This window comes from Muntiacus reevesi, chromosome 20, assembly GCF_963930625.1.
Source record: "Muntiacus reevesi chromosome 20, mMunRee1.1, whole genome shotgun sequence".
Taxonomy (NCBI): Eukaryota; Metazoa; Chordata; class Mammalia; order Artiodactyla; family Cervidae; genus Muntiacus; species Muntiacus reevesi.
Window position 1 is genome coordinate 7,049,072 of NC_089268.1, and position 288,358 is coordinate 7,337,429.

Sequence of the window (288,358 nt, forward strand, 5' to 3'; positions counted from 1 at the left end):
TAATAACTTCTCTGTGCTCAAGCTGCCTCATCTGAACCTGGGAACCATAGAAACTTTCTGAGAAATAGATAATGTGCACTTAAAGGATTTAGAAGAGTTCCCAGCATGTGATAAGGTCTTGTTATCATCATTTTCATTATTTCAACCAGTGGTTCTCAACAAGTATTGAGATTGCTTCCTAGGGAACATATGGCAGGCTCTGGAGGTAATTTTGGTTGTTGTGAGTTAGTGGAGACTTTTGGCACCTAGTCAGTAGAAACCAGGAATTCTGCTAAAATTCCTACAAGACCTAGGATAGCCCCACCATGACCAAGATTCTAGGCCCCAAATATCAAAAGGGCTGAGGTTGAGAAACACCAATTTAAGTTATTCTATTGCTGAAAGTGAAGTTTAAAGGCCAACAAACCTTTCAAAATGTTGTAAATAATGCTGATTAATCATAACGTTAACTCTCTATCTTCTAAGCACCTGTTAGCAAACTATAAATTACCAAGAATCAGAAATTTCCATGAATATATAATCATAGAGTAGGAAAAAGTTCCTGAGAAAATAATAGGCTAAATAAGGTAGCAAATGAGTTCCCACAACACAGATTAAGAAGGTAAAAGAGAGGCATTGGAAGAAAATTGGTTGGGAAGAGGAAAATCCCAGGAACATGATTTTAGGGTTCTTGTTTTGTTACCCATCCAGGCTTCTGGCATGGGTTTATAAGATTTTAGTTAATTTTGAACTTTAAATGAACAAGTGAAAAGTTATACAAATATCACATATGAGTTTTTGAATGTTGTAAAATTAATATTGGATTACAAAATATAGATTATTGCCTTGAAAACGCAGATGATTCATATTCATGCATTTGTGAATTTAGTGGAGATATGAGGCTAGAAAAGTTCAAGGCATTGAATAATGTCAGTTATTAAAGCACTCTTATGATGTTTCTGCCCTTATAATTTTTAATGAAAATGTAGTTGGAATGATGGCATTTTAGTAAGAAAGGGCCTCCATTATCCAATCAATTGTGAATTCTGCAGAGATTTGGACTTTCAAGAAAACTCTGGGAAACTCTTGGCAAAGCAAGTACTTTTTCCATGATGAAAAACTTCCTTAGGTGGTAGAATAAAAATTAGTTCAGGGAAAAAACAAGCAGCATATGACATGTGGGGATATATACTAATAAGTATGCCAGGTTACAGAGGGAAAAAATTGAAAAGAATAAATAAGTGACCAGAAACTTATCAAAATCCCCATCATATACACATATGTTTTGATAAACTTATAGCCATGATAAGCCCATGGCTTGAATGACCTATAAAAAGAGAAATCCCACCACCATGCATGATTAGGAAGATGAACTACCCATCTGTAATTTTCTTAGAAGACCTGGAGTTGAGTCTTAACCCCTCCAATATGGTAGAGCATGTATGGCTGCCAAAATTATTATGAGAGTTCTTTATTCCTATATCAATCCCATGGACAGTATTTTTAATGTCAAACCTGCAAAGGTCTATGGGTTCCAAAGAAGAGATTGGGTCCTCCTTATGCTGTAGAATTCTGGAATGCAGAGGCAGAAGGCTGAGTTCAAGTTTTGGCTCTAAAGAACCTCCCTTGGAAACAATTTAACCTCTTGGAGCCTGGGTTTTGGTGTTAGACACCAAATGTGTTCTGAGGAACACATGATTGTGTGTGAAAGGCTTTGACAGGCACAAATTTGAGTCCGTTTCTGAGACTTACTCTTCTACTTTGGCTTAGCTGTTCAAGGTCTCTGAGCCTCAGTTTCTCCACCTGTTGAATGGGAATAATTCATGCACTGAGTTAAAATACCCAGCAAAGTGCTCCAAAGTTCCAGTCATTTTGCAGTTATGATCGTTGCTCTCCTGCTATGGAGAACAGAGATGAACTTAACAAATCTCCAGCTGTATATAAAAGTCTGACTTGCAAGATGAATACTTTTGTTAGTCCCTTTAGCACTTCTGATGGGTTTATGTGTTTATGCTCATCTGTGACAAATTAGAAATGATGGTTTTATTTACAATAGCCTAGTGAAATAATCACAGATATGTAAATGATTATGAAATCAGGTGCTTTAATGAAGATTTTCATTTGAAAGTTACTTGCATGTTTTGATGGTAATGCAGTTCTTGGCGGTAAGGCAGCCTGTTAGCCCATTATCAGCTGATGTGAATATATCTCTCCCCTCCCCTGCTTCCTTCCTGCATAATAGGCTCTCCTTGCCCAGCCCCTTCACCGGTGCCTCCTTCCTGATTTCTTCCCTTATTTTCCTAACCAAACTTGGAGTTTATTCCCTCTGATCTGATGGTTCTCAGCTTATATTGGGTTGACAAAAAAGATCATTTTTTAATGCCCTATGTTTATTATGCAATTAATTACTCAATAAACATTTGGTAAACATGCAAATTCTGCTGTAAATAATGTTTTCTTATCCAGATTTTTCAACTTTGGAATTTAATTTCTTGCATTCCATTGATGAAGCTACATCTCCTACACCTAATATTTATAATTAGTTTTCTCCAGACATTGCCACTAGAACATGAGATCTTTAAAGTCAAAAAGGCGTATGTTATATATCTGTTCATATTTATTTTCCCGTTAGCTACTGAATATCAAAATAAAAGAAAACTCTTTAGTGAATTGAACTAATACTCTATAGAAGTCGTTAAATTTGAGTTGAACAGATTCCCTTATCATATATCCATTCTTTTTTTTTTTTTAATATTATTTTATTAGTTGGAGGCCAATCACTTTACAACATTTCAGTGGGTTTTGTCATACATTGACATGAATCAGCCATATAGTTACATGTATTCCCCATCCCGATCCGCCCTCCCACCTCCCTCCCCACCCGACTCCTCAGGGTCCTCCCAGTGCACCAGGCCCGAGCACCTGACTCATGTATCCCACCTGGGCTGGTGGTCCGTTTCACCATAGATAATATACATGCTGTTCTTTCAAAACATCCCACCCTCACGTTCTCCCCCAGAGTTCAAAAGTCTGTTCTGTACATCTGTGTCTCTTTTTCTGTTTTGCATATAGGGTTATCGTTACCATCTTTCTAAATTCCGTATATATGTGTTAGTATGCTGTAATGTTCCTCTTACACTGTTGGTGGGAATGCAAACTAGTACAGCCACTATGGAAAACAGTGTGGAGATTTCTTAAAAAACTGGAAATAGAACTGCCATATGACCCAGCAATACCACTTCTGGGCATACACACTGAGGAATCCAGATCTGAAAGAGACACGTGCACCCCAATGTTCATCGCAGCACTGTTTATAATAGCCAGGACATGGAAGCAACCTAGATGCCCATCAGCAGATGAATGGATAAGGAAGCTGTGGTACATATACACCATGGAATATTACTCAGCCGTTAAAAAGAATTCATTTGAATCAGTTCTAATGAGATGGATGAAACTGGAGCCCATTATACAGAGTGAAGTAAGTCAGAAAGATAAAGAACATATATCCATTCTTAACAGTGGACTGATTTGATCTGTGAAGAGGAAAAAGAAAGCTAAGATTCACTGAGCACATACTATGTGCAAAGCAAAATGCCAAGTGCTTTGTACCTTTAATTCATTGTTTTGTACTGGTAATGATGCTTTTAATTCAATAGCACTTGGTACAGATTCAAATGATGACACTGTTCATGGAGAAGAATTAATATAAGTTACTTGTTAAGGTCACATCTACTATAACCATTCAGAATATATCAGCTGATTTGCTATAAACATTTTTCAAATAGAGTCTGAGTTTGTAGGTAGTGTAATAAGAAGATACTTTATATCTTTTGGCAAAAATTGTGTGCACTTCGGCCATCTAATCAACTCATATTATGAGTTGTTAATGAGCTGTCAATGTCTGTATCTTTTATTTTACAATACATTTGGCAAAGCTAATGCTTTGGGATCCTTTTGAATCAGTGAAAGAATAAATAGACTTCTCCATCAGGAGAAACGTGGTCTGCAGCTTTGCTCTGATTTTTGTATCTAACCCCAGGCATTAGATACCTGGGGTGGTGTGCTATTTTGGTAAAATAGATCACATTACATATTCTCAAAAGAATGTACTATTTCAGAACAATGCTATTATTAATGGAACTTTGATATTAGTGACCAAGAATTTTTTAAACACTCTGTTATCCTTCCCATCAATTTAGATCAGCCAGACATAACATATGTGAGAAGTTATTTAAATTTTTCAGCAATAAAACTGAGATGATGAAAGCTTTGCTTCCCCTTAGGTATCATCCAGTATCGGTAACCAAGTTGTTTTCATTCTTTCCTTTTTTATTGTTTGAGGCTGGAGCACATTACTCTCAAGATGCTTGCCAAAGTTCCACGGCATCATTGCTTGAAACCCTCCATATGTGTCTTTGATCCCCGCCTGGTAGGTACCTTGGCTACTTGCCAATTTGCATGTATTGTTACTACAAATTTGATTTTATTTTTATTTTATCTATCCTGTTCTCTTAGAGACCTTTAAGTAGCCGTCTCACACAATAGCCCATTCTAACTGGACCCTTCTCTCTCAAGGACTTGCACTGTTTTTAAAAGCCTTTGCTTAGGATACAGATAAGCAATCACAACTCTGTAATTCACTGTTGTCATTTTATGTAGAGAAGAGATAGGGAAAAGGATGGGAGAATGTAGCTGTAGTTTAGTTTTCTCTCTTGTGAATTAGTCAAGGTGTCAGAACTATATTGTAAGATGCTCAGGCTCTGAGATAAGCTGAATGTTCTCTTTCAGTTCAGCATCTCTTGATTCCTATCTTTACTTTCCTGAAAAGTAAAGGAATTCCAGAATGTATTGAAAATTATGTGCAAACACTAATCACAGAAATATTTCAAGTTAAAATTCTGATAAATACGCAGGACTAAACTGAAGTGAGCTATGCCTCTCCCTTCTCTCAACAATGATATCAAGGACATATTCAGGGACTTAATATTGCCAAGAAGCTCACAAGAGGACACAGGTCCTGTTAGCCAGAGGCTAGGGTTTTACTCACTTGAGAAAGTGAAAGTGTTAGTCACTCAGTCATGTCCGACTCTTTATGACCCCATGGACTGTAACCCACCAGGCTGCTCTGTCCATGGAATTCTCCAGGCAACAGTACTGGAGTGGGTTGCCATTCCCTTCTTCAGGGGATCTTCCTGATCCAGGGATCAAACCTGGGTTTCCTGCATTACAGGAAAATTCTTTACCATCTGAGCCACTCGGGAAGCCTAAACCAATTGCCATCTGAGGAAAGGGAGCTAATTGAGCCAAGAACATAAACCACTGGGTCTCTGAAGGCTGTTCCATGTATGGGAGATGGAAAAACAAGACCTGTCTGTGAGTGAGAAAGTAAACCCCGGCAAAAATACTGAAGTGAAGCTACACTGTGTATGGTTTTAGGTTAGATTTATTACTGGCTTCTCTGGTAATGTAGGTATAAAGAATCCTCCTGCAATGCAGGCAAAATGGGTTCATCCCCTGGGTTGGGAAGATTCCCCTGGGAGAATCTTCCAGGTTGGGAGAAGGGAATGGCAACCCACTCCAGTATTCTTGCCTGGATAATTCCATGGACAGAGGATCCTGGCGGGCACAGTCCATGGGGTTGCAAAGAGTCAGACAAGACCAAGAGATTAACACTTTCATCCTGTTATAGCCCAAGCTAAGGGGTTGGCCACCTCATGCAAAGAGTTGACTCATTGGAAAAGACCCTGATGCTGGGAGGGATTGGGGGCAGGAGGAGAAGGGGACGACAGAGGATGAGATGGCTGGATGGCATCACCGACTTGATGGGCATGGGTTTGGGTAGACTCTAGGAGTTGGTGATGGACAGGGAGGCCTGGCGTGCTGCGATTCATGGGGTCGCAAGGAGTCAGACATGACGAGCGACTGAACTGAACTGAACTGAAGGGGTTAGCAAAATAAATAGATAAATCCTAGAACTGTCAAACTAAACTCATTAGAAATTTTGGCTAAACAAACCTGAAACCATTCTTCAGTGGTATTACCATAATCCAAAGATGATTCCCATAGAAACTCTCCCACCCCCATATAGCAAAACCAACTAAACAAAAAACCCAAAAATCTTTCACTAAAGATAAGCTTATACCAAGCAAACCAGTAATCAAGGATACATATTCTATGTTAAAAATATAAATGAAATTAACAGAAATACATTTCTGTAGTGGAAGATTTTCACTGTCATATTTTTGGAAGATTAAATTAGATAATTACTTATATAAACATTCACAAGATCACATTATAGCTGTTGATCTTCCCTTTCAAAAATAATTGAAAGTCTATACTCTAGAAGATTATTGAAAATATGACTACATATATATAGTATAACCATTAGAACCCTAGTTTTAAAGAATTTAAATCAATGTTAAATGAAAAGAGTAGAATAAAAAGCATAGGTAGAAAACATTAATAGAATTTTTTTCTCTAAAAGAAAATTTATTAAAATATTTCTGGCCTTAGAATGATGGGTGGTTTATCTATACATCTTCTGCATTTCCCAAAACGTCTATTTTTAATAATGAGATTGGAATTATAAAGGAGCATAGGAGAGTTTAAAACTTGGGGAATTATACATAATTTGATATTTCTGGAGTGAAAGATGAGTTTACAAAATGGGCAGGAGTGAAAAGTATTGTTAAGACTGTTAGGTAGCTAAAACTCTCATCTAGAAAATGCAAGTGTATCATTTAAGAACCAACTTCTCTTCAAAAGGTATGAGAAATCTCTAAGGATTTTAAGCTTAAAAGTACTGACCAGATACGTATTTTCAAAAATTTCTTAGACTGTGGCGGGTAGATTTGTGAATGTAAAATAAAACAAAATACCAGGCTAAAGTAGTAATAATAGCTGACATTCAATGGGCGCCTATTATGTGCCAGAGACCTTGTGTTGAGTATTTTATATGTTCTAGCTGGTTTTATCTTTACAACAGCCCTGTCAGGTAGGAGATTTTAATCATCATTCTCTTACAGATAAGAAACAGAGACTAAAGAACTTGCGATGGTCACTCATTTGGTGGAGCCAGGCTCTCGTAATAGGGAATCTAAAGCCAGCACATAGGCTCTGCCACTGCACAATGATGATGCCCTCCAAGAGAGAGAGGGAGGAAGTCAGTAGGAGGACAGAGGGAGACAATAGATGGGTGGGTCCGAGATGTTAGCTGACTGCTCTGGGTGACAGATGAAATTTGGGGTAGGAGCCTAAGGAGAGAAGACAGTCAAGAGCAATTCAGGAGAGGCAGGCAAACTTAAACGATTTTTCATGGAACATGCCATTTGCAACAACATGGAGGGACCTAGAGATGATCATACCAAGTGAAGTAAGTCAGGCAGAGAGAGACAAATATCATATGACATCACTCATTTGTGGAATCTAAAATATGATACAAATGAACTTGTTTATAAGACAGAAGCAGACTCAGAGACACAGAAATTAAATTTATGGTTACTTCAGGGGAAAGGAAGTGAAGTGAAGTCGCTCAGTCATGTCCGACTCTTTGCGACCCCATGGACTGTGTAGCCTACCAGGATCCTCCGTCCATGGGATTTCCAGGCAAGAATACTGGAGTGGGTTGCTGTTTCCTTCTCCAGGAGATCTTCCTGACCCAGGGATTGAACCCGGGTCTCCCACATTGTAGGCAGATGCTTTACAGTCTGAGCCACCAGGGAAAGGGGGCGGGGATAAATTCGGAGTTTGGAATTAAAAGGTACATATTACTATACATCAAATAGATAAACAACAAGGTCCTACTGTATAGCACAGGGTACTATGCTCAATATCTTGTAATAAATCATAATGGAAATTAATATCAAAAGATATGTATGGATATATACATGTTATTATTTTCCATAGAATTTCTTAGACTTGCAATAACAGTGGTACATATTTTCATTTTAATCACAAAAACTGGGAATGCATATACTAATATTAACTGTTCTAATTTATAAGTTGAAGCTTTTTAAATTTATAAATTTTAAGCATTTCTGATTACATTTAACACCAAACATCAAAAGGGTATCTATTTTCACTCTCTTTTACATGTGAGATAAAACATTCTTATGATGATCTTTATTTGGTCCTCATTGCTAACAGTTTGGGTATTTACAGGAATTATAATTTCATTTTTTGTGATTATAGCATTTTCCACATGAAGTGCATGAAAATAAAACTATATTCAATACTTTCATATTTATATGGTTTCCCTGTTGAAAAAACCCTATATTCCTGTGGTGAACTAATTGAGATATGAATTTATCTAAAGACCTTCCCCATTTAGAAAACTATTAAGTAGTAAAGTTTATTTCTAGATGTTCTTTTTCCTAGTAATAGAGGATCATACAATATTTGACTTATCTCAGAGGCCATACTCCAAGAGTTTGGATTTCAGTATTGTCAAAGCTTTTTCAAGTCCTGAACAACTGACTCTATGTTAGAAGTTACCTTGTCTAAATACTGTTGTTCAAGTTGGGTCCTTTTAAATTCTTTCAAGTACTATTTTTCCTGTTATAGAATTACAGAAAAAATAGTATTAGGCATTTCAACTGTGTTGGAAAAATAACAGCTAAGCTCGGCTGAAGCCAATTATCAAAGAGATTTAGACCTATGAATATACACCTCTAAAATAGGCATATTCAGATAAATACTAGTTGGAATTTGGGGTGTATTAGAGTTTTATTTCTTATTATTAGTGGTAGTAGTATCAGTAGTATATATATGTCAACCTCAATCTCCCAGTTTCTCCTACTCCCCCTTCACCCTCGTTTGTTTTCTATGTCTGTGTCTCCACCTCTATCTTGCAGATAAGATCATCTGTACCATTTTTCTAGATTCTACATATATATGTTAATGTATGATATTTGTTTTTCTCTTTCTGACATGCTTCACTATATATGACAGTTTCTAGATCCATCCACATCTCCACGAATGACCCAATTTCATTCCTTTTAATGGCTGAGTAATATTCCATTGTGGCCTTCCCTGGTGGCTGAGTGGTAAAGAACACTCCTGCCAGTGCAGGAAATGCAGGTTTGATCCCTGAGTCAGGAAAACCCCCTGAGAAGGAAATGGAAACCCACTCCATTATTCTTGTCCGGGAAATCCCATGAACAGAAGGAGCCCATGAATGGAAGGGCTACATTCCGTTGAGTCGCAAAAGGGTAGTAGATAACTTAGCGACTAAGCAACAATATTCCATTGTCTATATGTACCACATCTTCTTTATCCATTCCCCTGATGATGGAAATTTAGGCTGCTTCCATGTCCTGGATATTGTAAAGAGTTCTGATATGAACATTAGGGTACATGAGACTTTTTGAATTACGGAATATACACAGTAGTGGGGTTGATTGGTCTTATGGTGGTTTTATTTACAGTCTTTTGCATTAGAGAGTTTTAGAGGCTTTCAAGAATTACATGACCTCACTTTGGCAGTTCTGATCATGTTCTCCATGTTAATCAACCTTGATCAAAGTGACGAGCGTTCCCTTCATCCTCTTTGCCCTTCCAGTCCTGTTCCAATAAGGATCCAAAAACTCCCTCTCCCACTCTTTGCCTTGTTCTATCCTTAACTGTTTTATTTCTGTTACTAGTGGAAGTCTCACCACTCTCAGAAGTGTGAATGACGACTTGCTTATTCTGTGTGTTAAATTCCTTAAGTGTGTTTATACTATATTGTACAAAGTACTCTTTGAATCCTTTGGTGTGTAATAGTGTTTGCTGCAGCAGCCCGTGGAGCTGACTGGTGCCCCTGGCCAGGCCACTTGGCAACCCCAGACTATTCCTGATGGCTGTCCATTCAAATGCAGGTGCTGAAATCCTGCTGAAGAGTCTCAGAGTGTGTCCGTGTATCTGTGCTTGTGAAAGACTGGGAGGAAGAGAGGTGGTCTGCTCCAGGACCATCTCCCCACCCCTTCACTACCCAAGACCAGTCCTATTCTAATGACATACGGATGTGTTTACAACTTTCATTTGAATGACTTTAGCCTTTATGGCTTTGGTAATTTTGTGCCCTGCATCTCTTTAAGCAGCTCAACTCTGTGTCAGCGTTTAACCTGTATTACCCACTTACTGGCAGCTGACTGACATGCCAAATTATCTGTGACATCTCCCCTAATTGACCACCTTCTACCTTTTCTTCTTTATTAGACCACTGCACATAAGGGTTCTAACCTTGCAAATTGCCTTAGAATATTTCCTGTTCATATTCTGTAAGTTTTCAGTTGAAGGATAGCTGATTGACAGTGTTGCATCAGTTTCAGGTGTACAGCAAAATGATTCATATTTGTTTATTCTCCAAAAATTTTATTTTAGCATATGCCATAGATTGACATAATCATTATAATAATTCTATATGAAGTGAAACCATTGCAGAAGTAACTAAGGTGGCGCCCTTACAAGGAAACAAAAAAGGACATGAAGAATTCTTGCATGTAAAGATTCTGGATCTGCATCATTTTTTTTTTCAGTATATGAAAATTTAATATTAGAAGCAAAGAGAAAAGTAGTAAAGAAAAAACAGAAGCTTTTTTTTTTTTTTACTACATATGTAATATATATGTATTGGCTGAATTATAATACAAGTATATATATGTGTGTATGTGTGTGTGTTAGTCACTCAGTTGTGTCTGACTGTTTGCAACTCCATGGACTGTAGCCCACTAGGCTCCTCTGTCCATGGAATTCTCCAGGCAAGAATATTGGAGTGGGTAGGCATTCCCATCTCCAGGGGATCTTCCTGACCCAGGTATGGAACCTGTTTCTCCTGCATTACAGGTAGATTCTTTACCCTCTGAGCCACCAGGGAAGCCCAAATATGTGTGTGTGTACATATATATATATATACAAGAATATTAAGCAAGGTTCCAATTTGCTCTCATAATATTCAAAAATATTTTTTTCTTTTTTCAAATGGGACATCGTTGAGACGGTTGGTGAAATTTGTGTGGGGTATGTGGATTGGCTGGTAGCACTATACCAAGGGTGATTTTCTGTTCTGGAGGCTTGTTTGGTGGTGATGCAGGAGACTGTCTTTGCCCAGGGGAAATACACACTGGTGAATTAAGGCATCGTTGGGGGTGGAGGTCATATTTATTACTGCTCTCAAACAGTTCAGGAAAAGACTAACGACAATTGGCAGAGAAGAGAGGATGATAAAACTGGAGAATTCATGGGTTATAGGATGTTCCCCCTTTCCAAATTCACATGTTGAAAGCCTATCCTCTGGTATCTCAAAAGAACTATACAAAAAAAGACCCTCATGACCCAGATAACCATGCGGTGTGATCACTCATGTAAAGCCAGACATCCTGGAATGTGAAGTCAAGTGGGCCTTAGGAAGCATCACTATGAACAAAACTAATGGAGGTGATGGAATTCCAGTTGAGCTATTTCAAATCCTGAAAGATGATGCTGTCAAAGTGCTGCACTCAATATGCCAGCAAATTTGGAAAACTCGGCAGTGGACACAGGACTGGAAAAGGTCAGTTTTCATTCCCATTCCAAAGAAAGGCAGTGCCAAAGAATGCTCAAATTATGGCACAATTGTACTCATCTCACATGCTAGCAAAGTAATGCTCAAAATCCTCCAAGCCAGACTCCAAATGTACATCAACTGTAAATTTTAATATGTTCAAGCTGGGTTTAGAAAATGCAGAGGAACCAGAGATCAAGTTGCCAACATTCACTGGATCATCAAAAAAGGAAGAGAGTTCCAGAAAAACATCTATTTCTGTTTTATTGACTATGCCAAAGCCTTTGACTGTGTGGATTACAACAAACTGTGGACAATTCTGAAAGAGATGGGAATACCAGACCACCTGACCTGCCTCCTGAGAAATCTGTAACAGATCAAGAAGCAACAGTTAGAACAGGACATGGAACAACAGACTGGTTCCAAACTGGGAAAAGAGTACGTCAAAGCTGTATATTGTCACCCTGCTTACTTAACTTCTGTGCAGAGTATAGCATGCTAAATGCTGGGCTGGATGAAGCACAAGCTGGAATCAAGACTGCTTGGAGAAATATCAATAAGCTCAGATATGCAGATGACACCACTCTTATGGTAGAAAGTAAGGAAGAACTAAAGAGTCTCTTGATGAAAGTGAAAGAGGAGAATGAAAAAGTTGGCTTAAAACTCAACATTCAAAAAACTAAGATCATGGCATCTGGTCCCATCACTTCATGGCAAACAGATGGGGAAACAATGGAAATAGTAAGAGACTACTTTTTTGGGCTCCAAAATCACTGCAGATGGTGATTGCAGCCATGAAATTAAAAGACATTTGCTCCTTGGAAGAAAAGTTCTGACCAACCTAGACAGCATATTAAAAAGCAGAGACATTACTTTGCCAACAAAGGTCTGACTAGTCAAGGCTATGGTTTTTCCAGTGATTATGTATGCATGTAAGTATTGGACTGTGAAGAGAGCTGAGCACCAAAGAATTGATGCTTTTGAACTGTGGTGTTGGAGAAGACTCTTGAGAGTCTCTTGGAGGGCAAGGAGATCCAACCAGTCCATCCTAAAGGAAATTAGTCCTGAATTCATTGGAAGAACTGATGCTGAAGCTGAAACTCCAATACTTTGGCCAACTGATGCAAAGAACTGACTCACTGGAAAAAACCCTGATGCTGGGAAAGATTGAAGGCGGGAGAAGAAGACAACAGAGGATGAGGTGGTTGGATGGCATCACTGACTTGATGGACACAAATTTGAGTAAGCACCCTGATTTGGTGATGGACAAGGAGGCCTGTTGTGCTGCAGTCCACAGGGTTGCAAAGAGTCAGACAGGACTGAGCGACTGAACTGACCTGAACTGGTATCTCAGAATGTGCTCTTATTTCTAGAGATAGTTTTATAGAGGTAATCAAGTTAAAGGGAGGCTTGTTAGACTGGGCTTTAATGCAATATGGCTGATATCTTTATTTTTAAATTTTTATTTTAGCAATATAGTTGATTAACAATGTTGCATTAGTTTCATAGGTACAGCAAATTTATGCATATACAGGCATCTATTCTTTTTTTCCAGTTCTTTTCCCATTCAGGTTATTACAAAATATTGGGCAAAGCTTACTGTGCTATCCAGCTGGTCCTTGTTGATTATCTGTTTTAAACATAGCAGTGTGCATCTGTCAAGCTTATTCTCATGAAGATAAACTCAGGTGAGTTCAAGGCCAGGCAAGTCTACACGGGGCAGGAAAAATCATACGTGGGCATGAGCAAACTCCCCAAAGAAAACACAGATGCTCTTCCTTTGGTGGAGACCTAACCCTTGCTTTTTCTGGGGGGTCCGAACCCCATGGGAAGCCAGTAAGTGCAGGTGTGCGCCAAGGCTCCCAGCCCCGAGTGCGCGCACAGTGCGGAACGCGCGCGCCGGGCTGTGACAGGCGGGCCCGGGGCGCGGGGGGGACCGCGTGTGCGCAGGTGCCCGTCGGCGTCCCGCGCGGCGCCGCCGCAGTGCGCAGAGCGCGCGCGGGAGGCGCCCGGAGGCCCGCACGCGGAGCGTCCCTGGGCTTCGGCCCCGTCCCTCGCCCGCTGCCTGCTCGCTCCCCTCTCCCCGCGCCGCCGGGCCCCGCAATGGGGAACGTGCCCTGCGCGGTGAAGCAGTGCCTCAGCTACCAGCAGCTGCTGCGCGAGCATCTCTGGATCGGGGACTCAGTGGCAGGGGCGCTCGAGCCCGCGCAGGTACCATCTCGCGGCCCGGGGCGTCCCCTCCTCTCCCGCCGCCGCGGCGCCTCCCCGCCCGGGGCCATTCCTGCGGCGGTTGTGCGGCGTGAAGGCCTCGCCTCTGAAAAGGGTTCCCACCGTCTCCGCGGGTGAACTTGCGGACCCGCCCCTCGGGGAGACCCTTTAAATCCACCCCTCTTGGCCGCGTGCAGGCGGTCTGAAGGAAAGTGTTCCTTCTCTGCCTTTCCCTGGGAAAGGATGCTTCATGTGATAGGCAGCACTTGTCTGAGGACAGCGTCTCTCCTTTCCATTCTCTTATTATTGTGTGACAGAGGCGAAGAATTTGTCGAAATGTGAGGCAGAAAAACGGAAGGAAGCCAACACAGAAGGCTAGGAGAACAGGGTGGGGGGAAATCATTCCTTATCTGTAATGTATTTATGCTTGAACACGCTTGAACAAGCTGGGGGAAGATGGTAAATAGCAAAGGATTTCAGAGCAAAATGTATTCCCATGTGATGCCTGAAATCCCATTTGAAGACAGCTATGAGGGCCGGTGAATAGAAGCCACATGCCTGCAATTGAATGCACTCTCAACCGGAAATGGCAAGTAAATGAAGAAAATCTATGTAAAGAGATTGATTTTCTCTTAAAAGAGCTTACAATTTGAAGTTTCACAGAGAAATAGCAGTGGTAGTTGTTAAGTGAATTTTGAAGCGTGGGAAAAGGGAAGGAGACTATGAGGGTTTAGTTATTAATTTTTCAAATTTTGCTGGATGCAAAATATTTATTCTTTATACATCTATGTGCAAAATAAAAACTTGTATTAAATATAACAGTTTAGCGGGTAAGCATAATTTGAGTCTGTGTCTTTAAAAAAATTTTTTTTTCTTAAAAAAATATTGTAGCGGTTTTTGCCATACATTGACATGAATCAGCCAGTCAACTATTCTAATAGTGATATTAGGCTCCGTTTTTCCTATCGTTTTACATTAAAGGTGTATCCTCAACGTATCACAATGTGACATTGTAACCTTAGGTCTACAGATTGGAGTTCAGCATTCATGGATTCCTTCAAAGATTTCTCATTACCTGAAAGATGTCCGAGGTCATCTAACTCAAAGATTATTGCTGACAATGCAAGAGAAGGAAAATTAGTCTTTATCTTCCCATATGTTTGTATGTCTTCTATTCAATTTTTTGGTCTTCTCCTTTGATCTTTGTATTATAACTTTAAACATTCATATTTACTGTTACAGACTCAGAAATCCTTACATTTCAGTCAAAAAGTGTGAGACTTTATATGACTTTTGTTGCCATGTTAATATTATTTTTCTCTTCTCCCACCCCATATTCTGATTTTGTGGGTTTGGGGACCATGACAGAGGCTAGACTGCTGGGTAAGGATGTCTGCTTTCCCCTTTTAGGATGTGGAAGCAGGGTAATTGAAAATGGCTAGAATGACTGATCTAGGAATGTAGGAAATAGGGTTTTAGGATATTCATCAGCCTAATGAAGATGCTTTGTTTCCTTTTTGAGAAATTGCTGTACCTTCTCTAAACACTGCCTTTTTATTTAACATTGCCTGGACTGATTTGCTTGAGAAACTCCTATTCATTCCTCAGGCACAGCTTACAGATCACTTCTTTTGATCAGCTCTTTTCTCTTCCTAGAGTCAGTATCCTTTTTCTGCGCTCCTGTGGCACTTTTTGCATAATTCTGTTGTGGTTCCAATGTTGTGGAATTGTAGTGTAGGTCTTGTCCTGTTGAATTCCCAGTGATATCTGACACTTCACTCTGCAATTTGCCTCCTTCCCTGGCTTCTCCGTTTAACATCCTTACTGCTTTCAGCCCTCTTGCTCTGGGTTCCTCAGGCTGGAACCAGACTGGGTCAGAGGCCTCTGTCTGTCTGGTAAATATTCAGATTTCTCATGACTTTTTACCCACACTCACAGTATCTGACACTATTAGTATATCTGTGTCTTCCAGACTAGGAGTGCCTTCTGTCTCTTAAACTCCAGTCCTGATGTCCATCTGCTCACCTGACATCATCACTTGAGTATCTCAAAAGCAATTCAGACTCAACATTTGCAGAATCAGATTCACATTCTTCCTCTTCCAACTGCAGCCCTTCTCTACAATTTCCTAACTCAGAGAATGCTATCACAATTCATGCTGCCCTGGAAGCACAAACCAAGAGTCCATTTCCTTTTTTCTGTCATATCCAGGGTGTCACTAAGTCCTGCAGTTTTACCTCTTGAATGTCTCTCAGATCCATCTGCTTTTCCAGCTTACTGCTGCTATGGATTTTAAAGTTGCATTTTCTTTCCAGTGCACTACTGGAGTCTTGTCATCCTTCAACCCACTGTTTCTGCAGCTAGTTGAGAGATGTTCTCTGTTTCAGATGGTATCATGCTGTTCTCTTGTTTCACAACCTTCTGTGAATTCTCAGTGCTTTTAAGAGTGAATAGCAAGCAAAACCTTTAATGCATTCTTGGAAGGCTCAGATGATATTTTCTTGGCAACTGTGCAACATTGTCTTAAGCTGTCTTCTTATCCTTGCCACTGTGTCCTTCTTTGAGTTTTCCAATCATCTTTCCTCTGGAAACAGGGCCTATATCTATTTACCTTTCTGACAGATTCTTTTCAACTAATTAACCTTGAGATCTTAACGCAGATTTTAATTTCTCAGACTCTCAAGGTAAGCATTTCCTGTTATCTTACATTTCACAGTGCACTGTTCACTATATATAATATGAATTACTATATTTATTTTTGTTATCATTTTATGTTTAATTCCCTACCTGACTGTAAGCATCATAAAAGTAAGGAAAAATTCCACCACAAAATTCTCAGCAATGAACAAAATGTCCAATTAGTTTTTGATGGCCGATGAATTCTTGTTGAATGAACAAAAGAATAGAGGTTTACCCTTTTAGAGCATAAACATCTCAAGTATATGGGGACCATGAACTCCTTCTTAGCACTTTTCAGGGTTCAAAACAATGATTGGCACATTGTAGTGCAATGCTAATCTTTTTTATGTGAATTCCAATGTGATGACAGTTAAGACGGATGTCGATAAAGTTTGGTCTTAGTGCTGAGAGCTGGATATTATTCCTGTTCATGTTTTACCTTTTTAAAATTGAACTATAATGTATAATGTTTTACTTACAAGTGTGCAGAAAAGTGATTCAGTTATATACATACATATTTTTTTTTTTTTGTATTCTTTTCCACTATAGGTTATTACAAGGTATTGATTATGGCTCCCTGCACTATACAGTAGGAGCTTGTTTATCTATTTTATATATAGTAGTGTGTATCTATTAACTCCAAGTTCCTAATTTATGCCGCTCCCCTTTTCCTTTGGTATTTGTAAAATAGTTTTCTATGTCTATGAGTATATTTGTTTTGTCAATAATTTCATCTGTATCATTTTTAAAATTCTACATATAAGTGATAGATCATATGGTATTTGTCTCTCTGACTTATTAATTCTTCACTTAGTATGATTCTCTAGTTGCATGCGTGTCGCTGCAAGTCTCATTATCATTCATTTTTTGACTAATATTCCATCATACATATGTATATGTATATATATTTGTGTACCATATCTTCTCTATCCATTCACATGTTGATGGACATTTAGGTTGTGTCTTATCATCTTTTCATCTGATCGAATTTAGTCATACTTTCATGGGGAAAGAGTTGAAAATTGATTCTGGAGCTTGTTAAATGAGCTTAACTATTTTTCCACTGCTAAATATGGTAGAGGGAATCATGGGTAGGACCCCTAAGTTTTGAAATAATTTGGCTGCAATTGGGACAGAGTGCTCTGTTTTGGAAGAATCTGTGCTAGTCAATAGAAGGTTCAAAACCTAGACTCTTTTCTGCTACCAATAAATTATTAAGATAAAATATAATGTTGTATTTGTAAGTACAAATACACTCTTTTGGAGCTTAGCAATTTATTACCAAATATAAAATGGGTCAATGTGCATTAAAGGCTTACACTACAATAGCTCAACATAATAAAATTCTTTAGATCTCTCTCTCTTTTTTTTTTGTTCTCTTTTTTGATAATGGTATTGGTTTTTCAGAAGAATTCCTTAATAGGCCAGGAGGTCAAAACTGATCCTTCTGTGGTTCAAGCTATCGCTTAGGGTCTATTTTATTTTTTGTTATTCATCTCAGTTAAAATGGATATGATGAAGCTGGCTTACCTGGTGGTTTCAAGCATGAGTCAAGTGCTCGGGCCTGTTGGGCTGGGAAGATCCAGAGGAATCGGGTGGAGAGGGAGGTGGGATGGGAGACCGGGATGGGGAATTCGTGTAACTCTATGGCTGATTCACATCAATGTATGACAAAACCCACTGAAAAATAAATTTTAAAAAAAGGCCAAAAAAAAAAAAAATAAATAAAAATAAAATGAAGTTTTCTTGTAAAATAGTCCTTGTTTGATTCAGTAACTAAATTTCTTTCTATATTAATAAGGAGACTTAAGCAGTAAGTAAATCTCTTTATATGTTAATATGCTATCACAGCAATAAAATTTCCAGTGATCTAAATTCTATCATAAACAGCATTTTAGATATGTTTGTTTTTTTAAAGACACAATTGTAGATTATGTGAGATTAAGTTTATAGTTATTTTACATTTTATCCTGATCCTTTAAGTTACATTTGCTGTGAGCAAAAATTAAGATTCTAAGTATTTAGTGTTAAAGGATCACTTGAGTTTAACCTGAATATATAATATTTTTGTTTAAATTTAGTGAAAAGGTTAAAGTGACTGTATCCTTTTTGGTTAACAGTGTGCAGCTGTTAATAAACACCTTAGGGTCAGTGGGGAGGAATTGTCAAAAATAAAACACAAACTACCAGCCTATCCCACTGCTTGTTTTCTGTTTGACTCAGGTGTTCTTTGGCCCCTTATGTCAGCTTTTTTACTTGTTTTATGACTTCTTTGAAATTATGTAATTTTTAAAATTCATTTTCCCCCTGCATTAGCTTGGTGGTTATATACTGTTTTTTTTTTTCTTTTTTTGTGGGGGGGGGGGGTGTACCAATTTATTTGAAGGAATGATCCTAAGAAAAGAACTTAAGTAGATGTTTCAGTAGAACTTACAGAAAAGGTGGAGGTAATCCAAGCATGCATGCACTGTCTTGGTGACATGGAGCCAGCCTAAGGCTTAGCTCTCACTCTCGTTATCCTTACAGTGTTTCCCAGGGTGTGTTTATCAAGGGGTACTCTGCCATGCCAGATTCGGGGCCCCCATCTTGCACTGGTTCATTCAGTGCTCACCCGTCTTTGATGGATTTCACCTGCTCTTTCAGGCAGTGAGTGTCAATGAAGTCACCCACATGGGGTCATTTTTTGTCAGTGGCCGGTGTGTGCAGTTCCAGTAGTGGCTGACTGACACTTTTTTCCAGGTGTAGCGCACACTCCTTTGCATTCAGCCCAGGCTCCCGTCGTCAGGGTCCGGTTTCCTGATATCCCGAAGGACGGTGCGGCCGCCCCCTTAGTTCTGCAGCTCCATCCGTTTCTCAGCATGTTCCCTCGCCCAGGAGACTGGTGAAAGCTGGCAAAGTCTTTCAAAGCCACAGAACCGCCGTCCACAGAGTAAGACACGGACAGGCAGACGTCGGAGCCTAGCGCTCCAGGTTGCTCTGGCGGCCACGGCCGCCCCGGGCCCGGTGGCCTTTCCGGGCACCTGCGAGGCGGCGCAGCCCTCCCGGCGGGCGGCCCGGAAAGGCCCGTGGGCTGCGCCGCGCAGGAGGGGTGGGGGACCTGGAGGGGGTGGGGGGACACGGAGTGGGGGGCGGGGGATGGGACCCAGAGGGGCCGGGAGGGGGTGGGGGGACGGGACCCAGAGGGGCCGGGGCGGGGGGGGGGGGGGGGGGGGCCGGAGGGGGCGGGGGGATGGGACCCAGAGGGGCCGGGGGCTGGGGGGGGCCCGGAGGGGGCGGGGGGACGGGGGGGGGGCGGGGGGATGGGACCCAGAGGGGCCGGGGGCCGGGGGGGGCCCGGAGGGGGCGGGGGGACACGGAGGGGGGGGCGGGGGGACACGGAGGGGGGGCGGGGGGATGGGACCCAGAGGGGCCGGGGGCTGGGGGGGGCCCGGAGGGGGCGGGGGGATGGGACCCAGAGGGGCCGGGGTCTGGAGGGGGCCCGAAGGGGGCGGGGGGGGGGGGGGGGACACAGAGGGGGGCGGGGGGATGGGACCCAGAGGGGCCGGGGGGCGGGGGGGGGGGGTGGCCTGGAGGGGGCAGGGGACTGGGAGGCGGGGCGGAGGGACCCTGAGTCGGGCGGGACAGGACGGGGGGTGGGGGGTGGGGGGACCCGGAGGAGGCGGGGCGGGGGCGGGGGGGGGGGGGCCGGAGGCGCCCGAGGGGCAGTGAGGCGTGCCCAGGGTTGGCTCCGAGGGGCGGGCCGGGCAGGATCCCAGGTGCAGGCCAAGCATCCTTGAAGCCGGAAACCTCAGGGAACCTCCACGAAGATAGCCTGTGGCATACTGTTTCTACAGTACTGTTAGTTGTTACCTATAAGGTGTCAACATCCAAACTTGACTTGTTAAAATACCATATCAGTTAGTTCTGTATTAAAAATGTAACTCCTCTTAGTGCCTTCGTATGTTGTTGTATGTATTCATCCTCTACATCCTGTATTTGGACTATATACTTATACAGTCAATGTACATTTACATTTATGCATGTATTTCCCATTTCCTTGCTCTTCATTACTTTCTAAAGATCCATCCCTTCATCTGGAATTATTCCCCCTTCACCCTAACGTGTGTGCTTTAATATTTTCTTTAATAAAAATCTGGTGGTGATACTTAAAGTTCTTATTTGCTTGAAATTACATTTATGTATACACACATACAATATGCATAAATATAATGAATATTGAGTTTAAATATATGTTCCAAATAAAGAATTAGGATACATGACATGGCAACCATACAAAATGCAGATTTCTCAATAGATAAATGGAAACCAGGGGCAAATGAGAGAAAGCAGCTGTTGGCTTTATTCATTTCTGGGCCTTTGATGATAACCTGTCTTCAGTTCTCTTCTTGTTATCTTTGGTTTCCAACAGTATGGCTATGATGTGTTAGAGGTGGTTTTCTTCATATCTGATAGTGGCTCATAGTGCTTCTTGGATCTATAACTTGATGCTTGTTGGTTTCTAGGTGTTTTGGCAAATTTTCATCCAGTTGTTTTCAAATATTGCTTATTTCTTTTTTACCCCCAACTCCAATTTAGGCCTACAGTTTGAAGAATCTTAGAACATTTTGTTGTGCCCCATTGATTTCTTATACTCATTTTTGTATTTTTCATCTTTTCTTATCATTTTTGATCTGAATATTTTTCTCAAGTATATTCCATTTCACTAATTCCCAATTTAGCTTTGTCTAATTTGCTGTTAATTTAATTTTTAGTTATATTTTTCTATTACTACATTTCTACCTTGTTTCTGAAACCAGTTTTTAGTTCTTTGCCACAGTTCTCCATCTTATCAAGAATTCTTGAATGTTTATCAGTTATTTTAAGTTTCATCTCTAATCATTCCAATATTCAAATCTTCAGTGGGTCTCTTTCATTTATCTTCCCTCTTGGAAAGCCTACTAGCTTTTCAGTTTAAGTTACACACCTGTTATGAAAATATTGTAGACAAAATTTGAGACTTTCGGTCATACTGTCCTTCTCCAGAAAAGATTAACTGTTCCTCCACCTCTTTTTCCTCACCCTCTACAAACTGCCTTTGGAAACCACAAGCCTGTTTTCTCTCTCTCTCTCTTTATTTAAGATTCTATGTGTAAGTGAAATAGTACAGTGTTTGTCTTTCTCTCTCTGACTTATTTTGCTTAACATAATGCCGTTAGGTCCCATCTGGTAGCATGTGTCATGGTTTCCTTCTTTTTTATAATTGAGTAATGCGCCTTTTTAAAAATATATAGCACATTTTCTTTGTCCATCAGTGGACACGTGGGTTGTTTTCACCTCTTGGCTATTGTAAGTAATGCTGCAGTGAACATGGGAGTGAAGATATCTATTTGAGATAGTGATTTCCTATCCTTGGGATAAACACTTAGAAGTAGAATTGTTGAATCATATGTTAGTTTTATTTCTCACTTTTTGAGGAACCTTCATACTCAAAAATGTTTTCTATAGTGGCTGCACCAATTCACATTTTCATCACCAGTTCACAAGGTTTCCCTTTTCTCCACATCCTCACTAACAACACCAACACTTATTTCTTGTCATTTTGATAATAGTCATTCTGATGGGTGCCTGGAGAATTACCAATAACCTCAGATATGCAGATGACACCACCCTTTTGGCAGAAAGCAAAGAGGAACTAAAGAGCCTCTTGATGAAAGTGAAAGGGGAGAGTAAAAAAGCTGGCTTAAAACTCAGCGTTCAGAAAACTAAGATCATGGCGTCTGGTCCCATCACTTCATGGCAAAAAGGTATAGGAAAAAAAGGAAACAGTGACAGACTTTATTTCACTGGGCTCCAAAATCACTGTGAAGAGTGACTGCAGCCATGAAATTAAAAGACGCTTGCTCCTTGAAAGAAAAGCTATGACAAACCTAGACAGTGTATTAAAAAGCAGAGACATCAGTTTGCTGACAAAAGTCTGTATAGTCAAAGCTATGGTTTTTCCAGTAGTTGTGTACAGTTGTGAGAGTTGGACCATAAAGAAGGCTGAGCACTGAAGAATTGATGCTTGTGAACTGTGGTGTTGGAGAAGACTCTTGAGAGTCCCTTGGACTGCAAGGAGATCCAACCAGTCCATCCTGAAGGAAGTCAACATTGAATATTGATTGGAAGGACGGATGCTGAAGCTTCAGTTGAGCACCTGATGTGAAAGGTGACTCATTGGTAAAGACTCTGATGCTGGGAAAGATTGAGGGCAGGAGGAGAAGGGGACGACAGAGGACGAGGTGGTTGGATGGCATCATCGACTCAATGGACTTGAGTTTGAACAAACTCCAAGAGATAGTAAAGGACGGGGAAGCCTGGCGTGCTGCAGTCCATGGGGTCGCAAAGAGTCGGACATGACTGAGCAGCTGAACAGCAATAGTCCTGCGGGGTGTGGGGAACAGGAAGAGTTATCTTTTGCTTCTAGCAGGCAATTAGTGCACGGGTAGCTTTTGTTGTTCTTCAGTCACAAGGGTAGCTTATCTTAAGGCAATCATATATTTAGCTGATTCAAGGCTGGACCTACTTCATTTGTGAGGGCTTCTTTTTTCTTGTCGTCCTAATTTTTATCTTGTCATCCTTCAGGGTTCTGACTAAAGCCCTAGAGTGTTTACCAGAATGTCTTCTCCTTTTGGGATCTGAACTCAAAAATATTTCCTCCTCAATCTCTTAGGCTCCTGGGAGCTCTGATGCTCATCCTAGCTTTTCACCTAATTACGTTAGAATTGGTGAATGCCTCAAGGGGGAAAGTCATGCTGAAAATTAGCCTTAATCACTTTATGTTTTTCTTCTGCACGGTATCTTGGCCACTGAAGTGAACCTACCCCTGGAAGCCCCTAAGGCTATCAAAAGGAGTTTTTCACTAATTTTCACCAGATTTTCTGGCTTCCCTGGTGGCTCAGCAGGAAAGAATCCACCTTTAATGCAGGAGCCACAGGAGACACAGGTCCAATCCCTGGGTCAGGAAGATCCCCTGGAGAAGGGAATGGCAACCCACTCCAGTATTCTTGTCTGGAAAATTCCATGGACAGTAGAGCCTGGTGGGCTATGGTTCATAGGGTCGCAAAGAGTTGAACAAAACTGAAGACTTAGCATGCAGTCTCACCAGATTTTCTGGTTCTCAGTGAGAAGTTTGTTCTGGAGAAGCTAATTGAAAGACTAACAATAAGACAGTGGAAATATAAAAAGCACTAATTTTGCAATATAATTTGAATTGTAAAAACTATATTCATTTACCATGTTATAAAGCTTTGGAAGTGGTTATATTCCAGATAATATGCAAACTATTGACGCTAATAACTTATGAATTTATTTTTCCAGCTTTATTGAGATATAGTTGACATCAAACACTGTAAGTTTAAGGTGTACAGATTTGATATGCATATATTACAAAATGATCACCATAATTTTGCCTAATATCTGCATCATACCCCATACTTAATCATCATTTAATTAATTAAAAGAAATCACCGTCACTTTTTTTATGGTGAGATTGTTTAAGATCTACCCTCTTAACAACTTTCAAGCGTATAATATTAACTATCATGAGGCTATACCTTAGATTCCTAGAGCTTATTCATCTTATAGGTTAAAGTTTGTATAGAAAAACAATTTAAAGTTTAAAAAATGAAGAAAGAGTTGTCTGTTTCATTAAAAAATAAGATTTTACAGAGAAACTGACTTACACTGGTTTTTACTCTAAGTTAAAATTGGGAAAGATATAGAAGATATTTTTTAAACATGAAAATTATTATTATGCCTAACTTAAGTATCTGTCTTTACAGAAGCAGTATACTATTATTTACTTCCTTTTATGTATGATGTAGTTCAATAAACTTTGTTAAATGAGTGACTGAATAAATGAGTGATTAAGTAGATAGTTCCTTTATTACATTTTATCTCTATTGATGTAAGATTATTTTGGATCTTTCCACTTAATGTGTGTGAAGTTGGTAACAGTAATTTCTTCTTTTTATTAACCTCTTCTTTACAATCTTATCTTTTGCTTTGCCTGGATTCATTCCTGATTCATATTTAATAGGCACTGGACACTGCCTAACTCTGTGACATGCAATAACTCACGTAATCCTCATAACAATCCTCTTTATAGATACAGTAACTGAGACACAGGTTACATGACCTGCTCAGTTAGTGATCTGGGAGGTGAATTCAGGCAGCTGAGGTTCTAGAGCCCCCACTTTTCACAGTCTACCAGTGTTTGCTGACCTTGCTGGTGAGAGGAGTCGACTGAGGCGTTTATTAAATGTTCTAGAAATTCTGATTCAGTAGCGTCGCTCGCTGTCCTTTGCCTCAGCTGTCTTTGGGGAAATGCTGGGCTGGGTGATGCTGCTCCTCCTTCGTCCCAGTCTCTGCTTTAGAGGGTCTGCTGTTGGCTCCTCTTTGCTCCAGTCTGTCTTTGGAGAGCTCCTGGCTCCAGCCCTCGGACTCCTATGAGTTTTGACTTCCCTTTTCCCCTCTCTGAGGGGGAGAATAGAGTTCTGCCTGGAATAGAACTGCATTGGATACAAAAGGAAAAACAACTTGGTTTCCAATAAATTTCCTGTTCCCTTCCTTCTGCAATACTTTCTGTCTTTGGATTTCTGTTGGCTTCCCTCTTCCTTGCTTCTCTCCTTCCAGCTGGCTTTCTCATCCTTCCCTCCCCCAACCCAGTGTTCTTGTTTTTTTCATTAGCTCTGAGCTCCTCCAAGTCTTCTGGCTTCCTTTCTGCTTATTCACTCTGGGCTGCAACTTTCCCTGACCCTCTCTCCTTTCCTCATTTTCCTCTTCTAGGCTTAGCTTTTATTTTTATTTCTTTTGATTTTCCCTCATCAACCAAGGGGCTAGACTGTGCAGACGTATAATTTGATGTGTTACGCTTATGGAGCAGATGGTATTTAAAAGAGATCAAGCAAATTCATATATGTGGAGAATATCATTTTTAGCAGCAATTCTGATTTGAAAGTGGTTGTCCAGCCTGCTTGAAGACCTCACAGTAAAATCAACACATGAATGTGGTTTCCTGGTCTCATGATTGTTAGACTAAGTAGGAGATTCAAATTGACTGCTACACAGATGAGCTGTATTAACCTCTGGAAATATTTTATTTTGTCAAGACTACACTTAAAAGGTAAAAACAGATGAATGCCTTAAACAGGATTTGTATTCTTCCTTATATCCTTAGCTGCCTCAGACATCCAGTTTATCTTCCCTTTTTTTTAATCTTAAAAATTAGCTCATCTTTCATATATCTATTTCCTCTTTTACAAGAAAAAATAATAAAGGCCCCTGATCTTATAAACTGCTTTATTATTTTTTTTCACCCTTGATTTGAAGATGGATACTCACCTTCACTAGTGATGAAACTTTCCTTAAATGTCTTTCTCTGTGTCCTTCACTTCTGCCCCTGCCAACCCCAACTCTTAAGTAGCACTCAGTGAACCCACGTTTGTTTTCTGCATCAAAGCTCTGTTCCCCATCAAAGATGATCAAATAGACGGAAACATCCCTCTAGTAAATATGTAATATTTGGAATAGACTGAGATTTTCTAAAAGGTGAAACTACATTTACCTTTTCTATTATCCAGAAGATTTAAATACTTAAATTCTGGTAAATATTTACAGAATAAAATAGTTTGTATGTGCTAAAAATCCATTCATAGTGTAAACTCAGGTAGTTTTAGCCAAATTCACTGACTTTATGACTGGCATAAAAGATATATGTTTAATTATAATCAAAGATGTTATTTTTATAAACAAGAATAAGTAGCTTTCAATTGTAGTTTTTTTTTATATTGGACTAGGATGTTTTAAAATTCACATATTCATTTTAGAAGTTTGAGCATCTCTTTCTTTTCTTTCATGGCTGTCATATAAAGGTCAGAAGGAGTAGAATCTAGCTCTTCCTTCATTTTCCACATCTAGGTTTTTACTGGGTTAGTTCACACAGTGAAGAAGAACGCATCTTCTTGTCATCCCACTTTACAAGAGAAGGAATAGAGACATGCAGGGAATAATGACACCCTCAGGGTGAAACAGCTTCTCTGTTGCAGGGTGTGAGCTGTGGGCCCGGGTTTTGGATTCAGTGGTGGTGCTGAGTATCCCACTGATGATCAAATGTCTCCTTACGCTTGTTTCTTTCCAAGTTATGCTTCCGTGGATTTGTGAAGTAGGGAAGTGCACGTGAAGGGAAACTTCAGCTACAGAAAAAACACCTTTAATATGTTTCACCCTGTGAAATCAGCCTTTCAGAAAGTCTTTTCAGTGAACTTTATTAACAACCGATGGAGTCTGGGAAGCTTGGCAAGCAAGGAGGCAGGAAACCCCAGAGAAATGTATCTGTCAGACATCTTTCCTCCTGAGGTTTCCTTCCACGTGATTTTGGATCCTGAAGGAAGTAGAGGGTCTCTCTGTTGCTGCGTTTGTACATCTGTAACCCACTGGGTGTGCAGAGTCTGGCGTCCACTTTTTAAATTCTTTCCTTGATCTATGTTTCACTGTGAAATAGAAACCAATTATAGCTGAATGTTGAAGTGAAAATATGAATCTTATTTTAGTTAGACACAATTTCTACTTTTTGAGAATTTTTATTTAAGGGCTGAGGCTTCTCTGAGTTTTAAATGCTATGTCACATTTCAAGCCTTGCATTCTACAGGGATGTGTGGACTCAGTCATAGATAAAAGCTGAGGGCCATTTGGAATTCTCTTTGGCCAGGTTTTAGGGCTGGATTTAAAAGGCATATGCAGGACCTATGGAGAAACAGATGAAGTGATTCAGGGGTTCACTCACAAATGTCTGGTATCACTTAGTTTCCATTCTTGTATGAGAAGATTTTAATATTTAATTTAGTATAATTCTGCTGAATGTATGCTCTAGAAAATATTGAAAGGAAAAACTTGAGTTAAAGGAAATGGAACAGAAGCTTGCATAAACACTCATCTCTGGAGAGCTGGATCTCTTAAATCTATTTGCTCTTGAAAGCATGTATATAGATAGACCTCTCGATGGGAATGCATCGTGATAACTTGTTAAATAGAATGTCAGTCATTTGTTTTAATTTTTTAAAAAAGTGTTATTTAGGGGCAGGAGTATTATTTTAACTTACTTGCGCTAAATTTGCAACTAACTTATTGCATAGGGCAATTTTAAGAATATATTTAATTTTAAGAATACATCAGAGACGTATTATGCTAATTGTTAATAGAATATTATTAACAGGAGTTTAGAAACTTATGTGATGATAATGATGATGATACTACCAACCACTCTTTTTTTAAAAATTTATTTTATTGGAGTATAATTGGTTTACAGTGTTGTGTGCAGCAGTGTGGCTCAGTCATACATATATGTGTACATTCTTAGGGGCTTCCCTTGTGGCTCAGCTGGTAAAGAATCTGCCTGCAATGCAGGAGACCTGGGTTCGATTCCTGGGTTGGGAAGATCCCCTGGAGAAGGGAAAGGTTACCCAGCCCAGTATTGTGGCCTGGAGAATTCCGTGGACTGTATAGTCCATGGGGTCACAAAGAGTCGGACACGACTGAGCGACTTTCACTCACTCACTCATACGTTCTTTTTCGTGTTCTTTTTCATTAGAGTTGAACCCAGGAGAAGGAGCATGGTTCCCCATGCCATATAGCAGGCCCTTGTTTGTCCACTCTGTATATAATAGTTTAAATCTGCTCACCCCAAACTCCTGCTCCATCCCTCCGCCACCCTGCTTGGCAACCACACATCTGTACTCTTTCTGTGAGTCTGTTTCTGTTTCATAAATAAGTTTATTTGTGTCATATTTTAGATTCCACATATAAGTGATATCATATGATATTTGTCTTTGTCTGTCTGACTGACTTCACTTGGTATAATAATCTCTAGGTCCATCCATGTTTCCTCAGATGGCATTAATTCATATGTTTTTATGACTGAGTAATATTCCATTGTATATATGTACCACATGTTCTTTATCCATTGATCTGTTGATGGACTTTAGACACCAACCTCTGTTTATCAGCAAAGTTTGGTAAAGGCTTTACATAATTTCTGAATTCTTACAGTTCTGCAAAGAAAATTCTGTTATTTTCACTTTTCATATGAGGAAAGAAAGTGTATAATATTTTTTCCAGGTCAAATACCTGGTAAAAACGCTGGGTTTGAGTCTATGTCAGGTTCCAAACCCTGTGTTTCTTCACTATATCATGTCAGTTGATTGAATACTAGGAACTTCAATTATAGGAAAATTACTTTGTACTCATTTTTTGCAATGTGTTTTCTTTTAACACATTTGCAAAGTTCTAGATTTATCTATTACACTGCAGTTGGTTGCAAATGGCTTATAATGATACAGCTTAGCTTTGATCTATAGTTTATTTTGAGCCTGAGTTCATTTAAAGCCTGAGGTGGATGGACCTGAATGAATCACTCTTCTTCAGAGACAGGTTATTAAGATGTTTTATGATGATTCCATAGATTTTTGTGACCTTTCAGGATCTCCTTCCTTCACTCTGACCTACCAGCCACATTCCTCTTACTTGTGAGCCTAGGTTAATGGTTTTAGAGGGTATTTCTGAGACATACACCCTTAGTTTTTTAGTAAGTTGCTCAAATGGACACGTACAGTCCTATCCAAAAGGTCAGATATTTTTAAGAAGTATTGTTGCATACATACCACATATTGTGTATGCAGATTTCATATACATACTGAAAGACCCTGGATAGCTTCTGTTGGGAAAATCTATTTACTTTATTGCAACCACTGGATATTTATTCATTTTTTCTGAGTGGCCATCCGAAACCATAGTATGTAGTGAAAAGTTGCACTACAATGCAATAAATTAACTTTTTAAAAAGTCTCAGTGATCTCAAAATGTGCTGAAGTGCTCTTGTGAGGTTCATACAATTTTTTATTAATAATTCGTGGGTGGTTTGAAGCCTGGACAATGATAACTTTCTGTCAAAAGCGTAGAAGTAAAGATCATGAAACAAGTTGTACACAATGAATCACAGAACAAAAAGACTACAGATGAGAAAGGAAAATAATGACAAAGCAGGTGTTCTGTATCCAGGATGTGCTCTTACGTAGAAGGCTATCAGTATCTCCCATTTGAGAAACTCACTCTGAGCAGCTCAGGAACCAGAGCCAGCCATGTTAAGATTGAACACTGGGGTTGAAGTTGCACTCTCACTGCAGACTTTCCTGCAGTTTTGCCATCCTTGCATTACTGCTCAGCGTTTCTCAAGCCTGGGCCGGCGTGCGGACTGGTAAGGGGTCAGGAGTCCCACAGTCCCTCACCCTCTCCATGAGGCTGCCTTGGTTCCCGGGGGCTGCAGACATTGAGGCTGCACCATCCACCGCAGATGTGGATGACAAGAGTCCCCAGGTAGATGATGCACTTTTCTTTTTCCTAAAAGTGAGAATGAAAGATGACAAGCAACTCCTTCTCAACCTTGGGAAGGAGAAGACAAATATGATCTTTGTCATTCAATTTGTGTGAACTACTATTTAGCTAGTTTTAATGAAGTCACATGTAAAACTTGATTAAACTACTCAAGCTACATATAATAACCTTCTTTTATTTTCAGATTCATAATGTCGTTGGAGGCATTTTCTGTTAACTAGTAGAGACAATAAAGAATGAATGCTGAGAACTCTTTTATTTTTTATTAAAGTAAGTTAATTTATAATGTTATGTTAATTTCTGCTATACTGCAAAGTGATTCAGATACATTCAAATGCAGTCTTTATATTCTTCCCCGTTGTGGCTTATCACAGGATATTGAATATAGTTTCTTGTGCTTTACAGTAGGTCTTGTTTGTCCTTTCTATATAAAGTAGCTTATATCTGCTAACCCCAGCCTCCCACTCCATCCTCCCCCAACCCTTTCCCCTTTGGCAACCACAAATCTGTTCTGAGAACATTTCAGAAAGTTTAAAATGACTAAAGTGAACTGAGACATGCTATAAAATGGTACCTTATTAATTTCCAGGAGGAAAAATGCATGAAAAAGTTGAATTTGTGCCTGATCGTTAGTAAAACCGGAGAAGGAAATGACAAACCATTCCAGTATTGTTGCCTGGAGAATCCCATGGACAGAGAGCCTGGTGGGCAAAGGTCCACGGGATTGCAAGAGTCGGACATGACTCAGCGACTAAACCGCCACCATTAGTAAAACATATGAATCTCATGTACCATAAAATTCACAGGAATTGAAAAATCAGAAAAACTAAACATATTCTTGTACAGTTTTGCTATTTGTATTACTCTCGAGGTGGATCATAAGTATATTTGGTTTATAGGGTGTGTTTTATTTTGTCCATTTGACTTAAAAGTTCTTGCTAAAAATGATCAATCCTTTCTTAGAAGACTATAATTCATTATTAGTAGTGAAAAATTTGAATGCTTTTCTAATGTTGATAAATTTTAGTTGCTCCAGTTTTTGTGAGTGCAAACATTTATGGTTCATGAACTTCTTGTAAATATATGTGTACTTATCAAATTTGCATGCGTGTATACTCATTGAAATAGACACCATCCACATCCAAACATATTTGAGAGGGAACGGATGTAGATCTTCAAGGAGGTAGATTTATGTCTATGAATAAAAGTAAGTATATTTTTATTACTGTTGTGTGAACAGGGACATATCAAAGCATAAGTATTGGAGATAGAGCACTCAGGGAAATTCAGACCTGGGGCAGTTGAGGACACTCTGTATGAGATTGATATGATATTGATTGATTGACATGATAATAGCTGAGAGGGACCGCTGAAAAGTGGGCATGTAGGAAAAGACATTCATTAGGATAGAATAATCTTATTTTTTCTCCATTTGTAAAATGGGATTAATACCTACTTCCTTCTTTTTTTATCTTTATTGAGGTATAATTGACAGATAAAATTGTAAGATATTTAAAGAGTACAGTGTGATTATTTGACATATGTATACATTGTGAAGGGCTTCCCAGATGGTGCAGTGGCAGAGGACTCTGCTTGACAATGTAGGAGATGCAGGAGATGCGGGTTCGATTCCTGGGTCAGGAATATCCCCTGGAGAAGGAATGGCAACCCACCCCAGGATTCTTGCCTGGAAAATCCCATGCACAGAAGGAGCCTGGCAGGCTGTAGTCCATGGGGTCAAGAAGAGTTGGCCACAACTTAGCAATGGAGCACACATTTTGAAAGGATTGTAAGCAACAGTTGTTGTTCAGCCACTCAGTCATGTCCAACTCTGTGTGACCCCATGGACTGCAGCACACCAGGCTTCTCTGTCCTGCACCATCTCCCAGCTTGCTTAAACTCATGTCCACTGAGTCGGTGATGCCATTCAACCATCTCGTCCTCCGTCATCCCCTTCTCCTCCTGCCTTCTGTCTTTCCTAGCATCAGGGTCTTTTCCCATGAGTAGGCTCTTCCCATCAGGTGGCCAGAGTTATTGGAGCTTCAGCATCAGTCCTTCCAATGAATATTCAGGACTGATTTCCTTTAGGATGGATCGGTTGGATCTCCTTGCAGTCCAAGGGACTCTCAAGAGTCTTCTCCAACACCACAGTTCAAAAGCATCAATTCTTCGGTACTCAGCCTTCTTTATGATCCAACTCTCACATCCATACATGACTACTGGAAAAACCATAGCTTTGAATAGGTGGACCTTTGTCAGCAAAGTAACATCTCTGTGTTTTCATATGCTGTCTAGGCTGGTCACAGCTTACCTTCCAATGAGCAAGTGTCTTTTTCACATCTGCAGTCACCGTCCACAGTGATTTTGGAGCCCAAGAAAATAAAATCTCTCACTATTTCAGTATTTTTCCCCATCTATTTGCCATGAAGTGATGGGACTGGATGCCATGATCTTAGTTTTTTGAATGTTGAATTTTAAAACAGCTTTTTTACCCTTCTCTTTCACTTTCATCAAGAGGATCTTTACTTCCTCTTTGCTTTCTGCCATAAAGGTGGTGTCATCTGTATATCTGAGGTTATTGATATTTATCACAGCAATCTTGATTCCACCTTCTGCTTCATCCTGCCTGGCATTTCACATGATATACTCTGCACAGAAGTTAAATAAACAGGGTGACACTATACAGTCTTGAAGTACTCCTTTCCAGATTTGGAACTAGTCTGTTATTCCATGTGCAGTTCTAACTATTGCTTCTTGACCTGCATACAGACTTTTCAGGAGGCAGGAAAGGTGATCTGATATTCCCATCTCTTTAAGAATTTTCCACAGTTTGTGGTGATCCACACAGTCAATGGCTTTAGTGTATTCAATGAAGCAAGTTTTTTTAAAATTATCTTGCTTTTTCTATGATCTAGTGGATGAATGTTGGCAATTTGATCTCTGGTTCCTCTGCCTTTTCTACATCTAGCTTGTACATCTGGAAATTCTCAGCTCATATATTGTTGAAGGCTAGCTTGGAGGATTTTGGGCATGGCCTTTCTGGCATGTGAAATGGGTGCAGTTGTGCAGTACATTCTTTGGCATTGGAACATTCTTTGCCATTGCCCTTCTTTGGGATTGAAATGAAAACTGACCTTTTCCAGTCCTGTGGCCACTGCTGAGTTTTCCAAATATGTTAGCTTATTGAATGCAACACTTTCACAGCATCATCTTTTAGGATTTGAAATAGCTCAACTGGAATTCTGTCACCTCCACTAGCTTTGTTAGTAGTGATGCTTCCTAATGTCCACTTGACTTCTGGGTCATTAAGATCTTTTTTGTACAGTTCTTCTGTGTATTCTTGCCACCTCTTCTTAATATCTTCTGTTTTTGTCAGGCCCATACCATTTCTGTCCTTAATTGTGCCTATCTTTGCATCAAATGTTTCCTTGATATCTATCTAATTTTCTTGAAGAGCTCTCTGGTCTTTCCAATTCTATTGGGAAACAGTATTCTGATAAAAATTAATTTAAAAATTACAACAAATATCACACCTAAAGGTAAAATGTTAATGATTCTCTTTCAGATCAGAAACAAAGCAATGATGCTTTATTGTAACCACTTCTATTTGATATTATATTAATACTAAGTCAGTGCAGCTTGTTAAGAAAAAGAAGTGGAAATTCACCTGATGCAGGGGAATCCTGTCACTGTGTATATGTGTGTAGAATCGTTCACAGTGCTCTTTTCCTCTTGCCTACCTAGAAGTTGATTGCTTAGCCTCTGCTGTCCCCCTCAAGAGTCCTTGAGGTTTCAGTATATTATCTCAAGTTTTCCAATGACCATTTTAAGCCATGGACCTTATTTATCTATCTTAAGATGGACCTTGTTTATATATCTTAAGATGGACCTTGTTTATCTATCATCTTATATATAAATAGTTTGTATTTGCAAATCCCAAACTCACAATCCATCCCTCTTCCAGTCTGTGAGTCTGTTTCACAGTTAATTCATGCAGTTTTTTAAAAGTTAGCTTAAGATACAGCAGAAGTTCTCAAATTGTAGTCCTTGGATCAGCAGCATGGCCATCATTTGTGAGCTGGTTAGAAATGCAAATTCATTGACCCAGCCTGACCCAGTGAATCATAGTCTCTGGAGATGGGCCCGAGAAACTGTTAACAAGCTCTACAGGGGTTTGTAGGCACATTAAAGTTTGAGAAACACTGATCCAAAGGAATTGTCTAAAATAAAGAAATGACTAAAGGCCATTATGATCTATACAGGAAACAGCTGGAATAAGAGGGATTTGGCTCCATCTTTATTAGAGGGGCGTTACTTTCTTATTTCTAAAGTGGAATGTAATTAACTGAGATTGTAGAACAACTAAGATAAAAGTTTTAAAAGTGATTTTTATAAGATAATATGGTAATTATATTCAAATTTGTCAATATAAAGTTTGGGATGTTAATTCATTTTTTTTAGGATTTTTTTTTGGTGTGGACTATTTTTAAAGTCTTTATTGAATTTGTTACAATATTGCTTCTGTTGTGTTTCGGCGTTTTGGCTGTGAGGCATGTGAGATCCTAGCTCCCCAACCAGGGATCGAACCCATGTCTCATGCATTGGAAGGCAGCATCTTAACAACTGGATCACCAGGAAAGTCCTGGAATTAATAACTCTAATAAACATTGCACATTATTAGTTTAGAATAAGCAGTTTGTTGAGCTATACCAGTGTATCTATTGATGAAAGTAATGAAGCTGAAATGAACTGTTTAAACACAGAATAAAATTAAACATTCTTTGAGCAATCTGATGAATTTTGTTAGAGATTCTATTTCCAAATACAAGCTGCGTTTGCTTAGCTGGAAGGCAGAAGGACTAATTAGTCATTGCATGTAACCTGTTTGTTAACTATTCCTCTGAGGAGAAATTGAAAATCAGCCAGTATGGTTTATTTTTCAATAGAGATTGAAAAGAAGAACATTGATTTATTGCCTAAAATGGCCGAGAAAGTTTGTATCCAACATCAGCAGAACCTTGCACAGATTTTTTTTCTTTGTTTTGATGTTCCAGTCTGCAGATGTTAGCTGTTTTTGTGAGGAAACAATGGTGTTAGCTCTGAGTTTTCTTGGAAAGAAGGAGCTTAAAAGCTTTGGAGGACTGGACTTACAGTCTGCCCAGCCAATTGACCATGATGGAATGTTCGGTGAGGTCTGTGGGGAGTCATTCCCCAGCAGCATCTGGAAGGAAACAATAATAGGCAGGAGGGTTTACTTTTCAAGCAAATGATTAAGAGGTGATTAAATGAAGTTGTTTGGATTTGAAGGAGAGAAGGAGCAGGGAAGGTGTGTGTGTATAACATGGCATGGAGGGATTATGGAAGAGACTTCATAGAGTGAACTATAGATCACAGCAGAACCTAGAAAAAGCTGGACTTGGAATTTGGACAGAACAACTTAGAGGTATCACATGATACAGAAGATGAGGTTCACATAACACAGATTCACATAATCACTTGTTTTTTGGAACAGTAACGAACAGTGATGATGTCTTGTTATTTCGAGCCACTGGAATTCATGTCTTAGAGTTGGAAAGGCATTCTGCTACTACACCTTTACAGTCTTACTCTGATTATATTGGCTCTGCTTTAAAGTCCTAACTAAGAAAGCTCTGAGTTTGGGAAATGGAGATGCAAGGCTTTGATCAAATGAGGGGTTTAACTTGAGCAGTTTGATGCTGATTGGTTCATCATGGGTAGAGACAGCATTTCTTTAAATTATTTTATGCAGTCATGTCTTCCTGCTCATGCCTCTTGCCTACTCATAGTTCCCTACTCCCAGCTGCAAATAAATGAGTTAGTGAATAAAGAGATGAATGAATGAGTGAATAAAGGAAAGAATGAATGAATTAGAGGAGAAAAGGATGAATGAATGGATTAGGGGATAAAGGGATGAATGAATGAATGAATGCATAAAATTCTCTGATAGATGACAGAGGATGAAAGCTAGTTTATGCCTCCCCCAAAGACTCATGTTTATCTTTGAAAACAAAATCAAGTTTCCTCTGAATACAAGTTTTTCTTCTTGATGCTAGATATTTGAGCTTCTGGAAAAGTTAGAGAGAAAGACAAGGCAGGGTTTAGAAGCTAGTGCTGGCTCCACCCCCACCCCTGTCGAGTCATCCTTCCCAGAAATCTCTTCAAAGTCCTTTAATCTCAGTGTATGGAGACTGGCAAACACAAAGCTCCATCTCTACCCAAGGTTCAGAGTCTAAGAATTGTGTTTCATGAGCCAGGATGCATAAACACTGCAATGTACAACTCCACCTTTCCCCACCTCAAAATCATCACAAATGAGCTCTCGCTCAAGTCCAGGGTGGGTAATTTGGCCATTCAGTGACCCAAAGTCCTTCTTTCTGTGGCCCCACCCTGCTCTAAGTCATTGCCATTTATTTTTTAAAAAGCATTTTGTTCATTTGTTGCTGCTGTATCAGGTATTGACTGCAGCATGCGGGATCTTGGTTGTGTCATGTGGGGTCTCTGCCTTGTGGCAGATGACTCTAGTTGTGGCGCATGGGCTCCCAAGTTCACTGGCTCAGTGATAGCGCATAGGCTTAGCTGCTCTTAGGCATGTGGATCTTAATTCCCTGATCAGGAATCTCATGCACGTCCCCTCCTTTGCAAGGCCAATTCTTGACTACCGGACCCTGGGCAAGTCCTGGCCCTTGCCATTTAGAGGAGGGGGAGAGAGACCAGGGGAAAGGCCCAGGCGCTTCTTACCACTTTGGAGTGAAGTGACAGCTTCGCTTTGCCCCGCTGTCTGGAGTTCACTCGAATGGTCCCCCAGATGTAAGGCTGGCAGGGCGTGAGCATGGCCGGCTCTGCCAGGCATTCGACACTCCTGTCACAGCTCTAGGCAGGATCTTTTTCTGGATGATAAAACCGTGTACATCTAATTGGACATATTCAAGGACAGACTAACTGGGCAGATGAAATGGAGGATTGTAGATATAGTATCTGCTTCTCAATAAGACTTGGAAGAAAAAGTCCCATAGAAATTCCACTTAAATACCTCTCCGGCTTCTCCTCCTGGCCAGTCTTGGTGAACATCTGGGTCTTTAGACTGGCACTTCTGGAGGACAATCATTTCATCAAGTGGCTCTGAGAAGTCCAAATCTAAGGAGGCCCCAGATTGCTAGAGTATCTCTTGGGGCTGGTTCCACTGGCAGGTGAAAGAGATGGGAATGCCCGCCTGCCCAGCATGGTTCAGCTTTCCCTCCGCGTGTGGTCCTGACAGAGAGATAACCAAGGTTAGAGTCCTGCCAGATCATGGACCAGGGCAGCCACATTCTCATGAGATTTGAGAAGAAGCTACCATCTGGATATTCCTGAGGACAGCAGACCCATTGAGGGATAGAAAGAACATTTTTAAAAAAAGACTCAAGAAGCAGATCTTGAGGACACAGAGTTGAGAGCTGGGCTCTTATTTTTTTTGCGCTGCCTGGGGAAATGTTCTATAGTAGCACAGAGACTGTATAAGGCTTAGTCTCAGGGAGAAGGGCTCATGTACTGGGATATAGTTCTTGGTCATCATGGTCACGTGAGAATTACATGCAGGGGGAGATGGGAACCTTGATCTTCACTGTGAAAACTATGTACTCTGCAGAGGGAGGAGGGGTGTGGTGTATAATTGTCTATATTTCTTCAAGGTTAACTTAAAGGGAAATTGAAGTGAGAGGATCACATTATATGGTCAAAACTGGGGCACATTAGAGTAAAAGGGGATAGAATTAATTTCCCTCAGGTCTATATCAGGACAATCTCAAACCAAAAGGGATGTACAGTCTCCTTACTTTTAAGACAGTGTTAATGCATGTATCTAGCGATCAGTGTCCCAGTATTTAATCACCGTCCTTACTTTCAGAAAAAAACTCATCTTCATATTAAACCTACTGTTTCAATTAATTCCTGTGTTAAATAAAAAGCAACAGAGACACTCGTCTTTGTAGGGTCACCCGACAAAGTAAGAAGCAAGTTAGAACGTTGCCCGTCAGTTTCTATGCTCAAAGCTAAATATTCCCAGTGCTTTCAACCCTCTCACTCTTTCTGTAAGTTGCTATTTTGATCACTTTGCAGACCTTTTCTAAATTCTCTGTGTCTTTAGATGAGGGCCAGCCGAATCCTGATTGAGGCACGGGTGTTTTAGACTGACTCCAACAGGTTACACTTTTTTCTAAGAATCCTGTTGCTCCCTTGCTCAACTTGAGAATAGAAGGTTGTGGAAAGAATTAAGCACAGTCTTAAGGATATGAAGTTCTGTCAAATACAGTATGGAGACCAGCTGTACTCTATTCAGGCAACATAATTTATTGAGTTCAACCTGCCCCTCTTTTTCTTGGGAATGGTTGTGATCACCACCTCCTATACAGTGAACCTCCATCCATAGTTCTTTAGGCACTCTATCGGATCTAATCCCTTGAATCTATTTGTCACTTCCAATGTATAATTGTAGGAGATTTGATTTGGTCATAAATGAATGGCTTAGTGGTTTTCCCTACTTTCTTCAATTTAAGTCTGAATTTGGCAATAAGGAGTTCATGATCAGAGTCACAGTCAGCTCCCGGTCTTGTTTTTTGCTGACTGTATAGAGCTTCTCCATCTTCGGCTGCAAAGAATATAATCAGTTAGATTTTGGTGTTGACCATCTGGTGATGTCCATGTGTAGAGTCTTCTCTTGTGTTGTTGGAAGAGGGTGTTTGCTGTGACCAGTGCGTTCTCTTGGCAAAACGCTGTTAGCCTCTGCCCTGCTTCATTCTGTACTCCAAGGCCAAATTTGCCTGTTACTCCAGGTATCTCTTGACTTTTTACTTTGCATTCCAGTCCTCTATGATGAAAAGGACATTTTTAATGGCTGTCAGTTCTAGAAGGTCTTGTAAGTCTGCATAGAACCATTCAACTTCAGCTTCTTTAGCGTTAGTGCTTGGGGCATAGACTTAGATTACTGTGATATTGAATGGTTTGACTTGGAAGGGAACAGAGACCATTCTATCATTTTTGAGATTACACCCAAGTACCGCATTTTGAACTCTTTTGTTGACTATGAGAGCTACTTTATTTCTTCTAAGAAATTCTTACCCACAGTGCTAGATGTGATGGTCATCTGAATTAAATTCGCCCTTTCTGGTCCATCTTAGTTCACTGATTCCTAAAATGTTGATGTTCACTCTTGCCATCTCCTGTTTGACCACTTCCAATTTACCTTGCTTCATGGATCTAACATTCCAGGTTCCAATGCAATATTGTTTTCACAGCATCAGACTTCACTTTTATCACCAGTCACATCCTCAGCTGGGCATTGCTTCCATTTTGGCTCCATCCCTTCATTCTTTCTGGAGTTATTTCTCCACTGATCTCCAGTAGCATATTGGGCACCTACTGACCTGGGGAGTTCATCTTTCAGTGTCCTATCTTTTTGCCTTTTCATACTGTTCATGGGGGTCTTAGGGCAAGAATACTGAAGTGGTTTGCCATTCTCTTTCCAGTGGACCACGTTTTGTCAGAACTCTCCACCATGACCCGTCTGTCTTGGGTGGCCCCACACAGCAAGGCTCATGGTTGCATTGAGTTAGACAAGGCTGTGATCCATGTGATCAGTTTGCTTAGTTTTCTGTATTTGTGGTTTTCATTCTCTCTGCCCTCTGATGAATAAGGATAAGAAACTTGTGGAAGCCTCCTGCTGGGAGGGTCTGGCAGTGGGTAATACTGGGTCTTGCTCTGGTGGGCAAGACCACGCTTGATAAATCCTCAATCCAATTTTCTGCAGATGGGTGGGGCTGTTTTCCCTCCCTGTAGTTGGGCCTGAGGCCAAACTATGTTAGGGGTAAGGTAGGAAATAGCAACCTCCTTCTAAAGGGCTTAAGTGGCTCCCAGGACTGTTGTAGTCAGTGTCCCCGACCCTGAGTCAGGCCACTGTTGACCCACAGTTCCACCAGAGACTCCTGGACCCTCACAGGCAAGTCTGGCTTGGTCTCTTATACAGTCACTGTTCCTTTCTCCTGGGTCCTGTGCACACAAGGTTTTATTTGTGCTTCCAGATGCATAAGCTGCATTTAGAAAAGGCAGAGGAACCAGAGATCAAATTGCCAACATCTGTTGGATCACCGAAAAAGCAAGAGAATTCCAGAAAAACATCTACTTCTGCTACATTGACAACACAAAAGCTTTTGACTGTGTGGATCACAACAAGTTGTGGAAAATTCTTCAAGAGATGAGAATACCAGACTACTTTACCTGCTTCCTGAGAAACAGCAACAGTTAGAACCTGACTTGAAACAATGGACTGGTTCCTAATTGGGAAAGGAGTACGTCAAGGCTGTATGTTGTGACCCTGCTTATTTAACTTATATGCAGAGTACATTGTGCAAAATACTGGGCTGGATGAAGCACAATCTGGAATCAAGATTGCTGGGAGAAATATCAATAACCTCAGATATGCAGATGACACCACCCTTATGGCAGAAAGCAAAGAGGAATTAAAGAACCTCTTGATGAAGGTGAGAGGAGAATTTAAAAAGCTGGCTTAAAATTCAGCATTAAAAAACTAAGATCATGGCATCTGGTCCCATCACTTCATGGCAAATAGATAGGGAAACAATGGAGACAGTGAGAAACTTTATTTTGGGGGGCTCCAAAATCACTGCAGATGGTGACTCCAGCCATGAAACTAAAAGACACACTTACTCCTCAGAAGAAAAGCTATGACAAAACTAGGCAGCATATTAAAAAGCAGAGACATTACATTTCTGACAAATGTCTGCCTCGTCAAAGCTATGGCTTTTCCAGTAATCATGTATATGGATGTGGGAGCTGGACCATAAAGAAGGCTGAGCAGTGAAGAATTGATGCTTTTGAACTGTGGTGTTGGAGAAGACTCTTGAGATTCCCTTGGACTGCCAGGAGATCAAAGCAGTCCATCCTAAAGGAGATCAGTCCTGAATATTCATTGGAAGGACTGATGCTGAAGCTGATGCTTCAGTACTTTGGCCACCTGATGTGAAGAGCCAACTCATTAGAAAAGACCCTGATGCTGGGAAAGACTGAAGGCAGGAGGAGAAGGGGATGACAGAGGACGAGAAGGTTGGATGGCATCACTGACTCAATGGACATGGATTTGAGCAAGCTGTGGGAGACAGTGAATGACAGGGAAGCCTGGCATGCTGCAGTCCATGGGGCTGCAAAGAGTCAGACATGACTTAGTGACTGAACAACAACAACCCTACCCTGGTATATGGAGGGCATTTAAGCAGGACTAGGTTTCAGCTTGGCTTTGCAGGTGGCTCAGTGGTAGAGAATCTACCTGCCATTGCAGGAGACACAGTAGTATGGGTGTGATCCCTAGTAGTATGGTCAGGAAGATCCCCTGGAGGAGGAAATGGCAACTCACTCCAGTATTCTTGCCTGGAGAATCCCATGAACAGAGGAGCCTGTGGGCTACAGTCCATGGGGTCACAAAGAACTGGACACGACTGATTGATCGAGCATGAGTATGATATTTCAGCTTATAGAACAAACATACCCACGATATGATTTAGGAAGATCAGAAATTCAGCTGCCCCAGACCACCCTTCACCAGCCTGCTCACAGTCCCAACTTGAGAGACACGTCCGGGGTTCAAGATAGAGCATCTCTAAGTGGAATTGGCTACCTGGAAGGAAAAGCATGGATACTAAAGGCAGTTGTGAACTCATTAGCTGGGCCCAGGGTACTGAGGAAGCACAGCATATGTTTTCTTTAAAAATTAATTTATTTTAATTGGAGGATAATTACTTTACAGTATTGTGATGGTTTTTTACCATACATCCACATGAGTTTACCATAGGCATACATGTGTCCCCTCGCTCCTGGACTCACCCCCCTCTTCCCTGCCTACCTCATCCCTTCAGGTTGTCACGGAGCACTGGCTTTGAGTTCCCTGTGTCATACATCAGACTCCCACTGACTATCTTTTTTACATATGGTAACGTGTATGTTTCAATGCTTTTCTCTCATATCATCCCACTTTCTCCTTATCCCACTGAGTCCAAAAGTCTGTTCTTTATGTCAGTGTCTCCTTTACTGCCCTGCACATGGGATCATCAGCACCATCTTTCTAGATTCCATATATATGCATTAATATATGATATTTGTCTTTCTCTGACTTACTTCACTGTATAATAAGCTCTAGGTTAATCCACCTCATTAAAACTGACTCAAATGCATTCCTTTTTATAGCTGAGTAATATTCCATTGTGCTTATGTACAACTTCCTTACCCATTCATCTGCTGACGGACATCTAGGTTTTCCCCATGTCCTATCAATTGTAAATAGTACTGCAATGAACACTGTGGTATATGTGTCTTTTTCAGTTCTGGTTCCTCAGGGTATATGCCCAGTCATGGAATTGCTGCGTCCCGTGGCAGGTAGTTTCACCCCTAGTTTTTAAAGGAGCCTTCATACTGTTCCCTGTAGTGGCTGAATCAGTTTGCATTCCCACCAGCAGTATCAGAGGGTTCCCTTTTCTCCACACCCTCTCCGGTGTTTACTGTTTGTAGACTTTTTGATTGGAATCAGGGCCAGTAGGCATCAGTTATGTTAAGACGTGCAGCACTCCAGCAGTCGATGGGAGAGAAGCCTCGAGGTTAATTACCCAAGGAAGAACTGGGGCTGCTGGTGGCAGTGCTGTCCTGGAGGGTGGAGGTTCCCTGGGCATCCTGGCATGTGGCTTTGCTGCTGTGAGCCAGCCTGGGGTAGCTGCTACAGGAAACATGAGACAAGTGCGTGTGTGGCTTGGCTTCGGGGGGGAAAAAAAGTGTGTGTGAAGGTCACTCAGTTATGTCCAACTCTTTGCAACCCCATGGACTATAGCATGCCAGGCTCCTCTGTCCATGGAATTCTTCAGGCCAGAATACTGGAGTGGGTAGCGATTCCCTTCTCCAGGGGATCTTCCAACCCAGGGATTGAACCCAGGTCTCTTGCATTGAGGGCAGATTTTTAACCATCTGGAGAATCAGGGAAGCCCAAGAATACTGGAGTGGGTAGTCTATCCCTTCTTCAGTGGATCTTCCCAACCGAGGAATCAAACCAGTCTCCTGCATTGCAGTCGGATTCTTTACCAGCTGAGCTTCCAGAGAAGCCAAAGGGCATCCTCTAAAGTGGGAAATGGATTCAACACAGTCATATAGTACTTTCAAGCTTTGTAAATGGAAAATAAATCTTTGTGTAAGACTATTTGGTATTGGTTTGTAGATGCAGGTGAACTCTCAGTTTTGGGGGCTAGGGAGTAAAGTAGAACAAAATACTAGTGACATTAGAATGATTGAATTTACCTTTATAAACTGTGAGAAAGCTTCTTGTAGGAAAATATTTGGTAATATTCTGGGGGAAGTTAGGAAGGAGTTTCACAGAGAAGCAGATTTTGAATACATTTAGCAATTACCTTTCTTTTCTCTTATATTTGGGACTCTGAACTTTTGTCTTGTACATATTCTGATATTTTTCTGAATTTTACATTGTCAACTGTCCAGGGAGAATCAAGTGTAAGGTTTTCACCTGTCCTGCCTGGCCCAGTAAGACTGACTTTTCAAGGTGAAGAATTCAGTACCCAGGGTCTCCTCTTCCATCTCTACCCAAACCATCCTAATCCAGGCTGCCAACATCTCTCATCTGGATTATTGCTGTCACTTCCTAATTTTTCTCTCCTTGTTTCTACCCTGGCCTTCTTCAGCCTGTCTCAGTGTGGCAGCCGGAGCAAGCCCAATACCAAGTCCCTTAGGGCAGTGGTTCCCAATCATTTTGGCACCTGGAACCATTTTCATGGAAGACAATTTTTCCATGAACCTGGGTGGGGATGATGGTTTTGGGATGATTCACATGCATTACCTTATTGCGTGCTTTATTTCTATTATTATCACATCAGCTCCACACAGATCATCAGGCATTTCAGCCCACAGATTGCGGACCCTTGTCTCAGATCATCTCTCTGCTCTGGAAACCTCCAGACCCTTCTCATCTGCCTGTGGCTGAGTCTGTTTAGGATTTCTTGGCACTTCTGGCCCCTTTATCTTCTTTAAAATTGATGTTTATTGGAGTATAGTTGGTTTGCAATGCTGTTATTTTCAGCTGCACAGCAAAGTGATTCAGTTATACCTGTACACGTATCCCCTCTTTTTCAGATTCTTCTCCCATGTAGGTCCTTACAGAGTATTGAGTAGAGTTCCCTGTGCTGGTTATCTTTTTATCTCACCACTTGCTTACTCTGTCTCCAGCCCTTCCTAGGAGAGTTAACACATAGGATGTATTTCCACAATCAGTTCAGGCAGCGTTGCCCTGGTTGATGGAAGGCTCGTTCTCAGGATGCCTGTTGAGTTTTGCACCAACCACCATCTCCCACCTCCTTCTGTTCTTTTCCCAAAGTACATGCTTTTATGGAAAGTTGCAGCATGTCTCCTGTCCCAAATTCCTCTTCCTTTTTTGCCTTGATTTCTTTATAATACTTATCACTATATATTTTGCTTGTTTTATTCTTTAATTTTTATTTTATACTGGGTAAATCTGATCTACAGTGTTGTGTTAGTTTCAAGTGTAGAGCTAGTGATTCAACTATACATATACAGGTTCTTTTCCCATATAGGTCATTTCAGAGTATTGGGTAGAGTTCTCTGTGCTATACAGTAGGTCCTTGTTGATTATCTATTTTATATATAGATAATGTGTATATGTTGATCCTAAACTCCTAATTTATCTCTCCTCCCATCTTTTACTTCTTTTTTTTATTTTTATATACATTTTGGTTACAATTTGTAAGCTCCGTGAAGACAGAGCCTTTTGTTTGTTCTGTTCACTGCCATATTTTCAGTTCAGTTCAGTTCAGTCACTCAGTTGTGTCTGACTCTGTGACCCCATGAACCGCAGCATGCCAGGCCTCCCTCTCCATCACCACCTCCCAGAGTTTACTCAAACTCATGTTCATCGAGTCGGTGATACCACCCAACCATCTCATCTTCTCATCCCCTTCTCTTCCTGCCTTCAATCTTTCCCAGCATCAGGGTCTTTTCCAATGAGTCAGTTCTTCACATGAAGTGGCCAAAGTATTGGAGTTTCAGCTTCAGCATCAGTCCTTCCAATGAATATTCAGGACTGATCTCCTTTAGTATGGACTGGTTGGATCTCCTTGCAGTCCAAGAGACTCTCAAGAGTCTTCTCCCACACCACAGTTCAGAAGCATCAATTCTTCTGCACTCAGCTTTCTTTATAGTCCAACTCTCACATCCATACATGACTACTGGAAAAACCATAGCGTTGACTAGATGGACCTTTGCTGGCAAACTAATGTCTCTGCTTTTTAATATGGTCATAACTTTCCTTCCAATGAGCAAGTATCTTTTAATTTCATGGCTGGAGTCACCATCTGCAGTGATTTCGGAGCCCCCCAAAATAAAGTCTCTCACTGTTTCCATTGTTTCCCCATCTATTTGCCATGAAGTGATGGGACCAGATGCCATGATCTTAGTTTTCTCAGTGTTGAGCTTTAAGCCAACTTTTTCACTCTTCTCTTTCACTTTCATCAAGAGGCTCTTTAGTTCTTCTTCACTTTCTGCCATAAGGGTGATGTCATCTGCGTATCTGAAGTTATTGATATTTCTTCTGGCAGTCTTGATTCCAGCTTGTGCTTCATCCAGCCCAACATTTTACATGATGTATTCTGCATATAAGTTAAATAAGCAGGGTGACAATATATAGCCTTGACGTACACCTTTCCCGATTTGGAACCAGTCTGTTTTTCCATGCTTTATTTTAGCACTTGTCAGATGAATGGACAGAAGAAAGCTCAACTCATCAATAGTCACAGAATTCCAGGGGGCCCTTAGTAAGTCCAGTAAGTTGATACTGTTAAAATGATCTCAGCTTTTCCCCGTCCAGTTTATGGAACACCTCCCCACCACCCCCCAGGAGATTTAGCACACTGGTAGGTATTTGGACTCTCAGGGTCAAGACTCTTGATATATTATCTTAATATATCAGAGAGCCAGTAAAGCATTGGAGAATTTCTGCTGTACCCCATCTTGCCCTAGGGAATCTGTACAACAAAAACATGGCTATTTCTGTAAATCACAGGATATTCTATCCTTTAGAAAAGCAGTGGTCCAGGTGTATGGCTTATTTTCCATGGGTTGAAGCTACTTTACCCCATTCAGTTTCCATTCCAAGCAGTTTTGAAGGCTTTGTTTAGACAATTTGAGGGCAGATAATGATTCCAATTGGTTTCCTTTGAGTTTCTGGGAGCACTACAGAAAGCGGATCTTTGTTGGTTCAGAAAGCTGTAATATAACTTCTGTGAACTCTGGTAGGATGAGTCATGCCTGTTCATTTATTCCACAAGTGTTTGCTGAGCATGCTCTATACAGCAGGTTGTGTTCTAATGACTGAGACACAGCAGTGAGCCCTCAAGGGGCTTCTGGTCACATAGGAAAAGATAGACATAGACCAGTGAACAAATACGTATATAACAGGCTCGGTGGCGATGAATGCCAGAATCATTATAAAGATTAAGAGTGAGAGAGTGGACAGGAGTGGTGGTGGTGTTGTCATTATGAACTTGGTTCATATCATATTGGTAGGGAAGCAGTCTGCTCCCCCAACCATTTGGCACCAGGGATACAGTTTTTTCATGGTGGAGGGGGGAATGGTTTTGGGATGATTCTCATAAGGCACGCTCAATCTGGATCTCACATGTGTGCGGTTCACAGTGGGTTTCTTGCTCCTATGAGACTCTAATGCCACCACTGATCTAACAGGAGGTGGAGCTCAGGAGGTGATGCCAGTGATCTGAGAGGCTGTAAATGCAGATGAGACTTCACTGGCTCGCCCTCTGCTTCCATCCTGCCATGTGGCCAGGTTCTAACAGGCCACAGACCGCTATTGGAAGACGAATAGCAGTCTGTGGCCAGGACTTAGGGACAGACCCCTGATGCAGATTTTTTCAGAGAGCAGATGCCTGAAGGAATTAAGCCACAGAGAGGTACAGGGGAAGGGCAGTTCAGCAGGGGTAGTGTAAAATGCCCAGGTGTGCAAGGAACAGCAAGGAATTCAGTGTGGCTGAAGCCAGGATGCAGGAGGGGTGATTGAGGAGCTCAGGAAAGAGAATTAAATGCAATATCATGGATGTAAAGATAAGAGATTTTTCTCTAAGGGCAATGGGGACTCATGGAGGGTGTTGAACCAGGGGAAGTGATGAAATTGGGTTTCTGTTTTAAAAGATCTAGGCTTGGAAAGTGGGTATTAAGAGTGGAGGCGGACATAGAAGCCAGTTCCCCATCATCCCACCCCTCCTTTCTTTGTCCTGGAATAAGAAACTAGATCCAGTTGGCCTGTTTCCACCCTCTGCCTCTCACCCAGACAATGTTTATGCATCGATCTCCCTAAATGGGCAGAAGAATGTCCATTTATTTGTTCAGTTCATTCTGTGTGCTTTGGGAATAGCTCAGGTGTTAAAACCAACTTGCAAGAATCCTGTGTTTTCTACATCAGTTAAATCTCTGCAGGTTCATTTGCTACCAACATAAGTAAATAGATAAACAAATAAATGGGTGGGAGCAGACAGACTGCTTATGAAACTTTCCCAGTGATCCAGGGGAGACATGATTATTTTGAAGCTAGAGCATGGTTTGCTGATTGATCTGATAAAGGGTGTAAGAAGAAGTGGGGGTCAGGGATGAGTCCAGTTGTAGGCTTTAGGGATTGTCTTAGTATGCTTGGGTAGCTATAATAGAATTCCATAGACTGGGTAGCTTATAAACCACGGGAATTTGTCTCTTTTAGTTCTAGACTCTGGAAGTCCAAGCTCAAGATGCTGGCAGCTGTGGTGGGGGTGAGCTCCTGCTTTCTAGGTGGTGGTCTTTGCGATGTGTCCCCTTTTGGTGGAAGTGGAGCAGGAGCTCCCCAGACTCCTGTCTCTAAGAGCTCTAATTCCAATCCTGGGGATTCCAATCTCATGACTCAATCCCCTCTCCAAGGCCCTGATTCCATGTACTGTCAAATTGGTGATTTGGTTTCAGCATATCAGTTTTCCTGGGGACACAAGCATCCGGAATATGGCAACAGTTTAAAAGAAAATATACACCATCTACTGAGATGAGGAAGCTTGCAGGAGGACAGGCTGTTTAGTAATGAAGTAAGTCTTAGGTTTAGACATAACAATTCTTGGACTTGAGCAAGTGGGGCCCCTGCCTTGGGCTTCATGCCTCCATGGGCCACTGCATTGGCATAACTTCTCCAAAAATGTCTAAACCCCACTCCATTGTTTTAGTTTTTCACAGTTTATTTCATTGCCTTTATATTTTGAATGTCCCAAATGATGTAGTTTCTGAAAATTATGACAGATTTTGAGGTCACAAGGCTTTTCCATTCCATTACCTAGAGTAACATTGAGAGTAATCAGCATCCTCCGAGAATAATGACAAAATAATTGAGTTACTTTAAAGCGTTGTGAAGTCTCTTTTGCACATGGGTGTGGGTCCACTTGAACCTTATGCTGAGGTTTGAATGTCTAACCATTCATCTGCAGGCTCTGATTCCACAAAAAGATCTACACTGAAAAGATGTAGATCTCCTATAACCCCAAATCACTCTTTAAAGTTGCAGTGAAGTTCCCTGGAGTGAAAGAAGAAATTAAAATCTAGCTTATGAAGAAGATGAGGGCTTTTTGGGTACTCTTGCCTCTGAGCATGTGATGCCGTAATCAGAATTATTCATGTATTTAATTTGCCTTTTATGTTCATATTTTTCCATGAAAATATTTCCAAGTAAATAGCTGTGACGGCTGTGCTCGTTTGTGGCATCATGGTGCCAGGTTTTTGAACATGAGCTCTTATTTACCCTCATGATGAAGTGAGTGCCCCTCTGTTGCCTCTTAAAGGTTCAAACTGAAGTTGATGTTGCCAAGTGGAACAGGATGGGTGGAGCTGGTGGTGTCAGCACTGGAGGTGAAGGAAATTGTTGGCAGGCTCCAGAAAGGGATAATGTCTCCAAAGTGTTTGGAGCTCCTTGCTGAAAAGACCTTGAATAATTTCCATGTATTATTTGGATTGTACAAGGTAATCTGCTCTGCTATCAACAATGAGTTGTTTCATTGCGCATTTCAAGCAAAGTAGGACCATTTCAAAATGATAAATGGAATTATTTTAATCCATCCTGTCTTTCAAAGTATTAGAAAATACTTTCCACTTATATGGGAAGGAAATCCAAAAAAGAGGGGATAAATATGTATATATGTATGTGTATATATATATATATATAATAATTTACAGCTGTATGTATATAGCTGATTCACTTTGCTGTACAGTGGAAACTAACACACCATTATAAAGCAACTATACTCCAATAAGATTAGTAATAAAAGATACTTTTCATGTCATCAAGTTAGCCTTAAGAAGGCAAGCTATAAACACGGATCAGGTGTTAACCCTTAACGAAGCACTCTATGAAATGCTTTATATTCATATCCTCACTTAATTTTCATAGAACAAAAGGCCAAATGCCATTGGGTGCAGAGAAGACTTCCCACTTTAAACAGAGGAAAATAAGGAGTAATGCAATGAATTCCTCAGATCTGAGCATCGGGACAGGGCAGAGCCATGGTGTTGCCTCCAGGATTTCTTGCCACCATGCCAGCTGGCTTCTCACACCTTCGTTTGTGAGGGACTTCTGAGATTTGCTTCCGTGTTAGAGACCAAGCTGCTGCAGTAACTAGGGCTATATTTTAAGGAAGGTATCACTAGAGTAACCCTTCTTAAAGCTAATTTCCATCTCCCCATCTCCGAGTGGACTTTCTTTTCTTTGACCAAGTTCCATCTCGCATAGGGTCTTGCACATATTGTGTCCAGTCGAAATTAATGGTGAATCAATGAACAAAAAAGGATTGTCTGTACCTCCTAAGAGTCTAAAGGCTACTACAGGCACAGCACTCCCCTTGGCTCTGCCACAACTCTGTGTAGCTAGCATGCTCTCCATTTCAGAGGAGTCAGTGAAGTACGTAGTGGTAAGAGGAACACTTCTACTGTACCAGGGATGGCAAATGGATTTTTTTGTCTTGGGTGCTGGGCTCAATCATTGATAACAATGAATGCCTGGAGCTGGATTGTGATGCCTGCCTAGGTAGTAGCAGCTAACTGCTGGTCTTTACCAGGATCAGAGATACTGGAGGAGATTGCTATACTCTGAAGCTAGGGGCCCACAGCTGGACTCATTGTGAGACTCTGCCATGTTTCATTACTCTTTCCCACCCTGACTCTGAAATGGAGGAGTGGTCATATTCATGCCTGACATTTTAAGCCATGTCATGCAGGTGGGTTTTCTGTGGTATTCATCAGACTATATGATGCTTTGAGTTCTGCACTGATAATTCATTAATCATTTTCATTTTGTTTTGTTTGCTTTTGGATGACTGCATTAAAAAACACCACCAAAGTCTTCTGAATAACTTTTATAATTGAGTAGGTTTTCATACTGTTAGAATTGTGATTAACTCTTCATTGATGTCATGGGTCTGTAGGATGATCTGAAGAATGTCCAAATAGTTCCAATCCCTTGAAATATATTATGCCAGATGGTAGGAGTGTTCTTACAGCCCTGGGAAAATTCTGTAAATGTCTAATCTTGTTTGTCCCAAACAAGTGGAAATTATTTTCTCCTTTTCTATCAGGTATGGAAAAGAATCCACTCTTCTGATCAGTGGCTACATACATGTTTCTGAGGCAGTGTTTGTTTTTGCAAAGATACCTCTATTGGCACGATTCAGGTTGAGTTTGGTAGTCCACTGTCAACCTTCAAAATCTTATCTTTCTGGTTTTGGTAGATGCTGTACTAGTGATTAAAGAGAGTTTATCAGAGAGCAGAAAAGTGGTTGTCAGGGGTTAGAGGGTGGGGGAAATAAGATGTTGGTAGAGGGTGCGTACTTTCAGTTATAAGATGAATGGAGTCTGAAGATGTAATGTTTAACGTATGACACGGTGATTGTAGTTGGTAGCATTGTGTTATGTAATAGGAATTTGCTCAGAGGGTAGAACGTAAATATTCTCACCAAAAAAGGGAGCAAACATGAAATGATGGATGTTTTATTTAACTTGATGGAGGAAATCCTTTCTCAATGTGTAAGTGCAGCAATCATCACAGTATAAACTTTAATGTCTGAAAATATTGTCAGTTAAACCTCAGTAAAGCTGAAAAAATAAATGGGTTTATGATGGAGTCATCACTTCTGTGTCTTTTTTATTTAGGTACTTAAGGATGGCAGTAATCTCTGCCATTTCTCCAGTTCTCCCAAAATATTTCCTTTTTTCTTTTCTTTCCATTTTTCCTTTTCTTTTTCCTTTTCTTCTCTATTTTGCCCTTCCCCATAACTTTCCCTTCTTCCTTCCTCCCTCCCTTTCATCCTGTCTTGGCTGAATAGGAGGAATGAATAATTTCAGAGGTTTCCACTTGCCCTTCTGATATGATGAAAGCAAGCCCCATCATAGGTCTTTACACTGTAGAACAAGGAATGAAAGTATGGTTTGGGATGTTCCAGCTATCAGATGCATCTGTCCTAATTATATGTTCAGGGACTGGAAATAACCATGGGTACACAGGGGCCCAGGGCTCCTTTTGTTATGTTGTCCCTCTGCTCCGCATCCTAACAAGGGGCATGATGACACTTTGGGTCCCAAGTATCAACGTCAACTTGTACCTTATGTCCAGGAAACTGAAATGTTTGGTCTCCCCTGGTCCCAGTGTGGTGGTTTGGTTACTAAGTTTTGTTCAACTCTTTGCGACCCCAAGGACTGTAAGTCCACCAGGCGCCTCTGTCCATAAGATTTTCTAGGCAAGAATACAGGAGTGGGTTGCCATTTCATTTTCCAGAGGATCTTGCCCACCCGGGGGTCAAACCTGGCTTTCCTGCACTGCAGGCAGATTCTTTACCAGCTGAGCCACTAGGGAAGGAGCAGTGCACATTTACTTAAATAAGTGTCTGTAGGTCCCTTTGGGAAGCATCAGTTGCTATAGTAGGACAGGATCTGGAAATCTGGATTTTTCTTCAGGCAGTTGATTTTTGATTTGAAAATTGGCTCAGATATGGCAACTAGGCACAGGGATTTCTATGGAGGCAGCTAATGGAAGCTAACTGGTCAACTACATCCTCAGTTTATTTCAGCTGTGTAGATAAGCCTGCCTGGACCTGTAGACATTTTGTGTGGGTAATACCATTCTGGAGGCCTGTATTGTGCATCTTAGCAGGTCTCCAGCAGTATTCGTCATGCCTGTTCACTAGGTACCAGCAGTGCCTGGCGATCCTGGCAATGAGACATGTTTCCAGACATTGCCAGATGGCCCTTGCAGGGCAGAACCCCCACTGAGGACCAGTGCATCTTTTAATAATCTTTAATCATTGCTGCAGGCTTCCACGGAGTTTTCACATCTCAACTATCTCCATGGATGAGAACCAATTGGAAATAACCAGCAGATAACCAGCATAGTAGCTTCCAAATCCCATTTTAGAGACTGCTTCCTCAGCTCATTTCTGGTCTGGTTCTCAGGAAGCGAGTCTTGATGAAGATCTATGTGTAGGAGGTTGTGCCCTGGTTTCTGTACCTGTGGGGAAGCCAGGGAAGTAGGACCAACAGAGGGAGGCCCGACTCCATCCCACAGGCAGTTGCTAAGCTGAGCCATCCTCCTTAAAATGAAGGGGCTGGTCTTTATATCCCGCATTGACCCCTCAGGGGATGGTCATGGGTAGTGGACACCACTGAAGGTAAGATGGCTTTCTTTAGTTGAGGGCAGTTCCCGAGAGAGGGCCCAGTGAAATGGCATCGACTACTAGACCCCTGGGCTTCCCCAGTGGCTCAGCAGGTGAGGAATCTGCCTGCAGTGCAGGAGACAGAGGAGGCACAGGTTCGATCCCTGGGTTGGGAAGACCTGGAGAAGGAAGTGGCAATCCACTCCAGTATTCTTGCTTGAAAAATCCTGTGAACAGAGGAGCCTGGCAGGCTATAGTCCAAAGCGTCGCAAAACCTCTAGCTTGTGGGAATGTCTCAGTCCTGAAAAGGGTATCTGAACAGCACAACAGAACATCCATTAATAATAGAAATAAAAATTTCATAAAATAGATAAGTAATAACCTCCTGTATCTCACAGGGAACTCTACTCAGTCCTCTGGTTACCTAAATGGGAAGGGAATCCGAAAACAGAGGAGATACACATATACACACAGCCGATTCTCTTTGCTGCACAGTACAAGCTAACATAACATAAGATAAATATAAAGCAACTATATTTCAATAAAAATAACTAAAAAAATAAAAAATTCCAAACCTACAGACTTTACCTAACTTCACAATCACATGGTAGTATTTCATCCACTTCTTATTCTGCCACCTCGAGCACACAATAGTTTAACCAGTATCAAAAACTGTTTATACATCATGAGGTCTGAGACTCCACAATTTACCAATTAGATCATCTGTTTTGGTGCTAATGCATTTAGCCATGCAAATGCTCATGCATTCTGATTGATTTTTCCCTATTAGAAAATGCATATTACTTTGGGGAGTGTTTTGATGAAGGGGCTTCATTAAGATCTGAAAACTTTATTTAGAGTCTAAATGGATTTTGTAGATGGCTAAACGGTATTTTTTTTTCCTTAAAAATGTGTAATACTTTTATTTGATTTTTTAAATGAACTTTTATTGGAGTACAGTTGCTTCACAAAGTTGTGTTTGTTTTACTGTACAGCAAAATGAATCAGACATACATATACACATATCTCCCTCCTTTTTGACTCCCTTAAAATAGATAATGAGAACATACTCTATGGCACAGGTAACTCTACTTAACGCACTGTGAATAGTATTACTGAACTTGACGCACATCATTATAAAGCTGAAAACTCATGCTGTATCCATGATAGGATTTCTGGTTTGTTATTGTTATATAACCAACGTAGTATAACTGAAGTTATGTAAAGTAATGCAATTGCTTGTTATCAGTAATAACCAGATTTAAATTACTACTTAGAACAGTGAATTGTGTCTTCTTAAACAATAAGCAAAGCTTCCCCAGCAGAAGTTCTGCTATACCACTTGGGAGTATAAACTCTAAAACTCTGACAAAATTATATATCCCAATAGTTTTTTATAAACTTTGTGGTTATAAGGTCAAGCTGCTTGTATAACTAGCTTTATATAGTTAGTTGCATTTTTAAACTACTTTTTCAGAGATTTATTCAAAAAATATTTCTGTGATGTAGCTTGGTATATTATATGACATATTACATTTTGTCCTGTGAGATTCAGACTTTCTAAAAAATATGCATATATTTTCAATCAATTTGACTGCTTCTGTGTTTGCAAAAAGCAAAATAATCTTAGTGGTTTCATGAAGGTTTTATTAATGAAGACCTTGAGGAAAAGGAAACTTTTCATACTTACAGTATTTCAATTCAATTTTTTCTTTTGATTTTCTAATTAACACTTCTATTACTATCCTAAACTTCAGTGATACTGATAATAGTGATGAAAAATCTATAGATTATAATGGCAAATTTTCCATACTTTATTTTGTCTGATTCTTTTTTTTTAAATTTTAAAAATTTTATTTATTTTTAATTGGAGGATAATTGCTTTACAGTATTGTGTTCATCTCTGCCACACGTCAACATGAACCAGCCATAGTATACATATGTCCCCTCCCTCTTGAGAGTCCCTCATCTCCTGCTCCATCCCACCCTCTAGGTTGTCACAGTGCACGGGGTTTGGGCTCTCTGCCTCATACAACGAAGTCCCACTGGCTCCTTATTTTACATATGTCGTTTCTGTTTCCATGCTGCTCTCTACATTCGTCCACCCTCTTCTTCCACCACTGGGCCCACAAGCCTGTGCACTGTATCTGTGTTTCCGTTGCTGCCCTGCGTATACAGAAGACTTTTGATCTCAGAATACATAGGCCCAGCCTACTTGCCTCAGTTCAGGACAGTTCTAAAGGTGGACGGAGCCCTTTGTGGTATCTGCATGGCTCTTTAATTCCTCTCTTTGCTATCTGCTTGTTTTACTGCCCTTCTCCCAGCACCCAAGGGGTGATTCTAAAATACCCTCCAATAAACTTCTTACATATACAAACCTATGCTTCCTAGACTATTTCTGGGAGAACCAACCTCACAGAGTGAGACTCTAGGACATTGATTATGACTTATGTGTTATAGAAATGAATCATTGTTTTTCAGTTCAGTTCAGTCGCTCAGTTGTGTCCGACGCTTTATGACCCCATGAACCGCAACATACCAGGCCTCCCTGTCCATCACCAACTCCCAGAGTCCACCCAAACCCATGTCCATTGAGTCGGTGATGCCATCCAACCATCTCATCCTCTGTCATCCCCTTCTCCTGCTGCCCTCAGTCTTTCCCAGCATCGGGGTCTTTTCCAATGAGTCAGCTCTTCGTATCAGGTGGTCAAAGTATTGAAGTTTCAGCTTCAACATCAGTCCTTCCAATGAACACCCAGGACTGATTTCCTTTAGGATGGACTGGTTGGATCTCCTTGCAGTCCAAGGGACTCTCAAGAGTCTCCTCCAACACCACAGTTCAAAAGCATCAGTTCATTGGTACTCAACTTTCTTTATAGTCCAACTCTCACATCCATACATGAGCACTGGAAAAACCATAGCCTTGACTAGACGGATTGTTTTTAGGTAAGTTATTTAACTTAACTTGAACTTTAAAAAATTAGTTTATTTTAAATGGGAAAAAATTAGACACCTAACATCAAAGAAACAAAAACACATAAAGCAAATTCAGAAGAAATATGAGGGAAAAGTATATAATCACTAGTCATAGTGAGGCATATTAACATTTCTCTAAGAATATTTTATCAAGTGCAGAAAAGATAACAATAAGTGCATCTTGAATGATGTCATTAATAATTTAAATATAATAGATTTATATTTAATTACTTTATGTTAAGCTTATATCCTGGAGCTTGCTGGTGGTGCTAGAGGTAAAGAAACCGCCTGCCAATGCAAGAGACATAAGAGAAGCAAGTTCAGTCCCTGGGTTGGGAAGATCCCCTGGAGGAGGGCACGGGAACCCACTCCAGTATTCTTGCCTGGAGAATCCCATGGACAGAAGAGCCTGGCAGGCTATGGTTCATAGGGTGGCAGAGTCACACATGACTGAAGCAACTTTGCATGCATGCACGCAATCTTATGTCTTACACAAATATATTTAAAATTTTATATCTCATATGTTGTTATTAGGTATTTATGGGACATTTAGAAAAACTGACAAAAAGACAAACATTACTCAGTTTCAAAAAGCAGAATTATTTTTTGTGTGATTCAGTTATACATATACACATATACTATTTTTGAAATTATTTTCCATTATACATTATTACAAGATATTGACTATATTTCCCTTTGCTATACAGTAACCTTTGTTGCTTATTGTGTATCTATTTTTTAATTAAAAATTTAACATTCTATTTGTACTAAGTCAAGTAAGTAGAATAAAAATATAAATTTCTTAGGCAAAAATTTAAGTTTTCTGAAATACATATATTATTTATATATATGTATACAAAAGTTTTTCTACTATGCTTGATAAAAGCTTGAGAAAGAACATCAAAAACAATGAAGAGGAAATTGGAAAACATAAACTAAATGAAATGGGAGCACTGAATATGAAATAGAAAAAGTCAAATAAACTAGATAAAAGTAAAAATCCTCATATAGTCCAGTTGTTTTTAAACATGACTGCTCATTAGAAGCATACCTAGAGCTCTGGAGAAAAAAAAGCAATTCCTTGGCATTTGTATTTTTCAGAAACTTCCAAAATAACTCTGATATGCATCTGTATTTTAAAGAGTGATTACAGCCTTTTCTATTAAATGATAGTTTTGGTGATATAGAATTCCATTATTTTTCTGTTGACCAATCATGATATAATGGTATTAAGTGAGTAATAATTACATAATCACAATAGTAAAAGATGTTTATCAGTTTTCACAATCAATAGCCAGACAAAATTAAAAGATAATTACAATTTCAAACCATAATGAGAACATGATTAACCTAACAATATAAAAAAATTACATACAATTTGGGGGGTCAAACAGAGTGGTTTGGTAAGTGGAAGTGCATACATTCACATGTTTTCATCTGTTTAGCCAATTGATGTCTTTTGGTTGGTGCATTTAACCCATTTACATTTAAGGTAATTAGCGATATGTATGTTTCTGTTACCGTTTTCTTAATTGTTTGTTTCTCCAGAGGATCTTCCCAACCCAGTGATTGAACCCAGGTTTCCTGCATTGCAGGAAAATTCTTTACCAGCTGAGCCACAAGGGAAGTTCAAGAATACTCGAATGGGTAACCTATCCCTTCTTCAGTAGATTTTCCCAAACCAGGAATTGAACTGTGATCTCCTGCATTGCAGGCAGATTCTTTACCAACTGAGCTCTGAGGGAAGGTCTATTACTGTTTTCTTGTTTTCAGTTTAGTTTCTGTAGGTAGGTCTTTTCCTTCTCTTGTTTCCTGCCTGAAGAAGTTCCTTTAGCATTCATTACAAAGCTGATTTGGTGGTGCTGAAGTCTCTTAACTTTGCTTGTCTGGAAAGGTTTGATTTCTCCATCAGATCTGGAGGAGAGTATTGCTGGGTAGAGTATTCTTGGTTGTAGGTTCTTCCCTTTCATCTCTTTAAATATATCATGCCATTCCCTTTTAGCTTGTAGAGTTTCTGTTAGGATATCAGCCGATAGCCTGATGGGAATTCCTTGTATGTTACTTGTCATTTTTCCCTTGTTGCTTTTAATAGTTTATCTCCGTCGTCAGTTTTTTTCAGTTTGATTACTATGCGTCTTGGTGTGCTCCTCCTTGGTTTTATCCTGCCTGGGGCTCTCTGTGCTTCCTGTACTTGGTTGACTATTTCTTTCCCATGTTAGGGAAGTTTTCAGCTATTATCTCTTCAAATATTTTCTCAGGTCCTTTCTTTCTGTCTCCTTCTGGGACCCTATAATTCAAATGTTCTTGCGTTTAATGTTGTCCCAGAGGTCTCTTAGGCTGTCTTCATTTCTTTTCATTCTTTTTTCTATATTCTGTCCTGCAGCAGTGATTTCCACCATTCTGCCCTCCAGGTTATTTATCCGTTCTTCTGCCTCAGTTATTCTACTATGGATTTCTTCTAGTGTATTATTTATCTCTGTTTGTTTGCTCTTTAGTTCTTCTAGGTTTTTGGTCAACATTTCTTTCATCTTCTCAGTCTTTGCCTCCATTCTTTTTCTGAGATTCTGAATCATCTTCACGATCATTATTCTGAATTGTTTTTCTGGAAAGTTGCCTGTCTCCAGTTCATTTAGTTGTTTTTCTAGTTTTTATTTTTGCCTTTCATACTGTTCATGGGATTCTCAAAGCAAGAATGCTGAAGTGGTTTGCCATTCCCTTCTCCAGTGGACCACATTTTGTCACAACTCTTCACTATGACCCGTCCATCTTGGGTGGCCCTACGTGGCGCAGCTTATAGTTTCATTGAGTTAGATAAGGTTGTGATCCTTGTGATCAGTTTGGTTAGTTTTCTGTGATTGTGGTTTTCTTTCTGTCTGCCCTCTGATGGATGAGAGTAAGAGGTTTGTGCAAGCTTCCTGATTGGAGGAACTGGCTGTGGGGGAAACAGGGCCTTGCTCTAGTGGGCAAGGCCATGCTCAGTAAATCTTAAATACAAGTTTCTGCTGATGGGTCGGGCTGTGTTCCCTCCCTGTAGTGTGACCTGAGGCCAAACTATAGTACGGTTAATGGTGGTGATGGCAGCTTCCTTTAAAGGACTTATGCCAGCATGCCAGCACTCCCATGTCTGCTGCAGCCAGAGCCGTGAACCCCACAGCAGACCACTGTCTACCTGCGCCTCTGTGGGAGACTCCCAGACACGCACTGGCTCTGTCTCTTGCGGGGTGACTGCTCCTTTCCTCTGGGTCCTGGTGCACACAAGGTTTTGTTTGCATCCTCTGAGCATCTCTGATGGGTCTGAGATTTGATTTTAAATGCAATTATGCCCCTCCTGCTGTCTTGTTGGTGCTTCTCCTTATAGCCATGGGTGTGTTCATTCACTCAGTCGTGTCTGACATTACATTATTTTGCCAACAGAGGTCCATATAGTCAAAGCTATGGTTTTTCCAGTAGTCATGTATGGATGTGAGAGTTGGACCATAAAGGAGGCTGAGCACTGAAGAATTGATGCTTTTGAACTGTGGTGTTGGGAGAGTCCCTTGACTTGAGAGTCCCTTGACTTGAGGGTCTTGAGAGTCCCTTGGCTTGCAAGGCGATCAAACCAGTCCATCCTAAAGGGAATCAGTCCTGAATATTCATTGGAAGGACTGATGCTGAAACTGAACAAATACCTTGGCTACCTGATGCAAAGAATCGACGCATTGGAAAATACCCTGATGCTGGGCAAGATTGAAGGCGGGAGGAGAAGGGGACGACAGAGGATGAGATGGTTGGACGGCATCACCAACTCAATGGATGTGAGTCTGACCAAGCTCCTGGAGATGGTGAATGACAGGGAAGCCTGGTGTGCTGCAGTCCATGGGGTCACAAAGATTTGGACATGCCTGAGCGACTGAACAAAAACTGGGGTTTCATCTTGTCCCTTCAACTGGGACATAACTTTATGCTTTTTCATCCTGAATAGCTTTCTATAATGTGGTTTTTGTTTTAGTCACTGTGGGACTGTGGTTCTTCTTGCTTCTTCTGTCTGCCCTCTGATGGAGGAGGCTAAGAGGCTTGTGTAAGCTTCCTGATGGGAAGGACTGGTGGTGGGAAAAACTGAGTCTTTCTCTGGTGGGCAGGGCCATGCTCAGTAAAGCTTTAATCTGCTGGTGGATGGAATTGCACTCTCTCCTGATAGTTTTTTGGCCTGAGAGGACCCAGCCCTTGGGTCTGTGGGCTCTATAGTTGGGTTAATGGTGACTCCCAAGAGGATTAAGGCCAAAGGGGACCTTCCAAGACTACTGCTGCCCACCCCCTGGTTCCTGAGACCCTGTCGACCGACACCTCCACAGGAGACCCTCCTACACTGGGAGGTAGCTTTGGTTCAGTTTCCTGTGGAATCACTGCTCCTTCCTCTGCGTCTTAGTGCATGCAAAGCTTTGTCGTGCCCTCAAAAACTAGAGTCTGTTTCCCCAGTCCTATGGAAGTTTTGTGGAAGTGGAAATCAAATTCCACTTGCCTTCAAGGTCAGATTCCCTGGGGATTCCCAGTCCCTTTGTTAGGTCCCCAGGCTGGGAAGCTTGACATGGTGTTCTGAGCCTTCACAACAGTGGGAGAACTTCTTTGAGATTATTGTTCTCCAGTTTGTGCGTCACTCATTCAGTGGGTATGGGATTTGAGTTTATTGCGATTGAGCCCCTCCCACCATCTTGTAGTGGCTTCCTGTTTATCTTTGGACATGGGGTATCTTTTTGGTAGGTTCCAGCATTATCCTGTCGATGGTTGTTCAATAGCTGGTTGTGATTTTGGTGCTCTTGCAGGAGGAAGTGATTGCTCGTGTCTGTACTCCATCATCTTGAACCGGAAGTCTATTTTGTTGATTCTTAAATTGCCTTAAAAGCAAGAATAAATATGGTAATATAAGTTTCCATGTTACTCTTCCCATACATCTCACCCTCTCCTCCCCTCTCTCCATGTCCATAAGTCTATTCTCTATGTCTGTTTCTCCATTGTTGCCCTGTAAATAAATTCTTCAGTACCATTTTTCTAGATTCCATGTATATGCATTAGAATATGGTGTTTATCTTTCTCTTTCTGACTCACTTCACTTTGTATAATAGGTTCTAGGTTCATCCACCTCATTAGAACTGACTCAAATGCATTCCTTTTTATGGCTGAGTAATATTCCATTGTGTATATGTACCACAACTTCTTTATCCATTCATTTGTGGATGGACATATGGTTGCTTCCATGTTCTAGCTATTATAAATAGTGCTGCAGTGAACAATGGGATACATGTGTCTCTTTTAATTTTGGTTTCCTCAAAGTATATATCTAAGAGTGGTATTGCTGGGTCATATGGTGGTTTTATTCCTAGTTTTTTAAGGAATCTCCATAACATCTTCCATAGTGACTGTGTCAGTTTACATTCCCACCAACAGTACAAGAGCATCCCTTTTTCTCCATACCCTCTCCAGCATTTATTGTTTGTAAACATTTTGATGATGGCCATTCTGACTGATAGGAGGTGATATCTCTTTGTAGTTTTGATTTGCAGTTCTCTAGTAATGAGTGATGTTGAGCATTACCATATGTAAAATAGATAGTCAATGAGATTTGCTGTGTGGCTCAGGAAACTCAAATAGCGGCTCTGTATCAACCTAGAGGGGTGGGGTGGGGAGGGAGACGGGAAGGAGGTTCAAAGGGGAGGGGATATTTGTATACCTATAGCTGATTCATGTTGAGGTTTGACAGAAAGCAGCAAAACTCTGTAAAGCCAATTATCCTTCAATAAAAAATAAATAAATTTTAAAAAGAAGGAATAAATAATGATATTTCTTGAAATAGATAATATTAATAACAGTCACCAATTAAAGAAGCATAACTAGGTATTCAGGGTCTCATCATGTACTATCAATGCATGGAAGTTTTTCTCTTTTGAATTTTTAAGTTAATGTTAATACTTCTATTGGATGGTTAAATACTTGCATTAAAAGCTATTTTAGAATTAGTTTCTTACATGTGCTTCATCTTACTTTTATTTCATTTCTATTATTCTGTCACCATCTACATTTCATAAACTCTTTACACAGTCTATCTTACCATTTTCTATTTTCAGCTCTCATACACTATTTTATTTAAATTTCAGTTATGTGTTTGTATTAAAGTAATAATTAATGGATGATTATTTAATACATATGTATGCATTTATTACTCAAGACATGTTTAAAATATAATTTATGTAGCTAAGAAGAAAATTATGTGGCACAGATGTTAAGAGCCTTATTTTTTATTTTAATAAATAATTTTGGATGATTTTATATTCTACTACATTTCAATCTGACATATATAACAGATGCCCCTTATATAATATTCTTAAGCTTTTTTACTGACTTTTCTTGATTTATCTAAGTGTTCATAAAATTTGCATATTTCCTGAGGGAATTCATAGTTAATCATGCTACATGTCTACACTGACACTAATACTAATTTTCCCTTCTGTGCCAAGAATAAACACTAGTACACATACATACAGAGGAGTGTTCATATTTTAGAGCTAGTTTTTAATATCTGCTGAAATGTTGACCAAATGCTGTTGGGAACAACGATCTTCTGCCTGCCACTACCCAAAAGGTAAGTGGATACCTTCCTTTACCTTCCAAGTCAGTAAAGTAAGATGTGTTGTTCATGGAGTTTAAGATGACTTAGTCATATATCACAAATTTATTTTCACTTCAGTTAAGTCCAACTCCTTGTGTCCAACTCGTTGTTACCCCATGGTCTGCAGCACACCAGGCTTCCCTGTCCATCACCAACTCCCGGAGCCTACTCAAACTCATGTCCATTGAGCCGGTGATGCCATCCAACCATCTCATCCTCTGTCGTCCCATTCTCCTCCCACCTTCAGTCTTGCCCAGCATCAGGGTCTTTTCCAATGAGTCAATTCTTTGAATCAGGTAGCCAAGGTATTTGTTCAGCCCCAGCATCAGTCCTTCTAATGAATATTCAGGACTGATTCCCTTTAGGATATACTGGTTGGATATCCTTGCAGTCTAAGGGACTCTCAAGAGTCTTCTCCAACACCACAGTTCAAAAGCATCAATTCTAACTTCAGGGGAAATGCTTTCAATTTTTCATCATTGAGGATAATGTTTGCTGAGGTTTTGTCATATATAGCTTTTATTATGTTGAGGTATGTTCCTTCTAGTCCTGCTTTCTGGAGGTTTTTTTGTTTGTTTTTTTTTTTTAATCATAAATGGATGTTGAATTTTGTCAAAGGCTTTCTCTGCATCTATTGAGATAATCATTAAATTGAATGCATTTCCCCTAAAGTCAGGAACAAGACAAGGGTGCCCACTCTCACCACTCCTATTCAATATAGTTTTGGAAGTTTTGGCCACAGCAATCAGAGCAGAAAAAGAAATAAAAGGAATCCAGATTGGAAAAGAAGAAGTAAAACTCTCACTGTTTGCAGATGACATGATCCTCTACATAGAAAACCCTAAAGACTCCACCAGAACATTACTAGAGCTAATGAATGAATATAGTAAAGTTTCAGGATATAAAGTTAACACACAAATCCCTTGCATTCCTATACACTAACAATGAGAAACCAGAAAGAAAAATTAATTCCATTCACCATTGCAATGAAAAGAATAAAATACTTAGGAATAAATCTACCTAAAGAAACAAAAGACCTATATAGCAAAATCTATAAAACACTGATGAAATAAATCAAAGAGGACACAAATAGATGGAGAAATATACTGTGTTCATGGATCAGAAGAATCGATATAGTGAAAATGAGTATACTACACAAAGCAATCTTTAGATTCAATGCAATCCCTATCAAGCTACCAACGGTATTTTTCAGAAAACTAGAACAAATAATTTCACAATTTGTATGGAAATATAAAAAGCATCGAATAGCCAAAGCAATCTTGAGAGAGAAGAAAGGAACTGGAGGAATCAACCTGCCTGACTTCAGACTCTACTACAAAGCCACAGTCATCAAGACAGTATGGGACTGGCACAAAGACAGAAATATAGATCAATGGAACAAAACAGAAAGCCCAGAGATAAATCCATGTACCATGTACCTATGGACACCTTATCTTTGACAATAGAGGCAAGAATATACAATGGAGAAAAGATGATCTCTTTAACAAATGGTGCTGGGAAAACTGATCAATCACTTGTAAAAGAAAGAAACTAGAACACTTTCTAAAAAACAGCATTCACAAAAAGAAACTCAAAATGGATTAAAGATCTAAATGTAAGACCAGAAACTATAAAACTCCTAGAGGAAAACATAGGCAAAATACTCTCCGACATAAACCACAGCAGGATCCTCTATGACCCACCACCCAGAATATTGGAAATAATATCAAATATAAACAAATGGGACCTAATTAAAATTAAAAGCTTCTGCACAACAAAGGAAACTATAAGCAAGGTGAAAAGACAGCCTTCAGAATGGGAGAAAATAATAGCAAATGAAGCAACAGACAAAGAATTAATCTCAAAAATATACAAGCAACTCTTGCAGCTCAATTCCAGAAAAATAAAAGACCCAATCAAAAAATGGGTCAAAGAACTAAACAGACATTTCTCCAAAGAAGACATACAGATGGCTAACAAACACATGAAAAGATGCTCAACATCACTCATTATCAGAGAAATGCAAATCAAAACCACAATGAGGTACCATCTCACACCCATCAGAATGGCTGCTATCCAAAAGTCTACAAGCAATAAATGCTGGAGAGGGTGTGGAGAAAAGGGAACCCTCTTACACTGTTGGTGGGAATGCAAACTAGTACAGCCACTATGGAGAACAGTGTGGAGATTCCTTAAAAAACTGGAACTAGAACTGCCATATGACCCAGCAGTTCTGCTACTGGGCATACACGCTGAGGAAACCAGAATTGAAAGAGACACGTGCACCCCAATGTTCATCGCAGCACTTTTTATAGTAGCCAGGACATGGAAGCAACCTAGATGTCCATCAACAGATGAATGGATAAGGATAAGGAAGCTGTGGTACATATACACCATGGAATATTACTCAGCCATTAAAAAGAATATATTTGAATCAGTTCTAATGAGGTGGATGAAACTGGAGCCCATTATACAGAGTGAATTAAGCCAGAAAGAAAAACACCAATACAGTATACTAACGCATATATATGGAATTTAGAAAGATGGTAACGATAACCCTGTATGCGAGACAGCAAGAGAGACACAGATGTATTGAACAGTCTTTCGGACTCTGAGGGAGAGGGCGAGGGCTGGATGATATGGGAGAATGGCATTGAAACATGTGAATTATCATATGTGAAACGAATCGCCATTCCAGGTTCAATGCCTGATACAGGATGCTTGGGGCTGGTGCACTGGGATGACCCAAAGGGATGGGATGGGGAGGGAGGTGAGGGGCGGGGTTCAGGATGGGGAACACACGTACACCCATGGCAGATTCAAGTCAATGTATGGTCTACGTCCATACCACCCTGAATGCGCCCGATCTCATCAAGCCATTGTATGGCAAAACCAAAACAATGTTGTAAAGTAAAATAAATAAATAAATTCATTTGTAAAACAATAGAAAAAAAAATAATTAAACAAAACAAAAAAGAAAAAAAAAGCATTAATTCTTTGGCACTCAGCTTTCTTTATAGTCCATCTCTTACATCCATACATGATTACTGGAAAAACCATAGCTTTGACTACACGGACTTTTGTTGGCAAAGTAATGTCTCTGCTTTTATATGTTGTCTAGGTTGGTCGTAGCTTATCTTCCAAGGAGAAAGTGTCTTTTAATTTCACAGCTGCATTCAACCATGTGCAGTGATTTGGAGCCCTAAAAACTAAAGTCTCTCACTGTTTCTATTATTTCCCCATCTATTTCCCATGAAGTGATGGGACTGGATGCCATGATTTTAATTTTCTGAATGTTGAGTTTTAAGCCAGCTTTTTCACTCTCCTCTTTCACTTTCATCAAGAGAGCCTTTTTAATTCTTCACTTTCTGCCATAAGGGTGGTTCAGTTCAGTTCAGTTCAGTCGCTCAGTCGTGTCCGACTCTTTGCAACCCCATGAACCGCAGCATGCCAGGCCTCCCTGTCCATCACCAACTCCCAGAGTTTACTCAAACTCATGCCCATCGAGTCAGTGATGCCATTCAGCCATCTCATCCTCTGCCTTCCCCTTCTCCTCCTGCCCCCAATCCTTCCCAGAATCAGGGTCTTTTCCAATGAATCAACTCTTCGCATGAGGTGGCCAGAGTACTGGAGTTTCAGCTTCAGCATCAGTCCTTCCAATGAACACCCAGGACTGATCTCTTTTAGGATAGACTGGTTGGATCTCCTTGCAGTCCAAGGGACTCTCAAGAGTCTTCTCCAACACCACAGTTCAAAAGGATCAATTCTTCAGCACTCAGCTTTCTTTATAGTCCAACTCTCACATCCATACATGACCACTGGAAAAACCATAGTCTTGACTAGACAGATCTTTGTTGGCAAAGTAATGTTTCTGCTTTTTAATATGCTGTTTAGGTTGGTCATAACTTTCCTTCCAAGGAGCAAGCATCTTTTAATTTCATGGCTGCAATCACCATCAGCAGGAATTTTGGAGCCCCCAAAAATAAAGTCTGACATTGTTTCCACTGTTTCCCAGTGTATTTCCTATGAAGTGATGGGACCAGATGCCATGAACTTAGTTTTCTGAATGTTGAGCTTTAAGCCAACTTTTTCACTCTCCTCTTTCACTTTCATCAGGAGGCTTTTTTAGTTCCTCTTCACTTTCTGCCATAAGGGTGGTGTCATCTGCATATCTGAGGTTATTGATATTTCTCCTGGCAGTCTTGATTCCAGTTTGTGCTTCATTCAGCCTGGCATTTTGCATGATGTACTCTGCATATAAGTTAAATAAGCAGGGTGACAATATACAGCCTTGATGTAGTCCTTTCCCTATTTGGAACCAGTCTGTTGTTCCATGTCCAGTTTTAACTGTTTCTTCTTGATTTGCATACAGATTTCTCAGGAGGCAGGTCAGATGGTCTGGTATTCCCATCTCATTAAGAATTTTCCACACTTTCACTTGGCTACAAATAAATTCTTCTTAAATTGTCAGTGATTGCCTTTGAATTGACCTTGGGGCATGGATATTTTGAAAGACAGTTTTCAGATATCAGTTTTGTTGATTCAGCCCTTCATTTCAGAAAGGCAGCCAGAGAGAGAACCATCTTTATATTGTTCCAGAGAATCAAGGTTCCTGTGAATATCTCCTCCATCAGTGATGATGCTTTATGTGTTTCCAACTATGGTTAAAAGAGACATTAATATCTAAGAAACAGCAAACAGCAGAATGTGGATACTTGTACGTTGCTGCAAAATGCATTGTGTGCATGTTTCAGATGAGATGGCAAAATGAGAGTCTTTTGGAAAAATGGACATCTAATGCTCTCTAAAAAATCCAGTTTCATATCAAAAGAAAATCTTGTAATTTCTTGATTCAGACTTTTTATCTCTGTAGTGAAAGCATTTGATTTGGCCATTGTATCAGTTCTCTAGGGGAGTATGGACTATGAAATAGGTTATCTCCATATGCACAAATACTTTATGTGCATGTTGAATTACACCTCAAGAAATGAAATGATTAGAAAGTTTAAAATTCTGTCTAGAAATTTCTACTGTGGATGGCATCATTTTCCTAGGGAAGAAAAAGTGGTGTTCGTGGAGTGAATAATGAATCATATCTGTCACCACCAGGAAGGTTGATTGCATATGTAGAAACCACCTATATTGACTGCTGGGAATTAAAATATATGTGTGTTATATAGTATATATAAAACATATATATGTAATAACATATTTATACATGCAAGCTCCCTAAAGATTTTGGAGAAATTCCCATGAAAGTATGTGTTCTATTTAATTTTATTTAAGATTTAAAAATGTGAATTAAAGCAGCCCATTTATGTTCTTCATGAAAGAATGGTTCATTATTACTTCTTCAAACAAAGCTCAATAGTTGGTGATATATTTAATCTCATCCTAAAGAAAACTAGAACAGGAGCCAGGAAACGTAGCTGGGAACCTTAGAAAGTCATTTAATCTCTCTCTCAGTCTGCCTTCCCCACAGAGTAGCTCCACAGATGAAATGCAGATAGAAAAGTGCTTTGGAATAACAGGGCAACACATAAATGTAAGATAGTATTGCTTCAGTTTTTGCCCTATGAAAGTGAACTTTTAGAAATCCAATTCCAGATGTGGGCATACATTCAGTCATGTAACCCTGGCATTTTGAAACCCTTATTCTGGATAATACATCTTTTGTTATTCACTAGTATCATACACTACTCCACATTAAACAGGATGCAGTGAGCTCAGTAACAGGGCTTTTAATTCCATAAAAATAAATTTGTATTATAGACCTGTTTAAGGACAGTGGCGCCCAGTTCTGTAGACTAGAACATAATTCCTTGGAACTTATAAGTCATTCATCAACTCTTATATATTCCGTGTATACAAATAGTGCCATGTTCCCCCACCCCTCTCCCAGAGGGTAGCACACAGGCCCCTATTCCCTTAAAATGTAATCTTGTTATGGGCAGAGATTATTGTGCAGTTGGTTCATTTTCATATATCCAATAACTTTAATAATGCTGGTTAATAAATGTTGTATAAATGGAAGGCAGCTTTGCTTTTCTGAATTTTAGATGTGAATTTGTTCATTCATTCAGCAGTGTAATTAAGCACTTATTATGTGTCCATCCTGAAAGACTATAATAAAAAATGGGAAACAGGCAGGCAAATAAGTAATTACAGATCTCTTTTATAGGACATCTCTACAAAGTGTAGTGGGTTCATATAAATGAAATTGCGGTTGACTCTTGAACAAAGGTCTGAACTGTGCAGGTCCACTTATACATGGGCATGTTTGAATAGTGAATTCTACAGTGCTACCTGATGGGATGTGCAGTGGGTTGAATCCACAGATACAGAAGCCCAGGTAGGAGGAACTGTGGATGGGAAGGAATTGTGTGCGTTTGAATGCATGGAGTGGAGGGCTGGCACCTTTTAACTCCCATGTTGTTTAAGGGTTAACTGTGCTTAATTCTCCACGAAGGTCACAAAAGTCCTGAGTAGGTAACGAGTTGAATCTTGAATAATGAGTTAAGCGTTTTGATAGAGGACAGTAATTGAGGTCATCATAGGGTTGAGACATGATTCTTCATGGGTCTCTCACATTTCTGCATGTCTTACTAGCTTCCTTTGAAAATATCTTTGCGAAGTGTTTGTGTAGCCAGTGGCCTTGGCTAATAGTGTGTCTTTTCAGAACAAAGGACAGGCATGTTGAAATGGTCTGGTTCCCCAAGCACCACTCCTGTAATGCTCAGGGAACCAGTACAAAACTGTTGGTGCTGTGGCTGCTGCTATCAAGGTGAATAGTAAAGCCTCTTGTCTTTGACTCAAGAGTCACATGGCCTCTGCCAGCATCCAGAACACTAGTAGGGCTACTTATTAGCTAGCATGTGCGGTAATACCATCGCCTTTCATGGGTTTTGACAGCTTTGTGGATGAACTGTTGCGAAGAGAGACACGACTTTCTGCGGAAGGAAGAATGAGGGTAGTCAGGTGGTTAAAGGAATTTGAATGAAATCAGGGCTTCCCAGGTGGCGCCAGTGGTAAAGAATCCACTTGCTAGTTCAGGAGACCCAAGAGATGGAGTTTCAATCCCTGGGTCAGAAAGATCCTCTGGAGTAGGAAGTGGCAATCCACTCCAGCATTCTTGCCAGAAAATTCCAAGGACAGAGGAACCTGGCAGGCTACAGTCTATGGGGTCACAAAGAGTCGGACATGACTGAGTGTGTGCACATGTGTGTGCACACACACACATACACACGCACAGGAATTGGTAACAGACATGTTTCACAGTTGATGGAGCAACACATGGTCCTCTGCTTTGTTGCTTGTTAAAGATGAGGACCTGGGAAGATGGCTGCTGTCTTGTTTCAGGGAAGTATTAATAGGTTCAACGATTGAGTGATGCCACGCTTGTGCTGGCTCTTCTCAGAGAAGGGGAACTTCCCTAGGTATCTACTGGTCAGTCTCAAGTCCATCCATTGTGAAAACTAGGACTAAGATGAGTCCTGGGTGGGCTGAAGGGTCTCTTCTCTCTGTCCATCCGTAGTTACTGGAAGTGTTGAAAGAAGAAATTTGGACAACATTATGAGAGGGAGCCAGGTGAATCTTAAGAACTCTGGTTGAGTTGGGAGATGAGGAGTTAAGGTAAGTGTTTCTTGTTAATAAGGAATAGCAACAGTTGGACCTTCTTAGCTGCCCTGTAATCTGTCTTACCAGCTTGATACAACTAGAGAAGGCAGCGAAAGGTCTGCAGAGAGCCCTAGCTGCTCTACAGAAACTCTGGGGAGAGTTCCCTGGGCGGGGCAGACTCCTATGTAAGGGACCATGACTGAGTCCCTGAAGAGTAGGGGGGTGCTGCTGCCCCAGATTATGTATCAGGTGCTGAAAAGCAGCCCGCTGGAAAATGAGAAAGGACCCAAAGAATTATAGACGAATTTTAAAGTCAGCCTCGCCACCTTGCAAAACTCTCTTAGCCCTTATACTGTAACTGGTAAGAGATGGTATCTTAACAATGGAAGCATGTACAAGTTTGGCCCTTGTCCGGCAGAGGGCACAAGCTGATGATTCTGTTGGAAACCAGCACAGCTATGGATACTAATTCCAGGGGTTACCAAGGTTAAAATAGATGGTGTCGGAAATGATGATTTTGCTTTCTGGTAAAGGGCTTTGTGTAGACCTGAGACTTTGCAAGTTCATTGTTTTGAGCCAGTGGACAGCTGCTGTGCTGGTTTTTCCTTCTGCACCCCCTCATCATTGCTGTCCTTCCTCCTTCAGCTGTTTTAGGCAAAAGATGATTATTGGTGCATGAATAGCATCTATATGAGTGTGCTAGGGGCCAGTGGGGAGAGCGGGGACTCTTACCAAGTCACCATCCTATCAGTCCCGTGGTGGTGGGTGTCCTGATTCAGTTGATGGGGTTCAGCAGTATTCCCAGTGTCAAAGGGGAGGTGAGGCAGCCTTGTGGGTGAGGCCTTGCTGCTTCCACATCTGAATGTGGAGTAAAAACTGGAGCGTATTGTGACTGTGATCTTCTGTCTCATAAATGCCAGAGGTCCCATCTCAGTAGGAAGAGCTACATGCAGTGAAGCAGACACACCGTTGGGGGAATCCCCAAAATATCTGATCTCCTGGAGCTCCGAGACTCTGTGACTGGTGATTTGGCAAATTGAAGCTTCTGGCAGTCAGGAAGCCTCCTCCTCCTGGCACTTTGGAGGGCTGTGTATCCATTACTGTCCTGACACAGCCTTCCAGGTCTCTTTGGAAAATCAGTTGTCAGCCTGCCATGGGGTCCTTTTTTTAACTGGATGCTTGACTCAGGGAGGTTTCTCTGACTCTCTGGCCCATATTTCCATTTTGGGGATTCAGCCTGGAGGTGGTGGCTAACGAGGTCAGACATTTTTAGCAGGCCTCACTAATCAAGTGGAAATGGTATATTTGAGAAAGTGGCTGGCCTCTCCCCAGTGCAATCTGAGCTTTACACACGAAAAGTAGTCATTGCCCTCTGTCGTCCATTCCGCCGCCTGGAACAAAGCTACCAGCTCAGTGGGGACCCTTCTCTTCACGGTGCTTTTCTTGGTGTGGTTGGATGATGTTTCAGCTGAGCTGAAACCTGATGATGACCACTGGGCTCCTGCGGTTGGAAACCTCCCAGGCTGCCATGCAGAACTGAAAAGGACTGTGATCACTCTACTCGTCCAGTGGAACTGGAGGCCTTTCCCCTGATTTTATGGACTCGTGGGTTGTGGTCATTGGCCTCGCTTATTTGTCTGCCATTTGGCAAACTGTGGACTGAGATGTTAAAGACACCTTGGGGAGGCGCTATGAATTATGGCAATAAATTATGCCTGCCGATGGGTCATCTGAGGCCCATAACTCGGATGAGGCACCCTGGAATCACACTGCTGATCAAACCTCCATTGCCTGGATTGCCACCAGTGCTGCCTGGATATATGATAGCACTGAACATAGTAACATACCCACCGTCATAAAAAAGGTACAGCGTAAACAACTCCAGGCTTCTGATGCCGAGGCCACTGCGGCATAGGATTCATTCTGCTGGTTGGCTCCAGGACCCTCAGGAGGAGTGGGCATGGCTGTTTCTGTATTGTATTGTAGGCTGTTTTTCTCCTGTTCCTTGGAGGTCTGTTGAGACTGTTGCTGTTGTTTGCTGTTGTTGTTGTTTAGTTCCTAAGTGGTGTGCAAATGTCTTGTGACCCCATGGGCTATAACCCTTCAGGCTCCTCTGTCCATGGGATTTTACAGGCAGGAGTACTGGAGTGGGTTGCTGTTTCCTCCTCCAGGGAATCTTCCTGACCCAGGGGTATACTTCATGTCTCCTGCATTGGCAGGCAGATTCTTACCATTGTGCCACCCTGGAAGCCACCTGCTGGACTAGCTTTAATTAAATATTTTCATAAGATAAATTGAACTGATTTGGTTCTAGCTCCTGTTCATTTACCAAAGGGGCAAAAAAGAATGGTTTATTAACGTGACAGTTTGCCATAAAACAAGATGGTGTAAAAGTGAAGAGTGGGTATTATTGGGAAATAATTCTCCATGGGTGTCTTGAATTTCTGTTTGTCTTACAAGCAGAGGCACAAATACCTTTGTTCCAAACTCTCTTTCCAAGGATTTTTGTATGCCGAGCAGCTTTGAATGATAGAATTAGTGTATCCTTCTGGAGCCAAGGGGGAGTGTCTTTCTCTGGGACAAAAGGCAGGAGAACTCATGGTCAAGCATCATAAACACATGTCTACCTCTGTCACTAAGGGGCCCTAACTGCCTGTTCCCAAAGTTTCAAGCTCCATGTGCTTGGAGTTCCTTCCCTGTGATGGAACCCACTGCCTGTGCAAACGTTACATGGTTCTCTTTTCTTCCTGGAAATTGCGCTTGGAGAACCACAGAAATCCTGATCCTCTAACTACTGTGGTTGTTAGGAGTGATAATACTCTTTTTTTTTCTGACCCAGGGTTCTTGTGTCTTCTACTAGCATCCATGGCAGGCTCAACTTGTTAGCTTGCAAGTAAAGTAAAACCTCAGACCCTTTATCTTTTTCTCACAATTAGTAGCTCTAAAAGATATACCTCTCAATATTGTAGCACAGTTGATGTTTATTTTTCTATGACAAAACAATTGCTTCTTATAGAATTATTTTTCAAGTAGTGATTCAAGTGTAGCTTCCTTTCTTTTTTCTTTTTTTGTCTTTATCAGATTCAAAGTTTGCCATACTCATCTACATCAAGCTGTCTGGAAGGGAAGGAGCATGGATGCATGTGCATGGGGTATTTTCATGGGCCGAGCCTGAAAGGGGTACCTAGCATTCACCTTCATGTTCTGTCAGCTGAACTTGCTCAAACATGACTCTTACGGGAGAAATGAAGTCCAGTCCTGTGCCCATGAAGAAGAGACACAGGTTTGGTGGAACATTTCCCCTATGGATAGAAGCTCTTTCCAACGAAAAGTAACTTCATATGTACAGTCATGGAAGTGAGCAGGACATGACTCTAGCCCGGCTAAAATCACAGGATGCTTGAAGTAGATTGTGGTAGAAGGTGAGAGTTAGTCATGCATCATCTTTTACCTAAGGTTGGTAGATCTCTCCAAATGAATGATAGATTCTGAAAGATTTTAATCATAGAAAATAAGATTAGGGAGAATACTTAGGAAGCAATAGACTGAGTGGAAAAGGTTGACAATTTAAATAAAGCCAGTGACAAAAGAGATTCACTAATGCAATCAACAAGCACTTAGGAAGTACAGCTGCTGCTGCTGCTAAGTCGCTCCAGTCGTGTCCGACTCTGTGCGACCCCATAGACAGCAGCCCACACCAGGCTCCTTTGTCTCTGGGACTCTCCAGGCAAGAACACTGGAGTGGATTTCAGTTTCCTTCTCCAATGCATGCATGCATGCTAAGTCGCTTCAGTCGTGTCTGACTCTATGCGACCCCATGGACAGCAGCCCACCAGGCTCCTCTGTCATGGGATTCTCCAGGCAAGAGCACTGGAGTGGGTTGCTGTTTCCTTCTGCCAACTAAGTGCTAGGTGTTGGGTATATGCCAAAATAGAATCAGTAATAAATGTACCAAATAGGTATCCATTAGATATACATGGTAAGAGAAATGGTAGTGAATAGAGGTGGATTTTTAAGGTAGTCCATAGGGTCACATAAAATCGACAGGACTGAAGCAACTTAGTACGCATGCACACACGTGCTATTTAAAGGGAAATGTCCTTTGAGCTTACTGAACACATTATAACTTTCTTCTGATTTCTCAGGTATTCAGGAAGAGGTTATACATATCCATGTCTAGAAGACAAAATGGTAGTGTTAGATTCAAGGAGAAATGTCAAATAATATCAAGTGAGGACATATTCTTGTTTGACAGAAATAACAATAATTGGTGGGGGATTGTACTTTAATTTCTAAATATTGTTTGCTACCTCTGCCATTTACAACAGTGATGCAAGGGGAGGTCCCTTTAATTATACTCATCATACTGCTGTCACCTTGAAAAGTACCATGTTCATATTCTTTGTTAAATGTTGTTTAATAAAGAAATATTCTTCATCCCTGTATGCTCCAAGCTAATTGTTATTGGAAATGAGTTTCAGGAAGCAGTCAACAATAGTAAGACCACATGGTTTAAGATTCCCTAGGGTTTTTTTCTTTTTTTTTTTTTTTTTTTTGTAGTTTTAGGGCTGGATGTAATAAGAGAGGAGTGAGCTTCTCTTTATTTGCTCTTCCTTTCCATGCCCCCCTCTCCTGTACTGTTTGGATGAAACGACAGCCATGATCACCATCCAAAACTGAGCCTAAGGCTGAGAAGCTGCACAAGTCCTCACTCAGGCCTCACCCTCCCAACTGCATGCATCACAACCTGCTCAGGAGATGCAGGAATGAGAGTCCGTTTCCTTTTTGGTTAATTTTTTATTCAATAATTTGCTTATTGAACTGCCTGATTTTGTGGACATTGCAGAGGGTGGTATGTAAACTTTGTAAGAGAAACCATCTGGTTTCTTTTGCTTAGTTAGTTAGCACAGAATGCTAATAAAATCAAGCAGCAGCTATGGATCCTCCAAGGGCGGGCAGGGCATATTCTTCCATGTTATGGAAACAGAGTCCCACACCCAAAATAGCCACTTCATCACTGTATGCTTGTGGTTGTTACCAGGACAGAGACAATACAAATTGGTCAGCCCAGATTAATCATCCCTTATGGAAGACAAGACAAAAAACAAAAAAAACAAGTAAATGAAAACTTAGAAGCACAGGTTATGCTGATCTGGTTCAATTCTGTTAGCTTGAAGACTTTGATGATCGATTACCGGTACTTAACTGCGCTTAGAGACACCAGGAGGTCATGTTTGTTCCGTCTGGAAAGATGTAGCCTATTTCCAATTTTAACTGCAATATGAAGTTGAGAAAGTCTGTTTCTATTTTTCCTATTTTAAACTAGTGTCCTTCTAAACATAGTGTGTCCATAATCCTTAGTTTAGGGACAGACGGGAATATCCAGGATTGGGTCACCCTGGCGGGGGTGGGGGAGTCTGACCTTCAGGAAGCTGTGTGTAGGTGCAGGTCATGCTGCATGACACAGACAAGAAATAAACAACACATCTTCACCAACACAGGCAAGAAATCTGAATTCATACTTGGCAAGTGAAGGAAAGTGCAAAAGTCTGTTAATACAAAGATCTATTTTTTTAATGAACTCAAATGATGCTGTTTATCATCACACGCAGAAATACTCAACAGATTTGATCTTTAGATCCTAAGTCTTCTTCTTGACAGTTTTATTTTTGAAGTTCATCTTTTGAGTTTTAATCATAATTAGGCTATTGCGCTATGCTCAGTCGCTTCAGTTGTGTCTGACTCTTTGCAACCCTATGGACTGTAGCCCACCAGGCTCCTCTGTCCGTGGATTCTCCAGGCAAGAATACTGGAGTGAGTTGCCATGCCCTCCTCCAGGGGATCTTCTTGATCCAAGGATTGAACCCATGTCTCCTTTGCCTTCTGTGTCCCAGGCAGATTCTGTACTGCTGATCCACCAGGGATGCCCAATTATACTATTACTGGATTGTAAGAAAAAAATGACTTCATGTTGTTAATAGGGTAAACCTTGTATTTTGCATTATATCATTATATTGATTTCTTACCTTTCTTAACTTTCCAGGGTGAGAACTTAATCTTAACAAAGTGGAATTGTTTGACTTTTCACATAAGCAGCTTTGATGACATAACATTTATCTCTTTTTCTTGCCTTGTATTTTCCATTTCAGGAATCAGCTCAGTTATCTGGATTCCCTGAATATGTTAAAATAGTAGAAGTTGGACCTAGGGATGGATTGCAGAATGAAAAGGTAGTTTGATATCTATTTTACACAGTTTATTTAAAATGTTAAATCTACATATTTACTCAGAGTCTAAAGGCTTATGTGGATTTCATATATTAGATGATTATCTTTGTTCTCAGTCACTACTTGAATTTATACATCTTAAATAGTATTTGCTTTCAGTTAAGAATTAATTTCTATTTATGTGCCCTAGACTCTACGCAAATAATATGTGATTTTTGTTTCCTTAGGTTATAGTTCCTACAGATATAAAAATTGAATTTATCAATCAGCTTTCCCAAACTGGCTTGTCTGTAATAGAAGTGACAAGCTTCGTGTCTTCCAGGTGGATACCACAGGTATGTAAGTCCATAATTCCTTAACTGGATTCTGAATCCAGCATTGCCAAGATTTAGTGACCAGCGTGATATGCATTGTGATATTAACCTGATATAATTACCAATTTGCTATATATTCTTACTAAATTTTGGTTCATACACCTGATGACTTAGGCAGTAAAGGATCTGCTTGCAATGCAGGAGACCTGAGCTCAATCCCTGGGTCAAGAAGATCTTTTGGAGAAGGGAAAGGCTAAACACTTCAATATTCTTGTCTGGAGAATTCCATGGACAGAGGAGCCTCGGGGACCACAGTTTGTGGGGTCACAAAGAGTCAGACACGACTGAGTGACTAGTACTTTCCACTTTAGTGAAAGAGTCAGTGACCAACGTGATATACCTTGTGGTAGTAACTTGATATAATTACCAGTTTTCTGTATTCTTATAAAATAGTAGTCCATACACTTAGATATGATTAAATAAAAACATATTTAATTAAATATACCTATTAAGTCCTAAAAAGTTATTTGGACCTAATTGTTTAAAAGCTGTTTGGAATTTCATCCTAAACGTCCAAGAGTGTATGGTCCTATATAATGAGTTAGGGGATAAGACTCTCCATAGCAGTTTAGGGTCCTGCCTCCCTTTATTTCCATTTACAAAAGCAGACTTATTATTGATCTTGCTTTATGCTCATAGCACACTGTTCCCTTGGGAATCTTGGATTTGAATTCTCAGAAGTCTTTTATATCTAGTTACTCAGTTACTGGTACAAAATTCTTCCTCTTTGATGTAGCCTATGGGTGTCTCTTTTTTTAAACTCCATGGATGAGTTAGTAACCCACAGCCTTATGAATTAATTATTGGGATGGTCTCCTAAATGATATTTGTAAGCATTGTCTCTCCCGTCTTTATGCCTTCCACCCATTGCTTCTAAGATAACCTCCCAGAACCTACCATTTTTATGAGTGATCTGAATATCTCCAGCGAATTTACCATTTTTGTCTGTTAGAAGAAAGTGATGTTAACTGTGGCCTGACACCTTCCCCATACAATCCCATTTTAAGCAGTGAGAAATGTATGATAGATATGCACTCTTTTTTTAATGTTCATATTTGCTAGTTTATATATATTCGTATAATTGATGAAAATACATAGATTCATCAAAGACAAAAGGCAGTCATCTGGAATCTTCTCGTGAAGAGGATATAGTCTTATCCAGAGCTGGCTGGCATATGGAAGCAGCCATTACTTCTGAGACTTGCCTCTGATGTTTGAAATGTGATTAATAATTAGCAGGCAGTGAACCCCTCTCCCTTCCCAGTCCAGTTCTCATTCCCCGGATCCTTGGATTCCTTGAACCCTGTTCTTATTCTTTGGGTCCCCTAATCTCTCCCCAGAACTGAACTTCGCTGATTACTTTTTCATCCTGTCCCCTTGGTTTCCTCGTCAATCCTTCTTCACTTGCCACCCCAAAGCTCCTTTTGGCTTGCCAACATTTCCCCACCACCAACTTCCCTTGAGATTCTTTAGTAATTTCTCCTGCCTCTGCTCTCCTCTTTTCCGACCCTTCCAGTAGCAACAGTCACTTCTGAGAGGATGACAAGTCTGTGTTTCCAGTTCTGTCCTTTCTGATGAGTTTCAGCTGGACATGCTATTAGACATTGCAACTCAGTGGGTTCAAAACCATACTTATTGTTGATCCTACTTTATGCTCATAGCCCATTATTCCTTTGGGAATCTTGGATTTGAATTCTCAAAAATCTTTTATATCTAGTCAGTTACTGACCCAAAATTCTTCCTCCTCAACATAGCCTATCAGTTCAGTTCAGTTGCTCAGTTGTGTCCAACTCTTTGTGATCCCATGGACTGCAGCACGCCAGGCCTCCCTGTCAATCACCAACTCCAAGAGTCCACCCAAACCCATGTCCATTGAGTCAGTGATGCCATCCAACCATCTCATCCTCTCTCGTCCCCTTCTACTCCTGCCCTCAATCTTTCCCAGCATCAGGGTCTTTTCCAATGAGTCAGCTCTTTGCATCAGGTGGCCAAAGTATTGGAGTTTCAGCTTCAACATCAGTCCTTTCAGTGAACACCCAGGACTGATCTCCTTTATGATGAACTGGTTGGGTCTCCTTGCAGTCCAAGGGACTCTCAAGAGTCTTCTCCAACACCACAGTTCAAAAGCATCAATTCTTTGGCACTCAGCTTTCTTCGCAGTCCAACTCTCACATCCATACATGACCACTGGAAAAACCATAGCCTTGACTAGATGGACCTTTGTTGGCAAAGTAATGTCTCGGCTTTTATGTAGTAATGTCTCTACATATACATACATACTACATACAGACTAATGGCAAAGTCGTGTCTCTGCTTTTATGTAGCCTATACCTATCTCTTATTTTTTAGCTCCATGGATGAGTTAGTAGTCCATATCCTTATGGACTAATATTAGTAGTCCATAAGGTCTCTCTATCAGGCCCTACTTCCTCTTGCAGAAGCTTCCACCAAACCAAACTGCCTCTTGTTCCTGCTCATGTCCTGCCTCTGTATCTAACTGCGTTTCATTTATGCTTTCTTATGTACATCTCAGTTTCTGCATTGCTTTTCAGTTATAACAAGATGGTATAAAAAGTCTTATGACATTAAAAGCTTTTAAGTACTTTTTAAGGTGTTGGAAACAACAGAGACCACAAAAGGATGGACAGTATTATTAAAAATCCATCAGTTTTCACAGCTTCAATATTCAAATATCAGGGTTACTTTATGTATCCTTAAAATAAACTGACTTTTCTCCATCCCAAATGCCACCATTTATAATTATATATATATTTTATAAATGCCGTCTGAAGATCTGCTTCCCAGACTACAAGGGCTAAAGAAATCTTGACCGTGTCTCTGTTGACTGTCACTGTGCCCCCATTGCTTGGTGCCTAGTAAGTAGGTGCTCAATAAATATTATGAAATGAATAATGAACCTGTTAGCCTGAAATCCTCATAACACATGACTCTATTCTTTGATACGGACAAGTGACTCTTAAATTTTGTTCATGTGTTTGATCTTGTGTTGCAAAGGCTACAGATAATTTCCTTAGGAAGACACAAACAGCTTAATGAGATTAGACTTATTTCCTTGACATTGTCATTTTGCAAACTGTGAGCTGTTATTATTTTACTTACTGTCACATGAGACTTTTTATCATCATTTAAGTCTTCATGACATTGCCTATGTATTCTCTTTAGTTAGTGCTCTTTTCATGTATTTGATTATTGTTGGAGAGAATCTATACAGGCTGGTATAATTTTAGAGTAAGGTTTAGGAAGGACAGGTAACATTAACGATGACCCACCAAGATGATGTTTCAGATTTTGTGTTTTTCATTAGCATCAGAACAATGAAATCTTCAGAGTTCCATGATAAGTGAAAGTGAAGGTTGCTCAGTCATGTCCGACTCTTTGCAACCCCATGGATGGTATAGTCCGTGGAATTTTCCAGACCAGAATACTAGAGTGGGTGGCGGTTCCCTTCTCCAGGGGATTTTCCTAACCCAGGGATTGAACTGGGGTCTCCTGAATTGCAGATGAATTCTTTACCAACTGAGCATGTCGGAAGCCCGACATGATAAGATAACCTCCAACTGCATCAGTATCTCTTCAAGAGACTGTTATTTCCCAATGGTTTTGTTCAGCTGTCTCTTGTCTGTGGTGATGTTCAGGAAATTATCTTGTTCCACTATACTGGAAATTGCTTGGTGGGTTATCCTTGAGCCTAATCTGGGACACACCCAGGGCCACTGAGAAGAAGGAGGTGAGAGTCCCTTGCACGGAGGCCACTCTTCTTACAAGAACAAAGGAGCCAAACAGAGGGAGGGCCGTCCCTCTGGGAGCAGTAGTGGGAAAATGCCTTCTGGCCTCACAGGAAGTAGAGGCCTGTGATGGGACCATAAAATAGTATGATTCATGCGGGGCTTGGTTCTGAGGTGGATTCAGGACTTGACCTGCTGAGAGGTAATGAACTCAGCATTGGCTCAGAGTATTACTGGATGACGGACAGAACTCCCCACACGGCCTGTGAGGACAGCTGTGAGGAGGCAGGGGCTCCTCTGTGCCGTGTCCAGTCTGCACTGCCTGGAGCTGCAGTAAGTGGCTGAACCTCTGTGAACCCTGGCAGTCCCAGCGGTGATGCCTTCAGGGCAGGCGGGCTTATAAAGCCATGAGTGGGTCCCTGCCTGTGGCGGTGGAGCCCAGGGCACCTGACTCCCACTATGCTCACCAGTGTTATCTGAGCGAATGTCGACTGACAGACGACTGACCGACTTATCTGGGGCTCCTTATAAGCCAGTTGCTTTCTCTGGGATAAACTGCCTTTTTCTTAAATATTGAAGCAATGTGTTTAGTTTAAATATTGGATTGGACCCCACTCTGAAAAAGTGAAGATACTCATACTTCAAATATTAAAAAAATATGCTATATATTTTACTTTTAATACTCATCTGGTTACATACATTCCAAACCAAAAAAAAAAAGAAAAAAGAAAACAAAACCAAAAAAAGAAGTGTTTTTATTAAATAAATCTGACTATTTGTAAAAGAACAGTGTGCCTGGATCAAAGATAATATCAGATTGAACTTTCAGAGTTATACTGGTTACTTATTACTACACATCAAGAGTTTTTCAAAGGGCAGGACGGAGACCATCCCATTTTGGCAATTTGATTTCCCATAGTCATGTTTGGATTCTAGATTTTACTAAGTTTGCGTGATGTAGACTTTTCTATTATTGTAGTTGGTGGTGTGTGTGTGTGTGTGTGTGTGTGTGCGCGCGTGCATGCTGAGTTGCTTCAGTCATGTCCAACTCTTTGTGATCCCATGGACCTTAGCCCACCAGGCTCCTCTGTCCATGGGATTCTTCAGGCAAGAGTACTGGAGTGGGTTGCTGTGCCCTCCTCCAGGGAATCTTCCTGACCCAGGAATCGAACCCATGTCTCTTATGTCTCCTGCATTGACATTTCTATTCTTGTTGTTGGAGGTTATTTCATCATGTAACTCTGTAGATTTCATTGTTCTGATGTTAATATAAAAGGCCTTAAATCAAGAGAAATAACCTATAATGATAATTTGAAGTATTATAGCCTCTCATTTTTTGAAAGCAATTTATTTTTATTGATGTATAGTTGATTTACAGTGTTATGTTGGTTTCAGGTGTATAGCATAGGGATTCAGTTATACATCTACCTATATATTATTTTTTTCCCCAGGTTCTGTAACTTCTCAATTTTTTGAGAAAATATCATGACACCAGGCCTGTCTCACTCAAAAGAATGTCTGAGATTTGTGTCAGGAAGATTTTAGTGTACCAGCTTACTTGTAATTGTCTGAATAATTTCTAACTCTTCTAAAGATCTTGAATGTGGCTTGAAATTGCTATACTGTTAATTCTCTGCATCTTCTTCTATTTCTTTCCCTTAAACGTGGGTCATGGGAAGAGTCCTCTGGTTTATGTTTAGATTGCTGCTTGCTCACTTATTTCTTTTTTTAGCATTTTAAAGCGTTTTTACAGCTTCCCTCCTACTGTTTTGTTTGGCAGCAGCTCTTCTAACTAAAGCAGCTGAAAGAAAAGTTCCACGGTAGCAGGCTGCCATATAAAACAGGATCCCACACCTATAATCTAAATGGCCAGAGATGATAAAATACCTGCCATTAAAAAATACATGTTCTTTACAACTTATCTGGAAAAAGGGTTTCCTTAGAGTGACATATAATCTAAGGACATTTGAAATGAGTCCACATAGCTCCTTACTTCAATAGAGTGAACAGCGGTAACAGTAGAAAAAAAAATGTGTTTATAAAACTCTATGGGTTTACTGAAACTTTGGAATGGAACTCTCAGTAATGAGCTATTTAAATCATTATAAATGCAATAATTTTTGAAAATGAACTTGAGTTTTCCATTATCTTTAATGTAGCCATTTGGTTTTAAACATGCTCATTCACATGAGTGAATACCATTTATTTAAGAGTAAGAATGCCTGAAAGGTACAAGACACGGTATGTTTATATCTGTCACATGCAAAGTCTCAGTTATAAATATTTGTTCCCTGTTTAATTAATTTTTAACTGTTGGAATAGGTGGGTCAGTAAGGGGCAGAAATAGCTTTTCTCTATAAAAGTAGAAAGAAATACACATAAAAGGCTGTAACAATTATTTACAAATCAGTCTAGCACTTAAAAACATGGCCCAAACACAGTGTAAGCAAGAAGGAATGTGTAAACTTTTCCCTGTCCTCCTTTTAGTGTGTGAGACAATTAATTCTTTGTTAGGAATGAAAACGCACTTGACTGGGCTGAAGTTTAGATACACTTGGATGAGAAGCGGATGGTTGTAACTTCTGCTCCTGAGCGCCCCCTGGCTGCTTTTCCTTGCTCTGCTTTTTCTGAGGGAGATGGTTGTGTGGGGAAGAGGCAGGGAAAGGGGTAATTGAGCAGAGAAGTTGTGTCTGCCTCTGTGTGTGTGTGTGTGTGTGTGTGTGTGCAGGGAAGGGGGTAATTGAGCAGAGAAGTTGTGTCTGCCTGTGTGTGTGTGTGTGTGTGTGCAGGGAAGGGGGTAATTGAGCAGAGAAGTTGTGTCTGCCTCTGTGTGTGTGTGTGTGTGTGTGTGTGTGTGTGCAGGGAAGGGGGTAATTGAGCAGAGAAGTTGTGTCTGCGTGTGTGTGTGTGTGTGTGTGTGAGTGTGTGTGTGTGTGTGTGTGCAGGGAAGGGGGTAATTGAGCAGAGAAGTGTCTGCGTGTGTGTGTGTGTGTGTGTGTGAGTGTGTGTGTGTGTGTGTGTGCAGGGAAGGGGGTAATTGAGCAGAGAAGTGTCTGCGTGTGTGTGTGTGTGTGTGTGTGAGTGTGTGTGTGTGTGTGCAGGGAAGGGGGTAATTGAGCAGAGAAGTTGTGTCTGCGTGTGTGTGTGTGTGTGTGTGTGTGTGTGTGTGTGTGCAGGGAAGGGGGTAATTGAGCAGAGAAGTTGTGTCTGCGTGTGTGTGTGTGTGTGTGAGTGTGTGTGTGTGTGTGCAGGGAAGGGGGTAATTGAGCAGAGAAGTTGTGTCTGCGTGTGTGTGTGTGTGTGTGTGTGTGTGTGTGTGTGTGCAGGGAAGGGGGTAATTGAGCAGAGAAGTTGTGTCTGCGTGTGTGTGTGTGTGTGTGAGTGTGTGTGTGTGTGTGTGTGTGTGAAAGAGAGAGAGAGCGCTCTAGGCAGAGAAGTTGTGTCTGCGTGTGCGTGTGTGTGTGTGTGTGTGTGTGTGTGTGTGTGTGTGTGTGAAAGAGAGAGAGAGAGCACTCCAGGGCGAGAGGGGAAGTGGCAGGGCTTGTGTGATGAGCTTTTGGGGAGAGCTTCCAAAGTCCTCTGCTTATAAGGCACAGTGTCCTGGCAGGCTAATTTCATCTGTGAGTCTCATCCATGTTTCCCAGAGGAGCTGACCTCTGCCTGTGGCCCAGAGAGGATGAAACTTATAAGACCGCAGTTCCCATTTTCTGGGGTCACGGGAGCCCTTTCACCCACACAGGCTCCTTTGGATTTCCTCCCAGCGTGGCAGCCTTGCATCTATCACATGGCGATTTAGAGTTGCAGAGGTTCCAAGAGGCAAGCATAAATGGTATGCCCTTTAGAGCCAAGCCCTGTAAATTTTCTAGCATCACTTTTCCATACTGTATGCGCTGATGTAGCTACAAGAGCTCTCGGTTTCAAAGGGAGGGATCCATGCCACCTCTTGAGTGGGGTGGGGTGTTGCGGAGGAACACACGTGTAGGGGGATATCATTGGAGCACATTTCTAAGCTGCGGCACTTGTGTCTTTAAAAATGATCTAATAATTAATCTAGTTTCTTATGAGCTTTTCTTTATGAATAATGAAAGAACAGAGTTGAGAGAAAAGCAGGCTAGGCAGGCATTCTGAAACCCCCAGATTCCAAAAGATTTTAGCACTTTCAGGGCTACTAGTATTTACCTGACTTCTGCTCACTCCCAATAGACAATTGTCCTGCCTCACGTGGTACTGGAGTGATTGGTACTGGAGTGATTAACCTGCAATGCAAAATTTTAAAGTTGTTTCTTCCTACAGTTACCTCATTTGACACTGTTATCTCAGAGGGTATGTAGATTGCCTAAAGCATAGTCACAGATTTTTTTAAACAGTTTTGTCTCTCTCAGGAAAAAATAAAAAATATGGAAAAATTTTTATTGTTATTTTTGTACATATTACTTGGCATTCAGCAGTAACTTATTCTCTACCTAAGATGTAATTTCACTTCTGCGTGCAAAGCAAAAAGCAAAGCTTACAATGAGAAGCAATAACGTTGCAATTCTACTAGATAGATTTTCTTTTTTTTCACAGTGAAGGTACAATTCAATATTTTTTTTTGCTTTTTCTCCATGAGGACAAAAACTATGATTCTGCTCAAAGATTTACTATGCTCAGCATACACTGCTTTTCTAATGACTTAATCTTATCAATTACATTTTGACTAACAATTTGTCTTTTTTTTGTTCTTAGATTTATAAAAAAGGACCCAAAATGTTCAAATACTTTATCTCACTTTTTATTTGAGTCTGTCAAATTTTCTCTAAGTTAATCCATGAAAGAAAGAAACTTTCAAGGCATTTTTACATATGAAAATTCTATTTTTGTATGCGATTAACATTGCTTTAAAATTGGGCCTCATAGAATTATCAGTATGCATCGACAGCTTGAAAGGTCTAGCATATAATAAAATTACATAAAAGCTGAATAGAGATACAGTTTGGCACAGAAAGACTGAATTCTACCTTTTTAATGGTAGTTTCATCATTATTTTGATTAGTTTGTCGATCTTGTTTTAGTGTAAACTAACTCCACTGGTATGACTCCTGACTAAGCCACTTACATCCAGTTTAAGAGAAGCAGTCTGTCCTGCGGACCAGGCTCCAAGGAACTCAAGCACTTCCTGCGCGTCATGGTTACCTGTCTCGTGGGATGAGTCACAGCCATTAGTGAAAACCAGGTTTAAAGTCTTAAGATTAAATGTGGACTGTTTCAATCATTAGTTTTAAGGCTGCCAAGCAGCAGCCCTTGTTTTTAAGAATTCATGATCCTTGTACATTGAACACTGAAAACGAAACATATACTAATTATTTTTAAATTGATTATGGCTTTAAAAGACATATTTTGTTGTTATGTTTATAAAGAATTATAATTCCAGTTATATTTTAAAAATAAAAATAATTCATTTTCTCCTAATTTTTAGATATGCACAAATACACACATGGCATGCACACCAATCTAATATTGCCTGGTTAAATTGCTGGAAGGTTCTACAGGAATAATATGTAGTGAACATAGGAAATTAGATAAATCTGAATGCTAAAAGTAGCATTACATTCCAAAAATCATATTAAGCAGTAGGTAAGTTTTATATTTCAAACTTATACGTTAGTGAGACATACCTATGTTAACATTTCACTTCTTCCACATTTAATAAAGTAAAAGGAATATAAACGTGTAGTTTCTCACCTAGAGTAAATATAAGGCATTTACTTTTGTGTGCTTAAAAATTTTATCCAGATTCATTTATCTTGAATATCCTGTTTATCAAATTGAAGACTAATTGGAATTATATTTTTAGAAAAATAGAATATTTTGTAATGTCTGTGGATTTTGGCTGTTTGTTCATTGTCAATATATGACATTCTTTTGAAGAACGCTGCTTGTTTTATAAACGTCTTGGACAGCTTCACATTTACAATGGCGAACGTGCATAGGTTACAGTTACACTGCTTTAATGGTTCTAGGCTCTCACATTCCTGTCTGCTTCTCAAACTACTAAATGAACCATTCTTAGAAATTTCAACATATTGAAGCAAATCCATGCTAACAACTTGAGAAAATTAATACTACTTACTCCAGACCTTGCACTGCCATGATGTGGAACCATCAAGAAATTGTATCACTGTTCTTAGTCAAGACTGATTATAATAAGAAACACATCTCTTAGTAATCCCCGAGTAATTATTTCTTCCCAAGTCCTCCAGTTTCAGGTTTCTTGAGCTTTCAGTGACATCACTGTATCTGTTTAGAAATAACAACATACATATTTTCCAATAGAATGTCTGAGAGCTGACTCTTGTTTCTGATACGATTTGGCAAAGTATTTTCATTTCTTTATGCCTTGGGTTCTTTCTATTCATTTATTCATCCATTCACTGCTTTTTATTATGTCTCTATTATCTGCATTGAATTCTTTGTTGAACTCAGACGTTGAATAATGTGTGGTTGATAGCATTATCTGTGTAATAAGCCAATTATAAAGTTAAAATGGGTTATGGAAACAAAATTACTCAAATCAAGTGGATATCTGTAAATGAACTGTAATAAACTAGAACCTAGTAATCAGAATATGTTAAGCAGTTTGTGTTTAAGATGTTGTCTGTTCAGTGTTTTCAAGGTCTGTCTTCTCTTCTGCTTACTGGATCTTCAGATACATATGAGGCCAGATCATTGCAGTTTGATCTTACAGGCTATTGTCCTGATGGCATTGCTTGCCAGGGTATTAAGAACCCTTTTGCTACAACTCTTTCTTTTTGCCAGTAAGATATTGTCCCTCAAAAAACCCAGTCTTCCCCTCTTCTCATCAGCACAGCTCTCCAATGTGGGCAGAGGGGCTTCCAGGAGGAGGTGCAAGTATAGATGGGCAACTCCATTTACAGTCATCCAGAATGAATACAATTAGGCACAGTATTTTAAAAGTCATTTCTGCACCCATGCATGAGAAGTAACACCGTTGACAGTGTTATTAACAAACACAAAAGCATGATATATGAGAGACAACACAGTTGAATGAAAAGAAAATTATACTGAGGACTTTGAGACTTGTTTTGACAAGGGGAAGACCAGGAGGGTGGTCCCCAAAGTCATTGACCTGAACAAAGAATCACTAATGCATGTTTGTTATATTTGCCTTAGGAAATGTCTAGTGGGGGTGGAAGGTGGGATTGGGGGGTGGGGGGATGTTAATGAATAAGGTGACTGGTTTCTCTGTCTGGAGCATTGGTCTCCCAGTTTATGACACACAAATCCATTGGGTGGATTGGATTTATTTTATAATTTAAGAATGAATATTTGTAGACATTAACAGATTATGATGAAAATGGCTTGCAGGCATTCACAGTAAGAGTGTGGGGTCATTATGCTATTTGCTCTGGTCACTCTTGAGAAGCTTGTGCATTCCTTTCCTTAGAGGGCGCTGCAGAGGCCCTTAGAACACAAAGATGATGCTAAATAAGGAAACAGGAAATTATACACCAGCCCAAATTAGTTTTCAGGCTTCTGGACTTAAGAAGTTTTGTGAGTATGGTGTCAGACCATTTTAGCAGCAGCAGCCAAGACAGGGTATTGGGTAGAAAAAAAAATAAAACTAGATGTTCAATTTTCCAGAGATTTCCTGTGTTTATTATTGTAAGACTGTGATTTATTAAAACTGTCTTACTTCTTCAAGCAGACCAAGATTTCCTCTGTGCTACTGAGGCTAAGATATATGGGGTTTGTGGAAAGAGTCTGTGAATGAGACAGGGTTAAAGGACCCAGTCTACAAGCTGTTCATGGCTGGGTAGAGTGTTTTCACCCACAGTTGTCAGGAAGGACTCTAGTCCCATTTTTTCCTCATTACTGAATTTACGAATGTGTTACCTTTAAGAGGAGTTACTGTTCAAATTGAGTTTTGAGTTATAGGGTCTGAAACCACATTATTTACATTTGTATAGTAATCTGTGGCATGTGTTGAAGAAATGGCACATCCTGTATCCATCCCTCCTGCTGTGTAAGAAAAAGTATTACCATCAGCGATATCTCACTGGCCCATGGAGACAGTAGGCGAACACCTTCTGATATTGTCTGCTCATTTCGTGAAGATCAGAATGCGGTCCTGAGTGATAGTGGGGTAAAAAGGAATCCTTCAAATATATTCCTAAAAAAATTATTCCACAAAGCATATTATTGAGGGTTATAGATCCATAAGTATATTTCCTGGCAAAATATAAAATGGTATATTAAGCAGAGACTTGATACAAAATAAATTTACCCAGAAATATGATGGTTATACTAAGAATAAGATATTCTCTGTTACACTAAGAATAAGAATCAGTTTATACCAAACTGATCTCAAGTGTTAAGGAAAAGAAATCCCTGAAATCTTTATTTCAGATAGATTAACTACCTTGATGATAAATTGCTAAGAGCAGGGGTAGGCAATTTCATCCAGGTTGGGGGTCTCCAAAATGTTATTTGTTTTTAATCATGAAACTTTTCACCCTTAGTGTAACTTTATTTGGAATCTCAGTATATTATTTTGTTTTGTTCAATTGCCCAGTTGTGTCTGACTCTCCGTGACATGACCCCACAGATGGCAGCACGCCAGGCTTCCCTGTCCTTCACCACCTCCCCGAGCTTGCTCAAACTCATGTCCATTGAGTCTGCAATGCCATCCAACCATCTCATCCTCTGTCGTCCCCTTCTCCTCCTGCCTTCAATCTTTCTCAGTGTTAGGGTCTTTTCCAATGAGATGACTCTTTGTATCAGATGGTCAAAGTATTGGAGCTTCAGCTTCAGCATCAGTCCATTCAATGAATATTCAGGGTTGACTTCTTTTAGGATTGATTTCCTAGTCATCTGTTTTAGTAAAATTTACTAACATTAGAGATTTTTGAAAAAGTTTCCCTTCCAAATTGCAGTATTTTCAGATCCACAAAATGTGGAGTCACTTCTGAATAAAAATAAAGTGAGGCTTCCCATATTGAAGTGAGGGCCTCTTGGATGCATTGGTTTCTTCTCCTGCCAGCCTAAGTGGCAGTCTTTGAGAATGAAACCACTGTGATTCCCAGAACTGTTGATATCTTGACATCTGCTGAGAATTTTTAGGAACAACAGATTCCTGGGTCCTCAACTGAACAGATTCAGAACAGATTCTGTGCCGATGAGTTCAAGAAATCTTTTTTTTTTTTAAGAACCTCAAAAATTTTGATGATAAATCAAGTTTAGGAGACACTGGGTTAGATGAAAACACATACTCTTAAAACCATTCAACATGAGTGTAAGATCTTTCTAGGAACTCTTCTGTTGACATTGTGATGCAGAATAACTTTAGTAATGACTAAGAGGAGGAGCGAGAAGATATTTAGAGGATAAGGAGGATATACTTATCCAGGAGGAATTAGAGAGCATGCTTGGGGTCCATCCCATCTCCTACACTTACTGGGTGATTTTCCTCATCCTTTTCATCTCTGTCTACTTCTTCTTCTACAGAAACTGTCCCTCTCATTGGATGGTTAAAAAGTGTTTAAAGAGATAATGCATACATCTCAACACACAGAGACCTGCCCTATAGACTGGCATAAAGCAAATATTTCCCTTTATCATTAAAACATTATTAACTAACAATAAAATATTAGAATTGGTGGAGAATAAGAATCATGATTCAAAGTGGATTGAACTCAAATTGAATGTAAACTAGAATAAAGGGCAAGGAGAAGAAATTTCAGTTCAATTAAACAACCAATTATTAAATGTCCCTTTTATGTGACGTCTTCATAGAGAAAGGATTTAGCCAGGGAGAGAAATACATAAATCAGTATAAATTATACAAACTTTGGTAAGAGTAACTATAGATAGATAGATACACACAGAGAGAACTATGGTGGAAAACAGATGTGGAAATCAAGCTGATTGTTGAGAATATATTCTAAGAGTTTTTGAGTTGTATATTATGAATATTGGATGGTGAAGTAAATTGACCTGATGAAAAAATAAAGAATGATATCTCATTAAGGAAGAGTGTCTTAGGACTTCCCTGGTGGTCCAATAGTTAAGATTCCACGTTTCTAATGCAAGGGGTCTGGGTTCAACCCCTGGTCAGGGAACTAGATGCCACGTGCTGCAACTAAGACCTGGTACAGCCACATTAAAAGAAAGAAAGAATGTTATTTTCCCTTGCAACAATGATCAAGACTTTTTATTATTGATAAGGGTCAAAGAGGAGAGTGAAAAAGCTGGCTTGAAATTCAGCATTCAAAAAACTAAGACTGCAGCCATGAAATTAAAAGAAACTTGCTCCTTAGAAGGAAAGCTATGATAAACTTAGACAGCATATTAAAAAGCAGAGACATCACTTTGCTGACAAAGGTCCTTCTAGTCAAAGCTTTGGTTTTTTCCAGTGGTCATGTACAGATGTGAATGTTGGACCATAATGAAGACTGAGTGCTAAAGAATTGATGCTTTTGAACTGTGGTGTTAGAGAAGACTCTTGTGAGTCCTTTGGACTGCAAGGAGATCAAACTAGTCAATCGTTGAGGAAATCAACCCTGAATATTCATTGGAAGGACTGATACTGAAGCTGAAACTCCAATACTTGGACCACCTGATGCAAAAAACTGACTCATTGGAAAAGACTCTGATGCTGGGAAAGATTGAAGGCAAAAGGAGAAGGGGCAGCAGAGGATGAGATGGTTAGGTAGCATCACCAACTCAATGGACGTGAATTTGAGCAAACTCCAGGAGATAGTAGAGGACAGAGGAGCCTGGACTGTAGTCCACAGGGTCACAGAGTCGGATATGGCTGAGCTACCAAATGACAACAACTGGGCATTTATTTTTATATTTTATGTTATATAATATATTTTATAGATATTAAATATATGACAATATTTTCACCAATATTCTTGGAGAACACAGCATTGTTCAAGTAACAAAGTGTGCCTGGTTCACACATGAGTAAAATTAATAAGAGTTTGTGATTAACATCCACACCTCCTATATATAAAATAATCAATAATCAACAGTAATGCTATGCTTACTGTATAGCATAGGGAAATCTACTCATTATTTTGTAATAACCTAAATGGGAAAAAGATTTGGAAGTGAATATACACATATATATTGTATATATATATGTATTATATATATATTATATATGTAATATATATATACATGTATATATATATATGTATAACATATGTATAATGGAATTGCTTTTCTGTAAACCTAACAAAACATTGTAAATCACCTGTACTCCAATATGAAATATTACTACCAAAATATAGCTCCTGGACCTATCTCGTCCCTCTCCCACTTCATGACCTTCTAAATTACTTAGGTTTTCCTGCTTATCTTATTTTCTTTTTCCTACCTCTTCTCACCTTCCTCCTTTTACTTTATACATGATGATATGGAATCAGGTGCAGGGCTCTTGTTAAATGGCATGAATGTCATGTCCGACTCTTTGCGACCCCATGGACTATAGGCTGCCAGGCTTCTCTGTCCATGGAATTTTCCAGGCAAGAATACTGGAGTGGGTTGCCATTTCCTTCTCCAGGGGATTTTCCTGTCCCAGGGATTGGACCTGTGTCTCCTGCATCTCCTGCACTGGCAGGTGGATTATTTACCACGGTGCCACCTGGGAAGCCCTGTTTGATGGCAGGGGAGGGACATAATTTGAGCTCTTTAGCAAGTGAGTGGAGGGAAGGGAGGAAAAGTGGTTGAAGCTCACCATTGTTGATGCTTGACTTGGTCCTATTGCCTGAACCGCCAGGGCAGAGAGGAGAGGAGACAAAGCAGAATTTTATATTTAGGTTACAAGACCCAGTGGTACAAGAAATGGCTAAGTTATATAATTTTGCAGATAATTCTGTAAAGAGAGAGTATCTTACCTTTTTTTCTTACATGAATTTTAGATTCTACTCTAAACATGTTTGCCATTTAAAAACAGTACTAACTTCAACTCTGAGTAATTCTGCTCCATCACACAGTACAATTGCTTCATCTTCACCAGAGCCACCTTGATGCACTGAATAATTTTAAAGATGCAGAACAACTCAACTCCACTTAGGAAGTTTGCAGTCTCCTTAATGACTCATCTCCTACTGAGTTAAAACTAATAAAGGTAAAAGTATTATGGGTAATTAATGTGTATGAGACTATCACATAAAAATTTTGTAGAAAATGCTGCTTTGGTACTTACTGAACTTTACAGTGTGATATTTTGTAATTGTACTTATTCTAGGAAGCGAAAAAAAAGTTCACCAGTGATTAGGTTTTGCTCCTTTAAAAAAAGGCCTTTCTCTGATAATGAGTAATGCTGAGCATCTTTTCATGTGTTTGTTAGCCATCTGTATTTCTTCTTTGGAGAAATGTCTGTTTAGTTTTTTGGCCCATTTTTTGATTGGGTCATTTATTTTTCTGGAATTGAGCTGCAGGAGTTGCTTGTTTATTTTTGAGATTAATCCTTTGTCTGTTTCTTGCCAATGTATGGCAAAAACCACTACAATATTGTAAAGTAATTAGCCTCCAACTAATAAAAATAAGTGGAAAAAAAAAAAAACCTTTTCTCCTTTAAAAAAATATTTTGCTCCTTTGAAAAAAGGCCCCTAAGTTACTTACACTTGGCCTAGATAAGGGTTAGCTTAAGTATTGGTCATTATTCTAGTTTAGGTTGCAAAGAAAAATATTTCCTTTTGTGTTTCATACAACTTCAGATCACATGGTATTTGTATTGTTTTTTATTTTTGATATGTGTACACACACACACACACAAGCAAGCACACATGCATACATATATCTTCCATTACTAGCCAAAGTGTAATATGTGTATGGTCTGCCTCAGCTTCATTTTTAATGCTATAATATTAAATATATTGTAAGTGTATAACCTTTTGAAATGTCAATATTCAAAAATTGGAAGGCATTTTAAAAGTTCACTTTAAGGGTTTCATGATACTTTAAAATTAAATTCTGTATTCCCCAATGACAAATTTTATAGTCTATTTGCAAAATGTGTACTCATATGCATTATCTTGAAATTCCAATACTCTCAGGAAATTTGAATGAGCACTTAACAATGCTCAAACTGTACTTTAGCCGTTGCTGTTGTCTGGAGAACACGTTCAAGGTGTTTAGGAGAGATTATTGTATTCAGATAATGACAAAATCTTAGTAAGATGTCTAAGTATGTGTAGTGTGGGGTATCTGAAGGGCTTCTCAGGTGGCTCAATGGTAAAGATTCTGTCTGTCAATGCAGGAGACACAGGAGGCACAAACTTGATCCCTGGGTTAGGAAGATCCCCTCGAGGAGAAAATGGCAACCCACTCTAGTATTCTTGCCTAGAAAGTTCAAGAGACAGAGGAGCCTGGTTGGCTACAGTCCATAGGATTGCAAAGAGTCAGACACAGCTGAGTGACTGAGCACGCACACAAGGAGTGTCCAGATGTCATCACCCCATGATAGAGTTAGTAGCAAGTAAAATAAATCTCTAAATGTATGTCTATTGCACTCTAATTATGTGACCCTTTGCATATCTTTAAGATACTTGCAAATTGTTGCAGAAATATTGGGACTGAATCTGTATCAAAATTTGGATACCAGTGAAATTAATTCACCATGGTATAGCCTGTTTGGTTGGCTGGAGAGGTATGGTGATTCCCACACAATGGCCAGATAATGGCAAATCCTGTTACTCACCAAATAATGGGAATTCTTATGATCTTAAATGAAAAGTCACAGCAAAATCTTAAAAATATGCTAATTCAAACCAGACGTAGAAAGATTTTGTTAAAATGTCAAAATAGTACTGTAAAGGAATAGTTCTATTATTGTTTAAATAATAGTTAAACTTTAGACATTAAAATAACATCAAGATTGAAGTATAACATAAACTCCCTAAGAGTAAAAAAATAAAGTAAAGCAAGGATTTTCTACCTTTAATTGAAACCTGCTCTAGTTTATTCATTGTAATAAAATTATATCCTATCACAATTTCCTAAAGCTCTTTACATAATTGTCTTTATTGACCAAATTTAGAGAGAATACTATTATGTCTTAAATAACCTCAACATATTGTGACTATTTTTATAAAGGAAAATGTTCTGATTTGTTGGATTCTAATTAATTAAATTAATTCTAATTAATAAATTCTAATTTATCATAAATTTCATTAAAGTATCTTCAATGATTATCAAAGTTTAGCTTTCATGACCTAAAATTTGGTTTACATTCAGAATTTGGTTACTGTCATCTCTGCTTATTTTCCAATTCTACAAATTGAAATATCTATTAAGTTGTTGTTTTCTTACCTAATTTTCTACATAAAGATTCAAGACTTTTGTTAAATTACATGTAGAGTGAATTAATCACTTACATGTTAATACAACCTAAATTTCTTGAAGATTAACATTTGTCTTGTCCCCTTCATAGTGTAACACATTGCATACTTTATTCTCTAACTATGTGTTGGTTAGAGAAGCACTTTTTATTGATTCCTGTTATCACGTTAATATAAATATGTCATACATGTTTAAACGTACGACATCTAGTTAGACACAAGTGTTAATAATATCAATTAGCATTCACTACGTTGTCCTAAAACTAGCAGTAACTTTTCTTTGTGCTTGAAATTAGGAATCAGTGCTCAAAATATTGTATGATGATTTGTGAGTGCATTTTGCATGCATGCATGTGAGAGAGACACGTGGAGAGACAGAGACGGGGAGAGAGACAGACCTCACACTCTAGCCCCAGACACAGAGGCTGCATTCATGAATATATGGTCAGGAACTGTGTGTGGAAACATGCACAGATCGTAACTGTTTTTTTTGTTTGTTTGTTTTTGTTTTTTAAATATTATTTTATTAGTTGGAGGCCGATCACTTCACAACATTTCAGTGGGTTTGCTATAAGATTGAAGATTACATGTTAAAGTAAACCGCCTCCCTGATCCTGCCAGCCTCTGGGTGCTTACCGGTTTGTCTCTGGGGTCTCTTCCCAGTGCCATGTCTCTGCCGTGAAGCTTGTCAGAAGCTGCTTTCTCCTCACTTGGAAACTGCCTCTCTTTTCTTCTGATTGCCCTTCGCACCTCTCCCAGGTCAATCTTTCTAAAGTGCTGCGCCTCGCCCAGTCTTCCTCCGCTGATTCAGCAGCCACTCTTCATGGCTTTCTGGTGTCTTCACAGTAAATACTGAAGTTTTAGAATCACATGAGCTTAACTCAAGATACATCACCATGCGTTGCCCCCGTCTTAATTTATAACCTATTCCCTGATTCTTTTCTGATAATTTTTCCAGCCAGGTAGTGTATTCCTGCCGCTGTAACCTACAGTCATCTCTCCCCCTCTCCCCACCCTATTGATTCTCAGAGTTTCCGCCTTTATGGCTTTGTCATGAATTGTCTGTGAATTGAGTGGTATCAATAAACATTTGCCATGCTCATCAAATCTTAGCTTTGGAATTTGAACAGGTTACAAGAACAAAGTTGTCTGTGGCCTACCATGTCTGGGACCTCAGTCTGAATTATCTGGAGCTTCTTTAACCACAAGTTTAGGGCTCAGGGCTCGTGTTGGTGTTGGCGGGGGGCTCACTTCCTCTAAGTGGGTCTCTCGCGTGGCCTCTCCCTGTGACCGCCCTGCAGAAGCTGCTTTTTCTCGTTCAGATCCGCTGACTTTCTCATGGTGGCTCCCCCCAAAGGAGAAGGCCCTGTGGAAGCTGTGTGCATGTTCATAAGCTAGCCTCAGAAGTCACATGGTGTGACTTCTGCTGTGTTCTGTGGGTTGAAGCAATCACAAGTTTGCCTGGGTTCCAGTGGAGGGTAAAAGCATCCATTTCTTGATGGAGATGGGTGAGGTTCTAGAAGAACATGTGGGTTTAGAAACACTGCTGTGGCCATTTAGGAAAAATTATAGTGTGTCATGGCAGGGACTGCAGTTCATATCCCACATACTCTTTTAGATTATTATAGGCCCTACCAATCTTTCCCCATTCCGAACTCTTATAAACTGTGCTCTCGTTCACAACCAGTGTGCAGTAGGTCCCCTACATACAAACGAGTTATGTTCCAAGAGTGCATTCTTAAGCCCAGTTTGTTCATAAGTCCGATGAAGTTAGCCTAGGTGCCCACCTAACCCCATCACCTATACAGTATTGTACTGTAATAGGTTTATAGTATTTGTCACACAAATAATACCCTAAAAAACAAACACAAAAAATAAAGAAAGCATTTTTAATCTTACCTTGAAAAGGACAGTAATGCCATGCAACAGCGGGCATACAAGGGCAGCTGACGTTCGGAGAGGTGGGGGACGGCAAAGCTGGGGATGTCAGCCGCAGGAGATGGGGGCAGCTGCAGCTTCGCGCATGCTTGACTTCGGCGTCGCGGGTTCTGATTCCTTTTCGGAACCAGATGCACATTCACATCTTTGTAAGTTCTCAACTTGAAGATTCGTATGTAGGGGACTTGCTGTATTTCTTTGAATTGTGAACTCTTCCTAGTGCATTTCTTGATCTCCCCAACTATACTGCACATTTCTCAGTGCAAGGACTTTACTTTCCTGTATGTATATTTCCCACATGACCTAGCATGGGGTGGGGCTTTGGACATAGTTGTGTTCAACAAACCTTTGGGTTAAAGTGAAATAGGCTTACAATAAAATAAGCCTTGGTTTTAATACATTGTAAGTGTCTGTGGTGGATGGTCTTTGTGGGGTGCTGCTGTGGGGTGGGGGATGGTAGCTGTGATCTTTAAGAAATAAGTGACCAAGGATCACGTTTTACACAGAATTAAACGTGTTTGGATTGAATGAAAATGAAAACTTAAGTGTCAACTAGGCGTGATGACAGGCAATGGGAAATGCTTTTTTACATCTTAAATATTGACTTTAAAATTTTGAATATATTTAAAACTTCATTGAATGATTCCAAATATTAGTCATTGAAAGTATTTGAATTCTACTGGCATTTAACTGAGAGTCAATAAGACCAATGGACTAATAAGAGTAAATATTGTAATATTTCACCTTTAAAAATGTACAGTTGTGTGAATAAAAGCTTTTATACTTTAATTCTGTTTTATTTGCTTTTAAATTAAAAACACTGCATGCTTATTTTAATAAGCCAAGGTATATAGAGAAAAAATAAGTCTTCTCTCAACCATTACCACACCAGAGACACAACTTTTGGTTTAGCACATGTTTTTACAGCTTTCCCCATGTTCATTTTGTGTACTTTTGGTGCTTGTACATTATTCCTTATATTTATTGTTCATGCCATAATTTGTTATTCTTCAGTATGCAGAACTTGTGGTTACATCAATGGTAATTTTTCTATAAGATGATTATGGAGTTTGATCATCAGTTATTGCTTTAGGAGGCTAAATTACAGACTTTGTGGTGAACTGGCAAGTTTGATATTTTAATTCAAAGTTGATTTTTCTTAAATAGATTCATAGAAAATATAGAAAATAGAGTCTTGATAGGATGAGCTTCCTGTTGTGTGCTCCATTGTATTTATTAATATTTGTTCACATTACGAGAACAAATAGTAACTCAAGGATAGAACTATGTAAAGCATTATGATTGTTAGTAAGTAAAACCAATAGTATACTAGGATCTCAGCCTTGTTAAATTCTTCTAATGGACATGTGTAATTTACACTTTACTAAGCATTGTAAAATTTCACATGTTGAAAATTATCTGGACATAAAATTTCCACATGGAAGATAAATGCACAGTCTTTGCCTTTCAAACTCTCCCTACTCTCAGGGGTATTGGAGGCTTGGCCATAAAATGAAAGGAAGAGAATAAAGATTAGTCCAGTGAAAATACGAGAGTTCAGAATTCCTGAGTACCTGTAATCGGTCACTTAACCAGATCCTGTTATATAATACATAAAATCCAGATCTAGTTATTATGTATTTATGACATTGAGAACTACTTATCATTAGCTATATTGACATGGTTTTGCTATTTCAAACATGAATCAATAGAATGTAATTTCCTGTATATTTATAACCTTCCTGAAAACTAAGAACATGCTCGATAGAATATTCCAAGTCTCATGTCTCCATATAACTTATTATGTATTCAAGATGGCAGATCACACTGAAGTGATGAAGGGCATTCATCAATATCCAGGAATTCGATATCCTGTCCTTACTCCTAATCTTCAGGGTTTTCACCGTGCTGTAAGTGTGCTACTAATTTTCCCTAAACTTGTTATGCTTTTTATTGTAAAGATTTTTACAAAGTTAAATGGTGTGAAATGTGACTCCCTTGTTATCCTGCATAAACACTACTGCTATTATACTCATGTTAGGGTACTTGGCGATCAATGACTTTGTGGCATTGTTGGGACTCAGATGCTCCATACAAATGGCTCTTTCAGTTTAACCATCCAAGAAGTAATACACAGAAATACAATTGTTCATTTCAATGAGATTCTTTTGAAAGTATATTTTGTGCTTCCCTCCCTCTTAAACAAGGAGTGCAAAATAAACATTTCTCAACACAATGTTATAATTATTAATGTAACTGTAGCAGATAATTGTATTTGTCACCTCTTTTGGCCTTGCTGTTGTTCCCATCCTCTTCATGAAGCTAACCACTGTCATTGGAACTAACAGCTTTCTTTATTGTCTTCTCACTTGTTTCTCCAAATCCAAGGTGATTTGGGAATTTATATGCCAAAAAGCTTTTGTGAGTATACATATCCACCTGCAATGCGGGAAATCCCAGTTCGATTCCTGGGTCAGAAAGATCTCCTGGAGAAGAGATAGGCTACCCACTCCAGTATTCTTAGGCTTCCCTTGTGCCTCAGTTGGTAAAGAATCCGCCTGCAATGAGGGAGACCTGGGTTCGATCCCTGGGTTTGGAAAATCCCCTGGAGAAGGGAAAGGCTATCCACTCCAGTATTCTGGGCTGAAGAATTCCATGGACAGTCCGTGGGGTCTCAAAAGAGTTGGACACGACTGAGTGACTTTCACTTTCATACTAGAAGAATCAGTGCAACTTTAAGTAGAGGCCTGAGGTGGTATGCTTACATGGCTTTATTATAAAAGCTAAGCAGCAGCTATCTCTGATTTTAACAGACATTTTTCACTTTTGTATTTGTGACTGTGTTGCATGAAGTTGAAGTTCTGGGTCCTAGTTGGGGTATGACCTGTTAGTGTATCTTGTGAAACTACTTTTCTATTAAAAAAATTAATACAATTTTTGATTACATTGTAAATAAAGACAGAGATCTTTTAAGAAATTGTAAATATTCTGTCATCTGGTCCTAACAGAGTAGGAAATGTACCTATCCTGAGAAATATATGGAAGGACACCCTCAGGATAGCTTAGAAAGTAATAGAAACAATCTTGGCCTGGGAGTTATGCAAACTCAGGTCTAAAACATGGCCCCAGAACTTCTACTGACCTTGGGATCTCCTACTAGAGATTTATCCTCTTTGAACCACAGTTTTTGCATCTGTAAATTGGTATAGTACATGCTTAGTTTAGAAGATTGTTTGTAGATTAGAAATAGGGTGCGCAAAGTACAAACAGCAACATGGGATCAGAGTAGGTGTTCAATAAATAGAATTTTATTTTAATTTATATCAAAAAATAATGAAATATAGTTGATTTATGGTGATGTATTCATTTCTGATGTACAGCAAAATGATTCCATTATACATATACATTATACATATTATACATATATACATTATACATATATACATTCTTTTATACATATTACATATTATACATATTTTACATTATACACATATATATACATATATACATTATACACATTCTTATACATATATGCATATACATATATATGTATACATATATACACATTCTTTTAAAATACTCTTTTCTATTATGATTTATCATTGGATATTAAAAATAGTTCTCTGTGTTATAGAGTAGGACATTGCTGTTAATCCATAGACTTTTATTTTAAAGATTAAGAATTTATTGTGGATAGAGGAGTGGAAGCCAATATTTTTTTCAGTGTTGGAGGAAAGTTGACAGAATTTTTGTTTTCTTGTGGTGTTAGGGTATTGGTGAGGAAGGGCAATCTAGGCATGGTGCTAGAGATATATTGATAGAAAGACTTACTCCGTCTGGAAAAGTAAGAGGCTTGATGTTTGACAATAAGTCTGTGGGAAGACTGGAGGAAGGAAGGAAGATGGCAAAGTGGGCAAAAAGGATAATTGATTAGGTCAACATTTTGGATTTCAAGATTGGCTAGAGGGGAGGGGACTTTCTTGGCGGACCAGTGCTTAGGACTCCACACTTCCATTGCAGGGGGCATGGGTTCAATCCCTGGAAGGGAAACCAGGATCCCTCATGCTATGCAGCACAGCCTAAATAAATAAATCAATAAAAATAAAAAGTAAAAAAGACACCTACATTTACTAAAAAACAAAAACAAACAAAAACTGGCAAGAGGGTTAAAGAATTAGACACACAAGGGTTTATTTGTCATAGTCAAAGTATGAAACAGTGGAAGGGAGGTTGAGAGATGGGGAGAAAACTGGGGGCAAAATCGAAGTGATAATTTGGAAATTTTTTTTTCTTATAGATTATAAGGAAAGAAGAAAACCAGAAAGCATTTACTATCCTCTATTTAAAAGTATATGGTCTAAAAGAAATGTTTTCCATAGAAGTTAAGAGGTTTTATTGGGATGCTGGTATTTTCCACAATTTGGGTTAAAATACTTCTGAGGATAACTTTTAGGAAAGGCAAAATTAAATTGGAATACCACCATTGTATATTCTGTGATTTATGAGTGTTGTAGTTTATGGAATTATCCTGTTATAAAATATTTTTACATGCCAAAAGAGAGTATATAGCAAGTAGAGAGAAATCTAATTTTAAATTCTAAGCAGAACGCTAAAGAATATAAGTATTTCTTTACAGAGTAATTAATATTGCTTCTACTGCTCTCACTTATATTGTTGAAACTAATTAGCTTTTGCCTTTAAATTATATTTTTCAGGTTGCTGCAGGAGCAACCGAGGTATCTGTTTTTGGTGCTGCCTCTGAATCCTTTAGCAAGAAGAACATTAACTGTTCTATTGAAGAAAGTATGAAGAAGTTCGAGGAGGTTGTTAAGTCTGCAAGACACATGAATATTCCAGCACGAGGGTAATTATGAAATCCCACAAATTCTATTTAATTCATTAATGTCTGATGTAAGAGCTCTTTAAGAATTATTTTGACATTGTTTTCCCACATGTAATAATATACATAGAGTATCTTATTTGCACCTTATGTGATCAGGGCCTCCATTTTATAGTTACTGCTATAACTACCTCAATAATATCACCTGAATCCTGAGGGTGTATCTAGCCTGTGGGACATGATGTATTTGAGGTCTTGGTGACCAGCATCACAGCTGACACTATTACTCATTTCATTAATTCCAAATTACCCAAATGTAGCCGTGTTGTTTGGATGTCAGCCTACTATAGTGGATAGATTGGTATAAACTCATAGTAGCATTTGGAAAGTAGTTATTTAATGTGGTTTCCAAATTTTTAACTTTTTATAAGAACCATGCTTTTTCTTCAAAGAATATACTGTATAGAAATTGAATAACATATGCAAACTTTAAAACTGAGAACTGCACTGGGGTGTAGGTTCATCATACCACCCATTCAGCTGACTTCTGGGCCTTCTCTGTGTGACTCCAAAGCAACTATATTTGGTGAAGGAGAAGAGAAAGGAAACCTGCTTTTGTTTTTGCCTTCTTTCAAGCAAGCAGGAGAGCATCTTGCGCAGACAGGCTCTACACCCAGATCCGTGTCTGTGAAATGTATAATAAATTCATTTTTAACTTCTTAAGAAAGTAGTTTTTTCTAACACATTAGCTAATTTTCTATTTTTATAATTATGGAAGTATGATAAACATGCCATATTATCTTCATAATTTAAAATGTATAGTGTTTGTAAGAGAAGGCTGAATGCTGTCCCTGGGCTTCCATGCTGGTTGTTTTTCCCTCGATTGAGGTGAGCAAGGTTCAGAGTGGCAAGAAAGATCTGTCATCAATGAGAAAACAAGTGGACCCAATTTGGAGTGAGACGATTAGAAATGGGTTGGAATTCAATCAAGGTCATTTGGAGAGCAAGTAGAATTAGATTACATTGTAGTTAGGTACTTTTTGGTTTGCTTCCTTTTCAAAACTTCCTTTCCTTTCTCCTTAGTAAATTTCCAACATGACTTTTTAAAGATATAAAGTTATTTTGTAACTAACATGTATACATAACATGTGGAGTACATGCAAGAAAATTCAAAAACCAAGATAGTCTATTTCCATAGACAGAAAATAAAGGATGTTTGTTTTTAAGGCAAAAATCACATAACAACCAAAAATATAAAAGTTAAATAACCACCATCAAAAAGGAGAGGTGTCCTGCAAGTTTTTAAATTCAAACATACATAAATTGTTTTGTTTTCTTCTATTTAAAAAAAAAAGGGAAAAATGAAGAAGCTATTCTTCTGTTTCAGTGTACATTTATATTTGGAGTATAGGCTATTGAGTAAAGTAATTCTCATTGAAAAGTTGAAAGAACACAAAACCTTAAGAAGTAAGGTACATATTTCAATTGGGAAGATTTTTTTTTAATGTGGAAAGATGGGTGTTCACAAATTTTATGACAACTGATTTTATCACTTTAGTTTTTATAAAATAGTATAGGCAAACTTTATAAGGCTAATAGAAACCCTGAATCTCCTTTAATACTGATTGTATTAATGTTTATAACATTTAATATAAAAAATAAATAAAATAAAATTTAATAAATGTTTAGTACTAAATACTAAACATTTAATATTGTCCTATCAATAAAGAAACTTCTAACCATGCTACAACCTAAGAAATTTTTCAGGATTTGATAAGATGGATACAGAAGTATAGATGCATGAGAACTAACCTACAGCCAAATGAAATCAGCAAAAGTACATCATAGTTATACTATAGACAAATGCCTGTTTTCCAGTGTAGATTTTTTTCCTTTGGAGCCCCAAGTCCTTGATTTTCTGAAATACTAGTCGCTTTTAGAAACAACGCCTTTCGACGAATGGATGTGAGTTCACTACTTGTGCAGTTGAAAATTATCTTCTTCTCCCCCAAACTTTTACAGACTTTAAATTAGGTCTTATTTTAACTGGCAATATAGAAGTTTCAGTTCAGTTCAGTTCAGTCACTCAGTCGTGTCCAACTCTTTGAGACCCCATGAATCGCAGCACACCAGGCCTCCCTGTCCATCACCAGCTCCTGGAGTTTACTCAAACTCATGCCCATCAAGTTGGTGATGCCATCCAGCCATCTCATCCTCCGTCATCCCCTTCTCCTCCTGCCCCCAGTCCCTCCCAGCATCACGGTCTTTTCCAACAAGTCAACTCTTCGTGTGAGGTGGCCAAAGTATTGGAGTTTCAGCTTCAGCATCAGTCCTTCTAATGAACACCCAGGACTGATCTCCTTTAGGATGGACTGGTTGGATCTCCTTGCAGTCCAAGGGACTCTCAAGAGTCTTCTCCAACACCATAGTTCAAAAGCATCAGTTTTTCGGTGCTCAGATTTCTTCACAGTCCACAACTCTCACATCCATACATGACCACTGGAAAAACCATAGCCTTGACCAGATGAACCTTTGTTGGCAAAGTAATGTCTCTGCTTTTTAATATGCTATCTAGGTTGGTCATACTTTCCTTCCAAGGAGTAAGCATCTTTTAATTTCTTGGCTGCAGTCACCATCTGCAGTGATTTTGGAGCCCAAAAAAATAAGACAGTGTTTTCACTGTCTCCCCATCTATTTCCCATGAAATGATGGGACCAGATGCCATGATCTTAGTTTTATGAATGTTGAGCTTTACGCCAACTTTTTCACTCTCCTCTTTCACTTTCATCAAGAGGCTTTTTAGTTCCTCTTCACTTTCTGCCATAAGGGTGGTGTCATCTGCATATCTGAGGTAATTGATATTTCTCCTGGCAATCTTAATTCCAGCTTGTGCTTCTTCCAGTCAAGCATTTCTCATGATGTACTCTGCATATAAGTTCAATAAGCAGGGTGACAATATACAGCCTTGACGTACTCCTTTTCCTATTTGGAACCACTCATTATTAAAAGGCATAGGCTATTGGCGCTCATTTTAGGGAAAAAGCCATGCTCAGCTAGTCAAACCTGAAGTAGATGTTCCAGCCAGTGTTACTATGACAACAGCTGCATCAATATGGACCATTGTTCAGAAAATGTATGGTGCCAGCTACTGTCAGATTTAAAGGCCATGCAGCAGGACACATTTTATAAATGCTCACTAAAGCCATTTAAGCTTCTGTAAAACAGTAAACTTTCATATGGTCTAAATAGCAGCTTCTATTAAAGTTATGAAGTCTATTGTTTGTTTTCTCCCCTCCTGGAAATACACATATACACATGCCTATGTACAGGTTTTTTTATAGATGCTTGAAACTTTATGTAACATCTGGGACACATTGGGAAAGACACCATGCCAGATTGCCGATGTTAAATGCAGAGTCAGCTAACTACTGCTCATCGACTGTATGTGAGTGAGCAATGAAATGTCGAAATTTTGGACTTCATTTTCTAGTGTGTATTTCACGTATGTGTAAAACATCTAGGTTTTTTTTCTCTTATCTGTATAAATCTTTAAAATGTTAAAAAGAGAAAAATAAAAGCCTGTTATAAATTTAGTCATTCTCTTTTTTTATCAGTGGATTTACTGAATGAATTGTCTCTTGATGTGTATTTAAAATTGAAGTCCCTCAGATATGAAGTAGTTTTCTTATCTATCACATGAGACTTTCAGCTTTTATTCCCTTTTGTTTGAAATGAGTATCAGCTTCTCTTTAACGAAGTCACAAGTCACAAGAATCACATGCTCCCTTTTCTTGTGGAAATTTAATTTTAAAAGGAAACTGTCACTAAGGTGTCTTGTTCATTTCATTGTTAAGATACTTATAAATAGGTTATAAATTCATAAAGTGAGCAGTTGGGCATATCAGAGTTTTAACATGATTACCTCTTAGACTTCTCCTATAAAGTGGTCTAGAATGATATGACCCATGATTAGCTTCCTGAAGGTTTGAGCCTACTTAAAGTTGAAAGAAGTAGATTGGTAGCATTTTTTTTTTTCTAGTAGCCAAACAAAATTATTCATCCATTGTTAAAACAAAATTACAAAATGCAAAAAAAAAAAAAGAAAAATTTCATCGTGAAACTGTCACTGCTGAATTTACTCTCAAATTCCCTGGGGTGGGGGGAGGGGGAACCTGAGGTGCAAAATAATGAGAACAATGAATTTTAAAAAAACAAATTAGTAATTAAAGTAGCAAAGACAACCATAGATCCCTGGAGGAGGGTATGGCAACCCACTCCAGTATTCTTGCCTGGAGAATCCCATGGACAGAGGAGCCTGGCAGGCTGCCGTCCATGGGAGTTGGACATGACTGAAGGGACTTCGCACACAGACAACCATAGATGACTTTGAAGTGTGAACAAACAAAGGTGGTTTTAGGATGTAATAACATTTTGCTTTCATCTTAAACTCTTTAGAAGGCATGATTAATATTTATTCATATTTTGGAGGAGATGAGGAATCAGACTTTTCATAAAACTCTAATGAATCTAGGATGCATATCTTACATACCTCTTCATCTGTCACCCAAGTCACTTACTTTCTTCCTATCTAAATCAAAACCAATGAAAACCCAATCTGTTTTTAAATGCTTCTGAATAAAATTGTATCTTTTATATGAGCGACCAACTGTTTTGATAAGACCCTCAATGTTTGGAAATTCTTCCTGTGCTTAGTTAATTTTAACTGGTTGCCTAGCTCTGAATAATTTCTAGCCTTTAAAATGGTAGCCATTTCTTATGGCTGTGAAGTCAGGGGAGAGTATTCTCTCTCAAAATGGTCAGCTTTCCCTGGATTTCCCTTGGAGAAAGAACTGATAACTTAACACATTTCTTCAGGAATTTGCAACCTACTTGTTTGTTCACCAAACCATCTAGGTCATGTGAACATGTTAGGAAGGAAGGAAGGAAGGGAAGGAAGGTCTCCTGTCCTTCCCTTGCCTAATGCAAAATGTCATCACAGACCCTAATCCTGAAATAGCAGTCTTTTTGAGTAGAATAATGAACCTCCTTGTTGAGGGCTTAGAGTTTTAAATACACAGTAAGTGACCAGCAGTTTCTCTTATGACTGATGATGTCAATGCCTCCCATAAGCTAATTTATCCTAATGAAATTCACTTGCATAGGTGGCACCATTGTCTTATAAGTAGAAGCTCATTGGTCGAAGTTTCTTTCCAGTTTCTTTTGTTAAACTGAAGCCTTTCCACTGGTGCCTGGAAGAGGAATTCAAATCATCATCTACCAAAATATGGCATGTGAAACTTTAAAATTGAGACATCTGTTAAAATGATATTCTTTAGTACATATGGTGGTTTTGAGTTCTACTTTTCTTAGCCTTACATATTACTCTGTCGCTGCTGTGTGCCAGGTAACACATCCCTAGCTACAGTTAATATGTATAAGTTGTGAGTATGTGAAGTCACATCTAAATGGCCTCTTTTGAGGCAAAAATGTGTTTTGTCATTTCTCGTGAAATTCACCTTTTAGAACTAAAGTGAATTTTAGCAGAATTGCTTCTCGAGGCTAAGGGACCATCATTATCTCTTCTATCATCCACAGTGATAAGGGCATGATAGGCTCTCAAAATGTATTCATAATTGGTTTGTTAATAACTGGATGCTGTTTTGTATTGCTTATAGGCTAATATATTCTGCATGGCTGCATCAAATTCACTACTCTTTTTAAATGTCTTAATTACCTTTCTTTGACATCAAATGTCACCTCATCATTCCTGACACTGACATTGTTTTTCTCTTCTGAGTGTAGCAGTGGTTGATTCTTTATGCTCCAAGTATTTGTGACATTTATTAAAAGCTTCTTTTGATTTCTTTTTGCCAGAATGATTTGAGGAACATGGGAAAGTAGGCCTAGGTAAGGCCTAACTAGGTGATTTTTTCATGATTCAGTTCTTCTAGGTAAAGTTGTTAAAGACTTGAATGCTGCTGTTTTATCATGATTTTGCACAATACTGATAAATGGCCTCAGTAAGCACAAATAAAAATAAAACAACTCATATTTCTACCCAGGGTTTATTGTAATTTTAGTACCACAGGTTTCAATATTGTTGGTGATTTTTTTATTACTCTGTCATCCTAAATAATGTTTAAAACATGATTCCAAGTCTGAACTCTCAAATATTTGCCATCATTTCTGGATACAGAATTTGAACTGTTAAGAACTGGGATCTGGCTATATGTTGATTATAAAGATTGGAAATTTTATGGAAAATCATTCTGAAAGTTAAAATGACATCTTTACTAACATATTTTGCATGAATTCGTTTAAAAAATATTGATTATTTTATATTATGTCTTGTCTTCTGATGCTGTGTGGAATATGAAAATGAAAAAGTAGCCTAAAGAGTTTCCAGCAGACTGGGGAAGTAATTTGTATAGAAATAATGACTATGTGGTAAAAAATGCCAAGTGTTTAGGAGAAATACAGATAAATCCCATTAATTTCTAAAGTAAGACTGTCTTAAATTTCTCTTGTAGTTATTTGTAAAACCCTCATGGAGGTGTCAATAAAATGAAGTCATAAAAATGAATAAAAATATGGAAACATAATCAGAAATAGTGGCCTTTTCAGTGAGAGCAGGAAATTTACAAAGAGCAAAGGCACAGTGAAGAGAAACCTCCAGAAATGTTTGGGTAACAGGGAGAAGTTTATATTTCCTGGAATAGGAGCTTTTAAGGCTGTGAGTGGAAGAGAGGTAGAAGGTTGGATGCAGTTTCACAGATTGCTGAGCTTGAATACGAAGTTTATTTGGTAGACAACAACAGACCATTAAATGTTTTCAGAGTAGAAAAATATTCAATCAGACTCATGCTCGAGGAATATCGTTTCAGCAGTCGATACCGGAGTACAAATGAGGGCGTGCTGTGAGACCAGAAGCAAGGCGGGCACTTGGAGACATCTGTGGCCATCCCAAAAAGGGCCCGCGGGCCCCTCTCTGTCCACGTGAGCTGGGCCAGCAGTTCCTGCTCTGGGGAAAAACCAGCCAGCGCTGGTTAATGAGCATGTTCTTAAAGGTGACCTTCAAGAGATTTAGTGACTGAAAATGACTTTATCTTTTTCTTCTTAATGGCAGATGTGGGGAAAACAGGAATGAACATTATTTTGAATCTGTTGAGCTTCATATGCCATGTGAATGTGTCAAGCAATCGGTTTATAATGTTCATAAGAAGACTGGAAGTTTGTTCCTGTGTGATAGAAAGAGAGAGATTATGAGGGACTGGGGTGATACAGAGACTCCCTTTTCCGTTCCCATTGCAAACACATAAATATAACAACTTGTAAAACGTAAGGTGAAGTTCAGAAAAGAAAAGGAAGTCCTCAGATTTCATCAAAGAAAGTGCGGTAAGGATGCAGTTTGATGTCACTAGCACATGGGGATGTCTCTTGCAGCTATAAGCCCTAGTGACTTAGAAATGGGGTTTAGAATCTATATGGGAAAAGATAGATGTTCTGCTAAGACTAGGATTTGAAACAGTGGTTTTGGATTCTGGAAGCACTTCCTTGCCAATGCAGAGTCACTTAAATCTGTGCCAATGTTATAGGTTGTGGATTTATGACATAGGAGTATTGTGGAAACCCAAATTGGGAAATAAAGGTAGACATTTGCTTGGGAACTGGTAAAGTCTGCAAGGCAAGGGGAAAAGGAAATTAGATCTCCTTTATAGGAACATTTAAATAACTCAGGACTTTCATGGAACTTCCACAGAAACTAGAGCACCATGAAAAGGCATTCACAGTAAAAATTATAGACCACAGGAGGGAACAAATTACTCTAAGCAAAATAAACAGAAGAAAAAGAAAAAGAAAGAGAACTTTAGCAGAAAAGAAGGACATAGAATAACCCAAAAAGGAGATGGTAAATTAACCTTTACTATATTTATAGAGGCAAAGGAAGAATATAATAAAAGAACAAGTATTCATGAAAAAAAGAATGAAGATTTGAGGAAAAGAAATGGAAGTGAAAAGCATATGTGTTAAATAAAAACAGTAATTGCAGAACAGCAGACTAGATATAGTTGAAGTGGAATTTAATGGTCTAGAAGTGGCCTAGAACTAGTATTTGAGGAAATTGCAATAATGAATAGAAAAATAATAGAAGTTTTGAAAGTGAAAAGAGAATGCCTAATAGATTCTCAGAAGGAGAAAACAAGGAAACTAGATATGAGAGAAATGTTTGATGAAGTATTATAGTACCTTGAAGATTTTCTAGAAGAGTAAAAAGCATTAATGTTAATAATGAAAAAGTGTAACAAGTCCTGAAGGACTCATAGTCAAATGCAGGATATTAACTATAAGTAGATAATCCTATAGCAGTAGAGAAGAAGTGTGCTCAGTCACTTCAGTTGTGTCCAACTCTGTGCAACACTATGGACTGTAGCCTCCCAGGCTCCTCTGTCCATGGGATTCTCCAAGGCAAGAATACTGAAGTGGGTTGCCATGATTTACTATAAAGCAATTATCTTTAGAGGGAAATATTCTCATCAGCAAAAACTGAGGTCAGAGATACTGAAACAATATATTCAAAATGACAAAAAAAGAGAAAAAAAAACCACAAAAACTGTCAGCTTAGAATTCCATACCTAACCAGACTATTGAACTAAAAGTTAACAAGACATTTGTTGACAAAACAGTCTGAAAAATTCTACCTTTGCTGAAAGAAAAAGAAAAAAGAAATTGAGTCAGAAGGGAGGAATGGAAAAAAAAAAAAGAAACAGAGAGGTAGCAGGCTGAGGCTTCGGCAGAGCAGAAACCATTTGCAATATGTCTGTAAAAACTGATACCAGCCATTTAAAGTGGATAAATGTAAGAAGTGCCATGGATTTAATCAGAGATAGATGTTGTAGGGTAGCACTGAGATTAGACATTATATGTCTGTGTAACTTGCATCCCTTTTACATAAAGGCATCAATTGAACAATCCAGGTAAGGAAGTATTGCCAGAAGTTGAGTGGTTTTCTTTTTGTTTTGTTTTGCTTAATTTAAATTTTATTTTTAATTGGAGGATAATTACTTTACAATATTGTCATGGTTTTTGCCATACATCAACATGAATTAGCCACAGACATACTAAGCATGTCTTCTCCCTCTTAAATCTCCCTCCCACTTCCCTCCCTTTTCCACCCAAATAGATTGTCACAGAGCACTGGCTTTGGGTTCCCTGCATCATACAGTAAATTGCCAATGGTCATCTGTTTTATATATGGTAATGTATATGTTTCAGTACTACTCTCTCAAGGTGTCCCACCCTCTCCCTCCCCCACTGTGACCAAAAGTCTATCCTTTAGGTCTGGGTCTTCTTTGCTGTCCTGCAAGTAGGATTATCAGTACCATATTTCTAGATTCCATATATATGTGTTAATATATAATATTTGTCACTCTCTTTCTGACTTACTTCACACTGTATAATAGGCTCTAGGTTCATGACCTAACTAGAATGAACTCAAATGTGTTCCTTTCTATAACTGTGTAATATTCCATTGTGTGTATATATATCAATATGTCTTTATCCATTTATCTGTCAGTGGACATCTAAGGTTGCTTCCATGTCCTCAGTTCAGTTCAATTACTCTGTCATGTCTGACTCTTGTGACTCCATGGACTGTAGCACGCCAGGCTTCCCTGTCTATCACCAACTCCTGAAGCTTGCTCAAATTCATGTCCATTGAGTTGGTGATGCCATCCAACCATCTTATCCTCTTTCATCCCCTTCTGCTCCTGCCATCAATCTTTCCCAGCATCAGAGTCTTTTCCAATGAGTTAATTCTTCACATCAGGTTGCCAAAGTATTGGCGCTTCAGCTTCAGCATCAGTCCTTCCAGTGAATATTCAGGACTGATCTCCTTTAGGATGGACTGGTTGGATCTCCATGCAGTCCAAGGTACTCTCAAGAGTCTCCTCCAACACCACAGTTCAAAAGCATAAATTCTTCTGTGCTCAGATTTCTTTATGGTCTAAGTCTCACATCCATACATGACTACTGGAAAAAGCATACGTTTGACTAGATGGACCTTTATCAGCAAAGTAATGTCTCTGCTTTTTAATATACTCTCTAGGTTGGTCATAGCTTTTCTTCCAATAGCAAGTGTCTTTTAATTTCATGACTGCAATTATCATCTGCAGTGTTTTTGGAGCCCAAGAAAAGAAAGTCTGTTACTCTTTCCACATTTATTTGCCATTAAATCATGGGACTGGATGCCATGATCTTAGTTTTTTGAATGTTGAGTTTTAAGTCAGCTTTTTCACTCTTCTCTTTCACTTTCATCAAGAAATTATCTAGCCGTTGTAAATAGTGCTGCAATGAACATTGGGGTACATGTGTCTTTTTCACTTATGGTTTCTTGAGGGTGTATGCCTAGTAGTGGGATTGCTGGGTCATATGTGCTTCCCTGGTGGCTCAGCTGGTAAAGAATCTGTCTGCAATTCGGGAGACCTGGGTTCAATCCCTGGGTTGGGAAGAGCCGCTGGAGAAGGGAATGGCTACCCTCTCCAGTATTCTGGCCTGGAAAATTCCATGGACTGTATAATCTATGGGGTGGCAAAGAGCGGGACATGACTGAGCAACTTTCACTTTCATGATACTTCTATTTCTAGTATTTTAAGGAATCTCCATACTCGTCTCCATAGTGGCTGCATCAGTTTGCATTCCCATTAACAGTGCAAAAGAGTTCCCTTTTCTCCACACCCTCTCCAGCATTTATTGTTTGTAGACTTTTTGATGATGCCCATTCCTACCAGTGTAAGATATATCATTGTGTTTTGATTTGCATTTCTCTGACAATGAGCAATGTTGAACATCATTTCTTGTGTTTACTAACCATCTGTATGTCTTCTCTGGAGACACGTCTGTTTACGTACTGCTCACTTTTTGATTGGGTTGTTTGTCTTTCTGATATTGAGCTGCAGGAACTACATGTTCAAAAAATATTTTTTATATTTTGGAGATTAATCATTTGTCAGTTGTTTCATTTGCTATTATTTTCTCCCATTCTGAGGGTTATCTTTGCTCCTTGCTATATCTTTGCTCCTTCATTGTGAAAAAACTTTTGAGTTTAATTAGGTCTCATTTGTTTATTTTTATGTTTATTTCCATTACTCTAGGAGGGGGAGTCATAAAGGATCCTTTATGATTTATGTCAAAGGGTGTTCTGCCTAAGTTTTCCTCTAACAGTTTTATAGATTCTGGTCTTACATTTAGATCTTTAATTCAGTTTGAGTTTATTTTTGTGTATGGTGCTAGGAAGTGTTCTAACTCATTCTTTTACATGTAGCTGTCTAGTTTTCCCGGCACCACTTATTAAAGAGACTATCTTTTCTTTATTGTGTATTCTGCCTCCTTAGTCAAAGACTGGTGTGTGGACTTATATCCAGGCTTTCTATCTTGTTCTGTTGGTCTGTATTTCTGTCTTTGTGCCAGCACCATACTGTCTCGACAACTGCAGCTTTGTAGTATAGTCTGAAGTCAAGATGGTTGTTTCCTCAAGCTCCCTTCTTCTTTCTCAAGTTTGCTCTTATTATTCAGGATCTTTTGTGTTTACATACAAATCGTGAAGTTTTTTGTTCTAGCTCTGCGAAAAATACCATTGGTAGCTTGATAGGAATTGCAATTGAATCTGTAGATTGCTTTGGATAGTATAGTCATTTTCACAATATTCATTCTTCTAATTCAAGATCATGGTATATCTCTCCATTTGTGTTGTCTTTAATTTCTTTCATCAGTGTCTTACAGTTTTCTGCATGCAGGTCTTTTGTGTCTTTAGGTAAATTTTCTCTTAAGTATTTTATTCTTTTCGTTGCAGTGGTGAATAAGATTGTTTCCTTAATTTTTCTTTCTGATTTTTTATTGTTACTATACAGGCATGCAAGGAATTTCTGTGTATTAATTTTGTATCCTGAGACTTTAGTATATTCACTGATTAGTGCTAATAATTTTCTGGTGGCATATTTCTGGTTTTCTATGTAAAGAATCATGTCATCTGCAAACAGGGCATTACTTCTTTTCTAATCTGAATTCATTTTATTTCTTTTTCTTCTGTGATTGCTGTGGCTAGGACTTTCAAAATTATGTTGAAAAATAGTAGTGAGAGCAGGCACCCTTGTCTTGTTCCTGATTTTAGAGGAAATGCTTTCAGTTTTTCACCATTGAGAATAATATTTTCTGTGGGTTTGTTGTATATGGCCTTTATTAGGTTCAAGTATGTTCCTTCTGAGGAGGACATGGCAACCCACTCCAGTATTCTTGCCTGGAGAATCCCTATGGACAGAGGAGTCTGGTGGGCTACTGTCCATGAGGTAGCAGAGAATTGGAAGTGGCTGAGCATTTAAGCACAGCACAGTAGATTCCTTCTATGCCTGTTTTCTGGAGACTTTTTAAAAACTATAAATCAGTGTTGAATCTTGTCAAAAACTTTCTCTGAATCTATTGAAATGATCATATGGCTTTTATCTTTCAATTTGTTAATATGGTGTATCACACTGATTGATTTGCATATATGTTGAAGAATCCTTGCATCCCAGGGATAAATCTCACTTGATCATGATATATGATCTTTTAAATGTGTTTTCAGATTCTGTTTCCTAGAATTTTGTTGAGAATTTCTGCACATATTCATCAGTGATATTGGCCTGTAGTTTTCTTTTTTTGTGGCATCTCTGGGTTTGGAATCAGGTGACGGTGGCCTCATAGAATGAGTTTGGTTGCTTTCCTTCCTCTGCAGTTTTCTGGAGAGTTTGAGCAGGATAGATACTAGCTCTTCTCTAAACTTTTGGTAGAATTCATTTGTGGATTTGTCCGTGGAGTCACTTGGCTGTGGATTTTTGTTTGTTGGAAGATTTTTTATTACAGTTTTGATTTTAGTGTTTGTGATTGGTCTGTCCATATTTTCTCTTTCTTCCTGGTTCAGTTTGGATAGGTATACTTCTATAAGAATTTGTCCATTTCTTCCAGGTTATCCATTTTATTTGTATATAGTTGCTCATAGTAATCTCTTATGACCCTTTTTATTTCTGCTTTGTCTGTTGCAATTTCTCCATTTTAATTTCTGATTTTATTGATTTCAGTCTTTTCCCTTTTTTCTCTTGATGAGTCTGGCTAATGGTTTATCAATTCTGTTTATCTTCTCAAAGAACCAACTTTTGGTATTATTGTCTTTGCTCAAGTCTACTTCATTTCTTTTTCATTGATTTCTTCTCTAATCTTTATGATTTCTTTTCTTCTACTAGCTTTAGGGGGTTTTGTCCTTCTTTTTCTAGTTGCTTTAGGTGTAAGGTTAGGTTATTTATTTGATGCCTCTCTTGTTTCTTCATGTAGACTTGTATTGCTATAAACTTCCCTCTTAGCATGACTTTTACTGCATCCCATAGGTTATAAATTGTTGTGTTTCATTGTCATTTGATTCTAGGTATATTTTGATTTCCTTTTTGATTTCTTTAGTGATCTGTTCACTATTCAGAAGATAATTCTTTAACATGTGAGTTCAGAAACACATTTCCATGTGTTTGTGTTTTTTATAGTTTTTATTTTCCTGTAGTTGATATCTAATATTATAGTGTTGCTATCAGAAAAGATGCTTGAAATGATTTCAGTTTTCTTAAATTTACCATGGCTTGATTTATGGCCCAAGATGTGATCTTTTCTGGAGAGTGTTCCAGGTACACTTGAGAAAAAAGTAAAATCTATTGTTTTTGGATGAAATGCCCTGTAGATATCAATTAGGTCAAATGTATTGCTTAAAACTTGTATCTCCCTATTAATTTTCTGTCTATATGATCTGTCCATTGGTGTGAATGGGGTATTAATGTCCCCCACTATTACTGTGCTATTGTCTATTTCCCTTTTAGTAGTTGTTAGCATTTGCCTTATATTTTGAGGTGCTCCTATGTTGGGTGCATATATATATATTTATAATTGTTACCTCTTCTTCTTGGTTTGATCCCTTGATCATTATATACTGACCTTGCTTGTCTTTTGTAACAGTCTTTATTTTAAAGTCTATTTTATCTGAAATTACTATTGCTACTCTTATTTTCTTTTGATTTCTGTTTTCATGGATTCTCCAGGTTTCTTGGATTTGAGTGGCTATTTCCTTTCCCTTGTTAGGGAAGTTTTCGACTATAATCTCAAATATTTTCCCATGCCATTTCCTTTTATCTTCTTCTTCTGGGCCCCTATGGTTTGAATGTTGGGGTACTTAATGACCCAGAGGTTTCTGAGACTGTCCTCATTACTTTTTATTCTTTTTTCTTTTTTTTGTTCTGCTTCAGTTATTTCCAGCATTCTATCTTCCAGCTCACTTATCTGTTATTCTGCTTCAGGTACTCGATGGTTGGTTCCCTTCAGTGTATTTTCAATCTCAGTTATTGCATTGTTCACTGTTGATTGTTTATTCTTTAATTTTTCCAGGTCCTTGTTAAACTTTTCCTCAAATCATCTGGATTTGTGCCTTTAGTCTACTTATCTGTGTCTTCATTTAATTTCCAAGATTTTGGATCATCTTTACTGTTATTTCTTGGAGCCCCCTTTTTTTTGGGGGGGGGTGGGCAAAAATATCGGAGTGGGTTGCCATTCCTTTCTCCAGATCTTCCCAACCCAGGGATCAAACCCGGGTCTCCCGCACTGTAGGGAGACGCATTACCATCTGAGCCACCAGGTAAGTCAAATGGCAACCCACTCCAGTGTTCTTGCTTGGAGAATCCCATGGACAGAGGAGCCTCGTGGGCTACAGTCCATGGGGTCACAACAGGCTGGACACGACTGAGTGACTTCATTTACTATTATTACTGTGGATACTTTTTCAGGTAGACTGCCTATTTCCTCTTCATTTGTTTGGTCTTGTGGGTTTTTACTATGTTCCTTCATCTGCTGCATATTTCTCTGTCTTTTCATTTTGCTTAATTTATCATGTTTGGGGTCTCCTTTCTGCAAGCTGGAAGGTCATAATTCCTTCTAACTGTGGAGACTGTACCCCAACTGGTGGGGTTGGATCAGTGCTTTGTGAAGGTTTCCTGGTTGGGGGAACTTGTGCCTGTGTTCCCACGGATGGAGCTGGATCTTGTCTCTCTGGAGGGCAGCGCTGTGTCCAGTAGTGTGTTTTGGAGTGTCTATGGTTTGCTATGGCTTTGGGCAGTCTGTTTGCTAATGTGCAGAGTTTGAAAAGGGCTTGGTCTTAGTGTTGACATGGAAGCCTTTGGGAGGTCTCTCACCTATTAAAGTTCCATGGGGTTGGAAGTTCTCTGGTGGTCCAAAGTCCTGGAGTCAAGTTTCCTGCCTCTGGGTTTCTGACCCATCAACCAACAGCAACATCAAGGCTTTACAGGCCACACAGCACAGAAGACAAGCACCTTGGATTAATGGTGAAACAACTTTTAATAGGTGAAAATATCCAATGAGTTTCACATACTTATATTGAAAAAAGAAGAGGGGTAAGGAGAAAAAGGGGAAAGAAGGATAAATGGGGGGTTCTAAAGTGAAGAGAGGAATCTAGCCAATAAGTAAACCCCTAAGTGAAAATGGGTACTATATATTAGACTCTCAAAGCTACAGGATTAAAAACAATAGATCAAAAATCAAACGTCAAAGACATGGAAAATATTACTCTCAAAAATACAACATCAAAACATCACAACAAAAATAAAATGCCTGCAATTTGTTTAAAAAGTAAGTTTTTTTAAAAAAGAAAAGTATGTTATAAAAAATACAAATTAAAGGAGTAATAAAGAACCATATTAAGACAATATGAGAAAAATAAAAGGAGAAAAGAGGTGAGGGATAGAGTGGAAGTGAGAGGAATGTCCAAGTGTTTCCGCTTCTCCCTGCTGCAGTTGAGTTGCCCACTCAGGACATCCTCCAGCATATCTAGGAAGGCATCTGGACCTGTTGCAGGCAGTGCAGAGTCAGCTCAGACTCAGATCTTCCCTTGCTCCCGCTTGCACTTGCTGTCAAATTCTACAGTTGCTCCTAAAGCGCACAGTCCCAGGCTAATTGCAGGAGTGTAAACTGTTGGACCTACTATGCCCAGGGTGGTTTCCCCTTCTTTCACTTGCTCATGCAGCACCTGGTGTTCCACCTCGGCTTGGGGCCCACCCTGTTTGTAAGCCTCTCTCCAGATACAAGTAGGTGGATGGAGCTGCTTAGCAGGGCTCGCCTGCTCAGTTGTGCCGAGAAGACGGAGGGTTACCACAAACGCCACTGGGGCATGTGGGGAGTGCTTCCGTGGCGTTGGCCTGTGGGAGGCCGCCACAGTCCGAGGCGGGTCGTGCACTGCCCCGGGGGAGTTGGTCCCTGGTTGTGACAACCTTGGCAGAGCTGGGCCGCTCGGCCTTCCGGGAAGACCTCATAGAGACCCACAGCCACTCACAGCTCGTGGTCTTTGGGGTGGAGACCAGAGCGGCCCCGTGCCTTCTGCCTCTGGCTCACGAGCCGTCTTCTGTGCCTCTGGGGCTGTCGGCCTCCGCCACTTTCCTCCGCTCCAGCGTCCGTCAGGACTGGGTCCTTTGTCCCGCGAGAGTGTTTTACTGTTAGAACGTGGTGTCGCAGCCTTCCCGTGGGAATGACCTTTCGCTTCTCTGACAGTTCCAGAATCTTCCCTGATCTGCCTCTGTGGTGTCATGTTAGCCCACTCAGAGTATCCTCACGGTCAACCCCGGCCTCTCCTGAGGACTGGCCCTCCAGATCGGAGCCTCTGCCCCCAGCTGCCCCTCGCTGTGGGCGAATGCGAGCCTGTGAGCTGCTTCTCAGCTGAGAAGCCCTGTTCGGCGCAATCTCTGTGGTGAATTTTTGCCTTCGGAGCGCCTTTCTTGCCGCGCTCCCCTCTGAGGTTGGACATCTCCCCACTGCCCCAGTGTGTGAGGGGATTCCCTGGTGTGTGGAAACTTTTCCTCCATGGAGGCCTGGGGTCCTCTGCCAGCATTCACAAGATGTTTTGCGGGAATTGTTCCACAGGCTGACGAGACTTTTTGATACATTTGTCAGGGAGAAGGTGGTTTCCCCATCCTATTCCTCTGCCGTCTTGAAGGCCTCCTTGAGTGGTTTTCAATTTTGGCAGTGTGGTAATTTTTTATTTTAATATATTGATAGTTCGAGTCTATCCCCCGAGTTTCTGATTTAAGTGGTTTGGCTTGTCCTACCCATTAGTGTCTTTTGCTTTTAAGCTCTCTAAGATGATTCTGTATAGCCAAGATGGAGAAGTACTGTAGTAGACTGTCTAAGAAGAGCAGAAGTCTAGAAACTAACTTCTGCCACCAAAGCAGATATGGCAGCCTCTTTTCATGACAGAGGCCTCTTCACATTCGTGAAAATGCCTCACTTTTTACCAGTGGTTGGCAAGCTTTTTCTATTAAGAGCCAGGTAGTAACATTTTAGATTTTGAGAGTCAGATGATCTTTGATGCAGCTACTGTTCTGTTATTATAATGCAAAATAGTCATGGAATATAGATGAGCAGATGTGCATAGCTTTGCTCCAATAAAATTTTTATTTGGAAAAGAGTGATGAGCAGGATTTGACCTCTGGACGTTCCCTTCCAACCTCTGCTTTAGAAAGTTAAAGTACAGTTAATGGACATAGTTGAGAGTCATTGCATTCACTTTGCAGAACGTAGCCCCATGTGTGAATAGGTTAAAAAAGAGGTGGAGAAGAATGTGTGAAGATAACATGCAATGGAGGATGAGGATCAGGTCAACCACAGGCCGGGGCAGGGCTGGTGGGGAAACTCGAGTGAGTGAAAATGTACCCTGAGAGAGTTAGGGGCATGACACAAAAGGGCAACTATGGCAGGCTTTGCCATGTGAGTTAAGAGAACACAGGAGAGGTGTGCATGTTCTATATTGTATTACATTTGTTGTTTTTTGCTTGCTTTGTTTTTTGCCTTTAGTGTGATGGCATGTAATTAGAGAGCTTGGATTTCATTTTTAACTGTATTTAGATATTTGGGGTTCAGAATAAATGTACTTCTATTTTCAACATGTTATCATCGTTGTAGCTGAATTGAAAATATGTGGCCTTTTACCTCCCTTGCCATCTTCTTCAGGGCTGTGTTCACATAGGAACGTTTTCTTTTCCACATATCTTCACTGAATTTGTAAATATCACTCAAGCATTAAGTTTAAATTATTGTGATTGAAGGATCAGAGAGATGGGTTTCCTGTCCAGCATAACTTCCAAAGTTTACTTAAATTTATCTTCTTTTCTCCTCCTCTGTCCTCATAATTGCTTGCGTGGCTATAGAACTGCTTAGTTATTTCAATTCTAAAACCCAAATTTTATTCACATTTTGATACTTTTGAAATTCAGTTGCCTTTTGGGGATCACTGGATGTATACTGAATTATTGAATCTATGTTTCATGTTTTTACTCCAAAACCTGTTGTGAAGTTTGTAGCTTATCTTCCAATTGACAGCATCTTTTTTATTCTTTTTTTTTTCATTTATTTTTATTAGTTGGAGGCGAATTACTTTATAATATTGTAGTGGTTTCTGCCATACATTGACATGAATCAGCCATGGATTTACATGTGTTCCCCATCCTGAACCCACCTCCCATCTCCCTCCCCATCCCCTCCCTCTGGGTCTTCCCAGTGCACCAGCCCTGAGCACTTGTCTCATGCATCCAACCTGGGCTGGTGATCTGTTTCACCCTTGATGCCCATGCCCATCAGCAGACAAATGGGAAGGAAGCTGTGGTACATATACACAATGGAATATTACTCAGCCATTAAAAGGAATTCATTTGAACCAGTTCTAATGAGATGGATTAAACTGGAGCCCATTATACAAAGTGAAGTAAGCAAGAAAGATAAAGACCAATACAGTATACTAACGCATGTACATGGAATTTAAAAAGATGGCAACAGTAATCCTATATGCAAAACAGAAAAAGAGACACAGATGTACAGAACAGACTTTGGGACTCTGTGGGAGAAGGCGAGGGTGGGATGTTCTGAGAGAATAGCATTGAGACAGCATCTTTTAAAAAATATATTCAAGTATAGTTGACTTAAAATGTTGTGTTAATTTCTGCTATACAGCAAAGTGATCCAGTTATACATACATATATATATATACACACACATATATATACACACACTCACATATATATAGACACACACATATATATATACACATACACATGTATATACACACACATATATATACACACACACCCATATATATACACACACACTATATACACACACACACACACATATACACACACATATACACACACATATATATACACACACATACACACACACACATATATATATACACACACACATATACACACATACACACATATATACACACCCATATATATATACACACACATATGTACACACACATATGTACACACACATATATACACATAGACATATATACACACGCACACACATATATATACACACATACACAGATATACACACACACACATACACACACACACACACACACACATACACACACATATCAAGGAAACGTGGGATCATCTTTGCTCATGTTTTTGCCTCCACCCTTCCTGTGGTACCCACTTCCAGAGTTTGTGATGAGTTGCATTTTTGAAAACAAATTGGATCTTGTCATATAAGTGTTTCAGAATAATTTTGAGTGATCTTAAAGTTTCAACCCCATGGCATAGCATTCAAGACCTTGCTATCAATACCTTTCGTATTCGGCCCCGGAGAACGGGGTCTCCAGTCTCCTTCCGCACCACCACTCTCCTTGTGTGAACTGCTTAATTCCTGACGACCAGGCATATGACGCATTGTATTCATAGTGTTGTAACGTGTCTGAGAAATCTTTAATAAAACAGGACTGGTGTTGAGTTGAAAATAGCTAAAAAGAGACTTTTCTTAAAGTTTCATACTTTCAGATGGAAGTGTATCATTCTTACAGGAAAGGCTTGACTTTTTATATTAAATGGTTGAAGAAGTTTATGGAATATCTTTATTTGGAGCCATTTAAACACAGACTAGACAGCCTTTGATTGTCTTGGGGATGATTTAGGTAGACCCATGAGAGAGAGGCAAGGTGAAGTTTGAGGTTGTGGTCAGTTCTAGGAGTTTTGGGGTGATTAATGAATGTATCTTGGTGAGGTCAAAACATCCATACAGAAATGAAGAGAAAAGTTCAGTTAGTCATCTACTTGCTGCCTAGATGATTCCAAAGACCTGGATATTTAACAGATGAATGTATGTACTTATTTACATAGAGCAATACATCTCAGGCCTCCCTTAGTGGTTCAGCAGTTAAGACTCCATGCTTCCACTGCAAGGGGCACAGGTTGAATCCCTGGTCAGTGAGCTAAGATCCTGCATGCCACAGGCAACAACCATAAAAAACAACAAAAATAAAGATGCATCTCTCTGGTATTTTCTGCTTTCGTGTTTTACTATAGTGTAGGCAACCCCAACAGATACTTATTCCTATCTGCCATCAAATAACATATATCAAATTATAATTAGAAAAAAATTTTAATTAAAAATATGAGTAAATTGAAAATGTTTCCAATTGTTTTTGTTTGATCTGAGAATAAGATAATAATGAAAGAAGAGAGTAAAATAAATTTTTTTGATGAACCTTTGTCTATTCTTTTCATTTTTATACAGTGGAAATTAGGAAGTGGCTTATCTATAGACACATATTTATATGGCTCTGTATTTTAAACTTAGGTATGTATCCTGTGCCCTGGGCTGTCCATATGAAGGAAACATCACACTTCAGAAAGTGACAGAAGTAAGATATACGTCTGGTTTTCTGGTTCATGGTAAAATGTCTATTTTTTTAAATGGGCTCTTTTTCCTACTGTTTATTACATCTGCACCACAAGGCCAAAAGAACCATGGACCGGGAGACATACTTGATCACTGAGCTAATAGTTTTATTTTAATGCTAAAGACCTAGATAGTGGCTATCACTGTCCAGAGTTAGCATCTGAGTCTTATCATTTGGATGTTCAAAGATGGAGGGGATAAAAACATCTGTTTTGTTTTTATGTGAATAGAACATAGTGAGTGGCCTGTCTGCTTTCTTTTGGAATGTCAGGGCCATATTTGCACATGTCCTTAACCTTTGCCTTGGTTGCTCAGGTGGCGTCCCTCTGCTGTCTCCTGCCTATTTTGACATTTGTATGAGTCCACACTGCTTCCCTGCTTTTATTCTTTTTAGATCCCATAGCTCTTTCTGCTGAGATTCAAGTTGCCATTATTCCAGAGGCAGAGGCAGATATACTATAAAACAATGAAGCTTAATTAAAAAAATTATTGATGTACAGTTTGCCATGTTGTGTTAATTACTGCTGTACAGAAAACTTATTCAGTTGAACATATACTTATATATTCCTTTTCATATTCTTTTCCATTATGGTTTATCATAAGATGCTGAATATACTTCCCTGTGCTATATAGTAGGACCTAGTTGTTTATTCATCCTATATATTTAATAGTTTGCATCTGCATACAACTTAAATTTTGCAGTCCTTTGCTGGCATCAGACCCTTCCAAGGATCTGTTATTAATTTGTATTCACAGTTATATATCCTTTTCTTGAAAAATGTTTCCAAAATAATATGACTTCAGACTCCACAAAACCCAAATCCAACTCTGCCTATACCCCTACCCCTTGTTCTTCTGCCTTCTTCCTCATGCCGCCTCTGGGCAGACCTCCCACAGCCTCAGGCTCTTCATTTCTGCTCCACAGTGACTGGGGTGCTGCCAGAGAGAATCACGGAACAGACAGATCAGAAGCCTTAGGAACTCATGACCAGTGACCTTGCCTGGGCCTTCTGTTCCACCCCAGGGTGGGGCCAGCTCCTGGTCTCACTTTCTGAAATGACTCTTGCAAACCATGTCCCCTCCGCTGAATCCTCCCCTTCTCTCACTCCCCTGCATGTGCAACTGCAGAGCCCTTCCTGTTGACACTTGAGCATACACAAGCCTCTTCCCTCTGAAAACTTCCTTCCTTCAGTCAGCATCTTTGGCTGGCTAGTTACTGACAATCCTCTCCATCCCACCACAACTACACTTCTGCATCAGTGTCTGCATCAGTGGTGCCCTATCTGTGTGGCATCAACTCTTCATCACGCCCCTAATGATGTCTAGACCCTTGGTGTCCATGGATTTGTTCTCTATGTCTGTGTCTGTATTTCTACTTTGCAAATAGGTTCATCGTATCATTTTTCTGGTTCAACATATATAGCACAGGGAACTCTTCTCAGAGTTCTGTGGTGAACTAAATGGGAAGGAAATACCAAAAAGAGGGGATATATGCATAAATATAGCTGATTCATTTTGTTGTACAGCAGAAACTAACACAATATTGTAAAGCAATAATTTTTTTTAAATATGTGCGAGATCCTATTCAGTCCTTCTCTTGATTCTCAGCATAATTTGGGGCTGATGGCATTCCTTCCTTCCTGCCATTCTTGTAACCCTGGGATTCCCCTGACTCCACATGTAGAATGTTCCTTTAATCACCTGGGTGGCAGCTTCACTTTTCTTTATTTGGCCATTAAGAAATTCCACCATTTAATAGATTTTTGATATAATTAATGACTGTATCTACATGAGGCAAAAAAAAACCCTGATGGAATCACAGAGAGAAATTCAGTCACCTACTTGCTTTCTGTATGATTCCAAAGACCTGTATATTTAACAACTGAATGGATATACTTAAATAAAAGAGAAGAAAGAGGAGGATCAGCATTATGCTTTTTTTATCCAAGTTTCCATCCAGTAATAGTCATTGCCAAATTCAGACTTAAACTAAAGAAAGTAGGGATAACCACTAGACCATTCAGGTATGACCTAAATCAGATCCCTTATGACTGTACAGTAGAAGTGAGAAATAGATTTAAGGGACTAGATCTGATAGACAGAGAGTCTGATGAACTATGGATGGAAGTTCATGACATCGTACAGGAGACAAGGATCAAGACCATCCTCATGGAAAAGAAATGCAAAAAGGCAAAATGGTTGTCTGAGGAGGTCTTACAAATAGCTGTAAAAAGAAGAGAAGCAAAAAGCAAAGGAGAAAAGGAATTCACATTTGAATGAAGAGTTCCAAAGAATAGCCAGGAGAGATAAGAAAGCCTTCCTCAGCGATCAATGCAAAGAAATAGAGGAAAACAACAGAATGGGAAAGACTAGAGATCTTTTCAAGAAAATTAGAGATACCAACGGAACATATCATGCAAAAATGGACTGTCAATAAAGGACAGAAACGGTATGGACCTAACAGAAGCAGAAGATATTAAGAAGAGGTGGCAAGAATAAACAGAAGAACGATACAAAAAAGATCTTCATGACCCAGATAGTCATGATGGTGTGATCACTCATCTAGAGCCAGACATCCTGGAATGTGAAGTCAAGTGGGCCTTAGAAAGCATCACTATGAACAAAGCTAGTGGAGGTGATGGAATTCCAGTTGAGCTATTTCACATCCTGAAAGATGATGCTGTGATAGTGCTGCACTCAATATGCCAGCAAATTTGGAAATCTCAGCAGTGGCCACAGGACTGGAAAAGGTCAGTGTTCATTCCAGTCCTTAAGAAAGGCAATGCCAGAGAATGCTCAAACTACCGCACAATTGCACTCATCTCACACGCTAGTAAAGTAATGCTCCAAATTCTCCAATCCAGGCTTCAGCAATATGTGGACCAAGAACTTCCAGATGCTCAAGTTGGTTTTAGAAAAGGCAGAGGAACCAGAGATCAAATTGCCAATATCTGCTGCATCATCTAAAAAGCAAGAGAGTTCCAGAAAAACATCTATTTCTGCTTTATTGACTACGCAAAAGCCTTCAACTGTGTGGATCACAATAAACTGTGGAAAATTCTGAAAGAGATGGGAATACCAGACCACCTGGCCTGCCTCTTGAGAAACCTGTGTGCAGGTCAGGAAGCAACAGTTAGAACTCGACATGGACCAGCAGACTGGTTCCAAATAGGAAAAGGAGTATGTCAAGGCTGTATATTGTCACTCTGCTTATTTAACTTATGTGCAGAGTACATCATGAGAAACGCTGGGCTGGATGAAGCATAAGCTGGAATCAAGATTGCTGGGAGAAATATCAATACCCTCAGATATGCAGATGACACCACCCTTATGACAGAGAGTGAAGAGGAACTAAAAAGCCTCTTGCTGAAAGTGAAAGAGGAGAGTGAAAAAGTTGGCTTAAAGCTTAACATTCACAAAACTAAGATCATGGCATCTGGTCCCATCACCTCATGGGAAATAGATGGGGAGACAGTGGAAACAGTGTCAGACTTTATTTTTTTGGGCTCCAAAATCACTACAGATGGTGACTGCAGCCATGAAATTAAAAGACGCTTACTCCTTGGAAGGAAAGTTATGACCAACCTAGATAGCATATTAAAAAGCAGAGACATTACTTTGCCAACAAAGGTCTATCTAGTCAAGGCTATGGTTTTTCCAGTGGTCATGTATGGATGTGAGAGTTGTGGACTGTGAAGAAAGCTGAGCGCCGAAAAATTGATGCTTTTGAACTATGGTGTTGGAGAAGACTCTTGAGAGTCCCTTGGACTGCAAGGAGATCCAACCAGTCCATCCTAAAGGAGATCAGTCCTGGGTGTTCATTGGAAGGACTGATGCTGAAGCTGAAACTCCAATACTTTGGCCACCTGATGCGAAGAGTTGACTCATTGGAAAACACCTTGATGCTGGGAGGAATTGGGGGCAGGAGGAAAAGGGGATGACAGAGGATGAGATGACTGGATGGCATCACCAACTAGATGGGCATGAGTTTGAGTAAACTCCGGGAGTTTGTGATGGACAGGAAGGCCTGGTGTGCTGCAATTCATGGGGTCACAAAGAGTCAGATACAACTGAGCAACTGAACTGAAATGAACTGAACCAAACCTGGACTAGGTGACCGTTCTGTGTGCCTTCAACCTGTTTTGGATGTTGATTGATACTGCCTTTCTGAAACATCAATCCAAGTTTATCACCACCATTCCACATTCAGTCAAGGTTTCCTACTGCTCTTATGATAGAATCCTCAACCGAAATTCTAAACCCAGTTGGTTTGCAAGACAGTGTGTTCTTTGAATGCTCTGCCCTGGGCCTTCCTCCCCAGCTTTATGGAGCCCTATTGCCCCTTAGTTTTTACTTTCTTGTTGCAACTGTCCTTTGCATTTGACCTTTTTTTTTGTTTTTCACCTTGCTTCCTGGCATGTGGGATCTTGGTTCCCTGACCAAGGATTGAACCTGCATCCACTACAGTGGAAGCACAGAGCCTAGTCACTGGACCAACAAGGAATTCCCTTGACTTTCCTTCTGACTTGGAGTGCCCTTCATATTTGATATTTTAGTTGCCTCAAATTCCACCTGAATATTCTCACATCTTTCCTTTGCCACCTCTCCAACAAGTTGATGCTGACTTTATCTCAAGCTGCACTGAGGCCCTTCCTGTTTGACAGATCCAGGTCAATTTCCTTTGCTCCATGCTCTTACAATCTTGTTTCTTTGTTCTAAAATTATTATTTTAGCTGTGTTTACACATTCCCGAGTGGAATTGATTAGGGTCTGTCCTCACTTGGCTCCAGAGTCCATAATACCAATAGCCTGGACATCTGCATCCCTGCCATATCCCACCATGCAGGGCAGCATCTGGAGTAAAACAGGCACTGAAGACACACATAAGGCATGAGTTTGTGGGTGACCAGGTGTCTGATTTTGCACAAAGTGATTTTTATATATTCTCATTTCATTTTCACAACCAAACATTTCAACACTAACTTCACCTTATTATTATAATTTCAAAAAGTTAAGTAGTATGGCTTAGAAAATGTCCTATATAAAGATGTTTTATTGTTCGTATTTTACAGGACAAAGACTGGGGCTTCAAAATGTTCATCTTCTGCCCAGCATCATATGAGGAGCATAGATGAGATTTAAATCTAGGCATGTGTGGTTGCACAAGCAGGGTCTTTGTCAATATATCATGCTGCCTTAAATCAAATTCATATTGCTCTTCGGTAGTAATATTATTATTTGACTTGAGGGGAACTTGAAATTTACTAGGCTTAAGATCATCTGTTTATGAGCTAGAAATTTTAAGACAAAAATATTGTGTCTGTATCAATTGCAAAGTTACTTGATTGATATCTCTTAATCGCTAGTCTAATGGCTGAAGGAATACTGTTAATAGTTTCAAAGTAAATTTCTGATACTTTTGTTAGATTAAAGGGCTGAGAAAATAAGCCTCCCATAATTGAAATTATAACTTATAATTTTATCATTGAACTTGCAGTTACACAGATAGATATGGTTCTAAGGCAAACTTGAATGTTAGAAACAGATAATTGCAGGAATATCAATGGACATGAGTTTGAGCAAACTCTGGGAGACAGTCAGTGAAGGACAGGAAGCCTGGTGTGCTGCAGTTCCTGGGGTCTCAAAGAGGCAGACACAACTTAGTGTCTGAACAACAGCAGAAATGTCATTCAGAGTTTTATGTAATGTTTGGGATTCACGAGCAAGGAAAAGGACTAGAAAACTAAAATATATGTTTTCTATGAATATGCATGTGATCTTAGTTGTGATGTTCACCTCTAGATTGTGTTTGCTGAGGAACAGCGGGAGTTGAGTCCATAGATCTCCTTTGTTTTACTTGCTTGCTTTTCCTGGTAGGTGTCTAAGAGACTGTATGGCATGGGCTGTTACGAGATATCCCTGGGAGATACAATTGGAGTGGGAACTCCAGGAAGCATGAAGAAGATGTTGGAAAGTGTCATGAAAGAAATCCCACCCAGGGCTCTTGCTGTTCACTGTCATGACACCTACGGACAAGCCTTAGCAAATATCCTCACGGCCCTTCAGGTATTTTGTATTATTTGTGTGTGTGTGTAAAGGTGTGTATACTTGTTTGGCATACAAATGTATTAAGAACTCTAGTGAGAGAATATTTATAAATTGCTAAGAATATAATATTTAAACAGTAGTCCACACACAGCACACACTCAGGAAATATTTGTCAATTTGCACATGCTTTTTTTGGGCAATGGTGTCTCTTATTACAGTTCATTTGATTTGGTAAAATCCCTAAATTTGTTCTTTTAAAGAGCATTAATATTCTCAGGGCTATGTCTGTTTCTTTCAACTCTCACTTGCACTCGGCCTTACTGAAAAATGATGGTATTTTGGGGGTGCAAAGCACAGAGATAGTAGCACGTACTGTTGTAATCATGTAACTTATGCTCTTTTGGATAATTTGGTGCTCTGTGATGAGGAAATATGGTGCTGAAATATAGAGTATTTTGTTTAAGATGTTTTCCTGATGTTGGCAAGCATCCTTTTGAAAGAACCCCTGGTTTTTATCAAGTATATTCTGATCAAAATCAAGAGATTTAGAAAGTTGGAGGATTAAGAATTACTTATTAAATTCTAATGGTATCTCAGTTCTTTTTAATGTATTTATTGAAAAGAACACATAAATTGCATTTTAAAATATTTATTATTAAATCAGTGCTATTTCTTAAACTTGACTAAAAATAGATTCACTGGATGTTCTTTGAACCTAAGATTTTGACAACTAAAGATAAGAGTGTCTGAAAGCTTTTTGGTGAGGCTGGAAATCAATGCCTGAAGCTTAATGTCACTGTCCTGCAGTGCACAGTTGTTTGGCAGAAGTTAAAAAAACCCTGTGAAGATCAAGCCCCACAAGGGCTTATTTGGACTTTGTAACATATGTGCACAAATCCTTATTTATCCTCTGGAAGCAGGCAAGGAACACTGTATTGAATTAGAAGAAAAAATGATATCCCATGGACTTTGGGGCGTGGGAATTTTGACAATTTTCCTTCTTTCTAGTTTCTAAAACAATAGAGAACTAGGCACCGCTTCAGGATTCTGTGTTCAGCTGCAACTGTAACTTATTAAGTGTTCCTCACCAGCAAGTTCCTGGAGAGGTCTGTGTGTGTGTGTGTGTGTGTGTGTGTGTGTGTGTGTGTGTGTGTGTGTGTGTGCATGTGTGTGTCTGGGTGTGTGTCTCTCTCTCATTTCATATATGGATATATTCTCTGTATGGTAATGCTTTGGGTTATATTTTATTCATGTACCATATTTATTGCATAATGAGTGATACCTTAGTTTGGGGGAATCCAGGGCTTATAGTGGAAATTCTGGAGGCCCAAACATCTAATTTTTAAACTTTATGCCTCTTAAAAATGCTCCAGTGTGAAATATTGCTGTTGTCCGGTTGTGACTGTTGACAGTTAAGGAAGGCCTATCTGAGGAGTCTAAAATCAGATGCAAAGAATGAGAAGAGGGACTTACCTGGTGGTTCACTGGCTGAGATTCCATACTCCCTCTGCAAAAGGTGCAGGCTCAATCCCTAGTCTGTGAACTGAGATCTCACATGCTGGAGGTTGTGACAGAAAAAAGAAAAAGAAAACAGAACGAAAAGAAAGGAACTTCAATCAGGGGTGTGTGAGGGGTGGGGGCATCAGTGTGTGGAAAGAATGTTCAAGCAGATGAAACACCACTCAGGCAAAAGGCCTTGGAGAGAGAGGATGATGTCCTAGGAGCTGAAAAGTCAGCTAATAACATTATTCAAAGGGGAAGCTGAGCTTTATAACATTTGCTGAGTTAGTTGAGCTGCAAAGTCTCTATTTACAGAGATGAGAACTCCAGTTCTGGAGCGTTTGCCCATCCATCCTGTAACAGACATATGGGGTGCGGGTGTAGGAAAGAACGCTTGGTCCAAGCAAGATGGGAGCAAAGGTCAGAACCTGACCCCCACCATATACCACATCCTCTTTCAAAAAAGATGAGCCAGCAAAACTTCCAGCTCACAAGGAAGAAGGCGGCAAGCATAGTCATTCTCAAGGCCTTGGCTGTGAGTAAGGGAGAAATACACAAGCTCCCTTTCCACTTCCTGGCTTGTTGACCCTGATGTGGATTTAGGATTCAAATTCACGTTGCCTGCAGAATGTGAAAAACCTGAGCAGATGAGTGGCTGTGGATTAGTAATACCTAGAGGTGTCAGGAAGAATGTAAATCTTGTCAGAAGGAACGTATCTTAAATTTAAGCTGAACTGTTTGGAATCTGTGTGTCTGTGTATGTCTGTGTGTGTGTATATTTGTGTATGTGTATGGTCTATATCTGTGTGTGTAGGTATCTATGTATGTATGTGTGTGTGTGTGTGTGTGTGTGTGTGTGTGTGTGTGAATGGATATGTGTGTGTGTGTCAGGGGAGGGGTGGATATTCTGCTCTGTTCTTGTACAAGTTAGTAGGGAGCGTGTCCTCAAGCCCTGGGCATTGTGTGCACAAGCTCTAAGTATATGTGGGAGGAAAGTGCGCTTGGAGCCTGTCGGGGGCCACAGTGGGAACTTGACGTGCAGTCACTGTGTAAGCAGGCAGAGGGGAGGGTCAGAGCGGCTTATGTAAGAAGTACTATGTAGCCCGCGTGGCCAGTTCAAATGAACTTTTGAGGAAATGGTCAAAAATCAGAGACCTGCTGGGGGAGCTAACCACTAGAGTTGTAGAGTTTGTCTTTGCTGCTGTCTGCTTTCCAACAGTGGCATCCAGTTTGATAAGCCAGTGGCAGTGTGAAATATATACACTCCTTTCTCTTTGAATCTGTGTGTGGCTCAGACAGTCTGTCAGTGTTTTGGGAGGTCTATGTTCATCTAGACATGGAATGTCTTTGCAAACCCACGCGTGCTGGGTCCCCAGCAGCACGAAGTGAGACAGTGTCAGCCTGGACCCCTCCCCGTTTCCTCTATCCTGTCTCCTCCCCAATAAAAGCAGCAGCAACAACAATAACTAGGATTACCTTGAGTGGAGGAGAAAAATAATATGCCTCAGAAGAAAAAGCTGCCAGTGTTTAAATAGAAGGGAAATCAGAGAAAGTTCCACTTCGTTATGAAGCAGGCCAGCTTTGGCTTCAGGAAGCACTGGCCATACTTCATTCTTTAAAATGGAATCTTTGAAGTGGCTTCTAGTCAAATTGGTGGTACATGTGGAGTGGATATCATTTGCTTTAATTTAAGGGTTGAGAAACAGTTTACAGTGCTCCAAACTGGAAGTTAAGATGATGGCAAGGAGACACGCAGTAAGTGGAAACTTGGCCACGATGGTCGGAAACAAATGAGAGTTATAAATGGAACATCCCCCCTTGGTCTGGAAAGCACATACTAATCGTGTAATAGAGGGATCTTTCTTGGGTTCCCAGGTTTTATTATATTTTTTATTATTTAAAGAGACTTACAGGACTGTACATGCTTGTATGGGAGTCAAGAATTTATAATTATCAGATATTCTTTAATATAGAGAAATAATTGAGACTCTAGGTTTGAGTGGGGGATATTTATAACCACCCAAACCCAAAAGAGCAAGAAAATGAGGTGACAAAACGTACAGCATTTCAGTAATGGAAGAAACGTACATAGTCCAATATACTTGTCTTAATTTTTATGTAGAAAGTGAGTCTCACTCTTCTGCATATTCCCAAGTACCTAAGTAAAACACCAGTGAACAAATTATTTAATCTACTTAATACTAAACAATTGTACAGTCTCTGTTTTTCTCCACTCAAATGATTTGAGCCTTCATAACTGGGTAAAACAGAGTAAAACAAATGAGTTCTAATACCACAAATAATAAAACCACATTAATTGGTAGCAAAGACAGTAGAACAGGCAATATTTAACTTTTCCCTAAAGAAATACCATTTGCCTTTTTTTCTCTTAAACTTAATATACATTTAGCTAATGTGCCTTTCTTCATGATGTTTTCCATATGTTTATTATTCTCTTTTAGAAAAACCAAATCATTTAACTAATTTTTACAATAAAGCATTCTTTTCTTCATATTGACTCTCACTAAACCACATTTAAATGCTACCAAACAGCAAATATGTCCTCACATAATTGATTCTTGAGGTTCTCAAAGAAAATTTTTTAGATTCCAAATTCTCTTCTCAGTTCTATATCTATAGAATGTGTACAATGATTTATATATCCTCAGATTTTGCAAAACTGAGATGAGGTGCAGAGTTTCTAGGACATTTATCATTGTAACAGTGCAGGTGGTTAATACTTCATATTATTACATTCATTGCAGTTAAAACTATTAGTACTGCTGATATATTAATAACAATAATAATAACCTTTATTACTCAAAGAGCTAGAGGACAAAGCATTGCTTTACAGATGTATACATTTGTAACCAAAATTCAAGAATGCTTTAGCTTTATTGTTTGAAAAATGTTCTCACATACTGCCACATATTCTAGTTCTGGGAGTGGTATACACTATTAGCTCACACTGGTTCGTTTTTTAAATGATCATTTAGAATATTAAAGTTAATAGTATTGGTAAACGCTAGATTGAAGACTGAAAGACAACAGTGAGTGAGGGCCAAGTTGAACATGTGGAATCCCAGACTGGACGCTGCAAAGTTGTTGTCCTTCCCATGTATTTATAAATCTCTTCAATGTAGAACACACTATAAAATGGAAATCATGTCTATAAAAAATGACCATTTATAATTATTTCATGAATTATTTTAGAATGCTTATTTAACCAAAAACATATTTATTAACTGCTGTTAATAAATCGTGTTTATTGATCATGTTAATAAATCACGTTATCCTGTTCGTACGCCAGTTGTCTTGCCCTATCTCACTGTGCACGCTGTTCGTTGAACATGGGGTAGGCGAGGTGCCTGCTCAGAGGCTGGAAGAAGATGCAGGAAACCATAGGAATGCAGACACGTTTCCTCTCTGCTGGCCGGCGCAGCGGCTGTAGCAATATTCTTTCGTGGCCGACGCGGCGAGCCTCGCAGCAGACGCGCTGTGTTCTCCTCGCGTGGCTGACCCCACGGACACCGCCACTTCCCAGGTGGAGCTCACGTGCATGTGCGCTGCACGCTGCCGTGACCAGGCCAGGACCTCCTGACGGGCAGTGCAGTGCTAGGTTATGAATGACCTCAGCTGTTCCATAGTCATCATTTATAAAACGAGGGGAGAGCCTGAACACCCCCTTGGCCAATCTGCTCTCTCCCTACGACTGCCTTCTGTGTGATAGTCTGTCTGCTATTAGGAATGAGAAAAACAAAACAGAAAAAGGAATGAGAGACAAAACTGCAGGATAAAATGCCATCCTATTTATTAATTATTTTTTCATATATCAAAAAATGTGGGAATCATGCCAAATTGCTTAGGAAATCAGTCAGATTATTGTCACATAATTTACATTTGACACTTTCACCTAGGTTACATTGGTAAGTTATCCTGACTTAAAAATTTGCAAAAATTATAAGAACTGTAATAATCAGGATATGATTATTTATTTCTTTTGAAAGACTTCAAATTAAATAAAACTATTTTTGTACTAATTGTTTTTTCCACGTTTATTGAGATATCATTGACATACATTGCTGCATAATTTTAAGGTATCCGGCATAACAGTTCAGTTCAGTTCAGTTCAGTCGCTCAGTCGTTTCCGACTGTTTGCGACCCCATGAATCGCAGCACACCAGGCCTCCCTATCCATCACCAACTTCCGGAGTTTACTCAAACTCATGCCCATCGAGTCGGTGATGCCATCCAGCCATCTCATCCTCTGTCGTCCCCTTCTCCCCCTGCCCCCAATCCCTCCCAGCATCAGGGTCTTTTCCAATGAGTCAACTCTTCCCATGAGGTGGCCAGAGTACTGGAGTTTCAGCTTCATTATCAGTCCTTCCAGTGAACACCCAGGACTTATCTCCTTTAGGATGGACTGGTTGGATCTCCTTGCAGTCCAAGGGACTCTCAAGAGTCTTCTCCAACACCACAGTTCAAAAGCATCAATTTTTCGGCGCTCAGCTTTCTTCACAGTCCAACTCTCACATCCATACATGACCACTGGAAAAACCATAAATTTGACTAGATGGACCTTTGTTGGCAAAGTAATGTCTCTACTTTTTAATATGCTATCTAAGTTGGTCATAACTTTCCTTCCAAGGAGTAAGCGTCTTTTAATTTCATGGCTGTAGTCACCACCCGCAGTGATTTTGGAGATCCAGCATAACAGTTTTACTTAAATATGTTGTGAGCTGATTATAGCAATATGCTTGGTTAGCATCCATCATCTCATATAAAAAGTAAAAACAAAAAAGGAAAAAAAATTCCTTGTTATGGGAATTTTTAGGATTTACTCTAGCATCTTTCAAATATATCATATAGCAGTGGTAACTATAGTCATCATATACATTTCACCCCTAGTAATGTTTCTCTTAAACCTGGAAGTTGCTCCATTCTTACTACCTTCCTCCAAGTTCTCTTCTTCCCACACCAATTCTGATATGTTTTTGTCTCAGTTTGCTGGGGTTTTTGTTTGTTTTGGTTTCTTTGGATTTTAGATTCCACAGTGAGAACATACAGTATCACTCTATGTGACTTACTTTAGTTGGCGTAATGCCATCAAGTTCTGTCTATGTTTTGCAAACAGCAGGATTTCACAGTTTTATTTGTGAGTGAACATTATTCCAATATAAAAATATGTAATATTATATGTATGTTATATATATGTATACTATACTGTACATTTTACATTATATTGCATATTAATATATAAAATAATTAGATCATTTTATATATCAATAAATACTTTATTTAAATAAATACTTATACAGTGTTTAAATAATTATATAAAATATTTTATTATTTATATATAGTATATGACATTATCAAACTCTATGTAATATAGTATAAATCCTATACTTGGTATAACACATAGTATCTGTTATTTAACAGTATGTGACATTATTATCATACTATATGTAATATAGTATATATTATATACATTGTATAATATGTAGTATCTGTTATTTAACATGTAGAATATAAATTGTGTAAAGAATATATTGCAGGTATATATTTGAAATATTATAGATATTATATAGGCATTATAGTATATATAATGTATCTTATACATTACATATAATATATACTATGTTATAATTCTTATATATGGTTCATAAATATAATGAATTTAATATTTTACTTAAATTTATCACATTTGTATATTATATTTATTTATTTTATATATTATATGCAGTATATTAAACATATATAATATACAAATAATATATTAATAATATATACTATAAGTACATGTATATACTATGTTATATATTGAATACATAGAAGATAATTTATGTAATGTTTATATATTACATGCTAAGTTGCTTCAGTCGTGTCCCAACTCTTTACAACCTTATGGACTGTAGCTTGCCAGTCTCCTCTGTCCATGTGATTCTCCAGACGAGGATACTGGAGTGGGTTGCCATGCACTCCTCCAGGGGATCTTCCTGACCCAGGAATTGAACCCATGTCCCATGTCTCTTTGTCTCCTGAATAAGGAGGCAGGTTCTTAACAACTAGCACCAATATTTATATTTTATGTAGTATATATAATATATAAGTATAAATTTATATATTGAATACTATATGATATCTATATATTACATAATATATAATTCCAGAAATATATCATATAAAATATATAACTATATAATATTATGCATAATATTTCACTGTATATATTTATATGTATATATAGCTCAACTTTTTAATTTTTTCATCCATCAGTGGACACTTAGTTTCCATGCTTTGACTATTGTAAATAATACTGCAGTGAACTTGGAGGTGCAAATATCTTTTCAACTTACTTTTTTATTTCTTTTGAATATGTTTTCAGATGTAGAACCCCCTGATCACATGGAAGCTCTATTTTAAATTTTTTGAGGATTCTCCATACTTTTTGTGTAGTATCTGTACCAGTTTATAAATCCACCAATAGTGCACATGGGTTCCTTTTTCTCCACATCCTCACCAGCATTTGCTATCTCTTCTTTTTGGCTGATTATCACTCTAAAATGTTTAAAGTGATGACTCAAAATGATTTTTATTTGTATTTCCCTAATGACCATTGATTTTGAACATCTTTTCATTTTGTTGCTCAGTCATTCATTTGTGTCCAACTCTTTGTGACCTCATGGACTGTAGCACAGCAGGCTTCCCTATCCTTCACCATCTCCTAGAGTTTACTCAAACTCATGTCCATTGAGTCAGTGATACCATCCAAACATCTCATCCTCTGTCATCCCCTTCTTCTGCCTTCAATCTTTCTCAGCATCAGGGTCTTTTCCAATGAGTCAGCTCTTCACATCAGGTGGCCAAAGTATTGGAGCTTCAGCTTCAGCTTCAGTCTTCTAATGAATATTCAGGGTTGATTTTCTTTAGGATTGATTGGTTTGATATCCTTTATGTCCAAGGGACAGAAGACTCTCTCAAAAGTCTTCTCCAACACCACAGTTGGAAAACATCATTTCTTCGGCATTCAGTCTTTATGTACGGCATTCGCATCCGTACATGACCACTGGAAAAACCATGGCTTTGACTAGACAAACCTTTGTTGACAAAGTAATGTCTCTGCTTTTTAATATGCTATCTAGTTTTGTCATAACATTTCTTACAAGGAGGAAGCATCTTTTAATTTCATGCCTGCAGTCACTGTCCCTGTTTACTATTCAAATATTGTCTTTCGATAACTGTCTATTCAGATCTTTTGCCGATTTTTAAAATGGGAGTATTTGGAATTTTTGCTATTGAGTTCTATGAGTTTTTCATTTATACATATATATGTATATGTATTCACACCTATATATATATACATGTGTGTGTGTGTGTGTGTGTGTATTCTTTTCCAAATTTTTTCCATTGTGGATTAGTATAAGGTAATGAATATGGTTTCCTTTCCTATACAGTAAGTGCTTGTTGTTTATTTTATGTACAGTAATGTGTATGTGCTAATCTCCAGCTCCCGTTTATCCGTCCCCTGTCCTTTCCCCTTTGGTAACCATTACATTGTTTTTTCTATGTCCATGAGTCTGTTTCTGTTTTGTAAATAAGTTTATTTGCATCATTTTTTAGATTCCACATATAAGTGTTATGATATAATGCTTTTATTTTTCTGTCTGATTTACTTCACTTAGTATGATAATCTCTAGGTTCATCTATGTTATTGCAAATGGCATTGTTTCACTCTTTTTAATGGCTGAGTAATTTTCCATTGTATATATGCACCTCAACTTCTTTATCCGTTCTTCTGTCGATGGACACTTGGGTGCCTTCCACGTCTTGGCTTTTGTAAACAGTGCTTCTATGTACTTTGGGGTTTATGCTTAATTTTGTTATTTGTATTTAGGTGTCATATTCAAAAAAGTCAATGTCAAGAAGCATTTTTTCCTATGTTTTCTTCTAGAAATTTCATTTTTCAGATCTTATATTTAAATCTTTACTCCATTTCAAGTTAGTTTTTGTGAGTGATGTAAGACAGGGGCTTTCTTTAATTTGGTTACCTGTGAAAAATCCATTGTCCCAGTGCCGTTTATTCAAAAGTTTGTCCTTTCTCCACTGAGTCTTCTTGGGTTCTGTGTTAAATATTGGCTGAACTTATATAGTTGATTTATTTGGGGACTTTTTAAAAAATTAATTTATTTTTTATTGAAGGATAATTGCCTTGCAGAATTTTGCTGTTTGATGTCAAACCTCAGCATGAATCAGCCATAGGTACACATATATCCCCTCCCTTTTGAGACTCCCTCCCATCTCCCTCCTCATTCATCCCACCCTTCTAGGTTGATACAGAACCTCTGTTTGAGTTTCCTGAGCCATACAGTGAATTCCCGACTCTTGATTCTGTTCCATTGATCTATGAGTCTGTTTTTGTCAGTACCATACTGTTTTGATTACCAGGCATTCATACTATAACTTAAAATCAGGAAATATGACATGCTCTGTTTTGTTCTTCTTTCAAAGGATCGCTTTTCCTTTCTTGTTTCCATGTAAATTTTAGAATTTTTTTTCCACTTCTATAAAAAATGTCATTGGAAACTTGATAGGAATTGCTTTGAACTTATAGATGGCTTTTGGTAGTATTGTTATTTTAACAATATTAATTCTTCAATCTATGAAGATGGGTAACCTTTCCATTTATGTGTCTAAGAAATCTTTAGATTTGTTGAATCAATGTCTTGTAGTCTTCAGGGTAAAGATCTTTCACCTCTTGTTAAGCTTATTCCTAATTATTTTGGGGGGAATGTTATTGTAAAATGGATGATGTTCTTTATTTACTTTTCAGATAATTTGTTTTTAGTGTACAGAAATGTTTCTGATTTTCTGCACATTATTTTGTATCCTTCAACTTTAATGCATTTATTAATTACGTTTAACTGGGCTTCCCAGGTGGTGCTAGTGATAGAGAACCCATCTGCCAATGCAGGAGACATAAGAGATGTGGGTTTGATCCTTGGATTGGGAAGATCTCCTGGAGAAGGGCATGGCAAATCATTCCAGTATTCTTGCCTGGAGAATCCCATGGACAGAGGAACCTAGCAGGCTAAAGTCCATAGTGTTGCATAGTGTCTGACACAATTGAAGTGACTGAGCACACACAATTGCATTTAGCAGGTTTTTAGTGGAGTCTTTAGGATTTTCAATATGTGAAATCATATCATTGGCAAATAGAGATGGTTTTATTTCTAACTTTCCAATTCTGATGTCTTTTCTTTTTCTTGCCTGATTACTTTGGCAAGGACTTCCAGTACTATGTTGAATAAAAGTGGCAAGGATGAGGCTATGGATTAATTCCCTGCCTGGGCGTTGTAGGGGAAACCTCCCTGCCCAGTAATTAGCTCTGCTCTGTGGAGGATCTGCATTGCCTGCCTGCTTCTCAGCTCCAGTGTTGCTAGGCTAAGCAGCTTCTAAGTGTTCTCACTAGCCCTTCTCATCGTGTGGGTCCTAGGGTCACACTCTGAAGCTTGTTGGTCTGTGACTCAGCTACCTTGCCTGGGGGTGGGCAAGTCAGGTCCTTTTGTTGCTGTTGTTGTTGTTCAGTCACAAGTCATGTCCAGCTCTTTGTGACCCCAAGGACTGCAGCATGCCAGGCTCTTCTGTCCTCCACCATCTCCCAAAGTTTGCTCAAATTCATCCATTGAATCAGTAATGTCATCTAACCATCTCATCCTCTATCATCTCACTTCTCCTCCTGCCCTTAATCTTTCCCAGCACCAGGTCTTTTCCAGTGAGTTGACTCTTTGCATCAGGTGGCCAAAGTATTGGAGCTTCAGCTTCAACATCAGTCCTTTCAGTGAATATTCAGGGTTGATTTCCTGAATATTGACTAGTTTGACTGGTTTGATCTCCTTGTAGTCCAAGGACCCTCAAGACTCTCTCCAACATCACAATTCAAAAGCATCTGTTCTTTCATGCTCAGCCTTATTTATGAACCAACTCTCACAACTGTACATGGTCACTGGAACCCTTAGAGCCACCAAAACTCCTTACTTGAGGATCTGACTCAGGAAGACCTACACCTGTCCTTTTCCCTGGTAAGATTGCAACAGAAACTTGGTCCCACAATTCAGCAAAATTGATGGCTGGCCCTACTACTTAGAGTCTGCAGGTAGGAACTCGAGCTTGCCAAGATCCAAGCATCACCCACCCTCTTTTCTCTGTCATGGTCAGATTCCCAGTGAATGATCTCTGAAGATTCTCCTGAAATCCCTGTGGGGCAAGGTCAGAGTGGGGGTTCCCACAAAGTGATCCCCAGCACTGAGTGGAAACTAGACGTTTCCCTGGGCTGTCTTTCCCACTGGAAGTGTCATCGGCTCAGGGGGGAACTCTTGGCATAAAGCTGCTCCAGCCTGGGGGACAGGCAAGGTAGTCAGTGTGTAGCCACTTTTCTTACCTATTAGTGAGGTCTCTTTTGGTGTGTGTGGTGCAAAGGTGCTCAGCCATTTCCCTGTGTTCTAGGATTCTCATAACTGTCTTGTTCATGAATAGTTATTAGCTGTTCTTGGGAGGGGGGACAAAGTCAGGAATGACCTATGTTATCATTATGGTGATGTCACTCCTATTGGCTTTCAGTGGTTAAGAAATTGTATTGATTTTCAAATATTTGGAAAATATAAATTAGTACAAAGGAAAATGAATTACTTATAATCCTACCTCAGAGGGTGTATTAGTATTAGCTGCCAAAATAGGTCATTTTCATTCATATATATATGAATATATATATACACACATATGTGTGTGTGTGTGTGTGTGTGTGTGTGTGTGTGTCTATTTTATGGGCTTCCCAGGTGGTGCTAGTGGAAAAGAACCTGCCTGCCAATGCAGGAGATGCAGGAGACGTGGATTTGATCCCTGGATTGGGAAGCTGCCTTGGAGGAGAGCATGGCAGCCCACTCCAGTATTCTTGCCTGGGGAATCCCATGGACAGACGAGCCTGGTGGGCTACAGTCCATGGGGTCACAAAGTGCTGGGCTCAACTGAAGTGACTTAGCATGCACACACACATATCATATTTTATTACAGTGTGCTTTATTATTTGTTTATTTTTTATTATTTTGTTAAATTGAAGGGTTGTGATAATCCTTTTTTGAGCAAGGCCATTTTTTCAACAGTATTATATTTTACTGAAGGTATATACATGATTTTTTTTAGACATAGTGCTCTTGCATACTTAATAGCAATAGTATAGTGTAAATATTGTTTTTATATGTATTAGGAAACCAAAACATTTATGTGATTTGTTTCATTTCAGTGTTTACTTTTTTGCGGTGGTCTGGAACCTGCAGGATCTCTGAGGTCTGCCTCTTTGATGTATGTGTGTGTGTGCGGGCACGTGTGCATGTATATACAGAAATGAAGGAATGATTGATAGCATATTGAACTACATATATCTGCACTTCATGATTCCTACAACTCCATCCCTTACATGTAGGCAGTTGGATATATAAGAATTGATTTGGGGAGAGAAGTCTATGCTAAAGATATGGGTTTAGAAGTAGCAGTATTTGTTGTTATTTAGTCACTAAGGTAGCAGAGTTTTGGTGGTGGTTTAATCACCAAGTCGTGTCCGACTCTTGTCACCCCGTGCACAGTAGCCTGCCAGGCTCCTCTGTCCATGGAATTCTTCAGGCAAAAATATTGAAATGGGTTGCATTTCCTTCTCCAGGGTATCTTCCCAACCCAGGAATCAAACCCAAGTCTCCTGCATTTTGCAGGAAGATTTTTTACTGGCTGAGCTGAGAGAAGTCCCATATATAGTACTCAATTCCAAGGAATTCTTGAGATGATAGAGAGGAAGGAGAGAGAAAATATATTTAATAATTAAGAAATCAGAGAAAAGTGGATATTTAGGAGACACAATAGTGACTCATGAGATAGGAGAAAACCAAGACTGTCTTGAGTGTGAGGCTCCTAAGGAAGAAGTCTATCAAAAAAAAGGAGGTGGCCCTCAGTGTAAGATGCTGGGTAAAGGAAAATGAAGACCACCAGTGATAATACTGTCTTCATTTTATGCTCCTGGCTTCAGAATTTTGCTGAGAGGACCTTGAGTTCTTCAAAACTTTAGTATTTACCTAACCTGATTACTGTCTTCTCTTTGACTTCATTTCTTTTAATTAAATCTTTCACCCAACTGTACTGTATTTTTATTCATGGGGCAAGATGAGAATCTATATTTTATATAAACACACTGCTATCCCTTTATTGCATAACCTACTAGTTCCTCAGAGATACAAAATATTCAGCTATGACACATACTGTGTTGTTATATTCTTGAGTGGAACTCTAGAGTTTCTATTCTGTGACAACATTAGCTGATATTTTTTGAACTGTTAAACTATGTTTTACATGCATTATTTTATTTTATCCTTGTAACAATCTTATAAATTAATTTTTTATATCTATAATTTTTTACATGAGGGAACTGTGGCTTTCCAAGGCTAGATTAGTTGCCCAAAGCCCTTTATTTGAAAGGAGTAAAAGTCAACCCAGTTTATCTTACCTCTTCCTCTTTGGCCATTTATTTTGTATATGTACCATACTTTTAATTAACATGACTTTATATTAGATTTCAAATTGAGTACTACATGACCCTTTTATGAGTCGTCTTATGAAAGTGAAAGTGAAGTCGCTCAGCCGTGTCGACTCTTTGCGACCTGTGGACTATAGCCTACCAGGCTCCTCCATCCACGGAATTTTCCAGGCAAGAATACTGGAGTGGGTTCCCGTTTCCTTCTCTAGGGGATCTTTCTGAACCAGGGATTGAACCTGGGTCTCCTGCATCACAGGCAGATGTTTTACCCTTTGAGCCACCAGGGAAGCCCCTGAGTCCTATTATCAACCCTGTTAAATTATTTTATGTATTTATTTTATGTAATTGAATTTTAACAGAATTTGGCCCAAATTTCATCCTCCAAATATCAATTTAATTAAATATGTAGACTAATTTAGAGAGAATTGGCTTAAAAATAGCATCTCCCCATTCAAGAAATTGGCAAGTTTTTCCTTTTATTCATATTTTGGTTTGTATAAAAATGAAATTTAGAGTTTTTGTTTTGTTTTGTTTTTTTTAATGTAGAAGGCCTATGAATTTTGGTTTCCTCCCTGGTTGAGAATCACTGTAATATGCACTACTGCTTTTCTTCATGATTTTGAATCACTTCTTCCTGTGTTCTATCAACCTCTCTTCCTCCCTTCACTCAGAAATTATCAGTCTCACATTAATGGTATAGTGGTGAGCTAGAGTGGTATAACTGCCTTCCAGAAATTAATATAAATCTCACCAAGACTCATTAATTAATTAATAAATAATCCCTCATCAAATTTCTCAGCAGATTCTTATACTTAGTTGTGTTTGAAATGTTTAAATATATTCATATTAAATACGTGAATACCTTGAGCAATTTCTTCGGGAAAAAAGTTTTCTTGCAGGATATGGAAAATATGTTTATGACATCAATTTCCTGAGGTAAAAAAATGTTGAGGTTTGAAGAGGATGCTTTGAGAATTAGATTATTTTACTTTGATCTCATAATAACAACAGATAACTAAATAAAGCTCACATTTCTTAGTAAAACGTTTGCAGTTCAGTAAACATTCTTAAGGGAAACATTCGCTTCAGTAACCAAAACCCACTGTTTTCATTGAAGACCCAAATTAAAAGAATACTGTTTCTATTCTGTAAGGAAAGAAAAATCTTATTTATTTTTCTATGTAGACATTTTGGAACAGTTCCCCTTGAAATTACACAAGACTTTATAGATAACAGACCTGAGAGCAAAAAGACTCAGGATCTGCATGAGCTGTAAGAAGACCAACAGTGTTACCCATAACAGATCTACTAAAAAACCATTAAAAACAGGGGGGATGCTTTTTGGTTGCTAAGACGTCAATAGATAGATAAAGGCAACTTTCTGAAGTTTATCCTACTGTATTGTTGCCTTTTGGCTTAAAAATAGATTTTAAGCTCCTTGATGTTTAATGCAAGTCCTCAGTGTGCCTGAAATCATGTAAATTTAGAGAAAATTGTGATTCAGAAATATTACTGGGTTATGTGATGTGGCTATCGTGTTTATTTAAAACCATGCTATCTTACTATAAAATCAGGGAACAACAAATACTTTCCTGTCTGAAGTTCTAGGTGAGTGATTCCATGTGTGGTCTAGGTGGGAAGATATACCAAATTTATAAGAAGTGAAAATGAAACCACTCTTTGCTTAAGGAAATTTTATATGTGCTGTAGCAAGGAGGCAGAAGAAGAAAAGCCTCTCTTGGCCCTTTGGCTTGAAATGTACAATTGGGGAGAGGACATTAGTAAGGAAATTTCTTATGTCAAACATGTGTGTTGTTTTTATACTTCAATCTTGATGCACAAAGTTACATAAACAGGTATAAAGGCATTGATTACCTTCTTGTAAAAAATCCTCCCTTACTATGGCTTTTCAGAAAGTGCTGACTGATTATCAAAGTGAGTTCGTATTCTGGCATGACAAAAATAGGCTGGAAATAAGTTGAAAATAGCCCAAGAAACAGGGCCAGTCTCTCCAGCTTACACAGACTGACCTGTGTGCTCTGAGGTCTTAGATCTCCTTTGTATCTCGTGTCTCACTTGTTTCACCCTTGCAAGCAGTTTAGAAATTGGGTCTGTTTTGAAGGGAGGAAATAGTGGTAGTGGGATTAGGTCATGGTAAATTGGTAACGAGAATCTGGGGCTTCTTACTAGTTCAGGACTCAAATAGAGACAGTGGTCTTTAGTAAATAGAGAAATTCTGGATTAAATGAGTAGGTATTGGAGATTAAAGTGAATTTTGTTGAATTCTGTTGAGTTAAAGTAAATAAAAGCAGTAGAATAGATCTATCTTCAAAGTAGATACATTCTACAAGGAGTAGAATGTATCTACAAAGTATGTTTGCAGTTATCTTTCTGTGCACTGAAGCAGTGCTTTCTTTTCTTCAGTTTAGAAAGAAAATCATTAAATGTCTACGAATGAGTTTCTACATTGTACTGACCTGCTATGCAAATACAAAAATGAAAGAAAAGAGCATTGATATCAAAGATAGAGCGTAAGGATAAGATTACATGAGGATCACTTGTGATTATAGAAATGAAACAGTTAAGATGAGAGTGGCAGGGGACTTATAATTTCATATTCCATGAAAATGGTTCAGGAAATTTATTCAGCCTGCTCAGATTTTATTAGGACTCCATGTTTCAAATGCACTACACCCCATACTTTCAGACATATGTTAGAATGTAAACATATCTGCAGCACCAATATACAGACATAATGTAAAGAAAATGGTGCCTTCTATACGTTTCATATGTGTGATTAAGGACAACAGGATTGACAAATTATTTTCAGCAGATAGTAGAATGACTGACAGTAAAGACCCTCATAGAGAATGTGGTCAATCTGGTAAAGAGCTTTTCTGTTGTATAGGAAGTGATCCCTATATATATAGCCCAAGCCAGGCAAAAGTGGCTTCTACTTCCGCAACTTTGGTGTCTTCAGGTCTAAGATGGGAGCACTGACCAAGTGATCTCTGAAATTCCTTGTTGTTGTTTAGTTGCTCAGTCATGTCCGACTCTGCAATGTAGCCCTCCAGGCTCCTCTGTCCAGGGGATTTCCCAGGCAAGAACACTGGAAGGGGTTACCATTTCCTTCTCCAGGGGATCTTCCTGACCTAGGAATCAAAATCCCTTGACTGACTGTCAAAAACATGTAAAGTTATGCACAGCTCCATCCATTGCTAGAAGATAAGGGAACCAAAGGAGACAAATGATGAAACATGAGGGCATTTAAAATTCATGGTCTTCCAAAGTTGTATATTTAGGTAGCGATTAGAGGACGATTTCTCCCTCAACATGTTGAATTTCTCTATTTACCATTAAAAGGATTTAAGTGGGATAAAGTTGTCTTTCAATCAGTCCCGTGAGACAATAGCCTACATCAGAATTAGTTTAGGAGGGTGACGTTGTCAAGATGGTCCTGTAGTCATTCTTGGCTTTGTTCCCGCTCACAGGAAGGACAGCAGACAACCTCATAGGCAAGACTCCCCTGAGAGACTCCTAGAACAGGAGGTGAAGCTAAAGCCCTGTGTGCGCCCCACACCCCCCATTATCACAGAGGCCACGACAGATTGCGTTAGAATGGTTGGAAGGACAAGTGCAGGCTGACCGCATTGCACCTCCCAGGTCCATGCGGCCCCGTGCAGGGAGGTCTCCTCTGAGCCTGTGATACTTCCAGTGGGAGAAGAGCCCGGGGGACATCCACCTCCCCTGCATCTTTGTGCGAGTCCCTGCTCTTTCTTTGCCCCAAAGGGATCACAAGGGAATCCAAGGGCTCAACCACTAGAAATTCTGTTGTCACAAGGAAGGAGGGAGAGTCTTCCAACAACCAGCGGTCAGTTTTTGACAGACCAAGTTCTTACCTACAGAGTCTGCATAACAATCTCAAATCGTTTCTTTGCCCTAATGCAAGACCCATGTTGGTGGCACAGTATGCCAAGAGAACTAACTTGGGTCCAGATTTGCCTAACTTGGGCAAATATCCCCAAATGGAGTTTGAAACCTTGAAGATGACTTTGCCCTACCTAGGCAGAAGTACCCAATCACAGCCACCCATTACTGATCTTCATTTCTGGCCACCCACACCCACCGAAAAGCATATTTGGGAAAATTTTGGAGTTGTCTGAAGTGGCCCTCCTACCTGGAGCTTGGTTCTAGCCCCACCTGAGAGGTGGGATTAGTGAGACCACCTGGAAACCAGGAAACCCAGCAATCCTCCAGCCACGAGGGTTCAGGCAGAGCTAACTGCCTTCAGAGCAAAGCCAATGGCCCTATTCAGACAGGGAACTTGAGGCACTGGTCTAATGCACAGATACCAATGTAAGGAATCAGGGATCGTGAAAAATCAGGAAAATACAGCACCACCAAAGAAAACTAATAAAACTCCAATAACTGACCTTAAAGAAATAGAGATCTATGAAATGTCAGGCAAGTTCAGAATAATCCTCTTAAAGAACTTCAGTTAACAGAAGAACATACAACTACACAAAATTAAGAAAAAAACAAAGAACAAAATTAGAAATTCAGCAAAGTAATAGAAATCATCAGAACAAAGAATCAAACAGAAATCTGAGAGCTGGAGAATACAGTAACTGAACTGAAGTAGTCGATAGGGAGAAATGCATACTCAACCGTGCAAAAGAATCAGTGACCTGCAATACAGTACACTTCAAAGTATCCAGTCAGAAGTGCAAGAAGAAAAAAGAATGAAAAAGAGGGTGAAGCATGCCTGGGGGGTTTATGGGCCACAATGAAAATAAATAATCTTTACAATATGGGAATTTCAGAAGGAGAAGAAAAAGAGGACATAAAATATATTTAAAGAAACAATGGCTGAAAACTTCTAAAACCTGAGGAGAGAAATAAACATCCATATCTAAGAGGCCCAAAGGAGCTCAGATAACTTGACCCAAATAGGGCGGACACCGAGATATTGATACATTATAATCAAGTTGTCAAGGTTAAAGAAAGAGAAGGAATTTTAAAAGCAGCAAGAGAAAAGAGAGAAGTTACAGATAAAGAAATTCCCACAGGGCTGAAATCAGTGGATTCCTCAACAGAAACTTTTCCAGCCAGGAGAGACAATGGGCTGAAGTATTCAAAATATTAAAGAAATAGAAGCTGTCAAGCAAGAATGCTATCCGTAGTGAAACTGTCCTTCAGAAATGCAGGGATAAAGACTTTCCCAGAACAATAGCTGATGGAATTCATCATTGTTAATCCTGCCTTATGAGAAATGTAAAGTCATTGCTTTGAGTGGAAATGAAAGGATACTAATTAGCATCATGAAAGTACAAGAAAGGAGTGTATAAATCACTGGTAATGGAAAATATGTAGTCAGAGTTGGATTCTGTAACATGGTAATGGGGATACCTAATTCACTTACAACACCACTTTAAAACATAATAAAAATAAACACCAGTACAATAATCTGTTATTAGTTACACAGTATAAAAAATGTAAATTGTAACATTAACCTAAAATATGAGGGGGAGAAGTGTAAAACTTAAACACTTTATGGCAATTAAGATGTTGCTACTTTAAAACCGAGGGTTATGGTTTTATTCTTTTTTATGTAAGCTCCATGATAACCTCAAGGCAAAACCTGTAGTACTTATACAAAAGAACATATAAAAAGTTAAAGCATCCTGATACCACAGGACATCAAAATACAAGAAAGACAATGGGTGAGAAAAAAGGAACAAGACAAGCAGACACAATTAGCTGGTAATTATAAATGGTCACCTCTGAGAGCTGCTCCGGGCTTTGGATGCTCATATCTGGTGCCACTGGGACATTTTGCGGGGGCCCAAACACAGTGGCTGGGGCTCCGCCAAGCCACTCAGCCTGAGATTCTGTTTGCTTCCCGGTGGGTTTGTGTGGACTGGCTTGTCCATCTGTAACTTCATTAAGGCTTGCAGTCCATCTTCAGTACTTCCCCTTGCAGAACCTTATAAGAATTCAGCTGGCAAAGCAGACTTGTGGTTTGCAGAGTCCCACTGCCAGCATCATTAAGGCCGATTGGGAAGAAGGGATGCGAGTTTGGAACTGAGGGGCAAGAACTTAGGGTTTGGAACTGAGGGGCAAGAATTTAATAACTTGTTCCAGCAAACCGCTAATAAGGTGTTAAAAAATGTTGCCTCAGATCTGTTTTCCAGCCAGTGTTTATGTGATTTTAGTAGGGTGCATGCATGCTAAGTCGCTTCAGTTGTGTCCGACTCTTTGCACCCTATAAACCATAGCCCACCAGACTCCTCTGTCCATGGAATTCTCTAGGCAGGAATACTGGAGTGGGTTGCTGTGCCTTCCTCCAGGGGATCTTCTAGACACACATCAAATCCATGTCTCTTATTGGAAGATATTGGCCATTCATGTATCTGACAAAGCAATAGTATACTGAATATATGCAGAAATCATACTCATCTATGAAAAAAATAAATAGCAAACAAAAGACTTGAAGAGACCTTTCACAAAAAAATGGTAATTTTTTGGTAACCTTTCATTAATCCATGATAGGATACACAGCTTCATCAGAGAAATGTCAATTAAAGATACCACTACATTAAGATACCACTACCTAACCATAGGAACTGCCAAAATTATCAAGTCAACGATCCTGGTAGAATTGAAATGAGTGGAAGTCTCACGTAACGCTGTGAGAGTTTAAATTGGTACCACCGTTTTGGAACACGTGCATGCTTTAGAACACAGCGATTCCATTACTAAATGTACATCAACTGCAGTGCACACACATGGTCATCACAAGAACTGGTTTGTTGCTGTTGTTCAGTCACTGAGTCGCGTCTGACTCTTTGCGACCCCACAGACTGCAGCACACCACTCTCCTCTGTCCTCCCATGCCTCCAAGAGTTTGCTCAAATTCGTGTCCACTGAGTTGGTTATGCTCTCTAACCATCTTATCCTGTGCCATCCCCTTCTCTTTTTGCCTTCAGTCTTCCCCAGCATCAAGGTTTATAATAACCACTATTTGTAATAGCCACAAACTGGAAGCAACTCAAATGTACATGAGTAAGAGAATTTATGCAGAGAGTGTGGTATCTACATTTATCATTTATGAAAAATAAGACACTGCTGCACGCAACATTGTTAAATTTTAAGAAAAGTTGAACAAGAGAAGTCAGACTTGGTAAAGTGATTATTATAATATTATCAAATATATTTTATATAAAATTTTATAAATTAAAATTTATATATAAAATTTATAAAATTATATAAAATTTATATAAATTATATATATAAATATTATGTTTTATATATTATAAAATAATATAATAATATTATTATAATATTAAGTGATTATATTTATATAGCATTCAAAAACATGCAAACCAATCCATAGTCAGAGATGTTAAGAGGAGAATGAGATAAAGTAGTAGGGGCATGAGAAGGGTGTCCTGTGCTGGAAATATTCTCTTTTCTGATGTGGGTGGTGTTTCCACTTTGTGAAATCATTCATTTGTGCTCTTCTCTGTTATGTATGTTATACTTAAAGTGTATCCTTTAAAAACAAACAAACAGAAACCAGCAGGAAAATGGTCAAAGGACTTCATTAGGTGTTACACATAAAAAGGAACACAAGTGCCACACAAGCATAAAATATATTTAACCTTGTTATTAATCAAGAAAAAAATGCAAATTAACTACATGATTCTATTTTATGTGGTATATTGACAAAAATTTAAAATTCAGACAATATCGCATGTTGGAAATAATATGGAGTCACAGAAATCTCACATACTGTTGGTAAGAGTATGTCGTGATATTTGACTCCATGGTAATTTGGGGTGTGTGTACCCTGTGATCCAGCCATTCATTCCTTGTTATATACTTAGAAAATCTCTTATAGAGGCATAGCAGCAGAGTCTCTAGCATCACAAGCGAGTCTGCAGCAAAATTGTTCCTAATAATAAAAAAGGAATCAGTTCCACTTTCCATCTCAAATTAGTTAGATAAAGCCTGACACATTCATACAATGAAATATTCTCTGTTAAGGAATATCTTATTTGTTGGAAGGAAAGTTATGACCAATCTAGACAGCATATTAAAAAGCAGAGACGTTACTTTGCCAACAAAGGTCTGTCTAGTCAAGGCTATGGTTTTTCCAGTGGTCATGTATGGATGTGAGAGTTGGACTATAAAGAAAGCTGAGCACTGAAGAATTGATCCTTTTGAACTGTGGTGTTGGAGAAGACTCTTGAGAGTCCCTTGGATTGCAAGGAGATCCAACCAGTTCATCCTAAACGAGATCAGTCCTGGGTGTTCTTTGGAAGGACTGATTTTGATGCTGAAACTCCAATACTTTGGCCACCTGATGCGAAGAGCTGACTCATTGGAAAAGACCCTGATGCTGGGAAAGACTGAGGGCAGGAGGAGAAGGGGACAACAGAGGATGAGATGGTTGGATGGCATCACTGACTCGATGGACATGGGTTTGGGGGGACTCTGGGAGTTGGTGATGGACAGGGAGGCCTGGAGTGCTGCAGTTCATAGGGTGGCAAAGAGTCAGACATGATTGAGCGACTGAACTGAACTGAACTGAAGGAATATCTAGAGCTCTGGGTGATCACATAATTGATCTCCAAAACTTAATGATGCATGAACAAAAGCAAATTATTGAAGAATATATAAAGTAATATTCCAGATGGATAAAGTTTAAAAACTGACAAAATTAGCAATAATATCATAGTGTTACGCTATAAAGAAAAACAAATTATTTTCTGTGCGGGAGTGGTGGGACATGCTATTAAGGAGGACTCACAATTATTGTTGATGTTCTATTTCTTAAACTGTGCGGTAATAGAAGTATGTTTTATTTTTTTTTATTTTTTAAACTTTGTACTTTAAATATACTTTTTATATCAACAATAACAGAGATGAAAAGTAAAAGAAAGAAATATGTCAGCATAGCCGCATTTGGATTTTTGGTCATGAGTTTCTGAACCAAAGCTATCAATTAAAATTTAAAAAAAAAACCATTATTTTGCAGTTATTTTAGAAAGTGTTCATGTGATATCTTTCAGCTCATGGTCATTTGAGAACACAGTGGAGGGACCAGTAGGGTGAATCACCAGGGCTTATTTACACAACAAAAAATGTGGCTGTAATATATTCTCCACTGATGTTTCTGAAACCAGAGACCGGAAACGTAGAGTGGAAATGAGACCCTTTACTTTTCTTGCGCCAACACAAGCAACGATTACAGAGCCGTGTGAGAAAAGTTGTAAGAAATATTACTAGGTTTTAGCAGTTCAACCAAGTCAGCAGATTTCTGCAGTTGTGGCAGATTGGACCTCAGAAACTTCACAATCTTCAGCAAAGAATGGCTTTTACATGTTAAACTGATCCCTGATAAAACAACCCCAGGGTCATGAGAAGGCTGCTCTGCCAATTTCTTTTCACCATGGGACCCACTGACATCTGGCTTAGCTGTGGAAGCTGAAAAACTTCTTTAAAATTCTCTTGACAGTAAAAATGGACATGTGGAAATCATTCTAATCTGTTAATCTTTGGTGCTCCTGAAAAAGGGACATTTGGCTTGATATTTCATGATGATAAATATGAAACCTCCAGATCGAGTTGTACTTAACGGCACTGGAATAAAGACTAGAATTTTCATTTCCCATGTGAGCCAAGATGTTCATGCACCTGCACCAGGCCCATGACTTAAGGAGCCCGCCGGATTCTGGGTTTACACTTGGGCGTTGTAATTTGTCCCATTTTACATGTGTTACATTTGGCCGGTGAAAATTAGTGAACAGTAGCAAGTCATTCTTCCTCTTGTTCTCTTCCTTCCTCTCGTCTCTCTCCCCTTCCCCTCTCCTCACTCACTCACCCACCTGATCAAGCACTGCCTCTTTTCCTCCCTCTCTCCCATTGCATTAAATATTTCACATAATCAAGGCAATAAAACAGCATAAGTATTCTCACATGTATATATTTGCATGTTATTAATAAGTGACTTTTAGGGTCGCTGCATAAATGTCTGCCTGCAAGATCAGTGAAGGTCAGAAAGAGCATGCTGTGTCCACAAGGTATGCAGAGCAGCGGTAACTTGTAGCCATAGTTTGGACTGGTTTTTCCTCCCTTCAGCTTCTGTGATGGTTTGGGCTCCCCACTTTACCTCTGAGCACATTCCCTCACTGTGAACTGCTGTTTGAGGGAGTTTTTGTTTCTTTAACATCTTTTGTTTCTCCAGTTTTTGACTTTCACTAAATCCCTCTTTTCAGCATTAATACACATTATTAATTAGTTAGTTAGTTAATTTGGCTGTGCTGGGTCTTAGTTGTGGCATGCAAACTTAGCTGAGGCATGTGAGGTCTAGTTCCCTGACCAGGGATCAAACCCGGGCCCCCAGTATTGGGAGCACAGAGTCTTAGTCACTGGACCACCAGGGAAGCCCTAACATTAATATATTTTTTATTTCCAGTGACAAAATTTATCTTAGAAGCCCTGGATTGAAACTAATAAAATGAATTAGTGAATAAAGGAAATATGGACAACCAGATATAGGTCTACAGATGAAGAAATGTTAGTCGCTCAGTCGTGTCCGACTCTGTGATTCCATGGAATGTAACCCACCAGGCTCCTCTATCCACGGGGTTCTTCAGGCAAGAATACTGGAGTGAGTTGCCATTTCCTTCTCCAGGGGATCCTCCCGGCCCAGAAATCTTCTGTCTCCTGCATTGGCAGATGGTTCTTTACCACTAGCGCCACCTAAGAAGTCTGTAGGTCTCAGAATTCCCCACTAAATGGGTGCTGTTCAAGAGGTTTGCTCTCCTTGTTTTCAAACATCCTGTGCTGTCTCTCATCGAAATAAAAATGCAAATACATAAATGAATATATTAATTCATTTAAAGTAATGAACACAATTGTTGCTTCTGAGAAGCCAGTTCATAGCTTTTTTCTGGTTCTTTCTCTGTATAGTATCTTTGTCCTTGAATGGGAGAGTGACATGCTGGTTGTGAGCAGGGCCTCTGGAGTCTAAATGTCTTGGTTCCAGTGTTGACTCTGTGGACTTGGGCAGATTACTTCACTTTTCTATGCCCCATGTTTCCTCATCTTGAAACCTCGGGTATTTCTAGCACTTACTTGTGAGTGATGTCGAGGATTAAATGGATGTAGGTCCCTAGTAGGCACTGGAAGTGTTAGCTTTTTCTCACCCTTCCTCTTGGCTCCATTCCTCAGCTAACAGTCAGTCTCAACCTCTATACCAGAACCAGGAACATCACTTAAGAATTCCACCTTCCCAGTGGAAGCTTAGCTTCTACCCTTAACCCGGAATCTAAAATTTAGATGGGTATTTTTGTGGATGTGGCAATATTACATTACAAAAGAACTTTCTGTATTCCTCACAGGAATTCATCTAATGTCTCCTGAGTGCCTTCTATAGGATACTGTTCTTTGCTCGGGGCTAGATTTGACTGGCCATTGTGTTACTTGGCTGTGATGTGTGTGTGTGTTTGGGGGGGGGGGTGGTGTCTGTGAGAAGCAGATTGGGTCATTCATTTTCAAATAATCCCTGACTCATGAAGCTTGAATCCATTGCTACCTTATGAAGTATATTGTTAGCCTTAAGAACTCACATTCTACTCAGACTTCCTTGACTCCACTGTACCCGCAATAACAAGTTATCAAAGTAGATGCAAACCCTGGGCAGGCTGCCCTGGCTGCCATGCTGACCTCATCTCTAGCCCTGCTCTTCTTTACTCACAAGATCCTACACTGGAGACACAGTCAATGCAATCTCTATCAAGATTCCAGTGGCAGTTTTCACAGAAACAGAAAAAAGAATCTAAAATGTCTGTGAAGCCACAGAAGACCCCAATAGTCAACCCAATCCTGAGAAACAGCAAAGCTGGAGGCTTCATGCTTCCTAATTTCAAATTATTCTGCAGTCAAATAGTAATCAAACTAGTATGGTGCTGACATGGAAGTAGATATGTAGATCAGTGGAGCAAAACTGAAAGTTCAGAAATACATCCTCACATATACAGGCAACTAACATTTGATAAGGGAGCCAAGAAGACTCAGTGAAGGAAGGACAGTGTCTTGAATAAATTGTGTTGGGAAAATTGGATAACCACATGCAGAAGAATGAAATTAGACCCCTATTTAAATCACTCACAAAGATTAACTTGAAATGAATTAAACTCTTAACGTAATAACCTGAAACCATAAAACTGCTAGAAGAAAACAGAGGTAAAACGGTCCTTCACATTGGTCTTGGCAGCAATTTCCTAGGTACAACACCAAAAGTAGCAGCTACAAAGGCAAAAATGAGTAATCTGGACTACTTCAAACAAAAAAGCTTCTGCAGAGCAAAAGAAATACCAAAATGAAAAGACAGTATGGGATGGGAGAAAGTATTTGAAATCATATGTTTGATGAAGTATTAATATCAAATATATGTAGAAAACTCATGCAGGAGAAGAAGTGAAGTCACTCAGTCGTGCCCGACTCTTTGTGACCCCATGGACTGTAGCCTGCCAGGCTCCTCCGTCCATGGGATTTTCCAGGCAAGAATACTGGAGTGGGTTGCCATTTCCTTCTCCAACTCAATAGCAAAAGTAACAAAGTGACTCAATTTTTAAAAAAGCAAAGGAATAAATAGAATTCATTTTGAAAGAAGGTGCTGTACTCCACTAATCATCAAGGAAATGCAAGTTAAAACTATGATGAGGTCTTACTCCACATCTTTTAGAATGGCTATCATCAAAACAACATGATGTAACAAGTGTTGGAGTGGTTGTAAATGAAAAGGAACCCTTGTGCTCTGTAGATGGGACTGTAAATTTATGCAGCCACTAAGAAAAGCACTATGGAGATCTCTCAAAAACTTAAAAATGGAACCACTATATGATCTAGCAATCTTAATTCTGGGTGTATATTTGAAGGAAATGAAATCTTACCTCAAAGAGAAACCTTTACCCTGTGGTAGCAATATTCACAATAGCCAACATGTGGAAACACCTGAGTGTCCACCAGTAGATGATGGTATGCATGGGCATGTGTGTGCATATATATGTGTATGCTCGTGTGTGTGTGAAGGAATAGTATTTATTCTTGAGAGAAAAGAAAATAATGCCATTTGTGAGGATTTGGATGAATCTTGATGGCAGTATGCTAAGTGAGATGAGTTAGAGAAATCCAAATACTGTAGGATGATGCTTAATTGTGGAATCTAAGAAAGGCAAAATCTGAAAAACAGTAGATTTATGGTTATCAGGGGTTGCAGGGTGGAGGAATTCAGGAGATTATGGATCAAAGGGTACAAACTTTCAGCTACCAGATTAACAAATTCTGGGAATCATTAAATAGCATAGTGATTATAGCTAATGACACTGTATATACTTGAATGTTCTTGCACGATGTAACTTACATGATGTTACAAGTCACTTAGATGTCAAAAATCTGGAAAAGAAAAAAAGAGTAAAAGGTAAGAAAAAAAAAAACTAAGCAAATATTTTAGGACAAGATAGGAGAAACTGCCTTATCAAGGGTTTATCCGAAAAAACTTCCTAATGATAAAACAGTCTACAGGATAGATTCTCTCCAGAGTCCTAGGCAGGCTCACAAAACCTGGGGTGATGATCTAATCAGTTCAGTTGCTCAGGTGTGTCCGACTCTGTGATCTCTTGGACTGCAGCAGGCCAGGCCTCCCTGTCCATCACCAACTCCCACAGCTTCGTCAAACTCATGTCCATTGAGTCGGTGATGCCACCCAACCATCTCATCCTCTATTGTCCCTTCTCCTCCTGCCTTCAGTCTTTCCCAGCATCAGGGTCTTTTCCAATGAGTCAATTCTTTGCATTCTGTGGCCAAATTATTAGAGTTTCAGCTTCAACATCAGTCCTTCCAATGAATATTCAGGACTAATTTCCTTTAGGATGGGCTGGTTGGATCTGCTTGCAGTCCAAGGGACTCTCAAGAGTCTTCTCCAATACCACAGTTCAAAGGCATCAGTTCTTTGGCACTCAGATTTCTTTAGAGTCCAATTCTCACATCCATACATGACCTCTGGAAAAACCATAGCTTTGACTAGATGGACCTTTGTTGGCAAAGTACTGTCTCTGCTTTTTAATATGCTATCTAGGTTTGTCATTGGAGAAGGAAATGGCAACCCTCTCCAGTATTCTTGCCTGGGGAATCCCGTGGACAGAGGAGCCTGGTGGGCTGCTGTCCATGGGGTTGCACAGAGTTGGATGTGACTGAAGCAACTTAGCATGCATCCATGCATTGGAGAAGGAAATGGCAACCCACTCCAGTATTCTTGCCTGGAGAAGCCCAGGGACAGAGGTGGGCTGCAGTCTACAGGGTCACACAGAGTCGGACAAGACTGAAGCGACTTAACAGCAGCAGCAGCTATGTTCTCATAGCTTTTCTTCCAAGAAACAAGCGTTTTTGAGTTTCATGGCTGCAGTCACCATCTGCAGTGATTTTGGAGCCCAAGAAAATAAAGTCTGTCACTGTTTCCATTGGTTTCCCATCTATTTGCTATGAAGTGATGGGACTGGATGCCGTGGTCTTAGTTTTTTGAAGGTTGAATTTTAAGCCAACTTTTTCACTCTCCTCTTTCACATTCATCAAGAAGCTCTTTTAGTAATATCAATAACCTCAGATACTCAGATGATCTAAACTTTATTCTAAAAGACTACCAAGAAGCTAGGGATAGGAGAAGACCCTCTCTGTGTCAGAACTCTTACTCTGGTAGGAATTCAGTTTTACCTCTGGAGACCCACACAAGGGAAATTTAGCTCTGCTCTTAATCCTGAGTTTCTGAATCTGAATGAACTTGTACTATAGTCAGAACTGAACTTGAGGTTCATCTATTGTCATGTGATTTGTTTCTGTGCGGAGAACATGTTTTCAGTTCTATTTCTTAGGAAATGTCCTTTAGATAGTTATCCATGTGGATGCCTACAGTCCTGAGAGTGGAAATGTTTTCTTAAAAACTCAGAGAAGTTGTTGAATCGTAAAAAGTCACATTAGTCGTTTTTATAGCTGCCAAATAGGACTTTTATATCCTTCACTGTCCCTTTTTATCTGAATTCTATCTGCAACTAGGAGTCTAATTTTTTTCTCTAATTATCTTGTGAAATTTTTGTAACCAATAAATCATCTATATGAAACAGTAATGACAGATACATGTAATTATGTTATAGTGATACTGTATTTTAGCAAATTAAGAGAATTAATTTCTCTTGGAATTTACTGTTAATACTGCTAACAGTTACTGTCTATAGAAATGTGTCTTGAAAAAAATTTTGCTTCTAGGTGATTGTACAGGAGCCTCATTACAAGATATTATTTACATTCTAAAGTATATAAAAAGTGAGCAATAAACAAGTAAATCAAAATAACTATCATATGTTAATTCATATATATGGAATCTAGAAAATGGTACTGATGAACCTATTTGCAGGGCAGGAATAGAGACGCAGACATAGAGAATGGACTTGTCGACAGAGCAGGGGGAGGATAGGGTGTGATAAGTTGAAAGAGTAGCATTGAACCGTATACATTATCATGTGCAAAATAGCTAGCTAGTGAGAAGTTGCTTTGTAACACAGGGAACTCAGCCAGGCGCTCTGCGATGACCTATAAGGGTGAGGTGGGGTAGGGGAGGGAGACTCAAGAGGGAGGGAATGTATACAAACATATATACTTATGGCTCATTCACATTTTTGTATGGCTGAAACCAACACGACATTGTAAAGCAGTTATCCCCCAATTTAAAAAAAATTTAAAAATTAATAAATGAAATAATACTTTAAAAATCAAGATGAAATAATACATTTTACTGTAAAGCCTTGCTGTGTCTAGTTCCTGATTTCCACCTGTTTCACACTCTCATTTTTAAAAATGCTTCTCCACATACAGAGTATTGCCTTGGCGGTGAGACTCGCGCCATTCCAAAGAACCTAGAAATACTTCATCCTACAGTGTATCCCATGTGTTCTGCCAGGAAGGCAGGACTATACGGAGTAGAAAAATGAACAGCTCAGTCAGAAATAGGACAAAAGACAAAGCTCACTTTCTTTCAGTGATGATTCCCTGGAGAGGTGCCTGGGGCTATTTAGGGGGGGGGAAAGTAAATATTTTGTTTTCAGTACCTGAAAGTCTGCAGTTGCACAAGTGTTCCAGTCCAAAATTATGCTTCTGTTGTTATATTTTGAAATCCTTGTATCAGAATATGTTTTATTATCTTACAGGAGTGTGTTGAAAATGTGTATATTGTACCATAATGTTTCTGGCATTTTCTCCTTAGTAAAGAGTTCTAAAGCAAGGAAACGAAGGCACATGAGTAAATAAATTATGACTCATAGCATCCCTTTTTCATTTGCTTTAAAATAGCTGCACGGTTTTTCACATGGCAAGGACCATTTTCCCCACATGTTCTTTCTCTTCTCAGACAAAGTTTATATGGACTCAATATCGCAAACCTGGCATACTTGGTGAATTTTGAGCACACATACTGTTCCAACTGAGATGAGATCCTCTGTATTTTCCATGAACAATTTTGTTCATAAATAGTGTTTTTCACTGTGATGGAGTCATTGTTATGTCTACACATTCTGTACATCACTCCTCCTGACAAGCCTGTGAACTGAAACCTGTATCAGCAGTGAGAGGCATAGAAAACTGACGCATCACAGGCGTGCACACCGTGGGGAGAGGGTGCGGTCTGCTCCATTTCAGATAGTCAAAATAATCCTAAAACCCTTGTGTGGCAGCTTATCCAAGCACAGGTAAAGATGGCCAGCATTTTCATTGACCGTTTGCATGCCCAAGTTCAGATCAATTTAAACAATTTATAAGATTCTGGGGTCACAACATTATTGATTATGTTTTGAAACTTAAATCTCTAGAAGTTAAAATGATAATTGTTACTTCAGACAGAGTTGAAGGTGGACATGTAAGTGAGAGGATGACTCTGGGGGTCAAGGACATGGAGGGGAAGCTGCAACATATATATGTGAACAGAGAAAGTTTACTGCAGGGTCATGAAAGGAAAATGGGTGACTCATTCTTAGAAGACCTGAACTCTCCACATTATTATATGCTTATTTAATTTTTCCACTATTTAACTTCCCTCTCTAAAGTTAGAAATATTATCGATTATTAATGTGCTTTAGAGCTAAGAATTTTGGAGGAACAAGAGTGGTCAACTTTCTATTGACTATTTTGAGCACTTTAGTTTATTTAAGGCCATATAGCCCATTCATTGGAGAAAGAAATGGCAACCCACTCTAGTGTTCTTGGAGAATCCCAGGGACGGGGGAGCCTGGTGGGCTGCCGTCTATGGGTTCGCACAAAGTCGGACACGACTGAAGCGACTTAGCAGCAGCAGCAGTTCAATCAAATACATTTAAAATGCAATCTATTACTTTGTAGAATATCAAAATCAGTCACTTTTCAGTAAATGTATTTAATAGTCAGACTACCATGAAAGAAAAATATAGTTCTATTCTTGTGCTTAACATGTTCCAAATATTCTACCCAACCCTACTGTATTTGAAAATTAACAGATCTTCTCACGTTTGGTTTGAGCACCCCTGAAGGAGTCGCACAGAGTCGGACACGACTGAAGTGACTTAGCAACAGCAAAAGGGTTTCTCAGGTGAAGCTAGTGGTAAAGAACCCGCCTGCCAATGCAGGAAACATAAGCGACATGGGTTTGATCCATTGGTCAGGAGATCCCCTGGAGGAGGGCATAGCAACCCACTCCAGTATTCTTGCCTGGAGGACCCCATGGACAGAGGAGCCTGGTAGGCTGCAGTCCATATTGAAGCAGCTTAGCATGCACGCAGGACTGATTATTAGGCATCAAAACACTAGCTAAATCTTTTTTGATAGCAGTAGTTTTTGGGAGCCATAGTATTATTTATCTGGAAAATAATAATGTGATTTGTCTTTCTTGTTTTTGAAACTTTCAAAATACGATGTATGTGTCACTCACAGTTAGAGATTTTGGAAACCAGGGGATGGCTTCCACGTGTTTCTTCTTTCACTCTCAAAAAAACAAAATGAAACAAAACTTACTGCCTTAAAGAATGTCTAGATGACTAAAAAATGGAGTGGGTCATCATTCTTTAGGATGCTTACACCACTTGCCCACAAAACACCACAGAATACATTCTGCAAATTAAGTTGAATTTTTTTTTTTTTTTTTCATATTCAGGGCAAGGAGTTAAACGATTTTGGTTCCAAACCTTAGGAGCACCGTAAGAGCAAAAGTCTTAATAAAATACATTGTTTCTCATGAAAATCTACTATCTCTTATGTTTTACAAGTTTCAGAAATTTCCTACTTTATTTGGTCAGCTAAATGTTTAAATGCTGCTTTTAAATAAGGAATGTTGATATTAAAACTCATCTTCATACTAAATTTCAGAAACTGCTGGGTTGAAAAAGACTTAACTCACACAAAAACGTTAAGGTACATGGCTGTAGTGCTCACAAGTGACAATAGAATGTTTTCCTTCCTTTGGAGAAGCATGATCATGAAGTGAATTCAGTATATTTTGTTAGAGAAGTGTTCTGCCCATGGGTGAGATCAATATATACAATTTTGTGTGTGTCTTTTTGTGAATTTTTTTTTTTTTAGCAAAAGTATGCAGTGTTTTCTTCTTAATTCCTAGAGAAATCCATTGGCTTATGAACTGTGATTTAGAAATGGGTTTTCTTTGTATTGAGAATTTTGAGGATTTATAGCACAATAAACACACTATTTATTCTGTTTACATTAAACATGAATTTTTGACCATCATATATTTTATCAGGAGAATAATCTACAGAGGCACAAACCATGTTTGTTTAATCAATAAACATTTATAGACTGTCTGCCTACCGTGTGCAAAACTGTGCTGCAGATGTATGATGCTAGACAGGTGTAAATATGAGCACCTTGAATGCCCTCTTGTTAAAACTTTACATGGAGCTTTTAAGCATCTCTCATTTCATTTGTAATTACAAGAGTAACCTTGAACTCTGTTCTAGCTCCATTTTTTGAGAATATTTTTATAGACTCTAAAAGTAAGATTTTCAAGGGAATTCCTTCAACAGCTTACTTTGCAAATGTGGAAAGTGAGCCCCAAAGAAGTAAAGTGACTTTTCTAAAGTCAAATATCCAGTTACTGAAGAAGTGAAAGCAATGTCAAAGGCCAATTTTGTTACCAAAAGCAAGTTCATGTGCCAGACAGACAGTGATGACAGACAAACCAAAATGTTAGAGTTTGGAGCAGAGAAAGGTTTATTGTAGGGACAAGCAAGGAGGTTCAGAAAACTAAGATCATAGCACCTGGTCCCATCACTTCATGGCAAATAGATGGGGAAACAGTGACAGACTTTATTTTTCTGGGCTCCAAAATCACTGCAGATGGTGACTGCAGCCATGAAATTTAAAAAAATTTCCTCCTTGGAAGAAAAGCTATAACAAATCTAGACAGCATATTAAAAAGCAGAGACATTACTTTGCCAACAAAGGTCCATCTAGTCAAAAGTGTGGTTTTCCCAGTAGTCATGTATGGATGTGAAAGTTGGACTATAAAGAAAGCTGAGCGCCAAAGAATTGATAGTTTTGAACTGTGGTGTTGGAGAAGACTCTTGAGAGTCTCTTGGACTGCAAAGAGATCCAACCAGTCCATCCTAAAGGAGGTCAGTCCTGGGTGTTCATTGGAAAGACTGATGCTGAAGCTGAAACTCCAGTATTTTGGCCACCTGATGTGAAGAAGTGACTCACTGGAAAAGACCCTGATGCTAGGAGGGATTGGGGGCAGGAGGATAAGGGGACAACAGAGGATGAGATGGCTGGATAGCATCACCGACTCAAGAGACATCAGTTTGGGTGGACTCCGGGAGTTGGTGATGGACAGGGAGGCCTGGCATGTTGCAGTCCATGGGGCCACAAAGAGTCAGACACAACTGAGCAACTGAACTGAACTGACCGAAGCAAGGAGGTAGTGGCTCCTGCCTGAAAACAACAACAGCAACAACAACAGCAAAAAACTCAACTCCTTTAAGGGTTTTAGCAAAGTACTTTTAAAGGCCAGGTGAGGGAGGCATGTGGTTGGTTGTTGTAGACTTCTTGGTATAGGAATCGTTTGTTCTTGCAGCTGTCCACATAGGTCAGGTCACGATATTCCTATAAACTTCCAGCAAGACAAGTGTTATTCTCTGTTCTGCAGCTTTTTATCTCTATATGAATGGATGCTTCAAGGTCAGAGCCCTGAGAATGGATTGTCCTATATAATTTTGGCTATTGGCAACATTCGTTCACAAAAAGTGCAGAATCAGCATGATTAAGAACAGAGCACGAGGGTTAAATTGAAAGGAACAGATCCAGTATGGAATCAGATTTGTTCTTCCCTATACAATTTCACAGAGCCCCACCAAACTTTGTCTGGTTTTGTATCGTATATATAAATATGTGGTTGGTGGAAGGGACAAAAACTTGGGTGAAATGAAACTTGAGCCCTTTCTATGAATTTCAGTTGTCTGGCATTCATCGCTGGTAAAGTAGAGATGAATAATTTTTGAACATAAGTGATTCAGTTTAGAGCTAAAACCAATGTGAAAATAGTATTTTTGGTTTTGTATATATTGAAGTAAATGACACTTTTTTCACAGATAGCTATATCATGTTGTGCCTCTTTTTATGTAAGGTTCTGGATATCTCTCATCCTTAGTGACACCTGGTACCTGGACATGCTTCTCCATGTTCACTTCCTAATGCAGCTATCTTAGAGAAACACCCGTGCATGTGTGAGATGACTCACAGACTCTGGTATAAATCTCTCCTGGACATGTGAGATGATTTGAATAATTGATACAAGATTAGGTATTGACCTGAAATACTGAGTAAGAACAGACACACTTCTATTAAGAAATGTATTAGTTCTTACAGTTGTCCTGTACACGATAGCCATACAGAAAGTGAGAATTCTAAGTTAAACAGTTATTGTGCATGCAATAGAGCTGAAACACACACATCCACATATAGCTAATACACATATGTGTATCTCCACATATATTTTTACATGCTCATTTTTGTTTAATTATTTACTTGGCTCTGCCAGGTCTTAGTTATGGCGTGTGTGATCTTCAGTTGTGTTATGAGAACTCTTAGCTGCAGTGAGTGAAACTGTTAGTCACTCAGTTGTACTTGAGTCTTTGCAACCCCAGAGACTGTAGCCTGCCAGGTTTCTCTGTCCATGGGATTCTCCAGGCAAGAATACTGGGGAGGGTAGTCATTCCCTTCTCCAGGGCATCTTCCCAACCCAGGGGTCAAACCAAGGTCCCCTGCACTGCAGGTGATTCTTTACCATCTGAGCTCATGTGGGACCCTTTTCCTCGACTAGAGATGGAACCTGAACCCCTGCATTGAGAGTGCAGAGTCTTAGCCGCTGGATCACCAGGGAGCCTCCTCTACATATATTTATGTATCGCTATCTTAAACATATTCAATAACATATCAAACGGAAATTTTAAGAGTATATATATGTATATAGATTCTTATATATATATGACATATCTACACCTTAATGCTATCTTAAGAAATCCATTGTTAGGCATCTAGAATTATTTTTAATATCACGTCTTACTTACATTTGTACCCTCCATAGTGAGTTGCCCAGAGAAATCACTTAATAAATATGTTTTAGTAAGTAGTGAGTGAGTAATATTTGGGACACCTCTACCAGACTGTGCTACTTCCAGGGGGCATGCAGCTTCGTGTCAGGGTGAACATTCAACATTAGTAAACAGGAAACTGTTACTCACTAGTTTAGTCACTGCTGTTGTTTCTAGTTGTGTTTTAAGGGCTGCGCCCCAAGCCCCACACTCTGTAGAGTCATCCTACTCCTCAAGGCCAAGTTCAGATGTCATTTCCTCCATGAAACCTGCTCTGATTAACCCAGCCTGAGATAATTTCCTTCGCTCTGAACTCTTTTTTTCCTAATTGACCAGAACTAGTACTCCTCAGAGCCTGCTTTGTAGTATCCAACTACACATCATGTCTTTTCTGCTAAATGGTAAGTTTTCTCAGTCAAAGCCTGTGTCTTATGTGTATCAGCATTCTAGGCCTTTTGTGAGTAAGTAGTCAATATTGGCTGATTGCCCGATTTATTCTTCAGCTTACGTAAAGCTGAGTGTGTTTCTAAGAACTATGCCCTTTTTTTCCCCCCCATTTATTTTTATTAGTTGGAGGCTAATTACTTTACAATATTGTAGTGGTTTTTGTCATACATTGACATGAATCAGCCATGGATTACATGTATTCCCCATCCCGATCCCCCTCCCACCTCCCTCTCTACCCAATCCCTCTGGGTCTTCCCAGTGCACCAGGCCCGAGCACTTGTCTCATGCATCCAGCCTGGGCTGGTGATCTGTTTCACCCTAGATAATATACAGGTTTCGATGCTGTTCTCTCGAAACATCCCACCCTCGCCTTCTTCCACCGAATCCAAAAGTCTGTTCTGTACATCTGTGTCTCTTTTTCTGTTTTGCATATAGGGTTATCATTACCATCTTTCTAAATTCCATATATATGCGTTAGTATACTGTATTGGTCTTTATCTTTCTGGCTTATTTCACTCTGTATAATGGGCTCCAGTTCTCATCCTTAACTGATTCAATGATTCTTATGAATTCTTTTTATGGGCTGAGTAATATTCCATGGTGTATATGTACCACAGCTTCCTTATCCATTCGTCTGCTGATGGGCACTAGGTTGCTTCCATGTCCTGGCTATTATAAACAGTGCTGTGATGAACATTGGGGTGCACGTGTCTCTTTCAGATCTGGTTTCCTCGGTGTGTATGCCCAGAAGTAGCTAACAAACACATGAAAGATGCTCAACATCACTCATTATCAGAGAAATGTCAATCGAAACCACAATGAGGTACCATTACACGCCAGTCAGATGACTGCTGAATCCAAAAGTCTACAAGCAATAAATGCTGGGAGAGGGTGTGGAGAAAAGGGAACCCTCTTAAACTGTTGGTGGGATTGCAAACTAGAACTACACCCTTTTGTAGTAATTTTGACAGAAAAGGAGGTCTCCCTGTAAAATTAGAACTTGTTCAACCTATAGACATTTATGAAATTCATATGGTCCAGTAAGAAACTCAAATCTCCTGTAATTAGTACAGGACACTTTTGCTCAAGTAAGCATATTTACTTAACAGAAAAGCATTAAAATAACCCCAAATGAATTTGTCAGTTGCCTCATATGAGCTTCGGTTCAGAACACGCTCCCTTTTCTGTCTGTCATTTACTAATTCAACACTCTGTGGCCTGCCAAACAGCAGAGTGTTCTGTAATGAAAAAGTTCATTGAACAGAGATATTTTCTATACCTGTCATTGAAAAATTGCAGATGGGGCTGCACACTGACACGCTGATTATACTGACCTGATAGAAGATCAGTCCCACCGTCTGGGACCTGCCACGGGTCTGCTGTTACATTTCCATGTTGCCTCCCTGGCCCCTCTGTTCCAGGCCTAATGGTCCCCCCTGCTCTCTAAACATATTCCCGAGCCTCCCTGTTCAGGACATCTGTGCTTACTTTGTTCACTTTGCATTAAACACTATTGTGTCAGACAAATTCTTAATTCACTTTCCTGCTTCATGCTGGTTTAAGCTCAAATTCCTCTTAACAGACCAGTGTACATTGAAAGAACCACCTACACACGCAACCCTGCACTTGCCTTCCTGCATTGTTCTTGGAGTTTGACCATCATAACTGGTTTCCTTCTCTACTGCGCAGCTGGCTCCACGAGAGCACAGATTTTGTAGGTGTTATTTTCCATTATTGTGTATCTGGCACCCAGAAAAATGTAAGAATTCAGTAAATATCTGTCCACTGATATTAATAGAATGAGCAGTTGCCACTGCCAAGTGTTAAATCTTGTGCAAAATCTCCTGAAACAAGGACTTAAAGAGAGGCATGAAAGCCTAACTCTCAATCTTTCTATGGTGTTGAACTTTAAGTGGAATGTACTGAGTGGCTTCTAAATGGTCTGAATATTTGCTTTTTGGTCTGCTCAGTCACATGTCCCTTCTTCTAAGAAACTGTTCCCTCACCTCTCAAGCTTGGGGTTTCTCTGGAGGACTGAGGAGTTGCAGCATCTCCACCCCCACACTCTCCCCTCCTGGGTGGATTCTAGTGCGCTGGCTTCAGTGACTGTCCAGGAATGGACCTGTGACTCAAAGAAAGTCAGTGCAGACTCCTCTCCTGAGAATTTCTGGCTGGAGCTCACTAGAAAGTGCTCATTTTCTTGTATAAGACTCTGTGACTTCTGGCATAGTAGACATGGGAGAGTAAAGCCAGCAGAGTGAGAGGACAGGGAAGAGACAGACGGCGCAGTGAGAGGAGGGAGAGAAAGGAAAGGGAAGGAAGGCAAGGGGCGGGACGGGGAGGGAGGAGGAAAAGTAGTGCTGGAGTCCTCGGTCTAGTTTTTCCCAAGATCAGCTCCGCCAGACTCTTCCCATTTAAGTGAGCCCATAAATGTTCCCTCATTTCTTCCCTTAAGCAATTCAGCTTAATTACCCTGATTAATACATGGTACAATATAGTAACATTAAGGACAATATCCTCAGCAGATGTTTTTAGAATAAATGTGGGGAAGGATACTTATTTTTAATTTTTCTCTTTACTGTCAATAAATGACAAAAGAATAACCTTAAAATGGGATTCAGGGAAGCTGTGTCTGTAGAAATCTGAGCTAATGAGATCCAGGTATTTGTCTTCCTAGTGAACTAAACTGATTATATAGATAGAACTCAAATACATTAGAAGAGAATGGGCAGTGTATTTCTTAAGGCATCTTCTTTTAATATTTTCTCAGTCTGCCTCTGACCAAAGCTAAGTGGAAGCAAATTCATGATTAAATTCCCTGCAAAGAATGTTAGAATTTGTCAAGGTCCAGCCAGAAAGCAGGCTACCTGTAAACAATGGAATAGAATCGGTCATGCGGGTGATGGGAGAACTCTACAACTGAACAGCAGACAGTAAAAGCACCCCAAGGCTGAGCAGGGCCTGGGCTTGGGCAGGCAAGCCAGGAACCCAGGGTACAGAGTGTAGGAGGCACTCGTGTTCAAGCACTGACCTTGATCTGCCCAGCTGTGAGGGTAAGAGCTTCCTTAAACTCGCTCCCTGGGTGCCTCACTTCTAAGGAGGCGCTCCTGAGATTAGCAACAGCAAGGGGACCCCTGCTGGAACTGCATGAGGCCCCCGGGCCAGACGGACAAAGGCGGGGAAGTGTCACTGCAGCTCACCATCAGAGTCACCAGGAGGAAGCTGGAACCACGGTCACGAGGGCCTTTGGAGCCACAGAGGTACCACCTGAAGCAGTCCGCAGGGACGCTGTTCTAGTTCCTCCATCTCACGGAGCCTTCTGCTGGCTGAACCCAGCAGGAGTTCCGTGGGTAATGGGAACTTGGAGATGCAGCAAGCAGCCACCAGCCCCCTGTGATAAAAAGCACAAAAGGAACGGACAAGCTCGACCTCTGGGAGCCATCCGCTTGACTTTCACAGGGCCGTGTCCTTTGAAGAATAGAGGCGTGAATGACACCTTTCTTATTCTGTTGAGAAAGCTGAGAAGCCTAACTTGTTTTCTTGTCCAGAGAGGATATTTGTCCAATCTGTTTTTCTTTACCCATGATAGATATTTGGTAAATCTTCCTGCATATCCCCTAAGTGATTCTTTTTGTCTTAATGGTATCTCACCTGTGAGCAAAATTGCTCCTGAATTGCACTCAGACCTGAAGATTTCCATCTGTTTTTCTACTTAATACTTAATGAGGGGTGGCATTGAATTTTAGGTGGTTAGAAGTATTAAAGTTAAAAAAAATCTTCAAATATGTTATAGGTCATATGGAAGCTTTTGTAAACCCACGGTATTTGGAAGCCTCACCACAAATACCAAGTATGTGTGGGTTTGGCACCTTTCAGGAGAATCTCCAACAAATGTTTTTTCTCTTAAAACTGTGTTTTATATGACTTTTTCTTGGCTGTTAGCATTGGATGTCCCAGTTGGATGCCATCTGGAGGCTTACAGCATGTGGCCTTCCCCAAAAGTCACTGTCTTGCTTATAATTTTCCTCTCACATGTTCCAAGGAATGGACCTACCACAGTGATGTGTTGCCTCAACTACAATAGCAGAAGCCCTTACTTTTAACTTAATTTCACTAGGTCTATAGCTTTATGGCTAAATTAGATGTTATTGAACAAGCTACATTCAACATGAATTTATAGGAAGCCTTAAGAGTGGATAAAACTCTAGAAACCCTCAAAGTCAATAAGCTTCAGTCACTATATAAAGGATTCAGTCTACAACTTTTAGATTGTCTTTTAATACTTTCAGTGGCAGGGAGATCATTATTTTGAGAGTGAACCCATTTAAGTTTGAGGAGCTTTAAATGACTAGAGAGTTATTTCTCGTAATCAACCAAAATCTACCCCTGCCTATTTTCCTCTGAAATTATACAGAATATGTCTATTTTCTTGACCACATAATGATCTTGAACTATGTAACTACAGCCATCCCCTACCTCTAAATTTCACCCAAGATAAATACCCACAAATGCCTCAAACATTGGTTATATCATGTTTTCCAGATATGTTGGTTGGCTTCAAACCTCCTTCATCTCCTACATATATAATTGTAATTATACCTACTTTTATTTTCCCACCTTTTTTGAATGACTTGCTTTAACTGGGGAGAAAACCGTTCTGGATTTCATGTGCACTCAGCTTTTTCTCTTCTTTCAAATTATATTCACTGCTTAGAAAAATTAATACCATTGTTACCATAACTATCTTGTGAGGCATTTTGATCATGGTGGCTCTAGCATAAACAAGGTCCTCGGCAACTCATTTAGAAATCAAGTTGAATTTGAGCTATTGAAAATGAACAGTAAAGACATAAGTGGTAATACTCATACAGTGACAGAGTAATACACATTATTTTAAACTCTATTATCCATGTAAATAAATAACAATGTCCAGTTTAATGAACCCTTCCATTTAAATACCCTGCTATAAATATCTCCTAATAAATGGCTGAATACATTCATCAGCTTCATGTTCATCATCTTAAGCTTCTGCTGCACATCTTTTCCCCCTGTTTCTACAGGAGAGCTAAGTTTGAAGGGAGCTAAAGGACAACCCAGACATTGGGCAGGAGTCACCTTGTTGGAGGGCATCTTAGTCCTCCCTTGTTGCCCTGAGATGGAGCTCTCCAACCTGTTCATCCTTTGTCCTTGTGATGGTACCCTGGCCATGGTCTGTGGATGTTGGCCTATTCACTGCATCATTTTGGTCATGATCCTACTTCATTCCTGCCCACCAATGCTACTGAGGGAAATAAGAAATTATTGTGTGCTTTCTATGCCAGATGTGAGCACCCTATCCTCTTTCGGGCTGCCTTGAGCCCCACTTGCCAGGCACCTCATCTAGCCTTTGCTGCCCTGGCACCCTACAGCTGGATGGGAGACTGTGAGTTTTGTCATTTCCCTCCAGCTCATGCCTTTGGAAGCAGAACCAGTCTTTTCTGATCTAGGGCTTCCTCTAAATCTGTCTGGAATTCCTATCACTTATTACCCCCAACTAGTACTGAGTACCAATACATCCGTGGTACTCAGCAGAGAGGAGGGGCCTTGAACTCTTCTCACGTACCCAGGAAGCACAACATTATTTTTAAAAATTATCTTACTGCCCATGGAGATCAAGACTTTGAGTTATAAGAATATTGGGTCATGAGTTTGAGTATTACCAAACCATGACATTACTTTGTCAACAAAGATCCATCTAGTCAAGGTTATGGTTTTTCCAGTGGTCATGTATGGATGTGAGAGTTGGACTGTAAAGAAATCTGAGCACTGAAGAATTGATGCTTGTGAACTGTGGTGTTGGAGAAGACTCTTGAGAGTCCCTTGGACTGCAAGGAGATCCAACCAGTCCATCCTAAAGGAGATCAGTCCTGGGTGTTCATTGTAAGGACTGATGTTGAAGCTGAAACTCCAATACTTTGGCCACCTGATGCGAAGAGCTGGCTCATTTGAAAAAACCCTGATGCTGGGAAAGATTGAGGGCAGGAGGCGAAGGGGATGACAGAGAATGAGATGGTTGGATGGCATCACCGACTCAATGAACATGTGTTTGGGTGGACTCTGGGAGTTGGTGATGGACAGGGAGGCCTGGTGTGCTGCAGTTCATGGTGTTGCAAAGAATTGGACACAACTGAGCGACTAAACTGAACTGAACTGAAACCATAAGATTAGCTTCAATGCAGATGAACAAGTGGAAATTGGTATGTAACGAAAGATTTGCAAAAAGTAGTTAAAGTTAGTTTTCAACAATCAGGAAGGTGTTAAGAAAAACTAGGTATAAATTTATAGTTTTCTATATCTGTAATGATTTTCAAGAGAGAAACTTCTGCCTTACACTGGAGGCAACACTATGTTTCACTCCAGTTCACGGAGCAGCCTCCATTTAGTTGTTCAGCTAGAAATCACAGAACTTTTGTTAATGACACCTTTTTCTTCCATTAGTCTTTTTAAAATGGAAGTATAGTTGATTTGCATGTGTTAGTTTACATGGTGTTAGTTTCAGATTACAGCAAAATGATTCAGATATATTATTATATGGGTTTCCCTGGTGGCTTAGATGGTAAAGCATCTGCACGGGGCTCGTGGCAAAGAACCTGCCTGCCAATGCAGGAGACCATCTACAATGCATAAGACGTGGGTTCTATCCCTGGGTCAGGAAGATCCTCTGGAGGAGAGCAAGGCGACCCCTCCGGTAATCTTGCCTAGAGAATTCCATGGGCAGAGGACCCTGGTGGGCTACAGTCCATATGGTCACAAAGAGTCAGACACGAGTGAAGCCACCTAGCACACACACACCTATTAATATGTGTATATATACACACACACATATATATGTATGTATGTATATATATTCTTTTTCAGATTCTTTTCCCTTATAGATTATTACAAAATATTGGATAGAGTTCCCTGTGCTGTACTATAGACCCTTGTTTATTGCTTCCATATAAAGCAGTGTGTATCTGCTAATCCCAAACTCCTGATTTATCCTCCTCTTCTCCCTCTGGTAACCACAATTTATTTTCCAAATCTGAGACTCTTATTTTCTAAATAAGTTTATGTGTATCACTTTTTTAGATTCCACAGATAGAAGGATATTGTATGATTTGTCTTTTTCTGGCTTACTTCATTTGGTATATTATCTTCCATTCGTCTTCATTCATTTAGACACTATTTTAACTCATAAATTTATCTCTAATTTATTCCTTTATGAAAATGGTTTTCTCTTTTACTCTGTTTTAAATACTCACCAGCATTGACTTGATGCATTGCACTGAGTTTCTGACTGGTATTTGTATTTGGGTATTTCTCAACTCTGTATTCATCTCAACTACCATTCCCTTGCTAACAAAATCTGCTTGAAGCAAAATGTTGACGATGGCACAATTATTCATGAACTTTAAGTAGGTCTTTATTTCCCAGAGAATAATGTTTAGCTCCTGTAGAATGGCATGCAGGACCTCCCATGATTGGGAGCTCCACTCCACCCACACCCCAAGTCTCTGTACATACAGTAAAAGTCTCCTTAAAATCTCAGTGGGCCCTTGACCCATTCATCATCTATGTATTTTCTCAAGCTGTTCCCTCCGTGTAGAACATCCCTTCTCCTTGCCATCCCCCATGTGTCAACATCCTTCAAGGGCCAATTCAGCACCAAGCCAGTCATCAAACTTCACCTAGCCCCACCCATTGTTGCTTCTCGAGAAAATACATAAACCATCTCTCTGATGTTCCTAAACAGCTTTAGCTGTAATTTTCATAATAACTACCACACACTGCATCAAGTTCTTTGTATTTGTGAATATCTTCTCTGGCAGGCCATTAGCTGAAGGAGGTGTCAGTTAAAGTTCTTTGTTTCCAAGTAGCAGTAGACAACTTAAGCTGATCTAAGCAAAAAGAAAAAAAAAAGAGAGATGGTGTTGTGAGGAATTAAGGGTGTGAATGGGAAACTTCTTAAAGGATGAAGAGAAGTAGTGAGCTGAGACTTGGAAGCAGTCACCCTGGCCCTGAGTCTCAGCTCTCACCATTTGCCCAGAATGTATCACTCTGTGAGGCATAGGACACACTCTGTGGCCCAAGTTCCGCACGTATGGAATGGGGATGATAGTAATGTGACTGTGTCCTAGCATCACTGCACTGTTGTTTGGCACAGCTCTCATTAAATGTTATTTCAGAAACAAAGGTGGGGAGACTATGATGCTGGAGCTCAGGAAGGACCAAAAAACTGTCTGGAATTCAGGTGGCATCTCTCCAATTCACATATCCCATCCCACCCCCAGTTAAAGACCAAATTTCTCTGCTTCTCACTGTGCATGTCTATGTGTGTGTGAAAGTCGCTCAGTTAGGTCTGACTCTGCGACCCCATGGACTGTAGTTTGCCAGGCTCCTCTCTCCAGGCCAGAATACTGGAGTATATAATCATTCCCTTTCCAGGGGATCTTTCCAACCCAGAGATCGAATCCAGGTCTCCCACATTTGCAGTTCTTGTCTATAACTCCTATGTTGTACATCTCATCTCTTAGAAAGATAGAGCCTGTCTTTGTCTCTGCTCCACATTCTGGGGGAGGAGCCCATGATTGACTCAATTTCAGTTCCAATAGCTGCGCCAAGATTAATAGTGACTGAGCAAATAAGCAGGTTCCATAAACCTGTCATTATGAGAAGGCATTTTCAAGAGAAGAAGGTTTAGGGAGCAAGCAAAATACGCACCGGTCCACTGAAACGTCTCATTGATTTTGCTATCGTCGACACCTTGTTCTGTCTCTCCATTTGGGTTGGATCAAGTTCAGTTCAAACGTCCTTGCACTCGGGGGTTGGTACTGCTAACATTTTATTCCCTGCGCCTCATTTGTTCAGTTATTCTTTGAAAAGCATTTGAACAGTCACTTATTCTGTTCTTGGCATTATGCCATGTACTGAGGATATCATGGAGTGAGGTATTTTGAAGTTCTTGATCTCACTATGCTAATATGTATTGATTGCTGCTTTGACTTAAAAAAGAAAAAAAGGTGTCATCTTCCCATTCTCACCACCCTGCCTGGTTTGTAAGTGTTAATAGCACGGCTGGTTCTTTGTCAGCACCACTGGGCTTCCCATTCTTTTTCTCTGAACATTCTCTTTTGTTTTTTGAACATTTAGTTATATTTTCACAACATTAGGCAGGCCTCCCACTAACATCCATTTTGAAAGTAGAAATAACTTACCTCCTACCAGTGCAACTCCAGAAGCACGAAGGCCTGAGTGGCACAAAGGCTTGAGTTCCAGACGCAGCCCTGCCACCTCTGTGACTTTTGGGGACCCCCGAAGAGCTCTGGAGCTTAGTTCCTTCCCTTTAAACCGAAATCAATCAAGCATACATGGGATTTTTTTAAAAAATTAATTAATTTTAATTGGAGGCTAATTACTTCACAATATTTGGTTTTTGCCATATATTGACATGAATCAGCCACGGGTGTACATGTGTCCCCCATCCCGAACCCCCGTCCCACAACCCTCTGGGTCATCCCAGTGCACCGGCCCGGAGCACCCTGTCTCATGCATCCAACCTGGACTGCCGATCTGTTTCATATATGATAGAATACATGTTTCAATGCTATTCTCTCAGATCATCCCACCCTCCCCTTCTCCCACAGAGTCCAAAAGTCTGTTCTGTACATCTGTGTCTCTTTTGCTGTCTCACATATAGGGTTATCATTACCATCTTTCTAAATTCCATATATATTGGTTAATATACTGTATTGGTGTTTTTCTTTCTGACTTACTTCACTCTGTATAATAGGCTCCAGTTTCATCCACCTCATTAGAACTGATTCAAATGTATTCTTTTTAATGGCTGAGTAATATTCCATGATGTATATGTACCACAGCTTCCTTATCCATTCGTCTGCTGATGGACATCTAGGTTGCTTCCATGTCCTGGCTATTATGAACAGTGCTGCGATGAACATTGGGGTACATGTGTCTCTTTCAGATCTGGTTTTCTTAGTGTGTATGCCCAGGAGTGGGATTGCTGGGTCATATGGCAGTTCTATTTCCAGTTTTTTAAGAAATCTCCACACTGTTCTCCATAGTGGCTGTACTAGTTTGCATTCCCACCAACAGTGTAAGAGGGTTCCCTTTTCTCCACACCCTCTCCAGCATTAATTGCTTGTAGACTTTTGGATAGCAGCCATTCTGACCAGCATGAGATGGTACCTCATTGTGGTTTTGATTTGCAGTTCTCTGATAATGAGTGATGTTGAGCATCTTTTCATGTGTTTGTTAGCCATCTGTATGTCTTCTTTGAAGAAATGTTTGTTTTGTTCTTTGGCCCACTTTTTGATTGTGTCATTTATTTTTCTGGAATTGAACTGTATGAGCTACTTGTATATTTTTGAGATCAATTCTGGCTGTGAATATCTGATTTGTAGATTGTTATGAAAAAAAATTCATGGAGACTCCACCTTTGTAGATACAAGATCATCCTTGTTTACAGTGTGAGTCATCCATCCATCCCCTTTCCTTCCTCCTTCTCATTTTGTTACCATGGTCTCCATCCATCACTTTTGTGCACTCGCAGAAGGCATTGTGAGAGCTAACTGGAACTGGAATGCAACGGCCAACTCTTTCTGGAACTGCCAGCCGATGAGCTTAGTCACTGTTTCTGAGAAGACTGCATATTGATTCTCCTTGGAAGCATCGAGGTCACTGTCCCTTCACCAGTCTGGCGCTCTGCCTGGCCCCTCCTTCTGTCCATCTCATAGCACGGTGCTCTCCATGATTTCCTGGCTCAGCTCCATGTTTCTGCCCTAATCTCAAGCTCATCCCCACTTCCCTAAGTGTTTGTTTCCTTTATTTTATTTAAAACAAAAGCAACAGCAAGTCGATGTACTAGAACTTGATGCCAGGTCAAATATTTTGGCCACACAGTATGTGGGATCTTAGTCCCTGACCAGGGACCAAAGTCACGTCCCCTTGCGTTGGACCACCAGGGCAGACCCACTGTGTGTTCTTTGTTAATTTCTTATCTAGTGCAGCCTCAGTCTTTACTCCCACTCAATAAGCTCTGTCCTTTATGGCGTCCAGCTCACCTGTGTCTCCGTTTCCTCGCCTCCCTTGCTATATTCTGCCCCAGTTCTCTGCTTCATTTAACACATCCACATCCTCTGTCTGCCTCTATCTCCTTGGCTTATGCCTGTGAAAACCAAGATTTCTCAAGTTATGTACCCAGCTATGGGATATGGGTTTTCCATGGAACATCACATTGTATCCTGAGCAAGTCTGTGCATTAGTGCTATTAAATTCATTTTACAGCTGGGTGAACAGAGAGATAAAGTGACACCTTCAAGATCACACAGCTAACAGGTGGCAGAGCACGTTCAAGCAGAAGTCTATCTCTTGAAACCAATCTTAGAAGCAAGAGGCTGTAGGTTCTCCATCTCTTTTTGAATCTATTGCCACTTCACCCCTGTTCTGTCTCTGCTGAAACAGCCCATTCCCAATAGCATGAAATCCAATCAATTTTATCAGATCTCATTTTCCTTAGCTATGTTCAGCAAGCATCAGTGTAGTGTAGTTAGAGAAATGTCCACCCTGTTCTGTGACTTGAACATCCCCCTTAACTAATTAATCTTCCTTCTTCTAATTACAAAAAATGTGTTCACTAAATACCAGGATTTTAATCTCTACTGTTGTTTCCTAGAGAAGTTCCTTCAAAAAATTCAGAAATGAAATAAATCAAGATGAAATTATTTTTTTCTTATTTTTAATTGCTCTAAGAGCAATGTATTATATGCTTATATATGTAAAAGTAATTGGTTGGGAAACAGTAATACAAAGGATGAGTGGAAGGAATTGAGAATATATTGTATATGATACTGTGAGATCCTTCTGTCCATGTGGATAACTCTTTGAAAGTAGGCTATTATTAATTAAATAAGGTGAGTTGTATTCATTTAATTGTATTAAGTTATACTGTAAACCGTGGGGTAACTACTCAACAATTTAGAGATAGAAATATTAAGGAGGAGATAAAATAGAATCATAAAAGATGCACAGTTAAGAAAATCAAAGATAGAAAAAGAAAAAGACAAGGAAAAATAGATAACTAATGAGAACCTACGGTAGAGCGCAGGGCTGTGGAGAACTAAATGGGAAGAAAATCCAACAACAGAGGGCGTGTGTATATGTATGACTGAGCCACTTGGCTGTCTAGGAGAGACCAACACAACGTTGTAACACAACTATACTCCAATAAAACTTAAAAAACAAAAGAAAAAACGCAACCTGGACCAAATAGAACAGAGAGAATCAAAGGGACATCTGTCCCTTACTCTTCAGATGGCCCACTGCATTGCTCCTGGCCGCAGGCTCTTTCCTCCGGGGGGTCGCTCAGGGGCCTGGCCCTTCTCACTGTGTGGCTCCCCATTCCATCCAGCCTCACTATCATGGGCCTTTGACCATTAATACGGAAGAGACGGGTAGCTTCTGGAGGGACCTTGTCTGGAAGCGGGCTGCGTCTCTTTGCTCATGAGGCATGGCTAAGCCTCATTCATGCAGGCTCGCCTGCACAGAAGGGCGGTTTGGTGATGGCCAGCTGCATCCTGGGAGAGAAGGAGACAGGCATTTTGGTGAAGAACCAGCGCTGTATGCCACGGGTGAACAGCTAAATTCAAAGGTTAGAGATTTTCCAGCTTTATTATCAATGAGAGTCATTTTGCAGTGTGAAACAATGCACATACTTGAGCTTTACATGAAAAACATCAGGTTTCAAGGTGGGGCACAGAAATCTGAATGTTTAAATAGGTAGTTTTAACTCAAGTGAATCTGATACTCCTGAGGCTTCATTATGAGAAACGCTGCATGCGGAGCCGTTGTGGTCACTGGAGGGAGTGGGGTTGACTCCTCAGAGGTTTCTGGAAAGAAGGGTGATCTTTGTGTTCTGAGATCATCCACCTTGGTATAATCTGGGAGTGGTTTGAAAGGCAGAGGCTCAGACCCCACCCTTAGACTATCAACTGAAATCATATGCTCAACGAAATTTAAGGAGAACGGGTCTAATTATTTTGTGCCAGTAGATTAGAAAACATGAACGGTAACTGAAGATGAGCCAGCCGTATCTACTCAGGAATAGGCAAGAAGAGATGATCCTCAGAAGAGGCATCGGCAGGATTTGGATTGAAGTTGAAATAAGAAAATGGAGCCTACGATGGACCAGAGCTATTCTTGGGTGTTGTCTTGGCAGGAGAAGGAAATGATTGAGAAAGAAGGGTACACATTCATGAATATGACTCATTTGTCCTAATTACAAGCAGTATATAACAACAACAACAAATTGTTAGAAATCTAGAAATACAAATGAATTATACCAAGCATAGTTACTGTCCTACTCTTTTATCTTTCATTTTTTATTTTTTTCATTAAAAAAAAATTATCTGTTTGGCTGCACTGGGTCTTAGTTGTGGGCATGTGCAATCTTTGATCTTTGTTGAGACATGCAAGATTTTCAGCTGCCACATGTAGGATCTAGTTCACTGATGCTAGATTGGCCTTGGGCCTGTGAGTTGAAGTGTGGAGTCTTAGCCACTGAACCACCAAGGAAATCCCTCTTCCATTTTCTTATTATCATTTTTCCATACCATTATCACTCAGTCAGTTCAGTCGCTCAGTCATGTCTGACCCTTTGCAACCCCATGGACTGCAGCACACCAGGCTTCCCTGTCCATCACCAACTCCCTGAGCTTGCTCAAACTCATGTCTGTCAAATCAGTGATGCCGTCCAAGCATCGCATCCTCTGTCTTCCCCTTCTCCTCCTGCCTTCAGTCTTTCCCAGCATCAGGGTCTTTTTCAAGGAGTCAGTCCTTTGCATCAGGTGAACAAAGTATTGGGGCTTCAGCTTCAGCATCAGTCCTTCCAATGAACATTCAGGACTGATTTCCTTAGGATGGACTTGCAGTCCAAGGGACTCTCAAGAGTCTTCTCCAACACACAGTTCAAAAGCATCAGTTCTTCATCACTCAACTTTCTTTATGGTCCAACTGTCACATCCATACATGACTACTGGAAAAACTATAGCTTTGACTAGATGGACATTTGTTGGCAAAGTAATGTCTCTGCTTTTTAATATGCTGTCTGGGTTTATCATAGCTTTTCTTCCAGGGAGCAAATGCCTTTTAATTTCATGTCTATAGTCACCATCTGCAGTGATTTTGCAGCCCCCCAAAATAAAGTCTGTCACTGTTTCCATTGTTTCCCCATCTATTTGACATGCAGTGATGGAACTAGATGCCATGATCTTAGTTTTTTGAATGTTGAATTTTAAGCCAACTTTTTCATTCTCCTCTTTCACTTTCATCAAGAGGCTCTTCAGTACCTCTTTGCTTTCTGCCATAAGAGTGATGTCATCTGCATATCTGAGGTTATTGATATTTCTCCCAGCAATCTTGATTCCAGTTTGTGCTTCATCCAGCCTGGCATTTTACTTGATGCAATCTGCATATAAGTTAAATAAGCAGGGTGACAATATACAACCTTGATGCACTCCTTTCCCAATTTGGAACCAGTCTGTTGTTCCATGTCCAGTTCTAACTATTGTTTCTTGAACTGCATACAGATTACTCAGGAGGCAGGTAAGGTGGTCTGGTATTCCCATCTCTTTAAGAATTTTCTACAGTTTGCTGTGGTCCACACAGTCAAAGGCTTAGGAGTAATCAATAAAGTAGAAATAGATGTTTTTCTGGAACTCTATTGCTTTTTCTGTGATCCAACAACTGTTGGCAATTTGATTTCTGGGTCCTTTGCCTTTTCTAAATCTAGCTTATACATCTGAAAGGTCTCAGTTCACATACTGTTGAAGCCTCACTTGGAGAATTTTGAGCGTTACTTTGCTAGTGTGTGAGATGAGTGCAGTTGTGCAGTAGTTTGAACATTCTTCAGCCTTGCCTTTCTTTGGGTTTGGAATGAAAACTGACCTTTTCCAGTCCTGTGGCCACTGCTGAGTATCTTGAATTGCTGGTATATTGAATGCAGCAATTTAACAGCATCATCTTTTAGGATTTGAAATAGCTCAGCTGGAATTCCATCATCTCCACTAGCTTTGTTCATAGTGATGCTTCCTAAGGCCCCCTTGACTTCATACTCCAGGATGTCTGGCTGTAAGTGAGTGATCACACCATCATGGTTATCTGGGTCATTAAGATCTTCTTTGTATAGTTCTTCTGTGTATTCTTGCCACCTCTTCTTAATATCTTCTGCTTCTATTAGGTCCATACCATTCCTGTCCTTTATTGAGCCCATTTTTGCATGAAATGTTCCCTTGGTATCTCTGATTTTCTTGAAGAGATCTCTAGTCTTTCCCATTTGTTTTCTTCCATTTCTTTGCTCTGATCACTGAGGAAGGCTTTCTAATCTCTCCTTGCTATTCTTTGAAACTCTACATTCAGATGGACATATCTTTCATTTTCTCCTTTGCCTTTAGCTTCTCTTCTTTTCTCAGCTATTTGTAAGGCCTCCTCAGACAACCATTTTGCCTTTTTGCATTTCTTTTTCTTTGGGAGGGTCTTGATCACTGCCTCCTGTACAATGTCACGAACCTCCATCCATAGTTCTTCAGGCACTCTATCAGATCTAATCCCTTGAATCTCTGTCACTTTCACTGTATAATCATAAGGGATTTGCTTTAGGTCATACCCGAATGATCTAGTGGTTTTCCCTACTTTCTTCAATTTAAGTTAAATTTTGCACTGAGGAGTTCATGATCTGAGCCGCAGTCAGCTCCTGGTCTTGTTTAGCTCACTGTATGGAGCTTCTCCATCTTTGGCTGCAAAGAATATAATCAACGTGATTTCAGTATTGACCATCTGGTGATGTCCATGTGTAGAGTTGTCTCTTATACTGTTGGAAGAGGGTGTTTGCTATGACCAGTGTGTTCTTTTGGCAAAGCTCTCTTAGCCTTTTCCCTCATTCGTTTTGTACTCCAAGGCCAAATTTGCCTGTTACTCCAGGTATCTCTTGCCTTCCTACTTTTGCATTCCAGTCCCTTAGGATGAAAAGGACTGTACCATTATATATACTTCAAAACAATTTGTCATGTTAAAGTCTATCTAATGTAACGTTCAACTGTCTTTCTATTATTGGACATTTTAGTTACAGTCTTTTTTTCCACTATTACAAATAATGCTACAAAAAATAGCCATGCTTGAACATAAATCTCTGCTAACATTTCTGGTTGTTTTCTTGGGCTAGCTTCCTAGAAATGCAATCACTGGGACAACAATCATTTATTTCCTCAAGTTTCTTGATAATATTGAGTTGTGTAGAAACTTTTCAGAAAGTTGAAGTAAGGTTGATGAGAAAATGAAAGTCTTTTTTCCTACTTTTATTCTTTTAAAAAAATTTTAATTTTATTTTGTGTTGGAGAAAGTTTATTTATAGTGCTATGTTAGTTTGGCATGTACAGTAAAGCGATTCAGTTCTATGTATACATATATACATATATTCACTTCTATGTATACACATATACATATATATGTATATACATGAAGTCTGTATATACGTGTGTACGTATATCCTTTTTCAGATTCTTTTCCCTTGTAGTTTATTACAGAATACTGAGCAGAGCTCCCTGAGCCATACGGTGGGTCCTTACTGATTATCTGCTTTACATATAGTAGTGTATACACGTAATCCCAATCTCCTAATTTATTCCCCACCATTCTCCTTCAGTAACCACAGGTTTGTTTCCGAAGTCTGCAAGTCTGTTTCTATGTTGTAAGTAAATTCATCTGCATCATTATTCTAGATCTCACATGTAAGTGGTATTGTGCAGCATTGGTCTTTCTCTTTCTGGCCTCACTTAGCATGATCATCTCTAGGTCTGTCCGTGTTGCTGCAAATGGCCTTATTTCCTTCTTTTGGTCACTGGATAGTATTCTATTGTATGTTTGCACCACATCTTCAGAAAAGGAAGTCTTTTGTTTGTCAGTGGCTGTCTTCCTAATTCACAGCTGTGCCCCTGGAGTTGTTACAGCGATTAAATGCAACCAATTGTGTAAAGCCTTTAGTGAAGTCCCTGTCAATGAATATGCACCTAGTGTGTATGGTGCATAAACTATCAATCCTGAACTGTAAGCACACAGATATTGCAGCTGTTACAGTCTGCCTCACATGCACTCTGCCTGAAGCACCGACCGCCACTTTTCTTCTCTAAGCCTCAGTTTCCTCATCAGCAAAGGGGCATGCCTTCCCGCCCACTTAGCTCTGACTTTGTGGCGCTTTACCATATGTGACGCGTGTGACAAGGTGTATGTGATAAAATAAGCCTTCAGTGTTCACTGATAGTATTGAGTATTTCTCAATCTACTGAAATTGAGAATTTCTTTACCTATTTTTCCATTTTCTTGTGCCTTCCTATGTACACACTCTTCTTTCTGTCTCAATTTGCAATATACGAAATGAAAGTATGAATATATTCTCTCATTATGTGTGGTGAGGCAGGGTAAAAGGAAGCATGTGGGAGAGACTTTTCAGAGGTGAGCTATGGTCTATGAAAGCATTGGTAATCCATCATGTTAGCTTACTTACCCCAACAGCAAGGCATCATGATTTACATGCCAATGTTGGTGTATAATTTCTGTGGTTGAAAACAGTGGGCTTTATTCATGTATGCCAATGGTTATTGCCTGAGGTTTTCAAGATATGGTATGTTCACAGTACACATGAATGGCAAGTAGTTGGTACTGTAACTGAATATGGTAACTCATTAGAGTGATGGATGGGAAGCATCTCAGGGCAAGATCTGAGCTCCTTGGAAAGAATGCTGTGACCCTACTAGTGACACTGGCCTGGCCGCTGGGGGGAAACAGCACTCACGTGTGGATAATTATGATCCTCTGTTGGCAGGAATGTTAGCTGTGAGAAAGAAGTGAAGGGAAACAAATATCAGGAAAATGGGTATATTTTTAATATTTTCTGTTACATGAATATTTGTCTTTTTCCCCATGAGTAACTTAAATCCCCAAATGAATCATTTCCCTATCAGAGATATTTGGAAAATCAGACACATATGGAAGATTATACATTTTGGAAGACGATATCTTTGATTCGTCTTCTCATATTTTTCAGTTTTATTTGGAGAATAAGTTCTTACAGTACTGAGAAAAACTCAAGGTGATATTTTCAGTTATATATCAGGTATATCAGTGTGATCTGGGCATCTAGCCACTATGCGAAATTTTAAAAAATTAACATTCCTCAGAGCTTATTTGATATTGCAATACAGAGTGATAATGCTCATGCTATATCTATATAATCTGCCAGTTTCCAGAAGTAGCTTCTTGTATTTTGCATTTTCCTCAGCCTACAGTCCTAGTACTCGTCTGGGGGCTCAAGCAGATGGAGCTCACAGCTCTACTCACAAGGCTTGGGATAACCTGTGTCACTGGGTTAACAGCTCTGATCATGACGCTGAGGAAAATGGGAGCCTCGGTCACCTTCGTCCTTTGAGTTTTGGATTTATTTCATTTTTAGGGAGAATTAACTTCCTGAGTTCTAGAGAGAACGGTTTCTCATTTGCTAATAGTGAACTATTTCTCAGTGACAGAGCAAATATATAGTAATTTTAATTTCTAACGCTAATCTCCATGTGCTACAGGGCTGTGTATGTATCCCAGTCCCTGGCACATAGAATGTGCTCAATAAACATGCTGAAGTCAAAGGAATAATAACACAAAAATCGCATTTGATGTGTTATGCACCATTAGTAAAAGTCTCCTTATTTTAAAGTAAGAAAAATATTTATTTGCATAATATAAATCTGTTTAGTTTCATATTTGCCATTTCTGAACTGCAACCCAGTGGCATTTCAATGCTTGACTTTCACCTGGTGGATTTTGGTGTTACATCGCCACCTTGTGGTTGTTGATCCAAAAATATTTCTTTTAAAACAAAACCCAAGTCCTTTGTTTTTGCAACATACTGGACGGTGCAGAAAATCATCCGTGCTTGTGTGCTTATATACATACAGACACACACACACAGGGGAACTGAAAATCTGAAAGCAGTGTTTTAGGTTTGGAGACGTGTGTAAAGAAATATCTAAGAATAATCTTTTAATGCAGGCTCTTGTATAATAAAACCAGCCATGCGGCACATCTACTAACAAATACATGATACTGTTGTAAATGTAATGCATTTACTATAATACTATGATTTCAGTAGTAAAGTACCATATGTTTCCTCTATTTACCATAAATAACAGATGAGGAAAACAAATTTCTTCTTGCTCTGTTAAGAATTTGTTTACATTGTATTGTGTACCATTTCTAATAGGACACGGAAACAGAGATAAAGAAAACATACACAGTGGAGTCACATTTTCTTAGATGACTATGACTAGAAATTTCCAAAGCAGCTTGTTCATAAATAAAGCCATCTAACTTATTGTGTGGGTAACACTGTCCATTGAGAAGGTGTTTTTTGGCGGGGGAAAGAATCACACGTTTAATAGAGGTCAGAGTTGAGGGGACAGTGGGTAGGAAGTTCTGTTTTTATGTTTTAAGATTATTTGTCTGCGTCAGGCCTTAGCTGCAGCGTGCAGCTTCTGTTGCGGAGTGCAGGTATGTGAGATCTTAGGCTCCCATCCCGGGCCCGGACCCACGTCTGCTGCATTGGAAGGCTGTCTTCACCACTGTACCACCGTGGAAGTCCTGAAAGTTCGAGTTTTAAATGATTGTGATTTGTTTTCTTTTTTTTTTTTAAGAGACTTTAAAAGGAACACATATTTTAGTAGTCTTCTTCATAGGTAAGGTATACTTTAATAAACTCTTTAAATTAGCTATTGAAACTTGAAATCCACATACTGCTTTTAGAATTGATTGAATTAATTTGTGACTAATGCTCACAGAAACATCATCTGTTCCAGAGCGAATGTGATAGCAGGAAAGAAGGAAGGACCATTTTTCAGAGAGCCTTTCCCCCAGATCATGTCTGTTCTTATGAGATTATGTACACACATTAGCCTGCAGTCTCAAATCCTAGAAAGACCAATTAGTTGCAAAATAATGTTGTTAATCAAGGAATTCAGCCTTAGGTTTATTTATTCCCACTCTGATTTACTTACTGTCAGTCTGTCACAGGCTACAGTTTGCAGAAGCCTTTCTTTTTCTAATTTTATATATATAATTACATTCATTGTGCGGTCATTGGAAAACAAAGATAAAAAGAATTAAAATAAAATGAATAACATGCAACTCATTGATCACCTCTCTTAGCATTTTGATATTATCATCCAAATTCTTTTTTTAAGAAAATGGGATTATGATTGCATACACTGTTATAATGTTTTATAATCTGTTTCTTTCCTTTAACTATGCATTTACAAAGTATTTATCATTCCATTTTACAACTGTGCCTTAATTAATTTAAATTAGACCGAATTACAGGCATTAGGATGGTTTTCTAATTTTTATCCGTATAAAATATACTGTAACAAGTCTATGTGTAAGGGGATGTGTTTCATGTCTGAGACATATACACTCACCCTGTACTTAATCGCTCAGTCGTATCCGACTCTTTGCAACCCCATGGCTCCGCTGTAGCCTCCAAGTCTCCTCTGTCCATGGGGCTCTCCAGGCAAGAATACTGGAGTGGGCTGCCATGCCCTCCACCAGGGGATCTTCCCAACCCAGGGATCGAACCCCAAAGCTCCCAAATTGTAGGCGAATTCTTTACCGTCTGAGCCACCAGGGAAGCCCATGTACATCTATCTGTTTCTATTTTTTGCCTCGTTATTTACTTAGGATTTGTGAACTATTCCAGGGAAGAACTATTTTGACAGGAATGTCTAGCATGATAGATATTGGTAAATAAGAATAATTATAAGTTAATTGCACAATAGAAAAAAAATTCTCATTCATCTTCCTACCAGTTTAAGTTTTCCTGTTTACCTTCAGTTCCGACAACACTTCCTTTTTGTCATTGTTATTTATTGAAGTCTAATATACATACAGTTGCTCCTTGGAAGAAAAGCTATGACCAACCTAGACAGCATATTAAAAAACAGAGACATTACTTTGCCAACAAAGGTCTGTCTAGTCAAAGCTATGGTTTTTCCAGTGGTCATGGACAGATATGACAGTTGGACTATAAAGAAAGCTGAGCACCAAAGAATGAATGCTTTTGAACTGTGGTGTTGGAGAAGACTCTTGAGAGTCCCTTGGACTGCAAAGAGATCCAACCAGTCCATTCTAAAGAAAATCAGTCCTGAATATTCATTGGAAGGACTCATGCTGAAGCTGAAACTCCAGTACTTTGGTCACCTGATGAGAAGAGCTGACTCATTTGAAAAGACTCTGATGCTGGGAAAGATTGAAGGCGGGAGGAGATGGGGACGTCAGAGGATGAGATGGTTGGATGGCATCACCGACTCGATGGACATGAGTTTGAGTAGACTCCGGGAGTTGGTGATGGACAGGGAGGCCTGGCCGTGCTGCAGTTCATGGGGTCCCAGAGCTGGACACGACTGAGCGACTGAACTGAACACACATACGGAAAATTTTACAGATCATAAGCTCTCCTGGTAGGCTGAAGCTGTCTTCCAGCTATCACGCACATACTACTTAAATTCACTACTTCACATACTTTTGGGAGTGTCCTTTCAAAAACTGATTTGTTGAAAAGTTGATCCATCATGGTTAACTCTGCTGCCTCAGGGTACAGAGCATCTTCAAAATGAAAGCTCTCTCATACCCACAGCTGATAAGGGCTGAGATGGATGAGAACCTTGTCTCGGGAGTTCCCACACATAATTACTCAAGAGAATCACCAGGGGGGAGCTTTAAAGCAATACCAAAGCTGACTCACTTCCAGACAGAGATCCTGGGGAGTAGAAGCTTGTGTGTTATTTTTAAAAGGGCCCCAGGGGATTATAATGGGTAGGGACTGAAAATTGCCAAAACTTCTGTCTCCTTGAGTGATAGATTCATTTCAACTGAACAGATAAATTTTAACCTGTGGGTGAAGAATGTCTCTGTCTATTTGATGTACTGCTTAATTCCCAGCGATGAGCCACTGTCCTACCATTGTGCTGTCCAACTACTGGACCAGTCCACAGCTTTCACTCCTTGAGCATAAGTCCTTATACTTACTATCTTGATTCACCACAAATGTGGACTGTCCTAAATGGACCAGTACTTCAGCTGGTCAATTATTAACACCCAAACACAATTAAACTTGGAGAGAGGTCGTGGTAATGGAAGAAGAGCCATATAGACCTTCCCATGTTGCAGAGGATAGTAAGTGGTGACAGACATGCAGAAGCAAACAAACTATATCTGTAAACTTGCATTAGTCACAGAGACATCCATGGCTTTTGGATATGGTTCTGCTCTTGGGAAAATTGGTAAACAACCTAGATCTCACAAGGGAAAATCTAGAAAATTTATTAAAAATGGGCAGCCCTTTAGACCATAATGGAAAAGAATATAAAAAAGAATATATGTGTGTGTGTATGTGTATCTGAATCAGTTTGTTGTACAGCAGAAATTAACACAACATTGTAAATCAACTACACTTCGATTAAAAGAATGCAGCCCTCTTAGCTTGTCAAAGGAGATGGAACAAAGTGATGAGCTCCCAGTGGCCAAATCTCAAACAACATGAGTGACAAGACATATAAAGGAATATTGGAACACAATGCAAAGCACTAAATAAATACCTATGAGTCTCTACTGATGTAAACAAATGTTTGAAGAGATAAATGATTATGGCAGAATAGACAAATCTCCCATATGGCTGACTTGTAAATAATTTAGGTAGATACTATCCACTCCTAAATCTGAGCTGCGCATAGTGACTTTTTTTTCCCCCCCAAAAAGTACCACATGGAAAATGGGGCATGGGATCAAGGTGAACATCATCAGTCATAAACCATAGCTGTGTAGGGTGTACCTTTGATGTGATGTGTCTAGAATGGCATCTCATTTGTGTTGCCCTCCTCACAAAAGTTTAGGACTCCAGTATAACTGTGAGAAAACATAAGACAGACCCACATCGAAAGGTACTGTACAAAGCACATGACAGGTACAACTCAAAATGGTCAAGGTCAGTGAGGACAAAGAACAGTGAAAGCTGAGAGGATGCCACAGCCACAACATCCCGAGACAAGATAACTAAATGCAGTGTGGTACCCGGATGAGTCCCCAGACCAGAAAGAAGACAATGGCTTCCAAACTAAGGAGATCTGCATCCTGTGTGGACTTTGGTTAATAATATCAGATGTGTTCGTTAGTTGTGACAAGTATACTACGATGATGTAAGATGTGAACAGTAGGGGAAATGGTATGTAATGTATGGGAATGCTTTGCACTTTCTTCCCAAATTTTCTGAAAATCTGAAATAAAAATGTTATCAAAAAAAGAAAAGGAGAAAGAAAGTGCAATTTCCCAGAACATCAGTGAGAACAACATCTGGAATCTTGTTAAAAATTCAAATTTTCAAGGCCTAGCTCAGACCTCCAGAATCAGAAACTGAGGTTGTAGCAACAATTTGTGATTCTGCTTCTGTGATTCAGAACCCCTGATCCAGCACGTTGATCAGGGCTCTGCTTCCCAGTGCTTCTTGTTTTAGATGAGGCCATGGCCATTTTCCCCAATGTCCAGGAGTGAAGAATCAGGTTAGACCTCAGGTGGCTCCTGATTACCCAGCTGTCACATTTCATGGAGGGCTTCTCTGCTCACCTCTCTTCATGAGTTATTAGAGTCTGATCTCAGGGGTTCCTTTTCAGAGCCATTTGTGCTCAGGTCTTTCACAGCTTTTCCAAACCATGGAGACTCTCTGCCTCGGATCTCCCCAGATGTACAACGTGAACCAACTTCCATGTTTTCACAGCTTACAGCCCAGAGCAGAGTGTGAATTCTCTGGAGACAGAGGAATTATGCGATCCCTCTGTGCTTGAGTTTCTTCATCTATGATTTGAGAATGATGGAAGAGTATCTACCTCATGGGGTTTTATAGGAATTATGAATTAGCATCATATGGTATTAATACTATATCTAGCACTCCATCCTAAAGGAGATCAGTCCTGGGTGTTCATTGGAAGGACTGATGTTGTAGCTGAAACTCCAATACTTTGGCCACCTCATGCGAAGAGCTGACTCATTGGAAAAGACCCTGATGCTGGGAGGGATTGGGGGCGGGAGGAGAAGGGGATGACAGAGGATGAGATGGCTGGATGGCATCACCGACTCGATGGACATGAGTTTGAGTAAACTCCAGGGGTTGGTGGTAGACAGGGAGGCCTGGCGTGCTGCGATTCATGGGGTCGCAAAGAGTCGGACATGACCGAGTGACTGAACTGAACTGAACTGAGCACTTAGTGAGAACCCAGTAAACGTGAACTGGTGCAGCTGTTGATGGTGGATGTCCTACCTCTTAAATGTCTCTTCACTTCTCCCAAAACATACAGGTTTTGTGTGCAAATTAATCAAAGTGGCAGATCAATAAACAATGGGTGAATTGAATGGATGAACTCACCCCACAAGACACAGCTTCAAACACAGAGACACCCCTGACTTGTCTTCTAAGGAATCTTGTTTTTTGGGTCAGGCTGTTGAAAATATTTCATATTGGTTATACAAGGCTGTTAGAATAAAACTCAAAATTAGATTGGAAAATACACCCTAGGTATGAATGAATCTTACTTCAAGCTTCACCCCCTGCCTTTGTTCTATTATCAATCAGAACACCATTTCAATTTTGATCTAAGACTGTTGTCATTCCTGAGATCTTTTAAGAGTTTCTGTTAGGCTGAAAGACAAGATTAGTCAGAAAAGAAGTCCACCTTGGGGAGTGTTCCAGCGGCAGGTGGGTAAGTGAATAGAGTGGGACCATAGTTCAGATTTTCCTTATTTGCTCTTTGGAACAGGTTACATAGAAACGCAACAACTTACATGCCATAAAGAGACAAGCTTGGGTGTCTGGTTTTGTTTTCCAGATGGGCATTAATGTAGTGGATTCTGCAGTATCCGGACTAGGTGGTTGCCCTTATGCAAAAGGTGCTTCTGGGAACGTAGCCACGGAGGATCTGATCTACATGCTTAATGGCCTGGGGGTCAACACGGTAAGGTAACTTAGCATATTTTAATATTCATACATTCCTTGCAGATTGAAATTGGAATGCGTCTCAGATTTGGGAAGCAACTTTGAGGTCAAGTTTTACTATACTTTTGCTCTTTCCTAAAATGCACAGTGGGAAAATACAATAAAAATTCTTGAGGGGGACTTTATAAAAGAACTTTTGCTATAGCTCAATCACCAATAATGCTACCATTTCACTTTTTTTTTTTTTTTTTACTGCTTCTTTACTTCCAAAGTACGTTTTCATCCAGTATCTCATTTGATGTCACACACTTTGTGAGTTAGAGCCTGTCTTTGCTTTTATGATATTTGTTTTTGCTGTTTTCTTTTCCTTGGAGGAAAACTGGGATCTTGGTTTTCTCACGGTGACAAGTAGGGCTTCTGGAAGAGAGCCCAGGGCCATTTTACAATGGCCAGTAGAGGAGCAGGGTTTAATAATACTTAGCATGCGAAACATTGGCCGGCAGGAATAGTCTCTTTGCAAGTGCTATCTGAGAAAGTCACAGGCCCTATAACACACATGCTTATTAAAATGATCTACTAATCTCTAAGGCAGAATCTTTTAGGGAAAAGCGCTGTTCACAGATGGTCAGGAATTCCACATGTTTTCTGAGATGTACAAATCACCACCTGGATTCGAGAATGGAGTTGTCCTTCCGTCTGGCCTCTCTGCTCCTCCCTCGCTCTACTGAGAGGCGGTCCTGCCCAGCTGACTCCTCTGCGCATCCTTCCCTGCGCTCTCCGTTTCTCAGCTCCGCCCCTCCCTCCTGCCTTCCCCGCTCCTGAAATGGCCTTCCTCCTCCTCCTCGGTTTCACCTGAGAGCTGAGAGCGAGTAAACCACCCTCAAAAACACACCTTCTGCTACTTCCCTGCTGATTCCCCAGGTCCACCTGCTGGGCTCCTCTCCTCCGCATTTCCGTGCCTTTCTCGGAAGCTCCCAGAAGGTTGCAGTACCATCTTCTTTCTGTGTTCAGCTCTCCCGGAGACAGACAGCTGGCATTACAATGTATTCATAGTTGCCTGTTGCCTAGAGACAGTCAATCCTGTTCACTGAAAGACTAATATCACCTGGAACTAAATACCAGAAGCTGTTGCCTCTCTTCTCTGGTTAGGAATAGCTATTACTGAGTAGTCTGATTATTTCCATCATTTCTATTAGATATGACTGTGACAGAACCTGAAAAAAAGTAGAAATATTTCCTCTTTTTTCCAATTTATTTTATTGAAGTATAGTTGACTTACAATGCTGTGTTAATTTACAATGTACAGCAAATATATACATATATATATATATTCATCACATACACACATTCTTTACCATATTCTTTTCCAATATGGTTTATCACAGGATATTGAATATAGTTCCAAGCAGGACCTTGTTTATCCATTCTGTATATAATAGTTTTCATCTCCTAATCCTAAACTCTCAAGCAATAGAAATCCCTTCTTGAAGATTTATATAACTCGGTTGAACTCAGTTGATGCTTCCCATGAGTCAGGCTGTCTGGGTCCAACTGCAAATACACCATGTTTTCATTTCCAAGAACTTCCCAATTTAAGTTGTAATGTTGGGTAGCAACCAACAAACCAAGGCTCTCTGTGGAACCTGCATCACTGGCTCGCGTGCCTACGCAATTAGCAAGAGTCACTGATGCGACTTCTAAACTGTTTTGGTTGCTTGTCCCTTCCTTCCTACCGTGGCTGTAACTACATCACCACAAGTCCTCGTATCTTCCAGGGATATTCATCCTCTATCCTGGTCTGCGGGACTTCCCAGGTGGCGCTAGTGGCGAAGAACCGGCCTGCCAATGCGGGAGACATAAGAGATAAGGGTTCGACCCTCTGGGTAGGGACGATCCCCTTGAGAAGTACACAGCAACCGACTCCAGTGTTCTTGCCTAGAGAAGCCCATGGACAGAGGAGCCTCGCAGGCTATAGTTCATAGGGTCACAAAGAGTCAGACACGCCTGAAGCGGCTTGGCACATATTGGTCTGCTGACTTCAGACTGCCTTCAAATTCATCCTCCAAGCTGCCGTGGAAGATTTCATCTAAGATACAAATATGAATATGCCTTGCTTCTGCTTGGGCATGCATCAGTGGATTCCCATTTCCTGAAAAGCAGGGCTATATTCTGTCACACTCTGGGGCCTTTTTTTTTTTCCTTTTCCAGTCCTTCTGCCCGTTCCTTTCCACGCATCCCATGATATGTTTCAGATGTCTGTACTGACGGTGCCTCACGCCTCCTCCTTCTTCTCAAGGACTCATATTCTCTGTACAAGCCTCGGGTCAGGATTTACCCTTCCTGGAACTCTTCCCAGACACACTGCTCTCCGTTCATTCCCATTTCCTTTTCCTCAGTGGGTTGACCACCCTGCAGCTCTGCCCTCATGGTCATCTGGATATCTCAGTGACTTTAGCTGCAGTGCAGGCTTTCCTGTTTAGAGTTCCACATTGCCTGCTTGACCACAGGCACCCTAAAGACAGAAACTGTTTTCTATGTGAAGTTCTTGAAACTTCATAATGTATCATAGTACATTAACATATTTAAGCACCTGGTTTAAACGCTGAAATGATTTAAGAGTAAATGCCACATTATTTCATAAAGGTATCTTTTCATCGGGCTTCCAGGGTGGCTCAGTGGTAAAGAATCTGCTTGCCAATCCAGGAGAAGCAGGTTTGATCCCTGGGTTGAGAGGATCCCTTAGAGAAGGAAATGGCAACTCACTCTAGTATTGTTGCTTGGGGAACCCCTGGGCAGAGGACCCCAACAGAGTACAGCCCAGGGGATCGCAAAAGAGTCGGACACGACTTAGTGATGAAAAACAAGCAAACAAAAATAATCTGTTCTTTAAGTAAATTGGTTAGAGAAAGGCCAAAGCAAAATTCTTCTTTGCTGTGATACCAACCAATCCCACTGCGTAATTGCTATAAATGAAATTACTGAAAAGCAAAGAACTTTGATGACTAAAATCTTCTTGTGATCTTTTGTTAGATGTAATTCAGAAATGACAGACATGTGTAACTTATTACTTACAGAATTTGCATATCACTGTATTAAGAACCAAACTATGCCTAAAGGACTTTCCACCCAAAACCATTACAAAACCAAAAACAAGTGTTAGTGTCCTAAAAACAACTTCACAATAAAAAGAAACATGAAAATTATTTACATGCCATTTTACAAATTACTTTTTGGTGATTCTTAAGCAGACGTAAACTGCAAAGAAAACAGTGCTGTAAAAGTTTCTGGAGAGAAGTAACTAGCTGTATTAGAGTTATGATCTCTTTATGATTGCTGGTATGAAAAGCGCCTGTGAGTATTTATGCTTGTTCGTTTTAAGAAAACATCGGACTTACATAAATTTTAAAAACTACTGCTTAATAGCAAGGGAGCTTGAGTCAGTTCGGTTTTAAGTCCATGTTGTTTCTAGTCCATGTTGAGGCAAGACATAGGAGCTTACAAAATGCTCTGTGGGGGCAAATCTCTGATTAATCTGCCTAACACTGCCCCCCAAGTCCCCGCCAGTGATAGCTCGGTGCGGGCTGGAAACCTCGGTGGTGATCCTTGGCTCCGCCAAGCCCAAGATGAGGAGCTTGCACTGAACTTGGCCTTCATACCCAACTGCCGATCTGTCATCCACGGATTTACCAAAGCCTTTGTTGATCCTATTTATGCTTCCAGTCAGTACAACCTCTCAGGCAAACAAGTTCCAGATGTGGACTAAATACTACTTCATTTTATTAAACTACCTCCTTCAATTTCATGCCAGCAATAGTGTTTCTGGATGTGGTTAACAATTATACATACATTCATCATTCCTATGTTTCTTGCAGCTTTATCAGGTTTGTTTGTTTATATACTAAGATATACTATGAGATTCCCCTGCCAAATCCTTATCTATAAACTGCTCCAAAGCATTATCATTTTAATTGCCCTTCACTGATATTTGTTCACTCTTTCTGATTCTACTGTTGTCCTTCATAGAGTTTAGGTACCAGCATAATTACACTGGATTATTCAGGTGTGGTTAGCCTAGGGTCAGATTCAAGATATGTTTTAATAAAGCAAAAAAAAATTAAATCTACATAATTTATGGAGACAAATGTTGTCCCCCAATCAATAATGAACATTTGTTTGATCATTTTAAATGGTTAAGTAACTACTAATATAATTAAAAGAAATCTGTTTTGTCTTCTTTCTTCCTACCCCTCCACCCCTCTCCTACCTGGCACCGTCATTTCTGTCTCACCAGGGTGTGAATCTTTACAAAGTGATGGAAGCTGGTGACTTCATCTGCAAAGCTGTGAATAAAACTACAAACTCTAAAGTAGCACAAGCCTCATTCAGTGCTTGACTTGAATAACTTTGTGACTTAAGTTTGAGAGGCTCCATTTCAGCTACAGATATGCATCTGAAAAGCATTACTGTCAGCTTGTTCTGAAATGTGGAGTAATAGACAAAAGTGGGGAAAAAAGAAAAAGAGAGATACTTTGAAAAAGGGCATCACTGGATGGATTATGAAGTGGACGGGAAGATATGCCAGTCATCAGGTAAATTGCAAACCAAGGCTAAATAATAAAACTTGCAGATGTCCTTTGAACTTGTAGAAAAGTCTACTCTTCTGCTCTTACAGAAATAACTTTTTAATTTAGTCGATGTGAAAATTGACTTCAGATTTCCCTAAGTATCAAATACCGTGTTAATACTTAATCAAGCTGGCTTAGCACAGCGTACATTTCGTCAGTAGTTTATGAGCCCCCGTGTGCTGTGCAAAGTGTGTGGCCTCCGTATTATACGTTATATGCCTCTGGATCTCAACTTTGCATTTGCCAAGTCAGTTAAATTATGGACCAAGCGCCAAATCTCCATCTGACCCCACATAATTTTTAGCAATAGAACTTTTATATTTCAAGTATGCTAACATCTGTTAACTATTTCAGTGACTTTATCTTGTTCCAAGAGGCTGTGGTCAATGGCCAGATGCCACATCCTGGAAACACATTACCTCTTGTGTTTGTCACATGCATCCAGTTTGCCATGCTTACCCTGTCATCAGTTGTAGTAAAACCAGCGGAGTGTTGCTCAGCCATTGAGAAACAAAAGGTACAACTTTCACCCCAATGTCTAAGTTGCAGAGATGAGAATACAGAGATATGTGTACCATAATCCACTTTTATCATTTTCAGCTCACTTCCAAGTTGTCCAAGGAATGTCACCATGATGCTAAGAATATTAATGCAGTTACTAATTTGTGAAAACAGACCTTTTCCATTGATTCAGGGTAATTTGATTAAATCACATCTGTTTGGGAGGACTGACATTTTATGGTTATTTTTAATGTTGAAGTGGCTGAAATTTTATCTTTTGTAATAACATTGCCAGGAATAGCAAATATATCTCCAAGTTGAGAAGAGGCACAGGAGGGCTGTGTTAAGAAAAATTTACTTCTATTACCTATGCAAATCATATGGGGGCAGTATTATTCCATGTGGATCTAAATTGTCAGTATTTTTATTAATATTTATGTAGACTTTCCAGTGATACTGGGTGATCTTATCTTTGAATACATTTGAATAGAACTTGAGATATGAAAGTGAGCATTGTGGGCTTTCTATTAAATATTCATCAAAACCACAGGAATAAAAAGAAATTCAAGAAAATAAGAGAATTGCTGATTACTACTATGTTAACTTTAAGGGTACATAATTACAATAAAAGGATTACGAAGGAAACATATTGGAAATTGACAGAAACTAAGTTTCCATGGAGGAGACTAAGGCTTAGGTTGTGATGGGTGACATAGCAGGAGGTTGTCATCAGAACTGAGTGACCCTCTGCACCTGGGTTAGTGCTGGCGCATGGGAAGAGCAGAGAGCAAACAGAATTGCATCTCTTTATGGATCTGTTACATTGCCTCTCTCCAGGAAGAGCGTGGGGCTGCACGTGGGGGCAGGAATGTACACCTCCCGTGCACAGAGGGATACCTCCCTTCCCATCTTCTGAGCAACTGACTTTTCCTCTCTCTTATGCAACTGTGCAGTTCTTAGTTTTGTGATATTTGGGAAAAGCATCAGTTTATGCAGACTGCTTATAGAAACAGTGAAGGGCAACACTTGGCTGTTTAGAAATGAAAACCACCACGGACTCTTCAAAAGGCAGAGCGAGTCGTCAGAACCCCAGGCGCAGCCTAGCACACACATGCGCCGCATATACAGCGGTCCACCTATTCATGTCCTGGAGCCCCTCGGAGCTTCCTAATTGCGACACCACAGGAGAAGTTTGTGCTTTAGGTGTTTGCTATCCTTTCTTCACCAAAACCATCTAAACCCTTCTAACTTAAGGGGAGTTTCTTCTGGTTTTGAGGGGGTGGGGATCACATAATCAAATAAAATGGCCTGAATTCCAGAGGCAGAATCCCCCCCCAAAGCTATATTTCCACTAACTAGGAAAGTTTGGAATCACTGAAGGACCTACCCAAACAACCTACCCACACATAAACCCACACCAGGGTTAGCCCTGGGGAAAGGCTTAGGAATGGCAAAGCAATTATGAAGTACATTTAGAAGTAACCTTTTATGACATCTGCCCTTTAAGACTACTGTAAAAAGTAGACGTTTTCTAAATTCTGGATTCATGAAATTCATAAAGCAAAGAAAAGGAAACTTGCTGAGAAAATTGAGAATGCCCTTTTATACTGTTTCTTCTGATCACTATAACATTTAATAAATACCCCTTAGCTGCACTTCTATGGCTATTCATTTCTATATGTGTGCATGAACTTTAGACATGTAACAGGATACTTAGCATTGAATACATAAGCCACCAATATCCCTATCACAGCCGTAAAGGAGAGATAAAACAAAGCTGGGACCCCTCCAGAAATCTATGTTAAATAGGCATATGAAAAACTGCCGTGAATACTCATAATCATCTGCAAAGTGCTTTTTGGACCAGAAGATAGAAGTTTTATGCTTGTGTGGGGCAGGTCTAAGAGTTAAAAGGATAGTTTTGGAGGTATAGAGCTAGGGAAGAATGGGTAAGCTAGGGAGGAAGGGAGAGAGGAGGGGAACAGAATGGAGTGAGGGAAGAGGGTGAGAAGAGAGGGAGGGAGAGAAAGAGAGGGTTGAGAAACTAGTTGCACCCTGCCTGTGGGCAGCTCCAGTGGCAGTCACCTCCTGCTCTGGAAGAAGCATCAACTAGGCTGCTTTAAACTGCAGACAACAGAAAACCAACTCATCGGAAAAGACCCCGATAATGGGAAAGATTGAGGGCCGGAGAAGGGACTGACAGAGGATGAGATGGCATCTTCAACATAATGGATGTGAGTTTGACCAAACTCTGGGAGATAGTGAAGAACAGGGAAGCCTGGCATGCTGCAGTCCATGGGGTCACAAAGAGTTGGACATGACCTAGCAACTGAAAAACAAGAACCGCAATAGAAGACTTGAACTCCACAGGCTTAATCTCAAATATCTCAGAATTACTGCTTTTCCACCATCATTTAGCTTGGAGACGCAATTATGTTGCAAGATAAGAGTTTCTGCCCATTTCCCTGTTGACACTTTCAGGCTCCTCCTCCTCTAAGTTGCAAAGTAGTAGTAGCATTTCTGAGTCACACCATCCCCATAGGACTCAGCCTCTGCTGAGGGCTTTTGCTTCTGGAATGCCTGGTTTTAATCAATGAAGGGCATTTCCCCCATCCCATCCCAAACTTTCTCTCCTGTTTCACTGGGCAGAACATCATCACGTGCCGATCCCTTAGCTCCTTACTTACTTACATGAGGAGTAGACCGTAAGGATAGACCAGCCAAGGTCATGGGTGACCTAGAGTGGGTCTGTGCAGTGGTTCAGAAGATGACCCCATAGTAGCAGTGTCCTGGTGAGAAAGGGTAGGAGAATGGAAGGCAGAAGACCTAACACCTCTGAAGAAGGAGCCATATCCAAGTTCTCGGAGACAGGAGGAAAGGATGGAAATAGCAAAAGTTTCGAATGTGCAAAGAGTAGGTTTTAAGGGGAAAGTTGTCCATCATGCTAATTGGTCTCTACATTTTTTTTTTTTCTCAGGAAAGTAGGAAGTGAGGTCTGGGAGCATTACAAGTGAGGATGGAGGGAAGGCTTGAGAAGAATGGTAATCTGTGAAACCCACCCAAAGCAGTATTAGAGGTTCACATACTCTAAAAAAAAAAAAAAAAAAATGGTACAGATGAATTTATTTACAAAACAGACACAGACACAGAGAACAAACCTGTGGTTCCCAGAGGGGAAACTGGAGTGGGGCAAGGGATAAAGTAAGAGTTTGGGATTTGCAGATGTACACTACCATATATGAAATAAACAGCAATGATTTACTGCATAGTCCAGGGAACTATACAGTGTTCTTTCCCATTAGAGGTTGCTGTTCAGTGTCTGGTAGTAACCTATAAGGGGAAAGACTAGAATAAAAAGAATATAGATATATACATAAAACTGAATCAGTTTGCTGTACACTGGAAGCTTCAATATTGTAAATCAGCTATACTTCAGGTACAACCAAAGAAGTCAGCTTACTTTAAAACAGTTTCCAGGGGCGCTTGTGGGCTGAGTCTCAGGCTGCTTCTCGGTCCTCTAACTTTACGGCTCTGTGTTCCATGCACTTCCCCCTCTTTGAAGCACTTCTTGATTTCTGGGGTCCTGCTCTCTTCCGGCACCTACTATATCCTTGATCCCAGGTCCTACCACATCTTTCATTGTTTGGTCTGTTCCTTCTCTCTGTTGTGTTTAACTGGAGACTTACAAATGCAAAACTGCTCACAGCTCCTGTCCTTGTCCAAATGCCTTCCATGGCCAGCAGGGTTGTCATCGCCTGGGTTTTTTTGGGAAATGCAGACTATGGAGCTCCACTCCAGACCAACTGCATCACCATCTGCCTTAAAATTTTTTAACTTGATGTGTATTTTCATTTTTATTCAGTTCATGAACTTTCCTTTCTTTCTTTTTTTTTTTTTTTTTTTGGTTATGAGGCATATGGGATCTTAGTTGCCTGATCAGAGATCAAATATGCAACCCCTGAAGCAGAAGCATGGAGTCTCAACCACCGGACTTCCAGGGGAGTCCCATCATCTGCATTTTTAACAAGATCTTTACAGGACTCATATGCTTGTTAAAATTTGAGAAACACTTGCCAGTTTAACACTTCCTCCTGGGCATCAAAAGCTTCATGTATTCAAAGTACCTTGTAGCACTTGCCTCTGTGTGTTGTGTCTTAGCCTGTTGTCTTTTCTCTGCTCCTGGAACAAGTTAGCCTGGGGCCTATTGCAGGTCCTTTACCTGGCTATTCTCTCTGCCAGTCTTTCCCATTTGCAACTTCTGGGCATTCAGGTACCAACAGCATAAATATCACCTCCTTAGTGAGTTTCCCCAGACAACTCAGTCTAAAGTAAGGCCTCAGATACTCTCTATGACATCAACATGTTGCATTTTCCTTTTCATTATATAATATTTAAATTGTATTTATTTATTTTATTTCTTTGCTCAGCAGAATGCATCTTCCAAGAGAGCAGGGGATTTTCTGTGTTCAGCATTCGTAGTTTCTTATGGCTCGGTGTGATAGCTATCTAATACATGGTGGTTAGGAGGAAAAATAAAAATGAGTTCATTTCAAACAAGAAGAAGGGAAGTATACAACACAAATATCACATTTCCTGCCACCTTCCTTCCCTTGACTCTTGTTTCTCAGCAAGATCCAACTGAACAGGCTCATCATGATTTCTCCAGGATACTTGGATTGGAGACAGATTTCACCAATTTCCTATACATGATATCCCTCCAGCTTATTATAAGAGCAAATTAAACTGAGTACTAGGGACTGCTATAATGAAAGATTAAAAATAACACATCAGTTGTGGGAAGGAGACCCTGACCCAATGTTCAGCCCTTGGAGAGAGGAGGTATCCTGGACTTACTGCCCATCCATCTGTCGTGAGTTGTCCTTGACATCTGATCTATTACTCGGCAGCTATGAAACCTCAGTGAATTTATCAATCCCTTTAAACCTTACTTCACACCTCACTTCCTTTATGTATAAAACTTGCATGATAATGGTCCTTATTTAGACAACTGTTGGAAGGGCTTCATGAAATCATGCTTATAAGTGTTTGACAAAGTACCAGAAAGTGGTCAATAAACGTTGACTATCATCTTTTTTATTGCCCTTTTCTATGGCACTGCCCTGGAGTGGGACTCCTCCCTTAGGAGTGGTTCAGCCCCCAAGAAGGCTCTCATAAAAGGTCATCCTGTATTCTTTTTCATGTAAGGGTGCATTGTCTTAAAGGGCTCGTTGTGATCCTGATAGAGATAACTCACCATTAAACCCCATAAATATGTAATCTTAAATTGGCACTAAAGCCCCATGCTTGGCTTATTACACTGCATCATTGAACTATGCTTCTGAGCTGACTTTTCTATATTTCACAGGAATGTAATTCCCATAGGAACTTACTGTGAGACTTTTACTGAGTAACCCTATGTAAAGAACATCATAACAGCCTTAATCTCCAGATCCTGTATCACCAAAAGTCAGAAATTTCATGAATATTGGGCACTTATTCCTACTCTTTTTGTGGTTGCATGAGTGGATTGCTCTCTACTGCCATATTGGAGTGTTTTCTTGGTGGGTTATCAAGTTAAGCAGACTTCTCTTTTCTTCTTGTTCTACAGAATATGCTTCTATTATGAAGCTGTGAGCTTCTTGAAGAAGACTATTCTTTTGTTCCATGAGAGCCATCCATCCTCTGACCTGAGCCATAGTATTAAGTTTATGTGGCTTAGAGAAGGGCTGATCCACTTCTAGGAATTGAGTGGTAATATCACAAAAATTCTGGTAACTGCTTCATCTGAAATTTCTACAGCTGGTTCTTTAAGGTCATTGGTAAAGTAGACAAACCACATGCAGTAGGTAACTGGACCTTTATCCTGGGTTGTTGAATCTTGAAGAGCTGTCTCTCAATCAAAAGTTTTCACAGTGGCCCCTCTATCTACTCATGATGCTAATGTATTGGATTGTTGGACAGATATTCTGGAAGCTTTCTGAGAAGCCAGAGGCATCACAAAGAAGAGAAACACTAGCTGCCTTGCTTTTCCTCCCAGGAACTTCATCCAGATGTAATTGGATCATCTGGGAGTCAACTGACTAAATTCATATTCTGAATGTGTGTGTGTTCCAAAAGGAGAGAGGAAGCAATGAAATTCGAATGCAAGTGCCTGGGTCCTTCTTTTTCTTTGTTTCTCTGTTTCTCTCCCTCTTTCTTTCTTCCTTCCCGCCCCTCTTTCTTTCCTTCCCATTTTCTTTCTCTCTTCCTTCCTCCTTCCCTTCCTTCCTTTGTCTCTCTCTTGATTTTTGAAAATTGTTTGTTTAGAAATATTTCCATTAATTTATTTATTTTTGTTAAAAACAATGTATGTCCCCATAAACGCCCTGTCTTCTCACTCTAACACAGCATATTACTTAGTCTAAAAATCTTCCAGCAAGAACCCCAGTAGTTTTCTTTTTAAAATTCATTAGCTAAAAATTTTAAAATCCAATTTCTTTTGGTAAGCTTGCAAGAACAACTGATTTACATACATATGTGCACACATATACACGTGGCAGCCACAGATTAATGCATTTCATTAAACCTTTTTTATGGAATTAGTGGATGAGATTATGACCTTAGTCATGGTTTTGTAAGTTTAGTCCCAGGCGCATTTATATTTCAAATCACATATCTTTCATAGCTTGCTTTCTTTTCTTTCAGCTTCAAAGTGTATTCTGTTCCATGTAAAGGGTGCATTGTACAATGAGACAATTTGATGCACTGATATAGTACAAAATGATTACCACCATAGTGTTAGTTAACAGGTCCACCATGTCACAGAATGAGCCATTACCTTTTGTGATGAAAACATTTCCACTCTGCTCTCTTAGAAGATTCAAGCATATAATACATTATTATTAACCATAATCACCATAATAGAATGGTGGTTAACAGGGGCTGAGGATAGTGCAAAAGGGGAGATGTTGGTCAGAGTCCAAGCTTCCAGTTATAAAATGAATACATGCTGGGGACCTTACAGCAGCTCTGAATTTTTACATTTGTACAAAGGGAAAAAAATGTTATCTGTGGAGTTCTCTTTGAAAAAACAGTGTGTCTTAAGTTTATCAACTGAAGATCTTCGCAGACGTTGAGGAGCAGGGGCGCTCAGACTAGAATAGTGGGCAGTGAGAAAGGAGGGAGAATGATGTGATGACACATGTTAGGAGCGTGAGTGGGGGCGGATGTGTTCTGCAAGGAGTCTGTGCACACACAAAGGATGGTGTGCAGCGCACTGCTAGGCTTTCAGTCTGCTTCTGCCTCCTGGCCTTATACCACTCTGCTGACTGCAGGCTCCTCCCTGGACCCACGGCATTCTGCAGAAGTGTCTCCCATTACTACACATTATGTGCAGGCAAGGTTGTCCTCCAAATTTGTAGTTTGGGAAAGTCATGCATTGGTGTCAATGATATTGTAATTTCAAAGCTGGAATAACATTGAATCTCTTCCATATTAAAAAACTAAATTTTTGTTGTTGTTGTTTTTGTTTTTTCATTTATTTTTATTAGTTGGAGGCTAATTACTTTACAATATTGTAGTGGTTTTTGTCATACATTGACATGAATCAGCCATGGATTTACATCACATTCAGTTTTTATATTATGCTATTCCCTAGCACAGTAAAGCTCAAGGCCATTCACCCCTTCCTTCCACAAGCCATTTTCAGACCTGCTTGAAGATCTTTCTTGATCCTCTCAGAAAGACCCTATATGTGAAATTATAATATGTAGGAATTCAGCTGGGCAGAGGAAAGTGAAAGTGAAAGTTGTTTAGTCATGTCCAACTCTCTGTGACCCCATAGACTGTGAATTCTCCAGGCCAGAATTCTGGAGTGGGTAGCCATTCCCTCCTCCAGGGGATCCTCCCAACCCAGGGATCAAATTGCAGGTGGATTCTTTACCAGTTGAGCCACAAGGGAAGCCCAAGAATACTGGAGTAGTGGGTAGCCTATCCCTTCTCCAGCAGAACTTCCCGACCCAGGAATTGAACCAGTGTCTCCTCATTGCAGGCGGATTCTTTATCAACTGAGCCATCAGGGAAGCCCAGTTGGGCAGATACTTGGGAGTTATGTTTAGAGCCTCCAACTTATACACAGAGGTGCTCAGTAATAAGACGTAGTAGTCACTCTTTGCATCTGTGTATTTATTTGGCAAAAAGAAGGCAGAGATTTAAAAAGAACTAGGTTGCTTAAGAGGAATTAATTTTACCATGTGGTATGTCATTATTCCAATAAAGGTTCCTTAAACAATACTCAATTCCTTAGGTCTAAATAAAAAAACATATTAAAAAAAAAAGAAGAAGAGGTATCTTCCTTCCTCCCTATTGTCTGCCTGTTAAGGAATATTTGGAATGAGAATCATATTTTTTTTAATTTAATTACCTTAATGTTCTTGTAATGTGGGAATTATTGCCTATCACTTGATCTTCTCCTGGAAGCGAGGGGCTGAAGTAGCTAATGCAAGAGAAAATGGTTGTCTCTTTGGATCTGGTTATTGTGTCTGTGAATCAGAGGGTAAAATGGCAAGATCTGTCCCAGGAAACAAATAGGGTACAGTAACAATATAGAGGGGGTCCCAGGTGGCACTACTGTTAAAGAACCTCCCTGCCAGTGCAGGAGACATGAGAGGCAGGTTCAGTCCCTGGGTCAGGAGTCCCCTGGAGAAGGAAATGGCTGCCGACTCCAGGATTCTTGCCTGGAGAATCCCATGGACAGAGCAGCCTGGTGGGCTACTCCATGGGGTCGCAAAGAGTCAGACACAACTGAAGCGACTTAGCAGCAGCAGCAGCATGAAGGCTAAAGGGTGAGAATTCAACATGACCTTGTTGCTGTCCTGCTTTGCAGTGGATGAAGAACTAAATACAGAAGAATCTGGAAGACTATAATTGGAGAACAGCAAGAAAAAAATTATATTTAGCATTTCCTTGACTCTGAGGAGCATTTAGTAGACGTCGCGTTATGCAGGGTTCACCCTAGGAGATTAAGAACAGTTGAATCATCTGACACAAACTGAATTTATGTATTTGAGAGGAAGAACTTCTATCAGCCCTGGTTTACATAGCCTTAAGTTAAACTTCTGTGCCTTGTTTTCTAGAAACATCATTTAGAGAAATGAAATATGTCTTTAAATGTCTCTGTCACCCTCAAAGCACCTAAAACAGTGTCCATAAACTGCTGTTGTTAAGTTCTTTATTTATATGATGTTATTTTTGTCAGCATGTAGGCCTTTTTCAGGAATACTGGTCTTATTCTGGACAATGAGCTGTATTAGAGGTTTTCAAATCTACAGTCCTTTGTAGAATCATGTCAAGGTGAACCAATACCAAGTGCTGAGAATGGAATTAATAAGAGTTTTATTGATTCAAGGTGCTTTGCACCAGCTGTCAGACACAGACCAGAGTCTTTAGCTATTCTTCACTCTGAATTCATAAAGAATAGCATCCCCATAGGACAATTTTAATTGGAAGCATATTTTTCCTCCATAAGGCAAACTCAGGGTCACAACAGGTAACCTGAAAGATTGTTCCACCATATGTTATTCCCAGAAAATATATTCCCCCAAATATCATGATACACAAGGGGCGAAGATTACATAAGTCTTAAGATAAACTTCCCATCAAGTCAGTTTACCATAGACTGAATGGTTGGGTTACAAATGAAGGCAAGGCACAATTTAGACTCTGGTCTACATTAGGACAATGAAAATTATGTTATCCACCTGTTTGAGTGCCTGTTCCTTTTATGCTAAACTTCATAGTATGTGTGCTTCAAGATATTCAAGGATGGACATAATATATGGTTATATATTCTGGAAACCAGAAAAGGTAAGGTTTTTTATTATAGTAAACTTAAATTTATAGTCCTATTTATTTTCCAAGACTTTAAAAAAGTCTATTAGTAACACAATTTTCGTTCTCATGAGAAGCAGAAGAAATGTTAACACAAGTTGTTTTTCTACATTAATGTTTACTTGTAAGTACATGTAAAGTAATTTTTGAATGCTGGTGTGTAATCTATTAAGTACTAAATATAATTCTTTTTAAATTTCATGAGGAAATCTGTTTAAATCTTAAGCCTTTGAAAATAGTCAGATTCAAGATAGAGGTTTTTATTTCTGATAAAAAAATGTTTCCAAATCCCCCCTATATAATTGCCTGGGCATGAATAGATATCATCAAGACTCCAGATGCCTACATTCTATTATATACTATGAATTAATTATAATAGATCTTAGTTTGGGAAGCTGTTAACAAAGTACCATAGACTAAGTGATGTATAAGGAACAGAAATTTATTTCTCAGGTCTGGAGGCTGCAAGTGTGAGATGCGAGCACTGCTGCATTGGATTCTGGTGGAAAACCCCCAGGCTTCTTGGCCTGTCCTCCCATTGTTCAGTTGCCAAGTCATGTCCGACTGTCTGAGACCCCATGGACTGCAGCACTCCAGGCTTCCCTGTCCTTCACTATCTCCCTGAGTCTGTTCAAACTCTTGTCCATTGAGTCAGTGATGCCAATTAACCATAATCCTCTGTCGTCCCCTTCTCCTCTTGCCCTCAATCTTCCCCAGCATCAGAGTCTTTTCCAGTGAATCAGCTCTTCACATCAGGTGGCCAAGGTATTGGAGCTTCAGCTTCAGCATCAGTCCTTCCAATGAATACTCATGCTTGATATCCTTTAGGATTGACTGGTTGGATCTCCTTGCAGTCCAAGAGACTCTCAAGATGCTTCTCCAGCACCAAAGCCCAAGCTAGGGATCTCTTGGATCTCTTTTATAAGGATGCTAATCACACATAAGGACTCTACTCTCATGACCTAAATTACCTCCCAGAGGCACTCCCCCAAATACCACCACATCGGAGGTTAGGGTTCCAGCATATGCCTCTTGGGGAGATACAACCAGTCAGTCGATAGTAAAGTTGAAGTGAATATATCTGCTGTTGTTTTCCTGTTGAATTCAGGATACTATGTAAAGAAATATAAAGGGATATGCTGCCAAAATGTTTTAATGCTGCCGTGACTGATATTATTATTTAGTCTAAATCACCCCACTTGACTTTCAACCCTTGGCTGTTGCATCCAAGTCCACTGCAAGAACTGGTGTAAAATAGTCTCAATATTTCTTGAATTAGTAGTGCCTTCATATACTCTCAAGAGGTCATAAGAAATCACAGTGGATACAAATGAACTTATTTACAAAACAGAATCACATACTTAGAGAGTGAATTTTTGGTTATTACCAGGGGAAAGGATAGTCAGAGTCTGGGATGGACATGTACACACTGCTGTATCTAACATGGATGATCAGCAAGGTCCTACTGTATAGCACGGGCTTCCCTGGCGGTTCAGATGGTAAAGAAGCTGCCTGCAAGGAAGGAGACCAGGGTTTGGTCCCTGGGTTGGGACGATCCCCTGGAGAAGGCAGTGGCAACCCATTCCAGCATTCTTGCCTGGAGAATTCCAAGGAGAGAGGAGCCTGGTGCACTATAGTCGATAGGGTCACAAAGAGTTGGACACAACTGAGCAACTAGCACTTTTTACTTTATAGCACAGGGAACTCTACTCAAAGTTATGTGGCAGCCTGGATGGGAGAGGAGTTTGGAGGAGAATCGATACATATATATGCATGTTTGAGTCCCTTTGCTATCCATCTGAAAATATCACAACATTGTTAATTGGCTGTACTCCAATATAAAATAAAAAAAAAAATTTAGAAGAAGAAATCATAATGGAGAGTTACAATGGGAAAGCAAGAATAATTTTGTATGCAAAAAGAAGTAGCTTCCAGAAAGCCATTAAGGCTACCTATTCAACAAACCAAGAAGGGTTTTAAGGTGGGAAAGCACAGTAGTTATTAGTTCATTAGGAGGCCCATGATTTAATCCAATTATCACAGTGCTAGGTTTTATTTCATATATGAAAGATGACATCTCAAAAAATACAAAGATAATGAACAGGTTTCACCTTGATTCTCCCTTTCGTTTTCATACATATAACTTATCTTCAGGTACATAATTTTTATATTTTGAGAATCTAGTTGGACCTTTTTCAGCTACCCCAGTTGACCCCTCATTTTATTGGTTTTCTGGACACCTATTGATAAGTGCTCCCAGGCTGCAGGCTGATTAGCTACCAATGACAGAAGACTGTTAGTTCATCTGAAGCTGAGCTGTTGCAGATCATCAGCTGGCTGTTGGTTCCCCAAACAAGGTTGGAGGAAACTGTGTTACAATTAAGTTGGATTTTCTTAACATCGGGGTGATAATATGGATCATTTAGCTCCTTATAGGCTTTTTATGGGCTTCCCTGGTGGATCAGTGGTAAAGAATCTGCCTGCAATGCAGGAGACCCAGGTTCAATGTTTGGGTCAGGAAGAGCCCCTGGAGGAGGGCTTGGCAACCCACTCCAGAACTCTAGCCTGGAGAATCCCATGGACAGAGGAGCCTGGCGGCTACAGTCCCTAAGGGTTGCACAGAGTCGGACATGACTGAGCATGCGTGCACACACATCCTGAATGGAAGTTTTAAGAGCCAACATGTACTTTGTCATAATCTCTAATTTACCTCTGGTAATAGTTCCGAGAAAAGTGGCTTTGTCAGCCTGAATCTCTGTGTGAAGTCAACAGAGCAAATTCAGAGCTTCCTGACAGCTCACAGTAATGAGCTTTTAGTGTGAGCAAGAAATAACCCTTTGTCATTATAATCTACTGACATATCATGATTGCTTGTTACTGTAGGATAACCTAGCCTTTCCTGTTTGAGACACTTATTACACGGAGTATTATTACAAATAAGATAGATAACAAGGCAAATTCAAATGTACAATAGAAAATAAAAATATAATAGGAGTCTGTACAGAGGGAATCTTTCTAATTGTTAGGTGCAAAGGAAACTCTGACTTTCTAGCAGCTGTATCATAAAGGAAATATATTTAGATATTGGTTTCAGTGTCCGTTATATAAACATACATCAGTTCCTCAGTGGAATCAAACGATTTCTAGTCATTTCTAGTTAGAAATCTCAAATATGCCTCATGGATTTTAACAAAAAGGATTACATTTGACCAACAAATTAAATCCAGTGTGGGGAAACTGTGTGATTTGGGATCTTCTCTGATTGACTTCTGATGAAGATAACTATAATGACCTATAAAATTATAGTGAAGCAACTACAACCTCCAAAGCCCTAATCTGAATATATCTGCAAACACTGTTTCTCGGGTAGTTTTATAACCAGGGTTCTCTCCACTTACCGTGTGCTCTCTGGTCTTCTGCCTGCAAAAGGGGAGATAATTCAGAAAACCGGGGCAAGAGGGAAATAAGGCCAATCTGTCAAACTCGCTGGCATTTGTTCTGGGTTTTTTGTTTTTTGTTTTTTGTTTTTTTTCTTTTCTCTTCTCATTTCTTCTCATCACCTCATTTCTTTTCCTCCCATTTCCCTTGTCCTTGTTGCCTCTCTAATAACGCTAGTTTTTAGTTGAACAATTGTATATCTGTAATAGGAACATAGTGGAATATCTTAAGTCATCACTTGTTTTTTTTTTTCAGTTTCCTTGAATCGTGATTCTCTACAGCTCCAAAGCCAAGCAACAAGTATCCATTACTCCTGTAAAAGACTGGGTAGAGCCTTAGAACAAAGGAGTCATTGTTCAGCTAGAGCTTAAAGTCTAGCCTTTTCAAGCACTTAAAGAAATAATGGCTTTGAAAGCCAGGGTTTGTGAAGAGAGCAGTGTTTTCTAAATGTTAAAAATGTCCTTGTGTTATCATGATCTAATTCTGGTAGATTTGCATCATAAAGCTGCATTAAAAGTTATAGTGGAAAAGAAACAGAGGCTATGGTGGGATAGAAGTCTACTTTAGATGGTGACTGTGGAGAGATGGAGGGAAGAAAAAGGTGGAGGCAGGAGTTTCAATGTGGGCATCTTGTCCTGTCTCCTCCTTGACCACTCCCCTCCGCTCAGTCACCACAACACACCATCTGTAATGGATCTCCCTGGGGGTTTGGGGCCAGGACAGAAATGAGGAACAGTGCTTACACCCATATAAGTTTGGGGAAAATCCCAGTATAAGAGGCCTGTCAACAATGCTGTGCATTAATCATATTACCAAAATTTTATGGCACTGTAACTCCAGCGGGATGGGAGCTATGACTGAAGGAGGGAATTGATGTTCGCTTCAACAAAAGAGCACATAATATAGCTGTGTGCAGAGAGAGTGGTTGGCCCTTTGACTCTCCAGAGGAAGACAGGAGTGCGCCGATCCTCTCTAGGGAGCGAGATGAGGCCCAGCTTTAGAGGAAGAAAACCACCCTATATGGGAGCCTCCAAAACTGGAAGCCTTGACAAGGAATCACGGGGCCCGAAGGAGCAGTGTGAACCGGTCATCCTAGCAGACTGCCGCAACGTGGCCAGAGACCAGACAGAACAGCGCCTCCCAGCGAAGACCAGAGAATGCACAGAAGGCCGCCCTCATGCCTCCGCCTGCTATCCGTTCATAAATTCACCCTCCTGGGAAGGAAGAGGGGAGAGACAGGTGGGAGGTCCCCCAACTGGGAGTTCAAAGCTAAAATATCTGACTTGTTTTCCAAGAGGACCAAGTTCACCTGAATAAACATTTTAGTTTCTTTCTTGGAGACTTTAAGGTATGTTTCCCATCACGGGAGGGAACAGAAGCTTCTGAAAGCAGACCAGATAAATATCCAGATAAATATCCATTACCTTTCCATACATGTTTTCTGATATCAGGGAAGCCCTGATATGTATCAGGTATATATCAAGTATGTATCAGGTATATATCAAGTATGTATCAGGACTTCGCTGATTGCTCAGTTGGTAAAGAATTTTCCTGCAATGTAGCAGATCCCGGTTCGATTTCTGGGTGGGGAAGATCCGCTGGAGAAGGGATAGGCTACCCACTCCAATATTTGTGGGCTTCCCTTGTGGCTCAGCTGGTAAAGAATCTGCCCGCAATGCAGGAGACCTGGGTTTGATCCCTGGATTGGGAAGATCCTCTGGAGAAGGAAACAGCTACCCACTCTAGTATTCTGGCCTGGAGAATTTCAAGGGATGGCAAAGAGTTAGACTCCACTGAACGACTTTCACTTACACACATGTTACATGCATGTTACACATATGTTACATATATGCTGTAAGGCAACACTGTAATGTTTGTATCCTTTACTGTTTTATAAGTTGTTTAGATTACATTACTCAGAACTGTTTCATATGCTTTTATGTGGAGATAGTTATCAGTTAAAAGATTAGAGCTGCCACTATCATAAATTTAGTCTCAATAATGAAGAATATCCCCAAGAAACAAAGCAACAGAATATGAAAATGTTCTTTTATTCAACAGTGTCCTTACAGATAAGAGGGACTATTTGTCTCCTTCAACCCCTAAAATACTTATTTAAAAATTGTTATTCTTTGTATTTATTTGCCTCCCTGTCACTCAAGGAAGACGGATAAGGTGATACGCAAGTGACAAAAGTGAACTTCTCCAAGTGTTGCCCATGTAAACATAGACCACATGCATTGTATCAGACCCCCACACTAATGATGCTCCCATACCTTAATGCTTAGTCCATAGATTTGGTAGACCAATAACCAGCTTCTGGCTATTCGCATCAATTTTCTGAATATTTATATAAAAATATAAATTATTTGCCATTAGTCTCTCTACTTTCTTTTCTCTTGTACTGAATGATTCAAAGACTCATGGACATGATTGGAAATCAAGATTAATTACTTTCCCCTAGTTTTATTGACATACAACCTTGGGTAAATTTAAGAGGTACACTATTACGATTTGATACAATTATATACTATGCCAGCAAATTTGGAAAACTCAGCAGTGGCCACAGGACTGGAAAAGGTCAGTTTTCATTCCAGTCCCTAAGAAAGGCAATCCCAAAGAATGCTCAAACTACCGCACAATTGCACTCATCTCACGCGCTAGTAAAGTAATGCTCACAATTCTCCAAGCCAGCCTTTAGCAATGCATGAACCATGAACTTCCAGATGTTCAAGCTGGTTTTAGAAAAGGTAGAGGAACCAGAGATCAAATCGCCAATATCTGCTGGATCATCGAAAAAGCAAGAGAGTTCCAGAAAAACATCTATTTCTGCTTTATTGACTATGCCAAAGCCCTCGACTGTGTGGATCACAATAAACTGTGGAAATTCTAAAAGAGACGGGAATACCAGACCACCTGACCTGCCTCTTGAGAAACCTGTATGCAGGTCAGGAAGCAACAGTTAGAACTGGACATGGAACAACAGACTGGTTCCAAATAGGAAAAGGAGTACATCAAGGCTGTATATTGTCACCCTGCTTATTTAACTTATATGCAGAGTACATCATGAGAAATGCTGGGCTGGATGAAGCACAAGCTGGAATCAAGATTGATGGGAGAAATATCTATAACCTCAGATATGCAGATGACACCACCCTTATGGCAGAAAGTGACGAGGAACGAAAAAGCCTCTTGATGAAAGAGAAAGAGGAGAGTGAAAAAATTGGCTTAAAGCTTAACATTCACAAAACTAAGATCATGGCATCTGGTCCCACCAACTCATGGGAAATAGATGGGGAGACAGTGGAAACAGTGTCAGACTTTATTATTTTGGGCTCCAAAGTCACTGCAGATGGTGACTGCAGCCATGAAATTAAAAGATGCTTACTCCTTGGAAGGAACATTATGACCAACCTAGATAGCATATTAAAAAGCAGAGACATTACTTTGCCAACAAAGGTCTGTCTGGTCAAGGCTGTGGTTTTTCCAGTGGTCATGTATGGATGTGAGAGTTGGACTGTGAAGAAAGCTGAGCGCCGAAAAATTGATGCTTTCGAACTGTGGTGTTGGAGAAGACTCTTGAGAGTCCCGTGGACTAGATCCAACTAGTCCATCCTAAAGGAGATCAGTCCTGGGTGTTCATTGGAAGGACTGATGCTGAAGCTGAAATCCAATACTTTGGCCACCTCATGGGAAGAGCTGACTCATTGGAAAAGACCGTGATGCTGGGAGGGATTGGGGGCAGGAGAAGAAGTGGACGACAGAGGATGAGATGGCGGATGCCATCACCGACTCGATGGACATGAGTTTGGGTAAACTCCGGGAGTTTGTGATGGACAGGGAGGCCTGGCGTGCTGCGATTCACGGGAGTCAGACACGACTGATCAACTGAACTGAACTGAACTGACTGATCCTCCACTATTCTCTATTCCACACAAACATATTTCTAAAAGCAACTTGATTTCCTCCCTCTGTTTTCTAGAAAACAGCCCATTTCTCAGGGTTTAGCAAGCCTGCATTAAATGGCAGTGACTGGGAGATGGGAAGTACTGTTTACCTTCTCTTATGTAACTAAGAGAATGAACAGCCATTGGGATATGGAGAGCTCTTTGATGAGTTTTGTGACTCACTGAATATCATTCTTCCCCATTTGAAAAGATAAAGGTTGACTTTTCCGTTACTCCAGCTAAACACAGCCAAATGTTAATTTCAGATTTAATTGAATGTAGACAATTTGACCTGAAGTGTAGTGAACAACAATACATATGCTACCAAGCTGGTAGAACATGTTTGACTTTTAACTGTAAATATATCACTAAATATATGTTCCTGTTCTTGAATATTTGAATCTCTGTGTCGCTACAGATGAAACAAGCTCATGTTTTTTCTTAGCAATGGGTAACAATGTGGTTGTAGATAACTGAATGGCACATATGTATCAAAAACTTAACAAACATCTTTTCCACAATTTTCTGTTCATAATTATATTCAGATGTCGTCAGGCCTAAAGTAGCAATATAGTAACACTACAGAAAGTAACAATTATCATGTTACTTTATATTGCAGAAGCTCAGTAAAAATTAGCATAGAAAAATTAAGTTTACAAATGAAATATATCATTGAAATGCACATTGATTTTTTTCAACCAGTGTAGTTATTTTATATCTTTCCAAATATGACATAAAGACAAGTTAAAAAGTTCAACATTATTCAAATTACAAAATCCAAAAATATAACTTCTGATTTTTACAACTAATCATCTAATAAAGCATATTTAGAAACTTAAAGTCAATGCTAATGGTTTGGTTGATGATTTGGAAATGAATATACAAATAACAAATATACTGGATTTTTTGTTAGCATTTTTCCTTTTGGCAAGTTAATAGGCATTTAGCTTGGACGGCAAAGCATCTGCCTACAATGTGGGAGACCAGGGTTTGATCCCTGTTTCAGGAAGATCCCCTGGAGAAGGAAATGGCAACCCACTCCAGAATTCATGCCTGGAAAATCCCATGGACTGAGGAGACTGGTGGGCTACAGTCCATGGGGTCGCAAAGAGTCACGACTGAGAGGACACGACTGAGAGACTTCACTTCACTTCATATAATTGGTCAGAAAAAAACCTGTTAACTATAAAATGTTACATTATGATACACAACCAATTACTCTTACATGGACTCAAATTCACCATTAAACATATCATGCAGACTGTAATTTATAATAACAATTTTTGGCTTCAAGGATAATTCTATAATTCTATAGAGTCTATAATTCTATCTAGTGTCACAAAAGATATGACTGTAAATTTATACTTGAATATTTTCTTAAGAAAAAACAAATCTAACATCATACCAATTATTATACCTTACATGAACATATTGGATGAACCAGGATCATTAAATCCACCCTAACATTTTCTTTGATGATGGAAAGTATATTCTGTTGACTTGCTTTAACAAAAGTGATTGTTAATGATCCGTGACTCTTAATGAATCATGAGTCTGCCAGGTATTTGGGTTGGTGAAGGATCTCTTGTTTTGATTCAGTATTCTGAAGGTTCTATACAAAAACAAAAGGATAAGTCAACAATATGCCATTTTAAGGATTTTACAAATGTGTCTATGCTTATATTTTTGGTTCGATTCTGTGCCTGAAGAGGAAGATAATAAAGTTTTTGGAAGTAAAGTTTAAAAAAAAATAGAATATTCTAAGGTCTAAGTATCATGCATTTAACTATGTTCTCCAAGAAATCATTTTCAAAAAAAAGAGAGTCTTTTTTCTCATATATTTAAATTTTTAGTTGTTGGCTTCTTTGCAAAATTCTTTGACAATTTAGAGCTGTTTTGATTTAGTATAACACAAAACAAATGCAAAAACCTTAAATCTTTACTGCATACAAACAAGTGTTCACATGGATTACATTTGCCCATCAGGTAAGTGGCAAGCAGCCTGATTTCATGAAGAAAACATTATTGATCGCCAGTGTGAGTTGACACAGGTATTGTGGTTACATTTCATTCCTTCTTCCCATGATGGCTTTTACTTTTCTCATTTATTAACGCTGAGTCTGGATCTTTCAGATCCACGTAAGGATCAATTTAAAATTGCATGGAAAGCAAGTTATAGCTAAGTACAATATAAAATAATGGTATAATGTAGTTATAATATTATAATACATAATAAGCTATATTATTAATACTAATAATATAGTATAATTATTATATTGTTAATCATATAAGTAATAATAATATAATATGAAATTTGTTTTTCAATACATGTTACAGTCAACTCAAGATTTTTGCCTGTAACACTCTCATTGTCATCCAGTAAAGGAACGTGACTTTCTTTTTTTTTTTTGGTTTTTTAAGGAACGTGACTTTCTATGCAGGTAAGAAAAGAGAAGTTAACAGCTGATATATAGGAAATTTTGAATAGTTATGGGCCTTATTTACCTGAAACACAAGAGTAATCTGTAAAAAATCCCTGGGCCCAGGTGGCAGATGTGAACTTTATACTTTAAGTGCGTGGCTAAAAAGTAAAGATTGAGGACCTCTGAGGATTTTGCTAAGCTGGAAAGTTTTTATGCTTCTCCCCATCAGTCCTCTGTGATGGAATATCTAGGCGGGCCCAGTAACTGAACCATGCTTTCAAGTATTCTAAACCAAACAAAGGAAAGTTTAATAAATTCCAAATGCTATTTCCCCCCCTTGAAATTGACTCTAATACTTTGGCCTTTAAACTGTATCTTGGAACTCAAAGAATATCTTTCATACAAATACAACTTTTAAGACCTTGAAGAAAAACAGTTTGGTATTGATATTGGTCAGCATCAAATTAAATGGTTAGAGGAGTTGGATCCAACAGGGGAATATGTTTAGCTGGGAGTACATTTAAAAATAAGTAAGCCTGTGGATAGAGCACACACTCATCATGTGCCCGATTCTTGCTACCACCACCCACCTCCCCATTAAGTCTTGGGCTTGGTCTCTGGTCGTGGAGTCCTTGGGGTCTGAGGATCCATAGGTGTACCAGCATCATCAAGTTTACTGAATCTTGTTCTCTGAGAATCCTGAAATAAACATCCGCTGGCTCTGCCACCCTCAGGCCTGATCTTACTGATAAATATATTTTAGGTGCATGCTTATAATGTATATATCATATATGTATGCACACACACTTAATACATATTTTTTCATAAAATTTAGGATAGTCAAATTATACGAAAATATACACATTTGTATATATGGAGAAATCCATGGACTGCATAGTCCATGGGGTCACAAAGAGTTGGACATGACTGAGCGACTTTCGCTTTCACTTCTTACACATTTGTATCATTAATAAGCAAATGAACATCATTGATATTTAAATATCAAATACTTTACTTATTAGGGCTTATTATTTTATTATTATTTTGATTAAAAATAACCAACTGAGCACCACTTTATATCTCTTTGTAAGTGTTAAATAAGTGGAAAAATTTTAAACCCCAGACATTTAGACAATATATCAATTGTAATTGATATATCTTTAACCTGAGGTCTCACATTCACAATGAAGACCAAGGAAAGGAAAGAGCCAAGGAAAGAAGATTCACAGCCAAGGAAAGATAAGATCTGGAAAAAGTAAATTTAGTCAGGCAACAGGAATAAGTTCTTTTAAGGTGCCTGATGAGGCCTCATTTCATACCTCACTTAATAAGTATACAAAAATAAGAATAAAACTCAGCTTATAAGAAATTAAAGACTATACTTTCAGGTAAATATAAAGTGTGTGAAACACGACAGGTGCATTATGTGAGCAGATTAATCCTGCAAGGGATCTGAATAAGGAATGCAGCAAAGTTCCATTTGGATTTCATAGGAAAACCAGGGGGAAGATTGAGAGCCACGTCACTGGAAGAACAATGCATATGTACTTATAAAATGCAGTGTGAAAGCTGGAGCCCATTATACAGAGTGAAGTAAGCCAGAAAGATAAAGACTGATACAATATACTAACGCATATATGAGGAATTTAGAAAGATGGTAATGATAACCCTATATGCAAAACAGAAAAAGAGACACAGAAGTACAGAACAGACTTATGGACTCTGTGGGAGAAGGCGAGGGTGGGATGTTTCGAGAGAACAGCATCGAAACACGTATATTATCAAGGGTGAAACAGATCACCAGCCCAGGCTGGATGCATGAGACAAGCGCTCGGGCCTGGTGCACTGGGAAGACCCAGAGGGATCAGGTAGAGAGGGAGGTGGGAGGGGGGATCAGGATGGGGAACACCTGTAAATCCATGACTGATTCATGTCAATGTATGACAAAAACCACTACAATATTGTAAAGTAATTAGCCTTCAACTAATAAAAATAAATGAAAAAAAAATGCAGTGTGATTCATCCAGTGTGAGGACACTTCCCTTACATGTGAAGACAGGGTAACGTTCTCATAGACCCCTCCCACGATTCCCGTGTCTTAAGGGAGACGCGCTCCTTCCCGGCCCTGCTGACCCGTGGTCCCACAGGGCTGGTCCCCTTACAGCCCCTCCCTGCTGAACTGCATCCAGTTACCTCAGTCTGACCATCACCAGGAGAAGGATCCCGCAGGTGACCATCATGCACATGAGAGCGTAGATGACTTCTCCTAGAAGGAAAAGTTTTTTTTAAAGGACTGCACTTTTAGAGAGAATAAATACTGAAGGTACTTCAGAGGGTGGATTTTTAGTATATATGCTGCTGAAGCAAGCACCAGAGGATGGATTTTTAACTGACCATTGAAGGGGGGATGAAATCCACTGAGAGTTATCTCCTTTGCATGTTTTCCTTTCTGCAATGCAATGCCTTTGACCTTTGACAGGGTCAGATAATCTGAAAGAAAACAATGAAAATGAGGTGAAAGTATATCAAAGTCATGCATTATTTTTATCCCGTGGGTTGTAATTTGCTTTATAAGACAACAATTTGTTTCTATGATGTTATTTTAATATAATATTGATATGACAGATTTGGGTAGAAGGGGAACACTTTTATTCAATTTTAACAGCCCTTTTCACCTTTAATCAAATAACTGCATAATTGAAGTTGCTTTTTAAAAAATTATTACTAGAATAATGATTACATTTTATAATACAGTTCATCTTACCTTATACATAGACTAGGGAAAAAATACAATAATTTAAAGTTGCACATTGGGATACTGAAAAATATTCCTTCATTACAAGAGTGATTGAGTGCACCCCAGGACCCACTGTATTTGTGAATTTTTAGAGTACATTCAGGAGAGTCCCTAAGCCAGTCACTCTGCTCAGCTTTCTACCTAGACCCTTCAATATCTGGTTTTGCTTATTCCCCTATTCTGTCTCCCTTTTTGAACCACCTCTTTTTGTATTGGCTTTACATATTTTTGCCTCACTTAAGGGCTTTCCTTGTGGCTCAGATGGTAAAGAATCTGCCTGCAATGTGGGAGACCTGGGTTCGATCCCTGGGTTGGGAAGATCCTTGGAGAATGGCATAGCAACCCACTCAACTATTCTTGCCTGGAGAATCCCATGGGCAGAGGAACCTGGTGGGCTACAGTCCATGGGGTCACCAAGAGTCAGGGGTCATCTTGACCAGTCTGTAGCCCTCTTCTTCTTGTTCATTTTGTCCTAAACGTATTCCACCCTCACTTCACAACTCATAAGACAAGAAGTTGCAAGCTTTGGATCTTTGGACTTAACTGAGCTCTGGTTTAGGTGATTTGATTGATAACTTTGAAGTGAAATCACCCCTAGTTTTGATTTAAGTTGACACAAACATATATGTCAAACATACCAATAACTTATTTCTTTAATGATAATGGTTCAGGTGGGTTTTAAGTCTTAAAAGAATAAAAGAAAGAAAAGAAAAATGAAGGAAACTGAGGTAGAGCCTCCACTTGAGAGAGAGTTTGCTATCTTCTGTTACAGATGTTTCACACATTTTGAGACCTGGAAGTCTGAGTGGATAGATTTTTTTTTTTTTGCAAAAGTGAGTGTATCAGATAAACAGGGTATTGCATCCAATGACAACAGCCTCTGAGTGGGAAAGGAGAGAAGGCATGTTAACCAAAAGTCCCATTTAGTCCTCTCTGTCCAGGACTGATGCTGTCAGGAGCCAGTTCCTTGGAGTCAAGGTGTGAGGTCTACCCTGAATACCTGGTGGAAATCACAGGAACCAGACTGTTTGAGATCAGTGATAAAACAATCAGGGTGTGTGCAGGAGAAGCAGCCTAATATAAGAGCTAGAAAGGTACCTGAGAATTTTATCACTGAAAATTAATTCTCAAGGAGTTAAGGCATTAGCAAACAGTTCAGGCATTAACTGTTATGACATTTTTAGCTCAAGATTGTTTTAATCCCCAACTCACCTATCAGATTATCACATATTTATAGATGTCTAACCTTCTTAGGACGTGAAAAGTCAACCTCTTCTGAATGTAAAAGCAATAGAAGTAGAGCTTTTGTGTTTTTTTTTTCACTTTTGTGGTTATAAAATGATTCTGTTATTCACTAGAAACTCAGAATGGAAAAATTGAGCTATTTGGAATTTTTTTTTATAACAGTGGTGTTTTTTGGGGAAGAATTAATTTCAATCAAGTTAAACATACAGATGTTTAGTGAACTAAGTGATCATAATTAAATTTTCTATTTAAATAAATTGGAATATTAAGGACACATTATTTTGCTTCTCTTTTGAATTCTATGGTGTTTTGTGACATTTTAGATGATTCATCAACTAAATGTAAATGTATGTAATGTACATTGGCTGATTATTCAAATGATGCTATAGTTTTCCTTTGTGAAATTCTATGCCTCAGTACATTTCGACTAACTAGGTATCACAATTCATCTTTATATTAGAAAAAAGGTAGGATTTTGATTAATTAGGCTATCTTTTAGATATATAACTGCCTAAGGTAATTGTTAAGCATTCACCTAGTAAGGCTTAGAAAGAATTGTCTTATTCACTAAATTTCACTCACATGGAACTCATTAACAAGGTTATAATAGATCAATGACAGAAATGCTAGTTAATGATCCCAGTGAAAATTTTAATGTGACTAGCAGTCACTCCACAATCTTAAATATTGTACCCTAGGAGAATACCAAATATCAGTTAGAAGAGATTAATGTTACAGAGGGTTTCTTGGCTACTGAAGCCCATTGGAGATTGTCCCCCACCTTTTATAAACAGTGAGGTTTACTGTGTTTTATAACCATGAAATTAAAGTCGGCAGAGTTAATAACCGACCTCAGTCCCACACCATCTGCTATATTTATAGATAAACATTGTCTGTGACTTGTTTATCTTAACTCCTACCCTAGAGGAATTAGATACTATTATGAACTAAATTGTAAAATCCCTGTACATTTGACGGGAAATCAAGATTAATTTCAACCTTACAGTAAGAACAAATTTAAATAGTATTCTCCCCAAATGAGCTACAGAGATGGGATCATTTCTCTCCTTTTTTTTTCTTCCAAAAATCTTGCACAGCAGTGGCTGAGAGCTGATGCAGCCCAAACCTCTACTTTGTATAATTTATATGAAGTAGTAAATGCATAGTAAAAAATGCAGCAGATCAGACACAAAGTCATGGTTTAAAAATAAATGTCAGAGTTCTTGAGACAAATTAACTTGAGTACAAACTACAGATTTGTCAACCTTCAATTAAAGCATAACCCAGAAGAGTCTGATTGGGAGAAAAATTTGATGAAAGGAACATTTTCATAGAATAATTTTTAAAATATATTAATGTATCTGTCTTTTTTTAATGGAAGTGCAGTTGATTTATAATGTTGTGATAGTTTCAGATGTACAGCAATGTGATTCAGTTTTATATGTATATTTATATATTTCATGTTGATGTATGACAGAAGTTAATAGTATTATAACTATCCTTAATTAAAAGTTAATAAATTATATATATATACATATATATGTATATATACATTACTTTTTGGAGAAGGAAACAGCAACCCACTCCAGTACACTTGCCTGGAGAATCTCACGGACAAAGGAGACTGGCAGGCTACAGTTCATGGGATTACAAGAGTAGGACACAATTTAGTGCTATCTATGTTATTTTTAAATTCTTTTCCATTATAGATTATTACAAGATATTGAATATAGTTCCCTGTTCTAAATAGTAGGTCCTTGTTAGTTATCTACTTTATACATAGTAGTGTATACATGTTAATCCCAAACTCTGGATTCATTCCTATTAATGAATCCCATGGCATAGTTAAAATTCTATTGTCTTCTTTCTAAGTTTAAATAAACAGCACCAATACCATGACAACATCTTATTGAGAAAGGAAAATTAAAGGATACTCTTCTTGTGTATCCTAGGCCTGGTGTTATTTCTAATTTGGTCAATATTGTCTCACCTGAAGGTATATTAATTCCCATATTAGAAATGAGTTTTTAATTTCTTTATCTAATGATCAGAATTGAGATTCCATACATCATGGACTCTTTCAAGCATCAGTATATGAAAACCTCCTTCTAAAGTGGATTGAAGGGGCATTGCTGCTGGGAGAAGGGAAAATATATCATCAGCAACAAATCTGAAAAGCCTATACGTTATCAATATGATAAATCAAGGTTTAAACACCTAACATGGATATAACACCATTGCTACTAAAATGTATGCCTCGAAACTAAACCAATTAAGTAATATGCTTTCCTTAAGCATTTATAACAGGAATCAACAAGGCATAGTCTTTTATTTAATTCATAAACTTCAAAGAAAAGTATGTCTTAGGTTTATCTTCTCCCTCTGTGGCTAAACTCACTGTAGTTGCCAGGGGCTGGGGTAACACAGAAACTTGAGATATTAGTCAATGGGTATAAGATTTCAGTTATGCAGAATGAATGAGTCTAGGAATCTGCTGTATACCATAGGGCCTGTTGTTAACAATGCTTACAGTTTTCCTGAAAGGGTAGATCTTAGGTTACCCATTGCGGATCAGTCCCCTTCTTGGATCACCAAAGGACTTTTGTGACTCAATGAAACTATGAGTCATGCTGTGCAGGGCCACCCAAGACAGACGGCTCATAGTAGGGTGTTCTGACAAAAGGTGATCCACTGGAAGGGGGAACAAACCACCCCAGTATACTTGACATGAGAACCGCGTGAACTGTATAAAAGCCCCAAAAAAATGACATCAAAAGATGAGTCCCCCAGATCTGAAGGTGTCCAACATGCTACTGGGGAAGAATGGCGGAGATTTACCAATAGTCCCAGAATGAATGAAGTGGCTGGGTCAAAGTGGGTACGACGCTCAGTTGTGGACATGTCTGGTGATGAAAATAAAATCCAATGCTGCAAAGAACAGTATTACATAGGAACCTGAAATGTTAGGTCCATGAATAAAGGAAAATTGGATGTGGTCAAGTAGGAGATGGTAAGAATAAACATTGTCATCCTAGGAATCAGTGAACTAAGATGGACGGGAATGGTGAATTTAATTCAGATGACCATTATATCTACTACTGTAGGCAAGAATCCCTTAGAAGAAATGGAGTAGCCCTCATAATCAACAAAAGAGTCCTAAATACAGTACTTGGGTGCAGCCTCAAAAATGACAGAATGATCTTGGTTTGTTACCAAGGCAAGCCATTCAACATCACAGAAATCCAAGTCATGCCCCTACTGTGGATGAAAAAGAAACTGAAGTTGGTCAGTTCTATGAAGACCTAGAAGACCTCCTAGAACTAACACCTAAAAAAAGATGTCCTATTCATCATTGGGGATTGGAATGCAAAAGTAGGAAGTAAAGATATACTTGGAACAACAGGCAAGTTTGGCCTTGAAGAACAAAATGAAGTAGGGCAAAGGTTAACTGAATTCTGCCAATACAATGCACTAGTCATAGAAAATACCTTTTTTCACCAACACAAGAGACTTTATATATGGACATCACCAAATGGTCAATACCAAAATCAAATTGATCATATTCTTTGTAGGCAAAGATGGAGAAGCTGTATAAAGTCAGCAAAAACAAGACCTAGAGGTGACTGTGGCTCAGATCATCAGCTTTTTATAGCAAAATTCAGGCTTAAGTTAAAGAAAAATGGGAAAAACCTGGGCCAGCAAGGTAAGACTTGCCTCCTGCATGAATTCACAGTAGAGGCAACGAATAGATTCAAGAAACTTGATCTAGTTAACACTGTGCTTGAAGAACTATGGACAGAGATCTGTACAGGAGGTGGTGAACAAAACCATCCCAAAAGAAAAAGAAAATAAAAGGCAATGTGGTTACTTGAGGTGGCTTTACAAAGTGGAAGAAGGAAGAGAAGTGAAAAGCAAAGGAGAGAGAGAAAGTTACATCCAATTAAACCCAGAGTTCCAAAAAATAACTAGAAGAGACAAGAAGGCCTTCTTCAATGAACAATCCTTAATAACAGAAGAAAACAACAAAAGGGGAAAGCTAGAGATCTCTTCAGGAAAATTAGAAACATCATGGGAGCATTCTGCCCAAAGATGTGCACAATAAAAGATAAAAATGGTGGAGACCTAGTAGATGCTGAAGAGATCAAGAACAGATGGAAAGAATACGTGGAAGAACTGTATAAAAAGATCTCAATGAACTGGATTACTGTGATGGTGTGGTTAGTGATCCAGGGCAGAAATTCTGGAGGGTGAAGTCAAGTGGGCCTTAGGAAGCACTGCTATTAATAAAGTTAGGAGATGTGATTAAATTTCAGCAGAAATACTCAAATTCCTGAAGGATGATGCCGTCAAGGTTTTACATTCATTATGTCAGCAAATCTGGAAGACCTAGCAGTGGCCACAGGACTGGAAAAAATCAATCCTCATCCCATTTGCCAAGAAGGGTAGTACCAAAGAATGTACTAACCCTCAAACAATTGCACTCATCTCCCATGCTAATAAGGTCATGCTTAAAATCTTGCATTCTACGCTTAAGCATTTTGCAAGCCAAGAAATTCCAGATTTCCAAGCTGGGTTTAGAAAAGGAAGAGAAATTAGAGATCAAATTGCCAACATTTGCTGGTTATAGAGAAAGCAAGGGAATTTCAGTTAAACATCTATCTGTTTCATAGACTACGCTAAAGTCTTTAACTGTGGATCATGACAAACTGTGGAGAGCTCTTAGATAGATGAGAATACCAGACCATCTTAGCTGTCTCCTGACAAACCTGGATGCGGGTCAAGAAGCAACAGTTAGAACCCTGTATGGAACAACTGATTGGTTCAAGATTGAGAAAGAAGTGCAACAGGGCTGTCTACTATCACCCTGTTTGTGTAACCTATACACTGGACACATCATGAGAAATGCTGGGCTGAATGAATTACAAGCTGGAATCAAGATAGGTGGGAGAAACATCAGCAACCTCAGATATGCGGATACCACTCTAACGCAGAAAGTGAAGAGGAACTAAGAGCCTCTTGATGAGGGTGAAGGAGGAGAGTGAAAGGGTCAGCTTAAGACCAGATATTTAAAAAACTAAGACCATGGCATCTGGCCCCAATTCTGAATGGAAAATAGAAGGGAAAAGTTGGAAGTAGTGACAGATTTCCTTTTCTTGAGCTTCAGAATCAATGCAGACTGTAATTGCAGCAAAATCAGAAGACAATTGATTCTTGGCAAGAAAGCGATGGCAAACCTAGATAGTGTGTTGAAAAACAGAGACATAACTCTGCTAACTAAAGTCTGTATTGTCAAGGCTATGGTCTTCCCAGTGGTCATGTATGGTTGTGAGATCGGCCCATAAAGAAGGTAGAAAGTCAAAGAATTGATGCCTTCAAACTGTGGTGCTGGAGAAGACTCCTGAATGTCCCTTGGACTGCAAGGAGATCAAACCAGTCAATCTTAAAGGAGGTAAACCCTAAATAGTCACTGGACAGACTGATGCTGAAGCTCCAGTGTTTTGGTCATCTGATGCAAAGAGTCAACTCACTGGAAAAGTCTCTGATGCTGGGAAAGATTGAGGGCAGAAGGAGAAGAGAGCATCAGAGGATGAGATGGCTGGATGGCATCTGATGCAAAGGACATGAACTTGGACAAACTCCGGAAGATGGTGAGGGACAGGGAGGCCAGGCATTCCATGGGGCCACAAAGAGTCTGACACAAGTGGGTGACTCAACAACAACAACAACAACAACAACAACAACAACAAGATGTTAGGTTTAATGTTCAAAATGGTGCCAAATGCAAGTTCATGTACCTGATGCACAGTGAGGGCAAACAAACCAAAACATCAGAATTTGGAACACAGAAAGTTTTACTGCAGAGCCCAGAAAGGAGAACAGGTGACTTATGCTCAAAACACCCCACAATCCTTGTAGGGAAGTGTTTATAAAGGTCAGGTGAAGGGAGGGCTCACAGGGCATGCGATCAGCTTGTGCACAGTTCTCTGATTGGTTGATATGGATTTAGCTTGGCAGTTAACATCATCAATCTTTAGGCACCAGAAGGTCCAGACTACATGCTCATGGTCATCAAGCAGTTAATTTCTTTCATTTGGTGGTGGTTTTAGCATCTGAAAAACTCAGAAAATATGCATCAGATGTTAGGAGCTAAAGAAGGGGGTCTTCCCCAGGAAAGGCCCAGAAGGTCCTGCATGTTTACATCATCACACAAAATAAAAGGAATTCCCTGATGATCCAGTGGTGAAGTCTCCATGCTTCCAATGCAGGGGGCACAGGTTCAGTCCCTGGTGGGGGAACTAAGATCCCTCATGCCACACAGCTTGGGCCAAACAAATAATAACAGAGCACAGCAGGAAACCTTAGAGGTGCTGGATATGCTTGTGATACAGATTATGGTGATGGTTTTACAGTGTCTGTGATATCTTCAAACTCATCAAACTGTTTGCATTAAACATGTATAGCTTTCTGTATGTCAAAACCAGGACACATATAAATGAATTAATAAATCTTTAAGACCTGGAATAGGAAATGGCAACCCACTCCAGTATTCTTGCCTGGAAAATTCCATGGATAGAGGAGCCTGGTAGGCTACAGTCCATGGGGTAATGAAGAGTTGGACACAACTGAATGACTGAGCACACATACCCGCAAGAACATTTGCCTTGATCCTTGTCAAGAGCCAGAAGAAGTTCAACGTGAGACAATGACTACATTGACAAGCCTGGCAACTGCTCTTTTATCCATGACTGAGTGACAGAAGTGTTCACACATCTAGTGGGTTTGCTCAGTGATTATGGTGAGTTTCAACTGCACCTCTAAAATATCTCAAATAGTCACACTTCCTAATAGTTTCTGCAAATAATGAAATAGTCACTGAGAAATGGCTTTTGGAATGCCAATGATACTATTTCTGACAACTAACTCTAGATTCAATCAATATAGTGTTAGAGAGCCATGATTTTAAAAGTTGAAACTAAAACAAAAGTCTGTCACCTTCAGTTTGGGGCACATACAACATGACTCTAAGGATAGAAATTGAAAATAGGAATAGAACATATCTGTAAGGGGCTTCCCAGGAGGCACTAGTGGTAAAGAACTTGCCTGCCAATGCAGGAGACATAAGAGACACATTCAGGTTCAGTCCCTGGGTCAGGAAGATCCCCTGGAGGAGGGCATTACACTCCATTACTCTTGTCTGGAGAATCCCGTAGACAGAGGAGCCTGGAGAGCTACAGTCCATAGGGTCACAAAGAGTCAGACACAACTGAAGTGCATACATGAATGTATCTGTAAATACACAAATTTGCATGTAAGACAGAATTACAAAATTTGGTCGGACTTCTTAGACTATTTTAGTCAAAATTTCTACAGTGATGCATTCTGCCTCATTCTTGACTGTCATCACCATCTCAGGAATTAGTCCCTTAATACTTTCTACTCTTCCAAATACTGTCGATGGTCAGTTCTAACTAAAATGGACAGTATCTTTCAGACTGCTCCTTTATCAACTCAAGATGACGAATCTACTCTCCTTTTTTGGCACTGCAGCCTAGAGTCTGTATCCTACTTGCATATCTGTGTTTGTGGGCAGAAAGAGAGCATGAGAAATCATACTGTAAGCAGGCCACATATAGCCATACTTTTCAAACATTAATATGAATCTCTGGATACTTTAAAATGCCAGTTTTGATCAGTAGATCTGGGATAATGCAGAGATTCTGAATCTCTTAAAACTTCCCAGGTGCTTCTGCTTCTAGCAAATATAATATTATATATATATATATATATATATATATATACACATATATATATATATATATATATACACACACACACACACACACATATATTCATATATATACATAAAATATAGAATGGGAGAGAATATGCACATACATACTTATGCAACATACAAAATGCTTCACTTCCATGTATATGGCCTAATATCAATACTTTACAAGGCAGTTTGACAGACACTACTTAAATTTTAGAACAACTAGCCACACAGGAAATATTAGCTCACCTTAAAGAAACTCAGACACAGAATAGTTGCCCAAGATCACAGAGTCAATGAATAGTGAAAACGTGATTTGTCGCAAAATTTTTTAATCAATTATATACTTTAAAAACCTCATGGAGACTACAAAAACATGTAAAACATTTTCAGCTTTTTCCAATGTAGCAGCCAACTGGATTAGAAAATAGATTTTTTAAAAAAGGAAATAGATTTGAAAAATAATAAAGACCAGTTGAATTTGATAGTGTTATACAATAAAAATGGAGGAGGCAATGGCAACCCACTCCAGTACTCTCGCCTGGAAAATCCCATGGATGGAGGAGCCTGGTGGGCTGCAGTCCATGGGGTCGCTAACAGTCGGAAACGACTGAGCAACTTCACTTTCACTTTTCACTTTCACGCATTGGAGAAGGAAATGGCAACGCACTCCAATGTTCTTGCCTGGAGAATCCCAGGGATGGCAGTCTATGGGATCTCACAGAGTCGGACACGACTGAAGTGACTTAGCAGCAGCAGCAGCAGCATGCAATAAGAAACATTTAGTAATATGTGATCACTAATGTCTGTGGTTATATCTATAAGTTTGAGTCTTAAAGTGGAAAAAAGTATATGTATATGTATTTCTGTTGCCAAAATTCACAATAGAAGATATAAAATCTAATAAAATGTCTCATATATAGCTGTAGGATTTTTCAGTGTCTTGCACATACCTTTGAGATATGTTCATCATTTTCAAGGTCATCAAATAAACCACCACTTTAACTTTGACATTTAACAGAAATATGAAAAAAAAAAATGAATGCCACAGTTTTCAAGGTGGTTACCTTAGATTTTGATATCAATAGAATATTTCTGTTTTACAGATGTAGAGTTAGGACCATATGTAAAACTTTCCAGAATATTCACCAGGCAAAGGGCATACAAAGAATAATACACAAAAGCTCAGTGTTACTATTTAAAATCAGACTTGGCTATTTTTGTGCTTACTATAGTATACATCTACATCAATACAGCCTGAGTCTCAGATAAAAAATATAAAGCAACCCCATGGTTTAAATCTGTCAGTATCTGGAATGAGTTTAATAGAAACAAAATGTGTTTCCGAAGTTGAACGTTTTCAAGTAACTTTTATCTTGAATTATATAAGTACTAGGAGATCTTGTGATAAACAAATGTAAGCTAAGAATAGAAATAACTTACACAATACCTTATCGATTTTATAAGTTTATGTTTTCATATATGGAGGATTTTAATGTACAGAATTTTTTAAAGAAAAAGTATATGTGATAATACCATTAATTGTCCAGATAGCTTTCTGATGTCTTCATTTGGAATTAATTGATTGACTAGTGTCTACCTTTTGGAACTGTATAAGACTTTGTCTGGCTGGTGTAGAAAATTTTTTCACGTGCTGATGGAAAACACCAAGGAAAAGAGAGGGAAATAAAATAAAGGATAGAGAGAGATTTTTGGAGAGTCTTCACAGTCATTTGGAATGATGAGATGATTGAGAAAGTTTTGCAAGTTATTGAGTTTTAAAATGGAAAAAGAAAGTATTTAATTGCAGTATTTCTTCACTGCACATACATTTGTAAATCTTCAGGGAGAAGTTGACTATCAAAGTATGATAAACGCTGTTAATTTTCCTTAGACAGCATCCTTCTTGAGAATAGACACCATATCCATCTAGTTTACAACATAACATGAATGTCACAATGCCATGGCCATGCAGTTATCTGATGGCCAAAAGCGTATATTAGCAGCTTTCACGTCTGAAATAGCACATCTGTCACTGCCTAATGACATACATTTACGGTAGCTCAGTGGTAAAGAATCTGCCTGCAAAAAAGGAAGAAAAGAAAGTGAAGTCGCTCAGTCGTGTCCAACTCTTTGAGACCACATGGACTGTAACCTACCAGGTCCCTCCATCCATGGGATTTTCCAGGCAAGAATACTAGGATGGGTTGCTGTTTCCTTCCCCAGGAGATCTTCCCGACCCAGGGATTGAACCTGGGTCTCCTGCATTGTAGGCAGATGCTTTACCATCTGAGCCACCCGGGAAGCTCTCACAAAAAAGGAGGCCACCTGCAATACAGGAGGTTCGATGCCTGGGTTGGGAAAATCCCCTGGAGAAGGAAGTGGCAACCCACTTCAGATTTCTTGCCTGGAGAATCCCATGGACAGAGGAGCCTGGTGGACTACAGTCCAAGGGGCCATAAGAGTCGGACACAACTTAGTGACTGAACCACCACACCATAAAATTATATAATGTTTAGTTCTTTCTCATCTTTAACTGATGTTAGCCAAGAAGCTTCACATTAATCCCATATTTTCACATATTGTCACCACTTCGTCAAATGCAAATTCATTGTCCAAATTGCAATGCATATGGGTACTTGGCCAACAGACATCTATTAAGAAGCTATTTCACTTGATGATTAATTCTGTCAGGTTTCTTCACTGATGGACAAAGTTTAAGCATCTTGGTCATTAGTAAAGGAGATAACTAACAGCAAGAATTTTTGGAATTTATCTGAGTTCCACTTTTCTTGTTTGTAAAATGAGACTAGTAACACCTATGTTTGTGAGATTTTTTGATAGTGAAAACTCGTTCTAAAGTAACAGAGCTCTTGGGGACTTCTATGATAAAAAAAAAAAGTACACTCGTGGGAAGGGAAGGGCAATAAGGATAAGAAAAGGGATTCCTTTGATAGTTCTTTTCCTTTTTTCATTTATTTATTTGGCTGTGCTGGGTCTTAGTTGCATGCAGCATGTGGGATCTAGTTCCTTGATCAGGGATTGAATCTGGGCTCCCTGCATTGGAAATGAGTCTTAGCCACTAGACCAACCAGCGAAGTCCCTTGATGGTTATTTTTCTCTTCTTTTCCCCCTTCCTTTCATTTCTCCCTTGCTTCCTTTCCGTGGAAAGATCTCCTGAGGCCAACTGACTGAAGTAGAACATCTTGTCATTTTCGATTTCAGAAACCTTACTCCAGGTAGACACAGTAAAGTGAAAGTTTGTTAGGATAGGCAAAATTTTCCAAGCTGTATCATGAAACATTAGCTATGAAGAATACTTTTATGTGCTAGAAAATAAACAAGTCCATAAGTAAGTGACTTCAGAAACTTCTAGATTAGACAGAATAAATCACGGGCTTTTTTTTTTTTTTTTGCTGCAAATATTTTCAATATATTTTAGCTATACCAGTGGGGCACACTTTACCAAAATTTATTTTCTCTGTAGGTTACATCTGGGAATCCATTAAAAATTTTTGTAAAACACAGGCCTATGTTATCTATAGACAAATATTTATACATTTGTGTGGGCTAAGATGCTTATCAAGGATTCTTATTTGTACTTAGTGACGGAAGTTCATAGAACACCATACAGACAGTATTCTGTGTCCATCAACGTAGGTACTATTTTAGGTACTAACTTATAATCCTCTCCTCTACTAAGTACACATATTTCTAAGCACCTGACACCAAAATTTCTCTTGTTCTCTACTCCAGGGAGTCAAACAAAATTTACAGCCTGTGGTTTGGGAGAAGCCTGCTTCTCAAATGCTACTCTCATTGTCTCTTGGAGTGGTTGGCATGATGCAACACTAATTCCAGGTTTACTATCAATTTATCTGCTATTCTTCAATTCCTAAACTTGTGCACATGGGATGTGGAGAATTTAGAATCTGCCCCCTACTTCGGAGAGTCATTCCAGCAGAACTAGGAGTTTATGGATCATTTATACCTTGTTACCTATAAATGTCCACAGGACCATGGGATAGAACCAGCATATTTGGACCCAAGTAATGAATGGCACCCTACTCCAGTGCTCTTGCCTGGAAAATCCCATGGACAGAGGAGCCTGGTGGGCTGCAGTCCATGGGGTCGCTAAGAGTTGGACACAACTGAGCAACTTCACTTTCACCTTTCACTTTCATGCATTGAAGAAGGAAATGGCAACCCACTCCAGTGTTCTTGCCTGGAGAATCCCAGGGACGGGGGAGCCTGGTGGGCTGCCGTCTATGGGGTCGCACAGAGTCGGACATGACTGAAGCGACTTAGCAGCAGCAGCAGCAATGATCTCCCAGTTGAGTAATTACTTCCTACTTCAAAACTAGAACTGTGGCAATCAACATGGTGTGTATTTGTAGGATGATACATGACTCTGTTCTTGAAGTAATTTTGGATAAGGTGAAAATGTGATTCATGTGCAGTGGTAATTGACAAGGGACACCTCAGGGAAAGGTACACATCTGATGAATGGTAGGAAATAAGGCTAATTTACATTCTGGGTGTCCTTGAAAATTGAACGAAGGCCTTTAGATGTGGGAGGAATGAAAGCAAGGGCCATGGGCAGCCCACAGAAATAGCATGATCAAGACAGTTTGAGAATTCGTCTATCCCTGGTAGGGAGATGTAAGGAGGAAGGGACAGTAGCAGTTTAGGCTTGAGAAGGTGAAAACTGAAAATCAGTGGGAGAAGCTAGAGCAGAGAAGAGACCAAGTGTAAGGGCATATTTCACAAAGAGATTTCACAAAGAGAATCATGCAGGGCAGAGTAGCAGAAGCATCAGAATCAGATCTAGAGTCTTTCTCACTCCAGCAGTGTCATTGTGGGTAACTTACTCCTCCTCTGCTCTCTTGAAAATGGGATAATGCCAACCACAAAATTTAATTAAAAATTAAAAGTGACAGTAAGTAACAAGAATTCAGAATTATGTTTGGTACAAAATAAACGCTCAATAAATTACACCATTTAAAAAATATTACATAATTTAGAGTATTATTTGATATTTAAAGTACAGAGTTAAATAAAAAATGACCTTTGGGTTCTTTCTTTTTTTTTTTAAATTTGACCTTTGGGTTCTTGAGAGAATAGATTTGGGTTCTATCAGAATAGATTTGAAGTGAAAGGTAAAAGAGTGATAGAGTGCAGAACTGTAATGTTCACCTCTCTACTTTTCAACCTCAGGGTAAAGAACCCCGACTTTGGAACCAGAACTCCAGCACAATCTTAGTTGAGTCATCCACTGGCTGCAGCAGCCTTGGACAAGTTACCTTAATCTCTGAGCCTCATGCTGCTCACATGTAGAAAGGGATTTGAGATAGACTGTATGATTTTACTTGATTTTAAAATTGAAGTATAATTGATTCACAAAGTGTGTTAATTTCAGGTGTACAACAAAGTGATTAAGTTATATATATATACCTTTTCAGATTCTTTTCCATTATGATTTATCACAGGATATTGAATATAGTTCCTTATGCTATACAGTAGGTTCTTATTTTTTTATATACAGTAGCATATATCTGTTAATCCCAAACTCCTAATCTATCCCTACCCCTAGATTGTATTATTTTGCAGGACTCCTCTTTCACTCTAAAGGATTATATGCCCACCACCCATGCCATGTGACTTAGAGGACCACTTTATTTGGAAAGAAACTGTTTATTAGCCCACTGCCATTGGGCTTGACCTTGACTTGAATTAGTAAAATACATAAGCAGTGACAATGTGTATGTTATACTCAAGCAGAGGCTTGATTGAGTCCATCGCTTAGTTTTTGTATGTATATGTCATACTCAAGCACAGGCTTGAATGATTCTATTGCTTGGATTTTGTCTCTGCCATGAGAATGTCGTGTTCCAAAGAGTGCCATGCCTTTAGCCTGAGTGTAGAAATGGGGGTGCAGAGCCTCAGCTTACAGTCCAGAGCTGCCTACATGTGACAGAAGCTAGAAATCAGTCTTTGGGTTTATAAGTAACTGAATTTTGGATAGTGTGCCTAACTGCCTACCCCTGCAAAAGTTGACTCATTCGGGGGTAATAATAAACCACAAATGGAAATTGTTAACAGAAGGTAGGTTCTTAATAGTATTACCTCTTTCTCTTCTCTCCTGTCTTATGTCTGTCAATTGAATGGTAGGTAGAAGGAGAAGAAAGAAGTGAAAAAAAGTTTAAAGCAAGGTGAGAAAACAGGAGACAGAGACCTGACTTGGACAAAGGTGGGGAGATCTGTGAAGAATGGCCTTCATCTTAGGGATAAGAATGCTTTTCTCTCTTTTGGCACACGGGATAGTCATGCAGTCTCTCCTCTCTCATGGATCATTGCTAATGTCAAGTTCGTGAGTGTGAGCTCAATCACTCAGTCATGTTGGAGGCTCCTCTGTCCATGGGATTTCCAGGCGAGAATACTGGAGGGGGTTGCCATTTCCTCCTTCAGGAGATCTTCCTGACCCAGGGATCAACCCTGTGTCTCCTGCTCACCTCCTGCCTTACAGGTCGATTATTTATTGCTGAGTTTCCATGGAAGCCCAGTGTCAAGTTCACCTTACTCTTAAAAATAAATATGAGATGTAACATCATTATCTCTACTGGGATTAAACTATATCACAATCAAATAGGGCCCCATTATTTTTATTCCTAATCTCCTTTGACTTGCATTACAAGATTTCTGAGCTTTTTTTTTTTTTTTTTTACATTAAATAAACCCACAAAATCATAATGAGAATTGGAAATAAAGAGAGGATACCAGTAAGTATAAACAATAGAGCAATGTGAGGAATAGTGTAGATTGTGGAAAGAGGTCAACTTTTGGTTTAAAGCCACAGACTCAAATCCTTGCTCTAAAATGTGTTAAGAGACTTCCTTGGTGGTCCAGTGGTTAGGAACTTACCTGTTAATGCAGAGGACATAGGTCTGATCTCTGGTCTGGGAAGATTCCACGTGCTTGGGGCAATGAAGCCCCTGCACCACAACCACTGAAGCCGGAGCACCTAGAGCCTCTGCTCCATAACAAGAGGAGCCACTGCCACGAGAAGCCCGCTCACCACAGATAGAGAGCAGCCCTTGCTTGCAGCGACTAGAGAAAGCCCGCATGCAGCAACAGAGACCCAGGGCAGCCAGAACACAGAAATATAATGAAAAAGTGTAAAATACGCTAAATATGTGACTGGGGGTACTTAACAAACAGACCCTTCTGTGCCCAGTTTCCTACTCAATTTGATGAAAGTTATAATATTGACTGTGAGGATTGAATGAGGATTGAATGTGCAGAGGGTCCACATGGGAGCTATACTTTTTTAATTGAAAACTGTATTTTGATTGTGGTTGGATATCAGCATTAACTACAGAGCATTTAAAATTAGAGCCCTTGGCCTTATCACTACAGGTTTTAAAGGTCAAGGGAGAAAAGGGGATAAAGTGCTAGACAGTCTTCATTTCAAAAGTTCTCTAGACACTTTCAATGCATAGTCAGAGTGGAGGACCATCAGGCAGGACAAAACACATGTTTTTGAAGATGGAAGAAACAGATCAGATTGCAAACCACACTACTGTAAGCTAGTGCCTTAGAAGTTCTTAGTGAGGAAAAAAAGAGGAAGAGGCTGGGGAGTTATGTTTAAGAGATAAAGTCTTCGAAAAAAATCAGTAATGGGTGGGCATGACCAGGTTAGGGATAATAACTGCAAAGCTAGTTTTATCAATAGAAGGAAAATCTCTTTGGATCAGTAAGAGAACTAGCCACCTCACAGTTGAAAGGTAGTTGAAGTTACTTTTCAACCACCCAGCAGTGTTAAAAGAACAAAAGCAATTAAAACCAACAATATTTCCATTGCAGAGGAGGGGTGTTGGAATGGGAGTTTGGGCCAAAGAACTGTGAGGAATATTAACTGGGTCAACTCAGCCATGTAGAAGTGTTGGAAAGAGCTATTACGATTGTAGACATATGCTTAGTGTACATTTTTAATGTAATAACTACCATATGGACTTTAAACAAACTACCATTGTACATTGTAGGCTGTCTGATACACTAGCAAGAGTGAGAGGCTTGAGATGTAGATACTAAATGATGGCTGTCTAGAAACTAAAAACATCATCCTTAGCATCTTCCCACCCAGGACTTACAGACACACGACTGTATATCCCTGAGATAAGGTGCCCTTTGAAGAGAGGGTTTTCCTGGTGGCTCAGTGGTAAAGGTTCCACCTACCTAACAGGAGGCTTGGGTTCATTCCCTGAGTTGGGAGGAACCCCTGGAGATGGAAATGGAAGTCCCCTCCAGCATTCTTGCCTGGAGAATCCCATGGACAGAGAAGCCTGGTGGAGAGCTCTATAGTCTGATGGGTAAGGCTTCCCTCCTTTCAGATTGCCTGACTCCCAACTGAAGTTGTTTCTCAGTTGCTCGGTCATGTCCAACTCTTTGTGACCCCCATGGACTGCAGCACACCAGGCTTCCCTGTCCTTCACTACCTCCTGGAGTTTTCTCAAACTCATGTCCATTGAGTCAGTGATGCCATCCAACCATCTCATCCTTTGTCACCCCCTTCTCCTCCTGCCCTCAATCTTTCCTGGTATTTAGGTCTTTTCCAATGAGTTGGCTCTTCGCATGAGGTGGCCAAAGTGTTGGAGCTTCAGCATCAGTCCTCCCAGTGAATATTCAGTGTTGATCTCCTTTAGGACTGACTGGTTTGATCTCCTTGCTGGCCAAGGCCAACTGAAGTAGGTGTACCGTTAGAGACTAGTGGGCAGCTTCTTTCTGCAGCTGAATTGTTTTAAAAGTCTCTACCATATGCCTACAGTGTCTGGCCAACTGACTCAGGTGCTAACACAAGAGTAAGATGCAAGTCTCAGAGTTCTGTCAAGACTCCAAGCATGTTGCAAGTTGGGGAAGTTCAGTGTTCAACCCCAGGGGCAACCAGAGGAAGCTGGTCTGCCCTAAGCCAAAAGCCGGCAAAAAGGAGAGACAGCGGGGACACTCAGGGCCATGGACACACGCTTTACAACCACCACCCAACACTCATGCTGCCTGACAAAGCGGCTTCCATTCATTCCACATTCTTTTATCTGGTTTGAAAACCCATTTGTTTACTGTGATTTGTACCACAAGATCCCACTATGCACTTTACAGAGAATAAGGATGAGAAGAATAATAATTAGATGGTGCTTTTAGAGCTCAGATAAGACATTCTTACAACTTGGAGACTGGAAGAATATTTACTGATGTTTGCAATGCTGTGAAGGGTTTTCTTGCTGAAAAGAACTCTACAAGCTGGTTTGAGACAATCTGACACTAACAGAAGAGGAACAATTGTCATTATCAATGGATTTTAAAATCTCTACTCCCTACTCACCTGTCTCATGTTAGGGATTTTATTTGTGTAAGTACCGGACTTTGTGTGTATGTCGGAGTCCTCCTTTAAGATGATATCCCAGCATGTAAGTGCCAGGCCAGGAACTATTAAATGCCCACATATGGTGTTTTATGGGAATATATCTGATGCTATTATAGTGTTGTCACAAGAATGCGTGGCTCTTTAAGCCAGGAATACACATGCTCATAATAAATGATTTTTATTGCCTCACATACTCAATGATGATGCACAGAAAGTAAAAAGGAAAGCCTGCTTGCTTTATGTAGCTCTGGCACTGACTCCATCCCCAATTACGGGCAACAAGGGGCTTGTACAGAGCCAAGGAAAGCACAAGGGTGGGAAATGGAAAAGATAGCACCCTGCTCTCATGCACTGGAGCCTGTGATTGTTCAAACTGTAACAGTCTCATTTTGTTGTTTCATTTCCCTCCATGATCTTCAATGCTCCCTCCTTCTCTAGTGATGCCAAAACCTGAGTTGTCTTACTCATCAATGGCAACTCTTTAATCTTTTCTTTTTGGCTTAGCGCAAAGGACAAAGGCAGTCCTGGATGGTCCACAGAATCTTTCCTGCTCAGTGGCAGACTTTAACCCCTCCCTTAACCTCACCTGAGCCTGTAAGGGTAGAACTGGGAAAAAGCGAAGGTAGGGGGCAGCCGTTCTGCTTTTGCTGTGGAGGGTTTAGACACTTCAGTATTTCTGTGTGAAGCGTTTTCTGCAAAAGAAGCAGCCAAGCCAAATTTGCTGGGTTTCAGGTCTGCAGACAAAATTTAAAACAGCTGGATTTTATTGGGAACTTCTGCATGCAAGTAAACCTAGTAGAGAAACTCAAGCCAGCTTTTATCTCCACTGGAACGGGCTAATCTTTAGGTACCCCCTCCCTTCTTCCATCTCTCTGCCCTGAAGGGAGTTTTGAATTTTAAAAGCTCCTAAGAGAGCTCCTAACCTTCCAGATTATTCCACAGAGTATCTGATTGGAACCTTAGCCAATGAAGATGGAAGGTACAACCAGGTCTGATGTCTCTCTTAGTGAAATCTTCAGGGAGATGAGAAGCTGTGTGTCTCTGTAAACTGACATGAAATTACCCCAATTAAATCAGCTCATGAGTCCCTCCATGCACAGACTTCCAAACACAAAAGCCAACACACATAATCACTGAAACACACCCACACGTGCCTGATCAGAGTGGCAAGTAATGACTAAATTTTTTGGATTTGTACATAGCAAAAGCTTCACTCCTATTTTGTTTGTACCTTATGTGAAAACTACCATGTACCTTGTTAAAAATATGCAATTTTATAGATTTAAGCATGTAAAGAGCAAAGAAACAGGCCGTATGATGATTATTTAGTGAGTCTGGGATACATTATTTATAAAGCTATTCAGAATTTGGAAAACAAATCAATAAAAGATAATTCAACACTAAAGAAAAACCCTCTTACTCCAAATCTCAATTTAAATCTCTGAAAGAATGAGCATTTTTCCAAGGACAAAGAAAGAAAGGATATAGGCTTCCATAAGATTTTAGTATAATCATAGGAAGAAAAAGTTCTTGGCAGACTACTGTCCTTTTGTCATTAAAGAAAAAAGTAAATCTCTTGAGAGGTAGTCCAATATGCAGGGAGCATGGAGTTTTGCTGAAAATGTACTGGCCTCAAATATCAAATCACCTCCTCCAGGAGTATAAGGGTACATCAAATATAAAGATCATCTATAGCTGTTAAACTGTTACCAAAATTTAATTTTCAGGAAACCTGAGGTTTAGCGTGAGTGTAACTGACTTCCCCCATATCACTTGGGGTAATTAGGGGTTCACACTTGTTTCTTAAGCTCTTGTATTTTATATTTCCACATACTGTCTTCCAGCAAACACACTTTTAAGGATGTTTTTGCCCTATACAATGCTCCCTGGGAAATGTAGCATATATAATCAAAGACAATTATACATTTCACATAATTAGATGAGAGAAGTATATTATGTTTAAAAATCACAGTTTCTGGTGCCCCAAGCTGCCTTGTTTAAATTCTGCCTCTATTGCCTTCTGTGGGACCTTGGACAACTTCTTGGTGCTTCAATTTTTTCTTTGGTGAAAGAGCAAGCATCTGCTTCACCCACTGCTTATACAAATTAAGCAAGCTATCAAATAAACAGATCAGTGCTGCACACCTAAGCCCTCAATTAGTTTATGGGCCTGGAAGAAATAGAAGATAAGTAAGGTAGCATCTGTAGCCAGAGGACAGATTTAAACTGGCAAGTAGTGTTTTTAGATCTTTACTGAACCATTATATTAAGGATATTATATTTTGCATCACTTCAGTTTTCTCCATGGTCTTATTTCACATCATGGAGGTGAATTGGCAAGGAGATCCAGTAAAATGTTCTTTGCAGGTTCTCAAATGGGAGGATTATTTTCAAGCGTCGGTCCAGACCCTGGCACTGTTAATGATAATACCGTGCAGTGGGGATCTGCTTCTGGTTTCAGTCATTCTTTCCGCAGTTTCCTTGAGGCAGGTGCTAATGTGCCCGGAAAACACCAACTCTTGACATCCACTGCTTTCCACAACGAGCGCTGTCAAATGCAGAGCCACTTGCAGAGCCAGGAGAACCTCGTCTATAGACTCCATGTCCCTATTCCAAAGACTGTGCCTTCCAGGCCAGCCCCCAGTACACCATCTGACAGGTTTGAGCATCCCACCTAGTCACACCTGGAACCTGAGCTTCACTTACTCACTGCTCTCCTTGGAATGGTGGGCAAATCTAGAGTGAACTTGTAACAAGGCCACAAGGCTGAAATGGATGGACGGTTTCTAAATGAAATTTCTTTTTTGTCCCGTCCTTCCGTTGCTGGGCACAAAAGTTCACATTCTTTGTTATTGTTCATTCTTTTTTACTGGTTAACATGAGTGGACGTTCTTGCTGTTTCTGCTTGTTCCTCTCATCTTAAACATAGAAACCCCAGACTTTCCTTTAAATACACCTGCTTTCTTCCCAGAAGGCAGGAAGGTAGTTTTCAAGATGCTAGTCTGTTGTCCTCCGCATTTGATGACAAAACGACTAATTTCTATTTCCTTTAACCACAAAACCTTGTCCTTGTTATTCTCATTTGGCATCTGGGGGACAAGGACTGAATTTTCAGTAATGTACTTTGGATGCTTCTGTGTTGAGTTCTGACGCAGATTTCCAGCTGCCAGGACTAAGTGTCTTTGAAAGTGTCTTTGGAGCATCGGAAATATGATTTATTCAAATAGGTTCGGGGTTCATATCAGAGGTACAAACAAGTAAGCTTATCTTGCTGGTTTACCCCACCTTTTGCTTGCTCGTCACCTCTAACCACAATTTCACTCCGTTCTGTACTCTTTTTTGAATATCAGATGTTGCTTGCAGAAACTCAAGTGATGACACTGTTCTGAGGTTTTCTGACTTGCAACTTTTATCCATCATATCACTGGTTATCAAGGTGCGCAGCAAAACTGTGGGGCCAATGAGAGTTCTTCCAGGGATCCGTGTTTACTTTTCATGTTTATAACATGACAATCTTGGTCCTAATACATCTGGGATAACTTAATAACTTATTTATACTTAATGGGAAACAGGCATCACCTCATCATTCTTTAATCGAAACCAGTATCTCTCTTACTCTGGGATATCTTATTGTACGGGGATAAATGGGAGGTGATGAGACCTTCTGCTCCACTGGCTTGGTAAGCAAATTGAAACACATTCAAGAACCATGATTCTATGGATGGTATTTTTCTTTCTTCCTTTTTATTTCTTTATTTACTTTGTATTCTGAGACCAATTCCAATGGATGGGTGATCTGCACACCTTCAAGCAACTCTTGGGTTACCAGCAGAGCGTCTTTTTTTTTTTTTTTTTTTTCCATTTTTTTTTATTAGTTGGAGGCTAATTACTTTACAATATTGTAGTGATTTTTGTTAAGACACGTGCACCCCAATGTTCATCGCAGCACTGATTTATAATAGCCAGGACATGGAAGCAACCTAGATGCCCATCAGCAGACAAATGGATAAGGAAGTTGTGGTACATACACACCATGGAATATTACTCAGCCATTAAAAAGAATTCATTTGAATCAGTTCTAATGAGATGGATGAAACTGGAGCCCGTTATACAGAGTGAGGTAAGCCAGAAAGATAAAGACCATTACAGTATACTAACACATATATATGGAATTTAGAAAGATGGTAATGATAACCCTATATGCAAAATGGAGCGTCTTAATATTGAACTCGGTTCTGACACTGGCCACTCAGAGACGGCATCTGATTCCAAAAAAGAATCCTACAATACTCCCCCGCCCCCCCCCCACACACACATACACTTTAGATATCAGTTACAAGTCCATGTCATTACCTATAGTTCTCTCCCACTAGCCATAACTTGAGGTTCCTAGGACTTCCTCCTTGGGTTTGATTACTTTACTGAGTGCCTTGCAGAACTCAGAGAAATATTTTAGTTACTAGATTGCTGAGTTATTACAAAAATATATAATTTAGGAATAGCCAGAGGGACGAGATGCAGAGAGCAAGGTGTGGGAAGAGGACTCAGTGCTTCCAGGCCCTTCCCAGCATCACTGCTCATCAGCTCCATGTGCTCACCCACCTGGAGGCTCCAGAATCTCTGCTCTTTCAGGTTTTCAAGGAGGCTTCATTACAGAGTCATGACCAGTTAAATCAGTGACCACGGTGGGATTTCAACCGTCAGCACCCCTGGAGGTTGTGAGCAGTAGTGCTGGAAGTTCTAACCCTCTCATACGGCTGTTGGTTCCAAGGAACCAGCCTCTATTTTAGGAAACCCAAGGCCTTCCCAATGGACTCAGCTGGTAAAGAATCCACCTGCAGTGCAGGAGACCTGGGTTCAATCCCTGCATTGGGAAGATCCTCTGGAGAAGGGAAAGGCTGCCCACTGCAGTATTCTGGCCTGGAGAATCCCATGGACTGTACAAAGGGTTGGACAGGACTGAGTGACTTGCACTTCCACTGCTTTCCCTAAGTATCCTCATTAACATAACAAAAGACATCCTTTTTGTTCTTATCACGGGGTTTTAGGAGCTTTCTGCCAGGAACAGAATCCAGGTTGAAGACCAAATACAGTAATGACTAAACCCCTGAATCTTGGATCTCACATCTAAGGCTCCAACAAATTGTGGATGGAAAACATTTGGAAAAGAAATTTCAGAAAGTTCCAAAAAGCAAAACTTGAATTTGCTACATGCTGGCAACTATTTTTTTTTTTTTTTTACATAGTGTTTACAATTACTTACAAAGCATTTAAGTATTAAAAAAAAAATCTAAAAAATCAATTAAATAGAATTGGTAAGAGCACACATTACTATAATAGCAGAGCCAACAGGAAGACTTCTCTTCTATCCTGACAAGCCTCAGCCAGTAAAAAGCCATAGACCCTATTCATTGCAGACCTCCTGAGACTTTCTTGTCCCCCTCTGTAAAAGCCTTCTCCTTCCCTTGCTGGCAGGAAATTGCATCTGACTTGGCTTTATAGTAGACCCCAAATTTCAATTTTCTACTGATTCCTAATAAACTCATCTTTGTGGAAGAAATATCTGAGTCTATTGCTTACTTAACTTATGTGCAGAGAACATCATGCAAAATGCTGGGTTGGATGAAGTTCAAGCTGGAATCAAGATTTCTGGGAGAAATATAAATATGCAGATGACACCACCCTTATGGCAGAAAGTGAAGAGAAACTAAAGAGAATCTTGATGAAGGTTAAAGAGGAAAGTAAAAATACTGGCTTAAAACTCAACATTCAAAAAACTAAGATCATGGCAGCTGGTCTCAACACTTCATGGCAAATAGGGAAACAATGGAAACAGTGGCAGACTTTATTTTCTTGGGCTCCAAAATCAATGCTAACAATAACTGCAGCCATGATATTAAAAGAAGCTTGCTCCTTGGAAGAAAAGCTATGAAAAACCTAGAAAGCTTATTAAAAAGCAGTGACATTACTTTGCCAACAAAGGTCTGTAGAGTCAAGGCTATGGCTTTTTCCCATTAGACATGTGTAAATGTGAGAGTTGACCCATAAAGAAGGCTGAGAACTGAAGAACTGATACTTTCAAACTGTGGTGCTGGTGAAGACTCTTGAAAGTCTCTTGAACAGCAAGATGATCAAACCATTCAATCCTAAAGGAAATCAATCCTGAATATTCATTGGAAGACAGATGCTGAAGCTTCAATACTTTGGTCACCTGATGCAAAGAGCTGACTCTTTGGAAAAGACCCTGATCCTGGGAAAGATTGAGAGCAGGAGGAGAAAGGGGTGACAGGGGATGAGATGGTTGGATGGCATCACCAACTCGGTGGACATGAGTTTGGACAAACTGCACGGAATAGTGGAGGACAGAGAAGCCTGGTGTGCTGCAGCCCATGGGGTCTAAAAGAGTTGGACACAACTTAATAACTGAAAAACAACAACAACACGTCAAAGGGACCTGAAATGGAGATGGAAGGGCATTAAGGAAGTGAAAGTTACATATACCCAACCCTGAATGCAACGTATGTTTGGCCTCGTCTTCCTGAGACCACCAGAAACCTGTCTTCTTCACTCCCTAAAGACCACAGTTTAGCAGCCTATCAGCTGCTGGCAAGTGACTGAATGCCTGATGTTCTCAATTTCCAGTTCCATAAAGTAACCTATGTACTTCTCTGGAGTGTCTTTGTCTGTTGCCTTTGTGAACCAGACCATTTTCTATTTCACTCAGAGCATATTTGAGTTGCTGCTTGAATCAGTGCCTCCAAAATGACAATGCTTAAGATCACAAGTAAATTCTTTATTTTACAGCCTTCTGCATTTGTTAGTTGATGTTCTTAATGTGTGGTACCCAGACAAGCAGTGTCTGCAAATTTATTGCCCTAATTGCATATGAATCCTAATTCTAATCCCTTGTGAAAAGAAGAGAAGTGAAAAGCAAAGGAGGGAAGGAAAGATATCCCCATTTGAATGCAGAGTTCCAAAGAATAGCAAGGAGAGATAAGAAAGCCTTCCTTAGTGATCAGTGCAAAGAAATAGAGGAAAACAATACAAAGGGAAAGACTGGAGATCTCTTCACGAAAATTAGATATACCAAGGGAACATTTCATGCAAATTCAGTTCAGTTCAGTTGCTCAGTCGTGTCCAACTCTTTGCAACCCCATGAATCGCAGCATGCCAGGCCTCCCTGTCCATCATCAACTCCCGGAGTTTACTCAAACTCATGCCCATCGAGTCGGTGATGCCATCCAGCCATCTCATCCTCTGTCACCCCCTGCTTCTCCCACCCCCAATCCCTCCCAGCATCAGGGTCTTTACCAATGAGTCAACTCTTCCCATGAGGTGGCCAAAGTACTGGAGTTTCAGCTTCAGCATCAGTCCTTCCAATAAACACCCAGGACTGATCTCCTTTAGGATGGACTGGCTGGATCTCCTTGCAGTCCAAGGGACTCTCAAGAGTCTTCTCCAACACCACAGTTCAAATGCATCAAATTTTTGGCACTCAGCTTTCTTCACAGTCCAACTCTCACACCCATACATGACCACTGGAAAAACCATAGCCTTGACCAGACAGACCTTTGTTAGCAAAGTAATGTCTCTGCTTTTTAATATGCTATCTAGGTTGGTCCTAACTTTCCTTCCAAAGAGTAAGCGTCTTTTAATTTCATGGCTGCAGTCATCATCCGCAGTGATTTTGGAGCCCCAAAAAATGAAGTCTGACACTGTTTCCACTTTCTCCCCATCTGGGCTCAATAAAGTACAGAAATGGTATGGACCTAACAGAAGCAGAAGATATTAAGAAGAGGTGGCAAAAATACACAGAAGAACTGTACAAAAAAGATTTTCATGACCCAGATAATCAGGATGGTGTGATCACTCACCTAGAGCCAGACATCCTGGAATATGAAGTCAAGTGGGCCTTAGGAAGCATCCAAGTGAATAAAGCTGGTAGAGGTAATGGAATACCAGTTGAGCTATTTCTAATCCTGAAAGATGATGCTGTGAAAGTGCTGCACTCAATATGCCAGCAAATTTAGAAAACTCAGCAGTGGCCACAGGACTGGAAAAGATCAGTTTTCATTCCAATCCCAAAGAAAGGCAATGCCAAAGAATGCTCAAACTACCACACAATTGCACCCATCTCACATGCTAGTAAAGTAATGCTCAAAATTCTCCAAGTCAGGCTTCAGCAATACACGAACCATGAAATTCCAGATGTTCAAGGTGGTTTTAGAAAAGGGAGAGAAGCCAGAGATCAAATTGCCAGCATCCACCGAATCATCGAAAATGCAAGAGAGTTCAAGAAAATCATCTCTTTATGCTTTACTGACTATGCCAAAACCTTTAACTGTGTGGATCACAACAAACTGGAAAATTCTGAAGGAGATGGGAATACCAGACCACCTGACCTGCCTCTTGAGAAACCTGTATGCAGGTCAGGAAGCAACAGTTAGAACTGGACATGGAACAACAGGCTGGTTCCAAATAGGAAAAGGAGTACGTCAAGGCTGTATATTGTCACCCTGCTTATTTAACTTGTATGCAGAGTACATCATGAGAAACTTTGGGCTGGATGAAGCACAAGCTGGAATCAAGATTGCTGTGAGAAATATCAATAACCTCAGATATGTAGATGACACCATCCTTATGACAGAAAGTGAAGAAAAACTAAAGAATCTCTTGATGAAAGTGAATGAGGAGAGTGAAAAAGTTGGCTTAAAATTCAACATTCGGAAAACTAAGATCATGATATCCGGTCCTATTACTTCATGGTAAATAGATGGGGAAACAGTGGAAATAGTGGCAGACTCTACTTTTGGGGGGCTCCAAAATCACTGCAGATGGTGACTGCAGCCATGAAATTAAAAGATGTTTACTGCTTGGAAGAAAAATTATGACCAACTTAGACAGCATATTAAAAAGCAAAGACATTACCTTGCCAACAAAGGTCCGTCTCGTTAAGGCTATGGTTTTTCCAGTAGTCATGTATGGATGTGAGAGTTGGACTATAAAGAAAACTGAGCACCAAAAAATTGATACTTTTGAACCGTGTTGTTGGAGAAGACTCTTGAGAGTCCCTTGGACTGCAAGGAGATCCAACCAGTCAATCCTAGAGGAAATCAGTCCTGAGTATTCATTGGAAGGACTGATGTTAAAGCTGAAACTCCCATACTTTGACTGCCTGTTGTGAAGAGCTGACTCCTTTGAAAAGACCCTGATGCTGGTAAAGATTGAAGTTAGGAGAAGAAGGAGATGAAAGAAGATGAGATGGTTGGATGGCATCACTGACTCAATGGACATGAGTTTGAGTAAACTCTGGGTGTTGGTGACGGACAGGGATGCCTGGCATGCTGCAGTCAGACACGACTGAGCAACTGAACTGAACTAAATTCCATCTCAGAACTACTGAATCAGAAATTCTGGGATGGGGACCCAATGATTTGTGTTTAGATGCCTGGTAAATGATTCTCTTGCAGTGAAAGTTTAAGTACTACTATAAACCACTATCTTGAGAAAAATTTTAAAAAATGACAGGGACATCTGCTTGGACTTTTCATGATGCAATGATGCTACTGATTCCTGTATTTACACAAAGCACCAGGCTGATTCAGTTCAGTTCAGTCACTCAGTGATGTCCGAATCTGCAACCCCATGGATGCCTCCCTGTCCATCACCAACTCCCGGAGTTTACTCCAACTCATGTCCATTGAGTTGGTGATGCCATCCAACAATCTCATCCTCTGTTGTTCCCTTCTCCTCCTGCATTCAGTCTTTACCAGCATCACAGTCTTTTCCAGGCTGATTAGTTTGGTCTCTTTCTCAGTTGCAGAGAGGTTACAGGCTACGTAAGCTATATGATGTGCATTCAATTAGACTTCTCCCCTTAAAGGTCCATAGGAGATTGTGTCCAAGCCACTTACAGTGTGGTCCATGGACCAGCAGCATTGGCATCACCTGGGAGATTATGAGAAATGCCAATCCCAGGCCTTCACCCCAAACTACTGAATCTGAATCTGCATTTAAACCAGAAACTAGGTGATTCTTATATACATTAAAGTTTGAAATCAAATGTTCAAATTCATCATCTGCCCTATAGTCATTCAAAGATATACTTAAGATGTCACTTATCCTGAGAAAATATGACACCTTAGATCTTCCAGAAATTTGTGTTTCCCATACCATCGGTGTGATATCGTAATGATGATGCAAAAATTATCGATTTGTGTGATTTTCCAAATTCCTCAAAGTATATAGGAAGAGTTAGTATTTACTAAATTATACTATTTTGGATAGTTCTTTATATGAATTGACTGATATAATCTTTGCACCAACATTCTCAGTTCAGTTCAGTTCAGTTCAGTCGCTCATTCGTGTCCGACTCTTTGTGACTCCATGAATTGCAGCACGCCAGGCCTCCCTGTCCAACACCAACTCCCGGAGTTTACTCAAACTCATGCCCATTGAGTCCGTAATGCCATCCAGCCATCTCATGCTCTGTCATCCCCTTCTCCTCCTGCCCCCAATCCCTCCCAGAATCAGGGTCTTTTCCAATGAATCAACTCTTTGCATGAGGTGACCAAAGTATTGGAGCTTCAGCTTCAGCATCAGTCCTTCCAATGAATACCCAGGACTGATCTCCTTTAGGATGGACTGGCTGGATCTCCTTGCAGTCCAAGGGACTCTCAAGAGTCTTCTCCAACACCACAGGGCAAAAGCATCAATTTTTCAGCCTTCAGCTTTCCTCACAGTCCAACTTGTCCCAACATTCTAGGTTAGCATTGATTTTCATTTCACTGGCTAGAACTTGAGGCCAAAGAGAGTAACTTGTTCACAGTTATGTATCCTGTAAATGATGAAGAAATTATTTAAATCTAGTGTGCTGGTGGGTGCTATATTGCCTCTCTAAGGCCAGGCTCCAGAATAAGGTCTATTAACACTTTCAACATGGCATCTGATTATTAAAGGCATTGTTGCTGATCATGGTTTTTAGCCAAAAGCATCAAGGTTAAGACTAAGGAAGAGGGAGATAAAAGGAGCCTCGTGTATATTTTAGATTTGAAAGTTAATAAAGTTTTAATATATTGATTTATCCCTGAGGTTCAAAGAAATGACCAGAATCCTAAGAAGCTTAAAAGCCTAAAAGTTAAGAGTTTACCATGGATCTGACTTCACATGAGTGATAACTAAAGTCATTCTAAAGAAATGGTTTATCTGTTTTAATTATTCTTTGTGTTGCTAACACACATACCTGTTCTCTAAAACATTGTCAAATAATTTAAAAAAAAAACAAGACTACAGGAATAATTTTTAAATAGGAAAAACCTACATTTATAAGCAATACACTTACACATTTATAAGTGTCTATGAATTGGATGGGCCTCAAATTCACCATGGAGCCATTTTAATCCAGAAAATACAAAATACTAGACTATTTACAGACTATGTTATAAATATGAATACAGAGCAGAAAAATTATGTTGAATGTTCCTTGGAAAACCAAGAGTTTTTTTTTCAGCACCTGGATTGAATTTGAAGGAAACTGGACTTGAATTAGAGTTTTGTGTAGGAACCAAGAAAAAGTCAGTGGTTTTGGCTAGATGAAGTGATTTATTTAAAGCCAAAACTTAACATAAAGCTCCTGGAATACCAACCTATTTGAATTGACTATAAGAGATGGTAGTGTGTATGTGTGTGTTGTGTTTGCATGCATATGCCTGAACAAATGAGAGAATTTTTTCAATGGAAATGTCTTTCACAAGACATTGGCTAACTGCTTTATTTATAGTCTATAACCTTACTTTCTCAGACAGCCAGTGATCAGATGATTACAAAAATTAAAACACGAATCTAAAAAAGTGAGTTTGAGCCTCTATTAATCCACTTTGAACAAATTTTAAATTATTTTGCCTAACATACATGTAAAATGTTTTGCAGTTTAGAAAAAATATATAAAACTATGTATTAAGCACATCTGTACCTAAATGGATATGTTTAAAGGACTTTCTATAAAAATGCTCATTAATAGTATGCTATTTTTAGATGGAGACCTTCAGATGAAATGTAATGCAAGATGAAACACAGTCAAGTAAATAATCTATCCACTGAACAGAAACAAATAAGATGGATAAGACAGTCTTACTAGCAATGTTTATATCTAAGACGAAGCTTCAATAGACTGGTGGGTGAGAAGTGTGGCTACAAAAGAGAAATTAAGCTATAGAAATACCTACTAATCAGAAGGCCTCTTTTTTTCTAGCTTCTCAAAAGACTATACATATGTTTAGGAGTTTTTATACTAATATTTCACAAAAGTCAGGTAGTTTTGTAAATCTATGTGGTACAATCTTTCATCCTTGTTACAACAGACAGGGCTACTGGTATCCAACAGTTTGTTAAGGGGATAACACCTATTTAAGAGCAAAAATGTTTCAGCATTGACACTACCCAAGGATCAACTGTAAAATAGTTTCCTACTATTCAGACTTTTTGAAAGTAGAAGTGTAAAGAGGAAAACTGCTGGAAAATATAAGAGTCTGAACTGTTTTCATTAAAGTGGGCAGTAGCAGCCCAGTCTTATGAATTTCCTGATTCTTCTGCTCAAATATTTGAACTGAAAATTCCAGCTTAAGTGGAAACACAAATGAGTGGGGTTCTTAATAGGAAAGTTATGTTGTGAAGGGAGTTCTTATAAGGGGGGAAGGCACTGACATTCAGAATACAGTGCCACCATAGAGACAGACATTGGTCCATCCATCCATCCATACATCCTTCCACTCACCCGTTATTGAGCAGCCAGTGTGTACCAAACATGTTTTCAGGCACTGTGGCAAAGCTGGCACCTTAAGAGCTGCATGGCATTACTCTTGCCTTTCTGAGCACAGAAGTTTCTCATTCTCTGAGAGGTGTGAGCTAAAAGAGGTTCTGGGATCTCTGGCCAGTGACTGGAGTTTTTCCCACATGTGAATTAGAGCAGTGGTTCCCAAACTTGGTTGAAAATCAGAACCACCTGGGTGATTTTTTTATACAGATGTCTGAGCTCCACTTCAGGCCTATTGAATTAGAATAATTGAGGTTAGGGCCAAATACTTATATTTTTAATGAACCCCTAGATATTTCTGAAGGAAGGACAGGTTTGAGAGCCAAGAATTTCGTGCCCATCTTCTCACTGCTTTGGGGTTGCCTTTGTGATCATCAAATTTCTCATTAATAATGGAAAGACTATTCCTAACAGAGTTAGGGAACTGGCTGTCTTTAGTGAAACATTGGTATAGAAACTTCTAAACATGAATGTGTGTGTGTGTGTGCATGCTAAGTCGCTTCAGTCATGTCCGTCTCTTTGCAACCCTATGGACTGTAGCCCACCAGGCTCCTCTGTCCATGGGATTCTCCAGGCAAGAATATTGGAGTGGTGCCGGGAGCCAGCGCACGAGATCCCACCCATGACAAGGTCGTGAGGAGGAGACCTGACAAGCAAGGCAGATCAGGACTTCAGGGATTTAGAAAAGCTGCCCCGGCGCTCACCTTAAAGATGATCTCTGTCTTTCTGATGCTCGCTATATTAGACCACTCCCTAATTTCTGTGACACTGGTAGAAGGCCTTCCCCGATCTCTTTCCAAACAGAATCAACTTAGAACTTTAATCAATATGTCCCCCAGACGGTGGTATCCTATAAGATTATCCAGGATGAAAGGAGTGTTTCAATTTAGACCCCTTTGCTGGCATTCTAGCCTGCTTGGCAAATGCGTACTAATGCACAGGACTGCTCACAACACCTTAATCATAAACAGCATAAAGAACCTGATCACACAAAAGGCCCTAATAGGTACAGAGCCCTTCGGGGGTGAGGAAGCCCTATTGGAGAACATAAAATATTATTCTAAAAACAGTTATAGTTAAACATTTAGAAAAATAAGAGTTTAGAATTGTTAATTTTAACCAGGAATGCTAAACAGGGGCTGCCTCACTAGAGCTGCAGAGTCTTTGTGTGGTAAACCTTTTAGATAAATTTAACTGATAACTTCTGCAAAAGGACTGACCTTTGTGTTCATTAAAGAATAGATTATGGAAAACAGCTTTGCATTCACCTAGGTCATAAAATGTCAATATGCCCCAAGGCCAGAAGATAATGTACAAGACCCTCATAAACAAAGAAGCATGCAGAAAACACCCTGGTTTCATGAAGAACAAGCTGATGTAATGTTAAACTATCTTCCCCTTAGAAATGTACTAATTTAGGGTATAAAAGCCACAGTAAAAAATAAAGCATTGCCAGACTCTGCCAGACCCTGCAAACACCCCCGTCTGGTCACTCTCTCTCTCTCTCTCTCTCTCTCTCTCTCTCTCTCCCTCGCAGACTTGGCCCTATCAAGGCTGGTCTCATGTCTCTCTCTCGCTGACGTCGTTCATCCCTGAGGGTATCCCCTGGATCCTGCTGAGGCTGGATCCCGGCAGAGTGGGTTGTCATGCCCTCCTCCAAGGGCTGTTCCAGATTCAGGGATCTAACCCACATCTCTTACGTCTCCTGCATTGGCAGGCAGGTTCTTTACTACTAGTTCTTTACTTCTAGTGCCGCCTGGGAAGCCCAAACATGAATATAGTTTTTGTAAAACATCAAAAGGAAACCCAAAATTCAGTCTTGAATATAGTGCCAAAATCAATGGTATACAAAGCCATAGCAATTAAAATGTATAGAATATTTCCTGTGCAACAGGCATTTTATACACCTAATCCCATTCATGCTCTCTGGGTGCATATGGCATCTCTTGCAAGTCCTAGTAGAGGTTGAGCATAGACCCCTTAGATTCTGGAGCAAGGCTATGGCATATGCAGGAGGATCCCATTTACTGTTTGAAATATAGCTCCTAACATGCTGCTGGGTTTTAAGAAATTAAGTCATTGGTTCCCAGAAAGGTCGAGTTCAGGATATAATTGCTAATTAAATGAACAGGTGTCACACTGCAGACCCACCTAGAGGTGACTGAGAGGCCAGTGGTGAGTGGGTATTCTCCCCACGGCCAAGCATGGGCAATGCTCTTGATTGCTTGCTTTGCAGAGATAGATGTGGATAGAAGTTAAGACTGATGGGCAGTGGTAGATTGCTTGATCAGAGACATGGAAAGAGCATCCTTGGGAAACTGTAGGCAAGCAAATGAGGGGAAGAGGCGTGTGGAAGAACCAAAGTGGCCAGATCTTTCCAGTTCAGGTTAATGCCTAGAAGAAAGTACCCACCATGGAGTAGACCCTCAACAACCAGGTCAACTGGTGACCTGCCCAGAGGAGGTCAACCATGTCCTCTTCCGCCACCCAGGGCCTGTGCCCTGAACACGTGATGGCAGAGATGAAAGCCACTCACAGATCCCACAGATTGGACTTGCTCTCTCTCAGGCAGGTCCATCAAAGTTTTGACAATACTAAATGTGAAAACACCAGCAATAAAACAGATCGGTTTGGCAGGTGGGTGGCAGGTTGATGATTCCATAAGCCCTCCACCCAGTAAGAGGCAGAAATGCATTCCTGCTGCAATTTTTACCTACTCTGGGTATGGGTTTGCATTCGCTCCTTACCATCAAAATATTTCCTCCAATACCTAGTCTGTCGTTGTGCAGAAGCAACCTGATGGTTCTTCCCCTTGGACCTGGCCTTGTACATTTCCTCCTTTCTTCCCTAGTGCTTTTCTGTCCCTGAGGCATGAGGTGGACATTGGAGTCTGCTTAGAATTTATGAATTCATTGTTTACCATTCCCAGGGAATCAAGATTCACAGGGCCACCCCTGAGAAGTGGGAGACAGAATTCAAAGGATAAATGTCTTTCCTTTTCTTCTGCTGTGGAGAGAGCACAGTAAGTCCTCTATGTATGAATGAGCTTCATTCTGAGAGTGTGTTTGTTATCCCAATTTTTTGCTAAGTCTAACAAAGTTAGCCTAGGTACCCAACTAACACAATTGGTTATATATCACTGCTTTATGCTTGCTTCTAGATATCCTGGGCTTGAAATAAAGATAGTGTACTACTGTACTCTATATAATAAAGTACACAAAAGCACAGCCACTTATAGAGGATGCACACACATGACAATGCGTGTGATGTGTGAACTAATTTACCTGATTGGACTTTGGAGCACATGTTCCCATCTTCGAAAGTTCGCAACTTGGTTTGTATGTAGGGGACATACTGTACTGAGATGCATTTCTCAAAACATCTTGGAAGGACCAGAAAGGAACAGGACAACTTGAAAGAGGTGGAGGAACTTTATGAGTTGGTTACTTTTGACTGCATTGCAGAGTTTTACAGTAAACATATGCACACAGGCAAAAGCTTGCTGGGTTTTAAGCAGAAATCATAGATTAAAATAAGGACCTTACAACATGAAAGTTGACTGTCTTAGGCCCCAAGGAGTAAGAGATGTGACTGAACAAGATTCTCCAGTCATAAAAGGCCCAGTATTTCTGAGTCAAACAAATTGACTCAGCTATGCAGCAAAAATCAGATTAAGGGGATTACATTTTCACTCAAGTCCATTGTTTAGATTAGCTTAAATCACTGCATTAGAGAGGCATGGGAGTGAGGAAGCAAGGTGATAGACAGACTTGGGAACTAATTCAAGAAAACACTTTTCTATTGTGGATACTGGCACATGGAACTGACAGAAAGCAAATAGATTAGAAACCAAGCACATTTTTAAGAGATTCTGTTGCCAAGGAAGCCACTAGTGCGCTTGCAAAGAATCTGTGACTGTTAAACGTTAAAACAACTCACACTCTCTCTAACCTTGTGACCAGAATATGTTCCAGGAGAGCTCCTGTTCCCTAAGGAGGCAAGCCTCCCTGTAACCTGCTTCAGATGCTGCCAGGGAGGATGGTGGGCAAGGAAGAAGCTTCCAGAGGCAAGATGGGAACCACAATGTGGTCTTTGAATGGGAGTTTTAATTGAGGTTATGCTGTCTCTGCTTATATATATATATTGTGTGTGTGTGTGTGTGTGTGCGCGCGCGCATGTGTGTGTGTGTGAGTGATTTGTGTTGGGGGGATCGTAGTGGATAACTACTCTTTCTAGTTCTCGGGCCCTGTCTGCTCCATGGTTTTACAACATCTGGGTTGCACATCACCCAAGATCCTCTCTTGAGTGACTGACTGTGGCTAGATGAATGTTTGGGAAATGCTGGGTCATTTCCCTTGGATAAAAGGTAAGTGTGTTCTCTGGGTAGACAGGAGAGTGAAACAGACATTGGGTGCATTGTTGACAGAGTCTTACTTGTCAACTAATAAGCATAGATGCTTTTTCTTCTGACTCAAAGCCTTACCACGGTTTCCCACCTCTCTCAGAGACAGCTGTGGGCCACATGACCGAAGCGTGGTCAGCAGGATTCAGGTGGAGGCAATGTGCACGGCTTCCACCTCCAAACCATAAAATGCCCCTCTGTGATTATGTGAACTTCTTCTTTCTGGCTTACCCTGCTTTCCAGCTGAATGGAGAAGGCTTTGAAGCCCATTCTGATATAGAAACACATGTTCAGAAGAGGCTGGTCCTCTAAAAGCAGGCTACTCTACAGCCTTTAAGAAAAGAATAAAGCTGTCATATGTGTATACATTTGCAAATGGGTCTATCATATATTTTTAAATTAGAGAGGAAACTGTCGATCAGGATGTATAGTTTGATTTCATTGGAAATATGAATATATTTTGTCATATGTGTGTGTCAGGGAGAGGGAGGCATCAATTTATCAGTTTAAGTGTCTAAAAAAGGTTCAATGTATGTGTGTATGTACATACATATTATAACATTACAAGCAAGAAAAGGCTGGAAAAAATGCACAACAAAATTGCAAACATTGTATCTCTCTAGAGAATGGGATTTGGGGGAGAATTTAGCTTATCTTTCTTTCTATATTCTTCAAACTTTGTTTAAGCTTGCCTCTCAAATATGATGCTTTCCATTCCCTACTCAGACATTTGTCAAACAAACATCACAAATGGTAAACTTTTCCCAACTGTCCTCTCTGGTCTACTCAATTCTGCCCATTGCAGATAAAGAGAATGGAACTAGAGGGGTTTTGGAAATCAGCTATAAAGGAAGCACCTATTAAATCTATTAATAGGATTTAATAGATATAGATGGTCTATCTTATGTATTTATTTTTTAAAAATAATCCTTTAAAAAAAATCCTTTAAAAGAGGAAACTGAGCCTTCTGGGAGAGAAGGGGGCTATTTTCAAATCACTTTTAGAGACTGGTCTATAGTTGGCATAAAAAGACAACTTTGCGCCAGGGAATAAGAGAATATTCCTGACAGTATGCAGTATACACACATACGTGTGGACTGATATGTCCAAACATGGGCATGGCCAGATGGTCAATACCAAAATCAGATTGATTATCTTCTCTGCAGCCAAAGATGGAGAAGCTGTAAATGGTCATCAAAAACAAGACCTGAATCTGACTGTGGCTCAGGTCATTAACTTCTTATGGCCAAGTTCAGATTTAAATTAAAGAAAGTGGGGAAAACCACCAGACCATTCAGGTATGACCTAAATCAAATCCCTTATGATTAGACAGTGGAAGTGAGAAATAGATTTAAGGGATTAGATCTAACAGAGTGCCTGATGAACTATGGATGGAGGTTTGTGGCATTGTACAGGAGATAGTGATCAAGACCATCCCCAAGAAAAAGAAATACAAAAAGGCAAAATGGTTATCTGAGGAGGCCCTGTAAATAGCTGAGAAAAGAAGAGAAGCTAAAGGCAAAGGAGAAAAGGAAAGATATACCCATTTGAATGCAGAGTTGCAAAGAATAGCTAAGAGAGATATGAAAGCCTTCCTCAGTGATCAATGCAAAGAAATAGAGGAAAACAGCAGAAAGGGAAAGACTAGAGATCTCTTCAAGAAAATTAGTGATACTAAGGGAACACTTCATAAAAGATGGGCTTAATAAAGGACAGAAATGATATGGACCTAACAGAAGCAGAAGATATTAAGAAGAGGTGGCAAGAATACACAGAAGAACTATACAAAAAAGATCTTCATGCCCCAGATAACCACGATGGTGTGATCACCCATCTAGAGCCAGACATCCTGAAATGCGAAGTCAAGTGGGCTTAAGAAGCATCACTACGAACAAAGTTAGTGGAGGTGATGGAATTCCAGCTGAACTATATCAAATCCTAAAAGATGATGCTGTGAAAGTGCTGCACTCAGTATGCCAGCACATTTGGAAAACTCAGCAGTGGCCACAGTACTGGAAAAGGTCAGTTTTCATTCCAATCCCAAAGAAAAACAATGCCAATGAGTGTTCAGACTACCATAAAATTGCACTCAACTCACATGCTAGCAAAGTAATGCTCAAAATTCTCCAAGTCAGGCTTCAATACTACATGGACCATGAATTCCATATGTTCAAGCTGGATTTAGAAAAGGCAGAGAAACCAGAGATCAAATTGCCAGTATCCGTTGGATCATTGAAAAAGCAAGAGAGTTCCAGAAAAACATCTACTTCTGCTTTGTTGACTATGCCAAAGACTTCGGCTGTGTGAATCACAAGAAACTGTGGAAAATTCTGAAAGAGATGGGCATACCAGACCACCTGACCTGCCTCCTGAGAAATCTGTATGCAGGTCAAGAAGCAATAGTTAGAACTGGACATGAAACAATGGACTGGTTCCAAATCAGGAAAGAAGTACGTCAAGGCTGTATATTGTCACCCTGCTTATTTAACATGTATGCAGAGTACATCATGCTAAACGCCAGGCTGGATGAAGCACAAGCTGGAAACAAGATTGCTGTGAGAAATTTCAATAACCTCAGATATGCAGATGACACCATCCTTATGGCAGAAAGTGAAGAGAAACTAAAGAACCTCTTGATTAAAGTGAAAGAAGTCAATAAAAAAGCTGGCTTAAAACTCAACATTCAAAAAATGAAGATCATGGCATCCGGTCTCATTACTTCATGGCAAATAGATGGGGAAACAATAGAAACAGTGACAGACTTTCTTTTCTTGGGCTGCAAAATCATTGCAGATGGTGACTGCAGCCATGAAATTAAAAGATGCTTTCTCCTTTGAAGAAATGCTATGAACAAACAAGACAGCATATTATAAAGGGGAGACATTACTTCACCAAGAAAAGTCCGTCTAGCCAAAGCTATGGCTTTTCCAGTAGTCATATATGGACGTGCGAGTTGGATTATAAAGCTGAGCACCAAAGAATTGATGCTTCTGAGCTGCGGTGTTGGATAAGACTCTTGAGAGTCCTTTGGCCTGCAAGGATATCCAACCAAGCCATCCTAAAGGAAATCAGTCCTGAATATTCAGTGGAAGAACTGATGCTGAAGCTGAAACTCCAATACTTTGGCCACCTGGTGCGAAGAACTGACTCACTACATAAGACCCTGATGCTGGGAAAGACTGAAGGCGGGAGGAGAAGGGGATGACAGAGGATGAGATGGTTGGGTGGCATCATTGACTCAATGGACAGGAGTTTGAGCAAGCTCTGCGAGTTGGTGATGGACAGAGAGGCCTGGTTGCTGCAGTCCGTGGGGTTGCAAAGAGTCGGACATGAAGGAGTGACTGACTGAATACACATATAGAAAATTTTACAGATCATAAGCTCTTGTGGTAGGCTGAAGCTATCTCACCTATCAGGCTGGTACTACTTACATTCACTGCTTCACATACTTTTGGGACAACAGGGAAGCCTGGTGTGCATGCAGTCCATGGGGTTGCAAGTGGGTGGACATGACTGCGTGACTGAACTGACCTGAGCTGTGGACATAATTTTTCCGGTAACACGAAGAAACATCAGTGATCTCTTAATTCTTTTCATTTTTGCGGTCCTCTCTGTCTTAACTAATTTCTCTTTCTTCTATTTCTCTCTTCCATCTCTCAGCTCTAACTGCCACAATTTGTTCTTGGCTGCCAGATGCCAGAGGGGAGTGAGTTTGTAGAAGCAGAAGTTTGCAGGTAAGTGCAAGTTGGTGGCTGTTGTAACCAGTGTCAACAAGATGCTCATTACTCAAATGTGGTTCTGCAGCCAAGTCCTGAGTTCTTAGAACTCTTTGGTGAGTTCTCAAAGCTCAGATTTGAGACCAGAAAGTAGAAGTTCTGCCTCAGAGGACTATGGAGCAGCCTGAATGGACACAAGCTCTAAGTGTCCTCATGTTTTTACCTGCAGGACAGCACCATGGGGTGAAGTCAACCAGTCAACACTAGGGTCCCATGTCCACCACAACCTGCGATGGAAGTCCAGCACCCATCTTACCCTTCAGTTTCCTTCATCTCCCAAGTGAAATCACAGAAATAATAGTGTCTAGTTCATGGAATAATTAAAGTTAGGTGAGAAATGTGACCCCAAATAAGCACTCATTCTAGCAACTGTCTCATTATTTGTACTCATTATAAGATTTTGACTTGGATACATCGATGTAGGTGATTTCCTCATTAATTTGTTTTGAGCAAATGCTTTTCAAACTTTTGAGAACAACACATTAGTGAGTCATGAAGTCAATTTAGTAGATAATCAGCATTGAAAAAAAATGGAATAGAATAATAATTTTGAAAAAACAGAAGACACTGCACATAAAAATCTAATGTAAAATGCATTGCTCACTGTGCTCTGAGGTCAAACGAATTTGAAAAATGACTTGAAGCCAAACAAATATAACAAATGGAAAATTTTTCCTGACTGTCCTCTCTATTCTATTCATTCTGCCCCTTTCAGATAAAGAGAACAGAACCTGAGGGTTTTTGGAAACCAGCTGTAATGAGAGCAGTTTTTCTTTTAAAGATTGATAAAATGTCTGAACTAATATTTATTTTTTAAATTTCTTTAATTTTATAATGGAATATAGTTGATTAACAATGATGTGTTACTCACAAGTGTATTTTGATAATGCATGAGCCTGCTGGGCTGGTGTAAAAACTCAGAGGCAGTGGTTAGAAAGAGTTCATTCAAAAATCTCCATGTGCTACCACTTCCCAGGTATATGGGGCAAAGGATGGAGGCTTGTTAGGACTAACCAGGCCAAGGATTTAATTTGTGTTTTTGTCTGAAACTTTTTCTATAGTTCAAGTACCCAGAATTGTGACAGATGGCCAGAAGGCCTTTATGGTTCCTTTACTTCTATAAACCTGTCACTTAAAATTCTGACATTAAGTAATGCTTGGGGGAAAAACCTCATCATGTTTAGTCTTCCAAAGTGAGTGAAGAAAAGTGAAATCATTTTGAATTCTCATTTTTAAAAAAATTATAGAGTTTGTCAACGTTTATGTATTTCTGTGTTCATTTCCACTGTCTCTTCATGAATATATTCAATGTATGTGTATATAGCTTTGTATGGGTAGCCAAACACAATGAAAGCAAAACATAATACTAATTAAAAACATATGGGAAAACCAGGCTTGGAAGCAGAATTAGGTTGCTTGAACTGGTGTCTGAAATTTATGCCCAAGGAACTGGTTTATCACTAACTTGTAGAATCTACACTTTTTCCCCCTGGTATCATTTAATATGGAGAAACCACTTATAAATAATCATGATAGTGTAATTGTATATGTTGCTGTTGGTTTAAGTTATTTTATTTGGTATTTCCTTTTGTAATATTAGGAGCCAGTCATTATAAATACCTTTAGCTCCAACAGAATTAGTGACCTAATATTAATCAGAGAAAAACAGTATTTAGAAAATATGACTCAATATACATCATGGGGTAATTTTCCTCTTTGCATCATGATTTCGATTGAAATACATCTGAAGTGCTAATTATAGAAATTGTAGGAATCCCACAGAGAGCTTTGTTGGAATCGAAATCATACACTCTGAGCTGGATGTCTATTACCTAATGCATAGCAGATCACCATTTTTATTATATTGGCTAATGTGTATCTCTGTAGTATCTTTAAAGAAAGATAGAAACGAATAAAATATCTGTATCTGTTTGTAGTTATAGACATATCTAAAGATATATGCAGATCTGTATCTATACAAATTTGCATAAATATCATGATAGTTTCATTTTATATGGTCTTTTTGCAATGGTCAATGTCTATTATTCCCTCCTTAAGTTTTGGTACTTGTGAGTTTGGAGGTTACATATAGTGATCTAGGGGCTGGGAATGTTTTGGGATTCGAATATAATTGGATGGGTTAAGCCTGAAGGTGGATGATGGAGAGGTCCTGAATTAGTGTGTGATCACATCGTTAGATTTCTTCCTAGGAGACTCATAGCCAAATTCTTCTCAACCACTTGTTCCCTCTGAGACCCTAGACAAATTATTGAAATTCCTAAATCCGAATGGAGTAAATAATAACTTTAGAAAATGTGTTTCCCATCCTCTCATTACAGGTAGATTAGCAGACATATTAAAGACCAAGGGGAGGTAACTAAATCCAAGGGTAAATATGTTTTACTTAGATTGGGACAGCCATATAGTAGATTGCTAACTATCCCTGATGAATCCAACTTTGAATATAAGCATACTCATACACACCCTTCTCACAATAACTGTGAACTCAATCATGTGACTTGCTTTGTCCAATGGGGCATTAGAAAATATAGCAGAAGCAGACACTTGATAAGTACTTGTTTACTGGGGATTAACTGCTAGGGATGTTGCTATGGTTATGAAAGATACAGGGTTTACTGCTGCAGAGGTCACATGAAGGAGAACCCAGCCAACTGTGCTTGCTAACTACAAACTGCACAGATCAGCCTTGGCCTCACCACCAGATGACTATAGCCACCCAAGCAATATCAACAGAAGAACCACCCAAGTGAGCAAAGCCCCATGAGAAGAATTGTGATCAAATTATTATTTCAAGTTTTGGGTTGGTTTGTTACTTGTAATAGATACCTGATACATTCAGTTATCTGATAGGATAAATGTTTTAGGCTGTTGTTATTGAAACCAATAAATGATACCTAGGAGTGAACAATCACATAAATTAAAAACATGCACCACTTGCAGATAAATGAGTTAAAATAGCAAGTGCACAAAGCATAATCAGAAAACAGATTTAAAAACTGAATAGCAAACATAGAGTTGTCTTTATGAACAAATTTTCCATGTTAGATGACTACTTTGTGGTGTATACAGAAAATCATTATGTTACATATATATATATATAACTTACTGAAACATGATTTTCTGTGAAGCATATGCTGGAAAATCTTGCACAAGGATTCTTCACTTTGAGTAATGGTACTACAGGTGCATTGCACTTGAAGGACCGTCCCAAGGGTACCAATGTAAGCTGCTTTGCAGTCATCACTTCCAGAGCAAGTGAGGTCTTGCTTGCTTAAGGTACCAATGCATGTCTCATCCTCATGGCATTTTCTCATCACATGCTGCCAGCACTTTGCCTGGAATGTTCCATAGCGCCTCCTAGAAAGAGTCAGGAAATGGAATGAGTCTCTGAATATAATTAATTCACATTAACATGTAGTGATATCTCACCTGACAAAGAAAGAAAGAAAGTGAAGTAGCTCAGTCATGTCCGACTCTTTGCGACTCCATGGACCATAGCCTACCAGGCTTCTCAGTCCATGGGATTTTCCAGGCAAGAGTACTGGAGTGGGTTGCCACCTTCTCTGTGGGAATCTTCCCAACCCAGGGATCCTGCATTGTAGGCAGACGCTTTACCCTCTGAGCCACTTGACATAAAACAAAATGCCTTCTGGATGCTTCTAAACATAGCTAGAAACTAGTTTGTACGTTCAAACATCCCAGTAGAGTGTGTAGAAGAAAAATTAGAGAAATTTTGTGAATTATTTTCCTTCCGTGATGAAAGACAGAGGCTAAGTTTAGGATTCCCTGGATGACTCTTCCTTCCTTACTAATTTTATTTCAGTGGGTGATGATTTGCAGTACGAACTACTTGGGAGATTTATTAGCAATAATTTTTGAAGCAGAATGCGGTTTTGAGACTGTATTTGACCATTACCTCCCACCAAGTGATCTCAGAAAAGACTCCTGATTTTTCATGAGAGTTCTCCCATAGGATGGGAGGCCCTGCGCTCTTTTCGATGTTCCTAGGCAGACTAATTAGAATTAACATTAATGCTCTGGGGTTCTCTGGCAGCATGAGCTAATTTAAAGCAAAACATGAGTTTATTTGATAGCTGAGATAATCTGCTAGAACCACATCCATTCATAAATTTTCTGACTACATACTTCATTCTTGCTGTATTAACCTTGAATAGAAGTCTGGATAATGTACAATAATTTCACATTTGAAACTTTCACAGTAAAAAGATATCTACTCAGTGGAACCAAGGATATTAATCTTTCTCTGTAATATTTATCACCTATAATTACTTTTTTTCCTTTGCTTGAATAGATCACTATAAAACATGCATGGAAAGCCTCTGAGTATATGCCATTTGTCCTGACTTTACTTGCTTTCATGATGTTACTCTGCTTAAATCCATAAATCACATCATTTGCAATAATCTTGTATTTTAAATTATCTTAAAGGAATCAGCTTTTAAATACAATGGTAAAAATTAACATATATTTACATTTATATTTAAGAAAATATTGCAAATATTTGAGCATATAATTCTGAATCCAGAAGAACAAGTATGTTCCTTTAATATAATTGAGAATTATGTATAAAATGCCATCTAAATGTAAACACTGACAGTATTGATTGTCATTTATGAGGTTGAGAGGTGCCATTTATTCTTTCTTAAATGTATGTTTGCAAAGTTTAAGTTACATGATTTATGTCTTCATAAAAGTTGTTTCATTCAAAAAAGTTTTGAAGGTGGGAGCGGGGTTCAGGATGGGGAACACATGTAAATCCATGGCTGATTCATGTCAATGTATGGCAAAAACCACTACAATATTGTAAAGTAATTAGCCTCCAACTAATAAAAATAAATGGAGGAAAAAAAGTTTTTGAAATTTTGAAAAACTGACTAAAAACTGAAGGATATTTAATTAAAAATAAAAATATAATAAAAACTCGTTGGTATACTCATTATCTAAATCATTTGAAAAATAAATATGACAAACATTTTATATTATAGGAATTTTCATTTCTGTTTGAAATGCTTTGATGTGTAACTGTTTCATTATCCTTATGTTCTTGATATTCTTCAGCTTCTTATTCTGATTTTTTATTTGAAACATTATCTAAGTGAGTAATTTTTAAAATAGAGTTGATCATTTTGTTTTAGTTTTGCTATAAATTTCTGGTTGCATCATAAACCATAAGAGAATGTGGTCTGTGTGATTTCTGCATATACAATGTATTACATTTGCTTTTGTGACCTAATATATAGTTAAACTTTGTGAATATTCTCTGGCACTTAAAGATGTTTATGGTGAAGTTTTGTTTCTAATAAAGTAGGTAACATTTCTTCTAAGCAAACATTATTTTCACTACTTTCTGGAGCTTATACATATGAAAAAACACAATTTCCTATAAATCCCTAAATACTTTGTGACAAAATATAATCTTACTTTCCAGTGTATATATCTGTATTGAGCAAAATTAATTGAAAAAATAGTCTTATATCACCTTTTTCGGTCTTTTCAAAGACAGAGGAGTTTTAAAATCTGTCACAAATAGAGGAATCTTGTACAGGGACAGAGATTGTATTTTAAATTCTAACTGTTCTGCTTTGCTCCAGGTATAAGCACTTCTGCAGGAAAGATATGTGATAAAGTCTTAACACTCTCACTGAAGAAGTTGTTTTTCATTGGGAGATTTTTTTTCCATCTGAATTACATTAACGATAATTTAATAAAAATACTGGAAATCTCCCTAAGGCAAAATATGCTTGAGCAAATGACAGAATTTGTCTTTTCATCTTGACAGCTAATATTGTATAATATTTCCATCTCCTCTATAAAGTATTCATTAAGAGACTATTTGCACATGGTGAAAAGAAATAGAAGACACACAGTCCTTAATCTCTAAATTAATATATAAAATGTAGAAATTACATAAGAAGAGACATGTATCTGTATATTAAAACATTATAAACATTAAGTACAAGATGCTTAAAAACGGAGGGAAATGAGGTGGCATTTTAAAAATTTATTTATTTATTTTAATCGGAGGCTAATTACTTTACAATATTGTAGTGGTTTTTGCCATACAGTGACATGAATCAGCCATGACTGTACATGTGTCCATCTCTTGAAGGCATATCATGTTCTAGGCCCTGCACCACACACTTTGGAGAGGTCAGGAAACCCAGGGTTTCTTGTAGAGGAGAAGTAGCAACTCTGTACCAGTTAATCTGAGAAAGTGTTGATGCCACAGTGAGGCTCACACAAGAGTGTATGTTTCAGAATCCGTCACAGAGCTTCTCAAAGGTCTATAGCAGCAGACTCCATCACTCACATTAAAATATTTTATTTTATAGGGAAGCTCGGTTATGTCATGCTGAGAAAATTGAGTACAAATCACTCCAAGATAATGAGGTAGAATACCCAGTGCCTTGGCACTGGAATCAGGTAAAGCTGGGTAACACCATAGAGACATCTGGCATTTTTACATGGATTACTTAAAAAAAAAAGTATTCCTTGGCTGGTTAAAATGTTATTTGGTTTCATTGTTAGTGTAGATAGATATATGACAGATAGTAATATTCTATGAGAATATTAGTGTAAGCAAACATTTTTACCATATTTTCTTGATTATAGGTGATAACATTACTACACCTAAAACCACTTTGGCAATTAAGTTATTGTTTTCATTAAATGCATTTTAATTTTTTATTAATTTTTTGTCATTGAGCTTAAGACTAATTCCAAACACATTAGGGGAATTAAAAGGTGCAAAAAGTCTGCATCTTTGAATCAATGAAATACAATAGTTCACTTAATAAGAACTTTTGAGCTATAAATGAGTTTGAAAAAAGTAAATTGCATTATAAAAATATTTTTTGATGTTAATTTTAGTATTATCTCAAGAGAAAGAATTAGTAAACTTAAACTAACTGATAAACATTTACAGGACAAGATCCTTGAACAAAACTTTCTTAAGAATTTTGGCATTCTCTATGGTATATTGAAGGCAAAAAAAAGCTCAAGCATTCTGCTGAGATCTTCACCCTTTATCTTATAGAACGTGCATTATAAGGAAGTAGTTTTCTTTTTTGACAAATATTTGCAAGACCTGGAGCTACTTTGCAAGCTGGAATGACTGACAGTGAAGGTGTGAGGAGAGTTAAAGCTGAAGGAAAGCACTTTACCAAGATCCAGCCCTTTAGGAAATGATGTCACTAAATCTCATTTTCCGGTGGTTCAAGCAGGTGACAAAAATGACAAATCTCTCCTTGAGCTACCACACTGAGCCCCTCCTCCACACTAAATGTTTATTTTGATCTTTAAATGAATTCACTATATATAGAGTTTTATTCATTTAAATACAATTAAGCAATACTTTCCCTGATAGAAAGTACTGAGCAAGCAAACTAGTATAAATTATCTTGGGATGATTATCCTAGGAAGCAGAAGATTCATCCCATAATTACACAACTGAATGCTGGTTTTTAAAGAAAGCTCCTTTAACGTGGTAACACCAATGTTACTGATAGTTTTGATTCTATTCTTTCCTCCATCTTCTTACTCACATCCAAAGAGGCCCACTCCACTGTGGCTTTCTTACTACACTTAAGATCAATTTGCCTTGAATTTTTAAGGAAATGTGTTTATCGAAGACCACAGTGAGGAAAAGAGAAAGTCAGGGTGTTGGATTCAATTTATGATTCCCAGGAGGAGTTACCTGCAAAGGTAAAGTCTAGATTCCACTAGCAGCCGGAGTGGAAATTTTAATAAGTTGAGCAGATCATTCACACCTCTGCACAAAATCCCTCAGCTTGGCTCTGCTTTCCCAGAGTAAATCCTATCTCCTACTCCTCTGCACCTTGTACACTCCTCCTCCTTGCATCAGAGCCTGCCACATACACTTCTTCCCTGGCACTAGCTCACCCTTCTGTTTGGTATCTCTTATTTCTGAAACTCACTGAGAGAAGCTCATTTCCTCGCTTCTTCAGCTCTCGTAAAATGTCTCTCCTGGGGCCACCCACTGACACTGCAATTCTTTTATTCTTTCTGCCATTCACATTCCCCCTTATTGCACATGCATGTGTGTGTGCTTGTGAATCTCCAGAGTACTTATCATCATACAATATAAAAATGTTAGTCACTCAGTCATGTCCAACTCTCTGTGACCCCATGAATTGCCCACCAGGCTCCTCTGTCCATGGAATTCTCCAGGCAAGAATATTGCAGTGGGGTAGCCATTCCCTTCTCCAGACCGTCTCCCTGACCCAGGGATTGAAACCAGATCCCCTGCATTGCAAGCATATTCTTTACCATCTTAGCCACCAGGGAAGCCCATTTACAACTGAGTGAATAATACACACTTTCCTATTTACTTTCTGTCTACACCTACTGAATACATTCCGCAGGGCAGGCATTTTTGTATCTTGTAACCAGGTGCGTAAAATAGTACTAGATGACTGGTAATTGCTTTTTGAATAAACAAGTAGATGACTAACATTACGGCCCTGAGAACCCAGGGTGAGAGGTTGGGAAGAGGGGATGGGGTGCATTCCTGACACCACGACACATGTGTGCGAGGGAATCCGAACTCTAGCCCCTTCCTCATCTCCATCCCCAAACACAAAAGATTTATTGTGAAGTTTGAAGAGTCACCTCATCAGAATCCTGAGAGGTTATCAGCCTTATATAATCATACCCCCCAAAGCCAATAATAAAACTGACACGTAAGCCAGGCCTATTAAGCAATTCATGAGTCTCACTTGAATCTGTAATTTTATTAATAATGCTATTTCATGGTTACCCAATCCTGACATAATGATTTTTTTCTATTTCCAAAACATATTATGCATTTGAGTCTCCAAAAGAATACTACACACATCCCAGAGATTCAAAACCGTGAATTGTCTGGCTCTCTTTACGTCATGTTGGATGATGGTGGGAACTCTTGCTAATGGAATGAGATCAAGTGTTGGGACTGAAGTGTAACAAATAAGGTGCCAAATCAGAAAGCAGGGTGCGCATGTTTTTACTCACCTGCATAATTCATCATCTTGGCAGCTGTGAATTACATCGAGGCAGGTGGGGGTTGGAACTCTGTTCACTGCACATGGCCTGCTGTGGAGTGCTTCTCTGGACTGTTGACAAGGCTCATCAGTGGGAGCACAGTCACAAAAAGCCAACATCTGGGCAATGTTAAACGGCATATTTTGATAGAAGAAGCGGATGGCCGCTTGGCAGTGCTTCACATCACACAGATTTCCATTCGCTGAGCAAGCTTTCAGGTAAAGGGCCAGCTGAGCATTGCAGAGTGCATCCCCAACACAAACCTCTGCCACTTCCAGGCAGGACTGGACCCCTCTGCCTCCTAGAAGGAAGGGTACGCCCGGGTTGTGGAACAGTAAACAGAGAGCTGTACATACAGAATCTGCACAACACTTTGAGAAACCCACGAGCAAAATACAACAATGTGCCCATATATTGCTTTTGGCAAATATTCCTGTTTATTTTGTTTACTTTTTTTTTAAGAGTTGGTATAAACTTACTGGTCCTGAGCAGTGGGGTACTGGAACCATCTTTCATCTACACTGGACATGTATTATGATCCAGAAGTGGTGGGGAGTGTGTAAGACCGAGACTGAACTGCAGAAAAAAAATCCTTAAGCCCAAGTTTCTCACCTGTAAACAATACATCTTTAGAAACTGGATTTGAATCTAGCTGATGGTGTGTTCAGTGGCTCAAATCAAAATGATCCTTGTTCTATTGCACTTTTTATTTGAAGGAGAAATCTTGACTAAAGTTTCCATGTAGCTATTCCAACGTGTAAAAATGTTCACATTTTGGATCTAGTCTTTGTTTTTAATTGTGAGTATTTCTCCACACAACTGTAAATAAATGATAGATGAGCAAAATAGATGCTTTAAAATATTAGTGGAAGAAATGCAATGAGTTGTTGCATTTTCTAGTATTAGAACAATTAAAATTCACATGACTCATTTTGTAATGACATATCTTGAAGAAGCCTAGTAACTACATTTCAAGTTATATTGTCCAGTATTCACAATGCAAATCAAAATGACTGTTTATAAACATTACCATGATAGGGGAGAGTGCTTAGATTCCACTTGTATTTATTATCCTCTTTTATGTTATCTAGAAGGAAAAGAAAGAGACTATTTTATTAGTGAACAATTTTCTAAATTTAATAGGAGAATGTGAACAACATTTATCAATGAGTACTCCAGTAAAAATACATATAAGCTCATGTAACCCTTGTTTAACCTTGGTACACAGAATTAGTGAGGTACAGATGAAGAAAAACAAACCACTGTAACATCATTCAAGTCAGTTAAACAGTTCTGCTCTGAGTATTCAGTTACTTGAAGATTTAAACAAATGCTAATGACTAGGCCATGTGCAGAGAGGTAAACAAAGAGTCTGTCTGGGGAGAAAGAACAGAAGAAATATTGTCTGAACCAAAAAAACTCTTCCCAGTAAGGTCTTAATTAGATTGAAAGGCAATTTAGACACTATTTCCACCTCTGACTATCTTAGCTTCCCAGAGTTTTTAGAAATTATACTTATAGAGTTGGAGAGGTTGATGACCATCTAATTCTAAAAATCTTTCATTCAAGAAACATTGGTCAAGTTCCCACTACATACCAGGTGCCATACTGAAGACGAATTCTTAGTCCCTGTTGTCAAGACTTACATAGGAAATGGAGACATAAAAACAAAATCAAAATAAAACAGAAGGAGAAGTAATAGACATATGCATAAAATGATAGGGGAAGACTATGATCAGATTTTTATTTTAAAATGAAAATTCATTTTTTGCCACTGGTGGTTAATTAAGATATTGGCTTCCATTACAGGTTATTGATTAGGAGACTGATTTCTGTATGGCATGTGTCTCTTCAAGATTCAGCTTGTACTGACTTGAGCTGTCTGTCCAAGCTCCTGCCTGCCTATCTATGCACATATATGACGGTACAATCATAAAACAATTCTTTTTACCCCCAGAGATGTCAGACTTTCCAGACTCTGCATTGTGTCATCTGTTCTCATTATACATGGTTTTCATACTTCTACTGGTTACGTCTCAGCTAAAGAATCATTATCTCTTCAGGAATCCACCTTCCTATGTTTATGAGAAGTTCCTTCTTCTGTTCCATATTGAAGGAAATCCCAATAAGCAAATTTCAGAGAATCCTATAGCTTTTTTTAATAGATACAAAAGTCTAGGTTAGCTAGACCTTCTATGATAGGTTAATAGCTGTGCTTTGGCACTGTCTGATATGACTGTACCATGTAAAATGTATTCAATAAACTATCATTAAAATATAAATAAACATTGAATTCACTTATTGTTATGAACTAAATTTTGTTTGCTTCCAAGATTCATAAGTTGAAGCCCTAACTCCTGATATAACTGTATTGGAAGATGGTGTCTCTAGGGAAGTAATTAAGGTGAAATGATGTCCTAAATGTGGGGCCCTGATCTGGTAGGATTAGAGTTCTCATAAAAAGAGACATTAGTGAACTTCCTCACTCTTCCTGGCCACGTGTACACCCCATGGGAATGTCCTGTAAGGACCTGGCAAGAAGCCAAGAAATTTACAAGCCAGAAAGAGAGCTCTCACCAGAAACTGACCCTGCTGGACTTTGATCTGGAACTTCCAGCCTCCAGAATGATGAGGAAATAAATTTCTCTTGTTCAAGCCACCCAACCTCTGGTATTTTACTAGGGCAGCCCAAGTGGACTAATCCACTCAAAATACTAGCAATTCTTACAAAAGCAATTATTTTATCATGGGGAAAATAATTCTATCTTGGATCCATATTATTTTGTGTAATGTGAGTAATGCACTTTAATAAATTGTTTGCACATTGAATTCTAATTTCATGTAGTGTACACATAGGTATGTGTGCACATTTTTCCCGGAGAATGTTGTAAACTGTAGCTTAATTGCTGGAAAGGAGCTAGAGAGCAGTATGTTGTGGGAGCACAGAGAAGCACGGGGCACCAGAACTTCATCTGTGTCGTATGATCATGTGTATCAAACAATGCACAGTGCTTATATATGCCACATCTTTATCTATTCATCTGTTGATGGACATTTAGATTTCTTACATGTCCTGGCTGTTGTAAATGGTGCTGCAATGAACACTGGGGTGCATGTGTCTTTTTGAATTATGGTTTTCTCAGGGTATATGCCCAGAAGTGGGATTGTTTGTCATAGGGTAGTTCTATTTTTAGTTTCTTAAGGAACCTCCATACTGTTCTTCATTGTGATTGTACATATATACAATGGAATATTACTCAGCCATTAAAAAGATCAAAATTGGGGCATCTGTAGGAATGTGGATGGACTAGAGTCTGTCATGTAGAGTGAAGTATGATGGAAAGAAAAAAAGAAATATTCTGTATTAACGCATATATGTGGACTCTAGAAAAATGGTACAGATGAACCTATTTACAAGGTAGGAATAGAGACACAGACATAGAGAACAGTCATGTGGACATGCAGCAAGGAGGGATAAATGGAGAGATTGGGATTGATGTATGTGCATTAACGTATGTAAAACAGATGGCTGGTGCGAAGCTGCTCTGTAGCTTGGGGACCTTAGTTTGGTGTTCCGTGGTGATCTAGATGGATGGGACGGGGTTGGTAGGTGCAAGAGAGCTCCAAGAGGGAAGGGAGATACACACACACACACACACACACACACACACACACACACACAGCTGATTGATTTCATTGTACAGCAGAAGCTAACACACCATTGTAAAGCAACTATACCGTAATTTAAAAACACATTGTTCCCTCTTCTTGATCCACTCATATTGAAATATATGCCAACTCTGCTATCTTCTCACCCTTCTCCTTCTCTAGTCCAAGACACCATGCATTTCTCTGTTGACCTCATCTACTGCCATGATCCCATTTGCCATCCATCAGTGAGTGACCTCCTGATTTATACCTGCTGCACAGATCTCACTCCTATGTGTCATGCAAAGCATTCAGGCTTCAGTTCCATACTGAGAGCTGTCTACTTGATATCTCCACGTGGGTATCTAGTAGACATTTCCCACTGACCACATCCCAGACTGACTCCTGACCTCTCCTCTGTCTCACTCCCAAAACCTCTTCTTCCTATAGTTGTTCCCATGTTAGTAAATGAAAATAATGGCAACCACATCCTTTCTAATTATTCAGGACCTTGGAATCAATATTGATTATTTTTTTTCCCCGAAGCCCCATGTGATTCACTCATATCAAGCATACCAAGAGTCTGACAGCTGTCCACACTGTTCCATCAACCATCATCTTTTTGTTGCATCATTATATAAGCTTCCTAATTGGTCTCCCTACTTGGACATTTGCTTCTCTTAAGTCAATTGTCAAAGTAAAATCCAGAGTTTTCCTCTTAAACATTTATATCAAACCATGACACTCCCTTGGCTCAAACCCTTCAGTGGTTCCCTGTATCACTAAGAGTAAGAACCAAAGATTTTGAAACCCACAAAGCCTTTCACGATCCTGCCCCTATTTTATTCCTGGTCTCATCTCCTGCATCTCATACCCTGCTCTCTCATCTCTACCCCTACTGTCATCTTTGCGCCTCCTCAAGCTTCCAGACCATGCCCAGCTCACCTTGAGCTATTTCTGCTGCCTGAAGTGCTCTTTCCTAAAATACCCACATGACTCATCCCTTGCCTCTTTCTATCTTTACTCAAACATTAATTTCTTCAGAACGACTTCCTGGCCATCCTATTAAAATTACAAACCACCCACTCAGACTTCCTTTTTCCCCTACCTGTATTATTTTCCTCCTTAGCATTCATACTGCTTATTTTTTTTAATTTTTGTTTTATATTTTATTGGAGTATAGTTAATTTACAACATTGTATTAATTTCAGTGTACAGCAAAGTGATTCAGTTATACATATACACATAGTGATTCTTTTCCAGGTTCCTTTTCCACATAGATTCTTACAGAATTTTGGGTAGAGTTCCCTGTGCTACACAGTAGGTCCTTGTTGGTTACTTATTTCACATATAGTAGTGTGTGTATGTTAATCCCAAGCTCCTCATTTATGGCCCCATCCCACCATATTTCCCCTTTGGTAGCACTCATTCTGTCATACCATTTAAAATATACCCTCCAAATCTTTTATCTTATTAATATGCTTTTACTGAATGTTACAGCCTACAACAAGATCCCCGCTTTGATGATCTTGGTGCTCACTTCCCCAGCTGCTGGTCTTCGTCCAGCAGTGACCCATCCAAAGGAAGCTGCCACACCCAGGGGGACAGACTTTCCCAGGGGACAGCTCCTATCTAAGGACTAGTTCATATGAGGGGCTCAAAGAGGCAGCATCTCTAAAGGGCCATTCCAGGGCTAAACTTCTTGTGAAGTCAATGAAGTCTGCTGTGGTCATTGCCTTCCTTGCATTTCAATTTTTCCCACCCCCTAATCCTGCTTTTCCCACTTCATCCTAGATTTTGTTCTTGAGCCCCCAGCCTAATACTATTTTGTATGCAAACCTCTGTCTCAGAGTCTGTTTCCAAAGAAACTAACCAAGACACTCCTCAGTTAAGAATATAAGGTCCTAGAGAACAAAGATTTGTGTGTGTGTTTATGATTTTTGTTTGCTTTGTTAACTGTTTTTTCCTTAGAACACAGCCAAGGACATGGTAAGCATCAAGGAAATATCTGTTAAATAAATAAATAATCATCCCTTACTATATTATCTATTTTTTAAAAAAATTTTTAAATCCCTTAAAAACAACAAAATTTAAAAATGAAGGGCAGTGTTATTATTACTGCATCGTTTTTTTTAATCAACCAGACTTAGGATTTAGCACATTTTCACTGTCTTATAAGTACTTGTTCAATGAATTGATGAATAAAACTCACATTATTATAAAACATTTTGGCATTTCCCTCTTTCTTCATAATCTCTTTTAGATATAGTCATAGTTTTTTAATTTCACTCTCTGGGACAAACACAGGCAGAAATGACAGAGCTGGAATCAGGAATTACACTTTAGTCAATTGGCACTTGTGATTATACTTAAGATGCCAAAATTCTTCCCTTAAATACTGACCTGAAACAATGTCCACGTTGAGTTCATTTTCACTGTCTTCAGTGAAGGATGGAACTGGATTTATATGAGCATCCTGTATGCAAATGTCCTCAGACAAGCTTTTCCAAATTTCAGTGCACTCTGCTTTCGAAGGGTCACTGCACTGACAATTCCGCAAGATTGTTTCTTGCAGACTTTCTCTCAACGTTGCACAGAGGTAGCTTCCATCAGGGGTCTTGCATTGTTCTGATTCCCTCCTGCAGGTTTTCTTGAAACTCTCATACAAAAGGGCACAGTGTTCAGATTCCTGGCAGATACGTGCTGCCATGATGCAGTCGCTCTTTTTTTCCATTGTTAATGATGTCTCTTTCTCATGCAGCCACTCTGTGATGTTTGATTGTGAAGCCAAATTTGAGGACAGTGCTGATTCTTCTATATTTTTAAAAATGACTAAAATTAAATAAAACTCATTTAGTTTAAATTTAAATAAGCTCATTTAAAGCCCTTTTAATGTTTCCTAAAAAGTGTGTACACATATTTTATAAATATTCTACTGTCTTTCAAAAACCACTGAAGACATTATTTCAAGACAGTTATTACAAATGACTTTGCTATTTTAAAAAGTTGAAATAAAAAATATTGATTATTTATAGTTTACGTAATAGAACAAAATGGTAATGCTCAACTTCTTTTACTATTTCATCCTCATGATGTCCTTCTGTCTTTTCATTATATTTGATGATGATTGGTAGAAATCATTGTAACTTACAATGCTTAGGAAAAGCCCAGGTGTTAATCTCTCTGTCCTGTCTGATTCTACGTGACCCTATAGCCTGTAGCCTTTCAGGCTCCTCTGTCCATGCGGTTTTCCAAGCAAGAATACTGGAGTGGGTTGCCATTTCCTTCTCCAAGGGATCTCAGCTCAGGGATTGAACCTGGGTCTCCCACATTATAGGCAGATTCTTTACCGTCTGAGCTGCCATCCATTATTCTCTTTGTATAAACTTTGTGTGTTTCTATTTCCTCCTAGAAATATATCTATACTAAAGTGTTTCTCCAAAGTTTTTCATTATTTCCCCTTTAAGATGCCTTTTTTTAGACAGTTTTTTCCTAATGCTCTTACCCCCTCATGATTTTTAATTCCACAGCTTTATCGTGGATCTTTTCAGGAGCTGTATGTGTATCTGTGCTTTATACATATGAGAGGTTTCCTGCCCACCCCCAAGAACTAATTTCCACCCCTTGGAAGTTATAGCCCTCATAGAGAGTGTATGTTCTATGAGAGAATTTCAATCAATCCATAATTATATAAACTTTATAGGAAGAAGATAAAAACCACCTCAGTGTAAGAATCCTTACTTAACCTAAGGTTTCAGTAGTATAACACCTACCTCTAAAATGTCTCATCCTCCCTCTGAGGTCCTTCATGTGGATCTCCACAATGAACACTTTCTTGACCCTACAGTACATAGGGTCAAACAGAGTTGAACACGACTGAAGTAACTTACAGCAGACAGGGATCAAGACCATCCCCAAGAAAAAGAAATGCAAAAAGGCAAAGTGGCTGCCTGCAGACGCCTTACAAATAAGTGTGAAAAGAGGAGAAGTGAAAAGCAAAGGAGAAAAGATATACCTATTTGAATGCAGAGTTCCAAAGAATAGCAAGGAGAACTAAGAAAGTCTTCCTTAGTGATCAGTGAAAAGAAATAGAGGGAAACAATAGAATGGGAAAGACTAGAGATCTCTTCAAGAAAATTAGTGATACAAAGGGACACTTCATGCAAAGGTGGGGCTCAATAAAGGACAGAAATGGTATGGACCTAACAGAAGCAGAAGATATTAAGAAGAGGTGGCAAGAATACACAGAAGAACTGCACAAAAAAGATCTTCATGACCCAGATAATCACAATGTGTGATCACTCACCTAGAGCCACACATCCTGGAATGTGAAGTCAAGTTGGCCTTAGAAAGCATTACTACAAACAAAGCTAGTGAAGGTGATAGAATTCCAGTAGAGCTATTTAAAATCCTGAAAGATGATGCTGTGAAAGTGCTGCACTCAATATGCCAGCAAATTTGGAAAACTCAGCAGTGGCCACAGGACTGGAAAAGGTCAGTTTTCATTCCAATTCCAAAGAAAGGCAATGCCAAAGAACGCTCAAACTACCACACAATTGCACTTATCTCACATGCTAATAAAGTAATGCTCAAAATTCTCCAAGTCAGGCTTCAGCAATACGTGAACCGTGAATTTCCAGATATCCAAGCTGGTTTTAGAAAAGGCAGAGGAACCAGAGATCAAATTGCCAACATCTGTTGGATCATCAAAAAAGCAAGAGAGTTCCAAAAAAAAAAAAATCTATTTCTGCTTTATTGACTATGCCAAAGCCTTTGACTGTATGGATCACAATAAACTGTGGGAAATTCTGAAAGAGATGGGAATACCAGACCACCTGACCTGCCTCTTGAGAAACCTGTATGCAGGTCAGGAAGCAACAGTTAGAACTGGACATGGAACAGACTGGTTCCAAATAGGAAAAGGAGTACGTCAAGGCTGTATATTGTCACCCTGCTTATTTAACTTATATGCAGAGTACATCATGAGAAACGCTGGGCTGGAAGAAGCACAAGCTGGAATCAAGATTGCCCAGAGAAATATCAATAACCTCAGATATGCAGATGACACCACCCTTATGGCAGAAAGTGGAGAAGAACTAAAGAGCCTCTTGATGAAAGTGAAAAAGGAGAGTGGAAAAGTTGGCTTAAACTCAGAATTCAGAAAACTAAGATTATGGCATCTGGTCCCATCACTTCATGGGAAATAGATGGGGAAACAGTGGAAACAGTGTCAGACTTTATTTTATTGTGCTCCAAAGTCACTGTAGATGGTGATTGCAGCCATGAAATCAAAAGATGCTTACTCCTTGGAAGGAAAGTTATGACCAACATAGACAGCATATTAAAAAGGCAGAGACATTATTTTGCCAACAAAGATTCGTCTAGTCAAGGTTATAGTTTTTCCAGTAGTCATGTATCGATGTGAGAGTTGGACTATAAAGAAAGCTGAGTGCTGAAGAACTGATGCTTTTGTTTTTGAACTGTGGTGTTGGAGAAGACTCTTGAGAGTCCCTTGGACTGCAAGGAGATCCAACCAGTCCATCCTAAAAGAGATCAGTCCTGGGTGTTCACTGGAAGGACTGATACTGAAGCTGAAACTCCAATACTTTGGCCTCTTGATGCAAAGAGCTGACTTCTTTGAAAAGACCCTGATGCTGGGAAAGATTGAGGGCAGGAGGAGAAGGGAATGACCGAGGATGAGATGGTTGGATGGCATCACCGACTCAATGGGCATGAGTTTGGGTAAACTCCGGGAGTTGTTGATGGACAGGGAGGCCTGGCGTGGTGCAGTCCATGATGTCACAAAGAGTCGGACACGACTGAGTGACTGAACTGAATTGAACTGAACTAAAGCAACTTAACATGCACACATGCAAGTTAAAGATATTATAATCAACTTCATAACATAAAATGCTTTCTTAAAGACTACCAGGGCATTCTTAGAAGCACTGTTCAGAGTACAGACTCTTTACTGCATGTGTTTTGAAACACACACTGCAATAGAGTTTTACACATTTGTCAAGTAACAGCTCACATGAATTGTTATAATTATTTACATGAGATTTATCTCCTGGTACACAGAACCATCTCTCTTACCCATTTTGGACAGTATATGCAAACTTGCCTATGGGATGTGTATGAATTAATGCCTTCTACACATAATTTGTTCCATTATGGTGGTAATTATATATTTTTTAATATTTAATCTAAGCTAAATGAAATAATCAGGCTAAATGTCAATTTTACTCTGCTATGTTTTTAGCTAACCAAGAGCAGGGACTCTCTTAACCTATCTTTATATCCCCCCTGCAGTGCTTAATATCTACACCTATTAACTGAATAATTAGTATTTTATGAATGAATACATGATTTAGATGTTCAAATATGTTTACAAATTAATTATATATTTATTGATCAGTTATTAGATATCAGACACTCTTTTGAATATTTTTCATATTAAGAAAAAAAAGAAAAAATATAAAACTGATTTGCTCAATAAGCTTATAATCTATAATCTATAACAAAGAACAGAAAAGTACATGACTGTTATATGTTGAGAAATATTTGGGGAATGCAAAAAGGGGAGAGAGAGAAAGTTCATATCCAGATGGAGTGATGATGAAAGAGTTGGTGGAAGATGCTGCACTTGACATGAAACAGTAAGATTTCAATTGTCACTTCCTTTTTCAATCTAAACTGAATTACAAGCAAGCAGTTAATGCTCTGTGTAAAGACCACAGCCAGAGCAGGTCCATCATGAAGTGCATTTGTAACATCATTCAGGTCCTCTGTGCAGGGTTTCTGTATCCTTGCTTTATCAATACTACCACAGAGTAGCATTTAATAAGTATCTATCGTGAAAAAAATGATTCAGAAATGGGGACTGATTTCAACTTAAGCACTCTCAATTTGTATGTACCTGTATTTTGGTATCTATATTTTGTTGCATCTTGGTCTGATAGAAATGGTTATTGAGATATAAATGAACTAGTCCTACCATCTTGAAACAAAATTCAGCAAATAATTTTAGTATTTCTATATACTTTTGTTTCAGCATACTTCAATCTAAAACTAGAAAAGGACTACTCATTAGCTAACTAATGCCATTTTAGTCTCTGTCTTATTTACTTCTCTGCATTTACTGGTGATTATTTTCTCTATGTCTTCCTCTGTCATCGGCTTGAAAATTCTTCCTGTGTTCTTTTTTTTTTTTTTTGTCTCTAAAATCTTCCTTATGATTTCTTCAACTAGGTCATGACAACATTATAAAAACACTTATATTCTCACTTCACATCTTTTTCTGGCCAGTCTTATCCTCATGCTTGCTTGTATCTGCTTTTTACAAATCACTGACTCACAAATCTTGCATGTACTCAATGCAAGATGCATGTTTCCAAATGCCAGCCAAATGCTCCATCATTGCTTTTTCTAAACTATATATTCATCATGTGAAATGTAAAGCAAATTACTAGCATTCCTAACACAAATATGCCAAAGTGTGCCACCTCTGTGCAAACTCTCCAAATATAATTCACCACTGTTGTCTTTCAGCCCTGTCTCCATATAGAGTGATACCCTTGTCCCAAACCAGCAACTTGTATCACACATTTAATAACATTCCACACTCCTCATATCCAGTGGTAGCCAATTCCCACTGATTATGAGTCATAAGCATTTCTTAAGCGTCTCTTCTCCTTGCAGTCCTCAGCACCAGTGCAGAAGTTGAGGCACGTGTCACATCACTCCCAAATCTTTTTGTTGGCTCTTATCCTTGGCCTGCATCTTACCCTGCCTCCATTCCATCCTTTAAACCACCCCCAATGGAGTCCTGAAAAATACTGATTCCAGATTCTTCTGTCCAAAATGCATTAGTAGTTCCTCAAAAGTCTGATTTCTTTCCAGTATCATCTCCTGACTCCTCTGTTCTATAATCCAGCCTAATCAGGAATGTGTTTCTTCCCAATGTCTCCTGCTTCATTCTATTTCCTCTGTCTGGAATATCATTTTATTTCATCTGCCCAAGGAGTCCAATTTATCCTAAAAGGCCCAAGTCTGTCATTTCTTCTTTGAAGGCTTCTGAGACACCATTCAGAAAAAAAAAAAAAAAAATCAAATGAAGTCGCTCAGTCGTGTCCAACTCTTTGTGACCCCATGGACTATAGCCTACCAGGCTCCTCCATCCATGGGATTCTCCAGGCAAGAATACCGGAGTTGGTTGCCATTTCCTTATCCAGGGGCTCTTCCCAACCCAGGGATTGAACCCAGGTCTCCCACATTGCAGGCAGACGCTTTACCATCTGAGCCACCACGGAACCATTATTTCTTCTCTATAACCTCAAGTAAGTGTCATCTTATGTGTATCATATTGTATAGATGATATTTAGCAATTACCATTTTAATTAAGAATTGAGATCATACAAAATATGTTCTATAATGCTATTGTAATTAGAGATGAATAACAAAGATATCTAAGGAATACTCAAATATTTGGGAACTAAACAATGGTATTATGAATAAAACTTGAATCAAAGATGAAGTCTGCAGTAAAATAAGAAACTATTTTGAACTGAATAAAAATGAAAACATATTTTTATTTAGTTTAAAATTAGTGGATGTAACTAAAATACCACTTGGAAGGAAATTTATGTAAGGAAATGTTTAAATAAGAAAAGAAGTCTCAAATCAGTGATATAAGATTTCATCTTAAGAAACCAAGAGTGATGAGTCAAATCAATAATTCCAACTCAAATCAAATGCAACAGCAACAACAACAAAATAACGTAGAGCAAAACTGAGAGAGAAATTGAGAGAGAAGAGAGAGAGAGGGAAATACAGAGAGATAGAGACAAAAAGAGAGAAAAGGACGTGAATTTCTGGTACCTGAACAAGAAAATGACACCATCATAACTCCTTCAAGTTGTTTAAACGACAATTTGGGAATATTAAGAGCAACTTAGAGAGACAGAAACTACAATAAAGAATAAAATGCAAACAAAAACAAAAATTCAAAATAAATCCAACAAATATCTTTAAAATTCAATTACTTAAAAGAAAAAAATGATGGGAATTACACAACTTGTTTTCAAGACATCTCATGAAACTGCAATAAATTAGACTGTGGAGCATCGGCAAAAGTATAGACATCACTGGGACAGATTGGGAAAACTGGGAGGACAGCCACTAGTATACAGCCCAGTGATCTTTTGAGAAAGCGGGAACTGAAAATATCTTCAACAAATGTTAGATGTCCATGTGGCAATAGAACATACCTGAGTGTTGACTTGCATCACTTATGAAAATTGACTCAAAATGCATCATACACCTAAACAGAAAACCTAAGCCACATAATTTTGAAGAGAGATTTTATCAAATGATATATTTCTTTGGCACAGAAGCACAGGAAAATATGGTCAGCATTATTATTATTTAAGTGTAAATTAAATCCTAGTGTGATACCATTAAACATGTTTTGAAATGCAAAAAAAAAAAACAAAAACAAAAACAGAAAAACAACCAGAAATCAAGTCCTGCCCTGAATGTGGAGCAATCAGAACTTTCATACATTTATGGTTACTTCAAATTTGAAATACAGTATGAAAGTTTCTTATAAAGTTAAACATACACTTTACTATATGACCCAAGAATTGAGGAGAAATAATAAATTATATAAATTATATAAAAATAAATAATAAATAAATAAAACTGAGGAGAAATAACATATTTGTAAAAATATTATGTGTGAGTATTTACAGCAGTTTTATAATCTCTACAAATCTGGAAACAATGCCAGTGACTTTCAGTGGTGAATGAATAACCAATTCAAGGAATAACCATACAGAGGAATACTACTCCTCAAAAAAGAAGACAATTTTTTGTGAATCACAAATGGATAATTTTAAACAAAGGAAAAGTGACTCAAAAGCCTACATGTTATATAATTTCATTTATATGAAATTTTGGAAAAGGCAACATGATGGAATAAGAAACTGTCTAGTAAGTTTTACTATGAAAAATTGGAGAGGTTGGGCTATGTGATCATTTAAGACAGATGAGAGATGAAACTCTTTCTTATAAAGTGGGAGAAGGGTGATTCTGAAAAAGAAAAGGTGAGAATTCTGTGATAACAGGGATATTCCTAACCACTCTGGAGGAGTGTACATAGACATATTGAAGATCTAGAAGCTAATGACTTTCAGATTACTGGATCCCATGCATCCCTTGGAAAATATGCACATACTCTCAAGACATGAGCTGACTATTTTGAATACCACTACTTTACCATATGACATATTTCACCACATGACACCAGGACTTCCTGGTGGCTCATAAGGTAAAGCGTCTGCCTACAATGCGGGAGACCCAGGTTCAATCCCTGGGTGTGGAAGATCCCCTGCAGAAGGAAGTGGCAGCCCACTCCAGTATTCTTGCCTGGAAAATCCCATGGACGAAGGAGAGTGGTATGCAAAGAGTTGGACACGACTGAGCGACTTCATTTTACTTCACCATCAGGCCAACACCTTGAGTATGCAGTAAATAAATGCATATTAAATAATTAAATGTGCCTTTGCAAAGGCAAGTGCAATGCTAGGTAAGTGGTTACACTTTGATCTTTCTCAAGAGGTCTTGTTTCCTTTACCAAGAAAAGTAGTACTTTATTTATCTTTTATCATTTAAGTCTTGTACAAAGCCATAGTGAGCCTCACAAATAAAGGTACTGAATGAGTGAATCTATCATTCTAATGAATTATTGTTGAATGAAGCTTGAAATTGTGGTTAGCGATTATAGAAATATATACTTACTGAGAACTACACTTCACAGAACCTTAAATTACATGAAGAACTAATCAAATCACCAGATAAAAAACAAAAGAATTCATCAAACTACATAGCTGTGATGCTTTTTGATATTGTACTGTCTTTTGTGTGACTGTAAGCATTTCATATAACAATGTATTACCTGATTCGTTGGTGCATTTTTTCCCAAGCAATTTGTTAATAGTGCAGTAAAGGTCGTCAGAGCAGAGACAATCTTTAAATTGTAAATTGCTTTCCACTAAGGACTGGATACTTAGGTCACAGCTGGATGAATCCTTCATCTGGCAGGTGTTGCCTGGATTTCACAGTCAAACATACAACATTCTAAATATTAATCTGAATAAAAGTTTTCAGTCCTCCTACCCAAACTATGCTACAACTCTGGGTAGCACCTCCTACCCAAAGCTTTAATACCTTGATTTTATTAAATCATTATTAGAGTGAAATTATCTGGGGTTACTATAGCATGTTCATATAATTGACTTTTCAAGCAAAAAAAACAGCAACAACAACACTCTATTTCTACTGTTTTCACCCCCAGTATTTTCTTTCTAAAATAGACTAAAACTTTCTGTATTTTAAAAGAACTTTGTCCACACTTAGAATGTCAATTTGTGCTCTTTAATAATAATCAAAGCTGCCTTTAAAATGAGGCAACCAGAATACTCTGTAATTTTAGCTATTTTGTCTGTTTAGCAATTTTATTAGCTATTTGATCTTAACCTGCTATTTTATTTTATATTGCCATTCCAAGATTATAGTAAGAGACATCCAAGTGACTCTAAATTTATCATATAAAGCGACGTGGTCCTGACACTTAGAAAGCACTCAGTAAATATTATTGCATCTTTTGTAATTACCAACATTTCATACTCTGCTTTAATATAGAAAGCCTTATTCATCCACCCAACTATTTTCTTTTATTCATTTTTCCTGAATAAAACTACTTGAGTACATTTTATTTGTCTATTTGAGAATATTTCTATTTCAGCTTCATGCATAGTATAATTATGCAAATCTTACCATTCACCAAAAATTACTTGCTATTTGTATCCTAAATTCAATAAATGTGCTATAATTTATGATACACTGAATGCAACAGTTTAAGTTACTGTATAAAATATACCAACGAGCTTTATTATCAAAACAAATAGTGGATTTTTTTGTCATTGTCCTTTATTCTCATCTTAAAATTATTGTGCTATTTGAGAAAATTTGCCTTTGAAATTCTTTTCCTGAACTGTAATGAGAATATTGCTTTTGAACTGTGGTGTTGGAGAAGACTCTTGAGAGCCCCTTGGACTGCAAGGAGATCCAACCAGTTCATCCTAAAGGCAAATCAGTCCTGAGTGTTCACTGGAAGGACTGATGCTGAAGCTGAAACTCCAATACTTTGCCCTCCTGATGTGAAGAACTGACTCATTTGAAAAGACCCTGATGCTGGGAAAGATTGAAGGTGGGAGAAGAAGACGACAGAGGATGAGATGTTTGGATCCGACTCAATGGACATGAGCTTGACCAAGCTCTGGAAGTTGGCGATGGACTGGGAGGCCTGGCGTGCTGCAGTCCATGGGGTCGCAAAGAGTCAGACACGACTGAGCGAGTGAACTGACTGAATGAGAATGTTGAATAGAGACCTACAACTGTCTTTGGCATTTGAACATCACATGCACCCTGTTCAAGGGCAGGGTAGAGAAGAAATCTCACTCCTTATCTATATCCTGTGTAATTCCTTGAGATCTTGTGGCTAGACAGGAGGTCTGATAGTGGAGATTGTAAATTTTTCCATTGTCAGAACTATAGGTTTTTGTCTCTTAATCCAACACACTTTGCCTTACATCTTTGGAAGGTAGAAGGAGCACGAGCAGATAGACAAGGGCCCCAAATAGTACAGAATTTATTCTTCTATGAAGCAGCTGGAGAAATAAAGTGAGCCATTAAAAAATACAGTTTTTATTTTTCACCTTGGATTTGTCTTACTGAATATGCCAAAAATTAATTGGGTTTTTATGGTATTATCACACTCATTATACAAGTTGATAAAATTTGTCATGTTAGAAAAAGCTTTTTTTGAAATGTTCTGTCCTAATAGCATTACAATATCATTCCCTACATAATCTTTTATCTACTTTTAGTGAATCGAGTCTTACAATAATGCTCTCATTGAACATATATTCTGCTACTTGATATAGCTAGAATTTTTTTTTTCTTTTAAACAAATGACAGTGACTTTTAATCTTCATATTCTCTAACCTCTTGGGCCTCTCTTCACATGTTTGTAATATAGGACAAACTAAAAATAAAAATATATTTTAACTTGCTCTTGACGTAGTTGAAATAGAAGAGAGTATATATGTTGAAAGAATACAAAAGTCATGTTCAGTTCAGTTCAGTCTCTCAGTCGTGTCTGACTCTTTGTGACCCCATGAGTCGCACCATGCCAGGCCTCCCTGTCCATCACCAGCTCATGGAGTTTACTCAAACTCATGCCCATTGAACCAGTGATGCCATCCAGCCATCTCATCCTCTGTCATCCCCTTCTCCTCCTGCCCCCAATCCCTCCCAACATCAGGGTCTTTTCCAATGAGTCAACTCTTCCCATGAGGTGACCAAAGTACTGGAGTTTCAGCTTCAGCATCAGTCCTTCCAATGAACACCCAGGACTGATCTTCTTTAGGATGGACTGGCTGGATCTCCTTGCAGTCCAAAGGACTCTCAAGAGTCTTTTCCAACACCACAGTTCAAAAGCATCAATTTTTCGGCTCTCAGCTTTCTTCACAGTCCAACTCTCACATCCATACATGGCCACTGGAAAAACCATAGCCTTGACCAGACATACCTTTGTTGACAAAGTAATGTCTCTGCTTTTTAATATGCTATCTAGGTTGGTCATAACTTTCCTTCCAAGGAGTAAGCGTCTTTTAATTTCATGGCTGCAATCACCATCTGCAGTGATTTTGGAGCCCCAAAAAATAAAGTCTGACACTGTTTCCACTGTCTCCCGATCTATTTCCCATGAGGTGATGGGACCAGATGCCATGATCTTACTTTTCTGAATGTTAAGTTTTAAGCCAACTTTTTCACTCTCCTCTTTCACTTTCATCAAGAAGCTTTTCAGTTCCTCGTCACTTTCTGCCATAAGGGTGGTGTCATCTGCGTATCTGAGGTTATAGATATTTGTCCCAGCAATCTTGATTCCAGCTTGTGCTTCTTCCAGCCCAGCGTTGTCATGTTATATCCATGCAAATAATGTGTTTGATTTTCACAAACATCATCTTTCTATGTTATCACTGACATGGTAACATATAAACAAAAAATATTTTATGTAAAAAATGTTGCCATGTTTTTGAGAGGCATGTGTATAACTGTAACATTATATATTGTAAAATAAGTAAAAGAATAATCTGAAAGCTTGCATAAAGTTGCCTGCAGTGTCAGCGCATTAAGGTTCTTGAGTAGTGATGGTCCAGTGGTTAAGTATTCGCCTGCCAATGCTGGGGACACAGGTTCAGTCCCCGGTCTGAGAAGATCCCACATACCATGAGCAAACTAAGTCTGTGTGCCACAATCACTGAAGCCCATTTGCCTGGAGCCCATGCTCTGCAACAGGAAAATACCAGTGTGCAGCAATAAAGACCCAGCACAGCCAAAAATAAATAATTTTTGAAATAATACTCTTAGGTATATAAATTCACTAATAAGTAACTGAAGGTGAATCACTTGAATACCAAGTTTAAGTAAGGTGTTTAGAGAAAAATTTATTTTCTAGGATAGTGAAAAAACAAAAAGACCAACTCCTATTTTTTATCTCAGTAAATAGAAGGTATTTGAGTGCATTTTAAACAACTTGTTTTACCTGACACATTGCAGGCATCTTCCATTTTTCGCCAGGCGTGTTTACAACCATCGGCATCACGTAGGCAGAGCTCTTTTAAAGACGTGCAATCTGTGGTTTGGGAAGTGGACTTGTTCAGGCATAGCCCCACAGCTTGAATAACAGCAATAAGAGAACAACAGAAACAGCAATATGATAACATGGTAGTTACTTACTTCAAACCTAAGTTATTAATGATCAAGACCAGAATTATGAAAATGGAAATGTGACTAAGTCGTTAAAAAAACTAGAATGGAACTTAACCTCCCCTCCAGCTATAGATTTGTTTCTTTTTTATAAGGTTCTTAAACAAAACATATGTATTTGCCCTCTTTTTTTATTTCTGCCTATTTATTTCTCAGTTTATAATTTATTGTTATGATTATTGCTCCATTAAAACTGTTCTGAAAAATGCCCCCAAATAATCTCCATAACATGAACTTAATAGTTTAAAGGCTTCATCTTGCCTGCTTTTATCATTGGGAATTTTGTTGTCACTTTGTTCTTGAAACTTTTTTCTTTGGGCAACCCCCCTTCTAATTCTCTTGCTACTTCTTCATTTGATATTTTCTGCTCATGGCATTCTTCCCAGGATCCTCTTACTTTTCTGTTAACGTGTATTTGTAGCTTAGGTTCTGTCCTCAGACTTTTCTCAGTCTCATTTTACATGCTCTTCATGGACACCTCCATGTACTTATGGTTTTAACTAAAATCTCAAGATTGATGATTCTCAAATATCTAATGCAATCCTTCTATTTTCCAACATTTTAGTTACAGATGCTGTTTTCTCCACCTAAATGTTCCAGACACACTTCCGTATAATACTATCATCGATATCGTCCTCCTCATCTGTTGGACCACCTGTTTCATCAGCAATTCCACCATCCACAATGGCACCCATACTAGGAAGCTTGGGTTCGTGATAGGCTCCTCTTCTAGCCTCAATTCACTCTCCCACATTCACTCTTACATAGATTAGTGATCCTCATCTTGCGAACTGACCAACTCATCAGATAGTCAGTCTGCCTTCATCTTATTCAGGTAAATTCTTCACACCCCTTACTCTGCCTTATGCACCATCCAGTCTGGTCATTTCTCTGCTTCCTCCTCTGAATGGGTCCTCATAGCATGACTGTCATATTCTTCATCATGTGCAATCTAGATACCCTTGAGCATTTATAGTTTCTCAAATGCTAAATGCTGCCTTGTACGTCTGAGCGTTTACTGTGTGGTCACTACCAGATGCTGCTTTTCTTTTTATTCTGGACTAAGCCTTTTTGGTCCTTTAGGACTCAACACAATAACTACTACCAATTTTATGGAAATTGTTCCTAAATTCAATACCCCTGTCCTGCATTCAGATTGAATTTAACATCCCTTGCCTGTTTCACTACAGTCTTGGGACCTTCCCAACTATAGAATTTACTGCTCTGTAAGGAAAGTGTATATTTCCGTGTTTGCCTTTATCGCTGGGTTCTGGGATTTTACTCAGCAGGCATTAGGAACAATTCACAATGGTATGCCCATCATCAATGCAATGATGAATTACATATATTCAATAAATGCATGCTGATTTAACCAACTTAAATAGCTGCTTATGGATGAGTTATACATAAATAACTGATAGTATTTAATAAAAATGACACCTTCCAGATATTTACAAGTTATTTTGGGTAGAAGAGAAAAGGTTTCAGCAAATTTTTCAAAGTATTAAGGAAGTAGCAATGTTAATTTAATGTATTATACCAATTATTCAAACTGATTCTGTAAGCATACAAACGGACACTTGCTTACTCAATCCATAGAAAAATATGGAAATTACAATTGAGTTTTAAAGACGGTATATTAGCTGTAATCAAGAGACCTAAAAGCTATGTCTTAATCAGAGTCAAATTATCTGAATTTTTAAAAAGATGATAGTAATTATGAATGACCTGTCACAGCATAGAGTTATAGGCTTCAAGTAAAGCCATAACATCTTTTTTTTTTTTTAATCTTTACCTTTTTCTAAACCTCTTCTAAGGAGAATCCATGGCAACTGTTTGGATCATATGTACTACTGACTGAGTCACTGCATTTGGAGATTAGACTCATGAGTGTGGCTTGGTCACATTTTTCTTGTTGAGGGCAGGACTGGAAATTGACATATCAGCTTTCTGTTATTGTGTGTTCATGGATAACCTCACCTAGCCAAGTTTCTGTTCTAGGTTAGAAAGCCTGAAGATGGGGAACACATGCACACCCATGGCTGATTCATGTCAATGTATGGCAAAAACCAATACAATATTGTAAAGTAATTAGCCTCCAATTAAAATAAATTAGTTAAAAAATTAAAAAAAAAAAAGAAAGCCTGAAGAAAGAGAAAAAGAGCCTCTTCCATTCTGTGCCAATGTTACTTGTTTCTTTCCAGCTTTGCCAAAGATACTAAAGTAAGGATTTTATGTCAGAAACTCAATACATAAGAAGCTATACCTTTATTTGCCACTGATCATTATATCTTGGGACTACTTCTCTCAAGAAACTTATAGGTGATGGTCTCCTGAGTAGATTATCAAAATCTCACTGATATGTCAGTGCAAAGATCATTAATGAATTCTACATATTATCTTTCCCAAATGTGTTTTGCTTTCTTCCATATTTAAAATTCTAAGTTGAATAACAATTTGATTGTTTTACATGATTTTTCACATCTTCCACTCAGAGGAAATACTGAATCAAGCAGGAAAACCACTTCAAGGATTTGACCCAGAAGAATCAAAGTAATAACTTTCCAAAGCCTTATCCATTGTGGACTAGGATTTGTGGCTCTATATTTAAGACAGGAGTTTTCAAGGATCCTTTTGAAATGCCAAGTGAAAAACAGGTTCTATTTAAAAATAAATAAGATGGTGAATAGTGCACATTTTTTCACCCTCTTAAAGATGTATAAGACTCATTAGGATATTTAATGTTTTGTTTTAAAAATTCACTATGTCTCACATTTCTTTGGCTGCTGAACTTTCTGGCATCACAAGATTTATTTAAAATCTTGAGACTGAATAAATATCCCAAAGAATGCATTATGGGAAATATTGGTTAATCCTATCAAATAGCATAATTTTGACCCTAAGTGTTAGATAAGATTTCTGGCAAGGTTAATTTAGAAGTGAAAGTTGAAAACAGGAAGCTGTCATTGTGTTTTCAATGGCAGGGGCAGGGGGGTGCATAATGAGATTGTAATATATTTTGTGTATCTCATTATATTGCTGCCTGATCTTCAAAGATTAAAGTATTCTAGATTTTTCCTTATTATAAATAATAGAAATAGGAAATGTTCTTAGAAATCAGTGCAAGGAGCAAAATTTTGAATAACTAGTATTTAATCCTCCAAACCTGAAAATACATAAATATATAAAAGATTCCTTTCTTTCTTGCCTTAATTTTGACTAAATCTCTTCAGACTCTTTTTCATGTTCAACACATTTGAAATAATCTTCTTTGTTTTCTTGTTGCCCACAAGTATGCCTTTATTCATGAATATCTGCTGGCAGAGAGAAACCAGAAAATGTACTGGCTTTGTTTTAATTAGTGAAGTATCAATACTCATCTAGGATTATAACTGTCCCTTTTTCTGAATTCAGTTTGTAGATTCTACTGCACGCTGATGAATATATAATAGCTTCTCCTATCACGTGTATGCCAAGTAGCTCTGCATAAATTCCACTTTAAGCATACATTATTTTTACAGAGATAAGCTCACACTTTATCTCTGTGTTAAAAAATTAACTGAAATGTGAAGCATTTAAGGTTGTTTTGTGTTACACTATGAACTGTCTCCTATTTATTAAATATTAACATCTAAAATCAGGGAAACTGAATGGATTTTGTTTCAATGTAAATTAAAAGAAAAATGGATAATAATATGAAATTTATCATCTTATAACTTGTAAATAAATACCAGAAGGTTACATTTCTAAAAAGCTCTAATATATATGTAAATCTTATAAATCCTAATCAATTACCTGAAGTAACTGGATCAGTATATATATATATATAAAAGAAAAAATCTGAGTAGTAAATGCAATTCTCACATTGTGCATTTTCTATAGAGTTATAATAGAGTAAAAGTAGGCATACATTTTTTGTAAAAGTAACAATCTATGTTAGAGTAAAAATTTGTAATTAATACTTTAAATTATAAAGCTTTGATAGCTTGATATTTAAGTGACTGGAGACAGCATCTGATTGACAAAGAACTGATGTTATGAATTCAGATAAACCAGAAGAATAATTCACTTACCGAAGAAAATGAAGATTATCATGGTGGCAACTTGGGGCTGTTGACCTGCAAGAAGAGCAGATGTGTTTGTTCCAACAATCTCCCTAACAGTAACTGTCCAGAATAAAGCTTTGGTTTCTGCTCCTGCTTTCTGAAAGCATCCCTGATTCAAGGCGGCTTCCTGTCAC

General features: G+C 39.3%; 2 protein-coding genes and 1 non-coding gene across 5 annotated transcripts; 1 reads left to right on the forward strand and 2 right to left on the reverse strand.

Annotated features, from left to right (window-relative positions):
* The first annotated feature begins 13,523 nt into the window (after positions 1-13,523).
* HMGCLL1 (3-hydroxy-3-methylglutaryl-CoA lyase like 1) lies at positions 13,524-193,860 on the forward strand. Of its 3 annotated transcripts, XM_065913225.1 has the most exons (9): positions 13,524-13,711; positions 75,964-76,044; positions 76,269-76,376; positions 98,265-98,360; positions 101,166-101,314; positions 122,003-122,066; positions 127,982-128,170; positions 189,361-189,486; positions 193,759-193,860. In XM_065913225.1, the coding sequence occupies exons 1-9, from the start codon at positions 13,604-13,606 to the stop codon at positions 193,858-193,860; spliced, it is 1,023 nt and encodes a 340-aa protein (XP_065769297.1). In that variant the 5' UTR covers positions 13,524-13,603. The 3 variants fall into 3 exon arrangements, with proteins under 3 accessions (XP_065769297.1, XP_065769298.1, XP_065769299.1); XM_065913226.1 differs by lacking the exon at positions 98,265-98,360; XM_065913227.1 differs by lacking the exons at positions 98,265-98,360; positions 101,166-101,314; positions 122,003-122,066.
* A 21,005-nt stretch (positions 193,861-214,865) lies between these two features.
* GFRAL (GDNF family receptor alpha like) lies at positions 214,866-288,213 on the reverse strand. Its single transcript, XM_065913281.1, has 9 exons — positions 288,192-288,213; positions 283,895-284,026; positions 280,181-280,339; positions 266,606-266,662; positions 265,546-265,876; positions 259,619-259,869; positions 216,663-216,758; positions 216,462-216,534; positions 214,866-215,013 (listed from the first exon to the last, which is right to left on the reverse strand). The coding sequence occupies exons 1-9, from the start codon at positions 288,211-288,213 to the stop codon at positions 214,866-214,868; spliced, it is 1,269 nt and encodes a 422-aa protein (XP_065769353.1).
* On the reverse strand, positions 228,317-228,388 carry TRNAC-ACA (transfer RNA cysteine (anticodon ACA)). The gene has a single exon. It is a non-coding gene; the product is annotated as a tRNA-Cys (tRNA).
* Positions 288,214-288,358: the final 145 nt, after the last annotated feature.

What these genes read in the sequence shown, in the direction of transcription:
- HMGCLL1 (XM_065913225.1), top strand. Translation starts at nt 13,604, where the DNA reads ATGGGGAACGTGCCCTGCGCGGTGAAGCAGTGCCTCAGCTACCAGCAG. An exon ending in CTTCCAGGTGGATACCACAG is followed by an intron (nt 76,377 to 98,264) that starts GTATGTAAGTCC and finishes TATGTATTCAAG; the next exon opens with ATGGCAGATCACACTGAAGT. An exon ending in CACTTCAGAAAGTGACAGAA is followed by an intron (nt 122,067 to 127,981) that starts GTAAGATATACG and finishes TTTTCCTGGTAG; the next exon opens with GTGTCTAAGAGACTGTATGG.
- GFRAL (XM_065913281.1), bottom strand. Translation starts at nt 288,213, where the DNA reads ATGATAATCTTCATTTTCTTCG. An exon ending in TCACAGAAAATCATGTTTCA is followed by an intron (nt 216,759 to 259,618) that starts GTAAGTTATATA and finishes GTTTTCTTTCAG; the next exon opens with ATTATCTGACCCTGTCAAAG. An exon ending in CTGGTGATGGTCAGACTGAG is followed by an intron (nt 215,014 to 216,461) that starts GTAACTGGATGC and finishes TATATTTATCAG; the next exon opens with TAAGATCAGGCCTGAGGGTG.